This window comes from Octopus sinensis, linkage group LG6 (genome assembly GCF_006345805.1).
Source record: "Octopus sinensis linkage group LG6, ASM634580v1, whole genome shotgun sequence".
Taxonomy (NCBI): domain Eukaryota; kingdom Metazoa; phylum Mollusca; class Cephalopoda; order Octopoda; family Octopodidae; genus Octopus; species Octopus sinensis.
The window spans coordinates 105,954,114-106,194,113 of NC_043002.1; the positions used below are offsets into that span (position 1 = coordinate 105,954,114).

The window sequence follows — 240,000 nt, forward strand, 5'->3', positions numbered from 1 at the left end:
GTGTACATTCACAAATGAAATCAATGAAAGAGTAACCAATATATTTAGTGAACAACCTCTTTATTAGATTACGTTTACATGCATCCCGAAAGATCTCACACGAACGTAAACCTAACTCTCAAAAGAATTCCATGATAATATATATTCAACCATACATACATATATGTGTTCCTCTGTGTGTGTGTGCGTGTTTAATTTCTTATCTCTTGTTCCAGTCCTTTGACAGCAGTCATGCTCCGGCATCTCCTTCAAGAACTTTTAGCAGAACGAAACGACCTTAGTACCGACATTTAAGCCTGGTGCTTATTCTATCGGTGTCTTTGCCGAACCGCTAAGTCGTATATATGTATATATATGTATGTGTGTGTGTGTTTGTGTGTCTATGTTTGTCCCCCTAGCATTGCTTGACAACCGATGCTGGTATGTTTACGTCCCAGTCACTTAGCGGTTCGGCAAAAAGAGACCGATAGAATAAGTACTGGGCTTACAAAGAATAAGTCCCGGGGTCGATTTACTCGACTAAAGGCGGTGCTCCAGCATGGCCGCTGTCAAATGACTGAAACAAGTAAAAGAAAGAAAGAATATATATGATATATAATATATATATATATATATATATATGATATATAAAATATAAATATATATATATGATATATAAAATATAAATATATATATACGATATATATAATATATATATAGTACATATATATTGGAGGCGTAGGAGTGGAAAGTAGCTTACTTAAGAACCACATGGTTCCGGGTTCAGTCCCACTGCGTGGCACTTTGGACAAGTGTCTTCTACTATAGCCTAGGGCCGACCAAAGCCTTGTGTGTGGATTTGGTAGACGGAAACTGAAAGAAGCCCGTCGTACATATGTATATGTGTGCGTATATGTTTGTGTCTCTGTGTGCGCCCCCTCCCTCAAAAAAAATCGCTTGACAACCGATGCTGGTGTGTTTACGTCCCAGTAAACACACGGCAAAAGTGACCGACAGAATAAGTCCAAGGCTTACAAAGAATAAATCCTGGGGTCGATTTGCTCGACTAAAGGCGATACTCAAGCATGGCCACAGTCAAAAGACTGAAACAAGTGAAAGAGTAAAGAGTAATATAATATATATATAATACATATAATATATATAATATAATATATATGATATATATAATATATATAAATATATATATATTTATATAAATATAATATAATGTATATTATATATATAATATATATATATAATATATAATATATGATATACATATAATAATATATATATATATAATATATAATGTATATAATATCTGCAGCTCTTGGTGGTCCAAATCGGAGGTGCAATCTATGTGGATGTCTTTTCAGAACATTGGTTTAAAAAGTCACATCAGATGCCATAATGGTTCTAAGGTGTAGGTACAGGAGGTGGTCAAACTCTGCATGAGTAGATAACCACCATACACACATATATCTACACATACATATATATATACAACGAGCTTCTCTCAGTTTCCGTCTACCAAATCCACTCACAAGGCTTTGGTCGGCCCGAGTCTATAGTAGAAAACACATACCCAAGGTGCCACGCAGTGGGACTGAATCCGGAGCCATGTGGTTGTTTTCCCCCACTCCCCAATCACTTGACTACTGATGTTGATGTGTTTACGTCCACGTAACTTAGCGGTTCCACAAAATGGACCGCCAGAATAAGTACTACACTTACAAAGATTAAGTCCTGGGGTCAATTTGTTCGACTAAAAGCCGGTACGCCAGCATGACCGCAGTCGAATCCCTGAAACAAGTAAAATAGTTAAAGGATATAGATAATGAATATACATATATATATATCATGTATATATATATATATATATATGATATATAGATATATAATGTGTGCATATATATGTGTGTATACATATGTATATATAATGTATGTATATATAATGTATGTATATATATATGTGTGTGTCTGTGTGTGTGTGTCTGTGTGTATGCATAATAAACATGTTACATCCAATCATTCAAATTGAGTTTCGGTTAGTGCCATTTTCATCGGCTGCTTATATTTACGGACTTCGACTAAAAATAAGTCTAACTTTTTTTATGTAGCATAAGGCAACCATGATACCATCAACTTTTTCGTACTTCCAACACGAGTGGGTCTAATGAGCATTTTTGTATTTTACAACCACAAAATGAATAAAAGCAATATATTTATATATAGTATATTCAGTCTACGTTCTACAAGACTATGATTATACATATTGAGCATTGGTGTTTTACGCGAAAAATAAACCCACGTCTCTCCATACACACACACGTGTACGCGTGTTTAGACACCCACACAGACACACACACACATGTACGCATGTGCACACACACACACAACACACACATGTGCGCGTGTGCACACACCCACACACACACATATCTGTGTGTGTATATATATATGCATTATATATACATATATATATACACATGTACGTATATATACATATATATATATATATATATATATATTATATATATATATATATATATATATATATATATAATATGCATGTGTATACACACACGCAAACAAACATTTACAATACATATATAAAACATACATAACAGAATACTCCGTCTCTCACCCTACAGATGGCCTCAGGGAGTATTTTGGCAAGTTCGGAGAGATAAAAGAAGCAATGGTGATGAAGGACCCAGCTACGAAACGATCTCGGTAAGTTGATCTTCGCTCTGCTTTACTTTGTTCTATATTAGAAAAAATACTACCATATAAATCACTACCTACACTATTACCATTAAAGATACTACTACTACTACTACTACCGTCACCACTTCTGCTACCAAAACTAACACCACCACTTCTGTATAATTTATATCACCCACCGACTCCACTTAACTCCTACCACCACTCTATAGCTACCATCACTACAACCATAACTATTACCACTACATTTATTTCTAGTATCATCACCACATCTCTATGACAACTATCATTACCACCACCACTACTGCCACTACAAGAATACTACCAATTCACTCATCACTATTACCACCAATATAATATGTGGCTGCTCTCGGACTTTGCTTTTTATGGCATGTTGCTGTTGTTGTTTAGCTTCAATGCAGTCCTGATTGAATATACCTATGATCAAAGGTATTCCGACCGCTACCATCACTTTCGTATACGTGAACGTGCGTGTGTATCAGGGATATCACAGACTAATGTCTCCTTTTATTGTTGATAACGAAAGGATTTGATTTAAGGATACTTGGCTGCTATTTCTAAGTGGCCGAACGACCATGTAGAGGCATCCTCGTGGGTTGTTGTTTCGGATGTTCTAGTAACACAGACCAGCACCAGTTCAACAGTTCAGCCCCTAAACCAGTAAACATTTTGCAGAAAATCTCCAATCACCATGTCATATTTTTATGACAATCATGCAAGCTTTCATAACATCCTTACTACAAAATACTCCTCTAATTTAAATGAACATTCCCCCGCACCTGATCGTGCTTGTGTGTGTGTGTGTGTGTGTGTGTGGTGTGTAGGTGAGTTGTATATATGTATAATTACATAGACATATGTATGTTATATATACTGCATGTGCACAAGTGAAATGATGTCATTTACGTCCAAACCCATTACATTCAAGTATATGCACATATGTGTGTGAGAGCGCGCGTGCGCTTCACTTTGGAATATGTACATATATAAATACATTATTACCTAAACGTATATAGCAACACAGATATATACACACACACACACATGTATATACATATATATACACACACATATTCCCCTGCGCCTTGAGCACCGTGGAAGACAGACATACAACTGAGTGATAGTTATAGACATGCGAGGGCGTACGTACATACACACAATTTTACACACACACATACACACACACAGAACGATGAGGAAAAGACGATGAAAAATTGATGCTATACCATCACAGCAGCTTCACTGCTTCACTACACGTCTCTACCTATTTGTCTTTACATCTCTTTTTAGAGAGAGATCTCTTTCTCCATCGTTCAGTCTCTAGTTCTATCTATCAATTTATCGTCTTGTCTTTAATTGGCTGGCTTTCTCTTATATGTAGCACTCCCTTTATATTTCCTACTCAACATTCCCTAAAGAAACAAACACATTTGTCTAATTCGTAATATAAGTTTCTGAGATGCTCCATCAGGAGCGACATGAAGAGCCACGAACCAGCGAGGGAGCGTCTGAGCTGTTACTTGCACTGTTAGAAATAGCGGCCAGATTGCCTTCAAATTACACAGTCTACCATCTTAAAACACCAAAAAAAAAAAATGAAAGGAAACGTTACGTCATTAAATCACTGAAATACGGAAAAGATAGAACGAACACGGCTCGCTAAAAATACCACAGATTGTCATGCAAGAGACAAATTTTCAATTTTGTAAGCTCTTGATAGCTTACAATATATCGTTAGAGCTCTACGAAATGTACTCAAGCTACGGCCCAAACCTTAGAGCAATGCTACACCCGCACTACGAAAAATACCGTTTCACAAGAGCCAGAACATGCTTGCCTGCCCAAGACCAACAAGAGCTTTCTGCACCTGTCTATCAGTATTTGGGAAAAAATTCCAGAAACTGTGACAAGGATTATCTCAGTCGAAGAGATTAATACTTTTAAATATGGGGTGTATAAACACTTTTAGCCTCTCACTGTCAGAAATGAGTGAAATAATGACTGGCACGTTGGAAATCTATAACATACAAGGCTATTGTTCACAAGTGCTCGACATAAATCTGCCGTGAAATCCTAGATAGTCAGCTTCAGATATAATATTTGCAAGTATTGATTAATGAATACAAATACATTACTCTACATCTGTATCGAGCGTTAATATGTTTTGGCATGCTTGATATTATTTATCAAGCATAATAGGATGTAAATATTTGGGTATGTCTGCGTGTGTGTGTGTGTGTGTGTGATCATTAAATTCATAATTAATTAATTTAGTAATTAATTATGGTGTTAATGATGTTCTCTGGCTATCAGATGTGGTGTGTTTACATCCATAAATTGGCATTTCTTCCTGTATGTGAGCTTTTGAATGCGTGTGGACATATAAGTGAATGCACACAGATGTGCATGTATGTGTGCGTAGTTATGTACATGTATATACAAATATGTAACATTCATATAAAAGTTGTTATAACTGTTGTTGTTGGAGGGTAACGCATTGCATAATGTGTATTATATATACATATATATTCATATATATATATAACTTAGAATAACTTAGAAAGGTTTTTGGCCAGTATTGGCCCAGGCCATGTCTAACTTAATAGCACCACCTGGCTATGCATATATATATATATATATATATATATATATTATATATATATATATTTGTGCTTGTGAGGCATATGAACGTGTGTTCATGAGTGTGTGTGTATAGTAGTGGGTATCTGTAGTAAATACATGGGAGATAGATATTCAATTTCAAAGTTATTACTTGCGGCAAATATATTGAAAAAGATTTTATTGAATAAAATATATGCTCCTCTTTATCATTTAATAAAATACACACACACACACACACACACACACACAAGCACGCACAATTTATATATGCTCAGTTAAACATTTCCACTCAGTATTCAACTAACTCAAAGTGCCTGTCAGTATTTCCACGAAATTCAGATTCAATCAAAGTACCACAGCTCAGCTATTAAATGACTGGCGGCATCACGACGAAATTCAAACGTAACAGTTAATTAACTTTGATGCATATGCAAGAAGGCACGGACAAATATATATATATATATGTGTGTGTGTGTGTGGTGTGTGTGTGTGTGAGGCGCAATGGCCCAGTGGTTAGGGCAACGGACTCGCGGTTTCGATTCCCAGGCCGGGCGTTGTGAGTGTTTATTGAGCGAAAACACCTGAAGCTCCTCGAGGCTCCGGCAGGGGGTGGTGGCGATCCCTGCTGTACTCTTTCGCCACAACTTTCTCTCACTCTTTCTTCTGTTGGCCTGCTCGCTTAGCCCGCGGCTAAAACAAGCGCATTGTGACCAGCGACGTATAGCAACATCTGATAGCCTGGTCGGTCACGGTGATCACGGTGATATATATATATATACATACTGAAAGAGAGAGAGAGTTGAAGACACATTTGAGCATATGTGTATGCATGCGTATGTACGTATATAAATGTGTACGTATATATGCTTATATGTGTGAGTTTGTGCGTAAGAATGTGTGTGTGTGTGTATGTATATATATATATATATATATATATATATGCATAAAATGAAAATGTCTCTATGGTGTCGTGCATCCCACTGCAAACAATTTATAAGGTTTACAATTGATTAGTAATTAGGCAGGTAAGTTTTATTAGAGTGGGCCCTAAACTTCATAACATTCATATATTGTAAATAGGATTGTTTTTTTTTTTCTTCTTTTTTTCACCTTTATCGACACCTGCTGCGAACGATCACGCGTTTGAGAAGGTGCAACAGCCATACGCTGTTGAGACTCTCGCCTGATTCTTTCTTCTGACAAAATCTCAAAGAAAGAAATAAAGAGCTTTTTCATGGTTAGCGTTCCAACCCCGCCAAACATCCCAAATGCCACGAGTTTAAAATTTTATTTTACCTGCAATTGGTGATACTTCAGCGACCGACACAGTAGCCCACACCTTCTACCGTAGAATTTAAAATGTATGTGGGTATATCGGAATCACTAAATAGGAACATATAAGTCATCTACTTTGTTGCCTCATAGCAAATTTGGAAATTGCTAGACCTCGCTTTGAACTAGCAATATCTGAATATGTGCATACTGTGAGGAAGGCTATGATCCAGGACACTTGTAAAATAGTACACACAAGTAAGTAGACACTCATCAAAGAACACACAAAGATTCGGAGAGAATTACGTGTAGGTGTATAGAATACAGGTATGAAACTATATATTCTTTTTTCTTTTATTTGTTTGTCATTTGACTGCGGCCATGCTGGACCACCGCCTTTAGTTGAACAAATCGACCCCAGGACTTATTCTTTGTAAGCCTAGAACTTATTCTATCGGTCTCTTTAGTCGAACCGCTAAGTTACGGGGACGTATACACATCAAAATCGGTTGTCAAGTGATGGTGGGATACACAATACACAAACACATGCAAATATGCACAGATACACAAACACATGCAAATATATACACACACACACACACACATATGCATATATACGACGGGCTTCTTTCAGTTTCTGTCAACCAAATTCACTCACAAGGCTTTGGTTGGTCCGAGGCTATAGTAGAAGACACTTGCCCAAGGTGCCACGCAGTGGTGCTGAACCCAGAACCATTGTGGTTGGTAAGCAAACTACTTACCACACAGCCACTCCTGCGCCTATATACACATACATATATCTATATCTATCTATCTATCTATATATATATATTATATATATGTATATATATTATATAATCATAGAGGTGATTATGTGGATATGGTTTTAGGGGTAAACCAACGAACGCTTACATATATAACAATGGTTCTGTAGAGAGCGCAAACCCTTGTATTACTTCGTAGAGTATTTGGGTGATGGTTATTTATGGTATGGTTAGGAATTGCCTTTGAATGTTGTACAGTTAGTTAGTGGATTCAGTAGACCATGTGTGTGTGCACGCGCGTATATCTGTGTTTGTCCCGTGCCACCGCTTGGCGACTAGTGTTGACATGGTTACGTCCCCGTCACTTAGTGGTTTGGTAAAAGAGAACAGACAGAACAACAACCAGGCTTTAAAAAAAATAAGTACTGAGGTCGATTCATTCGACTAAAATTCTTCAAGGCAGTGCTCCAGCATGGCCGAGGTCTAATGACTGAAACAAGTAAATGATAAAAGATATATATATATATATATATATATATATATATACAGGGATTGGGCAAAATAATGGAAACACCTTAAAATTTCAAACAAGTTTATTTTAATATGGGGTAGGACCACCTTTGACAGTAATTACAGCTTGAATTCTATGAGATATGGACTCGTACAAAGCTTGAATTGTTTCCAAACAAACTTTTATCCATTCTTCAGCTAAACAGTCTCCAGTTCTTGTAATGATGATGGTGGAGGATATCGACTCCTTACTTATTTTTCTAAAATGCACCATAAAAATGTTCAATAATATTGAGATCTGGGGACTGTGGTGGCCCGATAAGATATTCAACTTCACTAGAATGTTCCTCGTACCATTCAGTAACAACTTTAGCAGTGTGAATTGGTGCATTATCATCCTGAAAGATTGCGTTTCCCTCTGGAAACAGTTCTGCAACCCTAGGATGAATTTGATCAGACAAAATGCTTAGTCTTGACTGTTAATTCTGCCGTGAATGGAAACCATTGGGCCGGCAGATTTCCAAGATATAGTCCCTAAGATCATCACAGATCCTCCTCCATGTTTAATAGTTGGAAAAAGTAGTCTGGGTCAGATGCTTCTTTTGGCTGTCTCCACACGTATACTCAGCTGGTGGTCGGAAATAAGGTAAAGGATGACTCGTCCGAGAAAATATCATTCTTCCACTGCTCTAAAGACCAATTCTGTAGGTTTTTACTCCACTCTAAATGCTTTGCAACGTTTGTTTTCGAAAGTAGTGGTTTTTCTGATTGCAGCCCTCTCGTGAAATCCGGCTTTATGCAGTTCCCAACGAACAGTTTTTATGGAAACTGGGTTCTCAGGGTGGTCATTAAGCTCTGCAGTAATTTTGGGAGCTGTACTTTTATGATCCTTTCTAACTATCGCGTAAGAGTCTGACAGTCCCTATCTGAAAGTTTTGGTTTTCTTCTGGAGTTTTGTTTCGACGAGGAGGTTTTTCCCTCTTTCTCAAAGGCTGTCATTACTTTCGAGACAGTACTTCTTGATACACAAAATATTTCAGCTGTTTTCGTTACGCTAGCGCCTGCCATACGAGCACCACAATTTGACCTCTTTGAAAGTCCGATAGACCTGTCATTTTAATAATTTTAAATTACCTTTTTCTGATGATATCTGAAAAGAAACAGCAATTTTAGCAAAACATATTAAGCAACACTAATAATAGATAAAAAAAGATAAAAATAAACAAACTTTTGACGGTTTTATAGATATTTCAAAATTATGATGTTATGATGCTAGGTGTTTCCATTATTTTGTCCCAACCCTGTATATGTATGTGTGTGTGTAAGTATGTATATGTGTGTGTGTGTATGTGTATTTATGTATTGTCTTTTTCAAACCAAAAATGTTTACATTAGTTACTCTGACGCTCGAGCTTCGTGTATAAACTTGTGGCAAATGTTATGCACGAAACTTGCGTAACAGAATAATTGCAGTGGTGTTTTCAGCTTCGAGAATTATATATATGGTTTTACAATATGTAAAGCATGTAAAACAGTGTATATATAATTTTTATTAGCTGAAAATACTACAGAAATTACTGAAGGGACTGGTGTTTCGAACCACTTAACAAAACTATATAAGTAGGAGAAAAGGAAATAGAAAAACATGTGATATTACTAGCCATTTTTGGTGTAAGAACATCGATAGAGAAAACGGCTTTCAATCTGGTAAGAAAATATTTTCTTCTTCGACTTAAGTACTGAAATATCTTCAGGACCAATTCGCTCAAAATAAGCTACTTTACGCTTTCAAACTCCAGCAACAAATCCATAAAATAATAAAACACCATGAAACAGTTAATAGTGCACAGAAATGTAGCTATCACTCTCCAAGTGTATTCTCACTCCATTGTAGAGTCTGCCTGAAAGAATCTGTTTTTGCAACTTCTTAAAACATTCTAATGAAAAATGGATACAAGACTTGTATCACACATATATAATTCTTGATAAATAATATAGCCAATTCTATTACGGGAAAACGTTTACATAAAAAAAATATCTATGTATACGCGATCAAATACATTTTGCAACTTTTGTACCATAGAAAAGCTATTCATCTGAAATAATTGTACCAAATTACTTAATTGCCTCACAAAATTAATTTCTTCAGACTCATACATGCAAAGGTACCTACAAACAAAATTAGAGGCATTTCGATGGGGATAAAATAGGATGTTAATATTATATCTGTGTAGACAAGTAATTATAGTGACTTCCATTTCTCTATAAACATATTGCAATTCGAAGTTTATGGATACAGTCCATACACAGAATATATGGCACTTATAACAATACTCGTGTGTGTGTGTGTATTCAACAGATATTAAATGATTTAATTAAATAGTTTAATTAATTACGATAAAATTAAGATGCATGTATACATATATTCAAATGTTCAAACCAACACACGCACAGAAACGAACGCGCGGACAGAATATCAACTCAAGCATAACAACTAATCGAACCTTTCATTTCAAGCATATCTACAGAAAGAATAATCGCCATTCTGATTTTCATAAACAACAAAGGTGGATCTACCTGAAGAAATATCATTTGGTGAAACTAGTGGTTAGTAGTAATGATATAAACTGAAGGAATCCCCAGCTAGTTATGTGTGTGTGTGTGACACACACACAAGCGGTTGTTTTATTGGTCGTTCGTTATTTGTTACCATTACAAATCGGAGAATCATCTCACCAGAAGTTAATTTTCATAAGTGAAGCCAATTTTGGTTCCCTAGAATAAATTACCATCATGTGATCTTTATGTGCAATTTAACTTCATTTTCTTTCTTTTCTTTTTCGTTTTTCGTTTGAACTACAAAGTCCTTCATGCTCGTACACAGGTATTTCGATTTATTTGAATCTCATCAGTTCCAGGCAATTCAGGATTTCCTACTTTTACCATATTTCTTCGCGAAAAGAGAGAGAGGGGGAAGGAAATATTTTAGCAAAGAGAAAGGTGGGAAAGATAAAGGCATTTCACTAAGAGGTTGTTCTGGTTTTTTTTTTCCTGTCATAGTTCGTTAATTGTGTAGAAGGAAAGCGAGAGATAGAAGTATATACAGTTATCCTCAAAGCTGGAGGCTTTTGAGTAATTATGAAAGTGTTTTGATCTTCAAAAGTAAAATAAAATTTTTTTATATATATGCATTTATGTTTATGTGTGAATTGTCGGTATGCTAATTAAAAATGTAATACCTGAGTGTGTATGAATGCATGTGTGTGTGTGCAGGTGTTGTTAGATATATATTTAAAAATACGTATATCTGTGATTTTACACACACACACACACACACACATACATACATATAGATTTTTATATATACATCAATCTGCATAAATTTATAATTATGATAACTCCACTGCCATGTATATATCTTAAATGGTTAGTGCTAATGATTTATAGGCACGAATATGTTTCAATTCACTATGTAAGGTCATTTATATATCCAAAATCATATATATATAAGCACACACACACACACACTTTAGGATGTACAATGACTTTGAATTGTGAGCTGAAACATCAGATTATAGTTTTGAAATTCGTTTTTACCAGTGACCTGTTCAGTAACAATGCTGTAAAGGTCTTGTACTTTGTGTCATTTTTTACGCAGTCATTAACCCTTTAAATTGTAAGAAGGTTGGTTTATATTTATGTATGTATGTATGTAGGTAGGTAGGTAGATAGGTAGGTAAGTAGGTAGGTAGGTAGGTAGGTAGGTAGGTAGGTAGGTAGGAAGGAAGGTAGGTAGGTAGGTCAAGGCACGATTAAGACCATTTGAAAGCCTAATCAAACCGCAACAATGGGACCCCGCACAATTTCTGGAAGGGGATCAAGAAGAAGGCAGTTTTTAGTATGATGGTTAGTCTTATATTTCTCATAGGTTGTTCACAATGTGAGATAGGTTGCGTGTGTGGACAATGACTACACTAAAGTGGCAGCATATGTGGACAATGGCTACGTTAAAGGTTGAATTTTCAAGTATTTTATTAACCTGCATTGTTGTATTTATAAATAGACATTCAATAGATACACGGAACAACGTTAATCGAACATAATAGTTAGTAATCTTCTGTATATAACACGCTGGGCAATATTATGAAAGTAGTACAAGGAATTTAACTCACTGTATATAATTGATGTTCGTTAATGGGCATCAAAAATTAAGGTGGATACACCTTTTATTGAGTCCGACATAAGTATGTTACATAAAGAAAGTGACAGGGGGAGAGAGAACAATTCACTGAGACAAGCGACATTAAGTCCTCTGGATGGTTAGTGGCTCTCTGGTTAGGTTGAATTTCAGTCTTTTTATGGCTGTGAACTATCCTTCTAGAATCTTCAACCAAACTAGCGCGAAACCTAACGTACTTCCTTTGAAGTTTGCCACCTCTTCAATAATAAATCAGCTACATTCTTTTAGGCGTTAATAGCTTCTTTGGTGATAGTTTTCCTGTTATGGGAGTACAGTAATCCCTCAACTATCGTGGGTGTAGCGTTCCATAATCCCCCGCGATAGCTGAAATTCCGCGAAGTAGAAACAGTACTGTACTGTATATTCTTTTTTTTATTATTTTTATAATTTGTTTGCATTTATTTTATCATAAATGCAAAACAACAACACGGAGGAATCGACGTAAGCTTGAATAATAAACCGCGATATGGCGGGGGATCACTGTATATTTAATTTGTGGTTCTAGCCTTGGAAAATCTGAGAGCTATAGTTTAAATCTCAGCGGTGGTCTCGCTACAGTAGTCACCTTACAAGACTTCCGAGATTAGTGTCCGAGAGAGTGAGGAAAGTCGTATCTTGGCCCAAAAGCTTGCAAGAGTGTGCTCCAATGACGTCATCTAAGGTGCCAGATAATAGTGTTAGACCAGGCAACTGATTATGTCTTTCATTCAGGTACGCCATGCCCTGAATTAAACATAGAACGCAAAAAGCAGGGACAAATATTACAAGGCATCCGGTTCTACTTTCTTACAGTTCAGCCAATCTATCGCTCTGAATTGATACTTTTCTTATCGACCCCGAAAGAATGAAAAGCAATTAAATATTTAGCTTCTTCCAGACTACTTATTTTTGAACCAGGCCCCACAACCGTTTTAAATATAAACTTGTTTATTACAACGCTAAGTAATCATTTTTCAACAGTTTTCAATTCATTTTTTGAAATAACTGTTGTAATTTATCAGTTGCATTGAATAAAATTCTTTAGTCGTACTCTCCTTCCCTTGATGACCTAAGCACGTGCTTATGTTATTTAATGGTTAATCAAGGTCTGATGTAACTATGTATGTATTTTCGAAACATCTGCATATACTCATGGATATATATACTGCTATTACAATTATTTACTTCTAATGTCTATCAGGTGTATATGTATGTGTCTAACATATGTGTATACATCACATACAGATAGACACTTACGTATACACACTCATATACATACATGTGTGTGTATGTATAAACTTCTTCGTGTATATGTGGGTGTTCGTAAATATTTTTATACGTAAACACACACACATATATACTTATATTTGAAACTTAGTGCATATAATATACTTATATTTGAAACTTAGCGCATACATATATGTATATTCACTCATCTATATGTACGAATTAATATACGTAGACCTTGTAGATAGCTCTTCTTTTCTTTCTCCGTTACTTCTATCTCTATGTATGTGTGTTTGCATGTATATATCTCTACATGTTTGTATACTTATATCTTTCCATCTAGCCGTACTATTTTAGCTTCTCTCATGCTTTGTACACTTTATGTGCGCGTGCGTGCGTGCGTGCGTGCGTGCGTGCGTGCGTGCGTGCGTGCGTGCGTGCGTGCGTGCATGCATTCGTGCGTGTGTGTGTGTACGCTTCCAAAGATATCCATTTCCAATCCTTTAAATCTAACCTGAAAGAATATCCCTCCCTCTCCTTATTCCCCCTCTATCTCTTCTTTCCTTCGCACTCGACCCAGATCTACTGACCTCAACTCTTTTCTATTCCACTCCCACCATTATACTTAACGTACTTTCCTCTCCACCACCCAGCCATTTTTCACCCCCACCAAATCCTCATTATTTACTATTTTGGTTTCTTTTAAATATCTAGCGCACCAAAAACAAAAACTTTACGTAAAGTGGAGCGGCCTGTGTGTATGTGTGTGTGTTCATATATATATATATATATATATATTATATATATATATATAATATATATATATATAGTGTGTGTGTGTGTGTGTGTGTGGTGTGTGTGTGTGTGTGTGTGTGAGACAATTATTTGGTAGCCATGATAAAACACCGAGGTGGAAATCCACGCCGCCATCTCTTCAGTTATCCGGTCATCTATCGCTCTGAATTGATACTTTTCTTATCGACCCCGAAAGAATGAAAAGCAATTAAATGTTTAGCTTCTTCCAGACTACTTATTTTTGAACCAGGTCCCACAACACCTCGGCATCCGAAACTCGGAGTTTTATCATGGCTACCGAATAATTGTCACATATCACATTTACAGATAAATTCCTCTATTTACAGAATATCGCGGTCTCTTTCATTCTTTTTTTGTCTTACTTTTTTATCAATATATATATATATATATATATATATATATATATCCTGTGATTGTAACTGTGTGTCTGTGTGTATACAAATGGTAATTAGACACATATGGACTGTATATTGTACAATTAAATTCGATGAAACGAGGTTTTTATTCACTGAAAATGCACAAGTGATTAAATTAGTCTATCTATTCGTATATCACACACGCACGCATACACACACACGCATACACACACACGCATACACACACACACACACATTCATTTCACACGCACACACAGGCACAAACAATATGAACCTTAAAATTACGATTAATACTAACCTCAAAGTGTTGCAGTGAATCTTAAAATACGGAAAATTCCCTTCATACATAAAACCAAATGATTGATTATTTTATGTAAACTACAGTTTGAATCAGTTACCAATTACCTTAAAAAATTTTCAGATAACTGGAGGTAGTCGATTCTATCAATCTCCTATGATGAAATATCAGTCAATAGTGTAGCGACTACATACAAACAATCTATTGGTATATAGTGGTTTAAAAGAATCTGTTAAATATCATAGAATTACATAAATGAGTAGGAAGGAGAGGAAGAGAAAAACTGTATGTTATAACCCTCTATGTTCGATAAACGTAAACTCGTCAATAGAACAATCATTTCACAATCTGATAAAATAGAACTTTCCTCTTTGATATAATGACAGGAAAATATACTTCTCTACATATATGAGCTTCCTATAAATATTGTAAAATTCATGAATTTTTTTAAAATGCAATGGAGAATATAAACAAGAAATCACAGTTAATATACAAGTCTACAGAAATTGGAGGAATCTGCTAGATATGTAGCCAGGTTTGATTGAAATGCTATTAATTATATAGGTATGACGGTATGACCACAAATCAATTTAAGAGCCGACTTGAACAGCATAGCTATAGATTCAGAGCAGTCCAAAGAAGACTAGGTTAAAAATATACATCATATCTATATTTTTGAAAAATAATAGCATTGTGATACTTATTAGGCTTCCAATTCGCATTCAGTCCAGTATCACATTTTCCATTGAAAATGCAGTGGATCAGTGTTAGGTCCGTTGGAACACGAAACTAACGACGCTATTTATTATTCACCAAGCTATAGAAAATAGACATACGTATATGCAAACCTACACACAAATATATACTAATTTACACAGACATACTTGCATTCATGCATGGAAGAATAGTTGCAAACCATTAAAGTAAATATAAATATACGCAAAGCATTGCAAAAGTTTAGCCAGTGGAATCTGTATTTACGTTTAGATATAAAACTGTTTACCACGCTGGATTTCAATCCTTTCGATCATGGCTGACATTGATAAAAAGAAACATTAATACTGATAACAACGCAAATAACAACAGGAAACACTGCTCTGCAATAAATATAGAGAGTATTCCTGTTGCTGTGTACATAAATTTGTTACAAACCATGCAATATTGCTGGGGCATCCCCATCAAAACTTATGCTAGTGCAAATATATGAGAACTGATATATCTGTTCCGGACAAATTAGGAATAATTATGCCGTCATAGGTTAGTTGCCTGGCAGATGTGTTCATTTCCTTAAAAACTACTGTGAAAAAGACATTTTCCGCACAACTGCTTCAAAATCTAAGCTTCTCTGCTCAGATTATAAATTGTGATTTTAATCAACATTTATTGGTGCACCAGGTAATGTTATTAATTATTGGAGTAGTTTTCTTGAAATGCTGGGATTTTCAAGCAAAAATGTAACCAGCCATACTTTACAAATACAATTTTTAATCAAAACAATAAAAATATGCAAGTTTTTTTTTTCCATGTTTTATGATCATTTTTGTTGTCCAAATAGCAGTGACGGAGCTTTGGTCCTTTTAAGAAAAAACAGCTCCTACTTTATACGAAGAATTCAAATAAGTAACAAAAAACACACACGTATATACAGTCATGTGCACGTTCACGCGCACGTGCACACAATCACTTACATACATATTGGGTCATCCCATAAATAATGCGGTTTTTTCAATTGCATGAACTAAAAGTCGGAGGGAGATGAAATAAACTACCTGCATCAATTTGCTATAAAAGCAGGTAGTAATTTTACCTTGTCCTTATTCTTAGTGCAAGATTTGAAGAGTGCAGTTCAATTTTTTCAATTACTTTTTCAAAACTATAATGGAAGTGACAAAGGAGTATATTCGGCATATTTTGCTTTATGAGTCCAATAAAGGCAACAACGCAACGGAAAGTGCGAGGAACATTAATGCATTATATTTGGGGATAGGACAATAAGCATAAGCCAGTGTCAACGGTGGTTCCAGAAATTTCTAGCCAGAAAGTATAGCCTAGAAGACGAGTCTCGTCCTGGAAGATCTGCTGAGCTCGATGAGGACGTACTGTAAACACTAATGGAACAAAATCCCATCGTAACTGTTGAGGAACTTACAGAGAAGCTTGGATTTGGTCGTTCAATCATTCATCGACACCTGCGTACCATCGGAAAAGTCGAAAAATTGGGTCAATGGGCTCCTCGCAAACTTTCTGGGTCTAATCGCGTGCAGAGAGTGAATGTGTGCTCTTCTTTGCTGTCACGTCTCACGAATGAACCGTTTTTGGATCGAGTAGTGACTTATAAACCCAAACCAAACGATAACAAAGCAGATCTACTGTGAACAGCCTGAGCGGCTTAAGTCAGCGCTAGAAGAAAAGCGACCATCTTTGGTTTCATGACGAAACGTGTTCTTCCATCAGGATAATGCTCAGCCACATACAGCGAGGTTGACATTCCAAAGGCTGGAGCAGTTTAAATGGGAAACGATGCCCCGCCCACCGTATTCGCTGGACATTGCCCCCCTCTGATTATCATTTATCCTATAGTTTTCAAAATCATTTGGACGGATAAAAATATGAATTCTGTAGACGAGGTCAGAACAGTACTGGAGGAGTATTTTTCGTCACGGACAAGTGAATTTTGGGAGAAGTACCTTGCAAGTCTATCAGAGAGATGTTAGAGCTTTGTAGAAAATGAAGGAGAGTATATTTTAGATTAAAACGGCACTTTGTTTATCTTAATTTTGAAAAATAAAAGTATAAAAAAACGCATTATTTATGAGATAATCCAACACACACACACACACACACACATACATACATACTCGAAGCGACAAGTCGCGTATTTGGCGTGGGAGACTATTCATCGAAAATACGATGATTACTATCTCCAACTTTGGAGCCACAACTCGCATCCTTGTTAAATAACTGGTTAATCTTCAGGTGAATTAACTGGGGGAGCCTTTTATTCCCGATCGTTGTGGTTTTCGACTGAAACTTGAATTTAGTATGCAGAGAGTTACTACAAACAACATGGCTGGACGCAACATCAACAATAACACAATCGTGGAATAGAACGAAAACAACAGCTCAACAGGTAAACAATTTCTTTCTAGCTGTAGTTATAGAAGAAACCGTAACTACAAAACTCATGTCTCTTGAAGTTACGAAAAAGCGAAACTAAACCCCACTATTGGCTATATGAAACGACTGAAATCATATTGGGACGATCTGCATCCAGAATGAAATCATTTTACTGCGAAGCAAACTACGCCAACAAGTAACATTTGTAGAACATAGAAAGAAGGTTAGTAACTGTAACTCTATTAAGAAATCGAAAATTAACCTTCTTCCCAACTCTATAAGCAAAAATGAAAACGTGGTTCCGCAGCTAGCGACATTCCAATAGATTCCATAGTGCCTGCCAGCAAAACTACATTACTGGTTCAAGTAACTGACCACTGTCCCCTGCTACGACTATGGTAAATCGCAGGCACAACCGCAACGATTACTGTAGTAGTAGTGGCAGTCAGAGTTGTATGCCAGTGAAATGTGCCCTTGCCGAAATTTTCTGAGAAAAAATAACTTTGGCTTTGAAGGACTCTCGAGAGAGAGTATTCTCTACCAAAGTAAAAAAAAACACCAGATACGGTATTAAAAGCTGTTAACGAAATTGGTGATGAGTATTTACAACAGTGTGATGAACCCACATACTGGCAAATTAACCCGTGTCTATATGCTCTAACTACTACTGTAAAACAGTACATGAATGATATTCAAAAGGTAAAAAAAAAATAACAAAGAAAGTACCATCATGGGTTTTGAAGACAGAGAAAAAGATAACTGGTTTACAGAAGACCATCAGTCATGCAGTCATGTAATGATGTTTTATTGCATGCAAACAAGCAAATCACTATACGTCCCACCAACAGAAAGTGAAAAAGGAGATAGAAATAATGTTTGGAGACAGAAAAAAAGAGGGCACTCACTTGCAAACTGATTACCCTCAAGCGGGATCTAAAAGCTGTCAGTGAAAAACTCCGACAGCAGAAGAGAATAACAGAGAAGAACAATAAGCAAAAAATTCAAAGGCATCAGTATACAGACACATGAGAGGAGGAGCAGTAAACATCACGGAAGCTCCTTCACGAGAAGACATAGACTTTAGCTTTTTTACTATGACAAAAGTCCGGATATTGATCAGACCACGTATACATGTGTGTGTGTGTGTGTGTGTGTGTGGTGTGTGTGTGTGTGTGTGTGTGTGTGTGTGTGTTTGTTGTATATACTGCTGCTGTTGCTTAGTCCAGGGTCGAGCCCGTTCATGAAAACCAGAAAACCTTTAATCAAATGAGTTCTAAACACAACAGCCTGTATTTGTTAAGACGGTGTATCTAGCGATCCATTATCCAATATGCCATTTTAAAGATTTTAGGGCGTAGTTTAATGGAGATTTGGCTGTTATTTCCAGATTATAGAACCGTAATTAACTCTCCTCTCGGCTCAGCAATTATATATTATGCTTTCTATAAATTAATTAATCATGTTAATTATTCATTCGCTATTGTTGTATTTCAACGTAATATATAAGAAGGAGGTCATTATAAAAATAGAGTAGCTTAGTGTGAGATTGAAGGTACGCGGGGATGATTCTTGCATAAAAACAAAATAGTAAAGTCGGTATTCACATATATAATATAGTAGAGCAAGAAATATTAATTATCATCATATCATTAATTATAGTTACTGATAAACAGGGCAAATATATAATCTTACTGAAAACTTTTGGTCAGGTAAGACAAGGTAGACAACTCTGGAATGTGAATTAATTTGAATTATAAGTAGTATGGAGGCATGCAATGGAGAGGCAAGAATGGTGTTCAGCAGAAACGGTGACAACTCCGAACGTGCTTCGATTATTATGAGTCTGCAAAATCAGAGATGATCTGATTTGAATAAATGCCGCGACAAGACCAAATGGATAGACAGTCTGTAGAGTACTGGTCGATAATCACTACTATTAAACCGATGGATAAACAATATCAGTTGAGGGTCGGGTAGTTATTACCACTAGGCCTGTGGCTATGTAGTATCTGTATAAAAGTCGGATACTTAATTAGACTGGTAAGGAGATAGTGTCAAACAAAACATGCTTTGTGACATTTAAAATTAAAATTATTGGGAAAAATCAACCAAGGATGTCATCTGCGTGCAAATATTAGAGTAAGAGTTGCGCTAACATTGTAGATGTTGGGAGAAAATAAATTCTAATTGATTAGAATACAACATTAGTGATGGAAGCGTTCATTATCTCAAATAACTTATGCTTGCAAAAAGAAATATATATATATATATATATAGATATAGATATATATATATATATATATATATATATATATATATATATGTAGGGGAGACAATCCAGAAATTTTAATCAATCGACAGTTAATTCAAGACAAGCAATTCAATCTGTCAACCTCAAACACATAACTTGATCTGCGGTACAATTAATCTTCTTACATGACTTTTCGAAGCTTACTTGATTGCTCTGCGACCAATATACCCAATACATTCAATAAGGGTTTCAATGCTGCATTTTATTCACGAAGGACCAGTGACAACGTATTTAATATGAACTAGTATAATAAAGGTTCCTGACTTAGTTATTGATGTGTGCTGTATCATTCGTGACCATTACTAATGATATAAAATTTTCCCCGTTCACCACCACACTCGCAAAAAGAAACAATCTTTCGATTAGTCATGTGTCATCATTATTTCTTAATTGAAACATCTATTAATTGTGACAAATATTATTACGCCTTGTGTGTGTGTGTGTATGTATGTGTATGTACGTGTATGTGTATGTACGTGTGTGTGTACACGGTAGCTAGATAGTTGATTGTGTATGTTATGTGTACGCATATATAGATTTTACAAGTATTCATACAAACATACAATACAAACACACACACACGCACACATACACTCACACGCACGCACACACACTCACACACACACACACACATACACACACACACACACATACACACATGTATGCATGTATGATATGTACCCGTTGGTTTTAATAAGCGAGAGAAAAAGTACTCAGTCCGATAGTAGAGTGCAACAGTTTATTTCGAGCGGTCCCGAGCAAAAGGCCACTTGATCGATAAACAACAATTGAAATATTTCACTGATTTATCAAACCAGAAAGCATGAAAGGTGAAGCAGTAATTGAACACAAAAAAGGGCGTAACTATCATAGGGCGGAGCTACCATAAGGGGATGTGATTATCCGTAAAGGGGCGTGATTTTTGTAGAGTGGGAGTGGCTATATGACAATGGATTTTGTCCGGTACTCTAACCATTCTACCTCATTCACTCTCTTCTAATTTCGCTACACGGACATATATTTGGGGTGGGTATAAATCGACATCAGTATTTGACTGGTTGTAATTATTGAAGTCAGTCTAATCCACTTACACCCTATGGTACTTAGTACCGAGGCTGATTTAATCCACTTTGTCTCATTCTTTAAGATGTGTGTTGCTTTGGTGTCATGGTAGATACCATGTGGCCGACATATGAAAAAGAATATACTTTTCTACTCTAGGCCCGAAATTTTGGGGAAAGGGGCCAGTCGATTAGATCGACCCAGTACGCAACTGGTACTTAATTTATCGACCTCAAGAGGACATATGAAAAAGAAAAGCCACTACACGGTCACCTGGCTTGTCAGAAACAGCAGTCAAATCTTCATCAAAATCACCCCTTTCTATTTTCAAGAGTCACCGTATATGTCGTTCAAGATAAATAGAATCTAAATATTAAAAAAAAAGTGGGGCGATGTTTCGCTCGACAAGCGAAACATCGCCAAAAGTGGTGTGGGTCAAGACCGGAACGTTTTTTATCATATGCTTGCTGGATTTCTGGCTGAGCACTCATCAATAACAGCAATAAAATAAATCAATAATGTTAATATTATCGGAAGTCTGATAGAAACACGCCCTACTTTGCATTTCATAATGACATGTTGATGCTCACATATTTAATATTAACACAAAATGACATCTCATCAACATGAAACGAACAAAACGTTACTATACTATCCTTCCCTCAATCTTTCTGTACCTGTTATATTTTTCTTTCCGCTCTTGATGTTATTATTATTATTAAGTCGGCGAGCTGGCAGAATCGAGCTGGCACGACGAGTAAAATGCTTAGCGGCATTTCGTCCGTCGCTACGTTCTGAGTTCAAATTCCGCCGAGATCGACCTTGTCTTTTATCCTTTCAGAGTCGATAAATTAAGTACCAGTGAAACACTGGAGTCGATGTAATCGATTAGTCCCTCCCCCACCCCCACAATTTCAGGCCTTGTGCATATTGCAGAAAGGATTATTATTTTTAAGGCAGCGAGTTGGCTCGCCGAACAAAATATTTATCGGCATTTTATCCGTCTTTACAATCTGAGTTCAAATTCCACCGAGGTCGACTTTGTCTTTCGTCCTTTCAGGGATTCCTTGTCAATTCCTTGCATTTTTTTTTAGATAGGATAGAATGAAGCACAGAAATGAGGTAAACCAAAGAACTGGTGAAGGACTCTTTTTTTAACTGGGGACCAGCTCTTTTTCATAAAGCGTTGATTTACCTCGTATCAAAGAAGTAGAGACTGTGTGAGCATGGGCTACAGTTGCGATGCCAATGCCATTACTACAGTCAAAAACACTTTTTACCCCTGCAGGAGTAATTACTGTAAGTATGGGGATCACTACATGACAGAGAGAGAGGAAGTGGGATGGACGTAGGGGGAGAGGGAAGGGAGAGAGAGAGAGAGAGCTTATTTCTAAATGCTCTGTAAACATACATGCACAATATACATACCTTTGCCGCTTGAAGTGGCAATTATTTTCGCGAAAAAAATTACTTTCATATATATATATATATATATATATATATTGTGGCTGCCTCTCGTTATCGAGTATGGCCATTGCACGAAGCTTAATCAATGTTGTTATCGTGCAATGCCTGTGCAAGAAGATTTTTTTTTAAGTGAGTAAAGGCTGTGCACTGAGTCAATCCCACTCACTAAGCAACAGCAGCCATAATCCGAAAAGAAGAACAAGTCAACATCATCGGTAAACACTGAGCCGCAGGTTTTATGTCGGAGTTATTCCAGTTACCTGAGTTACCTTCTCCTAGAAGGATGCCCTAACAAAGGCTAGGAGTCTTTCACTCCCAATGGTTTAACCGCGCGATCGGGTATTCAGTCCAATTATTTCTATGTCCCCGCGCATGATACAGCCTTAAGACATTTATTGGATGGCCGTTGACTCTCAAGAGTTCCTCCGCCTTTTGACGTGACGGGTTTTGTTTTTCATCCCGCAGGGTGTCCAATAAACACCCTCCTCACCAAGCAAGCTTGGTGGGGTTACCGGTTTAGTCGCCGACGACCCGACCATGCAACAGGTTGTACTGGGTTACATGTTACCAGTAGTACTCGAAAGTGACCTGATATATATATATATATATATATATATATATATATTATATATATATATATATATACATATACATATATATATACATACATATACATACATGCATACATATACATACATGCATACATATACATACATGCATACATATACATACATGCATACATATATACATATATATATACATATATATATACACATATACATATATACATATACATATATACATATACATATATACATATACATATATACATATATATACATATATATACATATATATATACATATATATATACATATATAAAGAGAGATGTACATACATATACATACATACATACACACACACACACATATATATATATACATGCATTTAGGCGAAAGCGTTGCTGTGTGGTAAGAAGTTTGCTTCCCAAACACATGGCTCTGGGTTCAGTTCCACTGCGTAGTACCTTAGGCGGGTGTCTTCTACTAGTGCGTCGAAGCAACAAAAGTTTTGTGAGCGGATTTGGTAGATGGAAACTGAAAGACGCCCGTCATGTATATATATATGTATATATATATATATATATAATATATATATATATATATATATACGTACCTGTATCTATGCGTGTCAGTCTCTATATGTTTATCCCCTGTAACCGCTTGACAACTGTTGTTGGTTTGTTTGCGCCCCGGTAACTTTGTGGTTCGGCATAAGTGACCGATAGAATAAGTACCAGTCATTAAAAAAAAGTACTGGCATCGATTCATTCGACTTAAAATTCTTCAAGGCGATGCCTCAGCATGGCTGCAGTCCAATAACTGAAGCAAGTAAAAGATAAAAGACACACACACAAATATATATATATACATATACATATACATACACCCACACACATTATGGTATTACATTGCGCATAGCTGTTTATATTAATATATATATATATATATATATTTAAATATTATTTTTTAGGGAATAAAAATTCAGGCAAAACAGAGGTTCAAATTATTCTCAATGAAGAAATATATTTTAATTTAGAGATAAGTAGGCCCCTACATCTCACCATATAAAAATAATTTTTATTTTTATTTTAAATACCTACTGTTTTATTATTTGGCAACACGTGTTTCATGAGGTACATCCTCGGGATCCTAAACCACCCCGTGTTTTCCTGGAACCCTACTTAAAATGTCACCCCAATCATCATGCCCTTATATCACTTTATCAACGTTCAATACAATAAACTATATTTTAATTTTTAAAGCCCTTAAGCAGTATGTTTAAATTAGTTTCGCTGGACCCTACAGTACGAGCCATAATTCAGATAAAAATTCAAATAAAAAGTTACAAAAATAAAAGTTACACAAATAAAGTAAGGAATAAAAAAGCTAAAAAAAAATATACGAAAATTTATAAAAACTATGTTAGTAATATATAGTGCTCCAAATAAAATTAAATTTACAAAAGCTGTTAGTAATATATAAAAAAATATTTTTAAAATGTGAATAAAAATAAAAGGAATGGCAAGAAAAAATATATACGAATAAAAATAAAAGGGATGGCAAGGAAAATATACACGAATAGAAATTCATAAACATGGAGGCAATGACGAAAGGATAATTTCGAATAAAAGCTATAGTTTCAATTGCGAACAGCAAAATTCCCAAGTAATATGAATGGTAACTTATAAAAATTTACAAGTAATACGAATTGTAACTTATAAAAATTTACAAAGTAAAATAAAATAAAATAAAAATAACTTGATGGTAACGTAAAGGAAATATACAATTCACCGAAGGCTCCTTTATCCTACAACGTCTTAATTATGGCTTGACATTGCAAAGTCCAGCGAAGAACTCACACCCTCTTTCCTGCTACTTTAAACTATTATTAATTAACATATTGTCTAAATAGTAAAACATGGTTCACGAAACTTCAAAAATAAAAATAAAAATTCTTTTTATATGGTGAGATGTAGGGGCCTACTATCTCTCTCTCTCTCTCTCTCTCTCTCTCTCTCTCTCTCTCTCTCTCTCCATACATATATATATATATATATTTATTACTTGAATGCTCGCGCCTTAAATTAAAGCAATAACTTGGTTTAAATAATGATTTCTAATTTGAATTTTCCCCCTATTTCCTTCTTCTCTCCAGAGGATTCGGTTTTGTTACCTTTCGTGATCCTGCAAGTGTAGAAAAAGTACTGGCAAACGGACCACACGACTTGGATTCCAAGACGGTAAATATACATTCTTATAATCTTTTTGACATACTTAGATATGTGTGCCTCTTGACGGTTTTGTATTTTCATGCATTTCTCTGTAGCAGAGGTAGAACTTCAAACTGCTAAAGGCGTATTGTAAATACGTATAGACCCTTTAAGGTCACATCTGGCAGAGAAAAATAATAAACCTTTAATTTTTACAACTTCACATATGATACTTAACCTTTGTTTGTACAGTGAGATTACAATTACTACTATTTGAGTTAGAGTTCTACGTATATTGTCATTATCCAGTAGGCTTTTAATATAGTGGTTAGTCGCTCACTGTACTTAGCAGTGATACTAATTATGATATTCAGAGCATACGCAGTGAAAATTAAGATAAACACCAGTATAAATATTTAGTTCCTATGTACGCAATGGTGAAACGTACGTAGGAACAAAATATTATACTGGTGTTTATCTTAATTTCTATGTTACTTATATTAATTGCTCTGCTTTTGCTTGAAAGACTTAACCTCTTTTCTCCATGTGGTTCGGCTGGAAATTACAATATAGGCGAGGTGTTTCCTTCCTAGTCTCTTATGCCGTAACATTAGCACATTCCGTGTCTTCGTGTAAGTGTGTGTGCGCGCCTGCGCATGTGTGTGTTTATGTAGATGCAGTACAGCCAAAAGGTTAGGAAGCTCGCTTCGTAATCACAAGATTTCGGCTTTAATACTTCTCTGTAGCATATTGATCTTGGGTCTTTTACTATAAGTTTCAGATCAACCAAAGCCTAGTAAATGAAACAGGGTATATGCAATATATGCAATCAATTTGGAAATCCGTTGAATACACTGTGACTCGTACTTTGAAGGGCCAGCCATGGGCACAGTGTGCCACGCTGGCTCCACCTCGTAGTTACGTTTATAGGACACGCGTCCAACCACTAACGCAGTAGTTCAATGTGCAAGAACTTTAGTTAATCGAAAAGAGTGAATATTACTTATTGAAATCAATAGAACTCTATTTATGTGTGTGTATATAAGTGCAAGCAAGATTTAGTCTTTTAGTTTTGCTTGCGATATTGAAGTCCTAGGTTCGATACCGCTACGTGACATCTTGTGTAAGTAGCTCTTATCATAGCCTCGTGAGTGAAACCAGGTGAACGGAAACTATGAGAAAGCCCGTTGGACAGTAGCTATTAGTAAAATTTCAACCTTATCACACATCTGACTCATCCTGGGAATTACGTTAAGAGTTCACGCGTACGTAATTCATCAAACAATTGGAACATTCGTCATCGAAATCAGTGAAGGAACTATTGACTATTTATAGAATATATTTTATATAAGTATATGAGCATGTATGTATATGCCTACAAAATACGTATGTGTGTGTGTTGACGTAGCATGGCCAAATAATTTAGAATTTTCCATTATAATCACTAAATCCTGGGTTCGAGCATTTTGAGTAAGGATCTTTTACCATCGCCTCGGTTGGACCCCACTTTCTGAGTTAAACTGGGTTAATAGAAATTGTATGGAAGTATGTCGGATGGACTGCTGTAATTTAAAGGACCAGTCTTATCACACTGTGTCACGCTATATCCACCTGACAATTACATCAGACACACGCATCTGTGGAATACTCACCCACTTACACGCTAATTCAGTGAACATTTAGTTCAATTGATCGAACATCCAGAATAACATCGTCGAAACCGTACGAGAATCTATTTAGATATGTGATTGTGCATGTGTGTGTATGTACACATACACATACGCATACACACACACACACACATGTATGTATGTATGTATGTATGTATGTATTATACATAGCGGTTCTGCAAAAGGGATGACTGAATACGCACCAGGCTTTAAAAATAAATACTGTCGAGTTGTTCGACTGAACTCTCCAAGACGATGCTCCAGCATGGCCGCAGTCCAATGACTGAAACACGAAAAAGATAAAGTTGTGGTGTGCGTGAGAGAGAGAGAGAGAGGGGGACAGCGAATTTGTCCCAACTCTCTGGGGCTAATTTTACCATTATCTTTGTGGGGGTGGATAAAAATGAAAACTCAAGGGATCTAGTGTAGTGGCTTGATGGAAATGGGAAAAGCATCGGAGCGATGCATTGCGGTATTTGTACCGACCATGTGTTCTGAGAACAACGTATGCAACGACACTGGCTCCAGCCACATTGGCATCTCCTTTCCCTTGGAATGATATCTATAGTGTGGAGAAGGGTGAGAAGGGTAACTTGCATGCATAGGCCACAGCTAATCTTCTAAAAGAAAAAAAGTTTGGTGGGCTGGTGCAAAAATATGGTCAATAGAAGCTTGTTATAATGCGTGTATAGATATGTACACATCCAATATTTATGCATAGACGCAGGCGTGATTGTGTGGTAAGAAGCTTGCTTCCCCAACCACATAGACCCGGATTCAGTCCTACTGCGTGGCACCTTGGGCAAGTGTCTTCTACTACAACCACGAGTCGACCAAAGCCTTGTGAGTAGATTTGGTAGACGGTCACTGAAAGAAACCCGTCGTTTATGTGTGTGTGTGTGAGAGAGAGAGAGTATTTGTCTTCCACCACCATCACCATCGCTTGACAGCGACGGTGTGTTTACGTTCCCATAACTTAACGGTTCGTTAAAAGAGACCGAAAGAATAAGTACTAGGCTTACAAAGAATAAGTCCTGGGGTCGATTTCTTTGACTAAAACACTTTAGAGCGATGCTCCAGCATGGCCATGGTCTGACTGAAACGAGTAAAAGAATAAAAGAATACAAGCGGTGACTCCAGGTCTTCAGCATCACTCGGACTCATTACAGTTTTCGTCACTCGGGCTCATCACAGATTTTGCATAAAACACATGCCTGCTCGAAGAATTCCACGTTTTTCCGCTTAGTTTCTAGCCCCAAATGGCTTTTTTTATATACCTAGCACACTATGTCTTTCTCTATTTCTAATTTAAGGGTAAAAATGAAACAACCCTACAAAACACAGCTGATCTTTGCACACACACGCACAGAATAACAGCAATCAAATAACGACAGCGGATTGCATAACTGACACCAGTGATCTGACTACTCTTGACAAGAGATGTCAGTTAGTCTTTTACACCTACCAGATTCGTTCGTATTAGCCCGGGTTGCTGGACAATTTATCGTTCCTTTAAGATTATTGTAGAACGGAAACTTTTCATAAATTGAAAGTTAAATCTTAATCTCTACAGAAATTTAATGTTTCAAGAAAACTTTGAATTTGAATTATTTTCAATTTTTACGATTATAGATAACAACTCGGGCTGTAACTTTTGAACCCGAGTCAGGCGCGTATGAACGATATCGAGAGAACACCTGCTATGAATGATATTTTTTTATACAGGCACCTCTAAGACGACCACCAGACGCTAAACGAAAATATATGAACTGCGACCAGGCTTTATAAAAGGAGCCCGAGTTATTAGTTGCAGATACATACTTGAAGTTACTGTTGGCAGAAATTAAATCTGTTTGCAAATACACGTTCACTTTACTAAATTTATACTCGGGCTAAGCCCGAACAGCCCGAGTTGCCACTGATATATATATGAGGGAGAGAGAGAGAGAGAGAGAGAGAGAGAGAGAGAGGAGGGGGAGAGAGAGGACTGTAGTGACTCAGAGGTTCTGTTTGAAGTGAAGCTATTTTGACTAATGACTACATAGTTTAACAAATAATTGAAATGCATGCTTCAAATTTTTATGTAAGGCCCCTAACTTCGGGGGAGGGAGCAAGTTGATTACATAAACTCCAGTGCTAAACTGGTACTTAATTTATCGACCTCGAAAGGATGAAAGACAAGGTCGACTGCGGCGGAATTTGTACTCAGAACGTAAGGACAGACGAAATTCCGCTAAGTGTTTTACCCGGCGTGCTAATGATTCTGGCAGCTCACTGCCTTACATAATTGAAACATTTCAGTCGTAATACAAAACAGAACGGTATGTACAGGATGGTGCAGAGACGACGGACGTTTTTGAAAAATTCACAAAATCATTCATTTTAGCTGTAAGCAAATTTTATTGACATCAATGTATTCGAATTGAATTAGCATTTGTCAAAATCAAGTGTAGAAAACAACATCCATCATGTGGTGTCCGTTTTTATTGATGCATTTCTGAAGGTGTTCTTGGAAGTTGGCCTCCACTCTCTCCAGCATTGCTCTGTCAATTTGGGCGACCTCCGTGCGAACCGCTTCCTTCAAATCATCCAATGTACAGGGCTTATACTCATATACACGTGTCTTGACGTTTCCCCACAAGAAATAATCACAAGTGGACAAATCAGGGGACCGAGAGGTCCAAGGAATATCAGCAAACCTGGAAATGAGGCGGTCACCGAAGAGAGGGTGAAGAACATCCATTGATGCTCTGACTGTGTGGGCCGTCGCCCCATCCTGCTGAAACCACACACGTCAAATAGGCATGTGTTGTCGTCGTAATTCAGGCACAAAGAAATTGTTTATCATCTTTATGTAACGCTCAGAGTTCACAGTAACAGCATTTCTATTACTGTCTCAAAAAAAAGTAAGGACCAATGATGGCAGCTTATCCAACAGCACACCAGACAGCCACTTTTGAGCTGTACAGTGGTCTTTCGTGCAGTTCTCTCGGATTTTCAAGAGCCCAATAACGACAGCAGTTCTATTGATTCACCATGCCATTGAGATGAAAATAAGATTCATCACTCATTAACAAAATTTGCTTCCATCTGACGTTCAAAGTTAAACCGCTGTACATAGTCCCATGGTTTCAACTGTTGCCCAACGACCAATTTGTACGAGTGGGAATGTAGGTTTTCAGGCAAAATATGCCTTGCCGATCGATTACCGATGCCAAGTTCAGTGGAATGCCTGCGAGCAGAGCGATTTGGATTCTGTATCAAAGCTTGTCTGACGCGTTCCACATTTTCCTTGGTCCGTACCGTTCGTGGCGCTCCTATTCATTAGTGTACCTCGTGTATGAAGTGCATTCACCAACGTAAGATTGTGTTACGGATGGGAACAGCTTAAGTTCAGTAAATGTTGAAGTGGCACCGAAACTCACGCTGAACTGCTGTGACAGGCTCGTTATTCTTCACGTAACTGTTGTAGGCAAACAGGCAATGCCCTATCGTCTACAGTGTCATGGCTTCACCTGAAAAGAAAAGTTCTAAGACACTACGGACCGAATGATACCTGGGGCTGAGTAATAACCATTTCAAAAATGTCCGTCCTCTCTGACCCACCCTGTACAATGAATAATCTTTACTTCTTTCATCACTCAACAGTACAATTTCTATATGTGCACACGCACACACACAATCGTTGTAAAGGTAGTTTAAGTTCGCTTCTCATTCGCAAGTTTTAAGGCTCGGTTTTATAACATAGCATCTGGAGTAGAGGATCTTTTTCGGTAACCTCAGGTCAATGCATGTGTGTAAAAACCCACTGGATGTATATTTTTCTATAGTTCAAATGTCCAGCCTTGTCTCTCCGATTTCATCGTACACGTATCTGTGATATATTCAGTCACTTACAGAGTGATTCAACGGGCATTAAGCCCGTTGAATCAGCCTGTGATTGAATTGATAGAACGACGGAAAACCCGTCGTCGAAAATTCTGAGCGAGATCCTTTTATTTATTTCAAAGTGATTGTTGAAGTAAGTACTTCATATTGTTGACGTTGATTTAGCAATCCTGTCTTATTGACATGTGAAATTTGAAGGATATTTGACGGTTAGTTCTGGAAAACTGGCTGTCAAGTTCAGGTTGCCCATAGAATTGGTTCTAACTTCTTCTTTAGTGGGCGGATTCGCGTCAATTTTAGAAATCTTTATTTTAGAAAATGAGACAAAATACTTTGGTTTTATTTACGTCCTGCGTTCAAATTATTCCAAGGTCTAACGTCGGTTTTCATTCATCCGAAGGTGTAGCTGGGTGTCGGTAAAATCGACTGTTCTTTCCATATAAAATATGTGGCTTTTATTCCTCTGAAGGAGCGTTGAGCGGGGCTGTGGATAAAATCGCTGTTCCTTCAATCTAAAATGTGTGACCTTGTGTGTCAGTAATAGTATTACTATCAGTGTCTCTTCCACAAACATTAGGATTCTGATTAATTTGTGCCTCATCCCAATTTACAATGTTGGTGAATCGACATCGGTTTATTTATAATAAATAATTTCTATACTGAAGTCTGAGCAGGGGAAACAGAGATAGGTAGATAATGTGTATGTGCGCTTCGCTGTACAAACGAGAAACACGTGGTAGAGTTTATATTTCCAAGGCGGTGATTCCACTCCGTAGCTTTTTAGTGTTTTCTCTGTCACACATATGTAGGTTTCAACTATTATTGGCCCAGGTCATAGAAAATAAAGTTATTGGTGACCGAAATGTATCCGGGTATAGGTGATTTGTCTCGCATTTCTCGAGGAAATCTGAGTAGCATTTAAATTATACGGCAACTTCTTGGGCTTCGTTCGAAACAATGTCGAATAAAGCAGAAGAACAATTGAGATAGAAACTAGTTGTGTCCCATTGTTATTATGTGATTATATATTTATATATGTATGTTTCATACGAATGAATATTTCACACCGACATAGGGATGGAATTAAAATATTTTCTCAGCAAAATTTATGTATATTTGTGCGCGCGGGTATATATATATATAACATGAACAGGTGTGTTGCTTGAAGTAATTACCTAGTCATGAAATTGCCTTAATATCCTAGTAACATATACATCAATATTAAACTACAAAAGAAATGTAGTTCACATTATAAACTTCCCTTGTATATAGCAATGAAATAAATAGATTCTCTAAATAATATATACGCGCAGGTAAATAGTTGTGTTTATTATCACGTTCAAGGTAATAAATACAAAGTAGAAGAGCACTTTGTTTTGTACCTTTGGGGAAGATTTTTTGTCTCAGTTTTCCGTTACATAAGAAGTTGCATATCCTGTCCATCGATAGTCTTCAGACAGGTTGAATTACCTGGACGATATACCTTTGTTTGGATATCATATTCCCTTATCTAAGACTTTTTCTTTTAATTCTATAATATCTTAACAAATTTATTTAATTTTTGGAGCTGCGTACGGTATTATTACAAAATTTTAGTGAAAGGAATTGGTTATTTGAAGCAAAGCTGTAAAAACCAAAACTTTTTCATAAAGCTAACTGAATATTTCCACCTATTATAAAATATACATAACGTATATGTTATCCTTGGAGAGAAAAAAAATGTTAGGAATCGAACCCTGAAAAGTTTGATGCGCACTGGATATAATAAGAACAAAGAAAATGAGATATAAGTTCGACTTCTTCCAAATGCAGATTATAATTTTTTCCCCATTTTTTAGTAAATTTGTTAGCATATGTGTATGCGTATATATTGGCATACATATTTGATATTTATGTATATATTTTTCGTTTCCATTCTACAGGTCGACCCTAAAGTAGCATTTCCTAGGAAAGCACAACCAAAGGTAAAGGATATTTATTTTTTTTTTGCTCTAAACTTTGATATGTTTTATATGTTCTGCTATTTTTCTCAAACCTACTTGTTGTTTTATAGTTTGAAACTCATTGCCAGCATTTTGTGAAATATATACATGCATATTTTTTTTAAATTCCATTATTATTTATGTAATGTGTCCTTGCATAGTCAAGGCCAGATAAAAAATAAAACAAAATATTATTTTAAATCTATAAAAATGTGCATATTATTATAAAACGAATAATTATTTATATATGCATACTTGCGTGTATATTCTGACATGAATACTTTATTGATGGTATAAAAAGAAAAGTATTTATTTATTTAATAAGTATTCTTCTGAGAATGGAAAATAAAAACATTGTACCAAAAACAAAAAGAACTGTGATGAGTAATGATATATTTTGTAAATGTTTTTACTAACACACACACAAATATACACACACTCTGAAAAAAAAGACAAAGCATGTCTTGTGGATATGTTGTCTATAGAAAAGTTATGACTTCAAAACTTACCTGGGATTAAACCTCATCTGGATATTGCTCTGACAGTGCTAAGCTAAAAACTACTTGGAATTCAAACAAATTTGGATATTTGTGTTGATAGGAGAAACGTGTATTCAAAACCTGCCTGGAATTCAAACAAATGCGGATATTGTGGTGGTGAATGCACATGTTACCAAGGACTTTAACCAGAAAGTTTTTCCACTTAACATGATTTCATAATGACAATATTTTGTCTGCGAGGAACATTTTATCTTTTGTTTATTCCTTCCCCTGCCAAATATAATTATTTGGAAATTTTTTAAAATTGACTTTTATAAAAATGAAAAAAATATAACACAATTCCAAAAAAAAAAGAAAAGAAAATTTGAAGTAAAAAGATAAAAAACAGTATAAAACAGAAAAAAAGTAAAACTGAATTGTGAAAGTTTTTGAAAAAAAAAACCATTTTATTTACAATTTATATGTTGAAATCGCGTACTGTCTCTGTTTACAAACCTACAATTTGACTCTCGGAGCTATAAACTGTGCACATAAACATATTAACAAAAATACTCTGTATTTAGTTCCGCCAGTATTTTGTCCCTTTTACCTTTCGTTCTGAAGCAGTGCGATTAAATAATTATCAAAGTTCTAGATCGATATAAATGACTGAAATCAATAAAAACTATACACATACACACACACAAACTCTCTCTCTCTGTTGCGACTCCGAGTTATGCATTTTAGACACAAAAACATCCATACAATATTGAAATAAAATGGAACAGCAAACTTTGGATCAATTTAATTTTTTCTCTCTCCCGGATATTTCTTTAACAAAACGATACAAAGAATAACAGCAACAACATCGGTGATGATGATTGTGCTGATAGAAAAAAAAAATCTAAGAAATATGACAAACCAATTTTAGCTTTTTTCTTTTTTTTTTTAACTATAACAAGAAATTCCAGCAAGAAGGATTCGTGTTTGTTTGTTTGTTTTTAATGTGTGTAAATCTGCAGAGTTCATTTCAAATCGTAATATTTGTGTCAAACAACGGATATTCACTATGAAAACCAAGGAAAAATCTACGAAAAGTTAAGCAAGAACAACAAAATATTTTCTTTGTGTATTTGTTTATTCATTTTTGCTAAGGAGAATAATAATGGAAATAAAAACCAATCAAATTAATTCTCGAAGATTAAAAAAGAAACTGCAAATGCTCAAAAGAAACAGGAAGCCAAAAGAATTTTGTAAAACTGGAAATATGACAGAATACATAGTGAAAAAAAAAATAACATCGAATGTTTCTGTTATTAAGTCATTTCTTTTACCTTGCCACAAGGGTGATGAACAGGGGGACACTGAAGAAATCAAATTTAAAAAAGAAAAAGATAATAACAATACTAATAATGAACACTGTCAAGCAGTGTTGGATGTAATACTTCACTAAATTTGAGTTGATTTGTGGTTTTAAAAAATTTCAGTTTTACTTAAGCCGATAAAATAAACTGATATAAGGGCCAATTCGATAACTACCTACCCGCATTATAATTACATCAACCCTGTTGATGTTGTTCTTTAAACTCAGATGTCCTGTCTCTTACTCAGAAATGGTGCATTTTTAAGACTACTGTATCTTTCCATTTTAAAGATGTGCGCGCGCGCGATATGGTGGATATTTGGCTACTATTGATAACAGGATGAATGATGCCACTTCCACACCGTATCCGTTCCCTCATCAATATGTATATCATTATATTAGACGGGTATTTTCATATACAGTAATGTGGTACAGCGGTGGGCGTAGTGTTGGTGGGTATATTGCTATATAGAAAGAGGTATGGTAGAGTAAATATGTTGCTGTGATAACTCTTGTCAATATCTGAGTTGCTACCTTCCATACCTTTGTATAAGTACCAGTTATATCCCGAGTTCGATTCAGTCGTCGATTTATCCCCAAAACTTTTTCCTCCCATGTATATTTCTTGCGTTGTTGTTGTTGTTAGGGCGGTTGTGGGGTAGTAGTTACAACCTTTGACCTTCTGAATAAATGTCGACGATCGACTTCGTATGACATCTTTGTTCTAGCCATGACCAGCCATTTTTTTCATCCAGTGTCCTTAAGACAGAAGGGTGTAATTGGAGGGAGAAGTACCTGCTATTTTTAGTAGGGAGAACGACTGAGTTGACATATTGTTATTGGTGTTTAGTTTCATATCAGCCTTGCCCCTCCCGACTTTTTAAGAATATTTAACACTATATTATCTTATACTTTTCCTGTTTTAAGACAACAGTATGTGATTTAGCTGCTATTTCTAACCGGTTGATTTATCACGTCGAGCAAACGAAGGAGCTCGATGTACCAGTAATCTACTGATAGTGAATCGATCAACTTATTCCTTTCTAACAAATTCTGTGGCTTTGTGCCAAAGCTAGAAATTATCGTTGTTGTTGCTATTATTCTGATGCCAGATGCGGAAGAATCCAGCTGAGAAGACAGGAAACTAGCGGGAGAGGAGAGAAGAGGGGTATAGACCAAGAATGTTGCTCTCTCGTACTCTGCCTATCTTTCTTTCTCTCTCTGCCCTTCTCTCCCTTTCCTTTCCCCCATTCCATGAATGAATCCTCTCCTCCCACTCTGTTACCCGTCACAACTAAGTCAAACTGCTACACTTAAGTAAACGCATACAAATGGACGAGTCTATTTGTTTTCTCTCTAATGGGTGAGTTTATTTACACAAAGGAATCGCTGAAAATCGGCTCTTTATGTCGCTGTCGTTATTTAACCCCAGCACAAGCACTGATTGAGCAGAACTGTGATCAGAGGCGTTCCAACCGTAACTATCCGTCTTTTCGTAGATCTATCTAACTAAACGTCCAACGTGCTTCTCTCATCTTTAAGATAGTAAGGATCGTGATTCGATAGAATATGCCTGCTATTTCTAGCAGGTTTCTTTGTTAACTCATTTGTATTTTGTGTTCCAGATGGTCTCGTTTATATGGGGATGGAGTTGATTGGCAGAATGGGTAGAAAATCGAGGAAATTAACTTGAAGCAGCAGTACTTAGTTACGTTTCTAAATGTTCTGAGTTTAAATCCTGACGGAATCAACTTTCAGTTTTTATCCTTCCGGGGTCACTAAAATAAGTAACCAACCAGTCAACGAAGGAGGCCTTTTTTTGCTCACCAATTGTGGGGAAATTCCTCGCCTACAGCTGACAAAATCTTCGAAAACAACAAAATCCCATATGAGAAACAATTGTCATAATCCTTCGGATCAAAACAGTAAAGTTAAATATATCGATGTGGATTCATAAAATTAAAATACTATTCTCTGTCCAGATGTGACCGCACTTGCAGTTCGCCTCTCTTGGAACACTACTGAAAAGGTTTCGCATCCCGGCGTTATGCGATCACTCGATATGCTAAAAACAGCACTGAATTTCTCATTCAAATCACATCCTACTGTTTTAAAAGAAGGAAAATGAGTTAGATTATTGGTGTTTACATAATTCCATATAAAGGTGGGGTGGACACATCTGGAGTACATTTAATCGTACATGGATCCTGCTGGATCAGAGGTGACCTAAGGATAAACAACAACAGAGTAAGACGTAGCTAAGTTTGGCTGAATTTATAATGCCCTATGAGAGCGACATCCTACTTTTGTCACTATAGCAATGCAAGTAACACGAACCAATGAGGGAGGCTCCCTAGCCCGTCACTATATCTACCAAAAATAGAAGTTAAATCTTCAAGTCTCACCGCTAGTGATTGGTTTACATGCAGCAGTCTTTAGGATTAGTGAGGTTATCGCTACAGTTGTTATTCATGCCTTTGCTTTATTCTATCCATTCAGAAAATTGTAGAAAATTGGACTTGGTTGTGAACTTTTATCCTTTATGTATTCCATTCACTGTACTGCAGCCATGCTGGAGCACCGCCTTCGAGATTTAGTCGAACAAATCGCTTCCAGTACTTATTCTCTCTTTTGCCGAACCGCTGTTACGGTAACGTAAACAAACCAACACCATGTGTCAAGTGGTAGTATGATATACACACACTCACACATATACACACACGATAGGCTTATTTCAGCTACTGTCAACCAAATCTTCTCACAAGGCTTTGGTCGTCTTCGGGATATAGAAGACACTTGCCCAAGATACCATGCAGTGGGACTGAACCCTAAACCACATGGTTCAGAAGCAAACTTCTTGCCACACCTGCGCCTTCACACTAACACGTGTGTGTGTGTTTTGAGATAATTCTGCATGTCAAGTAGTTGTGGTATTCATTCCGAGTTCAAACCCTGCTGAGGTCAACTTAAATTTCTTTTTTTAAGGGAGGGTCGATAAATAAGTATATTATTGATTCTATTCTCTATTCATTTTGTCCTCCCTCCTTTCTCTCCCCACCTCTCCGTAAGAAATAATCTGTATTCAGATCTGGAATGGAATAGACTCCACCAGATTTAAAATAAAGGATATACCGTCTATTATGGCGGCAGCCTTAAAGATTCGCCTGTCTGCACTGTAGATAGCAACTGTAACAAGCTGTATCCGTTGCCTGTCCAAAGTAGTCTTTCATCTTTAGTATTTCGTCTGTATAAGTTTTATAGTTTTTGCTAGTAAATATAACTATTGTAATTTGATGTTACTTAGCATTTCAGTCATGATCATCCATTTTTTTTCAAGCATAATGTGGGATTGTACAGTATGTAATTTTTCTTTTCTGGGTGGTAAGATGTAACATGAGGAACTCACGTAGGTTCTCACCACACACATATTCTTGGTGCGTTGACATCGTTTCATGTCAACAAAATCGGATTTTTGGTAGCCTAGCATACTTCACATTAGATATAATGGGTTCTTTGCACACAACAGTGCCGTTTCTTTCTATTGTTCGAATGCCAGTTCTATGGTTATTCTAGAAAGTTTCTTCGCTATCTGTGCGTGATGTGACTGTTTTAGAGATGTAGCTCCTATTGTATGTGTATGGTATTGTTGCAGATAACATAATGATGATGTTTGGTGCAGCTTGTAGGTGGTGTTGCGCTGACCCTAGTAAATTTTCAAAGCAAAACTTCGAGTGATCAAAATGCGAGACTTGGTGTCTGCTCCCAGTTTTGAAACGAAGTGATTTCACTCTATAACCTCTCTAATGTTCGGATAAGCATTATTCACATATAATCTGTTTCGTCTCAGTCTTTTGCCCTATAAAAACTTTTATTGGATGAAAAAGTGGGATCATGGAATCGGTTGGCACAGAGTGACAGCCCATTTTTGGCGAGACATACACCTGCGCGGCGTAGGGTGCGCAGGGGATTGTGAACAAGCTTTATCAGTCCATATATAAATGAAAGACGACTTAATGTAATGTTTCAAAGCAAGCGCCAAATTTTAACTTTTGCGTCGCTCCTTCAGACGTATCAACATCAATGTGATAGATTACAATCTGATAAAGAGAGTGCATGTGGTTTTAGGAGGTCTCTGGTGAGGGACCCGTCACCCGTGGCCAAGAAAAAGAAATTTTCAACGGTCAGATGTCGTCAAGACACTTCCTCTGGCAGGTCCAGATCACCACCAAAAGAACAGTGGGTTGATAAGAGTTATCACTGTGCAGCTCAAGTTAGCAGGTCCCATTCTCGGACATGCGTGCACGATGACATTATGTAGAAGTGGTGACATCAGTTTCGCAAGACCCAAGAGAACCATGTGATGGTATAACACCCAACATCATATGGCCTCTTAACTCTCTTGATTTGAATAATCTGGCCTGCTTCATCAATGGTGTCGCCAGCAGTTGACCGACCGGCAGCTCCACGGTGTCAAGGACTCGTGGGAGCTGCTGTTGTGAGCGTGATAGATAAACAAGTTGGGGAGTGGGGGCTATCTAATCCTAGCTTGCAGTCACTTTTGTGTCTACATTGGGGCTGAAGACGATTTTATAAAATGTTTCTTTGCTATATCTAGCCAATCGTGTTTGTCAGCAGGTGTTTTTTTTTTTTCTGTATGATGTCTTGCTTTGTTCAAAAATACCCAGTGTGTGTGCGTGGGGAAGGGGTGTCACCAATTAACAGTAAGGTAAATAAATGTGTGTAGTTTCTTTACATGAGTACATTCAAACTTCAGCCTTTCTGTTTATTATTCACAGACATTGGTCATTGACTCGAATAATTCTCGGTGAACAAATGCCTTGATAATCCCCTGCGACCATCTGGATGGGTACACCTCACATTTGATGCGTTTCTTAAGAAAATATTCCTGAAATTTTATTTGCAATGTTGCATAAACGTGGTTACATAAACAGTTTATCTTCAGACAAACTATCATTACATCTATACTCATCAATAATCCCTGGTGCTTATAAGTCAATGGTATCAAGTGGTTAGTCAGTTTGACTAGATTTAAAGTCCAAAATGGTTATGGGAGCTTCTACGTGATCACTTGACCAATTAGAAATGGCAACCACATCACACTGTATTCTCTCTCTCTCATAAATAGATAGGTAGATATGATTGGACAAAATAACGCTTCATGGAGGTTGCAACCATCTCACAATACAAAATGGTCACAACTGGAGCCCCCTTTTTTTATAGTTCTGCTAGGTTATTGCTGTTCTAGCGCTGAACAAAATAACTCAAAAACTAGTTTTTAAAATAAATTACCAGAGATGCCATATTTTGATCTAGAAAGCCACATTGCCAATTTTCATGTTTGTTTGTATATGAGAGAAAGAGTGAGAAAACGCGAGCTCACTCTCAGTTGAATTAATTGCGGTTTCTAGGCATTATCATTACAAGGAAGTAACCACTAATACATGCTAGAACAACTTATGAGTCAAGGTCGGAGAAAGTCTCTGAGCCGTCACCCAATCTGCTAGAAATCGTAGCAACTTAAATTTCATCTGAAACCACACCCTGTTTGAGTAGATACACTTTCCGTCACAATTAAACAATGCAGCAAGATATATGAAACATGATAGTCATGACGACTGAAAATGTTGTCTTTGATCAGGTTCTGCTCAATCGGGTTTGACCGGGAGCTAAAAATTAAAATCTTATGCATTAACATCATTACCACTATCATCATTGTCGTTATTTTGCTTTGTTTATTCGCTGCCTTGCATTAATTTGGATGGGCAACTTGATCCAAAGAAAGAGAGAAATCTGGTTTATTTAAAACGTAAATTTTGTCCTTTATCCCACTTTTGCGTTGTTGCGACTGAGGTGTTGCCCCTATCCTCGGATCACTCTGTCAGACATTGAAGACAATCACCTTCGTGTCTATGAAGTGACGCCTGTACTCGACTTAAGATAGCCCTTGCTTCACTATACCTCTCAGTAACTTGAAGTAGTGTTTAAATTATTGGTCGGAGGGATGCAAATTACCCTTGGACTTCATTGTTGTAGACCACAAAGCAATGCACTGGAGTCCCTACATACGCAATCTTAATTAACATTGGGCCTCCGAGTAACAGCCCAGTGTGCACATGTCTTAAGACGGCTCTGCCTTTGGCCGGTAGCTGGAAAGTCATTTCATCTCACTCCATATAACTTTAGAATGATTATTTATCACATTTTATCTCAGTAGTGGAGCAAAACTATATGAAGCTAAACTGGCTAATTTTACGAGTGGGGGGACAATCTGAAATGAAGTGACGGTAGCTTGATATGTGTAAAATTTAGATTTCGTGCAGAAATCGAGGACACATACAGCAAAAGATTCTATTCTATCTGATACTCTAGCGACTCTGCTTTAGTTATGACGTAATAATTGTTTCTAACAGACACAGAGCCAAAAATCGAGGGGTGGAGTAGTTGATACCACCAGTCTCAGCACATCACTGGTACTATATGTTAACGACTCTGAAAGGATGTAGAACAAAGTTGACCTCAGCGGGATTTGAACTCGAGATATAGCTCGATCAAATACCACACGACGGTGAAGAAAGAGTATCAGTAATAACCACGTTTGCTTACCAGATTTTCACTCACAGTTTCTGAAGATAAGAAACGAGTACCTCGGACTATCGATTTGTGGGGTTTTAGCTTCCTTAAGAAAACATGTATACAACTGCAATCTTGGTACCAAATTCTGTCTTTGCTCAACACAACGATGATGATGCAGATGGGTCGGTCGATCGATTCGTTACAAACCTATAACAAACGGCACTATTGTTTACAGAATAACCGAAAAAAGATAATCTCGTAAAAACCTTTTGAATGCGTGGTCGCAGTTAAATGCCCTAGCATGACTACGGTTAAGAGTCAAGGTCGTAGGTTCTATTATACTCTACATACGAGGAATATCACTTCTCATGACGTACGCCATAACCGTTTTATTAATACAAGGCGCCACTTTACAAGGGCCAAACCTATGAAAGCTAAAACAAACTGAATGGAAGTACCAACAATGTTAGATGCTTGTTCGAGTGCTTAATGAGGTCATCAAGTCAACCGAGGTATGGTATATCCGAAGTGCTATGTCTGAGGCTCAGACCCAGGCGCCCTACAGGCTTCATATATTAGCCGGATGATGATTGAACTAAAGATATAATAACAGTATCTGAGTGAATTTAGCTGCTACTTCTAGCAGGTCGAACGGCTATGTAATAGCCCGTTCCTTTGGGTCAGTGTTGTAGTCTATCGTGTGGTGGTATTAGGTGTAGTATAGAAGTTGAGGCATACTGCCATTCTGTTGGTAGCCAATACGCTCTTCTATAACTGAGGAACCAGGAAAGGGGTTAAAATTTGAATCAGCGACATTTGACTTTCAAACATTGATAGTATGTATATGGGATCGAGAGCATTGTTTTATCACAGTCACGTTACACTGAGCATGTACTTGTAAACCTCCACATTTCGATAACAAGAGCTCCTACAGACGTCATATCAGGCGCGCCTCGGCCACCTAAGTTCAAATCCTCCTTCTGTTAGTTGCTACTACTAAATCGATATCTTATCTCTCTCTCTCTCTCTCTCTCCCCCCCCCCACACCTGGCAGAATGCTTCACAGTATATGATGAGAACTTCAGAGTTCAGATCCTGTCTGGCTCTTTTTTTTTTTTTTTTATTCTACTCCCTTCATTAAAGTACCAGTCTAAAACTTATAATTGTACTTAGGTATACAAATAAACAAAATTAAAATCCGCAAGATGTGATTGGAATGAAATCTGGCTGTAATTTCAAGCATACTGAAAAACTCATAGACTCCGTATTAGTCGTACTTGATCTAGTTGATTAACCCTACATCAGCTCTGATCTAGTAGCCACATAACTAACAGCACCTCATCCAGGAATACCCTATCCATATTTCTCATACATAATGTAGGAATGCAGTCTAATCTTCCATTTTTAAAGCTATTTAAGAGAGATTTGACTGTTATTTCCAGCAGTTTTATCACTCACATTGGTTCAGTGCCAGTAATGCCAGTAGTAGCAGTAATGGTAGTGTTGAGTGTCAAGTTGATATTCAACATGTATATTTAATAAGTTCACCACCACCACCAGTTCAAGTCATAATGCAGGGCGTTGGAAGAGAAAATAAATCTATATACTCTACTATTGTCTGTTGCCGTTAGGTGGTGGAGTTGGTGGTGGTCGTCGTCGTGGGGATTAGTTAGGCAGACAACACATATACACACACGCCAATAAATTTCTACTCGTCTACCTGTATAAACTTACATACATAACGTGAATATTTTGATGTGTAAATAGATATTATATTTACGTGTACGTACATATATATGCAGTGAAAGAACCACTGTACTGTAATAAGTATAATTGTGTATTTATATATGTATGTATACATATACAAAACGAAGGTTCATTAACAAAAATAGCATATGCAAGCTAGCAGATTACACACACACACTAGTTATACCTGCTGTATGATTTAAAATGCTATGTCGGAGTATGCTATATTTGTGTGTGTATAGACTTTATATATACACACATGTTTATACTTGTGTGTGTGTATATATATATATATATATATATATATATATATATATATATATATATATATATATATATACTTTATTTAAAGCAGCAGAAAATCCAACAAAACCTGTTACTCTGAGTTTCACGTTCCCGTTCAGAGAGAGAGAGAGAGAAACTTTGTATATACACACGTTTATACTTGTGTGTGTCATTTGCGATAAATTGTGTCTAAAGGAGAAGCTATTCTGTCAATATTTTAAGGACTGTGTAAACTTTATTTAATCCATAGAGCTGACCAGGATCTGGTTAGGTTGCCAACTAACCACATTAAACTATCATAGAAACAACACCCTGAAAATAAATGTGTGTATGTATTGGTAGGGGTGCGCTGAGGCGAAGGGTCATTCTCTGTTGGTATGCTGAAATCATAGCTTTATTAAATGTACTTTTTCATACGCACATATCTGAGGCTTTCACAAATAGGTTACCTTTGTTTTACTATATCGTTCGCTTTGTATCAACATGGTTTCATGTCGTTGCTGGATATTAACAAGTAGTAGTAATATATGAATTTGCTACCTGATGGTGGTGGTTTTGTCCGCAGCTAAGTATGTTTACATCAGTACTAGTTGCTGCTTAGTCCCAGGTCAACCCGAATGAAGTAAAATACAATTGAAAGCATTCCAGCCATGACCATCCCGGCTTTTTTGCTAAGTACGGGGAACTGATATCTAATGTGGTCTTTTTGAAAGACAATAGGGTGTGATTTGAGAGAGATCGGGATTGCTATTTCTAGCAGGTCAATGTTCTTTCGTTAGCTTGCTAGTATTTATTTCATTGACCCCTGGCGTGATTTGCACTTGGAACGAAAAGGGAGGCAATTGAAACCAACCGCTATTTCGTCATCGCTCTATCATTTTTTTATTTCGATTCATCCTAATTATTCTCCACAGTAACTCAAGGTCACAGATTTTGGTATGGAGGAGCAATAATTTAGAATTTAGCCATGTCTAACTTACAGCAATAAGTTAGTGATCCTCTAGTATTTGGTTACTACATATTTTATCGGACTTAATACTTACCAGAGGGGGTAACCAGTCAAAAGCCAACTTTTAGTTCCCTTTCACATGTTAAGAATTTCGTTCTTTTTCTCAATTTGATCCCATTATGCAGTAAGTGTTTCCTGAGGACCATTACCTAGTAGGATTGAGCAAAATTCTATAGACAATGACTGAAGCAGCTCATCTTTACTCATGTAAATGAGTCCGTCAGGTTGTGTTTCCTATATCATAGCTTAACTTAATGATTTGATATGAATAAAATACACGCCGGACTGAATGTAAAACAAAATTGAAGTTGATACAATTGACTAAAGCCCTTGAAGGTGGTGCCCCATTTTGCTACAATTAAACTGAAGCCAGTGACCGCATGGGAACAGATATTCTTCATTGATTGCTAGCTTTATTCAAAATATGAACAGGCTTTTACAAAAGAAAAATAAATAAAAAAAACAACAACGCAGCACCAAAGGAACCTAGTGAAGCAAGCAAGCATGCTCACAGCATTACCACAGATGATGGTGAGGCTAAGGCACTGGAAAAGCCAAGCACCCTCACAGGCATCACCTGACACCTAGGTAAGGCAATCCGCCAACGATAAGAATTTCACCATTAGTTTTAGATTAGTTCTCGAGAGTTAATATTTACTTCCTTATTGATAACAATTTATCTCAAGTCCTACTTATTGGGTATAAGTATATATGTATATAAACTTATGTATATGTAGGAGCACGGGAGGCATGGCTGTATGGTTCTGAGTTCAATCCTACTGCATGGCAACTTGGACAAATGCCTTTTACAAGAGTATCAGGTTGAACAAATCTATTTATAGAATTTGGTTACCAGAAACTTTACAGAAGCCTCTCATGTGTACACATGTGTGCACACACGTGTACATGCACACATCGTATGCATCCTCTTAAATAAAAGAATGTTCAATTGCGTTACAAAATCTGATTTTATTTGAAGATCTTATGTTTCTGTTGGCTCTTGTTACCATTCGATGACATTTGAAACCAAATCTGCTAATACTGAAAATGACAATCTGGTACATGCACTGGATCGTTCATACACCTGACTTGATACCCACTGCAGCCCCTCTTTTTAAATCACTTTTTTTAATGCTAACTATTGAAAAACTAGTGTCCCGTTTATTTGGCTGGTTGTTTAGAGCAGAGATTGCCATTAAATTATATCCTACTGTCTTTAGTAAAAGAAGAGGAATATATTGACTAATGAATGATACCCTGAATAGACTTTTAGTAAAAGATGAAATGGTTAGTGAAGCATCTTTGATCATAAATCAGCTGGATCAAGACTGATGGACATCTAAACAACTGAATTTTAAATATACCAACAGACAAACCTGATAATGTATATTTAGAATTACTCAAATGTTATATATATATATATATATATATATATATATATATATATATATATATATATAGTATTTTAATCATTATAGTATCATTCTAAGTTCTTATTTTGTCAGTCAGCTTTGCATTTCATCCCTCTAGAATTCATAACATAAATACTAGCCAAGTACTGGAGTTAATTAAATTCACAACATTCTAACCACCTACCCTTACAAACTATATGGCCTTGAGCCAAAATTTTTTTTAAATTATCTATTGGACAATTGCATAACAGAACTAGTAGAGCATCAAATAATACATCTTTCTGCATTAAGTTCCTCTTGTTCTGAGCACAAATCCCAAAGATCAACTACATCTTCAAACTTCCATAATCAACTGAATAAAGTCCCAACCAAACACTAAGGTTGATCAAGACTAACATATCTTACAAATAGTGGTAGACTATAATTGTTAGAATACCAGAGAAAATAATTTGTTTGTTCTAGTCCTTTATTCATTGTGTCCAAATCCTGCTAAAATCAGCTTTGCCTTTCATCTCTCTGTGGTTGATAAAAGTGCTCTCCACAAAAAAAAATTATTGGCTTTATGTCAAAATTAAAGGCGTCATTATTATTATTATTATTCTACTGAGGTCAATTATGCCTTTCATCCTTTTGGGGTTGATAAAATAAGTACCAGTTGAACACTGGGATCGATATAATTGACTCATCACCTCCCAAAAGTTGCTGCTGTTGTGGAAAAATTTTAAACTATTATCATCATCATCGTTATTATTATTATTATTAAGGCAGCAAACTGACAGAATCATTAGCACGTTGGACAAGATGCTTAGTGACATTTCGCCCATTTTCACATTCTGAGTTCAAATTCTGCCAAGGTCAACTTTACTTTTCATCCTTTCAGTTTCAATAAAATAAGTGCCAGTGAAGCACTGGTATTAGTGTAATTGACTTATTCCCTCCTCCTCCAAAATTGCAGGTCTGGTGTCAAAATTTGAAATCATTATTATTAAAAACTATGGATTAGCTGATACATTAGCATCAGTCAATATTCCTTGTTGAATATATGTATGTATTCTAGTTCTTTTACAACGAGTTCAAATACTATTGAAGTTAGCTTTGCCTTTCATCCTTCTGGAGTAAATAACAAAGTACTGGGGTCATTTTAACTAACTGCTCTCTTCACAAATTTCTGGCCTTGTGCCTAGGTTAGAAACTATTATGCAGTAGTTCTATTTGATATTGCTATCACTGTACAGCTAAGCACAGCTCTCTGGGCCTTGGGCCGACTTGTGCAGTGTTTTGTTTATAGTTTTATATTTTTTATTGTATTGAAAGTCCTGCAAATAATGTCTTCAATGCCCAGTAGTGCTATTTTCTGTATGACACCCATATTCATAAGTCCTCTGATTTTGGTTATGCATTTGTATTTTAATCATTCTTAGGACTCATTGTTATGAAAGGATTGTTTCTATTTTCAGTCTGTAATGACATTCAAGTTATCATTATTTCCATATCTTAATGTTTGAATAATTTTCTATTTCTTAGAGAGATATGTTATCATGACAATTCTGGATTTTGCCTCCTTATAATGTTATAAATTTCTGACATACAACACTTGTGAAACAAGTTGTGGCAGTAGTGGTAGTAAGAAGAGCAAATAACCTTTGTAGAAATAATTGGTCAGAACTGTATATAATTATGTGAAGTCTTCATGTTGTATAATGCCAGAATCCATTTTCTTACATCACTCATACCACTACTCTACTGTTAACCTCTACTTAACATAACTATTCTCTCTTATATGTATGTATATATGTCCATGTGTATGTGGTGTGTATATAATTTCTCCATAAATACAACTAGCATACTTCAGATACACCCCAACTCCTGTTTATATCTGTTTATATGAAGCCATTCACGTGATATGTGGTGAACTCTGCCAAGGAGGAAAAATTGTCCATGTGTACATACATGCATATACAAGTAAGCATATACATGCACAGATGCTTTGCACGTGTGTAAAATCTCATGTTTATGTTCCATTATTATCTAGTTGTGTGTATTAATATAGTGTACATGCATTAAAAAACTGCTTCACATTGGAGACAGCCCTCCAGTTGGAACAAAAAAAGACATATCTCCTATTTTGACAGATAGCTGTGTCATGTGCACGTGTTCATCTATGTATGTTAGTGCTGGATGTGTAAAGTTCTTTAGCTGTATATATATATATATATATATATATATATATATATATTCTTTATAAATACTTAATTGAGAAAATGTAGGCACAATACGTAAGAGCACAGCTGTATGTATTTGTGCCTGTACTCTGTATATGTAAGTACTATATACACATGTCTCTGTACTGTGTGTGTGTCTGTGTGTGTTAATGACTAGTTATTCCACTACCAGTCAGTGATGCCAATGTTGTAAATCTCAGCCTGAGGTTCTTGAAAATGCTAGCCAAGGTCAGTCTCTATAAATAAACCACAAAACAACACATAGACCTCAACACATACACACAACCCCCAAAGTGACCAATTAGCTAGGAATTATGACACCATTTCACTGTCCTTTTTTTTCTTTTTTCAAGAGGAATTTGATTTTATAGCATATTTACTACATATTTGCATACAAGACTAAAAAAAACTATTTGCACACACACACACACAAACACAATGTACCTTCATTTCCTTTTTGCCCATATCAGAAAAAATAAGTCCAAAATGTGGAGGATCTCTCTCTCTCTCTCTCTCTCTCTCTCATTACCTTCCTACTATAGATAATGAACTAGTTCATTTTAGAGCAGATTGGTCCATCTAGAGCTGTCATTCTTAACAAGGTAGAAGGTATAAATTTCAGAATAACAGGGTGAAATTTGGGAATTCCATTTTGGAAAATGTTTTTAATTGAAAAATCGTTTGTTATTTACACTGGTTTTTGTTAGATTTATTTTCTTTAATGTTGACTTTAAGAATGTTAATGTTAAATTAATGTAAGATTAATGTAATAAATTGTGCTGTACACATGCTACTTTTTCTTATATGGGGGTGGGAAAATGAAGATGCTAAACTGATAAAATACAGAAAACGAGTAACACTGATTGAGAGCAATGTCTGAATAATGTGTATGTAATGGACTGATGTGTCTAGAACAATGTTTACATAGTTTATACAGTTGGTCTATCTAGGGCAATGGATATATTGGGGCTAGTCTCTTCTAGAGCAGTAGTTCTCAACCAGGGGCCATATAAGATTTTGGGGGACCCACACAATAAAATAGTAAATTGGAGAGTCACTATAGTATTTCCAAGACTCCTGAAGAATTTTCTTTAGATTTATGTATTGCAAGAAATAGCTAGGTTTCTTTCTCTAAGAATTTACATAGTTCAACCTTCACAAGGCAGTGTGTGAAAAGCAAAATAGGAATTATGAAAGAAGTTCCTATAAAACTAGTTTTTAAACATCAAATGGTTATGGCGGAGTCCATAAGTAAAAAAACTAGTTGAGAACCCAGTCTTATGCAATGCTTACACATTGGACTGGTCCATCTGTCCATAAATGTCTGTAAAATTCTAAGACTTTAAACTGAAAGTGAATTTACAACTATTCCTAACTGGTGAAGTAGATCATGCATGTGCTCTTTCACTGGAGGACATGTACTAATGGCTATATAGTTAAAGTGACAAATTCTTTTTTCTACACACACATCTCACACAACTCTGGTTCCTCTGCCCACAGACCCAACAATTATCACTACTTCCTCTACCAAGAAGAGAGGATCTTTCCATACTTATTTTTATTCTTGTAAAAATGGATTGGATACAACTTGAGACAGTATCCTATAGCCAGGTACCTCTTGGCACAGAACTAATTTGAAAAACAAGGATAGAAATCCTTGTTTTTCAAATTAGTTCTCTCTGTGCCATGAGGCACATAAGGCTGCAACATGATCTCTCCAATCAGCTCGGTTTTCTGCCAATGTTCTGGTCTCATTCCAACTCTTCCACCCTTCTCGTCTCCTTTCCTTGTCAATGGTCCTCCACCATGTGGTTTAAGGGTACCTCACTACTCTTTTCCTTTCGGACTTCCAATTTAATGCTACCATAAAATCCTTTTCTCACTCTCGTGTGAGGACATGTCCAATCCAGTTCCAGCTTCTGTGTCTTATTTCATCACTGATCCTGTTGATGCCCATTGTCATCTCAATTGTCATTTTGGACTCCTTACAGTCACCTGATTTCAAGTATTCTCCTTAAGTATGTGAATTGGAAGCTGTCCATTGTTTTTTCTTCCATTTTTGTCAATTTTCAGTTTTCACATTCATGGACTAATACTGATCAAACTGTGCTGAACAGTTATACTTTTGCTTCTCCACAACTCTATCAGATTGTAGAATGCTCTCCAGGCTTTGTTCTTTATACCCTCCATTCCCCCTTTATCTTTTTTTGACTATCAGCCCAAGGTAAGCAAATTCTTCATCTTCCACCTCATTATTTTTCAAGTAATAGTACCTTATTCCATATCAAACCATTGTCAGATGTTTTATTTTTTGGTAACATAAACAATGTTACTGCTGAATTAGCATCAAAGCAAAGATACAAACACATATTATCATCATCATTTAACGTTCACTTTCCATGCTGGCATGGGTTGGACGGTTTGACTGGGGACTGGTGAGCTAGATGGCTGCACCAGGCTCCAATCTGATCTGGCAGAGTTTCTACAGCTGGATGCTCTTCCTAATGCCAACCACTCCAAGTTTTATGTACCACCGGCACGAGGGCCAGTCAGGCAGTACTGGCAACAGCCACGCTCAAATGGTGTTTTTATGTGTCACCTGCACAGAAGCCAGTCCAGCGGTACTGCCAACGCCCTCACTCGTATGTTTTTCAAATACCACCGGCACAAGTACCAGTAAGATGACGCTGGTAACGATCACACTCGAATGATGCTTTTTATGTGCCACCGGCATGAAGGCCAGTCAGTGGCCATGGCAACGATCACACTCAGATAGTGCTCTTTGCGCTTCACTAGCACGGATGCCAGTCATGCGGTGCTGTCATCGAATTTGATTTTGATTTCACTTGTCTCAGCAGGTCTTCGCAAGCAGAGTTCAGTGTCCAATGAAAGAAAGGTATGCCTAAGTGGACTGGTTAAACCACTGGCATAGGCCACAGGCTATGGTCTCACTTGGCTTGCCAGGTTTTCTCAAGCACAGAATATTTCCAAAGGTCTCAATCACTAGTCATTGCCTCAGTGAGGCGTAATATTCGAAAGTCGTGCTTCACAACCTCATCCCAGGTCTTCCTGGGTCTACCACTTTTACAGTTTCCCTCAACTGCTAGGGTGTGACACTTTTTCACACAGCTATCCTCATCCATTTGCACCACTTGACCATACCAGTGCAGTCGTCTCTCTTGCACCCCACATATGATGCTTCTTAGGTCCAACTTCTCTCTCAAGGCACTTACTCTCTGTTGAGTATGCACACTGACATTACACATCCAGCGGAGCATATTGGCCATGTTCCTTGCAAGCTTACGCATGTCCTCAGCAGTCACAGCCCATGTTTTACTGCCATATAGCATGACTGTTCGTACACATGCATCATACAGTCTACCTTTTACTCTGAGCAAGTGGCCCTTTCAGGGAGCAGAGGTAGGAGCTCCCTGAACTTTGCCCAGGCTATTCTTATTCTAACAGCTACACTTTCAGAGCACCCACCCCCGCTACTGTCTTGGTCACCTAGGTAACGGAAGCTATCAACTACTTCTAGTTTTTCTCCCTGGAATGTGGCGGAAGTTGTTCTCTGCGCATTTTCAGTGTTTATTGCTCCTGAGCATCTGCCACATACAAAAACTATCTTCCTAGTTAGCCTTCCTTTGATATTGCTGCCCCTCTTATGTGTCCATAGCTTACACTGGGTAAATCTTATAGAGTTTCTACCTCTTACTGAGTTTCTACCTTCTTATAGAAAAAATTTCGTCTTTGTATCTGGTTTGCAAGATTCTTTATGTGAACTCATGTGTTGAAGCAAATTATGTGTCTTGGAGAGTCATAGTGTCTTAATGTCTTATTATCTAACACTCAACGGTTAGATTTCCACTCATTTCTTTAGTGAAGTGGAGCTGTCGGGTAGTTATTTATATATATCTTAATAATACTAAAACTCTAGATGTTTGTTTTCAAAATATCTCAGAAATAGTATATTTTATCTTAATCTGAATTGCATATATATTTTCATATTCTATGCAGTGCAGTATGAGATTTTGTGATATTTGGACCTCTATTTATTAATGAAGATGATTAAACACAATTTATATTTATTTCTTGATGAAAGAAATTATGGCTTCCATGACATCAACACACGTACAGAATACACACACATATAATGAATGTCATGGCATATGAATCAACACAAATGCACATACACTATCTGTGACATACACACACACACACACATAATCTTCATGCTCTCTCTCTCTATCTCTCTAAGAAAAAAAGTCAACTTTTTGATATACACAATATTTCAATCATTTAGAAATATTCTTAAGTGAATGTGATTTCAAAAATATGTTGTTTGTACTGTATATTTTAGCTTTCTTTAAACAGACAATATTTTAATGGGTTTTTTAATTATTTTCAAGTGAAAACCATATTTGTCATATTTAAAACACATTTTAAAGTGAAAATGACTTTAAAAATATAAATATTTCGTAAGAGACCCATTTGTAACCTCAATGTGAAATAAAATTTTCCATAGGTTTTCTCAAGTGCATTCAACATATCTCAGCTCCAAAGATTTGGCTGCTACTTTCAGCATGCCCTGCTACCCTGTAACAGCTATTTGCAATAAAGGACCAGAAATACCTGGTACATGGTAGCAGGGCATACAAGAAATAACAGCCAAATCTTTCCTTTTCTGAGGAAAGGAACCGTTATGCATGATTTTGATGTCACATTTGATGAAAGCATGCGAAATAACCTGGAAAGGAAGGGGGCACTCTGTTGCTGGGAAACTCAGACTTTACCTGTAACCCATTGGATCACCTGGAGTCTAGTATACATATAAAATGTATGAGTATTTATATTTGTGTGTATCTTGTATTTATGTGTCTTTGCACACACACACACACACACACACACGACAGGTTTCTGTAAAGTTTCTTTTAGTCAAATTTCACTCTCAAGGCACTGAACTTTAGGCTATAGTAGAAGGCACTTGAGCAAGGCATCACTCAGTGGGATTCAACTGGAAACCATGTGAAGTGAACTCCTTACCACACAGCCATCTTTGTGCAAGTTTTAACTCTGGAACAAGCACAAATTTTCAGAGCAGGAGAACGACACTAAGGGACAATGTAAGGTAAATTTGGCTATGATTTCAAGCAGGACAAGCAACCACATAGAGGTTCCTTGACTTATGTGTGTACCTATGTGTGTACTGCTCTAGAGGTGTAGGTAATATTTTGCCTAATATGTCTGCATTTCACTGTAGTGTAAACTCTACACATTGTTATGCTTAATTCCTGATGTGAGAATAATATTATGCGTATTAGTGTTATTTAACCTCACATCCTGCTCTGAAAAACCTGTCATCAAAGGAGTTCTGGCCTTGACCACTGTTTTTTTCTTTCTTTGTGTATGTGTTTAGTTTTTACTTTTGTCAGACAGTATTCTCATGAGTACATGATCTATTGCTTTTTTCAAGACTGTTCAGGCAACCGAGGTTATTATTTCTCGTTAGTCAAGCAACTTGTAGAGTTTTCTCACTAGCTTCTATTAGACAGCATCTTTGTAGCTTGTAAATACTTAATTCTAAGTTTTTCATAGAGAAAAGCAGTTGTCATCCCTGTATCCTTGTCTTTTTATTGAAAGGGTCCAGACCTGTGACAATACATACATTTGACCTTTCATTAAGAGGGCTAAACTTAGTGTTTGTACATGCATATTATCTCAGATGAGTGAAGAATATTGTAACTGTTGCATAGTTGCAGAGGCATAATCTGACTGAATAGTTAAGAAGTTCCCTTTGCAACCACAAGATCCCATATTTGACCCCCACTGTATGGTATCTTAGGTAAATGTTACTCACTTTAGCCTCAGGTTGACCCCCAGGAACTGTATAGAAGCCTGTTAGGTGAAGTGTACCTGTAATTCACACTGATTTTGCTTGAGAATTATGTTAACATTAAATGTGTTTGACAAATATTTGAGGAATGCCCAGCCATTCAGATTTAAATTCAGAAACAGGTAATTCAGTAGATCGAACAACTGAATTTTCATTGCCAAATGGTGGAGATGTACAACATAGTTCTTTAGCCCTTGTTCTACTCTAATCAAGCAAACTTATGTATGACCACTATGTTCCACTATCCCATTTTATAGTATATCTAGAGCTACAGGTTCTGAGCAATTAACATAAGTGGTTTTGTTATTTTTATTTTATTAAATATTAAGGTATGTATTGAAAGTGCTAAGGAAGGTAGTAGCTACCCTTCCTTTACACTACCTCGTTAACCTTTCCATTCCAGCTTACCCGCTTCTGTTGTTATCATTAACTCTGCTGACTAAATAATCTGAGTTAATCTTACATTAAGCTATTATCTCCATCTCTTCTGTATTACCACTACTATCACTACCAACACCACCTCCACCCAATGCTATTCCATTACAACCACTACTACCAACACCATCACGTCTACTACCACCTACACAAAGCTACATCCACCAATACCACCATCCCTACTACCACAATCCCCTCCCACTCCTGCAACTACCTAAATGTTAATCTCTCATAATCCAGTCCTTCTCACAGGACTGCAGGCAAGATAACTTTTGATAATCTGTTTTTAATGACTCTTAGAAAAAGTCTATGTATGTGTAGGTGTGTATGCATGTGTATTGTGTATGTGTGTGCACTGTCAGTACATGTGTGTGTGTATGTGTGTGTACATAAGTACAGGCATAACTGAGTGGTTAAAAAGTTTGCTCCACAATCATTAGGTCTCAAGTTTGACTGTAAGGCATCATGGGCAAATGTATTTTCTTTAAGTTCATGTCAACCCAAACCATATAAGGGAAACTGGGGAGATGGAAACTGTATGGGAGCCTGTTGGGTGGACAGACTGTACCTAGAATTCAAATAAACAACCTTGTTATGGTGTCACACTAATTCTGACTGAAAATTATGAAATACTCAGTGAAATACTCAGCCACTAACGTTATAACCGTGTACATAATTCATCTGAGGGAACATAGCTATGACAGTTTTATTTCCTTTCTTCCTCTACTCTTCTCTTCAACAAGGGAGCAAGAAGCAACATTTGTTATAATTTGACCCAAAGTGAGCCCTGGTCCAACCAACTTGACTGAAGACATTTTATCCATTACTATTCTATCTTTTGTTTATGCATAATATACATCAGATTCCTAAACATTTTTAATTTTTTAGATGACTGGTTTGAGAGTGTGTTGGCTGTTATGCTTTGCAAGTCAAATATCTCTTCTGCTCTTCTTGATTTCCAGTAATAGCAGCAATTCTAATGGCAGTGGCAATATTACAACACCATAGCTGTACAGTATATGAGAAATGATGGCATAGATATAAGGAGAGATTACTGTCTGAATGAAGCGAGAGTGGAGAAGAATTTGAACTTTAAGGTCACATAAGTTAAATGGAGTGATGGAGTGGGTGATGAGATATGAACAGGGCAGGGTGGTAACTGATGGAGAAAAAACAGTTGTAAAACTAAGGTCACCTTCCTTTACCAATAGGTTTATATGTTTCACAATGTGCATAAGGGGATGTAGAGGTATACTATGACTGCACATGGAACTTGGGTGTCCTAGTGGAGGTCACCTAGGGGAATAATGAAAGACTTAAGGTATTACAAGTATCTAAATTTGTAACAAATTGAGATCAATGCTCAGTATATGACTGGTATTTTAGTTTTATTAATGAAAGGCATATGTAACGTCAACAGGATTTGAACCTACATGAATAACTGAATAGCTCTTATAATCTTGTCTACTGCTCTATCAATTCTTCCTTAATAATAATATCAATGATAATAATAATAATAATGACAGCAATCATTTCTTATATTAGATGCAATAGGGGAGGAAACAGTTGATTGTATCTATTCATGAACTTGACCGGTAATAATTTTATTAATCCAAGGACAAAAGGTAAAGCTGATGTCAGCAGAACTTGAACTCAGAATGTAATGGATCATGACAAAATATTTAACTATACTGTACCAAATATGTCAATATATTTAACCACAAATGCCTAATAATTTCTTTTTTTTTTTGTTTGTTTGGCCACAAGGGCCAAAGACATTAGGGACAGTAAATATTATTAATTGTTTCAGATTTTAGACACAAGGTTAACAATTTTGAGGGAAGGGAATGAGTTAATACCATCAACCTTAGTTTACAACTAGTACTTTATTTTATTGACCCTGAAAGGATGAAAGCAAAGTTGACCTTGGTGTGATTTGAAATCAGACTGTAAAGAACAAGAAAAAAATAAGACCTGGCATTTTTCTAGTACTCTAACAAATCTGCCAGCTTGCCTAGGCATAAGGCCAGAAAATTTTAGGAGGAAGTTAAATTGACCTCGATACATAACTGATAGTTTATGTTGACCTCAGAATGATAAAAGACAAAATTGACTTTGGTAGAATTTGAACTCTGATGTAAAGAACTGGAACAAATGCAGCAAAGTATTTTACCCGATGCTCTAATGTTAACAATAGATATATATTAGAAGCAAATGTGTGTTTAAATTAATCACATACTGATGTTGCTATTTCTAACTGACCAACCTTATAGAAGCAACTTAATGGCTCACTTATGTTAGTTTTTTTGTTTTACATTATATGTATTATATATCATTTATTTATATTATAAATTGATCTTTTTAATATTGCCACAACACCATAAATTTAAGGAGTGGGATAGATATAGTTAAATTTTTCACCAGTAAATGACTGGTGTCAAACCATGAAATATCAAATTTGGACTATAAAAAACATGGTTAGATAAACCATCTTCATTTATTTTATTCTCAGTTCTTATTCTGATAATTCCCATAACTTATGGAACCTCTATGTGGTCAATCTGTCTGCTAGAAAAAGCTGCTACATTCCCTTCAAACCATACAGATTGTCTTATAGAAATACATATTGGATAATGTTGTCCAGGGCACATTGTTCTAGAATAGATGATAATCATAGCTGAAATAGCCCTTGAAGCTAAACACCAACAATTTCTCAATAACCCTCAAAATCCACCTCTAAAAAAATTTTAGAAGCCCCCAACCCCACAATATAAAGGGACATAACTTGCTAAACTTGCAAGTTTTCACAGATTTCATTTTTTATTCTCTCAAAACAGAGAAGAAATTTACTGATAGGAATTTTTCTTTAACAATTCAGAATAAAATTAAAGCAAAATAAACGAAATTTTCTTTTAGTTTAGTTTTGATTTTAAAATTACTTTTTGAAAAAATTTCCTAGAATTTAAGGGGTTTTTAATTTTAATTTTCCAAAGTGTCATTTCCTGCTGTCATTATGCAGAAAGAATACTGATTTTTAAAGCACAGGAAATTGCATAATAATAATAATATCACTTAATTTTTGTTCTTATTTTTATTCTGGGGCCTTTGAGAAAGATGTTATTGCACATGTCTTCTTTTGTATATTCTGAACATTGTTTTTTTTTTTTTTTTTTCATGAATGGCCTGGAGCAAAGCATGAACAGTGTAAATTTTTCCCTTCTCCACCTAGTCACTTATTCTTGATTCTTCCATGCTTTGGTGGTTGGAAATATTCTATATTGTCAGATTCCTTAATTATCTGACATCTCTGAGGTGGAATCCAGTAAAAGTTGACAGATCTTTTACATCCTACATATTAGAATATTTTCTCTAGAGCATCAGTGTCTCCAACCAATGAGAGAAGTAGCAGCCAAATCTCTTTCATCTCACACTGTTCCATCTTAAAAAAAAGGAAGCATAAATCTGAAATGAGAGACTGGATAGAATACTTTTTACCATGAGTCAACCCAGCTGACCTGTGACTAACTAACACTAAAACTGCAGACCTTGCAAGCAACTGTGCAGCACACCCCTTTCCACTCTCAAAAATCATTGAATAATGTTCTTACTTTACCCATTATCAGTGTGAGGTATACTTTATATATTGCACAACATGATAGAAATAGTAGCCAAACTGGTATCAAATTACTAGCTTCTTAACAAAGGAAGGCTATTTTGGATACACTGCTTGAAAATATAATAAAATGGTCACAGAAGGAATACTTTTACACATAAGTTTCTCAATGTAGGCTGCCCAAAGGGTAACTAAAATACAATTACAACTGTAACTATAAGATGGAATATATCATTTTTCTTACATTAGGGGTCCTCAGACTAAGCACACATTGCAATCCACCCCAATGAAATTTTTGCCTCTACCCCTTGAAAAGACAGTTTTTATATCCATGTGACAAGGCTATTTTCTCTCAATTCCACCTGGTCTACTTGTGTACAGCCACTTTAATGGCCTCTTTCTTAACAACTATCATTACCTCCACCATATCAACAGCGCTATCTCCAACACACCAACACTCTGCACTGCTACAGTGCAAAACCACTATCACAACTACCACTACCTCTCATGCACTATCAACATAGCCACTAACACCTCATCTCACAAGCACTGTCATCACCACAGGATGGTATGAAACCATTTTTATTCTATAATTCTCTAATCCTTTGTATAGGAGATGGTAGCAGTGTGGCTTACTGTTTTCGTAGGGGATTAAACAGGGATTAAGGTCAACTGAGGAGGATATTAGTGGTAACAGTAATGATAATATTGGTGATAGTGGTGACGACAATGCTAGCAGTAATGGTTGTGATGGTAGTAGTGACAACCATCATCACTACTACAGTGGTGATTAGTAATGGTAGTGATGAAGCTGAAGTAGATGGTAATGATGGCAGTAGCTATATATGGGAACTATCAGCTTGGACACATGAACACAAACATTTACTGTTATATATGCAAGTGCATTTTTAATGTACAAAAAAGAGCTAAGGGAAATAGCTCGAGTGAATTTGATCCAGATTTGCAGTAACATTACTGAATGACATGCATGGAATTTGGAAACTTCAATGTTTCAATCAAACTACAAAGAATTCAAAAGCAAAATTGGAAAAAAAAATTAGAAGTTATGGTTTTAATACATACATACATACAACAGACAGAGGTAGGGCTGTGTGGTTAAGAGTACAAAAATTTCTTCTTGATCATGCTTGTTAAATAAGATGGGACACTAAAAGTGTCTTCAAAAGCAACCAACTGATGAGAACCTTTGCTATGTCATTGCCTATGATCCAAGAACTGTCCCTTCAACAGTTTCCTTTTACCAAATTTGACAGACATATTAGACACATACTTAGGCTATCACTCACACCTAAGCTCATAGACTCTCTAGCCATGACTTTTTCTTATTTTCTGATATATCTTGGACCACATTTTGGAATGGTTGTGTGGTTAAGAAGTTTGTTTCATATTCATGTAGTTTCAGGTTTCAGTCCCACTAAGCAGCACTTGTGGAGAAGTGTTTTGCATAGCCTTGGCTCAAATAAAGCCTTGCAAGTGGATTTGGTAGATGAAAGCTCAAAATGCCCATCACATGTGTGTATATGAAAAAGTGGTTGTTATATATTAGCTACAAATAGTTGGGTCTCCCATATAAGGGAGTTGAAAAACTTAAGTTAACTGAAATTACTTAAAATCTTTCTTTAGGGACTGATTTAACTGAAGTTAGCTCCCCTACTTGTTCTTAAATTTTGAACACTCCTAGTTTTTGTTCAGTTGCATGGATGAGAATCTACTGTATGTGTTTTCTTTTTTTTTAGAAATAGAGATCTAAATATATATATCTGGATATGTTTATACAAGAAATTTTCAACACACACCCACACAAACATGTAGAACCTTACACACCAGCTTACAACAACAAACTTAGACATGCACACATATGTAATGTATACTTTCTGCAGTTATCTAGTTTGTCCCCCAACCACACACACACACATACTTTAGTTTACCAGTATTTCAAATGTGAAATTACCCCATCATAGTGGTTGTTAGCATGATTTGATTTACTGACCACACACTGACAATTTAAGACTATAAAGATACACAATAACTTAATTGCTAGATTAAGAAAGAAAATGAAAATTGCTCGGGCAAGGCAGGTCCTTGCCATGAACCTTTTTATAGAGACTTCAAGACATGTTGGGGTGAAGGGGGAAATTAGCGTCGGGGCCATAAAGGATGAAAACAGGTGATTTATATATATGTGTGCTGCCATGGCTGTTTGGTTAAGAAGTTCACTTCAGAACTATATGGTTTGGGAATTGAACCAACTGCATGGCACTCTTAGACAAGTGTCTTCCATTACATCCTTGAGTTGATCAATACCTTGTGAGTAAAATTTAGTAGATGAAAATTGTACTGAAGCCTGTTGTGTGTGAATGTATCTATTTGTAAATACATATGATGTGTGTGTTTGTATCCATGTTTACATTATCCCTTAAACTAGTAGTTCAACAACTAGAAATTAAAAATATAAGTGCCAGACATTAGAAAATAAGCAGAGGCCATTATGATTGGCTAAACCTTTGAAGGCAGTGCCCCAGCATGACTACAGTCCAATGATTGAAACCAGTAAAACAAAGAATCTATTAAATACAGGACACCTAATGATTGCACAAAAGTTTTGAAACAAGTAGGTCAGGTCCAAACAGTTTCTCCTCAGGAACATTAGGCCCTGACCTCTCAGTTTTAAAACTTTTGTACAATTGTCAGACACCCTCCATTCAAATATATTGAGCCCCTCCTTGTGTAAATGGTCTTTTAAATGCTTGCATTAAGGTTACCTCATGTATGTGTATATGTTTGAGTATATAATAAAACAACTAGGATAAAGAAAACTCCCAAGCCAAATACTGATTTCTGGGTATCGTTTTAAAAGAAAAATCTAGAAGATTGAAATGTTTCTAGCCATATACTTACTTTTATCATTGGATATTTAACTAAGAATACCTAGACAGTGACGTTCATGTGATACAAAAGTATGTCGCTTTCTGCCAGTTTACTCCCATTTTACTCTCACACATGCACTTCACTCTCTTCACACCCTTCCTCTTCCTTTCATTCTATTTCTCTCCACTCATTCTGTTTCTTTTTCATTCTTCTCTCTCTCCTCAGTCTTCTTTCTCTCTCTCTCCCCTCATTCTCCTCTCTATCTCCCCTCATTCTCCTCTCTCTCCCCATTCTTCTCTCTCTCTCTCTCCTCATTCTTTTCTCTCTCTCTCCTCATTCTTCTCTTTTCCTTCAGCTTTTATCCACTGCGCGTGTGTTTGTGTAGTAAATTCTTACATACAAACATACATAGATGTCATATTGTCTGTATGGGCATCTCATAAAATATGCATGCAAAGCTGTGTGATAACATCACCATAAACACAATATCAATATTATGTTATAAAATACACCCTCCAGAGATATCAGGAAAGTGTAATGAAATCTTGCAATATACTGATAACAATATGTTGATAACAAACCACCAAAGAAACGGGAGTTATCTGATGAAGCAGAATGGCTGTGTAGTTAGTCACTCCATAGCCACATGGTTCCAGGATCAATCCAACCACATGGCTCCTTGATCAAGTTTTTTTTTTATTATAATGGAATTTGGCTGAGAGAACTGCAGAAGCCGTGTGTGTGGTAGGGTACCAAAGTAATCTCACAGAAACAAACTTTGATAATTAAATTCAAAAAGACTCCAAATTTAAATTAAAAATGGGATTATTTTGTAGGTATGTAGATTCCAACAGTTTTTTAAAATACAGTAACACCAGCATAACCACTATCATAACGTTCACTCCATGTGGAGATGGAGAAGTGTATGTTACACACAGATTTCTGATAGAAGCCTAGATCCCTGTTCAATGAAAATATATATAGAGTATATTTATTTTCATGTCTCGATTTCCAAGTACCATTCTGTTAACACTATTTTTATCTATTGTATATTGTTCTGAAATTTGAATTCTCTCTTTTTCCTTGAGCCCTTTGTTAAACTCTTGCTCAAAGAAATATTTTCGTTATATCTTCAAAATATTTGTTATCACAGATGTATATATGTATGCGTACCTTTTGTGATGTATATTGGTGAAGAAAACTGAGATGAAAACAGTGCTTTTAAAATCAAGTCCTTGTTACATGTTCTGCATTAACTTACTGGTACTCCCTTGTTACTGACATCATCATATATGCAATGAACTTGTGATTAGCACCTTGGAAACCTACAACCAATGATGGTTTTATTCACAGTATGAATGATAAAAATAAATAATGCAGACCCATTTTGAAGTGGAGCCAGATGTACCAGATTTACTTTGTTCTTTATTCTTTACCCTTCATTAGAAAGTGTGTTTCATTGTTGAGGGGAGGGGGAATGTAAGGGAGTAGTCTGCCCCTGAGGATTTTTATTTATTTAGCTGTGCAAAGTATGAGTAATACACTCTGAAAAGCAATAACTACTGAACTGGATAATGTCATTTATGTTTAGCCCCAGGTTAACTCTGAATGGGCTGACCTATGATCAAAGTCATTCTGCCCAAGATCATTCGGTCTTACATCATCCAATGTGTCCCCTTCTAATGTGATGGATTGTGGTTTAAGGGGGATTTGGCTGTTATTTCTAACAAGTTGACCAATGCTGTCCAATGTTCATTGAGGAGTGTTTTAACTAATGAACTTGTCATCTCTGGTGTTACTGACTATACTCTTTAATTAACAATTCTTAAAAATTTGTTTTAACGTGTTTAATGAAGTCAGAATAAAAAGAGTTTAATTTGAAAATATTACATAAGAAATTTCTAATATTGTTTAGCTCAGCAAACATTGGAATACAACTGCAGACATGTTTTGGTCTTAGTAGATTTTATCTGTGAATCATGAACGTCACAGTACTTCCTGAAACAGTGATGGTTAAATCAGTTAGTAGACATATAATACTATACAGGAGTGAAAATGAACAATTTGAATATTTAAAAATGATAAATCATTGTTAATTGTTCTTTTTTAGCCCTAGGTTAGTCTTAATCCATCAAACCTATCATCAAAAGTATTCCAGCTGTGTGCATTTTATATTCTATTCAAACATAGTATACACTATACAATGTAACTTTTGATATTTATTTAACCCCCAGATTAATCCTAATCAAGCAGAGCAATGATCAAAAGCATTCTAAGTGTGGCCATTATATCTTGTGTTGTGGGAACTCAGGGTCACATTAGCCAATGTATTTTTTTTAATGTTTAATGTTGAAGGATGATCTGAGGGAGACTTGGATGTTATTTGTAACAGATTGAGACAATGTAAAGGTTTCCTTATTGCCAACATTGAACTAGATAATAACAAAGATGCCTTGAGCTTAATTGTCCCCAAGTTTTCTAAGTATAACACCTGCTGTTGCTGACATCTGGGACAATGTCTTCCGTCAAGTTTTGTTAAAGCAAAATTTTTTTACCATACTTCTGTCATTTCATCACTCCAAGACAACCTATTATCTCTAAAATATTGTGCTACCACTTTCTTCTTCATTCTCTTTTCTCCTTCACCTCCTCTATATCATGCAAGGATATGTGCAGCCCTGAAAATGGAAAAGTTCTCTGACCTTGCTTAATGCACCCACTTCAAACCTCTTGAGACAAAGAGAAATCTTCACTGATGAATGAAAGTGGTCTCCACATAAATCCAGCTTATGTAGTTGCCTGCCTACTTCACTCCTATAAACCCTACATTTAACAATACCTAATCCTTACATCTCATGTATGTACTCTCCTTGACTCCATCTTTACTAACAATCAGATTTATGATTACTATATTTCCTGTTTTCTTAGAGTAGTACAAAAACAAAAATTGTTTTTGTTTATGTAAAAAGCTCATTGAACTAATCTCAGTGTACAACTTCAGTCAACTGAAAATTTAGATACAGAAAAATGTAACCAACTACTTCTAGAAATTGTAATGATTGTGTCGTTCCTATAATCATAATTTGCTTGTTGATATTGTTACAGCATAAACACCAATTGTAACTTGCATCCTTACACTGTATCCTAACACACATCCTTACACTTTATCCTAATACGCATCCTTACACTGTATCCTCTCCCATATTTTTATATTGTATTAGACTTCACATCTTTACATTGTATCATGAGTGAGCGCTATCATAAATTTTATCTTAATACTGATATATCACCATGACTTAGCAAAACTTGTGTCTGCTATATGTTGTAATTAAGACCTGTTATAATTCTCTTGTTCATATTATGGCATTGTAAGACTAAATTTTTTTTTTTTTTTTCAGGTGAGTGGCACACTAAAAACAAATTGGATTTTAACACCTACAACAACAGTATGGTATTTCTCTCTCTCTCTTGCTAGTGACATTGCTGTTCCTCCTGCCTGTCTTGTGTATGTATTTCAAATCAAATTAATACTCACCCAACAGTAAAAGGATAGATACATTTACTTATTTGCGTATGAAAAACAGAGGGGGATAAGTTCATCATACAAGGTTAAACTTCTTTGAAGAAAGCAAGTACCTAATACACTTGTAGAGCAACAATTATGTATCCAAGGATTTCTACACAGGCTGAAATTAGTAGTCCCTGTGAGCTACTGAATTTCTCAATACCCATAATAAAATATACAAATGTACGTAGTTGGAGATGCCTGACTATATGTATTGAGTCCCTGCCTCCTGTTAAAATTTCTTGTGGATGTTTTATCTTAGAACATTTCCTTATATATTGGTTCATAAGCATCATAATCATTTAACATCTGTTTTCCTTGCTGGCATGGGTTGGATGCTTTGACAGGAGTTGGCCAACAGAAGAGCTGCCTGGGTTCCATGTCAGTTTTGGCACAGTTTCTACAGTTACATGCCTTTCCTAAAGTTAATCACTTTACATAGTGTATTGGGTGCTTTTACACAGCACCAGCACATGTGCTTTTACATGGCACTGGCTTAGGTGTTTTTTACATGGCACCAGCACCCATGAGCCCACAACCATGATGTTACTTAGCTTCACATGTCTTCTCAAGCACAGCAAACTGCCAGAATTCTCAGTCCCTTGTCATCCTCTCTGTGAGATCAAACATTTGAAGATCCTTTCTAAGCAATTTATCTCACATCTTCTTGGGTCTACCCCTTCCACATATTACCTCCACAATTAGAGATTGACACTTCTTGATGCAGCTGACCTCATCCAGAAATTTCTGGAGAAGTTGCTATAAGCTTGTTATCTATCCAAGAGATTTGTATCTTCACATTCAACAAACATGTTGGCCACGGATACATGAACCGCTAATGTTGGAGCATTACAGACTGTAAGAGTGGCAGTGAGGATGTGTTAATGTGGTAAAGCAGTGAGGATGAGCTGTTATTGTGGGCTGTCAGGAAATGTAATTGCTAAGCAGAGATGAGGATGTTTTTCATTATTTTTCTGTTGGATATGATTTAACTCCCTTCCCAGTATGCTTCACAGGCAAGAACTGTCTACAAATTCAATCCAGAAATACATGACACCTGCTACTTGCTAGGAATACAAACCAAATCTTCAAAAGTACATCGTTCCCTTTTAAATTAGGAAAGAAACAAAGGAGAACATTACCTGAGTAATGTTGAATAAAAGATGAGGCGGTTACAGTTGAAATAGCTTTTATGATATATAAGCTGATTCAAGGCTAACCTGAGGCCACACAGCAACAACTCTAAACACAGGCAAGACTCCTTACTTCTTTCTTCTATCTATGCTTTGACACAAAGCATACAGACTTATTTTTGCTGAGAGGGTAGTAACCTTTCTTCACCATATAATTGCTACTACTCTAGGCATCTTGGAATAGGACACAATTAATTGTCCATAAAGTTTGAATGGATTGGAAGAATATTACAGCTATTTATTCCTGCTGTCAGTTCATTCTCTTGTCAGCAGCCAATCTATTAGGACAGACACCAATAATGATGATGTCTTGATAGTAATATTAATGCCTTTATTATAATAATAATCCTTTCTACTAAAGGCACAAGGCCTGAAGTTTTGGGGGAAGGGAGTAGTTGATTACATCGACTCCAGAGTTTCATTGGTACTTATTTAATCAACTCTGAAAGTATGAACGGCAAAGTCGACCTCAGCGGAATTTGAACTTAGAATGTAAAGATGGACAAAATGCCACGGCAAAGTCGACCTCAGCGGAATTTGAACTTAGAATGTAAAGATGGACAAAATGCCACAAGGCATTTCATCTGGTGAGCTCACTGCCTTTAAAAAGTGTGTGTGTCTGAGATGCTTACAGCACCAAGGTTTCCTAAGCAGTCACCCATCTAAGAACTAACTAGACTCAACATTATAACTTCAGTGAATCAATGAGAACTGGTGCATTCAATGTGATATGGCCAAATTTGGATAAGTACCAAAGATTTGGGTAGAGGCAGGGCTGCAGTCAATTTAACCAATGCCAGTATGTGACCAATATTTATTTTATCACACACCACTCCCCCACTTTGGAAGGATGCATATCAAAAGTTGACTTGAGTTGGATTTGAACTCAGAATGTAAAAGACAATTTTTTTAAATGTCCATTGTTCTCCCATTTCTACTAATTGCTTCTAATAGGAGCACAAGGCCACAAATATGAGAATAGCATATAGCCAATTGAATCCAAGCCCCATTAGGCATATCTTTTACCATAGCTACACATTGACCAATCCCTTGAGTGGAATTTGATAGATAGAAACTGTGCAGAAGCCTGTCATATGTGTCTATCATTATAGGTTCACACAGATGCAAATTGCAATGAAGTGAAGAAAGTACTCAATATCATTAGGTAGAGTGGAATAACATACACATCTGTCTGTATGTGTGAATGTTTGCAACTTCTTTTCACATAGCATGATGGTAGTAAATGAGTGTCACTATCATACAAGGCCCTAGAAAGAGTCCTGAGCATTGTCTTCTCCTAAGTGATTAAAAAAAAAGTCTCCCAAAAGGATTATAGCTCAAAATAATAATTATTTTATAGTATAGCTGGTTAGGTTAGATTTAATGCAAGCAGCCATGGCTGTGTGGTTAAGAAACTAACTTTGAATCTACAGAGTTTTGAGTTCAATCCCACTGCAGTACACGTTTGGCCCATATCTCTGGGTTGACCAAAGCCTTATAAGTAAAAATTACATGGATAACAAATGTATGGAAACCTTTAACATTACCTTTCCTGTTTTGAGACCAGACTTGATCTACCACCTGGTTTAACACCACCACATGGCCCTTAGGAAACTTTAGCAGAGTCCACATTGTTACAAGTACTCAGACCTGGTGTGCAGTCTAAGAATCGTTTACTTTCATTCTCCTACCAGTCTCAGAGGTTTTGCAAAGGGTCATAGGCACTTCCCTACATCCCATATCTTAAGTCTGTTGTAAACATAAAGGCTCATTAGGCCAGAGCTGATCTCAGTTTCCAAATCAACAGAGTACAATAGTCTCACTTATAATGGGACACCAGTCAGCCATGAGATTAACACTCAGCTGAATAGACTGAAGTGTTTTGCTCAAGACCACAATATATTGCCCAGTCTTTATGATGAGTCAAACACCCTAACAACAAGAGGCCTTTCCTCTGAGTAAGCCACAGGTGAAAAACTGATCCTAAAGCAAAATCGACTTCAGTGAGAATCAAACAAAAATTTCTTATAATAGTGGGAGTAAGTAATGTTTGTGGAAAGGTGGGAATGGAACTCTGTTGGTTTTGATGATGTTCACTTCAGTCAAATGAACACTTCCCTTATTTAATTAGCATATAAGTGGTTGAGTATGCCACAGGCATGTGCATGTACACTTAATGTGGTCCTCAAGTGGGCTTTTGAAATATAAATATAATCCATTTTCCATACAGTTTCTATCAATACATTTTCAATCACAAGATTTGAATTAAGAGGTTGTGGTAAAATGTATTTGCACAAGATATTATTACAAGTCAAAGCCATCAGGAAGCGTTGATGCTAGGGCTAAACAGCGGTTATGTAATCCCCTACTGTCATGTTAAATTGACAGTATACCACCATTCTATAGCCCCACCACCGCACATGTCTCTATGAGATATTTAGAAATTTAATACCTCACTTTATGTTTGTAAGAAAGTGGATAATTGAATCAATACATATGTAGATTACTGGTATTTATATAAAACAAAGGAACTCAGTACATTCAATAAAATAGCAGCCAAGCCTTTTTTTAATCATAATGATCTGAGGGACATTTGGCTGCTGTTTCTTGCAGGTTGAACAGGTATGTAGAGACTGATAGTGTATGATAGCTAGTGTTGTTATTTAACCCTATATCAACTATGATGTAACAGGTCCATTCAAATCATGAACATTCCAATTTTCTTTTAGGTAATACTCTTGAGGATCTTGTCTTTTTTAAATAGTTGGGTGAGGTTTGAAAGAAATTTGACTGCTATTTTCAGCAGGTGCAAAGACTACATACAGAGGCTCCCTTGATAGCTGCTCCTATGTCTTATATGTTGAATTAGAAAGAAGGGTGTTGTAGGTGTAGTACTTTTTTTTTACTTAGCTGAAGATCAACTCTGAGTAGTGATTAGTTAGACTTCTAAACCCTGACCATCCGATCTGATTTGAAAATATACAACATTATCTCAGCTGTCTTTTTTTTTCTTCTTCAATTCACTAGTGTGTGAACCAAGATAGATTTAGTTGCTTTTTCTAGCTAGCTGATGCCCACACTGGCTCCTGTGTATGAGTGTGTAGTGTACACAGAATATATCTCTAGGGTATCATAGTAACCCTGTTTGGATGACCTTATTTCTGGACTGACCCAGATCATATGGCTGTTCACTAGTTGGTTGGTTGGTTAGCGAAGGGGAAGGGGCAGAGTGAAAGAGATAGAACAGTTGTGGAGAAATGGAAGTAAAGATAGTGCTTGTGTATATCTATGTGTGTGTGTGTGTGTGTGTGTGTGTATATACCTCATTATGTGTACTTCTTAATAGGTGTATGTGTGTTTAGGTGTGCTTCTTAATCAGGGTGTGTGTGTGTGCTTGTCTACATGCTGAGAAAAGGAAATGTGAAAAGAAAAGCTTACATTCCTTATTGCTTGACCTTTCACTGACCCAGCTGATGGGAAAGGGAGGGAGAGAAAGAGTGGTAGCAGGAGGAGGGAAAGACATTTTCAACTATTCTCTAAATGCACTTACTAACTGCCTTGGTGATGGTAGTGATGATGATCTTGTCCTGTTTACAAAGCAGTTTTACACACACACACACACATATATACCCCTTCTACTCATTAACACAGCTTCAAATATTTTGGCTGTTGGTTTGTGATGGCCTTACCCAGCTTTAATTCCACAGTAGAATACCTACCTATATATACTCAATGCTAATACACACACATATATATATCTCAAGGGTTGAACAGAAAGAACCCAAAGAGAAAAAGTCAGACGAAAACCGGATGTTTCCATCTCAAGCACAGATGTTGGATTTTTTTCCATGTCAAGCACAAATTTTTTTAATTAATTTTTTTTTAACTAAACACTTTGAAACTTCAGATACTGGTTGAATGTGTCATGTAGAACAGGATTTGGATCTTTTCGTTTTGAATAGCAGTTTTTAACATAATTTCTAGGTAACTAAAATATTTTAAACTTCGTATACTAGTAGAATGTGTTTATAAAACATCTTTTTCTCTTGGCTTTATTGAGAAAATTCTATAGTTTGTAACATATTTGGTCTTTAATTTCTTGCATTTCAGCAATTTCAACCATTGAGGTGAAAACATTCTGTGCCGTATGAATATGTCCTTCGTTTAAGAAACACATTGGGTTTACTTACATTTGTGAAGAAAAAAAGATAACCCCACCCCCTAAATCTAAAATAGATTGAAATGCAATAGATCGATACTAGGGTCATAATTATAGGTGTCATGAAATTGTCACCCATAATTATGACCCTAGAATCGATCTATTGCATTTCAATCTATTTTAGATTTAGGGGTGGGGGGAAGGGTATCTTTTTTTCTTCACAAATGTAAGTAAACCCAATGTGTTTCTTAAACGAGGGACATATTCATACGGCACAGAATGCTTTTTAACTCAATAGATGTTAGTGATTGGTTGAAATTGAAGAAATTAAAGACCAAATGTGTTACAAACTATAGGATTTTCTCAATAAAGCCAAGAGAAAAAGATGTTTTATAAACACATTCTACTAGTATACGAAGTTTAAAATATTTTAGTTAGCTAGAATTTCGAAAAGATCCCTTAAGGTTTTTGACAAAATTTTGTATTTTAGAAATTATTTCATGTTAAAGTTGTCATATTGATGGAACAGATCCCGAAAGTATATATCACACTCATGGGAGTGCATGGGACAAGGATTTATATATATATATATATATATATATATACACATACACACATATATATACACATATATACATACATGTAAATATATACGAGGGGCGTTCAATAAGTAATGCCCCTGACCCACTTCCCATAGCAGTAGAGCAACGAAACTTGGCACAGTTATTAGTCTTTTTCTACATAGAAACCACCCAGAGTTACGCATTTCTACCATCATTTGATGCAGCTCTGGAGACCGTTTTTGTAGAAGACTCCAGCTTGGTCCTCCAACCACGACGTGACGTCAGAAATCAAGGCCGCATTCTGTGCCGTATGAATATGTCCTTCGTTTAAGAAACACATTGGGTTTACTTACATTTGTGAAGAAAAAAAGATAACCCCACCCCCTAAATCTAAAATAGATTGAAATGCAATAGATCGATACTAGGGTCATAATTATAGGTGTCATGAAATTGTCACCCATAATTATGACCCTAGAATCGATCTATTGCATTTCAATCTATTTTAGATTTAGGCCGCATCATCTGGGAAACGCTTTCCTTTCAAAAACAACTTCATGGCTGGGAAGAGGTGAAAATCCGAGGGTGCAAGGTCAAGAGAGTAGGGGCATGGGGGAGGAGTTCATAGCCGCACACCTGTGCTTCTGATCTGGCGACCATCGAGTTGTGGAACGGAGCGTTGTCCTGCAGGAGGAGGATGCCTTTGCTGATCTTGCCCCGCCTCTTGATTTTGATAGCTTCTCTTAATTTCATCAAAAGTGAAGCATAATAGGCTCCTGTAATTGTGGTACCCTTTGCCAGGAAATCTGTCATCACTACTCCGTCCTGGTCCCAGAAGACTATGAGCATGACCTTGCTAGTGGAGGGCTGCACCCTTGCCTTCTTTGGAGGAGGTGAGTCACAGTGCTTCCACTGCACTGACTGGGCTTTTGTCTCTGGATCATAGTAATGGACCCAGGTTTCATCCTGTGTAATCAATCTTTTGAAAAATGTTGACTCATCTTGGCACATCTCCAAATTCATCCTCGAGCACTCGACGCATTCTTGCTTCCGGAAAGGTGTGAGCAACCTGGAAATCCATCTGGCAGACACCTTTTGCATATGCAAATGGTCATGAATGATTGGTTTCTACAGACCCGGTACTAATCTTGACCTCATGGGCTATTTGCTGAATAGTTATGCGTCGATCTTCCAAAATGGCAGCCTCAACTTGATGGACAGATGCCTCATCAATAGCAGTAGGGGGCGACCAGATCTGGGAGCTGTTTCCACAGAGTTCCGACCATGTTTGAATTCACAATGCCAGCGTTTTACAAGGTCATATGATGGGGCATTATCACCATAAGTTACTTTCATTTCATCAAAAGTCTCCCGTGGTGTGCGTCCTTTCAAATATAAAAAGCGGATCACTGCCCGACACTCAACAGGCTCCATTTCACACTTGACTCAGTTCAAACACCTGTAAATCAGAAACCACAATTAGTTCAGAGCTGTAATTTACCACTTAATCTATAGAGATATAGATAATTGCACATGCAAAATTTCAGCTAGATCAAACAACTGCAAGTGGGTCAGAGGCATTACTTATTGAACGCCCCTCGTATATACATATATACATGCAGATATATATTTATATACACACACACAGATATATATTTACACACACACACATCTCCAGTCACTATATGGATTTAAAATATTAATCCTATTAACCTGCTCAACACACACACACAATAGATAACCTGTATATGCAAACCCCGAATTTTTAATACTGCGTGTGTGTATATACTCTCCAAATTTCAATTGGACTTTGTGCAAATGGATGTAACACACACATATGCCTGTGGGGGTACTGTCTGTGTATGTTTAGTCTAGAGTCTGCTGTGGCATGGCTGTAAACTATAGTTTCAAATAGTTCTAGTACATGTTTACTGATGCAAATGAGCTTTCAACTTATACAACTACGCCTAATTCTCTCTCTCTCCCCCCCCCACACCTACCACTATTTACCTGGAGCTATTTGTGGGAGCTTCTATGTTTCAATCCACTTGCTAGAAACAGTAGTAAATAGCCCACACTCCACCATCTCTAAAGTAGGAACAACACATCAGATAATGTAGTTTGAGATAGATTGTCTGAATAAATGACAGATTTGTTAAGACTGGCCTTAGTCAATAACAGCCACTAAATAGTTTCTAAGACATGTACATTCATTGCAAAACACTCCAACACCACCAGACTAATACACTATACTCCAGGTATTCAATCTGTTATATGTAGCAACCAAAAATTCTTTTCAAACCATACTTTCCACAACCTTTCCACAAACATTACTATATTTATTTTAAAAAAAACAGCTAAATCCATTCCAATCTACTTGATATATATAATCCAAATATTTCAATCAATCGCTCTTATTGGAGTCATCTGCCTTGCTTGTTTTTTAGGTTTTAGACACACTTTGATGAAGTTTTTATTTACTAATTGCTTGAATAATCTCAGTTGATGGAAGTTTTTCAGTTGACAGTATTACATATGTATTATATAATTCTGACAATATTACATAATACAATTTCCATGTGGCTCTGAGTGAATATTTTTGGATCTAAAAAATAATCAACAGATTATATCATGCATGATATTGCCAGAACACAATTATTAAAAGGCAAAACTTACTATCTTTGGTGGACACGCAAGTAGTCAATTGGCACTTCCAGAATATATGCCCCATAGCCTCATACTGACTAATGCTTTGTAAGTGGATTTTAGTAAAATCACACACACACGAGGATAGGTACCTCAGACACTGATATTGCCATGTTTTTCTGTTTGAGGTCATCAGATATCATTACATGTTAATATAAATGCATGTGTGTGAGCAGTGTCAATGTCTGAGTTATCCTTATATCAATGTCTACTTTTGTTTCATACCTTACAAGTATGATGAAACAATATAAGACAAAATACTTGGGTAAATGTAAAACAACTGAAGGTAATGACCTCACATGGCTACAGTCCAATAACTTTGAACCAGCAAAAGCAGATGTAATTAAATAACCACAAGACATTTTGTCAGGTGCTCTAAGTCTACTCATTAACCAACCAACTTTAATAATAAAATAAATTGTTTTTAGCAAAAGTACAAAACCAGAAATTTAGGGAAAGTAATAATTGATTATAATGACATAATTTCTTAACTAATACTTTGAGATCCAGAAGAATAAAAGAAAAAGGTGACTTTAATAAAATTTGAACTCAGAACATAAAAAGCTCAAGCAAACACTACAAGACATTTTGTCAACATTCTAACTACAGATATAGCTACAAGGCCAGAAATTTTGAGGGAGGGAGCATTCAGTTAAAAATGACAACTTAATTGGTAATTATTGCACTGATCCCCATAGAGATAAAAGGCAAAGTTGTGACTGTCAGCTTAAGAAGCTGCTGTGTAATCATGTGATTCTGGTTCAATCCCCTTCCATAGCACTCTACTTTGCTGCCTCATCTTATTCCACAAGCACTATTTTGCTAATTTCTACACCTCTTCTCCCACGTCAATACCCCAATGATTGTTTTCTTTATCAAGTTTTTTTTATTTCTCCATCTCACTCAAATTCATTTTTTGTACTTGCCCTCTCTTCTGCTTCTGAACAAATGGAGCCCCTTCTGTCTTGCAGGGCACAAGGCAACTTCAGAGTGCTGGTGCCATGATAAAATATATCTAGTACACTTAGTAAACTGATTGGCAAATAAACAGAAACAGAATAGAATTGAGAGGGGATCCTAAGTCTCAGCTTGTCTTGTAGACATGACAGTCTCTTGAGAGCTAGTACCATCAAAAAAGCACTCAGTACACTAACTGATAATAGGAAAAGAATCCAGCAATAGAAAAACAAGACCCAGGAAAGCACTAACTTTGGAATTGCCTTGAAACATGATAACCTGTTCAACCCATGTCAGTAGTTATAAAATTGTAATGGGTAAGTGTGTGTGAGTCTTTTTGGTGATGCATACTGACAAGACACCAAAATAATCTGAACAATTCTTTGTAGAGTGAACAGGTGATTGATTTGTTGGGAACTTGTAACCAAGGACACTATTGTTCATCAATTGCAATATAATATGAGTACTCTCTACCCATCCCCATAGGAATTAAAATTACAATGAAAAAGGTTGTAAGAAAATACTGAGCATCAATTTGTCCATCTGATGAGCTACTGATTCTGCTTGCCACCTACCAGCCTAAATGACAATGTTGATGATGTTGCTAATATATTTCCTTAAAATAGAGAAATATTTTCCTTGTATAACTATAACTCTCCCCCACCATATGCATAGAGTTTGATGTAGGTGTGTGTGAGTGTAAGTTTCTCTTGTAAACTTGTGCAGCAATGAGAGGCAGGGGTGGTGGTGCTAAGGTACTCAATGCACACAGTGTATTCATCTATTCAAAGATGAGACTTTTACACACACACACACACACACACACACACACACACACACACAAATTGTTTGTTTGCCATTGTCTTTTGAATTGTAGTTTTTGTTATTTCTATTTATTGTTGTTGTCATTGTTTTATTGTTATTGTTATTATCATTATTGTTACAAGTGACATTTTAGTCTGTTAACAACCCAATTGTGTGAGGTTGTTTAGATTGAAAAGGTTATAGTGTCTGTCTCTGCTACACAAAGGGGAAATTACTATTTTGTTGACCTCTATAAGGAAACCCACCAATCACAGAGTGGAGATGTTGTACAGTTGAGGCCTAAGTGTGTAGTGGTTGGTGAGTATATATGCTATGTATAGTGGCTGGTGTTTGTATGCATATAGTGTGCAGTGGATAGTAAGTATATAGTATTGTGTGTGTATTGGGGTGTGTAGTTGTATACTGTTTAAGGGATAAGGACAGTTGCAATGAATGAGAAAGAGGAAACGAAGAAGAGAGTGAGTGAGCTGTGTCAGGTGTGTACAAATTACTAGTGTTTCAAAGTTAATTACCTGGAATCATATATCTGACCTGCCACTTGAGTTGAACTGTAACAATGACCCTTTCTTATCCTTTCTATAAAAACAAGATCATCATCATCATCACTATTTTATAATAGATTCATACATAGTAGTGATAATGATTGTTGTTGAGATTTAGCCTTGGGTCAGTCAATGAGAGCAGGCCTGTAATCAAAAGTGTTCCATGATATCTTCATCTTTAACCCTTTAGTATTCTAACCAGCCTTATCAGACCCAAATATTCTACCTGGTTTATGGTCAAACTAACCAGATTGGGCCTCTCACACCTATGCTACTATGTCATTCTAAAAGTAAACAATCATGTCATTGAAATTTTATAGCTGCATGATAATGCATGATTAATTTAAAACAGGTCAAATAAATAAGCGTTATATTTGGTTATCAGAATGCTAAAAGCTTAATACTTAAGGTACTTCCTTCAGTATTCAAATGTGATGTCACTGTGGAGCCCAAGGTCAACACTAATCATTTGAGCTATGATCAGAGGTATTCCAGCCATGACCACACAACGTGATATGTTTCAGGCAATATCTCAAGAGCTTATCAAACCATTCTACCCACACCAGCATGGAAAACAGATATTAAATAATGATGACAATTTGTATATCAGAAATGTGTGTGTGTGTAAATCTGGAACCATGTGGTAGAGAAGTGAATTTCTTAACCATTTTATATGCCTACATATGAATGAGGACACACACTAAAGTGAACACATATTCTTACAACCCGATACTGAATGGACCAATCGAGTAATGACTATGCATTCAGGCAACCTACAAGAAACAGCAGCCATATCTTCCATATCATGCTACCACATATATAAAGAAGCATTTATTGGACAGTGTAGTCTATGATATACAAAAAGATGGGATAACAACTGGAATACTATGCATATTTTTTTAAACAAAAGTCAGCTGGCTCAGTGCTAATCTGGGACTAAACAATATTACATATTGAATTTTGTTAACATGTACAAACAAGATAACCATATAAAATATACATGGACCATTATAGTCATTTTTACTTTATTTTATGATAATAATTCTATAAAATATGAAAGTCTTTCATCAGTCACTTAAAACCTGGTCACTGATACTCTCTTCCACTCACGCAGCAACGCATGTCCAGCCCTGTTAAGAGTACCCCTGATGCATCAGGCAATATGAGAAGACCTGTTGAGTCAAGTAAAACCAATATCATAACTCTGGCCAGCCGATCGTGGCTGATGCCAGTGACCCCTGATTCGCTCGTGCCAGTGACATGTAAAAAGCACCATCTGAACATGATCGATGTCAGGCTCGCTTGACTGTCTCCCGTGCCAGTGGCACATAAAAAGCACCCACTACACTCTCGGTGTGGTTGGCATTAGGAAGGGCATCCAGCTGTAGAAATATGGCCAGATCAAATTGGAGCCTGGTGCAGCTGCTGGCTCTCCAGACCTCAGTCAAACCATCCAGCTCATGCCAGGATGGAAAACGGACATTAAATGATGATGGAAAGAATGGAAGGTAAAGTTGCTGTTAATTGGATTTGATCTCACACTGTAAAGAGCCAGAGTAAATACTGTAAAGGATATTTTGTCTGACTTTCTAATGATTCTGCCAATCCCTTCATATATAAGTAATATTAATGGATTGAGAAAATACTTTCAGTATAGGAAAAATTCTGAGCGTTTAAAATCTAAAAGCAAGAGAGAACTGGGCAAGCGAGTGGCAGTCAATCTTTATAATGGAAACACAGTTCTCTCAGTTTCACTGTTTTGTTTAGTTAGTTTTTAAATAGCTGATACTATCTGGTTGTCATAACACCTGGCAAAAATGTTGCTGTTTTTTGGTGACAGGACAGCATTTTAACTTAGAATATACAGGGCTGGAATAGATACTCTGTCTGACAATCCCAGTAATTTACTGCTCAGGAGTGGTACTTGTTTTATCAACTCCCAAAAGATGGAAAGCAAAGTTGATCTTTGCAGGACTTGACCTCGGAGCACAGAGTATACATAACAGCATTTCACAACCTTATCACACTTGGGGCAATATTTCAAATTCATTTTATGTTTCAAGGAACTCTTACATAAAAATTATTATATATTGGTGTAAATATTCTTCTGTCAAAGTTAAATTTCATGATTGATTGAACAAATCATAAAACTGGCTTTGAATGGTTTGACAGTGATAATTCTATCAAACATCACAAAGAACATCTTTCTTAGATGTTCTTTCTGATGTTTGATGTCTGAACCAAGATCTTGTTTTGAGCTAATTCCTCCACAATTACCGATTAAAAGGTTATTTTTCAGCTGTTGTCCCCTTAATACTAACAGATGCTTGCACTTTGAATATAACATCATCATCATCATCATCGTTTAGCGTCCGTTTTCCATGCTAGCATGGGTTGGACGGTTCTACTGGGGTCTGTGAAGCCAGAAGGCTTCATCAGGCCCAGTCAAATCTGGCAGTGTTTCTACGGCTGGATGCCCTTCCTAAACTATATAAAATTAAACACAAAAATGACTTTAAAATATATTTACATATAACTATCACTATTTCTCCCAGAAGCTCTTGTGACTGTTGATAAAGCCCAACGGTTCTGGGGAAATCTTAGTTGGAAACACTGATAGAGAAGGGTGCAACTATTTATTAACTGTTCATTTGTGCAGATCGTGAAATCTAGATATTTCTTATTTATCCAACTTGATGTAGCATCAAGTGAAATCTGATAATCATCATTGTGAACTGAGATGAGGTTTTAAAACTTCATCTAAACATGTTAGGTGTTATATGAATGTTAACTTTAAAGCTATTAATTTTCATTAGTGTGTTTCTACACCATCTACATAGTGCTAGCCAGAATATATTTGTATTCACATATATATATATTTAAAAATTTTTCTTCATTCTTTGACTATTGAGGAATTTTTATGAAAAAAAAAATATAAATATCTATATATATATATATATATATATATATATATATATATAAAATACACACTTGTGCATATGTGCTTGTAAATTTGCTTGTGTGTACACACATACACACACATTTACAAACAAGTATGTATGTGTGTGTATATATATATATATACAAAATACACACACATATGCATGAATATGTGTGTGTATGGCTTTTTAATCTACTTGAAATCAAGACAACTTCTTTAGTGCTGGTGTCATGAAATATGTAACCAGTAAACTCTGTAAAGTGGTGAGTGGAAGGAAGGACAGCCAACTGTGGAAATCATGCCAAATGAAAATGGATGAAATGGTATGCTCTCTTGCCCGAACCTAGGAGGGCACAAACCTCAAGCAAGAACTCACTCAAACTGATAACCTGTCCAACTCATGCCACCACAGAAAATGAAACTAAAAATGATCACACACACACACACACACATAAAAGCAAGGTTGCATGTTTAGTTAAGTTTCATTCACAACCATGCAGTTCCAGTTTCAAACCAATTGCATAGCATCTGGAAAGCTTCTACCTCAAGTTGTCCAATACCTTGAGTAGAAGTTTTCGTTATCAGAACTGTACCAAAGTGTGTGTGTGTGTGTGTGTGTGTGTGTGTGTGTGTGTGTGTGTATGTCAGTGTTTTATATTGTTTACAAAATGTTTTTTATGTTCTATAACTTAGTGGTTCAAATAGGTGCTAATAAAATAAGCATCAGGCTGAAATAAATACCAGTTAATACAATCAACTAAATCTTTTAAAAGCAATGTCTCAAAACAGCTGCAGAGCAGTCTGACACCAGTAAAAGAATACAGGTATATATTTACTACTGTCACATAACCACCATCACTTTTTTATCATTCATATATATATTTATATAGATAAAAATGGTAAACCGTCGTGGACTCTTATACCCACTAAAGACACGGTTTCGACAAAGAAATATGTAGGCCTTACTGAGGGTAATTTCAAGGCCAGGTTCAATAATCACACCTTGAGCTTTAGGCACTGGGATAAAAGGAAAACGACCAAATTATCCAGTCATATATGGTCATTAAAAGATAAAGGTGTCAGTTACAACATCCATTGGAAGATTTTAGCCAAGTGTAAGCCCTACACCAATGGCAGTGGAAAGTGCGGTCTATGTGATATGGAAAGATGGCTCATCTGGAAAAGAGGCTTAGACCCTGCTACATGTCTGAATTCAAGGACTGAACTTTTCGGATCATGCCCACATATGGCCAAATATTTGTTACGTTTTTGGTGCCCCCCCCCCAAGACTACAGACAGAACTTGCTTTCTATATTGTGTCCACGCACAAGCTTTTTATCTCTTTATACCTTTTACTTATATTTCTTACATATTTATAGAGATTTTGGTTTATAGGTTTATTGCTTATATATTTTTTACACATAATTTTTTCTGTATTCTACCTTCCACCCTGCATTTTTCCCTGTGCGTATACAGACATGTATATGGATTCTTTTGTGCGCACATGTGAATGTGTGCGGGTATGTGTGTATATTGATGTGTGTGAGTGTGAGTACATGCATATATAGATGTATTTTACTCAGTGTTTTTACACATTTTCCTGTATTTTTGCCCTTAGCCCTGTTTTTTCTTGTGTTAGACGTATGTTTAATCCTTTTTGTGCGTGTATGTGTGTGTGTGTGTGTGTGTGTGCATAAGGGTATGTGCATATATAGACGTAGTTTACTCTTTGTGTACTCCCTTATGCCTTTTTTCTGTATTGTTACCCATAACCGTTTTTTTTTGTGCTTGTGCGTATGTAGACGTGTGTATGAACCTTTATGGTGCGCGCGCGTGTGGGGGTTCTATATGCATATACATTTGGCGAAGGATTGGAGTGAGGGTGGATAAATGTATAGCTTTAGGCGCACACACGTGGGTGTGCGGGCGCACATGTGTAGGCATGAACTTACTTTACTCCATTACTTAGCGGTCATTCGAATAGCTCTTTTGTCTTAATAACGGTCAATCACAGTAATTTCCCTTTGTATAACAGTCATTTTTGATAGCATTTTTCCAATGGCCGAATAACTGAAGAGATGGGGGCGTGGATTTCCACCTCAGCATCCGAAACTCGGAGTTTTATCATGGCTACCGACTATATATATATATTACATTTACATGTATATATATATAATTTCTATTCCAAACTAATTTAAGTCAGTTTTTCACACTTAATAACCCAAACATGTTCTATCAATTTCTCTGGTCTCCTAACACCTTACTTGTCTTTACAAGTACATACCTCACTCCTTTATAATACTCCCTTCATCACCACTAATTACTGCATCATATTCAACATCATTGCCAATACTACCATAACCACTTTCAGTATCACATTCAGCATCATCATCATTTTCATCTTTGAAATGATCATCACTATCATCTCCTCCACCACAACCATCCTTTAGATCATCACCATCATAAGCCTTTTCTTCATCTTGATGATCTCTCACAGTTTCAGAGTGCTTTACTGTAAAAGTAAGGCTGAGAAAAAATACAAAAAAAAAATCTGTACAGAGACCCAATGAAACAATTTTACAGAAGCTATGTATCATTCTCAACACATTTCTTAGATTTGGCTGAAGTAAAGAATTATTTATATAGCATCTCTATAGATGCTATATATGTAATTCTTAGGAAGAAAATGAGGAATATCTCAACATTCAGGTGTGTAAACAAATATGGACATGATCAAAGTGAAGATTTGTAAAATATGCTCACTCACATACACATTCATGTGTGTGAGAAATACATATATAATAATCATCATCACTTTAAACACCAACTTTTCCATGCTCACTTTGGTCAAATAGGATTTGCTGAGGCAGATTTTCTACTGCCAGATGCATTTCTAGTTGCCAACCCTCTTCCCCATGCCCAAACATGTTTTCGCAGAAATTGAAAATGAATGACTGCTTGTATGATGGTAACACTCATTAACTATCATTTGATGTCAAGATAAGGACATGTGCACGCGCACCACACACTCTCACACACAATGGGCTTCTTTCAGTATCTGTCATCCAAATCCACTCACAAGGCCTGCCCAAGGTACCATGCAATACCTTCATGCACAAACCATGTGACTGGCAGGCAAGGTTCTTAACCACACAGCTGCACCTGACTATACACATATATAGATATGCACAGTATCCTGAGATCAGTTTTCACCACTTTTAATCATCTTACTAAATTTTTCTCTCCTGTAAGTTCCTTCCATTTAAGTATAACCTGGTACTTGTTTCCCAAAATGTTTTCTTCTATAGATTTCATGCTTATGTACCAGTAGTCTTTGCAGACTAAAATCCGATTTGTCTTGTATCCAGTTTTTCTTTCAGCCATACTTGCAGGCTAACATTACACAGGTCATGTTCATTTTACTCCTTTCCAGCCTCCAGATTTATCTGGCTTTGCTCATGGGTATCATGCAATTTACTCTTTGCTCAAAGTTAGAACTTGTTTGTTACGAACAGTCAACAGCACCCTGTCCTTCTCCACAGTAAATAGGTCATCTAGGTAACAAAAACTTTCAACTGTTTTTATGGAACCTTCCAATCATTTGCCAATTTATTTCACTACCACTCTCGTGCTAAACTACTTTTGTGTTCTTACCACTTCTTATTCTTTCCATGTCTGCCTCTAATTCAGTTACAATGCTTGTACAGCGAAGGTTTGCACTGGGTACACAACATAGAATTTCTGTCCTTTTTCTGCATATCAAGCACAACCATTTCCCTGATGGTAATAGAGTCCTGTCTTCTTTTTAGCTGGCTAAAACTTATTTTTGTTAGATTTACTTCAAGAATTTATGATTCTAGGCTTTGTTTCTGCATTTCAAATTTTTTTCTAAATTTCTGGTAAATCAAGTGATGAGAACTAGGTCAATAGCATTCAGGAGTTTGTATGTACAACCAGCCTTAAACTTCTATTAAGGCTGAGAGAACCACAACAAACTGTTAAAAGAAAATTTAGTTTAAGGAAGTAAGAGAATCTCAAAGACACCCTGCAACTACCATTAAGGTGTGAAATATTTGTTTAACCATTAAATAAGTCTCTTTTATATGGCAATGCTCCAACATGATGTTCGCCATGCTTAAAAAAGAGTAATTAATGAACACCAAGCTTTAGTTTTTCAGTCTTTTGTTATCTTTTTTATATATTCTATCAAAGTCAAGTCCATGCAGCAAGCAATACCACCTTAACAGTTGCCTATTCTGTATTTTTAGTTGTCTTCCTGCATATCTAGTCATTTTGCTGGGTTTGCAGAGTATTCCTAGTTGATCGATTAATGAATTGATCGAGGCAGCTCTACTTTGGGTGTAGCATTTTGGTTATTCCTGTTATGTTAGAAATATACTTAAATATTTTATCAAAAATTCTTGGTCAACTTTAGGCCTGTTTAATAAACTTCACAGGTGAAAGTGGTACAATTCTCTGTGTATCTAGGCCCTCAATTCTTGATGGAGTCATATGGTACTGTCATGACAAATGGCATGTCTGGGAACATATTGAGAACTACCAGAGATCATCTTTTACCAGGTCTGAATATAGCTGAATTTTTTTCCAGTAAGAGATAGAGGAATGATACTTTATCAATCTGAAAAGCAAAGTAGACTCACAGTGCAGAGAGTCAAAACATATAATGCTAGGCAATGTATATACTGTTTTAAAGACTTGGCCAATTCACCACCTTAATTGTACAATTACAGAACTTAAAATATTGAATTGTTGCCACCCTGATACAAGAGTTTAAGAAAGCAAGTGTTGAGATATGACTGATACTCCCAATCCTCTTATGTTTTTCTGCCTCCTATGCCAAAGTTTGTAACAGGAATTTTCAAAAGATAAGAGACATAATGGTCTGAATTGTTTTAAGTAGCTGTGTAGCTTGTAGCCATGATTACCATCATCTATACAACTGCACTGCAGATATTAAGGGATAATTATGATGATGATACTAGTAACAAAGGTCTGTGTGTGTGTGTACATATGCACATCTGTGTTTGTTGAGGCCCAGAGTATCTGAGGTGTGTACATCTGCTTGGAAAAATGATTCCTGGAACGATGATGATGATGTGAATTCAGTACATTCTTGAAGTTATATACACACATACTAACTCACACCACACGCAAAACACTCTCTAAAAATGTTTTGGTTGTTTCTGATTTCATAAATATCATCCTTTTACTTTGTAGGTGAGTGTATGTGTCTCGTTTATGTGTATACATGAAATATCAGTATATGTATAGTATTTGGAAATGTGTGTATCTTTATATATGTGAGATACACATACATACGAGTGTCTGTGTTGCAGGTGTGTGTATTTATGTGTATTTACTTCTGTTTATACTAGGAAAATCAGAAGGCTTCTACACATATGTCTGCCTGTGTGTATATACCAGGCTGCTTTGTTATGCATGCACAGGCCAACTACATGCATACTCACATACATTCACACACTCTCTCATTCACTCACTTACTCACACATACACACCTACACACAAGAGTCTGTGTGCAAATATGCGTATACAAATTATAATGTATGTGTGCGTACATTCAGGTGAGCCTCTGTTTGTATTTGCTCCAATGTGTTGTGTTCCCCACCCCAAATCAACAGCTCACCAATTCCTTATATGGCAATATGACAGATCTGAATAGATTTCCGACATGTTAGGTTGTCTGGAACACACTTTGGCATCCATCATTGCTCTGTTGATGTTGTATATACATTAAGATATATATATATACACCAATATGTGAGTATCTCATATTTTACATGAGATGGGTGTATAGTTGGTAAAATCTATACTACAATAAGCATCCGTTTTTGGTATGTAGTATAAATGTGTGTGTGTGTGTAGAAATTTCCTCTGAATTTTTGTGATGTGGAATTATTACTTTACACTAATATATTCAGGTTAATGTCAACTTGATTCTTATAATCACAGTGTTTTGGCCACTGCATTCTCTGGCCTTGTTTAGATGCCACCCATATTCAGTAATATTCTTGGAATTTGAAACTAAACTTTTATTTAGCTCACTGGAGAAGATTGTTCTCATTCTGTTGTCCATACCAGGGGTATTGTCTAATGCACTTGTGTGGCAGCTAGTTCATTATTCTTGAACCAGGGTGTATGTAAATTGACTGACCAAAGGATCAAACTCACACCTACTAGCTAACATAAACCAATAAAAGTTTTTAACTGTAGTATAGTGATTAGACAAGAGTTCCATCCCTGGATTGTTTACACTATATATACTCTGACTGAAGCCTACATTGCCACTTCAGTAGTTATCTTGCTTGTAATGTACTGAGAATATTTACCATAGGTGCAGATAGTCATAACTCTCTGGGGACCCACATAGCTGTATTCTCTGGTGGAGTCTTGGTTCTGCCATGCTGATGTATGGTTGATTAGCATGAGAGTTGATCTTTAAAAAGGGGACACAAAAGGTGATAGTATTTGATGTGTCATAAATAGATATACAGATAAACATTACCAACATATGATTTACCGTTGTGTATTTATAAAATATGTGAGTTTATGTGTCTACATATGTATGCATATTTGTACATGCACGTGATTGTAAGTATATAAATGTTTGTGTGTCATTCCTTGGGCAAGTGTCTTCTTGAGCTCATACCAACACTGTTTGAGCAAAATTAGTGATGCTTGTATATGTCTCCTGTAGACAATACATAATATAGTGCAGCAGTTTTGTTGGTTTCAATATTTGAAGACCAAAAAACGAAACCTCCTTACTTGAAAAATGAATAAGAGTTGGCAACTGGAACAATATCTGTAAAGTACTTCCACACAAGATATTATAACTGAATTCAGGAAAAGCACATAAAAAGAATGTTGAATGCATGGATGGGTGTATGTATGGATTCATGGCTAGATGTGTGTGTCTATATGTATGAATGTATATTTTTCTGTGATTGTGTGTGTATGCATGAGTGCATATATATGTGTATATATATATATATATATATATATATATATATATACATACATATTTAAGTGAATGGATGTGTGTATGTAGTATGTACATGTAACATGTATATGTAGTATGTTCTCACACACACACACAACACACACACATAAATATGTGTATGTATGTATGTGTGTGTATATATATTGTTGCATTTAGGAATGGTCACCCCGCCAGTTCAGCCAACAAAAACACACGCACCACACACCTGGTGCTACCCCACCTCAGTGCTACTTATCCCTCACATCAATCTCAATCCCACCTCGGCCAGAGTTCCCCCGCCATACCCCCACGACCGCACCAGCAGTCCCCCGCCTTCCTCCCTCCCACCTGTGTGTCTCTCCCCACCAACGGTCAGCCATTTTGCACCTTGCACCTCTACTGCATATCTCCACATGCACACGCGCACATCTCCATGCATGTCCACGCCTAGCCGGTGTGTGTGTCTGTGTGTGTGTGGGTGGGGGGGGGGCAAGCCTGCAACACTTGCACCTCCTGCCCATACATGTTCGTGCAATTTGTCTTTTGTTTCTTTCTTGCTTTTGTTTCATTATTATGGTTTAATATCCACTTTCCATGCCGGCATGGGTTGGGCAGCTTGACTGAGAACTGGTAAACTGGGAGGCTGCACTAGGCTCCAGCCTGATTGGGTAAGGTTTCTACAGCTGGATGCCCTTCCTAACGACAACCACTCCAAGAGTGTAGTGGGTGCTTTCTACCAACCACTGGCATGGGTGCCAGTCAAGTGGCTCTGGCATTGGCCACACTCAAATGGTACTTTTTATGTGCCACCAGCATGAGTGCCATTTAGATGGTACTGGCATCAGCCATGCCCATATGTATATGCGTGTAACATCTATGTGTATATATATATATATACATACATAAATAGATACACACACACATATATATAATATATATATATATATATATATATATCAAAAGGCTGTTATACTATTCCATATATACAAAAACAGCCATACCAACAATCCAACATACCTCCATCATCAGCTGCCTCATATATACATATTTATGTATATTTAAATATGTGCATACATGTGTATGTACATATGTATGCCTATACGTGTTATGTGCAAGAATATGTATATACATGTGTATGCAAACATAATGGGCACACATACACACACATATATATATATATATATATATATAGTGGTTAGGTTGAAAAGTTCCTAATTTTAAGTGTACTACAAAAGGCCTGGTTAGAAGCCCAACCCTCATTTCTTTTACAGAGTGCAGAAAAACTGAAGGACTGCTGCACTAAGTGTGTGAATCTGAAAGGAGAGAGAATATGTTAAATAAGAAAGGAGAATATGTTACGTGATACACACAGACCTGTGTGTATTACGTAAGGCTAGAGATTGGAACAATGATTTCCCTTTACAAATACTGATCAGTCACAGACAGTGTCGTTAGCCAGCTGGAGATGTCTTCCAGGGGCTATAAACAACAGTAGCATTGTCCCATATGGGTCAGCCACATTTAGGTGGCAAATATACTTCACAATGTCATGCTGCTACTGTTTACATCTTACTCAGAAATTTATTATTGATATATATATATATATATATATATATATATATATATATATATATATATATATATATAATAAATTTCTGAGTAAGATGTAAACAGTAGCAGCATGACATTGTGAAGTATATTTGCCACCTAAATGTGGCTGACCCATATGGACAATGCTACTGTTGTTTATAGCCCCTGGAAGACATCTCCTCCAGCTGGCTAACGACACATATATATATTATATATATATATATAATATATATATATATATATAATAATTTCTGAGTAAGATGTAAACAGTAGCAGCATGACATTGTGAAGTATATTTGCCACCTAAATGTGGCTGACCCATATGGACAATGCTACTGTTGTTTATAGCCCCTGGAAGACATCTCCTCCAGCTGGCTAACGACACATATATATATATATATATATATATATATATATATATGTATGCATGTATATATACATATGTTGGTGTGTTTGTGTTACATATATCATCATTATTTAATGTTTTCCAAGCTGGCATGAGTGGGACAGCTTGACAGGAGCTGGTAAGGCTAGGGTCTGCACCAGGTGCCATTGTCTATTCTGGCATGGTTTCTGAGTGGATGTCCTTAACAGCTACCGTTATTATTACAGAGTGTACTGGGTGCTTATTACGTGGCATCAGCACCAGTATTATATATATAATACACACACACACAGAGGCATACATATTATGTAATAGGTATAAATGTATGTTTGTGCATATGTAATATGAATGTACATACACAAATAGTTTACACCTGTCCCAGTCTTTCAATCCTCTAATCTGGGTAATACTTTATATGAACTGTGTATTCCTATGCACACATACATAGAAGCACACACTTCAAAAAGAGACGTGCATACATTGACACATCACATGTAGAAATACACTCACATACACAAACACAGGTACATACACACAAACACAAATACACTCACACAAACAGACACATGCATACATAAGTATGAACGTGTGTGTGTGTGTGTGTCTTTATATGTATCTACTGATGTTTATTTTTCTAATGGTAACTGTGTTGTTGCTGCTACCAACACCACCGACTTCATCTCTTCACATGCCACCCTGTTGTTTTTGTTGTTGCTACTGCTATCCTACCCCATCCTACACTGCACTGCTGCCACCCTGTTCCTTTGACTTCACTTATTCTATATATCCCATCCACTGTTCTCTTAACAAGCTATTGATTGGGTTTCTCTGTAATAGAGGGCAGAAGTGGGGTGGAGGAGAGATAGTACTGTAACTCAGGGTGGAGAAAAGAGTGAGAGACAGTGAGAGTGTGTATATGTGTGTGAAGCTCTGAGTGTAAGAGATCGTGTGTAGAGTATAAGACTGAAATATGGAAGGGATTCTGTATGTAACTCAGGGTAGATGGATGTGTATGTTGGGGAGGTTAGTGTGAGCATGTGTGTGTCTGTGTAGCTCCAAGTTCACACATAGAGAAAATGAAGTATGTTGCAGGAGAGGCTGTGTACAGTATGGGTTCTGTGTATGTGTAAAGCACGAGATGTTATATGAGTGTGTGTAGTCATGAGAAGCAGTGTGTGTGTGTGCAGTATGGGTGGAAAATATGGTTTTCTTCACTTTAAAAATTATGTAATATAGTGGAGAGAGACAGAGAGAATGTATATGTACATATGTCACTAACCCATGCGCCAGTATGGAAGGCAGACGTTAATGATTATATATATATATATATATATATATATATATATATATATATATATATATATATTTATTTATTTATTTATTTATTTATATATATGTGTGTGTATAATGTAGTATATATGTGTTGTGAACAAGAGGTTAGAATGTATGTATAGCACAATTGGGAAAGTGTGGATGAGTATACATATATGGATGCATGCATCTGTGACACTGAGTGTATGTGTGTATATGTGACGAGTGTGTGTGTGTTAACTAACACAGCACAATTGTGTACAGTACTCCATACAAGGTTAGTTAGTGCAGCATCATATATTCCAGTGCAACAGACCTGCATTGGTTAGAAGTAGAGACAATAATATTGGGGAGTGGGTGCAGAGGTTGTCTCTATCCCCATCTTACCTGCAAACCCCCTCCCACTGTCTACACCTACCTTCTATCCCACTCTATTTCCTCCCTATCTTCTCTCAACTGATCACTCAAACACACACACAACCACCACCACCCACATGTCACTACTCTTATTCTCTCTAACCTCTGTACTTCCCCCTCTATTCACATCCAACTCCATCCCACCACAGCACCATCTCTATTAATATTCCCCACCATCCACCTGTACATAACAAACTGTTCGTTAGGTAAGACTGAAATCAATAACAGTGAAACTTGTGTTCTTGATGTGGGTTCCTCTCTGCTAGCATGGGGTTGGAGGAGAGGATGATGGTAGATGATGTTGGTTATGATAATGGTGGTGGTAATGATGATGGTAATGATCATAGTGATATTCATGGTAATCATGCTTATCATCACTATCATCATTGTAGTCATCTTCACCATAACTATCATCATAATCAATCATCTCCATTAATACCTCCACCACCACCATCAACACAACTATTGCCAACTTCGACACCACTTTCATTAGCACCATCATCAGTTTTACTACTAAAAGATAAAACTCTCCAGAGGAGGGCTAGGAAAAAAGCGAAAACATTTTTTGCAAAGAATGCGGTAAAAACTAATACAAATTCTAAAGACCCAGTGTTCAGCAACACTGGTAGTGTTAATAATTAATTCTGAGGTCAACAACACTACATAATATATACATACATTGAGGATATATATATATATATATATATATATATATATATATTATAAGTGTGAGTTTCCTATCTCAACCACGTAGTTTCAGGTTCAATCTCATTGTACAGTACTTGAACAAGTGTCTTCTACCATATTTTTAGGTTGACCAGAGGCTGTGTCCTTGCATAGCCATAGTCAAGTCACTAAAACCTGCAAAATACACACACACGTACACATATAATGGTTATATATGTTTGTGTGGGAGTGCACATACACAAATGTATGTACATATTTACACTGACATAATCTGTACATATGCACAAAAGTATGTATGCATGCCATCATACACATGTACACCTCCACATACAGAATAGTACAAGTATGTTGTGTACAGTTTAGCAATACAAATATTGAACAGATGTTAGTACTACACTGTTGCATCCCCAGCTGCACACACATGCATGCAAACATAGCAAACACAAAGGCCAATGGCAACATCTTTAAATAACAGAAATAGCAGCTAACTCTCCCTCAACAACAAAAAAATAAATTGTTTATATAATGTCTGAAAAAAGTGTGGTCATGGTTGGATTGCATTTGATAGTTCTGCTGGAACAAAGTTCACCTAGGGCCAAACAAGTACAACAAGCATGTAAGATTATGCTATTTAGTATTGTATTGTTGCATCACCTGTTTGTAATCACTTGATCAGCAAGAGATAGCAACAAAATTGCTGACATCATTCTCTGATGCCTTAGAAAAGGAAGAGCACATTATCTTATGTGCCACTGGCACATAAAACACACCCAGCACGTTCTGTAAAGTGGTTTGCATTAGGAAGGACATCCAGCCATAGAAACCATGCCAAAACAGACAATTGTAGTCCGGACAGCTCTCTGGCTTGCCAGCTCCTGTCAAATGTTCAACCCTTGCCAGCATAGAAAATAGACTTTAAACAATGTTGATGATGTGCATGCTGAAAAAAAAAAAATGTGATGGCCATGGTTGAAATGTCTTTGAGCATAGATATGCTCAATTAGTACACAACTTGGGCTAAATAACAACACAGACCTTTAATACTATATGTATATAGTACTATGCAGTACAACCATCACAGTACATATACACACAGACAATACTATGGATGCATAGTATTGTACTGTACTATCACCATCAGCTGATTCTCTCTTTCTCTGATACACATATTGTTATGGTTATTTGAGACAAATGAAGGAGCCTACAGAGTTATTCAATCTGCTGAAAATAGCAGTCAAATATTTCAAGTCACATATTTCTTAAGGAAAGATTCTTGGATAATGTGATCCTAAGCTCTCTGCACACAGGAAAAAGATAGGAGGGTTACCGCTATAATGTCTTTGGTCTGCATGATTAAAATTACCCAGGCACTAAACAATGACTACTCTAGGTATTTAATGCGAGCTCCACATAGGCACTTCTGATTAATTCTTCCTCTTCTTTCCATACGATGTTACGCTCCCAATGCCAGGTCCTAAAACAGCTTTCTCCTGTCTATTGTTACTGGAACATCTCCCTCCCAGTCCATGTTTTTCATCAATCTTCGCAGTCTTCAAACTTTGATAGCCATAGCCACAACACCTAATTCATATATTTATTATATTGCAGTAAATGAACAACTGTGTTGTTGGATACAGGTTTTCAATGAATCATTAGTTCACTGCATTGGATAATGGCAAGAGTGTTCAAGAGAGTACCTGTACCTTAGTCTAGAACAACCATAGCAAGAGACTTCATTTCATAGAACACCAGTTTTGCATTATCCTTCAAGAATAAACATAGGCAAAAATTACTTATCACACACATACATACACAAAAGTTTTCCATGCAGTTTTTGCCTACCAATTTCTCCCAGAAGGCATTGGTCATCCAAGGGCTATACAGTAGAAGTCATTTGCCTAAGAAGCCATCGTGCTGTGGTACCTTACACACACAGTTCTCAGCTTCCATTTACTGAATTCCCCTTACAAGATGTTTGTAAATCCTAATCTATAGAAGAAGCCACTTGTCCAAACTTCCAAGATATTGCACAATGGGATCAATGGGATTGAACCTGAAATATGACAAACTGTAAAGCAAACTACTTAACTGCTCAGCTATGTTGGCATCTAGGCAAACTATTTCATAAAAAACAAAAAAAATGTTTACTTGGTGCAAGATATCTGTGCATGTGTTATGAATTTAGTTTTGACTGTAGTTTTAATTTTGAGCACTGTTTATTAGTAAATATTCTAACCTTACAATCCCTTTCAAATAACTCCAAAATTCACACACACAGAAATAGATATGTAAGAGATAGACAAGGGATAATGTATTATTCAGGATTGAGTATGAGCATATGTACATTATACCCAGGTGTGTCTGTGTAGATGCTTCGTGTGTACCTGTTTGTATGTGTACCCAACAACATCCTTTTTCAATAAACAAATACCCTACTACTCTGTTAAGTCTGCCTTTCCTTCCCTTCCCACACCACTCCACTCTAATAAATTTATTGTTCCAGCGCTTCCTGTAACCATAAGGTTTCTTTTGCTTTCCTATCCTATGCCTCTCTGCTATTTTGTTTTCCTGCTGTTCTTGTTCAGTAGACTGCCCCATCACTTCTACCTGAGTGAACGTATCTCTGATGTTGTATATAGGTTAATGGGATTTGATATATGTTACTGTCAGGTGATGTAGTGTTTTGTTGCTTGTCTGTTTGTCCTTGGTCAGCCAAAATTCCAGCCATGTGTGTTTATTTAGATATAGTATACCTAGGGGTATGTAATATGAAGAAGGCTGCCCCTTTTGGCTTGTAGTGCACTATGATTATGGCTTAAAAATTTTTTTTGCTGTTTAGCTCTAGGTCAATCATGATACAGTGGGTTTATGACCAAATTGTTTTTCCAGCCGAGACCATCTCTTCATTTATTTAGATAGTGAATCTTGGATCACCTTATACAATGTTTTCTTTTATAGTGTGGGTTAAGGGAGATTCAGCTGTTATTTTTAGCATGTCAAGCAACCATGTACAACTTCCCTCAGACATTTAGTTTTGAATCTTAATGGTAACTCACATTTTTATTGCTGTTGAGACTGGCATGACCATCACATGTATCAATGCCTTATATATTATGGGGACTCCTCAGCTTTATTCAGCATTTAATACTCTTAAGAGAGCCTGGCAAATCAAGCCATGGTGGCATCTTAATATTCCTTCGAAATTATTTCAATGATATTCCTGTTTGATGTTATCTCCCTTATTCTCTCTCCATTGTGTATCTTTAAACCAATGATTGACTTCTACATGGATGAAACAGCAGCAAAATCACTTTCAAATAATGTGTTTTAAGTATGGAAAAGGCACATTAGATGGTCATAGCTGGAATGCATTTGAGCATAAAGTTTGCTGAATCTAGCTAAATAGTAACAATAAAAGATACATTGAACCATATAGTCCTTGAAACATTATGACTAAACAACGAGATGGTCATAGCAAGGACTTTGATAATAAGGCTCCTTAATGAGAGCTGGGATTATACAACAGCATGTGTTTCTGAATCATTGAGATATCATGTTCCACTCTTTCTACATTAGGTTGGAACATAATATAATTTCTCTATACAATAGGGAAGTTAGAATTTAGTGATCATTCAGTTGATTGCATCTATGTGGGTAGTGTGTGTATACATACATGTATTTAACTTCTATATAGATGTTATTTTCATGCCAATTACAAAATTCATAACAATTTTTGGAAAAATTAACTATAAAAATGTTACAAACTTTCAAAGGACATTAAAAAAAAATTCAACCACAAATGGCTACTCCCTTTGTTTCTACCATGAGTATTTCAGTTAAGCTACCTACTTATTGGATTATAATGGAAGTGGCTTAGTATTCCACATGTATATCCATTATGGAATCCACAGTAGAATCAGCAAGGCTGACTATCTGAATTACACATGCAGTCCATTTATCAGGTTTCCAAAAAGTTTCCACCTCACTTTTATGCAGTTTTGGTCAATCCATGGTATGTTAGAAGTTACATGTGCATGAAGTCACATGGGGAACTCAAGGACTTCTTTAAAATACTTGATTATGCCACAATAGACAATCATTGTTTCAATATCTACTTTTTTTTAATGCTTGCATGAGCCCCACAGAAATTATGATCTTGAATAGAGAAGGGCTCTCTCTGATAAGTTTAAACCCCACAAGACATATTCATGAATCTGTCTCCATGATTGCACCAGGAGTTAAAGAGCAAAACGAAAGAAGGATGAATAAATTATATAAACACAGCATACACACTCATAGACACTGATATGTTGAGGGTGTTTACCCCTTAGATAATATTTCTTTAAAATTTAGATTTACTTATCTGTAATTGTAAACGTTACTTTTAACTACCATTGCCATAATGACTACCATCAGCCCACTCAATAACAACATAAACACCTACTTATTACTCTAACCTTGTAATCACCCACACCTGCTATTTCTCTCTCTTATTTCCTGTTTCTTCAGACACACACACACACACACATTTACCTGTCCTGTCAGCTACGACACCATGACCAGTGTCAATGTCCTAAGCAGTTCAGCTATTCTGTTATTGACAATCAGTTACCATCACCATCATCACTATTAACACAGTCAACGCAAATAGATCATCCATAACTACCATCTTGATCCACTCCTCACTATTACAACTACCAGTAGTGGTTAGAATACTACTACTAGACACAAGGACAGCATCCCTACGTGGTCGTTTGACTTGCTATATATAGCAGCCATATCTGCAGCAAATCACTCTTTATACTTTTAAACAAGGATATATTGAACAATGCATTCCTTAGTATATAAAAAGAATGTGATTTAAAAAAAATTTTAATGGTTTCAGTCGTGGAACTGCGGTCATGTTAGAGCACCGCTATTCTGAGATTTCTTTGACCATATATTTGTTCATTCAAGGTTGACTTAGGGCATGCCAACGAAGTAATCTTGTTAGTAATAGCAAGTACGACTATCTCAAAGTGCACCGAACTCTTTCATGAAAAGAGTACATGGCATAATGTAGAGTGAATGAAAAAGGATGGATGGTCATAACTAGAATGCCTTTGACCATAGGCTTACTTGTTCAGGATTAACTTGCAGTTAAATATTCACAGCAATTACAATTACTACCATAAACAAGCACTACTATTTTGTTCGTACGTATTACTACGACTACTACCACTATCATCACAACAACCAGAACTTGAAAACAAAAATATTTTCAAGGAGTGTTAATGGGGCTGTTTTCTAATCTCCCTAACCGACATGCTGACCACTGGTCGTCTCTTCTCCACCCCTAATACACCCCAGCCACTATTCATCTCTGCTACCGCCAAGACTGACCCCACCCCAGCCCAAAGCTATTCTAACCACATCTATTCTACAAAAACAATTTATTCATCTTTCACCCCTCACTACAATACCATTCAGTCCAGTTTTTGACCAATAGAATTAAAGGTCCAGTTGGCTGATTAGGAATAATCTTACTTATATTTTTAGGTGTGGCCCCTTCCCTTTCCCCCATATATCACATGGTACAATCCCGTAGCCTTTTCATTCCGTCCAAATACTTCTACCTAGTTGCTTTATCCATCCAACTATTTTGTTCTTTTTTTTCCTCTTTTTCTCTCCATATATTTTGTAGAAAACGCGAAGATTTATATACATATATTTTTTAAGTTGAAACTAAAATATCGAGAACTGAGAAGGCTTTCAAACATTCTGATATTATCGACAATTCGGTATCCTGTGATAAAAAAAAGTCAGGTTGATGGAAACTATTAATAAGGAACCAAACCACCACACGAGTGCTGAAGCTACTTCTAGTGGAACCCAGACTTTCCCACAAGGTGTGGGCCACCCGGCTTTACCAACACTCAGACATAACACTCAAGAAGTAACAAGGGATAGAATGCCAGATTCTTTCCCATTCAGAGTCCGAGATGAGAAGAATAATTCGCAACCAATTGTTGTTGTTACACAGGTACAATCCCAGTTACCATTAAATACCATGCTAGGGTATCATGAACCAAGGCCAAGTGGTTACACGTCTAACGTAATGCTACCTCCTCCGCCACCTCCACTTCCATCACAGTCACCCCAAACAACAACGACTCCATCAGCAAGTGCTGTTCCTCTTCCACTTCCCGTTAGCATGGATAGCAACGTTTTACCCATGAGAACTGACCCTACGAGACGAGTTAACTTCCATCAGAACCCTCTGTTCGTAACTCCTAATTGCGAAACTACATATGGAGCCATCCCAGCACCAGTTTCACTCTACCCTCGGTTACCAATCTCGGACGATAACGCAGGGATGACTTTCGGATTTCCCCGACCCGTTCAGATGATGCAACCGCCTCCTCTGATGTTGGGCAACGACTATGCTCTCCCAAGCCCTCTCATCGACAATAAGCCCTATCTCGTTCCTACTCCGATGCCGGAACTACCCCACCAACTCCACCCTACTGCTAGTGGCGGCGCTATTCTATCCAGTCCTATACTGAGCTTACCCTCTAACCCCTCCTCTATTGCCACATCTCCATTACATCAACATGCTGTAAGTTGAAAGTTTACCTGTCTTTCTAACAGATTATATTAATATTTGCTACTCATAATTTTTTTTAAAAATTTTTCTTTTCTTCATAACCCTTTTGCATGGGTTGATCCCGTTGTATCCAGCTTCTTATTAATTAACCCACTTCTTGTTGATTTTATTTTAAGACTGAATGAATAATGAGGCCAATGCTAAATCTCAAATTTGGCATATGTCTGTATGTATGAAGCGTATGTGTTCGTCTCTATTTCGTTTGGAAAATTTTACCAGCATTTCTGTCGACCAGTTTTTTTTTCAACTATTTTTATTGTTCACGGCAAATCAACGCCAGACTTTCTTACACACACACACACACACTATATATATATATATATATATAATATATATATATATATATATATATATAATGTACTTGCGTTCGTTCTTGAAGTGTATTTAATTCAAACAGCCATGTGTGACAACATATATGCAATATATTTATACTCCACTGACAAAAAATCGGGAAGCATGAAACAATAGAAGCAAGGAGAATCTCGGTTTAAACAAATATATCACATGTAATATTATCTTACACTCTCGCTTACAAACTTGTACATACATACACAAACACATAATATATAACGTGCACTCACACATGTGTATTCACATGGAATATATATGCCGTGTGTTTACTCGTGCGGATAATGTTATCAATACCCTCTAGTTAAGTCGTCAATTACAATTTTCCACTAATTAATAGTTTTTACCTCATTGATTATCACAACCTTACCATATATGGCAGTACTATTAATTGCACCACCACCACTACTACTACTCCAACCACCATACATATCTGATTATATACACCAAGCTTCCCTCTCCAACAACAATCTATGGCTTATTTAAATTCTTTCTTCTCAGATCTAGTTCCAGTGTGTTTTATAGTTTTTAATCAATAAACAAATTTGGCATATTATTTTTATTGCTGTTATCATTGAAATCATTATTATTGATGTTAGAAATCATTATTATGGTAATTATTATTGTCATTATTATCATTACTATTAATAGTAGTAGTATATTGATCATCAGCTGTTATACCCAGTGGAACAAAAATCAGATTAAAAAGAAATGCACACTTTAATGTGTGTTATTGATTTCTAAGTTAGATATAAGGCTGTAGATTTTAGGGAAAGGTAACAGTCACTTATATAATAGTAAACTATTAGGTACATGACTTGTACATTTTTACTTCTCTCAAATGGCATTTTTTTTTTTTTTACAAAACTGTGCCTCTCACCACCTGATTTTACTTCTCTATAAACTTTATAAAATACGTATTTTCCAGTGAAATTTCTTTGCAATACATTTTAGATAATGTAGATAACAATTATATGAAGGAAAAAAAATTGAAAACTTTTTTTAAATATCCCCACTCCGACTTTCCATCCTTCGTTAAATGCATATTTCTTATTGATTTTTCCGAGATACGTTTTTGGGGGTGTAGATTATGATTATCCTGGTACTACTAGCGCAAGCTAGTCGTAAGTAGTCGATCCTACAACGACTTGCTCGTATGTTTGTATTTCAAGGCTGAATACATATCAAAGAAAATGAAATAATATTTTTTGAGCAAAGTAAATAATTTTTTAACCTAAGTAAATAAATTATTTTTAAAATTTGGGTGGGGGACATGGAATTTCGAATAGTTTCATCCCCAACTACCCGGAAAGGAAGAAACATTCATTGCTTGTGCTGTAACTTGAATCACTCACCACCTTTTTGTTTTTGCTCAGAGAAATTCACTGAAATAAATTTTTGTGCAATGCTAAACAATTTCATTATTCAATACATATTACATAATTATGCTGGCAAAGTTTTCCGTAAAAAATACAGTGATTGAAGCCGGGAGGAATTATCCGAAGCGCCTCCAAAACAGAAACTTTATTTTTCGAACTTCGTCAAGGATGTACCTATATCTTTTTTTAAAAAATAACATGCATTTTACAGAAAGATGAGGAAATAGACCAACAGTGGATAGGCTTCAGTAATTATACCCTTCTCAAAATTACTAATACCCGACGCCACGGCTTCACGAAGGAATAATGTCGCCATTGAAGCTTAGACCTTCATCTCCAAATTTAAAGCGCAAGGCAGTATTAGGAAGATTCTTTTTAATCTCAACTGAAGTGTTACTGTCTGAAGAAACCGAAGAGACGGCACCAGTATCAATCAATTGTTAGAATTATTAAGTAATTATGAAAACAAAATAACGGAAGCGGTTCATATAAGCTGAACTCCTCAGTTTTTTCCTCGTGCACCAAAAAGCAGACGACACATTTGCAGTAACAAAGAATACAACAAATACTTGTGTTTAATGTCTCAGCTAATCTTACTTATCAGTTAATTGCTAGAATTATTAAGTAACTAGCAGTATAGCCCAGCATTGCTCGGGCTTGTTTTCTTTTCGACCCTTTAGAATTGGAATTTTTGAAAAGTAAAAATTTTGTATTTATGTAGCTTGTTATTCTCTTTTCTGGTTGAAATACACCGAAAAATGGCGAAACAGCAGTCAAAAAATCGTAAAAAAATAGGGATTTTCATAGAAAAAAAAGCACCTTTTTGTTGTAAATAATTTTTGGTGTTAACATGGTCCGATTTGAATACTGTCTATTTATCCCTATCCGTTTATTCATATCTATCTATATCTCTATATCTGAAGCAGGGTAAAATTTGAAAAATTTAAAATTTGGGAGAAGGGGATGTTGAGGTGGGGGATTTTAAATTTGGAAAAGGTGTTTTTTAAAAAAATTCCGAAAAATTCCACCGGGCGGGGGTGGATTTTAAAAAGTGATTTTTTTTTTTGCATATTCGTAATCTCCAACATCTAAAACGTAGAAATCATAAAAAAATTCTTTAAAAAAAAAAAAAAATATGCATTTTTCAAGGAGAGGTGCGATTCTGCATTAGTCCCCAAAGTAGTCCTACATATCACCAAAAAAGACTGAATGGTGCCGGCTGTAATGCCTTTGATTATAAATCTGCGAATCTGTGCCGTCATGGGCGCCCCAGAACGAAATGTCACTGTGTGTGTGTGTGTGTGTATAAAACATTTTATCGAATTCGAGAAAAAAATGTCACAAGAATATTTCAATAACTGGCTTAATGTTTTTTGGATGGAATTTTGGAAGAGCTGTTACCACAGAGGATGGGAGCAAAATGTAAAAATAAATTTTTTTCAGAATCGTAATTACCGCTATAAAAAATGGCGTGGGGAAGAGAAATCACTCAATTCCTTGGCTCCGTTTGCATTCTCATTTAAAGATATTGAATAAAATGGTAGTTATTTTAATATATATATTGTTGTAAAGTTTTCAGTTAAGTGATGTAATATTATTCAATTAAATAATATTACATTTCTTTATTTGTAGTAATTAAATGAAACAAGATAACGAAAACTGTGACCGTTTTCCATTCACTATTTTATTATTTATTCATGGTACGTCTCCTGTTAAAGAGCCATGACCTATTTATTATATCGATCATGTTTGGTAGCCTTCAACTAACAAACACTATCTCCTTCGAGACCCTGAGGCGCAAGTTGACCAAAATTGAGAGTATGATAGAAGAAGGCTTGCTCTTCCTCTCGCAGAAGAAAAAATTCAAATCGGACCATGTTAACACCAAAAATTTTCTATGAAAATCCCTATTTTTTACGATTTTTTGACTGCTGTTTCGCCATTTTTCGGTGTATTTCAACCAGAAAAGAGAATAACAAGCTACATGATGCAAAATTTTTACTTTTCAAAAATTCCAATTCTAAAGGGTTCGAAACAAACCCGAGCAACGCCGGGCGATACTGCTCGTTATTAAGTAATTATGAAGAAAATAACAGAAACGGTTCATAGAAGCTGAGCCCCTCAGTTTTTCTTCGAGCCCCAAGAAGCAGACGACACGTTTGCAGTGACAAAGAATACAATAAATACTTGTGTTTAATGTCTCAGATAATCTTACTTTTGAACAGAATATGCACATTCTCCAATTATTAAGAAATAATTAATTAAGAAACAAAAATTTCCATCGACTAACCTTATTTAAATTAATCTTCCTTGCTTTTAGTTTAGATTCAATCGATCCATTACTAACCTCAGCGAAGCTCGGATTAGGCACTGCACCCCACACACCTCATGGGAAATCTTTTACATTTAAAAAATTCTTTTTATTTATTATCACTGATATTATTTTTTATAGTATTCCTGTTTCAGATAACGGAAATTACAATCGATTCTGAAAGCAAATTCTCTTTCAAAATTTCAATTTTTTTTTTCTATTTACCCCCTTCCTTCCTCCTTTACTCCTGTAACTTTTTCATTTCCTATGAGGTATGAGGCATCTTCATCCAAAACACAGACCATGGCTTCTTAATTTTATTTATTTATTGTTTTCGATCTCAGAAGTATGAAAGTTTAAGTGGACATCGGCGACACGAAGATTCATGCATTACAACTAAATACTACATGAAATTTTGTCCCTTCTCTTATCATTCATAATTTCATCAAATTGGTACGATTATATCCCCCAATACGTTTCTATCAGCCTCTTAAACATGATCGATATAATAAATAAGTCATGGCTTTTTAACAGGAGACGTACCATGAATAAATAATAAAATAGTGGATGGAAACGGTCACAGTTTTCGTTATCTTGTTTCATTTAATTACTACAAATAAAGAAATGTAATATTATTTAATTGGATAATATTACATCACTTAACTGAAAATTTTACAACAATATATATTAAAATAACTACCATTTTATTCAATATCTTTAAATGAGAATGCAAACGGAGCCAAGGAATTGAGTGATTTCTCTTCCCCACGCCATTTTTTATTTTTACATTTTGCTCCCATCCTCTTCCAAAATTCCATCCAAAACACTTAAAGCCAGTTATTGAAATATTCTTGTGACATTTTTTTTCTCGAATTCGATAAAATGTTTTATACACACACACACAGTGACATTTCGTCCTGGGGCGCCCATGACGGCACAGACTCGCAGATTTATAATCAAAGGCATTACAGCCGGCACCATTCAGTCTTTTTTGGTGATATGTAGGACTAATTTGGGGACTAATACAGAATCGCACCTCTCCTTAAAAAATGCATATTTTTTTTTTTAAAGAAATTTTTTATGATTTCTATGTTTTAGATGTTGGAGATTACGAATATGCAAAAAAAAAATCACTTTTTGAAATCCGCCCCCGCCCGATTTAAGATTTTGGACTTTTTCGAAACTTTTTAAAAAAAACACCTTTTCCAAATTTAAAATCCCCCACCTCAACATCCCCTTCTCCCAAATTTTAAATTTTTCAAATTTCACCTTGCTTCAGATACAGTGATATATATATTTATATATAAAAGTCAAGTTGTGTGTCTGTCTCCTACGATTTAGATTCCTAACTACTCCCACATTTTGCGGTGCAGTTTAACCAAAACCGGGTATCTTATAGTCGTGATTCATATCGAGCCCTTCTGGGTATTAGCGTGAGTCTACGATTTAAAAAAAATTTACCATCATTTTTTCCATTTTAATGCATTTTTTCGCTATTATATAAGGGAAGTAACTCTCTAAAAATGTCTACGATGAGTCAACGATTTAAAAAAAATTTACCATAATTTTTTTCCCATTTTTAATGCATTTTTGCTATTATTTGGCTATAACTCTCTAAAAATGCTTATATAGTTATTTCCCTTACAAACCCGAGCAACGCCGGGCGATACTGCTAGTATATATATATATAATAATATATATGAATAAACGGATAGGGATAAATATACAAATAAATAAATGGCTGATAAAGTTCAAAATGTAAAATTGGGGGAGTGGGTTGATATTTACTAAACTTTACGTAGGAATCGGAAAAATTTGTTTCCAAAAATGCATTTTTCAAGAAGTGCAATTCTGCATTAGCTCCTACATTGTCCAGACAAATGTAAAGAATGTGGACCGCCCCCTCCCTTTTTTTTTTTTTTTTTACAGAATCCCCCATTTTCGAATACGGAGATTCTGATTCTGCAAAAAAAAAACAAAAAAAACGGCATTTTAAAATTTTGATACCCCTACCCCAATTCTTCAATTTTCACTCTTTTTAAATTTAAATTTTACAAAATTTTTTTTTTTTTTCAGAAAAAAATTTGCTGAAAAAAGTGAAAATTGGGGGAGGGGGAGTTTAAATTTTTAAATGACGATTTTTTTTTGCAGAATCCGAATCTCTGTACTAGAAAATGGTGGATTCTGTAAAAAAAAAAAAGCAAAACGTCTGCCCATGGTCCAATCAGTTAAACTTTTACTTAAAAAACCCTAATAGCGTGATTTGGTTGTTATTTCTAAAAGGTTGTTGAATTTCGATCATCAAACTTTCTGAATGACACGCCAGAGAAAAAAAGGTAGGTCTGTCTGCTCCATCAAAGCTAACCTGGAAGAACATAATTTACAATAAACACGGTTCTTGAACATGGCCTTGGCGGTGATGACGAAAGTAAACAAAAGAATTTATATAAAATAATAAAAAAAAAAAAAAAGCTACTAAGGTGATAATGTCAAATTTCCTACAGATAATTAAACTTTTACTTGTGCCAACTTGTTGACGATGGCCATGCTGTGACATTGCCAATGGGAAGAAACATGTAATTGATAAATTCGGAAGTTTTTTTAGTAATTTTTTGCGTACCAACCACATGGTTCCGAGTTCAGTCCCACTGCGTGGCACCTTGGGCAAGTGTCTTCTACTATAGCCTCAGGCCGACCAAAGCCTTGTGAGTGGATTTGGTTGACGGAAACTGAAAAGAAGCCCGTCGTATATATGTATATATATATATGCGTGTGTGTGTCTGTGTTTGTCCCCCTAGCATTGCTTGACAACCGATGCTGGTGTGTTTACGTCGCCACCTAGCGGTTCGGCAAAAAAGACCGATAGAATAAGTACTGGGCTTACAAAAAATAAGTCCCGGGGTCGATTTGATCGACTAAAGGCGGTGCTCCAACATTGCCGCAGTCAAATGACTGAAACAAGTAAAAGAGTAAAAGAGAGAGTAAAAGAGTATACATTTTTTAACAAATTTATATTCTGGTGAGGTCGCCTTTGCTTTTCATTCCCTCGGGGTCAATAAAATAAGTACCAGATGAACACTGGAGTCGATCTAATCGACTTACCCACTGTTCCGAAATTGCTGGCCTTGTGTCAAAATCTAAAATCAATATTAATCAATAACCCCCCCCCCATATGTATGTTTGGTTTATCATTCTTTACTGCCTTAATACCGGGTATCTTTCAGTTTCGCATCTTGTCAACGTCAGTTTGCGCGAAACATTTTTACACAAAGGACGTCGGTTTATTTGGCGGGCGAAAAAAATGTAATGTCTTACTTCATTAAATGGTTTTAACAAAATATATTAAGACCAACGTTGTTTAGTGATTCATCTGCATTGCTTTTCTATTACACTGACATTCTGCAGTGCTTCAAGCACACTACATCACTAAAGTGCGTGTATATGTGTGTTTGTTATATTAAGTATATAAAAGTCAAGTTGTGTGTCTGTCTTCTACGATTTAGATTCCTAACTACTCCCACATTTTGCGGTGCAGTTTAACCAAAACCGGGTATCTTATAGTCGTGATTCATATCGAGCCCTTCTGTTTTAATGCATTTTTTCGCTATTATATAAGGGAAGTAACTCTCTGAAAATGTCTACGATGAGTCAACGATTTAAAAAAAAATTTACCATAATTTTTTTTCCATTTTTAATGCATTTTTTTGCTACTTTTTGGCTATAACTCTCTAAAAATGCTTATATAGTTATTTCCCTTACAAACCCGAGCAACGCCGGGCGATACTGTTAGTTAAGTATATAAAACTGTGTGTGACTTTGTTACAAACAAGGGCAGCATCAACGTTCCAAAGTGGAATAAAAAAGATTTATTGAGGAAGAGGAATAATTTAATGGCCTGGATAGAATCCTTCATCAGAAGGAAGGGAGTGATGGTGCCTAATGGCTGGCTTTCTACTTGTTTCCACTAACTACTCACAGACTATCGCTAGTTCCCTCGTAAAAAATAATAGCCCATGAGAAGAAAGAAAGAAAAAAATTAATATGTTGCCAAGTTAAATACTTTTAACTTGCATATTTGTGTGAATTCGTGTAGATATTTGTAAATGTGTTTTCGTATTTGTATAATTGTATGCGTCTAAATGTGTTTTTGTACGTTTGCTGGTATTTATTTCTATGATCTTGCTCACGTATTTATGTCTTTATATTTGTACATTTGTACAAATATTTGTACATTTGTACAAATATTTGTACATTATTTTCTAATTATTATCGATTTAATCTCATTAATTACTAAATAATAAAACCCAACTTAGTTTAGGTGACAGTTATATAACCTCTCAGGTTAATTATTCCTTAATCTGTTTATACTGATAAACCTAACCAGATTATTAATGCAGTACACTTAAACACGATATCTATACATGTTTGTGTTCATATCAGTAATTTACACCTATAGGAGTTTAACATGTGATTTACTTATTTACATGGATAATTACATCCGTTTGTATTTACATTGGTTATTGGGAATGTTGGCAATCTTTCGTCTCTAGTAGACCTTTCCGTCGATTTCCGAAAAAAAATTTTTTTTTACATATGGGCTTGCGGGAACTTTTGAAGTAATGAGAGCGAAAGAGACTAAGAGAAAGCGATTGTATGACGAGGGAAGTTCTTTTGAAGTTACCGTGCATGGGAGCATTGATGTACATGTGTGTGTGTTTGATGGGGTGTGGGAGACAGACAGTATGTTGTGTAATCGACGGAAAGGTCTACTAGAGACGAAAGATCGCCGGAATGTTTGTATTTACATTGTTAATTTACACGTTTACAATGCGTTTAGGTTCATTTACACCTTCATGTGTTTACATCTACGAGTGCTTGTGTTCTCTTTGTTATGTATTTTGTGTATACCTCGGTCGCCATTTTCATGTCTTCTTATTTTACTTTATAACGTAGCAATCTGTTTATCTTTGCTTATTCACTATATATATTTCATTTTTGTAGGCCAGTAGTTTATTTTAAAAGTACTAATATTAAGTGATAGGAGAAAAACCCAAACTAGACTCAGGTACGCTCCATCAATTTATGTCTCTCCATGTGACTGGAAAGGTTTGGATCAAACCGTAATTGTCGTAGAAAACATTTGCTCAATGAGCTGTAGAGTGGGATTGAACTCAAGACCTTTCAAGAGGATGTTGAAGCAATCTTCTTAACCACTTTACCATATCTTGTACTTTTATGTGCCCATGCCAGGGCACTGCTATGAAGCGTTTAATTACACAAATAGACCCATGTACTTGAAAATTAAGCGTGATACTTAACGGTGTCTTTTGTTGGACTGCTAAGTTAAGGGGACGTAACTCAGACAATCCAACACTGCCCAGTTACAATTGGGGACAAACACATACACACATTGCGGGTTTCCACATAGTCTCTGTCTACCAAACTCACTCACAAGTCCTTGGCTGTCAAGAAGACACTTCCCTAAGGTGCTGCACAGTGGGGACCCGAAACCACTTGATTGCAAAGTGAGCCTTTTAACCACACAGCAATGTTTGCACATATAAGGCTCATAGCAGACACGTCAAGCCAAGTGAAACATAGAAGGCACCCGTGCTGGTGACCCATAAGAGGCACCCACTACAGTTTTGCAGTGGTTGGCATTAGGGAGAGCATCCAGCTGTAGAAATCCCAAATCAGCCTGGAGCCTGGTACAGTTATCTGGTTTACCAGTTCCAGTCAAACTGTCTAATCCATGCCAGCATGGAAAACAGATGTTAAATGACAATGATGGTATATGGATATCCTACCTATCACTCACTCAGCACAAACTTTGTACATTTGATAATACCACCAGCACTAGAATGTTTGACTGGCTGAAAGCTAAATAGTTCTCTATTCAGTATCTGTATTTTTTCATTTTTTTTTTTAAGAATTACTTCTCTTGATAGATCGCTTGCACTGTGGCTTGTGGAATACACATCTAAATCATAAGTTTATGTTGTAGGTATTTAGTCTTGCCATACCAATGCATCCCATAGTTAAGTCGTAGTACTCTTACTACAGAATGAACCAAAGAACAGCTTGAGTAGTTTCACTTGGTCGTTCATTATCAGCTCATACATCAGTTTTTGTTTGTTCTCCAGAGAAACAGACTGAGAGAGTGAGGAGCTTACAACTGCTCATGAAAAATGCTTATTTATGAGTAACAAGTATATCCGTAAATAGTTGTAAGCTGCTCTCTCATAATTATGATTGATTTGCCGGTAATGATTTGTGAAACTTGTCAAGTTATTCTTCATTTAATTCTGCCAAGAGAAACATGCCATTTACTAACAGCAAGGCTAAGTCTATGTTAAAGATAAGTAAACAGATCTCTGATTTATTCCATGTGCACTGTCTCAGTATAAATAATAAGGATTAATGACAAGGGTATCCGACTGTAAAACAATGCCTCAATGGTATCTCCAATCCATGCAAGTATGGAAAAACAGATTTAGAACCAAATGTGTGCGTGACAAATGTACATTTTATTTATTACATATATATAAAAGCAATGAAAGGAATAATGATAGTGGTATCACATTTATTAATCAGTTAATTATTTTAATAACCAGTGGGATTACTATAGCAATCAACATGTTGGAGCTTATACAAAAAATATGCAAGTCTATGCAATACTAAAAGAAAATCCCACCAGTAATCTTATCAAAATTGTTAAAATATTACCATGCTTTTTACTATACACACACACACACACACACACACACAAATGCATTTTATAATAATGTTTGTCTTCTTTTTTCAGATGGTGACCCGTACAAAGAAAATATTTGTTGGTGGATTATCAGCATCTACTACTGTTGATGATGTCAGAAATTACTTTAACCAATATGGCAAGGTAAGCCGATTTTCTTGTAAGTCTTGAAGAAGTCTGTGTGGTGGGATTGTGATGTAGTTGCTTACAAGTGTATTATTACTACTACTACTACTAACTTCTACATACCTTACTGATTTTATTGCCTCTTACATTTACTAACGTGAGCCAATGTGAAGCCCTTACATAGTCGATCAATTTGCTAGAAATAGCAACTATATCTTATCATACCCTGCTGGGCTGAATACAGAAAAGACACATTAGACAGTGTTGTGGCTTGAATACCTTCTTTGATCAATATGTCTGCTTAATCAGAGCTGGCTCCAGGCTAAACCACTATAACTAACCATGCAAATATATTTGATATACACACAAGTATATTTACTATCACTGCCATTGCAGCTCACCTCTACACCAACTAGTAACACTACTGCTACTGTCATCACCACCACCACCACCACCTATCACTGCTGTTATGATTAACATCTGCTAGTAGTAGTAGTAGGAGTGGTAGTGAATCTAGTTAAAGTTGATAGTGAATATGTTGGTATTGTTTAGCCTTAGGTCAGACTTCAATGAGCAGACCTATCTTTAATCAAAAATATTTCAGCAGAGACCTTCCTTTTTGTTTTTGAGGCAATAAACCTTGTTATACAATATGCTTTCACCTTTGTAAGAATAGGGCCCACACAAGATGAGGGACAGCCAGTACATTGGTTAGAGGTCTGTGAATATGACAAAAAAAAAAAAAAACCCTCCATAAAAATTAGAATAAACCATGCTCCCCAGTTTAAAAAATAGTCTTGTTTCACTTTGCAAAAGTTTTCTTTAAGGCCCTGTGTAAGATAATAGTGTGTAATTTGAGATTTAGTTGCTACTTCTTGCAAGTCAATTAACTCTATTGAGTAGATTCTGCCAACCGTTGTGTCATGGATTTTTTAGGTCACCGTCAATTTTAATGTCCATTTTCCTTTGCTGGCATGGGTCAGACTAAATTTGTTTAGGTAGAGTTTAGATGCCCTTCCTGTCACCACCCCTCACCTAATGCCAAACAAAGTAATATTTCCCCATGGCTAGACATGTTTTTCAGAGCATTAGGCCTCATACAGGCAAAGAGGCTGATGCCATTGGCATGTGAAAAACTCCTTTCAAGTGTTGGGCCTTACAGAGGTAATGACCAAGACCTTTGGCATTATGCCATGCTTGAGAAGACCTATCAAGCCAAGTAAAATCTCAGTTGTGACAGATACCAGTGTCACGCAAATGGCACGTAAAAGCTCCCATTATACTTTCAGAATGGTTGGTCTTAGGAAGGGCATCCAGCCATCGAAACAATGCCAAATCAGATTGGAGTCTGGTGAAGCCTTCCAGCTTGCCAACCCTGGTCAAAATGTCCAACCCATGCCAGCATGTTTGACAGACGCTAAATGATGATGATGATGATGACTGGGAACAAATGACATCATGTATCATGGTGACACTCGTTTAAAACACTCATGATTTCAAGACATGAGGAAACATGCATATACACACACACATGCATACATACAGCATTTTTTACCTATACCCTATGAGCAAAATTTGGCAAGCAGAAACTGCAGAAGTCCTGTCATGTGTGCATGTATGTGTATTTGTTTAATGGTTTCCTGTTGACTTTTTTTTTTTATGCTAGCATAATTTAGATAGGCGCAGGAGTGGCTGTGTGGTAAGTAGCTTGCTTACCAACCACATGGTTCCGGGTTCAGTCCCATTGCGTGGTACCTAGGGCAAGTGTCTTTTACTACAGCCTCAGGCCGACCAAAGCCCTGTGAGTGGATTTGGTAGACGGAAACTGAAAGAAGCCCGCCGTATTTATGTATATATGCGTATGTGTTTGTCCCCCCCAACATCGCTTGACAACCGATGCTGGTGTGTTTACGTCCCCGTAACTTAGTGATTCGGCAAAAGAGACCGATAGAATAAGTACTAGGCTTACAAAGAATAAGTCCTGGGGGTCGATTTCCTTGACTAAAGGCGGTGCTCCAGCATGGCCGCAGTCAAATGACTGAAATAAGTAAAAGAGTAAAGAGATACACTTTAACTTTTTTTGTGAACCATATTTTCCTTGAAATACACCTTTGTTTCAGTGGATTTCAGAAATAATGAAGAATATAGTGAAATGACTCTGTCATTATTAACAAATGTTCAGAACATAAATTAACATGAAATTTTAATAGAAAACTTTAATTTATATTACTTAAAAATCAGGAAGTTTGTACCAGAGAACCAGAGTTAATTTTGGAGAGATTAGTATCAAAAGGGTTAAGTCAGAATTTTAAGGATGGATGCAATTTTCACATACACGTGTATATATATATATATATATAGGCGCAGGAGTGTCTGTGTGGTAAGTAGCTTGCTAACCAACCACATGGTTCCGGGTTCAGTCCCACTGCGTGGCATCTTGGGCAAGTGTCTTCTGCTATAGCCCCGGGACGACCAATGCCTTGTGAGTGAATTTGATAGACGGAAACTGAAAGAAGCCTGTCGTATATATATATATATATATATATATATATATATATGTATGTGTGTGTCTGTGTTTGTCCCCCTAGCATTGCTTGACAACTGATGCTGGTGTGTTTACGTCCCCGTCACTTAGCGGTTCGGCAAAAGAGACCGATAGAATAAGTACTGGGCTTACAAAGAATAAGTCCTGGGGTCGATTTGCCCGACTAAAGGCGGTGCTCCAGCATGGCCGCAGTCAAATGACTGAAACAAGTAAGAGTATATATATATATATCAACATCATCATCATTTAACGTCCGTTTTCCATGCTGGTATGGGTTGGGCGGTTTGACTGAGGTCTGGAGAGCCAGTGGCTGCCCCAGGCTCCAATCTAATCTGGCAATGTTTCTACAGCTGGATGCCCTTCCTAACACAAATCACTCTGAGAGTGTAGTGGGTGCTTTTTGCATGCCACCAGCACAGGAGCCAGTCAGGCGGGCCTGGCATCGATCACATTCAGATAGTGCTTTTTACGTTCCACTGGCACAGGGAGCCAGTCACGGGTTACTGTTATCGGCCACGTTCAGATGATGCATTTTACGTGTCACTGTAACCGGAGCCAGTCAGGGGGCACTGGCCACAGCTACGATTTTGTATGTGTATATATATACCCACACACATGTATGGGCAAGCTTTTATCAACACCACCTTCATATGTTTTCTTGTATTGGCTTGGGTTGGAAACATCTACTTTTCTTTTTAAGGCTTACCATATGTCCAGACATGCCCACATTAGCATACATACCTGTTTACTACCTACACACACACTCTTTCTCTCTTTCTTCTTTAACTCCTCTCTCTTTATATCCTCTCTTTCTCTTTATTATCCTCTCTTTCTCTATCCTCTCTCACTCTCTCCTCTCTCACTCTCTCTCTCTCTCTCTCACATGCATGCACATGGAATTTAATAGCACCCAGAAATGTGAAGAACTTTCCCTACATGTCTGATTGCCTTACACCAAAGAAAACACGTGCAGTGTTGTCTATTCTGCAGATATGTGTACACAATTACATGTGGAGCTCTGGTGAACGAACTCATTTGCCGACACAGCAGTTGAACAGTGACCTAGTTTCTCAAAGATGCATGTAAAAGATGCAATGACCTAGTTTTGCCCACATATATGAACACATGCACACACTAGACGTGTAATGCATATAGTTGTTAAATGTATAAACAACATAAGCACATACATATGAGCCAACTAGTGATTCTTCTATGTAGTTGTTCAATTTACTAGAAATAGCAGCCAGATTCCTGCAAAATGTATCTTACTGTTTAAAAGAGGAATGAAATAAAATAAATTAGGACACATTTGATCATATATTAGCTTAATAAGATCTGACTTTGGGCTAAACAGAAACAGACAATATAATCTAACATGGTTTAGAGCAATTTTTTTCTCTGTTTAGTTGTAGTTTCTGTGTGTGTAGTCAAACATGATCACAGTTGTTGATGCTATTACAAGTGCATGCATGCATACACATACATGTTTCTATAGCAACACAATAACCTAGTTTCCTGCATGTGGCATATATCGACAACTACATATGCATGTGGCATAGGCATTGACCAAATTTATAGTACCCATTCACACATAAACACATACATGCAAGTAGATGCACTTTGGGACTTGATTTATAGATATACATTAGGGATTGTGTGTATGCAATCAGACATGCACACAGTTAACTGAAGGAGGGGAAGCTCTGTGATTGTCCACTTACTAAGAAATATCAGTTACATCTCAATTACAAAACCTACCAGTGGACATCAGCTAATAGTATCCATGCTATGGAACAAAACCACATGGTCCTAAAGTAAACTTTACAGCCATGAATGTGTGTGTATTAGGTGCAGGCGTGGCTGTGTGGCAAGAAGCTTACTTCCCAATCACATGATTCTGGGTTCGATCCCACTGTATACCAACTTGGCTGTCTTCTACTATAGTCCCAGACTATATTAGAGCCTCAGGGGAAAAGATAACAAAGGACCAGGACAATTGCTAATTTGCTGTGTTTTAGAAGACCCATCCAGATAATATTGAGGCCATGAAGACATCCTTTATGTCCATGCCTCCCATCATCCCACTTTTCCAATCCATAATCACCGCCCTGTATTCCTCTTCCTTCTCTGATACTCCCTCACAGACCTACTTCACACATGTTCCTGTCAAATCTCTTCCCCACAATATATCTTCCTAATAGCCCCTACCTCTACCCAGTCACTATATTTTCCCTTCCATCTCCTATTCTCCTTTGGTGATCTCATAAGCTAACCGACCATTTCCAATCTCTTGTCCACTTCACTATATACACCTCACTGTTGCTTGGGTGTTCACCCTGTCACATCTTCACCATCTTATCTCTCACTTCACTTTCTCTCTCTCCAGCTGATGTAATCCTGTTTCTTCTGTACTGCAGGACACATTTTTGTTCCGCTATACTACCCTCCCCCACTCAGTTGAGAGGTCTTGTCTTGCAAATTACTTGGTGACAACCTCACCAGTTCTGGTGCCACATAAAAAGCACCCAGTACACTTCATAAAAGGGTTGACATTAGGAAGGGCATCCAGCTGCCAAATAGCCTGTAGAACTTGGCACAGTCTTCCGATTTGCCAGCCCCTTTCAAATTTTCCAACGCTTACCAGCATGCAAAATAGATGGTAAATAATGAGGATATATACTGCTATGTATGTACTATGCAATATCAAGCATTGTACAACACTCTCTTTTTGTACATAAAAATTTTGTAATATATTTTATCTTTTTTAAGTTTTAAGTATAATGCTACCCACAATTTTAGTTGCTCAAGTTTTGTATTAAATTTCTTGCACTAGTAAAACATACTATATACATCTCAACACAAACATATAAATACATGCACACATACACACACACATGTAGTGCATGTTTTTATATGTATTGCCTGTAAACAATCTCATGTGATTGTATTTCTAAAATTCATCTGTGCATGATAGATTTTCATTGTTTAAAGTGATGTCTCAGATTACTTGTGTGTGTGTGTGTGTATACATATATATATATATATATATATATATATATATAGTTGGAGTGTCTGGTTCTATCTCTCATCTGATGATGCTAGGTGTGTGTGGTGTCTATATATATATATATATATATATATATATATATAGTTGGAGTGTCTGGTTCTATCTATCATCTGATGATGCTAGGTGTGTGTGGCGTCTATATATACATATATATATATATATATATACTTTCAGTCAAATATATTTCTGCACTGATGGTTAACTTCATGGTTGAATGGCTGAGAAATGTTCCACTTCACATTCTTAGTGGATTGGGGAAGAAAACATCAAAATAAGAAACATGTCACTCGCTGTAACTTGTTTTTGTATAAAACTGCAAATTTATGCCATAAATGTATCTTGGAAGGGAAAATAGTGCCAAGATTTTAAGGTTGTTTATAGATCCCACTCAGTTCTTAATGGCAGTTCAGTCATTGGTTAGTATCTGTCTGTCTGTCTGCTGAGAAAAACACTTAACTCTTTTGTTATCATATTTCTGTTGAAATACACTACCCTTCTTTCAATTAATTTTGTACATAATGAAGAATTTAGTAAAATAATTCATTATTAAGCCGGTATGAATTAACATGAAATTTTGAAAGGGTTTAATTTAGATCACTTTAAAATAAGAAGTTTGTGCCCAGCACAAGGGGGCCATCTCAGGTGAGTCAGTAACAAATGGGTTAAGAGAGAGAGAGAGAGATATGTCTAAAACTGCCACCTATGAAACTGGAGCCATGTAACAAAATAAATGCATCTATACAATACCAAACCATGAGCCAATGGTTGACCTACAAGAAACAGCAGTTAAAGTTTCAAATGACATAACACCCTACAGCTTGGATGGTTTGACATCTGCTTGATCAGAGTTGAATAGGGGCTATACTACTGCTACTATCTAAAATAATCATTATTTCATAATATCAAATGAGATGTCTATGATGGTTTTTATTTTTATCATCACTCCACCTTTTTTTCCCACCATTATCTACAAGGAATTATATAATCTAAAGTCTTTCTTCACTCCTTTTTCTATTTCGCTAAGATAGTAGTTTGTAATTTGAGAAAGATTTCGGAGTTATTTCTAGCTGTCTGAATGACAGCATAGAGGCTTCTTTCTTTAGATTGTGTGGGACTATCTTCAGGAACTAGTAAAGGAGTCTAGAAGGTTAATAAGGCTGAGGTATATATAATATAATATAATATATATAGATAGATAGATACACATACACACTCACATATATACATATACACACACACTCACACATAGATATATAAACACACACACACACACACACACATATATATATAAACTCATAAAACAGGGAACTAGCAGTGAATTTATTTACTGAAGAAGAAACTGAACCAATAAGGAAGTCAGGGAGAAAATAGTAAAAAGAGGAAAGACACTCCCCTAACACATACTCAATAAAATACACACAATTGTTCTTTGTTAAGAATGTCTGACCCCTAAGGGACCAGCCACTCTCCCATCTATCTACCCCCTTACAAAACTACTGTTGTACTCAGCAGTAGTCTCCTTCCTTCTCCTGCTGCTGTGGTCTCTGTATATCTGTTCAGTGTTTGTTTGTAAAGACAATAGGCCAGGCAAGAAGACATGAATGAATATTGGAAGAAGAGTGCAAGGAGCTGAGGGAATAAAAGAATAGGTTAAAAAGAAGATTGGTATGAAAGAATCCCTACAAAAAAAAAAAAAAGGAAAAGAGTGGCAGGAGTTGTGGTGGGAGAGACAGTTATATTACACTTAAATCTCCTGTCTCTTCTTCCTTCCCTAGCTTCAGGGCTAGATGTGTGTGTGTATTTGTTTTATGTCAGTGGGAGGTTTCTGTATGTGTCAAATGTACACACCTGTCTTGTGTATACTTGGTGGATGTGTATATATATATATATATATATATATATACACACACAAATATATACATGCAAACACACAGGCATATATGTGTGTATATCCATGTTTGAGGTTTGTGTGTAACAGGGTTTGTCAGCCTGTATGTGTGTAGTGAGGATATATCTGGTTTCTGTTACTCTGTGTGTGTGTGTGTATTATTGGTTTCCTGTAGACTACATCAGTCTTAATTGTTCTAGAAAGTCCTGTGGCTTGTTTAACAATCCTTCCTGCCTCCACCACTTCTTACTCATTTTCTGCCTTCCTGTCTGCTTCTTCCTTTACCTCTTCTCTTTCTTCCTTCCACAGTTCACCCCACCCCTCTCTCTCTCTTTCTTCCCCACCTCACTCCCACACTAACAGCATCACTTCTTATCCTCATATTCTCTTCACCTTTTCTCTGCCTCACCCACTCCACTTTCTCTTTTATTCTCCCTCTTCCTTACCTCTGCAGTGTGCTCTATGGTTCCCATTATAATAATGGCGCATGCAGTGGATATCTAGTTCATTACTGTTGCCTGGCCTTCTTCTCTCCTCTTTATTGACCAGAAAGGGCGGGTAGTGTCCCTTCACCTCTTAGCTCTACAGTGGACAAGGCTGGAAGGACTAACCCCAGCGTAGGCATAGGCATGGTTGCGTGGTTAAGAATCTCGCTTTGCTACCTCATGCTTTGGGGTTCAGCTCCACTGCAAGGCACTTTGAACAAGAATCTTTTTTAGCTCTGACCAATCAATGCCTTGAAAGTGAATTTTGTAGATGAAAACTGCATACAAGCACATTGTGTGCATGTGTGCCTTTGTGCACAAGTCCCCACTCCACCAACTGACAACCAGCGTTGATTTATTTCCCTATAACTTATAGAATAATTATGTGGCTTGCATTGGGGTCTATTTATCTAACTTATAACAAGGCAGCACCTCAGCATTGTCGCAGTCCAGTAACAGAAGTAAGTAAAAGATAAAATATAAAATTAAAACTAGTGTTTTGAACATAACTTCCAAAAGTTGTGATATAAAATTTGAAAGGAAAATTTCAAGTTAAATAAGTTTGTCCTGATCAAGCCAACTTATGCTCAAAAGATGTTCCAGCAATAACCATCTTTTTTTTTTTTTTTTACATCTGAGACTGCATTTGCATTATTCAATATGTCCTGTTTTAAGACAGAATGTGATGGCTATTTAGGGACTATGGAGAGTCTCATTCATTGGCTATGTTAACAGAAGTGGTCTCCTGTAGATTAGCATTGAAAGGTTAGACTTCAGTGTAAAAACTTGACTAATTAACTTTCACCATTTGGTCCCTACCAGTGGCAAGGCTGTCAGCCTTACTAATGTTCATTAAAAAAATTCTAAAGCATCTGCATGGAATAAAAAGTTTATTTCAGCCAGTTTATTCTTTCACCTTTATACAACCCACAATCATGCATTCTCTTTGCCTTATGTTCAACATGTCATCTGATCTTTATCATCATATTAAATACCATTTCCCTATCTATTCCTCTCAGGTTGAAGATGCTATGCTTATGTTTGATAAAACTACAAACAGACATCGAGGTATGTAGGACTTCTTGCATTTTCATTTTAGATTTCTTTCTTGTTTGTTTGTTTGCTTCTATTTTTGTGTGTCAAAACCTTATATTTTCTTAAAAAGATAAAAAATATTTGTTGTGTTGTCGTGAATGTTCAAAAAGAATCTATTTAATATGACCGTTGGTAGTAAGAGCTCAAGGATTTTTAAGAATTTGATTAGAGCGTTTGCAATGAGCGGCTGTATTAATCTATGACAGCTGGCGATTTTGTAGTATGGAATGTAAACGTCATACTTTTGGTAATAAGAAATGATAGGTAACAGTTGCATATGAACATACCAAGTGAGAGTTATCAACACTGGGTCTGTCTCATTACTGAAGACCAGGTGTTTGGATTTTTTATGCCCTGTTCTTCCTAGGGTACCACCAATATACTAAGTTTGCCTTTGAGAGCATTTAGATCTTTTCATAGGAAAATAAGTTAATTTCCATCAAATATGAAGCACTGCTATAGATAGATTATCTTAAATGACAGACATTTTGCAATGCTTCCACTGACATCACTCTCATAAACTGAAGTCAGTTCTGCCACTCTCACTAGTTGTGTAGTTACTTTCTTTGTATTGTTGTCAGCTGGGTTAAAAAATCTTTAATTACATTAACCCATTAGCATTCACATTATTCTGTCAAATGTAATACTTATTTATTTACATTGTTTTGAATTAACCATGCATTAACTCATAGCTTCTAAATTTCAATGATGGTATTGTTTATTTTTGGAATGACATTTTTGAGTTGGTATAAGAAGCCAGATCTGACTGGCTTGAGCATAAAACATATAGAATATTTGGGTCGGGTTTAGCTTGTTTAAATGCTAGAGGATTAATCACAGATGATTTACCTGAGAGAACAATTTTCTCATCCGTTTATCACTAGAAAAACCATAATCAAGTACTCGTTACTCATATGGGAGAGCATGAGTCACAGGAGAAGAGAGTTTGAAAGGGAGTTAAAAAATTAATTTTGTTGCTTTTGTAAGATAATCTATGTCAAGAATAATAATGGTTTCAAATTTTGGCCCAAGGCCAGCAATTTGAAGGTAAGGGATTAATCAATACCATTGACCCTTAGTATTTTATTTTATCAACCTTGAAGAGGTGAAGGGTAAATCTGACTTCAGTGTAATTTGAACCAAGAAGTGTCAAGAACTAGAAGCAACACTACAAAATATTTTTAACATATTTTTCTGACTTTCTAACAAATCTGCCAGCTCGCTACTTCAACCACCCTCGTAGTTAATAATAATAACTGATACATACACAAGGCCTCACTGATGGGGTCTGGTTGTCAACTATATTAATCTCTGTATTTGATTCTATTTATCAGCTTTGGGAGAATTTTTTGATATTTTAAAGTATTTTTGCATCATTTGTTCAGAGGGGGAAAGGCAGACCCTATGGCTCTTTTTAGGGTCCCTGACACTGGTTGTAGGAAAGGAGTAAGTTGTTTTCACATCAGAGACCAATCCTAAATCATTGCAATGAAGTGGACATTGTTAGAAGTACCCAGGATCCAGGTGATCTTGTTAAACCAGGCATCAGAGTAAATCTACCACCCAGAACCAGAACTTCTTTCAACAGGCTTTCACAGTTTCCATTTAACAAATTTCACTTACAAAATTTTGGTTAAGCTGTGATGTGAGACACTCAAGGTGCAACATGCTGAGGATTGAACCCAAAATTATGTAGTTATGAAGCATGTTTTTTTACTCACACTACTACACCCGTCCACCACTTAGTAAAACCAAGTGGAATTTGAATTCTGAACATATAGACATAACTAAACACAAAGTATTTAAAAGAATTACTCTTTAAAATGAAAAAGGTACTTGAAATAATGTCATAATTTAGGGCCATAATGTGCCTTAATAAGACATGACTCTTGTAGATGAATGCCTCTAATCAAGGTTTATTGTCTGTAATAGTGCTGCCAACTTGGAGTAGTACTCTACTAGTGATTTCTAACAAGAGCACACAAGAAACAGCAAAGTTTGGTGGGATGTACATTAGATTTAATTGTCCCAAATACTTCAGTGATATTCTATTTCATCAATCCCTGAAGGATGAAAGACAGTCCACCTCAGCAGGATTTGAACTAAGAATGTAAAGGAATATAAATACTAACTAAACATTTCTTCCAATTTTACCTGATATATATATATATATAGGCGCAAGAGTGGCTGTGTGGTAAGTAGCTTGTTTACCAACCACATGGTTCCGGGTTCAGTCCCACTGCGTGGCACCTTGGGCAAGTGTCTTCTACTATAGCCTCGGGCCGACCAAAGCCTTGTGAGTGGATTTGGTAGACGGAAACTGAAAGAAGCCCGTCGTATATATGTATATATATATATGCGTTTGTGTGTCTGTGTTTGCCCCCCCCCCCAGCATTGCTTGACAACCGATGCTGGTGTGTTTATGTCCCCGTTACTTAGCGGTTCGGCAAAAGAGACCGATAGAATAAGTACTGGGCTTACAAAAGAATAAGTCCCGGGGTCGAGTTGCTCAATTAAAGGCGGTGCTCCAGCATGGCCGCAGTCAAATGACTGAAACAAGTAAAAGAGTATATACACACACACACACACACACAGTGTTATAATGAGGATTAACAAGAAATACTATTGGAAGCTTTATTTGCTATTCTTTGCATATCATGTGACCATATAGCTGTTCTCTCATTGGTTTGATCACCCCTCTCCTTTTGTCCTAAATGGAAGATGGTCGAGTCTTATTTTTTTCTAACTGTGCTTTATGAATTTATTAAAACATTGCATGGTTTGTCTATCTGTGTGTGTGTGCGTGTGTCTTTGTGTTTGGATTAGCCAGGTGTGTCTGGTAATGTCTGTATTCTATGTTAACTGCAGATAAATGAGCAATGGCTCCAGCTGACGTCAGTACAATGTATCAGTTGTTATTTAATCCCAGGTCAAATTTGACCCAGCAGATGTTTGATGAAGGGTGTCCCAGATGTGACCATCCTGCCTGTTTAAAATACAGTGCACTCATCATTGAATTATCTGGAACACACATGTAGCCTTCCCTTTCTAAAATGATAGGGTGAGATTTAGAGTGAGATCTGGCTGTTATATTTAGCTGGCTTTGGGCACCTTGTGGTCATGGACAGAGTGTATGTCATTAACGCCAATACCCTAAGCCAAATGTATACACATTTTCACACATAATTTATGTATATATTTGCAACTATTTTACTATTGCGTGTGTACATGCTTGCATTTTGTCTGTTCATGTTCTCCAATTATAAGGTGTGTATTGCAGGAGTGAAGAATGGGTTCTCTGCCACTAGCTATATATGTGTAGCAGGGGTATAGGATGGGTTCCCTGCTTCTTGCCATATGAAAGCTAGTGTTTCAACAAAAGCGGTGTTTAAAGCATATCTGGCTGCAACACATGCATCATCGTCATTATTTTCACTACTGCCATGGTAACCCCACAACGCTCTTCCTTTACCCTTGGCCTGTGTGTGTAACAGTGGTAATTACCACTACTCATGGCTGACCAATCTCCTACTGCAACCAGTTCAACTGCCACCTCTTGGGACAACAAACCTTCACACTATTGGGTTACTACAACATATTACCACTAAACTACTACCACTACTCCTACCATCACCATTACAACTACTATAACAATTACAATTATAACCATGAACAATACTACTACTGTTACAGCACAGCCACCACCATCTTCACACGACTCCCAACATAAATTATGATCCAATGGTTTAATTCTATGTGCCTATAATATTCTTACAGGCTCATAAAAAAGACAGGATGCTCACAAATGGGTTGCCTTTGATCATCAGTCAGTTCAAAGATGTGTGTGTGTGTGTGGTGTTTATGTCTCCTTGACAATGCATGGTTATTGTAAATGAATGTTATTCGTTCTCATTATCCATGTCTAGCCATGGAGAAATATCACCTTTCTTGGAAACAGCTAAGGGTTGGTGACAGAGAGGGCATCCAGCTGAAGAAAATCTGCCTCAATAAATTCCATCTGATACATGCAAGTATGAAAAAAGTGGGTGTTAAAATGATAAGTTTAGTTATATAAATATACCAGAAAATATATATATATTCACTAGAACATTTGTACAAGGTCAGACCTACGACCAAAAATATTCCACCCATGACCTTTTCTTTCTTTTTTTTTTTTTTTTGATACAACTTGGGTCTATGTTATTTATGTGTCTCATTTTCTAAGATTGTAGAGTAAGATTTCAAGAAGATTATGACAACTGCTTCGAGGGGAAATCAAAGGAAATCGAATGACTGTTTGGAGGCTCCCTTGATACCCTGAGTTAATGTAGTAAACATTAGAGATGTGGTGGGGAGGGGTGCATTGAATGGATGGTGATGATGATAGTGGTTTATTGATGGTAGTGAGATATTGTGGTGGTAGTGACTTATAGTTTTATGATAGTGATGATGGTGCTTAGATAGTGCAGTAACATTGTGATGATGATAATGGTGGTGGAATATTGTGGTGATGATGATGATGATGAGGATGGTGGTAGTGATGATGATGATGGTAACAATTTCCTAATATCACTGTAGCTGAATCAATAAGGTATCCAATCAGACTTCCTTGTAGACAGGAAGAAGCTGGTTCAAGTTCACCTCACAGTAGGGGTTTCTTTTCAATGAGTTAGCAGAAAGTATGGAAGATGGGGTGAACAGGAGGTGCTTGTGCATGTGGTTTAGTGTAAGGGTTGGGTTTTGGCTGACATCATTATAGTCTCTCCTCACAAACATGTTTGTCTCTACTCTCCTCCCATCCCTAACTATCTGGATACATACACATGCGTGTGTTTATGCAGACATGATTAGTCAATAACATACATTACATCAATATGTGCAAGCGTATTTTTGCAGACATACATTAATGCAGGTCTTTCTGTCTTCAAATTTACTTTCCATTCACACATACACACACTTACTCACTATTACCTGTTCTATATAGATGGAGAAAATTAATTTGAAGAGAAAGTCTCATTTTGTGCTTTAATTTAATATTCAAGTGACACATCACATTAACACAATTTCAATGATTTTCCTTTTACATATAAATATATGTTTTTCAAGTATGTCTTATGAACAAATATGCATGCACATCTATCTATTGATATATTATAATAATAATAATAATAATAATAATAATAATGTGACAACAAAAGAATGAGACCTTGATATTAGGTAAATAGAGGATATTTATATATATGTAGAGCTTAAGACAATCAGTAAGTTGTCATAATAGTACTGAGTTTCAAATGCCGGAGCTAAAGAGCTACGATGCATTCTCATCGGCTATTAATGGCATTAGATGCATATATGTTTGTATGTTTATGGACATGTACATATACATGTTTGTGTGAGTGTGTACGTTATGAACACAGAAGGTGTTGTGAGAATATGGTTGTGTGTATTTTTTATCTTTTATATTTTTCCTACCTATTAGAGTAACTTCCCTTTTATAGCGTCTATTGCCATTAATAGCCAATGAGAAGGCATCGTAGCTCTTAGCTCCAGCATTTGAAATGCTGAGTACTGTTATGACAACTTACTGATTGTCCTAAACTATACATATATACATATACACAACATTCGAGCGCGGTCGAGTGCAGGTTGCACGTAAAAAACACCTTTTGAGCGTGGTCGTTGCCAGAACAGCCTGACTGGCCCTTGTGCCGGTGGCACGTAAAAGCACCCACTACACTCTCAGAGTGGTTGGCATTAGGAATGGCATCCAGCTGTAGAAATTTTGCCAGATCAGATTGAGCTTTTAGTCTGCCTTTTCTTTTTTCTTTATTCTCCCACTGAGTCTTTTTCTCTCTCCCTTGTCAATTTTCTTTATTACCCTCTAACTCCCCTCCACCATTCAGCTGGACCACACACACACACACACACACACACATATACAAATAGACTCTTTCTTATTCTGTTTACATTAGTAGACCTTCAAAGATAGACAACTGGCACACCATCAGTTACTACAATAAGGGTTCTAGTTGATCCAATCAATGAAACAGCCTGCTTGTTGTGAAATTACCATGCAAGTGGCTGAGCACTCCACAGGCATGCATACCCTTAATGTAGTTTTTGGAAGTTTCAGCTTGACACAAAGTGACAAGGCTGACCCTTTGAAATACTGGTACGACTTGCTTTTGCCAGCTTAGTAGACTGGAGTGATGTAAAACAAAATGTCTTGCTCAATACTACCAGGTATTGAACTCATGGCCTTATCGTCAACTGAATACCCAGAACCGGAAAAGGACAAAAATATCCCCCACTTTTATCTGTATTGCTTTAAAATTTTTGGATGATTAATTTTTAATTGTGGATGCAAATAAAAACTATTCAAACATATACTTCTACTAAATGATAACATGCACAAGTTTATTCTTTGTAATTTTCCTTAATGCATACATTGTAGTACAAGGAATTTTGAGGAAAGTGGTGAGACTTGTTTAGAAAGAACGAATTCAGTATATTTGGCAATAATTTACATGATGAACCTACAAAACTAAAGGAAAATGCTAAAAACAGGGTTTATGAATTTTTTACCATAAAATCTATGTTGATTTTTGTCAAGTTCACAGAAATAGATTACTTAAGCCAAAATATAATTAAGGCCTGCAACACCTGCTACAAAACTAATAATAATGATAATAAAATAAATATAAAGCTACAGAATTCCAAGTGTGGTGGGAATCAGCAATGAATAAAGTTTACTTTGCATCAGTTGGTGATATAAAATATGCACAATTTCACGATTATTTATGACTTTTACTGAAACCATCTCTTTTCAGTGTGCTTTTTTTCTTTTACCTCTTATGGTGTATGTGTGTGTATATATTGTATGCATGTATGTGACATAAATTAATGTTTAGTGAGACGTATCTTTAGTTTTAAATGAAACCTGTCTACTTTGATGGAAGATATCACTTTGTATGGAGCAGTAAATTCTAAAATGTATTAAAAATTAATATTTACTAAGTATTATGAAGCAAACACTTGAGGTTTATAAGGTATTGGTTTTTGGGTTCTATTGACTTTTCGTAGTTTTAATTTCTTTTCTGTTATTCAGTCTCATTATTGGAAATATCACTGCTGAGAACTCTTTTGTTTCATGATTTCAACAACATTTTTACATTTTTTTGAATTTATTTGCTACATTACTGAATAACTTTGAATTTTTATTTGACTTTTTTGAAGTTAGGAGTAATATATTAAATGGAATTCCTACATGCCATATATAGCCTCATCAAATTACACCAATCAACCAGCATTTTTATAGATATCATCCCTCTCACATGACTATTAAAAAGTCTGTTCTTAGTCTCAAGCAATTTATATGAATTTATGTGGTGAGACTTGTTTAGAAAGAACGAATTCAGTATATTTGGCAATAATTTACATGATGTTAATATATGGAAGTCTGCTTAATACTTTTTGTAATAAAAGCTTTTGAAATTATTGGTATATTACAAAATGGTAACATTCTATATTTCCAATAATGAAACACAAAAAGAAAGAAAGTTTAGGACTGCAGAAATTCAGTAGCTTTAATGAAAGTATACTATGTTAACAGACTTAAAGCTTTATTGTAATGAAAGTAATGTGTATGCAATAATAATACACTTTGATCTTTTGACAAAAGGCCAAGATGTGATGTGTGTTTGTATACAATGATAAAAATATTAGTGCTGTTTCATTATGATCATCATCAACAGCCATCTTCCATACTGGAACATGCACTAAAGGAAAATAAGGTAATGTGGATTTAATCACATGCCCTGGGTGCACCTGCACACAATAGTTGAGGTGCTGTTTAGCCCTTGGTTAGCTCTAGTTAAGTGACCTGTGGTGTGACTTAACCATCCTGCAGTTTCCTATCCTGTGTGTCATTCTTTTATTTATGATTTGAGTGAGATTTAATTGCTGTTGTAGATCACATAACTGCATAGAAGCTAACTTTATTGGTTGGTTGCAGTTTAGGTAGTAGTGCTGTTAATATACCTGATAATTGGTAGTGGTAAGTTGGGATACAACTGGGATTGGGGCAGTAGTGGTGGTAGGAACTGTGGTAGTACAGGTGGCTGTCGTGTAGTGTAGCTGGAAATAATGCTTGTATGTGTTGTAGTATAACAGTAAGAGCAAAATAAATTGGGAGAAATGAGTTGCTTGACAAAAAGTGGTGGTGGTGGTGGAGATGGACCCAGGGACAGGGAGAAGGCAGAACAATGATTCCAGCCCACTGAACACACACACACATATCCATGACTTCCATCATCATCACCACCTTTAGTATTGTGGGCAGCAGCACTATTGCCACCATTACTTCCAGCACCAGCATTATCCACACCACACCATCACCAGCCACCCCCCCCCGGCTTCATCAACATTACCACCACCACCACTGCTACAAACAGCACCATCATCATGACTGTCATCACTACTACTACTACCACCACCATCACCACCACCATCTTTCCCATCATCCAAGGAAGGATTTGTGTATGGTTGGTAGGCAGGAACTAATGGCAATGAAGATCAAGGAGATTGCTGCCTTTTCCCAGCACATTCCACTCCTGTTAATGTCTTATCTTCTCATATTGAGATTGATTATGGTGGTGATCATGATTGTGGAAAGGATGGTAGCGAGGGTGATGTGGTGATGGTGGCAATAGTAATAGAGATGAATGTGATAATGAGTTAACCTAGTTTTGCCTTCTTTTCCGCCATCTTTCCCAATTTTGTTATCCCTTACAAGAACTAATATTAAACTACCTTCAAGCAGCAAGTTTGTCAGAGCAAAATTGCTACAGCACCAGACATGATGCCTGAGGCCAATGAATTATCTCTCCCTCCACCTCCTGTATGTGTGCTTGTGCATTTGTGTATCTTTCTTTTTCCCCTTCAACCAATCTCTCTCTCTACCCCCTTTTTCTTACTCTCTCTCCCCACCATCTACTTATTGTTCCCATGGCCTTGTGGTTAAGAGGTTTGCTATCCAACCATACGGTTTCGGATTCAGTCCCACTGCATAGCATTTGGGTCAAGTATTCTCTATTATAGCCCCCAGTCAAACAAGGCCTTGCAAGTGGATTTGGTGGGCAAAACTTGAAAGAAGTGTGTGTGTGTTTGTCTTTGTCTTAAAACTACATGATAATTGTAAAGAGCGTTACTTCAGTGTTATTTGTTTCCGACCTTTCATGAAAATATGTCTGTCCATGACGAAATATTACCTTGCTTGAAAACAGATAAAGGTTAGCAACAGGAAGTACATCCAGCTGTAGAAAATGCACTCCAGTGAATTCTGTCTGACCCTTGTAAGCATGGAAAAGAGAATATTAAAATGGAGTACTTATACTAGGTGGATAAGGGGATCAGTTCAATAATTTGCCCATAACATCTTTGACCCAATAAGAATTAACTTTATAGCAAGTCAAGACAAAACACCCTGACTACCTTTTTATCACTTCCTGACCGAAACTTCGAAGTTACTGTCAACAACATTCTTGTTTAAGAAGGTGGCACATGACCTGCTATGCTTGAGGAGACCTATTGAGTCAAGTACATCAACATCAAAATAAATATCAAATGGAAATTGTAGTTGTGATACCCGTGCCGGTGGCACGTAGAAACGCACCACCCGAACGTGGCCGTTGCCAGCGCCGCCATGACTGGCTTCTGTGCCAGTGGCATGTAAAAAGCACCTACTACACTTGCGGAGTGGTTGGCGTTAGAAAGGGCATCCAGCTGTAGAAACACTGCCAGATCAGACTAGAGCCTTGTGCAGCCTCCTGGCTTCCCAGAACCCGGTCGAAGCGTCCAATCCGCGTTGGCATGGAAAATGGATGTTAAACGATGATGATGATGATGTCTGTATTTAAAGATTAAAACCGTGCAATAGAATAACTAAGTTTCACCTTTACTCTACCATCTCTAGAAAAAACAAAAAAATTTACTTCACATCTATGCTTCCATGTTCAATCCCAGCGCATGGCAGTTTGTGCAAATGGAAGCCTGTTGGGTGGCCTACACCTGTTTTTGGTTGATCAACTCAATCCATGATTTGGTTCTTGGATAACTTCAGCAGAGTTCACTTTTGTTGTATGTATCAAGGTCAGCTTGTTGTGATGGTAATTTGCATCCCTGCTGCCAGTCTCAAATGCCCTATGGCATGTTTACTGCCCTTGTCATATGACAAAGCCATAATATATATAAGCAGATGTATGCATACACATATGCATGTGTACATGTGCTTTTGTGTGTCTGTGAGTGTGTATAATAGTGTTTTTATCTGTGTACTTGTATGCAAATATTTCTGCATCACACAAGATGCCTAAAGGCATTGTATAATCTTTCTCTTTCCCTCCCTCTATATTCATACTCCTTCTCTTTATTTACTCCCTCTCTACTTTTCTCTCTTTCCCCACCCCACTTTCTTTATCTTCTTCCCCTTACAACAAGTTCTAGTATTTTCCAGTTTAATTTTTTTTATATGTCTTTTTGAAATTCTGAAAAAATATACATGTTCTTAAAATATAGAAGTTACAAATATACATCTTTAAAGATATTTTGTCAGTTGGTGTGTGTGTGTGTGTATGTGTGTGCACGCAGACACACACGGGAGTTTGGCTCTTTATATCTTTAAATACAGTAACTGGCTGAATGAGAAGAGTATTGATTGAAATGCCATGTGGTATTTAGTTATGTTTCTGTACGTCCTCAATTCATATCCCATCAAGGCTGACTTTTCATATTTAATCTTTCCAAGGATTATATACCATTCAAGTGTAGGATTTGATAAGATTGACCATCACCCTCCCTTAAAAATACATGGCTTTATGCCAAAGCTAAAAATAATCCTTATCAAAATCATTATCATTATAACAGAAATCATTATTGCAATGGCAATAGACTGGCAAAATTGGTAGAGCACCCCAAAAATGCTTTGTGGTATTTGCTTCATCACTTTACTTTCTGGATTCAATTCTCAAGTTCAACATTGTTTTCATCCCTCTTGGGTCAATAAAACAAAGTACCAGGTTAATACTGAGGTCAATGTAATCAACTAACAGCCCCTTCTACTGAAAATTGCTGGCTTTTATACCCTAAATTAGAAACAATCATTACTGCATAGGGTTTCTGGATCTTTGCAGTGTGATTTCAAATCACACCAAGGTCAACTTTGTCTTTCATTCATCTAGAGTCAATATGATAAAGTAGCAGTGAAGTACTAAAGTCCATCAAATAGACTGACTCTTCTTATATTGACAGGATCACTAGAGCATCAGCTAGAGGTGATTAGTTTCATACCACAGTATCTGAGTTCAAATTACATTGCAGTCAATTTGCTGTTTCATCCATCAAGGTTTAATGAAACGAAGTACCTGTTAATTATTTGTTTAAATGCTTTCTGAAAAAACCAAAAACTTTATGACCATGTTAGAAATTATTAATGCATAAAATTCAATAACTGAAACTGTTGAATATATTCTGCTTAAAGCTATGCGTGTTCAAATCCCAGCAGACCCTATCATTTCATATGGATGCCCTCTTTCACTTTTATAACAAATCCACTTCTACAATAACTTAACCCATTCTCTCTTCTTTTGGCTTATTTTTGTTGCTAATGTTTTTGTTGTTGTAGTTTTAAGCTATTTTTTGTATTTGGTTTTTATTTTTGATTTGTCATTTTAATTCATTTGTGTTTTTTTATACTTTCTCAAACCGGAAAGATAAACTTGGAAAAAAATAATCATCCTGTATATATTATTTTACATATAGATTGTATAAATAGATTATATCATATTGTGTGTTATATACACATGTTTTACATATATAATGTAGCATACAGTATGATGACTATATATTATGTAATATATATATAGTATGTATATATATATATATTATATATCATCATATAATGTATGTGTATGTTTTATATGTACATATATTATACAATGCTATATATCATACATATGTATATATTGTGTGTGTATATTTATATATGTGTGTGTGTGTATATGTGTGTGTGTGTAAATATAGAATCTCTGATTTTAATTTTTTGAAATTTCTTTTGCTGTTTGATATTTGCTTTTTATTTTATATTGTAATATATCTATACCATTATATATACATAACCTTTTTATTCCATATTCATATCTATATCTATTAAGGAGTGTATATAGTATTTAGATGTTAGAAATCAACAAAGGAAAGATAAGAAATACAAACAAATTGAATTGATTAATCATAAACTGGTGAGTGCATAAAATAAGACACTGTTTACTAGTACTACTACTGTTATTATTATTATTATTATTACCTGTACTAGTAGTAGTTGTAGCACTAGTGATAATTGTACTAGCTTAATATTTGAATGTTCTTAATAAACTAGTTCAAGACTCTTATCGCGGCTTTATGTATTATCCTAGTTTGTGACAGTTTTGTACTATAGTTGTTTTGGATGTCTGAAAGAGATTTACCTGCTAATTATAGTAGAACAAGCAGTCCAGTCACAAGGTCCTTCAAGGGCTTCTTTTGAGTACTTTCTTTAAAGCGTTGTGGGTTTTCTAGTTACACTTGTTTCTATTGGAAACACTGCTGGTCAGAGATTTCATGGTATCAAGCAGATGAGCTATAATATATTAGACATTTTAGTTACTAGTTATATTATACTCACATATTATACTCCATTATGTGATAGTAAACTACACTACTAACCTTAGTACTGAGCAGAAAGTTCCACAACTTTTGCATAAGAGTAGTTACCAAAATCCAGATGTGGGAATTCGAACCAATGACTGTGTGACTATGTGGCCATCTATACAGAATGAATCGTCTGGTAATTTATGCTGTAGGAAAAATATCTCATTCTCCATTGAGAATTAGCTACTCTTGGTATAGGCAGAAGCAAAGTTGTGTGATTAAGCAGTTTGCTATTCAGCTAAGTCGTTTCAGGTTCAATCTCACCATGCAACACCTTGTTCAAATGTCTCCTTCCAACCAAGTTTTATGAGTGAAATTTGGTGTACCAAAACCATGTAGAAAGTGCTGAAGGGACCATTTTCACTGGATACTGAGTTTAGCACCACTACCTGGTCCATGGGTGTCTACTCTCTTGTAAACATTGTGGCCAGGTGTCTGACATGAGAGTAACCTCTTGCCACAAGTCTAGAAAACTCAGAAGTGGGGTCAAAGACACATTTTCTTGTAATATAAAAAGAAATAAATGTCTAGATCTGTTTCTTACTCATTGGTCCCCTTTTCCCATAGATTCTGCCAGACACCTAGTTTCATGGAAACAGGTTTTGAGAGGTTTTGTACATAAAAAAATAGGAGTGGCACCAATCTTGCACTTACTCATTGCTGATTCTGAGAGAGGGAGGAAATTGGGCCCTGTATTTCACAGGTACTTTATCAGTCCCTGAAAGATGTAAGTCAAAGTTGACATATGTATGGTTTTAACCCAGAGCATAGAGTACCAGCACAAAAGCTACGAAGCATTTTCTTCGATGCTCTAATGACTCTGTCAAGCTTAAAATTGCAATGCCATCCTCATTGACTCTTGTTCAGCTTCACCATTGTCAAACTGTTTATCTCTTCTAATAAAATGTAATCAATCAGTGAGACAAGAAGCACTTGACACTCCATTAACCCTTTAGCATTCAGATTACTCTGTCCAATGTAATGCTTATTTGCATTGTTTCGAATCACCCATGCATTGTTTCATAACTTTTAGATTTCAATGCTATGATTATTTATTTTTAGAACGACTTTATAGGGTAGGTGTGAGAGGCTGTATATGGCCAGTCATAAAATCGGCTGAATATTTGGGCTGGATATGACTGGTTTAAATGTTAATGGGTTAGAGCATGTAAGTACATAACTGGACCTTGTCATAAGAGGCTTGAGATTACAACTTGGGCTGAGCTTATTGAGCTTCTTAAATAGAATTGCAGTAATTGCCTGATTGTTATCACTTGAAAACAACAGGTGTATTTTGTGTTCCTAGCTTGAATGAATGGCCTTGAAGAAACAAAGGATGTATTGTTATGTAACTCAAGCTTGGAAACAAGGGACATACTGTTGTAAGACTGTAGCTTGGAAATGAAATGCATTGTTGCAACATAGCTTTGAATGGGCTTCAATTCATATATTTTTCTTACTAATGCAGTATTTCAATGCACCCATTGACACCATTGCACTTCTAAAGACCATTTTATGTGGTATAAGGTCAAAATCCATGGCACTTCTATATGCTTCAAATATAAGAATATATGATAAATGCAGTTGTGTTATGTGAATGTGAGACTGGACATGTGCAAAACAAGATTAACTGTATTTGAAGTAAGATGCTTTTGCAGAATGTTTGGCATAACATGGAAGGATTACCAAACCAATAAGTTAGAATTCAAGACTCAATAAGACAACAAATACAGTGGGCTGACCGTGTCAGTAAAGTGACTGGGTTACATACAAATACAACCATGATCACTTCTTTGGAAGGCAAAAGCAGGTAACCAAAGAGAGGCTGGCTGAATAATGACATAGATCGGCATGAAAATATCTGCATGTATAAAGTCCAAGACAGACGTGGAAAACAAAAAGAAAGAATCCAGGTACCTCAGTGGCAGAAGTACTATGATGTCACCTGCATAAGTATGGAACAAGGGGCGGGGATGGCTAAGTGCATAGGGTATTGGACTATTTTCATAATGAAGTCATGTATTCAAATTTGCATTTCTGACAGAGCAATGTATTTGACATTTCCTTGCTCTGCTTAACATTCAGCAACAAGAAATGCCAATTTAGTTTAGGAAAGTGACATTATCTGCAGAGATCAAACATCTTAGCCAGGTGTATATTTATATCTCATCTGCTTCACATCATGAAATTATTCGCAGGGGTCTTTAACTTGCTGGAACTTAGAGGGGACCTTCATTTCTTCATTTATTGCTCCCTTCTGAAAGTCAATCATTGCCTATTAGCTAATAATACTATGAAATTCAGAGCAAAGCTGGCCTTCTTATACATATACACATGCAGACAAACAGGTAGCTAATTTTAGTGATAGATCATTAGGTAAATAGAACAGCAGTTAGATATAAATAGATGCTGACAGGCTATTAGATAGACAAGCTGATATATATATATATATATATACACACATTAATAAATAGGGAATAATGATAAAAATGATAATGATAACTATTGATCTTAGAAATTGCGAGTTCCGAAATATTGACCTCTCCAAGGACATTTCTTTTCAGATAAAACCCCTTCCAAGCTGTCTGGGAGCTGAAAGGGTCACTTGACCATTATATGTGACCAGAGTCTATTTCTACTGCTACTACTACTACTACTACTACTGCTGCCAAACTACTGTTACTATTTGGCAATACATTCGCCAAATTTCCTCCTCCTCTCCGTAATTCTCTCTATCACCCCATGACCACCACACTTTGGTAACAGTATCTCAGAGTAAACCCAAGATGCAGAGGTCCAGGTATGAACACACAGACACATACACACACTCACACATCTGTACACGGGCATGTTTATATATATATATATATATATATATATATATATATATATATAAAAACACAGACTTGTACATATACAAATCTTTCTATAACCCTACAAAAACACACTTAGGTTGCTAACTCAATCCTCTATGAGTGTATATATGTATATATATATATACATTATGTATGTATGTGTGTGTATGTGAGCCTGTGTATATACATGTATATGTATATATCTATATGTAATACACATCGACTGTAAATATATATATATACATATATACTTCGCATATATGCATAAGTGTATATACACATATATGTATATATTCTTAGTTCCTAGTTGAACTGACCTTCTAGTGGCAGTTTCTGTCTGATTGGCTGGTCCTCCCTGTCAAATTAGCAGTAGTAGTAGTTGTAGTTGTTGTAAGCTCTTTCTCTTTCTCTCAGATATCTAGATAGATAGAGAAATAGATAGACATATAGTGTTAAAGTAGTAATCAGTTAGCCTTAAAAAATTTTGAAGCTTCTGCTATAAAACAACCCCCATGCCCAAATCTCTCATACATATATATATATATATGTATATATATATATATATATATATATATATATATATAAATATATAATTCTAATATATACAATATATATATGTATATATAATATATATATATTTATTTATACATGTATGTGTCTGTATAAATATGTATCTATATATGTATGCATAATATATATTTGTGTGTGAATACATGTATGCATATAATATATATGTATATATGTATGCATATATAATTGCATGCTTTATTTTCTCTTTCATTTATCTATCCATCTTTCTATCTATTCCCTTCTCTTTCAAGCTACTAACATAAACCCAGTTTATAACTGCTTACAAATGTACTCTGAGCTTATGTTTACTAATATTACTGAAAATAGTTTGGTTTGTTTGAAGTAGTCATTGCTAGTGACAATAACGATGATTATGATATATTGTTGATGTTCATTGTTTTTGTTGTTGTTTTGAGTTGCTGAATTTTTCAATTGTTTTTTTAAAATTTTATTTTAAACTCTTCCTATTACATAAGAACAGTGATTGCATTAAACAAATTATATATACATTACTCAATCTGTGTGTGTAAGCCTTGTGCCTGGCTGGTGTGGAGGTATGACAATGTTATGTAAAGGCACTCATTGAAGCAGAAATACATGTTCACAGAACAAAAATGCCTTATTTTAATTGCTTGTTAATTCAGCAGATTGACTGCTGATTCCTTGAGAGTTATCTTCCCTTCTCTTGCTGGTTGCAAATGCTGCTCAATATTGGTTTGCCTTCATAAGTAGCAAAGATTAGTTTTTTTATGAGTCAAAAATTTATCCTGTATGGTATTTAGTATACTTTTCTTCATCTTCGTTGTCCAAACACATGCCACTGGCTGCTCTGAGTTATATGAACTGGACACTCATGTCCAACCCATGCTAGCATGGGACATGGACGTTAAATGATGTGTTTATTAACTTACTTGAAAATAGGTGAGTTTGTGTGAGAGGATGGGAATCAAGCCACAGAAAATTTGGTTCAATGAATATCAATTGACCTATACTAGCATAGAACTAAAGTGGACATTAAAATGAGGTTAATCTAGTTCTGTTGATTGTAGTTGATACATCTTGGAAATATGTAGAATGCATATATGCGTACAGACATGTTGGGGCAAGCGAAATCGAAATCGAATTGAACCAGCCAGGATCCCTGGTCTGGTGGTACGTAAAAAGCACTATCCGACTCGTGGCCGTGGCACGTAAAATACTCCAATGCGACCGTACGACAGGCACCCTTGCCAACCCCCTTTGCTTGTGAAGACATGTTGGGGCAAGCGAAATCGAAATCGAATTGAACCAGCCAGGATCCCTGGTCTGGTGGTACGTAAAAAGCACTATCCGACTCGTGGCCGATGCCAGCACCGCCTCGACTGGCTTCCGTGCCGGTGGCACATAAAATACACCAATCTGACCGTGGCCGTTGCCAGCCCCGCCTGGCACCTGTGCAGGTGGCACGTAAAAAGCACCCACTACACTCACGGAGTGGTTGGCGTTAGGAAGGGCATCCAGCTGTAGAAACATTGCCAAATTAGACTGGAGCCTGGTGCAGCCTTCTGGCTTCCCAGAACCCCGGTCGAACCGTCCAACCCATGCTAGCATGGAGAACGGACGTTAAACGACGATGATGATGATGATGATGTTTATTAAGTTTGAAATAAGCAAGGCCTGCATATTTTCTCAAACATTACTTTCTTCAATTGACCAGGTACATAATATAGAACAATTGACGTGAAAGAAACCCATACTCACTCAAAAGCTCAGTGAATGTAATATAATGGTCATTTCTTAAATTACTAATGTCTACAATTCACCAGAAGTCTGAATAATACTATGATTTTGGATATGTAAGCCTTATTGTCTTAGGAATTAGCATGCGCGTGCACGCACACACATTTATATGTGTTTAATTAGTGTGTCAAATATTTGATATATAAACTCTGTGTTAATGATTTATCAACGTTTGCAGGACTAAGGCATAAACTCATGTCATGGACCCTCTTTACACAACATAAGTGTCACTACCTGAGTGGACAACTGATCATAGAAACAACTGTTGCAAACCTTACTAAAGCAACTTGCAACTGTGTTGAACCAGCTTAGGTCAAAAGCATTTTGTGTTGGGGTGGTGGTGGTCAGCTGTGCAGAACAGACTTATTATTTAACCCCAGAGGAACCATGATTTAGCAGATCAATGAACAAATATACTGATATTTAGTTCTAGATGAGCCAGATTTGGCAGATCTGTGGTCAAATGTGTTGTTGTTTAACTCTAGAAGAGCCGTGATTTATTGAGCAGATCAGTGATCAAAAGTGCTATTTAGCCCCAGGCATAATCAAATTGAGCAGATCTGTGATGGAAGACTTTCAATCTGATAACCTAGTTGGTAAAACAACTTCATGAGTTTGCCTGACTGGTTAGATAAATCTAGTTTGACTATTCCCCATTTCACTCCCCATGTGGTCAGTGATAAGGGATATATACTGATCTTAATTGCTCTAACACAAACAACAATGTAAATATGGAAAACTTTAGTAAAAGGATAGATTAAAAGCACCTGTGCTTGTGCCATATAAAAAGCACTTGTGCCGGTGCGGCCTAAAAAACACCCAGTGCACTGTAAAGTGGTTGGTGTCAGGAAGGGCATCCAAGTGAAGAAACCATTCCAAAACATAATTGGAATCTGGTCCAACCCCTCCAGCTTGGCAGCTCTTGTCAAATCGTCCAACCCATGCCAGCATGGAAAAAGGACGTTAAATGATGATAATAATGTTGATATGATAGATTATTAATACACTGGCCAAATACTTGGTTTCTATATTTTTCCATGCCACTCTTAAGTTAAGCTTATATGGTTATACGATTATTTAATAAAATAGGTTTTTTTTTCTTTTTGGAAAAGAAGACATTCAAAATGAGAGGTATGAGCAGTTTCTGTGTTGAATATTGCATATGTAGTATATTTGTATCTAGACATCTATGTACACACACATGTATATGGGGTTATGTGCATGTGTGCAGTTGAGAATGTGTCTGCATATGTAACAGCAGCATTTGTTCATTGCTATGTTGTTGTTGTTTAGCCTCAGTTTTAACCCTTATCTTATTCACCTAATATCAAAGATATTCCATCCATGACCATCCAATTTTTTTCTTTGTCTCTCAAAGTGTGTAATCCATGTAATAGTGTAGAGGTGTGTATAGTTGTGTTGTGATTTGTTGGCTGTGGTGATGATGATGACAATCTGGTTGGATTGTAGTTATGAAACCAGTATTAATGCAACTTCAGTGGAGCTGGGGCTTCAGTTGTAGTTGTAGTTACTGTGGTAGTAAATGGGGTAGTTGCAGCAGCAGTGGTGGTAATGGTAGAGAAGTATTGATGTAGTGGTAATGATTGTGCTGTAGCAGTGTGGAGGGGAAGAGGTGCTCTGGTACTAGTAGCCCAAGGTGTAGGATTATTTTTATGATATTAATTATACAACAATATATGTGGTATGATTATTATTAGTATCAGTGGTAGTAGTAATCATAGTAATCTTGGGATTAGGGATAACCGATAGTAGTAGTAGTAATAATAGTAGTAATAGCCTTATTAAATATTTAAGGATTAACTGTTATCTTCTTATATGTACACTGGTTTTTTTTTTTTACCTCTGTAAATTTTAAATTATTGGTTTTATTCACCACCACCACTGCTGCTTATAATAATAATAATAATAATAATAATAATCCCATCATTTTAGTACTGAAAGCTTAACTGGCTGCTTTTGACTAAATTTTTTACCTAGGTTTTAGGTTCATATCTTGCTAGGTTTGACTTTGTTTTTACTCCCCTCAAGGGTCTACAAAACTAACACCAGTCATTTTCTATGATTTATTCTAACAAATGCAATCTCGTGCCCTATCTTCCTCTAATTAAAACAAGCAATAGCATTATACCACAGAGATCATTGTATTGGTGGCGGTGGTTGTCTACATACCTGATTATCACGGGTGAAATTACAGATTAGAGTGATATTCTCTCCCACCTTCCCGCTACCTCTGGTATTTCTACTTCTAATCATCTTATCTTAAAATGAGGCTAGTGGAGGAGGGAAATGAGGAGGAAAGTAGATTGATGTAGTGGTTTAACCTTGACACATATTTCTGTGTGCAAGCATCGCTCTTATAGTTTCAGGTTCAGTCCCACCGTATGGCACTTTGGCCAAGTATATCTCTGGATATACTGTCAGTGTGTACAGTAGGCAGAAACAGAAATAAACCCCTATAGTATGTGTGCATGTTAATGTTGAGTTATAATAAAAACAGTTTAACAAGTTTTGTAGAGCACATATACTTTTACCAGAAAAGTATATGTGCCATCTAACTTTTTACTAAGTGGAAACTGTGTAGAAACCTGTTTGTGTGTGTGTGTTTAGAAACATTTTATTCAAACAGAAATATTAGTGTCTAACTCAGCCATCTTACCATACATCAATTTCAACATTACACTTTCGACCATAAATAGACACTCTCCTCAGCTGTAGCTTTGTTGAGCTAAAGGGGATCTGAGTCTTGTGAACTGCGTAGAGACTTCACTTTTGTTGGTGCAAGGATAAAAGCATTCGGTGGACTCGTTATGTGGTTTGAATCAGGAAAGACATCCGACTGTTGAAATCATCTGAAGCAGACAGTAGAGCATGGTGCACTACTCTGATCCATCAGTTCTTGCCAAACTGTCCAGCCCACGTCCACATACAAGAAGGATGTTAAAAAGAGGATGATGACAGGATTTTACATGAGCAATAAAATAGATACAAGTTAAATATTATCTAGTCTTGATATACTTCTCTAAAATTCTTGAATGTGATTTCCCAGTTTGGGCACCATCCAGTGAATGAAACTGCTAAAAGATGTGCAATGAATTGGTAGAATCAATGGCCAAAACACAATCCCTTTATAATCTGGGTTCAAATTCTGCAAGTGTTTTAATTTTCTCTTTCACATTGGTTTAGCTGCCAAATCTCCCTCATATCCTTCCCCTCTAGTTTTAAATAAGGAAGTTGCATGGTTGATAATATAGTCCTGAATAGCTCTAAGATGGGATGGTCATGGCTGAAATGATTTTGGTCATCATAGGTCTGCTCATTCGATACTGACCTGAGGCTAAACAGCAGCGTGTGTGTGTGTGTGTGTGTGTATACAGTTGTCCATATTTCCAAATGAAGCTACACTTAACATCCTCTTATCATTTATTATAGAACCTACTCCTAATTAGAACATTGTTTAATTGCTTTTCATTGTTTACTCTTTTAACACTGTTTACTGTTAATATTATGTTATTTGAGTTGTGTATGTATTTAAGTATTGAGTAGAGGTTGGTAGGGGGTTTAATTGTTTAATTATTATGTTGTTATAATTTAATACATTTTTCTTTTCTTTTTCTTTCCTCTCTTTCTTCTCTCTTCTCCTCCCTCTCTTTCTCTGTATCCAGGTTTTGGGTTTGTAACCTTCGAAAGTGAAGATGTTGTAGATAAGGTGTGTGAAATACACTTTCACGAAATAAATAAAAAAATGGTAAGTAACAGCCTTGTTGATATTATTATTGTTGAAATCAATGTATGTACCCTTGTCTTTGCCTTAAGTGATAGTTAGAGATGGGCATCGAAAAAGCAGTGTTTCCAGCCTCCTGGTTATGGGGAAATATTACTTTACGTGGAAACAGGTGGGAGCCGGCAACAAGGAAGGCTAGTGACCATAGAAAATTTACCTCAATGATTCAATCTGGAAAAGTGGACATTAAGATAAGCAGGATGATCAATATACATGTATATTTGGAGGAATGATTACAAATTGGTTGCGATGACTAAGAAAAATCCAGGACTGTAAGAAATGGGTGACTTGGAGTAGAGTAGAGATGTAAAACCATTGACTTCTATGTTAGAAGAAAGTCATCTAGGGTATTTATTAATTTAGATTTTTACAGAACTTATAAATTATCCTCACCATTGTTTAATATTTATCTTTCATGCTGGCATGAGCTGGCAAGCTGGAGAGTTACACCAGACCCTACTTTGGCATGATTTCTAATGCCAACCACTTTACAGGGTGTACTGGCTGCTTTTTATGTGGCACCAAGGTGTGATTAGTATTTGAGGAGAAAGGTAAGTTATAGTATTATTTCTGAAGAAAACCATTGAGATTTCTCCAAGTTATAGTGTTTAAATTCTGAATGCAGGTGATATTTAAAATGTCATATTTACTGACAGAAATAAATTAAAATATTGTTAACTATACAATATGAAAAATATTAATCTCAAGATAATTAATAAACTGGTATGATACCTTAATTTGCTGGAAATAATTTGAAATCCGATATAATTAGAGATTATAATGGAAGTTCATGGTACTGTGATCTAATCCATAAGAATACATGTCAGAGGATACATAATTAATTATAAAGGAGGAGAAAAATTTTAAATTGACTTTTATGCTTTAATAGTTATGGCAAATCCAATTTAAATATTCTGTTTCATGTTCAAACTGGTTGGATCCAGCTTCTCACACCTACCCTTCAAATGTCATTCTAAAAAACAAATTACACCATCATATCTTGAAGCTACAAGATAATGCATGATTAAATCAAAACAACGTGAATAAAAAAGTATTACATTTGACAGAATAGTCTGAATGCTGAAGGGCTAAAAATGATATATTGTGTATTTCTGTGTGAAAACACGAGGGTCCCAGTTTCTCTGTAACATGACTAGTAATTTGCTGTCTGGAAAGAGTCATTCTCTTTTTGTGCTTTATAATTAAACACACTCACCGGTAAAATTTCCTCTTATTTCTTTTATTTCCTAAAATTTTCGTTGCATCTTGCAACATTTTCAATAGTTTTCAACAGTCAAAACTATTGAAAAGGTTGCAAGACGCAATGAAAATTTTAGAAAAATAAAAAAGAAATAAGTGGAAATTTTACCGGTGTGTGTGTGTGTGTTAAATTACAAGGCACCAAAAGTGACTGACTCTCCCCAGACACAACAGAATATGCTTCAACACACAAACTCACATAAAGAATCTTGCAAACCAAATCCAAAAACGAAATAAGACTAGTAATGTTTCCTTCAAATTTGACTGGTTAGAGCCTTCAACTTAAACAAATGTACAGCTGAATGGTTCACAGCAGACGTAGCATTCAATCCAACACTTGATGTCAGAACTTTCTTCTCTCTTTTTTAAACACACACACACACACGTTTGCATTTACTATTCACTCACTAATGAATGAATGCACTCACTCAGAGTTAAATTGGGTGTATGAAACAATTTAATGGATTTACTATCACACATATTACATATATTTTCCATCTTCTTTATTGTCCTTTATAGACATTCATAATGAAAATGTTTAGAATATATGAGGTGGTATCCAAAAGTAACTGGAAGCAATTTTCTGTGGAACAAAGCCTGTTGCAGTTCAGGCTTCTGCTGCTAGAAGTCACTTGATGTAACCCTCAGGCATCAGCCTGCCAACCAGCAGCAGCGAGTGTTCTTCCATGTGGTGCATCTTTGTTTTGTAGTGCTTCTTACCTGTTCATCAATTTTTGCAGTAGCTGAAACAAAGGAACAGTGTGCTTCTATGAAATTTTATTTTCTGCTGGAGAAAGTAGTGGCCAAAACAGTTGCAATGTTTCAAACAGCTTACAAGGGCACAGCCATGACCAAAATACAAGTTTGTGAATGGTTTATGTGCTTGTTGCTTGAAGACCCTCCTTGTTCAGGGCAACTGTCAACCTCCTGAACAAATGAAAACATCACAAAAATTCATTCTTGGAGGATCATTTCTGAACAATTGATGAACTTGACCAATGTATCCTGCCAATGAATTTTGAGCAAGGAATTGCAGCAAAATTTGTGCCTTGCTTACTCACAGACGATCAAAAGCAGTCCTGACTGAATGTATGTCATAAACTGTAAGAACAGTTGACCTTCCAGGTCAGTGGAAGCATTCAATGTCACCATGCCCCAAAAATGTGTATCAAGTGAAGTCCAATGTCAAGATGATGCTGATTTGTTGCATCAATGCGAAAGGAATTGTCCACACTGAATTTGCTCCTCCTGGTCAAACTGCCAACCAGACATTTTTCTTGGCGGTCTTGAAGTGTTTGTGAGACGTGGTGAGATGAAAACGTCCCAACCTGCGACAAATTGAAGAGTGGTAGTTTCATCACAACAATGCACCTCCATGCACACCTTGAGTGTGAGAAAGTTTTTGCCAAAAATGGCATAACCTACACTTACCCATCTTCCCTATTCCCTCTGACTTTTTTTCTGTTCCCCCAAATGGATGAAAAAAATCCTTAAAGGAAAACGTTTTGCAGATGTGGAAGAGGTGAAGAAAAAAACAGATGCATTAAAAAACTTCACTGACAAGAATTCCAGGACTGCTTCGAACATTGGAAAATACACCTGGGCCAATGCATTGCTTCAAATGGAGAATATTTTGAAGGTGATAAAAGTGTAAACATGTAAAACTACAGGAATAAAATAATATTGCAAAATTCTGATTTCTTTTGGGTCCCCCTCATATTTCCTTAAAATCTAAACATTTTACAGCATAATTATCACCAAAACCTTTTCATTAGATTCATGGTCATGCTGCTTGTGATGCAGTGTATTTTACATTTCTTTTATGAATTTAGTGATGACAAAGTTGTTTTGTTTTCTTCTTTTAATGAATTAATAAATTTGTTTTCTTGACTCCATGTCATTACACATTTTCTGTCTCTGTGTCTTTGTGCTGCACCTCTAGGTCGAATGTAAGAAAGCTCAACCGAAAGAAGTGATGTTACCAACCACATTGGCAGCAAGAGGGCGAGGGCTGACACGGGGAGCCTATGGTAAGTGAAGCCAAATTCCTAAATGTGTCTGTCAGGGCATAGAGGGGATCCAGTTTGGTAAAATATAATAGAGGTATCTCATTAGTTTGTTTTAGCTGTCATAGGCCAGCTGGAGCACTGCCTTTACAGGAATGTAAAAAAGAAAACTAGTCCTGAGTTTATATGAGATGTATTTTCTTTGTTAATTTATAATTAAGATCTTAATTGAATTAAGACCTCATTAGTTATGAAGGCAATTCCACAAAAATAATGGATAATGTATATGTTCTGGACAAAAATATTTAGAAAAGAAAAATAAATGCTCTCTTGTAGCCAGACAATTGTACAAAAATTCACACAACCATAGACATATACCACCATCTGCATTACCCCCTCCCCTCACACGCACACACACATATCACACACACAAAACATCATCATAGTCATCACATACACACACCACCACAACAAACAAGGAGGCCTCTACATGGTCACTCAACTTCATAGAAATAGCAGCTAAACTACACCTTACTGCCTTAAAAAGGGATACTTTTTGATAATTGTGTGCTTTAGCCTCAAGTTGATATGTAGGCAAAAATGGGATGGAAACAGGTGGAATACATTTCATCATAGACCTGCTTTGTTAGTATTGTCCTGGGGTTAAAGAACAATACATGCTCACATCACCACACAGTTACACACATACACACTCACAGCTGTTAACATAGAAATAAATACCCACACCACCATCACCATATCAAATCACACTAGTTGTCCTAAATCAAATATACCTTGAATGCAGTCCTGTTGCTACTGGCAACTCCCCCTCTCCCCCACTTCAGTGCTGCGTCTCTGCAGTCAGTTCACTCTGCACTGCTGCAATATTGTATAGTAGTGATTTCATTAGACTACTAGTGTTGACATAATGATGATAGTGATAATTATAACAATAATTTTTTGTCATAGAATTTTGGGGGAAGAGAATGGCAGTCGACTGGTACTTTATTTAATTGGCCCACAAATGCATGACAGGTAGAGTTGACATTGATGGAATTGGGATTTGAACTCAAAACAGAAGAGTCATAACTAACTGCCCCAAATCTCATGTCTAATAATTCTCTTTGTTCACCAATCTTGTATATTAATAACAATAAGAAGAATGAGTTCGTAAATAAATATAAGACCAGAATATTTTTCAGTAAGCCCTAGTATTTGACTGGTACATCATCATCATCATTTAACCTCCATCTTCCATGCTGACATGGGTTGGATGGTTTGACAGGAGCCAGCCAGGTAGAAGACTACACCTGGCTGCTGTGTCTGTTTTGGCATGGTTTTTATGGGTGGATGCCATTCCTAACACCAACTACCCCATAGAGTGGACCGAGTGCTTTTTACGTGGCACCAGCACAAGTGAGATCAGTTTTGGCATGGTTTTTACAGCTGGATGCTCTTTCAAATGCCAACTACTTCACAGTGTGGACTGGATGCTTTTTACATGGCACCAACACATGCTTCATTAAGCCTTGAAAGATAAGGTTAACCTAAGTATTTGTGGCTGGAGAGACAGTTACACATTTTGACTCAAAGGTGTAGATAATTCTATTAATCTCCGTACATGACTGCTACTTTTTTTATACACCTCAGGAGGGAGATTGATGAGAATTGACTATTGTTAAGAAGTTACCTCCACAACTTCATGGGTACTGCTTCAAACCTTCTGTGTAGTACCTCAGGCAAGTGTCCTTGCCCATAATTTTGGGTTGGCCAAACCATTGTGGAATTTGTGAGGGAACTTGTTGGAGATTCCATTTCCGATCTTGCTGGATTCAATTCCTTAGTTACCACTAACGACAGGATTTCAATTTAGAATTCAATAGGCTGGAATATAATGCTGCCAAATATCCTTGCAATGTTCTGTCAGTTCCACTAATTCACCATCCTGGACAAGTACTTCATTTATCAGCCCTAAAAGAATGAAAGATCATGATGACGTCTGCAGGATTTGAACTCAGGGCATACTGAACATAGCAAAATCCTGCAAGGCATTTTGTCCACTACCCTGACAATTTTACTGATAATAATTGTAAACATATTAAGACAGCAAGCTGGCAGAAATGTTAGCACACCAAGCGAAATGCTTAACAGTATTTCGTCTCTTTACGTTCTGAGTTCAAATTCCATAGAGGTTGACGTTGCCTTTCATCCTTTCGGGGTCGATTAAATAAGTACCAGTTGCGTACTGGTAATCAACTGGCTCCCTCCCCCAAAATTTTGGGCCTTGTGCCTAGAGTAGAAAAGAATAATTATAAACATATTATCTAACATAGGCACAAAGCCAGATATTTGTTGGGAGAGGTGAGTGGGTGAAATCAACTTCAGTGGTTGACATTTATTTTATTGGCATCGGAAAGAAATGAAAAGTAAAGTTGACTTCAGTGGGGTTTGAACTTAGAATGTGAATACCTTTTACTGAATACTACAGGGTATTATGTCAGTAATGAGCCTACCAACAATAATAGGAACAGTTTCTGATTTAGATACAAGGCTAGCAATTTTTGAGGGGAAGGGGTAAGGTTAGTACTTTATTTCATTGACCCCTAACCACCACCACTGCCATCAGAGGGATGAAGGGCAAATCTGAGTTGAGCGTGATTTGAATCAGAACATTAAGAGCTGGAAGAAATATTGCAATGAATTTTTTCTGGTGCTCAGACATTTTTGCCAGCTCACTGCCTTAATAACAACAATAATAATGATAACGTTCTACCAGCCTCTCTCTCCACCCTCGGTTCTGATTCCCCTCTCATCCCAGCACATCTGTATGTAACCCTTTCCCTCTAGATCTGCTGCAAAACATGTGCTTCTGTCTTGCATAGTATATGCAGTGCTGTTGATGTTGTGAATCTTTGCTATGTTTGTTTTTTGTTTTCTTTTCTTTTTACCTTTTTTGTATTTCTTCTGTCTTTCTTACCTTCTCCTTTTCTCCTCTCCACTCCACATTGCCGAGACACTTCAGTTGGCCCCCATCTAACAACATTTAGTCTAGCAGCTGTAATTTTAGTGGTGATTGCAGCATCACTGAAGCTGGTGGTAATGGTAGTGCTGCCGCTGATGATAGTGCTGTCGGTGGTAGTAATAGTGACCATCGTAATAATTATAATGTTAGCAATACTATCAGTAACAGTTTTATTTGTGTTGCTTGTTGGTGATTTATAATCCACCCCATGGTACTTATTTCAGCTAGGTGGCTTTAGCTAGAGAAACTTCAGTGTCTTGGCCATGGACATAACACAATGCTTTTTATATGATGTAAATTACTAACTGCTTCATTCCTGTAAAGTGATGAGATGCTCTTGCCTGAAGCCCCTTTGGTTTTATCATAGCTCTTTTGGATCCTGGCTAACCCAAGGCTAAACAAAACCATAGGTAAAATACTGAAACCAGACCAAAATTTAAGCTTATAGTTTGTTCCCTTTCTGCTTCCTCCTCATCAGTAGGTTATGAGTTACAAATGTCTACAAGGATCTCAACTGTGAGGCTTGATAGATCTCAGCCAGTGATCTCTTTACATACAAAAATATTCATTGCCCAACCCCTGTCAGCATTATGAAAAAGGTTCTACATGGGCAATTGATACACTGAAAATAAATCATATCACACTTTGCCATCTTAAGAAAAAAGTCTCAGTGTTTGATCTGAGCCAAGAGACATTTATGTCCTGAAGAAATGCCAGAAGGCCGAAACACCTTTCATTGTAAGTCTACTGGATTTGTAGATAAACAACAGAAGGGCCATTATGGCGGCTTGGACATACTAGAAATTGCCTCCCGGTCTCCCTCAAATAACACACTACAATCATAGAAATATTGTCTGAAAAGGACAAGATAGCCATGGCTAGAAAGCTGTTGATCATAGTCTGCTAGATGAAGACCAACCTAGGGCTAAATAACAACAGAACATAACACTTCAACTTTCCTTTACTGTTTAAACATCTGCTTTATCTACCAGTTGCACAGGTTCAAAACGCACCACATTATTGATGTGGAATCTTGTCCTAAATCCTGTGCTGTCACATCTGTTTCCATCTACTCTTTCCACATCTCTCCTATTCTTCTTCCACTCTAGGTATTCCCCACTACCAACACACAACAATCTTTTTCTCAGCATTTAAGCATTTGTTGTCTTTTCACATCACATGTCTACACCACTCTTATCACATCTATTACTTCTCATACATCAACCTGATACCTTTTAATGCCCAACTGTATTTTTACATCACTTTTGTTTTTGTATTTAGTTGGGTTCAAATTCTATCAATTGTCCTTTCATCCTTTTGGGATCAATGAAATAAATATCAGTTAGGTTGTGGGGTCAACAAGTAAGTGATGCAATCACAGCACATTGTGATGGTCCATTTCTTGTCTTGAAAATCATTTTGGTTATGAGTTGGCTAAATTGTTAAAACATCAGACAACATACTTTGGGTTATTTCTTCTGGCTTTTTACATTCTAAGTTCAAATCCTGTCATGGGTAATCTTGTCTTATATCCTTCTTAGGATCAATAAAATGAAATACCTATTAAGTATCTAGGTTGATACAATCACATATTTCTTCTCAAAATTTTTGACCTCTTGCCTAAGTAGTCATTATTTATAAACAAAATCATTAACCCTTTCGTTACTGTATTTATTTTGAGATGCTCTGTGTTTCTTTCAATTATTTTAAATATAACAAAGAATTTAGTAAAATAACTTAGTTATCATTCAGCTAATGTTAGGAACGTAAATTGCGACTAAGGCTTGGTGGAATATTTTAATTCAAAACTTATGAAAACAAGACATTTGTACTACAGAGCCAGAGCCGGTTTTGGCCGGGTTGGTAACGAAAGGGTTAACAGAAATATTACCAGCAGATAGAATTATCAGCACATTGGAGAAATTGTTTAGGGGAGTTTTTTCTGGCTTTTTATATTCAAACAACACCAAAGTCAACTTTACTATTTCTCCTTCCCGGGTCAACAAAATAAAGTATGTCAAGTATTAGGGTCAATGTAATCAACTATGCAACATATCTGGCAAGGAGAATGCAAGTCAAACACTGCAGTTTATATGATTTCCTCCTCACTAATTTCTGGCCTTTGTCTTGTGCCTTGTCTTGTAAAAATAAATTATTCATGTCATTATTATTATTAGAAGTAGTTATAATAATCCACCAATTCATTTACTCCACTCACTATTTCTCTAAGAGTCATAGGGGTAGAGTCCTCAGGTACCTCCTCCCTAGGGTCCTATCAGATGCAACCAACTGAGACTAAGGATATTGTCAAGCCCTCAGCTGAAGAGCATTGTAGCTTCCGTTCTGAACATGAATACTGTCTTTCATAAAATTACTACTGTATCTCCTCCACACTCTGATAATCATGATGTGGAAACAACTCCCTTCTGTTTTCCTTAAGTGCATTCATACAATTTAATTCAGTTCTTGTTTAACTGCTGGTTCAGTAGCTAACTCTATGCATCAAAAGCCTTCATTCCATATCTTTATATAGCTAGGGCTCTCTCTCTATCCGCTCAGTCGAAGTTGACTCTCGGTCACTCGTTGGATCAGTGTCCTCCAGTCAGTTCTATCCTGGGCCGCTTCCTTCAGATTGGCCACGTTCATTCCAGTATCACTCCTGATGGTGTCAAGCCAGCAGGTTCTTAGTCGGCCTCTTCCTCTCTTGCCACTGACCATTCCGAGCATGATAGGGCTACCTTATGTAATATCTATTTCGTTGCTTGGCTATTCTAGCTACTATTTCTAGCATGTCAACTATCTGGAGTACAACATTGTTTTGCCATTGTTGTTTAGCCCCAGGTCACTCCTGATCCAGCAAACCCTATGATTATCAAAAAGATTCCATTCATGACATCCTTTTTGAATACAAGATTACTTTATGTATCCTCCCCACTTTTTAAACAGGTGGTGCTTTAATATGTCCTCACCTGAAATCATTTTATGATGAAAAAAAAAAAAGCAGGGCTGAAGGTGGATTTGGTTGTTATCTCTAGTGAATCAAATGACCACATAGTAGTTTTTCATTGGCTCAATCATCAGAATCTTTTGTTAGGGGTGATAGGAATTACTAGGATATTATAGCTTTACTTTTATGGTGCCAACATATGGTGTTTGAAATTTTTTCTTTGATAAATATTTCAAGATTGCTAGAATAGGTCTGACATCTCTTCAGATTTAGAACTTTGCATAGATTGGGGGAAATATTAACAGTTGGCTGCTTCTCTGTTTTTCTTTTATTTGAAAAAGAAGAAAAACAACAACGCAATTATACTAATATGCGCACACGCATGCAGACACATATACACATACACACATACAGCATTCTGCATTAATACATAAAGATCCCCTCAAGCATTAAATCATAGATGGATATAGATGCTTTCATGCACACCCACACACACACACACACACACACACACACACATACATGCTTGTGTGTCCACAGGGTGAAACTGGAATACATAAAGATACAAATATGCATAATGAAAGCCAAACTAACACAAATAAATGTGAATCCTATATAGATACATAAATAAACATGACACTATTTTCTAGGAATTATTGTATTTGTTATTGTTTTTAGTAGTTGTAGTAGTAGCTTTTGCTGTTTTATACCTTTTGTGATATATTCCCTCATCATGACACATGTTCCATGCTGCCTCATTGTAGAGATCTTGTGTATTGCTGGTGTGTGTATATAGATCTGTGCGTTTGGCTATAAGTATGGGTATGTGTGTATGCACATTTTATATATATATATATATATATATATATATATATATATATATATATATATATATGTATATATATATAATAGAAATATTAAAATTACTAAGTCTCTCTAAAAGAGAACAACGGCAGCGTTCCCGGAAAATATTAGTATGGCGATAACTAATATATATATATATATATATATATATATATACATGCACACACACTCAGACACTGTTTGCTCGTGTATAATTCACACTATTTCATAATTGATCTAAAATTAAAAAAAAAACATGGGCTTACTTGAATATGAAGGGGGACATTTTTGTTTCAAGATTTAACCCTGAAGTAGGGGTGTGACTTATGCATGAGTAAATATGGTATTTGTCTATGTATAATATGCTCATACACACTTTCGAATGTATGTCATAATATACATTACACATTTGCATGTGCGAGTGAATAAGGTTGTGTGTGTGCGTCTTACCTGGATCTGATGCCATTCCTTAAAGTTTAAAGCAATGATATCGTGGATGAGTTATGATGATAGCTATTGTAAAACCTTTGTATACCGTTATATACACTGAGGTTGTGTTAGTCACTGTATTTTGGATGGTATCACAAAATACAATAAACGTGGATATAAAGGTATACCCGTGTTTTATATAGCTATCAACACACTCACATTTTTTTATGGAAAAATGTATTTACTATATATATATATGCATGTGTATGTTTGGATATTTTGGGGATTGTGTAGCTATGCATATGCATGTATAAGTATTGTATTTGTGTGTGTATGTATATATGTCCTGCTGCTGCTGCCACTGGCTGACTAAAAACGACCAACCACCTTCTCTTTTTCTACTCCTGCTGTAGTGACAACAGATGGTGACGTTGTGTGGGATGTCCCAAGTGACCTAATCATGCCTGAATTCTGTAAGTTTACTGCACCGTTATCCTCCTCCTACTATTCCTCCTCATCCTCTCCTCCTACTACTCCTACTCCATCAAATCACAGCCATCGTTTAATTTGTATTCAGTGTTAGAGATTATTATTATTACTTTTACTACTACTACTACTACTATTACCAGAGAATTTATATTTTACTTTTGACACTTTTAAAACTATTATGCCTATATTTCTTTCAAATTTTTCTTTCTACTCATCTAAATGTTTCTAAGAATATATATATATCTTCATATTACACAGATTACATTTACATAGTTACAAATGTTCCTTTCTCAGTCAATTGACCTCACTAGCCTTTTTCTGGACTGTACAGCTTCATAGATTGAAAAGAAATGATATGCAACCTGTAATTGCTATTGTTGCATTTTCAAATATTTTATGTGATCACTGAAGTCAGCTGTTATATTAAAAAAAATGTTTTAAGAATTCCCTGAACAGAATTTGGGTATGTGCCTGCTGATTGACATTAGTTTACTTTTGTTTTAGCATAGGAGTTGGGGAGTAAATAATTTGGAATTTCTCTATGACAGGGATTGCAGAATTTTGACCCATTCCTAAATCTTAATGTTATCTAATATTTTGTAACATCTTATTGAAAATATTTATGTAAATTCGTTGTGGAACTTTTGACTAGAAATTTTACATTTTGGCCAGCACTTTGAAAATGAATATCTTAAGATTCTTTAGTTTGATATTTTGATGGTTAAAGAAGGAACAAAGCCATTAAATACAATATATATTAATTGGTGTACACAGCATTTATGAGTTCAAGAGGGAAGATATATTATTTAGTGCCAAGTTAGCTTCAGATCACCTTCAAACTGAGATCTATAATCAAAGATGTAATCACTGAAAAATGCAGTCCTTGCAAGTATACAAAATGACACGGTGTGGCCTTCTTTTTAAGGTGGTAGTGTGATTTGGCTGTTGTTTATAGCATGTATAGTGACTATGTCTAGGCCCTGTCATTGACTTGCTCTGAACTACATGTCCTCAATACAGTTTATAACTTCTATGAATTTCAATCTTAAGGTATCAACAAAGATCTGCTAGAAACAAGCTATTCTGTCTGAAATAATATTGTCTGGAGAAAGAAAGGACACAGTGGATAATGTAGTCCTCTGCTTAATAGAGAAATGACAGAATAGCCAGTGCTGGAATGTCCTCATCAAGTCTCCTCAAAAAATACAATACACGGTTTTTCAGCAATCAGCTTCATTGACAAAAGTACAAACAGTTAAATCTCTTTATTTTAAACTGAAAGAAATATCAGTTCCATATGTTGAAAGAATCAATCTGCTAGAAATGGAGGCCAAATCCACCTGAAATCGCAAAAGGTGAGACACATTGACAATAGAAAGACATTTTTGATATGTGGTTCTGGATTGCAGCCTGACCGAAGAAAGATAGGATGATCATAATGTCTTTAATTATCGGCTGCTCTTGATCAGTGCTGACAGCAAACTTAATTGAATTTGTTTTTCTTCGTTCAACAGCAGCCTTTTATAAAAATGCGATGTTTCAACGGAGTTACCTCCCCCGAGGAAAGTGATCTCCCTTGTCTGCAAAATTCACAAAAAGAAAATTATTTTCTATGATGTGCATTGTGACTTCTCGTACTTGTGTCACACTTTGAGTTTTTACCCTTCTTAGGAAATAAACACCAATCAAACTTTTAGGATTTTGAAACACGCTGCTCAAATCATACGCGGCCTGCTAGAAATAAAAGCAAAATTATAATTCATTTTAAACATACTATGACTGAATAACAGACTAGATAAGATCAACTGGAATGGATCATAACTGCTGTGTTAGCGCTCATCTGGAATTAAACATCAGTCAATGCTGTCACTGCACTGTTATTGTTCACACAACAGTTGAATATACTGAAATTAGAAACTACTGAATCCTCTGATTTAATTCAATATCTCTTCCCACCATACACATTGCTCTTCACATGAGTACGTCTAACTCAAAACCCCTTGCTTAAACACCACCATCTGAACTTTGTCTTTACTTTCATTTTGTTGTAAGTGTTTTGACCATACACTCAAGACCTCCTACTCCTTAACATATGATTGTCCTGCAGGTTTTCAGAATTGTTTGAGTAACAGCACCTTTACAAATTAAACACATCTGAACTTACCTTTAAAATTTTTTTTGTAGTTATAAACAAAACGGGGAGCAGAGGAATTCCGAATATTATGAGTTAGGTTGCCTTGACCCACAGACCCATTCAACTGGAGCTAATTCCAGTATGGATGGTGTCTAAACTACTGAGAGTACAAAACTCCCTTCTGAATGAAATCCTGTTCATTGCTAAGTTAAACTACCAAGTGCAGTTAATACATTTTTTCAGCTGGGAGAATGAAGCAATCAGAGTGCCTTGCTCAGGGTAAAAAAATTGAGAAAAATCTAACAATTGTGAGCCCAATAAATAGTTAAACCATTTGGTCACTTGCTTATGCACACAAACACACATACAATTACAAAGTATACATAGAATATGAAATGTGTGCTTATATAAAATGTTTGTGTGGTATATGTATATATATATATACCACATTTATGTATGTGTATGTAGCCAAGAGAAAATTTTCCAGTGGATAAGTATATTTCTATTCTATTACACATTAGGAGAATTACCAACATCCATTTTTGTTCTATACTAGCTTGGGTTGGGCAGACAGTGTATCTTCATTATCTCAACAGTAAAATTGACCACAGCAATTACTTCTTTTCTTGCTCAAAGCCAACATGGACTTTTGCCATTCAGCATATACTGAACACGGTTGAAAAAAGAAAAATAAATAAATTATTATGCTATTATTAGTACTGAATAACAATGATAATAGTCATTCTCATTGATTTTGACGTATGAGTGCTTGAAGAAAAGGACTAAGGGGAAAAAGAAAAAAGATGAAAAAAAAAGGGAGCTCCATCTGTTTATGATGAATATGTGAATGTAATTTGAGTACAGGAATAGATGTTGCTATCAAATCACCATGGGACCAATGAGGATTTTGATTTTGCTTCAGATTGGACAAATATATCTGTTGATTGCAGCATATAATGCTTTTATTGTTTCCTTTCTTCAACTCAAATTGTTTAGATGTATCGTGGCACATTTTACGCCACTCAGCTTAATCTAGGCAATAGCTTTTCCAAGATGTTACATTCAGTTGTAGGGATTTTAAAGATAGTTTCAACAACCTTAAACCTAAGAAGGGGTCTTCTTTTACTGTGGAATCCCTCTACTTGTTGGGTCACAATTTTCAGAATGCAATCATCTTGCATTCAGGTATGTCCTGCCCATCTGCACTAAATTCTCAACAGCATGCTTTCAATACAGGAGATGTATGTCACATTTTTCTAAAATTTTGACTGCTGCTGATATTCTGCAGACGGCGCATGTAAGAAGTTTCAAGTTACTTTATATGTCTGTAGTTGGGAGTCCATACAAAAGTGTGTTCAAAATACAAGATTTGTATTCACTTATTTTAGTTTCCAAAACTGACTCTGTTTTGATCCCGCAAATGATGGGAAAGCTTTCCAAAAGCACTTGTGTAGCCTTAGATATTCTAACATTGTGCAGGTGGCACATAAAATAAGCACTATTTGGGCGTGGCCATTGCCAGTACCACCAAACTGGCCCTCGTGCCGGTAGCACATAAAAGCACCCACTACACTCTCGGAGTGGTTGGCGTTAGGAAGGGCATCCAGCTGTAGAAACTCTGCCAGATCAGATTGGAGTCTGGTTCGCCAGACCTTAGTCAAATCGTCCAACCCATGCTAACATGCAAAGCGGATGTTAAATGATGATGATGATGATTGCATCATCATGATTACTCTTAAATTTTACTGTATTTCCAAGGTATTTAAATCATCTGAGCCAGTTGAGTGGCATATTGTCATTCATCACGTTTGTATCTTGAGAGTATGCTCTGTTTCCAGCTTTGGTTGGAATAAAACTTCAGTTTTCTAAAAGCCCAAACCTGTTGACTATTTCCTGAATTCTTTCCAATGTATGAGAAATCAAAGTGCAATTATCAGTGAACAGAAACGCCTACAGAATCTCTTCCCTGGTCTTTTTCTTTGACCTGAATCTTTGCCTGTTTAAATTTAGTAGACTTCTGTCTGTGTGAGACTGAAATTGTATACAATCATGGTGCAGCAGTAGTAGTAATAATAATAGTAATAACAATAAAACTCATTTACTCAAGAAGACCTGTACCCTGCAGCAGAAGTGAGGAGGACGTTACCACTGGTGAAGACAATTACCTGCAAGAATTTTGTGTCAGTGCCACATAAAAAACACTCATGCCGGTGCCATATAAAAGTGCACGTGCAGTGCCATGTAAAAGCACTCAGCAGCCTCTGTAAAGTAGTTGGTGTTAGGAAAGGCATCCGGCCTTAGAAACCATGTCAAATCAGACTAGGACCTTGTGGAGCTTGCCAAACCTGATCAAACCATCCAACCTATTCCAGCATGGACAATGGACTTTAAATGACCATAATGATAATGATGATTACTATAGAACTACCAAAGTGTCTTGTGAGTAAAAGATAGAAAAGTTTTACAAATAGACAAAATATGAACAAGACTAAACGCTATCTTCAAAGGAAGACCCCCAAATACAAAACAGACTGAAAAGATAACTGTGTGAAGGAAAAAGAAAAAAAAAAAGAAATTCTGAGTAACTAAAACATGAGCAAAAATAGGCCTACAAAATGCCATGCTAAAGTGATGGTTCCTATATGTTAACCAATGCTGCAGAAAAAATGAATTAAATAGAAATAGGAAAATTGTAACATTGGCTGAGGAGCTTCTATAGCTGGGAGTTGTGACTGCAGCACAGAACCAAAAATTTCACACCCGGGGCAACCAAAATTATATAATGAAGCAGAATATATTAAATAACTGAAGATTATGTGGAGGTTGACTTAGCCAAGAAAGAATAATCTACAGCATGTCAGAGTTGTGGCTTAGACGAGTTACACCAGCATTATGAAATACAAAAAGAAAAAAGATTATATAGGTATTTACCAGAAAAGATCTCTGAGAATGACAAAGTAGTCATATTTTGAACTATACCAATACACACACATGGAATTATTACTCTCAGGGATTGCAAGATAAAGTTATACTTCCCAATCAAGATAGTTGTCCCAACCTATGATTATCTATCAAAGAAATGGAGAAAATTTCCAGACATAAAAATCTGGAAATAGTTTTTTTTAAAAACTGACTAAAAACAAATGCTTTTTTATATTAAGTACCTTGGGGATGGTTAACAAAGGCACAACCAAAATCACAGGTTTTACAAACATGCACAATATAGAAAAGGTAGCACTACACATTACACAAAAGAAAGTATGACAAAACACTGCATATACTCTAGGGTCAGTGATCTGCATGCATTAGTGCTTGTAAACGCCATAAATATAAGGTTAATGATAATGTCTCCAAGTGCAGTCTTCTTGCGCCTACAGAGTATCCCAAAAGGCATGATAGAGTAGCACAATATATTCACTGGGTAATTTGCAAAAACCTGGACCTACCCCATAATAAAAACTGGTGGAACACAAACCACCTCCAGTGCTTGAAAATGATCACATCTCACTCCTCTGGAACTTCACCATTCAAACTGACAGAAAGATAGATGCAAATAGGCCAGGCATTTTATTGAAAGACTTCAGATAAAAATCATGCCTCCTCATTGATATGACTGTCCCAATCGATATAAACGTATCTGTCAAGACCTACCAAAAGCTGAGCAAATATAAAGATCTTGAAATAGAAATCAGCAAAATGTGGAACCTCAAGACTAAAACAGCCCTGGGAATGATAGCAAAAGGGGCTGATTGCTACCTATCTCAGATACCAGGAAACCCCAAAATAGCAGAAATTCCAAAAGATAGTGCTCATGGGAACTGCCCATTTCTCTCTCTGACACCCAGTGTCTGTAGGGGATGACCAAGACTCCTGACGATTTGCTGTGCTTGGAAAGACACATCAAGCTAAGCAAAAGCTAGGTGGTCCTTGCATACAGGCTTGTCCCCTGCAACCCTTTCCAGCTGAGCATTCCTAATGTTGTGGATGCATAGGTGCTGGTGTCACATAAGAGCACACGTGCCAGTGCTGTGTAAGAAACACCCATTACACTCTGTAAAGTGGTTGGCATTAGGAAGGGCAGACAGCTGTAGAAACCATGCCAGTAAGGACGTGAAGCCTGAGCAGCTCTTCAGCTGGTCAGCTCCTGTCAAACAGTCCAACTCATGCCAGCATAGAAAACAGATGGAGGGGCAATCATTAGTGAACTTGGTCACCTTACATACAACTGTTTGACATAATCCACAAGCCAGCCTTGCTCAGACACTGCATGAATGCATGCAGTACAATTTCAATGTTCTGCAAACATCTTGGAAAAGTTGACCAAAAATATCTTTTAGTATAATGTCTTATTTCCGTCTCTGAACACGTCTGCTGCTTTTAATATTAATAGTTCTCTTGAAAAAAATTGAACAAATATTTTCTTTGTAATTACCTTTTTCCTAAGTTATCTCCCTTATATATATCTACAAAGTCGTCTCCCTTACAATACATTCATTCATAACATATAAAATTAGTTTCTTCGTACTGCCATTGTTCGGCTTTTTAAAGAAACTAGCAGTATCGCCCGGCGTTGCTCGGGTTTGTTTCGACCCTTTAGAATTCGAATTTTTGAAAAGTAAAAATTTTGCATTATGTAGCTTGTTATTCTCTTTAAGTGAGCATTTTTCTGGTTGAAATACACCGAAAAATGGCGGCACAGCAGTCAAAAAATCGTAAAAAAATAGGGATTTTCATAGAAAAAAAGCACCTTATTGATGTAAATAATTTTTGGTGTTAACATGGTCCGATTTGAATTTTTTCTTCTACGGAAGGAAGAGCAAGCCTTTTTCTATCATACTCTCAATTTTGGTCAACTTGTGCCTCAGGGTCTCGAAGGAGATAGTGTTAGTTGAAGGCTACCAAACCTGCCATACACAGACAACTTCAGCTTTATATAGAGAGAGATATGTTGTGTGTCTGTGTGTTTGACGTTCGTTGACGAAAAGTCGCAAGACGTTAAACCGTAATCTTTTGGGTGTATGTTTTTAACAGAAAATACATAAATCCTGTTTCGTGGTATTTGACCTGGTTCATTACATTACGTGTTCAAATCCCACTGAAGTCAACTTTTTGTTGTCATCTCTGTAATGTGAATAACTAGTGCCAGTCAAACACTCGGCTCAATTTAATCGACTAAATGCCCATATATTAGACAGTATTTATTATTATTATTATTATCATCATTATTATTATTAAGATGGTGAGCGGACAGTATCGTTAGCATGCTGGACGAAATGCTTAGCAGTATTTTGCACGTCGCTACGTTCTGAGTTCAAATCCCGTCTAGATTGACTTAGCCTTTCATCCTTTTGGGGGTCAATAAATTACATACCAGTTGAGTACTGGGGGTCAATGTATTCGACTATACTGCTCCCCTAAATTTCAGACTTTGTGCCTGTAGTAGAAAGAATTATTATTATTATTATTATTAGTAGTAGTAGTAGTAGTAGTAGTAGGGGATTGGCAAAATTGTTAGAACATCAATGTGCTTTACATTTTATGTTCTGGGTCTTTATGCATTGAGTTGAAATCCAAACATCGTCATCTGTGTCCCTTCATCCACCTGAGGTTTATAACATTAAAATACTGCTACATATTGCCATTTCTGTGTGTAACAATATTGTTATCCATCTATACTGAATTCTAGTGAATAATAAATAGATTTATTAATCCAATTTACATTGAAAATTTTTTTTATCGATTACTATAAGTAAAGATTACAAAAAAAAATTCTTTTTTCAGGAATTGTATAAAAAAATCGGATTAAGCCCTTTGGCAGCTTTGCTGGTTCGGGCAAGTTGGTAAGAGATCAAAAGATAAAAAATAAATAGCACCATCCGTTTGTGGCCGTTTGCCAGCTCTGTCTGGCCCCGTGTCGGTGGCACGTAAAAGCACCATCCGTTCGTGTCCGTTGCCAGCATCGCCTGGCCCCGTGCCAGTGACACGTAAAAAGCACCCACTACACTCACGGAGTGATTGGCATTAGGAAGGGCATCCAGCCGTACAAACACTGCCAGATCTGACTGGGCCTGATGAAGCCTTCCAGCTTCACAGACCCCAGTTGAACCGTCCAACCCATGCTAGCATGGAAAGCGGACACTAAATGATGATGATGATGATGATGATCAGTAATTATAAAAAAAAAATCGTTTGCGTGCAAAGAAGGTGGTCAAAAACGGATATTAAAAGCAAATCTCTTTAAATCAGGAAATATAAAATATTACAAATGTTATAAATACTGTAGTTTATAAATGGGTTTGGTTCCAAGAATCAAATCTCAGTTACCATTCTTCCCTAAATGTTAGAAATTCCCATCATTACCATTATTATAATCACAAGTGAGGTGGCCGCACATCAGCCAAAATGCTAGCTGGTACTTTTATCATTTTCTGCCAAGGTTGACTTTGCCATTCATCCTTTCTGGGATTGATAAAATAAATACTAGTCAAGTGCTGGGGGCAATGCATTCAACTACCCACTTCCCTAAAATTTGATACCATTATTATAATTATGGATGTATTTGTTTCTTTGCAGGTTTTTTCCCAACTGGATTCCCCAGCTACGCATATGGTCGCGGCTTCCCAGCGATAACCCCAGCTGGGTATTACTATCCAGGTATGGAGCAATTACAATTAGCCTGTTGGTATCCAGAGGCACCACTAGGATTTTAAAATATTTAACTCATAGAAAAATAATTACACACACACACACACATGCACACACATGTATATCTATACATAGACACACATATGTGTATATACATGCATTATGTGTGTGTCTATATATGTTCGTGTGTGTGCGTAAAGAATAAGAATAATTAACAAAGAACCAAAAAAACATTTAAAAAAGTGTGCATGTGTGTGTCTATATATATGTGTATGTGTGTGTGTGTGTATATATATATATATATATATATATATATACACACACACATACACAGTCATATACACACGCACACACAGAAAAAATAGGAAAAGTTTTAAAAACATTGTGTTTGCATGTGAATGTTTGTGTGTTTTTTGAGGGAGTGTTGTTTGTATGTTGCCGCAGTGAGATCAGGCTGGTGTCTTTCTTTCCGTATATACGTGCATGCATACATAACCACAATCCATAAACACACACACACACACGTATATGTTGTGTGTGTATGTATATATATATATATATATATATATAAACACATAACATATCCAAATAAGTATGCATTTTTGTATGCATATGAATATATATATACACACACACACACACATACATGATTGCTCACTTAAGTTTCATGTTTAATGTCAATGTCCAGTGTCTGAAATGACAATCTAAAGTGGTCTCACACAGATAAAAGACCCCCTCCCCCACCGATAAACTGGTCTGTCGTGAGATACCTGTTACCTTGCAATTTGCTTTTGCTTCAACAAAGTCTTTTGGTCCCCACCACTTTTTTTTTTTTTTCACCCTTTTTAAATGGCAAGAAGCAAATGATAGACACTTTGCTGTAATAAATTATGACAATGTGGCTTTTATCCAGTTCAATTTCATCATCTCAGTCATATCTGGTTGTAAATATAAAATGGACATTGGTGATTTTTATCTTTTTTTTTTTTTTTAATTTTTTTTTTTTCAATATATACATATATCATACTTTTGGCATTAAATCATTCCTGATTGGAAATTGGGCAAATTATGCAAGAGCATTTATATATATAATACACACACACACACACACACACATTCAAATGTGTATGTATACACACACCCAGTTACACATGTACATGCACACATTTGTTTAGGTGGGAAGTTGTCTGTTAACTCATTACAATGTTGTTTGTTACATTATAAATATTTTATACCTTTTTTTTAAAACTTCCTTTCACTCATACTGTCAAATAGTAGTGTGTGTGTGTGTGGGTCTTCACACATGCACGAACACACATGAACACACAATACCCCACCTCCCTCTTTTCCAATTTGATTTTACTCTCTGAATGACTGCATGAATGTAATCAGTTATATTCTGGTGTCTCTCTCTCTAGCCACAGTCCATTGACAGAAGCCAATGAAAGCTTCTATATTTGTGAACAGGCACACTTTGATTGTTAAGAAGATGAGAACCTTGAGGTCCTGGGCTTGATCTCTCTCCTCGGCATTTTGTGAAATGGAGTTTTTGCATTGTCTCAGACTGATCTGTATTTTGTGAGGGAAATTAGGGAGAGAGAAACCATATCAAAAGTAGAAAAAAATTGTAATTCAAAGGTTTAACCTTGCCACAAACTGTATTATGCTGTTACTGCTCAAGGCTTACATTAAGGGTGCACATGTCTCTGAAGTACTCAGCCTCTTGAATTTATGAGTCACTGAAGAGGATATTCAGTGCAATTGGAAGATACATTGTTGAAATCAATGCAGTGTGCATGCTGATTTGCATTATATATAAAACCAAAGCTATCATAGAAAACTGTATATTACCAAATCAAAACAAATTTAAATTGTGTAACTTTCTCTGAAAGCACTATTACATCTACAACCACCATTTCCACCTATCATTAAGTAAAATGTGACCACATCTTCAACATGTAATATGTGTATATAGGAGGCAGACTTTTCCTTTGCTGAGTTTAACATCAACACCCAGCAGTTGGGTCTCTTTAAAAGAGTGTAAGATACTGGAAGCAATCACATGAGGTTTCTTGTATGAGAACATTTAAGATATTCCTCCCATTCTCTCATCAGTCTTTGAGGTCCTGTGTAATGGTCACTGGTGCTCCCCTTCATTCTGACTAAGCTAGTGAAAGAACTAAAGTGCACATATATACATGCAGGTGTGTGTGTGCGTATATATATATTAATGTATATAATATGTATACATACACACACACATGATATTGACCAGATTCAAATACGCCTTCATTTATTCATTTTTTGAAAAACAGAAACCTCACTCTAGCATTACTGGGTTTTTTCACAAGACATTCATTCAAGATGCCTTGTGCAAAACAATGTGATTTTTTATGGAGTTAAAGTTTATTCAGCTTTCAACAGATCTATGTACATATCTCTGTATGTATGTGCGTGTGTGTGATACCGTGGTGAGCTTCCAAAATTTTAACCAGTTTGCTGAGCTCTAATTTTCTTAACTGTGAGTTCTGTCTGAAAAAAATTATGGATTTCACATTAAAATAATGCTGCAGTAAAATATATCTTTATTAATAAAATATTGGAATTGTGTAAAATTATGGCTTGAAGGAAGCTAGGGACATTGTTCTATGTCAATCAATCAAAATATGAGGTGTTTGATAAATTTATTTGTCATTAGGATTGTAGAATGTCATGCTTTATTGCTTTGGGCCTTCATCTGATTGGGAAGAGTTTTCAAATGAAGTTAGGAGATGCAATTTGTTGCAAGATGATGAGATGCCAATAAAGGAGAAGCGTGACTAAAACTACTGGAAAAATGTAGATAGACTCTCCCTTTATAGAAACACAAAAACACATAGTTACGGTAATAGGGGCTAAAGTATTGTGTAATGGTAAAAAGGACAATACTTAAAATAACCCGATGTGGTTATATTTTTGATGACAAGTTTTATGGGAAGTGACAGTTTAAGGACTGGAGCAAAGTGATACAAACTGGGAAGACGGGCCCATAACAATGCAAATACACAATTCCTCTGATCTACAGTGCCTCTGCTGGTCAGAGTTGACCATTTGTCTGCAAATGTACTTGCACTCCTGAACAAGAATATCTGAGGAAGACTAGCAGTTGACCATGCATGGGTCTCTCTTCTCTAAGGCATCAATAATATTGCAGCCATTACTGTCAGAACACAGAGATATACTGTAAGATATTTTGTCCAACCCCCTAACAGATTTGCTAATCTGCTTGAGACATTTATTCTGACTCTGTGTACTCGGAGTTCAAATCCTGCCATGTTTAACATTCACACCTTTTTTTTTTTTTACAATCACCATAGCAAATATATATTACCAGTCTTTTAAACTTAATATGAAAATAGAAATTTTTATGACAGCAAATGCAAGGTTTAATTTTTATTCAAGACATTAAAGAACCAACTGCATCACTTTCTTGTTATAATGATCCTTATAGCTTTTTCATCTCAGTCTCTCTTCAACAACCAGCTATGAACCAATTTGTGCAAAACTGGTATGAACCAGGTCCATCTCACTACACGTTGAATACACATTCACACATACATTGCTGTGCTGCAATGGTAATACCCCACTACTATATTAAATCTATAGGGCAAGTGAGGTACATCATATTAATCAAAAAATAATTTCTAAATTAACACATGGAAGGAGAATCACTGCATATATTCAAACCTAAGACTATTCACTGAGAAATACTCCAAAATTTACACATACGGGGAAGAACAACAAAGCAAATAACACCTACTCGCATATGAAATTACTTGGCAGAAGTGTGCCTCCACATATTGCCATGCTCTTGCAATTCGACCCAAAATCCTCATCTCTGCAATGAAAGGAAATAATCAATTCAGACATTAAACCTTTCTTTTCAATTTCTTTTCTTTTTTTTTTCCATTTTTCATGGCTCCTCATTTTCTCTTTGATTCCCAAACCAAATTCCTTTCTACAAACACAAGTTAGCTTTTTTTTTTTTTAAAATTGTTATATACACATGCATTCACATGTGTGGGTATATGTATCTGTGTGTGTGTGAGTGTGTGTATTTGTGTGTATGTGTGTGTGCATGTGTGTTTATGTATGTATTGTGTAATGAATCTGTAAGATCTACAGATATAAAATGAAAAAGTTAGTGACAAAGAGTCAGGCAGGAATCAAACCCATGTCTCTTTGGGCAACATGTTCATGTGTTTTGTTTGTTTTTGTTTGTGTTATATAAATGTTATTTTACTCATCATATATTTGAACCCTGGCTACCTTCCCTCCCACTGTGGCCAACAACCATTTCAGATTCCTTTAATAATAATAATAAATATCAGCATTACATATTTCATTTTGAAAGTATTATCCTCAGTCCAAGGAGGATCATAGATGGGTGAAGTTGGTAGAACACTAGACACAATGCCTTGAAGTATTTTCATACTGAGTTCAAATCCCACTGAGATTAACTTAGTCTTTCATCCTTCAGGGGTTGGTAAAATAAAGTACCAGTTATGTAATGAGACTGATATAATTGTTTGTTCTTTCTTCCATTATTTCTGGCCTTGTGCCAATGTTGGAACTTATTGTTGTTACATATTATTGTTTGGCCCAGGTCAGCCCTGATTGAACAGACCTATGTTCAAAGACATCTTGGCCATGACCCCCCCCCCCATCCAAAATTACATTATCCAACTTGTCCTACCTTGATGATGATAGGCTGGGATTTGAAGTAGATTTGGCTACTATTTCTGACACATTGAAAGGCCATGTAGAGGCCTGTTGTAGCAGAACTGATAGAACACCAGACAGAATCTAGTGTGATATTTGGTGAGATCCTTTTATGTTTCTGGTGCCACCAAGGTCAACTTTGCACTTCTTGAGTTTTTTGATAAAGTTAGCACTAGTGATGGATTGGGGAACATAGAATCAACAGTATTTATCTAACAAACTCCACCAGTTTGTGTCTGTATTAGGAATCATTATTATTATGGAAATTTTCCTGAAATTGACAAATATTTTTGAAGCGAAATCTCACTGGTTGACTTCAAATGAGCGCCAGACATTTCTTGAATATAATCCACACCCATTGCCCTTGCCAAGAACCACCACTATTATCATCATCATTTTTATTATTATCGAATGGTAGAATTAGTAGAGTGCTTACAGATTTGTGATCTTGTGCCAAAAATAAGCATTATCATCATTTAGATGGCAGTAGATTGCCAGGTCAAAATAAAAAAAAAATATTTAAAAAAACTTGTATTTTGTTACATAAATTCATGTTCTGAGTTCAAAACTTGGCACAGTGTAACATTACAGTTCATCCTTTTGAGGGTTGCTAAAAGAACATATGTCATGTAATGGGTTTGTTTATTTCATTATACTTTTTCTCAAATATATGGCCATGGCCTTGTGCAAAATTTAGTTATTTATGAGATGGTAACACTCTCTGACTAAGGTACAGTATAAGGAATTCGTGAAAAGAGAAAAAAAACTGTTTAAAAATATCATACAAGTAACACAATATGGGAGGTAGTTTCAGCAGAAAGATTTTTGTTTTTTGTCTGATAGCCCTTACAAATAGCTGTTAGTGTTGGGGATTTGGCAAAGCTGGGCGAGATTATTGTAGTTAATGGAGTTGATAATGAGCCAAGCTGTATCACTTCATTAAATAGCTAGTTGAAGAAATAGTGAGATGAGGTCCTGACAAAGGATTGAGATGTGATGATTTGCCATGTTGCAGACCTATCCTACCTACACTGATGTAGATAGATAATAAAAAGGGGAATGATGATCATTATTGCTATGATTTGTATATTTATTCATATATAACTCATATGTTAACAGATTTGACTAAACACTTTGTATTAAAGGAAAGTCAGTACATAGACTCAAGAGATATTATTTCATGGCCTGAAATTAGGGGTCCACATTATATATCAGTGTGTATTTTATACAAATGCAGTGTGTTTGTTAAGAATTCATATCCTTCTGAGGTCAGCTTTGCCTTTCATCCTTCTTTGATTATGTGAATTAGCCGTAAAGCTCTGTCATTTGCAGAGTCTTATTGTGACCTAGGGAAACATTGTCCTGTCTGGCAGACAAATAACATGAAACCTGTTAATTTCTATCCGTTATATTAGGGCTTGCGCAATCAGGGGTCAGTTTGCTATTATCATTTCTTCTGCAACTCTTTTTACCTTTTCCGTTTACCTTCTGTAGGCATTGGCTTCTCTTTAATTTGTAGCTTCCTGCCCATTGTTCATCATGCACCCTAAACTTCTGACCCTCTCACATCACTTCTAAAACTTTTCTCTCACACTCCTTTATTATACATTAAATTTGAAGTCTTTCCTCATTTACTTACCCTCAACAACAACAACAACAATGCTTTCACTCTCTTCCTCATTTTCTGATGAAAGGAAATGATGCGAAGCATTGGATTCTTCACTTCTTATGTCCTTTGAGCTTATTGGACTCTTTTGTTGTCCCTGTGTTACCATCATAGGCCATCACCAGTTTACTTGCACTCCAGGTTATACCCTATTTTGTCACATTTCATTAATCGATTATTTCAGTAGCTCCGAGTGTGTGTCTGTGTGTACACGTGCTGACGTCTTTTAAAATCTATCACAGCAAGGAAGTTCTTTTATGACTATATTCTTCAGACTACCTAAGTGTTTCAATTAATTTTCAATATAAGAATGACTTTGGAGGAGTTTAGTGGAATATCTATTATTTACTGTTGAGGATTATAATAAATAGTTAATTGTGCAGTCAGATACTGACTAGATGTATAGACACTATAGTAAGTTGTACACAAAATAGTTAAATATTGGCCACATATGTAGATACAATAGTAGTATAAAATACATTTTATTGTTGACTATATTATATAAAGATACAATTGTAATCTGTCGTACATATAAACACAGGCTCGCAAAAAATAGTCGAGCCCACATATGTAGACATAATAGTGACAAATACTAGTCACAGTTGTAGTAGTAACAATTCATTCTAATATTGATCACCATGTACATAGGTGTAATAGTTGCATAGACTGACTCTCTGGTAATGAAGCTTATCTATAAGTACTTTCTTCCATTGGTAATATCATCTTTTGTTAAAGCAGACCCTGTCAAAGGTCCCAGGATTTCACTGCTTTCAACTATGTTTACTTATATAAACCTATACATCATTGCTATATCATGGTATTAGCATTAAACTTCCACACCATTCAGCCTTCATTTCCCCTTATCCATTCTTTTTACATCTCATTAGCAGCATACTCCCTCTTACATCGACTAAAAACAAACGAAATTTGATGATTCAATTGTGATCTTTCATACTTACACAAATGCACATACATACATACATACATATATGCATATATATTTGTGTCTCAAGACAAAGTTGGCAGGGTATTTTAATCATTGAGCATATTAACCACATCATATCAAGATATTTTGATTAACTCATCAGTAATAACGACCTGATGTGGTGTTTAAAGCTCAGTTGATACAAGAAAAAGTTCATTTTTATCATCATCATAATTTCATTATTAGGATTTGTTTCGTTATCACCAAGGGTTGTAGAGTGTCACACTTGACTTACCAGGCAAAAAGCTAAACAGTACTGAGCTTTCTGTCTGTTTGTCCTTGAATTCAAAACCTTCTAGGTTTGACTTAATCTTTGATAATGTTAATAAAACAAAACCACTCATGTGAAGGAATTACTTTAATTATGTTTATGCAATTCCTTGCATATTTGTGATGTCTCTTGTAGATATGTAAAAAAACAAATTGTCATTGCCACCATCTCTACTTTTGAACACTAGACTACAAGTAGAGGCACAGGCATGGTTTTGTGATCAAAGTAGTTTGCCTTGCAACCACATGGTTCTGGAATCAATCTAACTGCACAGTACCTTGGACAACCATCTTCATATTGACCAATTATGAGTAGAATTTAGTTGACAGGAACTGCTTCAAGGCCTGTCATATAGTAATGTGTAGAGATAGACAAATGGTTGTATGCATATATTTTTTGCCAACAAAGATGGCAACATTCACAAGAAAAAAACTAAAACCCAATACTTTTTGAACAGTGTCCCCAGTGATATTTGTTCTGCAGCAAGTTGTTCAGTACTACTTGCCGTCATATTATACAGTGAACCTGTGATTGCCCCATTGGACACCTGTAACCAATGGCACTATTGTTCACAAATTGTGATATATTTATTAAAATAAGTAGTTAGTTTCATTCTTTTTGATTCTGGTGAGCTGTATCATTTTAAAGTTTCAGTACCAGTTATACGGTGTGGGATCAAAACAATCACCTGTATCTTCCCTGCATCCTTTTTTATTTATTTTATTTTATTTTATTGAACAACTTTGTACATCAGAAAGGAACCATCATTGATATAAAACATTTTAAAAGATTTCTAAGTTGAAATCTCACTAGGATCAATTTTGGTTTTCAGCCATCCAAAGCTGATATAAAAACTAGACCCCCACTTCATATATAATGGAGCAGACAGTATATATATATTCAGTTGTCTCCACTCCTCCCCTAACAAATTTATGACCTTGTGTGAGTGTGGAAACCTATCATCACCATCTTTATGCTTGAGCAGAAGACATGACAATGATGGTAACCAATGAAATACTTAATAGTGATGGTAACCTCCCAAGTTATTGGTCAAGCCATGTTTTGTTTGTTACAAACAATATCATTCATATTTCAATCACAGTCATCTTTCATTTTTATTACCGACAGATTTTTATTCTAAGTTTTCTAACTTCAGCATGTAACCCACATTTTAGAAATGGTTGTGAGGAGCTAATAGTTGTTGATGCTTAGCCCCAGGTCATCCCAGATAAAACAGACCTACAATCAAAGATCATGCCCATCCTGTTTCTTATACATCCAAGACTATAATGTTTAATATAACTTTTCTGTATTTAGGACAGTGGGTGTTTGACTTAGGAGGGTTATTTCCTGCTATTTCTGGCAGGGTGAGTGACTTTAGAAACTCCTTCAGCATCACACTTTTTTTCTGTTTTGTTGTCATTATTATTGTTATTGATGGAAATTGTCTGCAACATCGAAGTTGAGTAACTTTGTTAAGTTCTTTATTTATTGCAGATGTACTTATTGTAAATAGAAAGGGACTAGATTAGAGCATTGTGCAGGGTGGAAATGAGGTCCCTTATTTCAACATGGTTCAAATCGTATGAGGATAGATTTTAGTTTTATACCCTCAGAGGAGCAAGAAGTAGAAATGAAATGGCTAAATGGATGCAGTAGTGGATTGCTTACAGTTTGAGGGTTCAAATCTTTTGATGTAGAGTACTTTTTTTTGACAGTTTACTCAATGTTATTCCATTTTAGGGAGCATTCACTTTGTGATTGATCTGAGGGGGAAGTGAAACAAGGAATGTTGTGGGTGGTAGAACAGGTCTCTCAGCCACATAGAGAGGCTCCAACCCTCACTAGTCTCTGGTATTGTTTTCAGAGAAGCACTGAACTGAAACATGTGACCTCTGTGATGGAGTGGGTCTCAGAGAAGGAATGATGTTCTTACCCCTCCCCCCCACCGTCAAACATCATTTATTTTACATCTGTGGCAATTCAAGAATCCTTTTCTTGCAACATTAAAGATATTCTGAATTGTTTTGAGGATTTATTTTACCAAAATCCAAAATAATATCTAAAATATAACGAAAACTGTTGTGAAAAAAAAAAACAAAAAAAAAAAAACCCCCAGTTTTTTTCCCAAGCCCCTGATAAAACTACTGTTGCTGTGGGAGGTGAAGAGTTGAAGGTGAACCTGTTTTAAAGATAGTATTTAGCTGATAGTTTATTTGCTATGCTTTTTTTATTGACCAATGACTACTACTGTTATTACTACAAATACCATCGCAACTACACCACAAGTAGCAACTCTACTAAAAGTACCAATTATCATTGCCACTGTTTGTTTTTTTAATAATTTTGCTTTGCTATCTGACCAACAAAGTGTGTGTGCTATCAGTATTATGTGTGTGTGTGTGAATGTGCAGATTATATGGATATATAAAATGTATATGTATGAATATGTACTGACATTCACACACAGACCAATATGCACAACTTCCTCACGACTGAATTTCATTTATATATCAGAATCTGAACCCCTAAATAACAAACTCTGTGTGTATGTGTGTGCATGTAAAATGTTTAAATATTACAGCTTGTAAATGGAAGAGTAAGGTAGTACTCAATATATGCTGTGGGTGTATTCAAATATTTAAGATGGTTGATTGAATTTCACACTCTGCAATTTTTGAGATGAAATAGTCAGCAATCTCAGTATATAATGAGTGTGCATATATGAATGTGTCTGCGTGTTGTATATAGCCTTGTGTGTTGTATATAATTTCCAATCAAAAATTTACGATTTTGTTTCCTTTAATTATATGAAATTTTTGAAAACTAACAAATGAAACTTAGATAAAACAAAATAATAAAAGACGCAGGTTGCATTAACATAAAGATGCCACATATTCATGGCAGATCAGTAAAAAAAAATGTTAACAAACTGAAGAGAATTTAAATACAAGACATTTTGAAATAAAAATAAAAGTAATTTTATCATGACAGTATTCCTGCCATTCCTGCTTCCATTGCTTCTAGAAGGCACTGGGTGATTGAATCCATTTGTTGTTGGCGGAAACAGACTTCACAATATTTAGTCTTATCTCTTTGCTTTCTGTTTATGAACCAACCCATAGGGGTTGATTTTGCCTTTTGGGGCTGATAAAATAAGTACCACTCAAGGAACCATGTCAACTACTCCTAGCCTCAATTTTTATGGCTTTCTGCTGATGTTAAGGCTTTAAAAAAATATATATAAATGGTTGGGGCTGGGGATTGTGTATAGCAGAAGTAATTGAGCATTGAACAAAAGTTCCTGCAGCGTATGGATGTCCCTTTATGTTATGAGTTCAAATCTCAATGATTAATACATTATTTTTCTTGTTTTCCACTTGTGCAAAGTTTTTGGTTTTGAGTATGTTGTTGTTGTTATTGAGGCAGTAAACTGGCAGAATTGTTACTGCACCAGACAAAATGCTTAGTAGCATTTTTCTCAGCTTCACATTCTGAGTTCAAATTCCACTGAGGTTGATTTTGCTTTTCATCCTCTCGGGGCTGGTAGAATATATACCAATTGAGCACTGGAATCAATGTAATCACCTTACCCCCTCCCATCAAATTGTTGGCCTTGTGCTACAATATGAAGCCATTATTATTATTATTATTATTATTATTATTATTATTATTATTAAGATGGCAGTGGCTTGGCAGAACTATTGGAGCATCGAATAAAATGCTTTGCAGTATTTGTTTCTGTTCTTTAGTTTGTGTTCAAATCCTATCAAGAACAACTTTGCCCCTCAACTTTTTGGGATCAATAAAATAAATTACCATTCAGGCACATGGATTGATGATATCAACTAACGCCCGCCCCTCAACATTGCTCAGTTTGTACCTAAATAATAAGCCATTATTATCATTATTATTATTATTATTATTATTATTGTGGTTGCCAAGCTAAAATGTATTCATTCATTGCGTCACACTTCATAGAGTTAAAAAAACCTGCCACTAGATTATTGGTCACATATTGGGGCTAGTCATTTCATTCTATTATATATACATACATATATATATATATGTATATATATATATCCTCTTTACAGACCACTGCTATCAGATGATAGCTGTTTGTCTGCTGTACAATGGTTCACAACTAAACCTCTGTATTATCAAAATCCATCAGAAGTTGCTATATCTCTCTTTCCTTCAGCAGGACTCTTAATTCTACTCTCTTTGCAAAATAACCCATTACTGACTTCTGTGTTCTCAATTCATATTCTGCCAGGAATTAAATCCAATAATCTCTTCTAAGATCCAGTTTGCTTATCGTCCTCCTCAGAATCAACTTCACTTATCGCTTGTGGGAATCAACTTGGTTCTCTTCAAGAGGACAACTTTAGCTGGCAATTCTTCATGGGAACAGCTTGAGATGTTCTTTCTGGGGTCAAATCTTCTTTCTATATTTACTAAGAGCATTTCAACTAATCTCTCTGCATAAACTGAAATGCATGTTAACCTTCTGCTCCTTCATAAATTGACCATATTTAAAATCATCATCATCACTGGTGAACTGAAAAAACCATTAGCGTAGATGATTGTTTTGTGGTATTTCCCCCAACTTAGTTCTGAGTTCAAGTCCCGCAGAGGTCGGCTTTGTTTTTCATCCTTTTGTGATGGATAACATAAAGAACTAGACAAGTACTAGAATCAATGTAATCGACTTGCCCCTCCCCTCAAAATGTTAGCCTCATGCCAAAATTAGAAACATTGTTGTTGTTATTATTGTTATTGATAATGGCTGTTTGTGTTAGAATGTGTGGAGTATTGGATCAAAATGCTTTGCAGCATTTTTATCCACCTCTACATAACATTCTCTGATACCTTCCCAACGCATTCTCTTTTGGGATCAATACAATAAAGACCAGTCAAGTACTGGAGTTGATATCAGCTGGCTGTGCCTCTCTTCCTTAAATTTATGGTATTGTGTATACAGGAGGCATTGGATGGCGGCAGTACATATACTAAAATTAAAACTGGTAAAAGCACGAGAGAGCATTTTGTTAAATCTGCTTTTAAGTTTAGATTCTGCCATGGTTGGTTTAGCATTTTTTGTCTTTCTGTCATTGATGAAATATAACCGGTCGTCTATCGGGATCAATCATATGAAAAGCCAGTACCTCTGTCCTCCAAAATGAATAGCCTTGTTTCAATGTTAGAAATCATTCTATTATATAGTCGTGCTAAACCATTTTCAAAGATGTGTCTCTGTGTACATTTCAAACAGCTGGTTTGTTGGGTTTATTAAGTAATTTCTTACATGTCATTCAGCTGTTATAATGTATATATGTATTTATATAACTGTATGTACAATACATATTTATACATTTCAGTTTAAACATTGATATAGGGCTCAAAAAGGGAAGATAAAGCAACTAATATGATGCAGGCACAGTTGTGTGGTTAAGAAGTTTGCTTCCCAACCAAACGGTTTGGGGTTCAGTCTCACTGCTCAACACCTTGAACAAATGTTTTTCAATTATAGTTCCAAGTTGACCAAGTCCTTGGGAGCATATTTGGAAACAGCTCATCATGTGTGTGTGTGGGGTGGATGTGTCTGTATTTACTCTCTACCAAAGTCCCAAAATACAAGTGGTGTTTGTCATCACATCTCTTGTCAGCAAATCATTTGCTTACTGCACACTGTTGATGATGTGTAAAATGAGAAATCCCTCAACTCGAAAAATATACATGGGTTAGTTACAGGAAGGGCTATAGTCCAATGCCTCAGCAGCTTGTCTTTTTGTTTTTGTGCCCATACAATTTATATACACTGCATATATTCACTTTGATGATTCCCAGCTCAATAAAAATGTGTTTATGTTGTTTTTCTGTCCTATATTCAATGAATTGTGATTCATGTGTAACAATGTGTGTGTGCATGCACATAAACTGGACAGCATCTGCATGGTTTTTGCGTACCATGTAGTTAGATCAGACCCAGAAACATGTGGCTGCTGATGCACACAAACACACACACGAGATGTATTTTATCTGTGGATTTGTATTTTCCAACCACTGTCAGTAACTCTGTAAACTCTCTTGGGCACTTTCCATTTCTCTTCTGACCAAATCATGTGGAAAAAAAGGATTTGTATGTATGCATGTGTATGTATGTATATGTGTGCATGTAAATATGAGAGGCAGTTGATTTTTGCCTGTTCAGTATTTCTTCCAGTGTCAATAAGCACCAGTGATATATTGGCTGGAGTTTATTCAATCGACAATAGGCTGTGCTTTTACAAAACCTTGGCCCTTAGACTAAACAAAAGTAAATCTATGTTTATGCATATTAATGCACACACACATACACACTCTCACATGCCTGCATTTCTATATTTGTGTTTGTGTGTCTGTATATATATGTGTGTGTGTGTGTATGTATAAATGTATATATGTAAGCAATATGTAATGAGCAATAATTAGCAATATTTTGTTAACTTGTGATTTTAACTTAATCTATATTTAATTATCTTTTGTTTTACATATTTCATTTTTCTTTATTTTATGTTTGCTTGTTTATCTTATTTCCTTGGCTGCCTTATATATTTTGTATTATCTGGGCTTAGAATGAACTCCACAACTTCATACTTACACTTGCCTGCATTCCAAACAGATATGATCATTATTGTTATTATTATTATTAGTAGTAGTAGTAGTATAATAGTAGTACCAGTCAATTCAACCTACTGTATCCCCTGTCATCTCAAAATTGTTGGCCTTGTGCCTAAATTAGGTTTATATCATCATCATCATCATTACACAAGGCTGAGGGAAAACAGAATGTTACTGTATCAGACAAAATACCCAGCAGTATTTGGGTGGGGGTGTTTACTAAACCTAAAGCCTGCTGAGGGGGTCAGTTTTGCCTCTCATCCTTTTCTGAGCTCCATAAAATAAAGAACAAACTTGAGTACTAGGGTTGATATAATCTCTTGATATTTCAAGTCTGGAGCCTCTCAATCAGCTCTGTTGGTAGAGAAAAAAACTCTTGAAGTTGTGGTTTCAAGTTCAACATTAAATGGGGGGAGGGTGATTTTTGTTGGTTTTTTTTCTGTTTGATATGTATGTTTTGCTCTCATGGGCAATATCTTTGTTGATCCACCAGATAAAAATGCTTTATGATATGTCTTTACATCTTTCAACATTCTGAGTTCAAGTCCCAATAATGTTGACTTTGCCTTTCTTCCTAGGTGGACGGTTATTAAAATCTCCACCAGTCATATACTGGTGCTGATATAATCAACTGAAACCCCACCCGTACAAAGGAAAATTTTGTGCCTATGTAAGAAATTATCATCATCATCATTAGATCATAATGGAGGATGTTGATACAAGTTAATATCTCAGTAACCGATGTCCTTGGTTTCAATCTTCAGTTGGAGTCAGTTCACAACCACTCCTAATGCTTCTTGTAAAGGCTTGAATACTACAACATCTCATCTTGTTTTTATAATCATTCAGTGTGTGTGTGTGTTGTGTTTCAGATGATAAGTGTTGCTCTTAGTTACTCTAAGAAGTAAATCTAACCAGTAAAGGCCACAAATTTTGATGTTCAAATCCTGCCAGGGCCAACTTTGCCCTTTGTTCCTTTGGGAGTCAATAAAAGAAGTACCAGTAATACTCTGAGGAGTATTGATTCAATAAACTATTACTTGACGGTTTTCCATAGAAAGTACAGCAACCCTAGATTGTTAGTAAAGTTACATGTGCTGCAGTTACTTTGTTTTATTAATCAACTTGCATCTGCTGGTGTTAGTAACTATCGTCATCATCATTATTATTATTGAGACCAGTGGATTGTCAGAATTGTTCATTTTAGGAAAAGTGTACCTCATGGTATTTCTTCAACTTCTTTACATTCTGAGCCCAGTCTGGCAAAATTTCAGACTTTTTGCTTATGTTATAAACAGTTGTCATAGTAGCAGCCATAGTAGTATAATGTGGCAAATTAGCAGAACATAGAATACTTTGAGTATTTGCTGTGGCTCTCTGCACTATGGGTTCAAATCTCACTATGATCAGATCGATAATAATGTATTAATGGAAAACTGGTGCTCTCTTTCTCCCCCCCTTTCTCTCTCTCTCTCCTCTCTCTCTCTCTCCTCTCTCTCTCTCTCTCTCTCTCTTAAGGACACAGAACTGGCTGTGTCTTAGCTGAGAGTGGCACCACTCATAATTTCTTGTTTAGGCACCAAATGCCTGCCTTTTTCAAATTAAGTCTTTGATTAGGATTGGTAGAAGTATTTGTTGCCAATAGACCAAGCAACAAGCTTTAGACATTGTTGGCAGAATCATTAGGACATTGGACAAATGCCTTGCAGTAGTGAATTGGGGTCCATTATGTTTTGAGTTCAAAACCCACAGACTTTGCTTTTCCTCGTTTTGAGGATCAATACCAGGTGGATCTTTGGGTTGATAAAATAGACTAACCCCACCTCCCACACACACACATTTGTGGCCTTGTGCCTCTGTATGAAATTATTATTACTACTACAACTGTGTTGTGTGGTGGCAGAAACAGGAATATAAGACTAAGTGACTTTTTGTATTTGGTTCCGTCCTGCTAAATTGTAAGCTTAAATCTCGTCAGTGCTGATGTGTACCAGTCACATCTTTGGGTTCAATTATATTGGCTATGTATTTCATTAACTTGTGGCATTGTGTGAAAAAAAAATATCATTGCTATCATTATTAAGTTGGCTGGAAAAATTGTTAGAACATGAGGTCCCGTGTCTTGTGGTTCTGTTTTTTTAGTAGAGTGGTGGATAAATTGCCTTGCAATTTTTATCATACTTCTTTAACATTCTGAGTTCAAATCCTACCAACATCATTTTCTACCTTCATTTATCTGTGGTCATTAATAAGTATAAGCCAAATACTAGGCTTGCTATAATCAATTGCCCTCCACCCCACAGATTTCTGTCCTTTTGCTTGTTAGAAATTGTTATTTGCTATGGAGTAAAAATAGGGGTCAGGCATCCTTGTTAGATGCTTTGCTGTATCTTGCCCAAGGGTCGTCAATGAATCTAACTTTGAATTCTACTTTGGTTCATTTTGTCATTAGATATGCAAGACACTTGATACACATGCATTTATACATACCTGCATTTATGTATATAGAAGTGAATATATTGGAGGGTCTGCCAAGTCCCTTTAGCCCAGATCAATGAAGATAGACACCACACACATACAAATGTAAAAAAGAAAAAAAGGACAAATTGGCACTCTGTCGGTTACAGTGACATGGGTTTTGGTTGATCCAGTCAGTGGAACATCCTGCTTGTGAAATTAATGTGCAAGTGGCTGAGTACTCCACAGACACGCACTCTCAGTGTAGTTCTCAGGAAGATTCAGTGTGACAAAGAGTGTGACAAGGTTGACTCTTTGAATTACAGGTACCACTCATTTTTGCCAGCTGAGTGAAATGGAGCAAAGGGAAATAAAGTGTCTTACTCAAGAACGCAATGCACCAGCAGGATTCAAACTCACGTTACGACCATAGGCCAAATCCTGTAACCACAAAGCCTTCTGCTCTCATTACAGATGTATGCATTTACTCATTCACAACAACAATCAACATAGTTAAGTCTTCATTATTTTCTCAGAGCTAAGGTGGCGAGCTGGCAGAAACGTTAGCACACCAGGCGAAATGCTTAGCAGTATTTCGTCTGCTGTTACGTTCTGAGTTCAAATTCTGCTGAGGTCGACTTTGCCTTTCATCCTTTCGGGGTCGATTAAATAAGTACCAGTTATGCACTGGGGTCGATATAATCGACTTAATCCATGTGTCTGTCTTTGTTTAGCCCCTTGTGGGTAGTAAAGAAATAGGTATTTTACCCGTCTTTACGTTCTAAGTTCAAATTCCGCCAAGGTCGACTTTGCCTTTCATCCTTTTGGGGTTGATAAATTAAGTACCAGTTGCATACCGGGGTCGATCTAATCGACTGGCCTGCCCCTGCCCCCAATATTTCAGGCCTTGTGCCTAGTGTAGAAAAGATTATTTTCTCACATCTATGTTTTTCTGGTCATATACAAATTGTCAAGAGCCATTGTGGACTTTGACACATGTATCCAGTGAAAATGACCAACACATTTGTATGGGAAGAGGGATGTGGATATCTTGTCCTAACTTTTAGAATGTCTTCTAAAGTCAGCTTCTGTAATTAGCAGTTATGTAGACCCCCCCCCCTTTTTTTTTCTTTTTTTTTCTTTACTGGGATTAAGGTTTTGAAATGGAAATAATGGAAACCAATAATGAAGGTGTTGTTTATTTAAAACCCTTTAGGCAACCATATCCACTAATGCAGTTGAATAAAATTATCCATAAAGCTTGGTTACACACCACAACCTGCTGTAAGGACACTGAATAAGCCTGTAAAAATGGTGGTGTTTGGGGCAAGTCAGCATGGTCATGGCTGAAGTATCTTCTTTGATTGGTCCATTCACTCAGGGCCAATCTGTGGCTAAATAACAACAGTTGAAACTGTATGGTTTTATTGTTTTACTCCAATACAAAATGGGGAAATTGAAAGGGGAAAATAACCTTACTGGGTTTACATTATTGATTGGGTTCATATCTCACAGTAGCCAAATTTACATTCCAGTTAGGAAGAGGTGTGGGTTGTTTTTGTCAGCATTGTGCTCCAATTTATTTTTATTTATTATTATTATTGTTATTATTGAAACCAAACAAAATCACACATCATCATCATTTTTATCATCATCATCATTTGATTACTGGATTCAGGTTTTCTTTGCCAGAAAGACACCAGTGTATGCAGGTATGTTTGTGTGTGTGTGATATGATATAGTGACCTTAATTCATGGTTGGGCATATGTGATGATGAGAAGCTGGACAACTGAGGTGCAATCAACAACCCAAATATACTTTAAAAACAAAGAGGGCCTAGTTTTCATTTGAATTAATGTCAAAACTGTTTGCATTAAACGGCACACAAGCTGAGGATCATAGGTTCAGGGTACATGTTGAGTGAATGTGACTGGATTCAGCAAAGTCACTAACAGAACTATGCAGGTCACATGGATGATAAACATTGAAAGAGACTGGTGGGAAGATGAGTGTTAGCTGTTAGTGTAATATATCAATGGGAAGAGATACATTGAAGACAGACTGGCACCAGTTTATTGGATCTCAAATGCTAATATTGGAAGGAAATCTTGTAGTATAGAAATTTTAGAATAGACTTGGTGTGTGTGTATGGTTAAGACATTTTCTTCACAATCACATAGTTTTTAGGTTTGTTCCCTTTTGAGGGATGAATCTTCAATTCTACTCAAGCCTTGTGAGTGAAATTAAATTGATGGAAACTGTACAAAAGCCCAATTGATGGATTGTATATCTGTTTGTGGTTGATAGATTCAGTCCACACTTCCAGATTAACACCATCTTGTCTTTAACTGTATTTAGGAAAGCCTGCTCTGTTGTATCCATCTTAAGGAATTAGACTTAATGTCTCCAAGTTAAACACCACCACCAATACACTCATTAGGTGTATTTAGCAGAGTTTAATGTGTTGCAGGAATTCAGACCTAGTCTGAGAATACTAAGAGCTTCCCTTTTCTCATCAGTCTCAGAGATCCTACAGGAACGCCATATGTGCTGCAATCCTCTTTCTGACTATGTAAAAATTTTTGGATAAAATATATAAATTAATGTTGCATTGCACAGTTATTTGGTATCTCAGATCTGTACAACCAACCCACACTCCTTTGGATGAGATTTTCAATGGGTATTGAACAAATGATGATGATGATGATAGTTCCTTGTTAATTTTCATAAGAATGGTGATATATTTATCTGTGCTGTATTGAAAATTTCTTGAGCTCAAAGCCTTAATTTGTAAGCATGTGGGCAGAGCTAAGGATGATGAAGGAATTAATAATAATAATAATAATAATAATAATAATAATAATTTTTCCATAAAAGCATAGAGCCTCAGGATTAACATGATGGGGTTCAACTGTCTTCTACATGCCCTTATAAGTAGCAATACTTATAGACTAACCAAATGTAGCAGATTGAGGGAATAGTTGGTGTGTCAGACAAAATAGCTTTTGGTATATTCTTGGAGCTCTTTGTTTCTGGGTTCAAATCCCATCAAAGTTGACTTTGCCTTTCACCCTCTCAGGGTCAATAAAACAAGTTACATTCAAGCACTGGCTTTAGTCTAATAAGCTTTCCTTTATATCTGAGCCTAATGAGACAAAGTTAATGTCCAACTGCATTATAACTTCTACACTTACTAGAAGGTTGTGGAAGTTGTCAGTTCAAACCCAGCATGCAGAATCTGGATGATGGTGTTAATAAGGTGAAGTACCAGTATTAATTTTACTGTAAACAATTAAACTACATTATTACATCCACAAACACAACAGTTCAAACTAAAATCTAGCAATAGACACACAGCTTTTGAGATAGGTGCTTTATTATTATTATTATTATTATTATTATTATTATTATTATTATTTATTTTAAATTTTATTTATTTTAATATTTTTTATTTAATTTATTTTTATTTCTCTTTTTTTTTTTGGTCTGTTTAATTTCAATTTTTTTTTTCAGATTTTCAATTCATAAGTTGAGGACATTTGGTTGACTCTGATAACTTTTAAAGAAAAATATACACGCACTCATACAAATATATATATATATATACACACACAATGTGTGTGTGTGTATGTATGTGTGTGTATATTTATAGAAGAATCTATGTATATACACTTACATGTACATAGAAATGTACATATTTCAATATGAGTATATACATACATACAAACACACACACATACATATACACAAATGCACTCACACACACATACAAACACACAATATTTGGTGGACTTCCCAAAATGTGAAGATGTTGAATGCAGGATTAAATACTTTACAATTATTGTTATTATTATTATTATGATTATGATTATTATTATTATTATTATTATTATACCATTTCTTTACATTAACTACATCCATATATTATATGTACATATATATGATATATGTATGTTCGTATATGTGTGTTTGTATATAAACATATCCATGCATATACATGCATATATATATATATATATATATATATATGCTGTTTCTATGACGATCATTTTAAATCACATTTAAAATTAAAATAAAACATTTTAACTGAAAAATTGAAACATGAGAATTGCCATTCTAATTTTTCCAATCAACCCTCCTCCCTTTCACACCACAACACCACTGTTCACCCGCACCTGAACCAACATTATTTAATTGCTGTTTTTATTATTATTATTATTATTATTATATCTTCATCCCGCCTTTTTAATTAATCTTCCCCCACCCCCACTTCCACTCAAATGTATAAAGAAAAAAAAAAGGTGAGAATAAAGTAATAAACCAAAGAAAACCAATTCATGGTGGGGTGTGAAGGGGCTGCAGATTTATAGAACAAAATTATCCACATATTTAAATGACAAAAAATATTTTAAAAAATTGTATTGAAAAAAACTTAAAAATGATAAATAATTAAAACAAAATATTTGGACAATTTTCTTTTAATTTTGATTTATTATTGCTTATATATATATATATATACATATATATATATATATCAATATATCATGATGTTCATATTATTATACAATATATATTTAGATATATATATATATATACCATATATATCTATCATGATATATATATATATATATATATCATGATATATATATATACACATATATATACCATATATATCTATCATGTTATATATATATATATAATATACACACGTGACTTTAAAAATTTTTATAACAAAAATTTTTTTCTGTTGTTGTTTTTTTGTTGTTTTTTCTTGTGTATGAGTGTGTATGCATGCAATATGTGTCTGCATGTGTGCGTGCATATGTGTGAAGCATGTGTGCGGTTTTAAAAATTATATAAATAAAAATAATTAAACCAAACAATGACGCAATCTTTTTTCAAAAGAAAGAAAAAAAAAAGACAAAAACATTTTTCCTTTTTTTTTTTTGGGTATTTAAAAATAAATGTGAAGAAAAGGAACAATAAACTGGACCCCTTCATTAAATGAAGGGTATACAGAGCCAAATTAATTGTTTCTCAATCCCTGCCCCACCAAAAAAAAAAATAATAATTACTCCCACAAAATCTTGTTATTTTTTTTTTATACGCCCCCCCCACATCCACACAACCACATTATTCTAAATGGTTGAAGTTAAGTGTTATATAATGTTTGACTGTAAGTGTGTGTATAAATTTGATCTTTTTTTGCTAAAACACGGTGCCAACAATATCGGTAAAGCAATATGACTTTGATTTTTAAAATTTTAAAATAATTAAAAGATAAAAACACAAAAACACTATGTATATGTGTGTGTATGTGTGTGTGCGTGCGCGTATGTGTGTGTGTGTGTATACACACACATGTACATATATATATATATCTAAAGTAAATCTATCACAAGTATGTATATGTGTACATGTATATATGTACATAAGTTTGTGTTTGCATATACATATATAATTTATCACATGTGGATGTGTGGATGTGTGCATATATAACATCAAGTGTGAATAAGTGTTTACATATTCATATATAGTTTATAATTATGTGTGGCATATTAAAATTATACATGTGCATACTTACACATGCATGCTTATATATATATATATATATATATATATATATATATACATACTTCAGTGTACAACGTGGGTAGAATACCCAAAACATGTAAACATTATTTATCAGTTTGAAGGTGACAGTTCATGGCACCAATACTCCAGTTTCACATTTGTGTATCTTTGTTGTACATAAGTGAGGAACTCAGGTGGCAATGGAATGGTTTATCAGCTGTGACTTCACATTATATATATATATAATATATATATATATATTTCATACAAGCATTCAAGCATGATATATACATACATTAATTCATATTGAAGTTTTAACATCTTACACAGTTTAAATATACATACTCATGTTAGCAAAATGTATGTATGTGTATACACACTGAAGTATGCATATTTATCTGCTTGTGTGTGTGTGTGAGTATATGCACATATTTTACATGGGTCTTTTACACTCAGTTATACATTGTTTACTATATAATTGTGTGTAATGTTTTCTCTCCAAGTGAGCCTTAATTGTTATACTATATAATAATCATTTGGTAAGATACTCTAATAAAAAAAAATAACCTACACATGCTCACATACAGATATAAGCATACACACACTTTTACATGCTGTCATACACATTCACATATACACTATTACACACATTCACTCATACCACTACCACCTCCTCTTCACTCTCATAAAAACTGATTATACTCCTCTGGATACAAGTAGCATCACTAGGCAACAAAGTGACATCATATTAGTACATACTCATATACACACACACACACACACACACACACACACACACACACACACACACACTCATTATATTTGAATTTATGAACAGGAGAAAACGCAGTCAATGCTTATGGTAGTTTATGCATTTATTTGAAGCTCAGATTTCTCTCAGCTTTGAAAATATATCTGCTCTCTCTCTTTCTCTCTCACACACACACACACACACACACACTAATATTTTCAGTCAGCCAAAATCAAACTGGCTGAAATTACAAGTTTGAACAAACACTACCATTTGTATCTTCAGTCAGTTATTTTGTACTGTACTTTCAGTATTGAATACTTTTTCTCTTGCTCATTATTATTATTAGCATACATATGTGTGTGTGTGTGTGTGTGTATTCTTACATATATGCAACCATATTTGTCCATATAAGTGCAAAATAAAAAAAAAAGCAAAACAAGTTGACAAAAAAAAATGTCCATATTTGGAGAGGACTTGTCTGGTGTCACTTCCTGTTGTCCAGCCCGATACCTGTGTGGAGATTTGTCAGTGTGAGTGGGATGAAGCAGTGTGTTGTCACTTCCATCAGATTGCCTCAAATTTGGTGATAGATCTGTTTTTTTTTGTTGTTGTTTTTTTTCCTGCAATTTACAATGTTTTTTTGTTCCATTCTCTCTCTATCCCCTCTCTTTTGTCCCTCTCTCTCTGTCTCTATCCCCCTCTCTATCTCTCAATTGGCCTTGTGATGAACTGAACTTTAAAAAATATAAATGAAATATTAAAAAAAATTCTAAAAAGTGGAAAAAAATATGAAAAAAATTGAAAAAATATATAAATTCTTTTATTGGAATAAAGATTTCAAGTATTGGAAAAAAATATATTGAAGACTTGGGTGTTTATTTTTTTTCATTTTTAAAAAAAGAATTTATCTCTGTGTGTATGTGAGTGTGAGAGAACACATCAATCACTGCCTGTTTGCTTTCTGCCATTGGTTTTTGTCAGTTTTGTTTAGATAATATTCACCAGAGTCCTTGCTTTCAGAATTGTTTCTTTCGTCAACAGTATCAACCCTCTCAGTAGCTCTTCTGTTCCACTTGTTATCCCCCTTTTAGTTTTAAATTTCAGTTTGTTTAGATGTTTACAAAATTATTAAAACATAATTTTTACTGGGTACAGTTTTATCATTTGGAGTGGAGGCAAAGTTACAGGCCACTGTTAAGTACTACAGCTATGCAGTCAACTGGTAAAATAATCAAATAAGACATTGGATAGCAAACATTTTTCAGTATTTATATCTTTGTCACATTATATATGATCATTATCATCAGGTGTAGTATTCCAGGATAGGTACTGGATTTGAACTTTTTTCCTTGCACTATCAAGTTGACCTATGAGCTTTGGTAACTTTCTTGACCTGTGCTGTATACTTTTCATAGAATATTGGAAGTAAATTCTCATTGCCTTTCCTACAACTGTTTTTATTATTATTTTTTTTTTATACAAGATGGCCATCTTGTTAACTGTAGCCAGTTTTGAAAGGCACAGAAGGAGAATCGATACTAGTATTTGACTGTTGTCTTATTATCCCCTGTAAAGATGAAAAGCTAAGTTGATCTCAGCAAAATTTGAATAACATTGGCATAACTACTAAACAGACACTTTTTGAACTCAGAACACAATCACAAATATTGTGCTACTCTACCAAATCTTGTCTTTGACTTGCTAGTGTCATAACATTATTTGTAGCTTTACATAAGAGATGCTATGCCATCAACTCCAGTCAGCTGAGCTGCATGATAAATACCTCTGTTTTTTAAGTAAGACTCTCTTCTCATTACTTGACCCTTAACAACAGCAGTCTCCATTCGATACATCTCACTTGAATAAAAATTAAAACATTGAACTTATGTGATGGCATAAGACATACAGACATATTAGATACACCATAATTTCAGTATCAATATTCAAGAAAAAATAGTTTTTCATGCATTAAAATTAACGGGTGACCCAATTTCTTATAGAGGTTTTGGGGTAATTTTTTTTTCTTTCTTTTTTGTTTTGAAAAAAGTTTTATAAGCCATCAAATACATTGTGGGTATGTATATATATTAACACAATAAAAATGGTAATTAAAATATTTCAACAAAACTGTAGGAGGAAATGCATTAATTTACAGATCTAATGTTTTCACAATTTTTTCCCCAATGTTTCAGTGGGAGATAACCCCGCAACTTCACACACAAACTCAGTTTTCTTCTCTCTCTCTCTCTCTCTCTCTCTCTCTCTCTCTCTCTCTCTCTCTCTTCTCTCTCTCTCTCTCTCTCTCTCTCTCTCTCTACTCTCTCTCTCTCTCTCTCTCTCCTCTCTCTCTCTCTCTCTCTCTCTCTCGGATTGTAAAGAGTGTCAAATTAGATGCCTAGCAATATTTAAGTCATATCCTTTGACTTCCTGGTTGCAACTTGTTAAGATGAACTTCATACCTTTGTTTGAGTGGCTAAAATAAGTACCAGTAATATGCTGGTTGAGTTAACTGAAACTACAGCTCACCCTTCTAAATGTGTATCATTGCAGTAAAGTTAAAAATCATTCTCATTATGGGACGGCAAACTAAAAGCTAATCAGCATTTCATCTGGCTTTTTGCATACTGAGTTCAAATCCTGCTGAGATCTACTTTGGCCTTCATCCTTTTGGGGTCTATGAAGTAAAAGTACCAGTCAAGTACTACTGGTCAATGTAATTAACTTGCTCTCTTCCCCTAAACTTGATGGCTTTGTGCTAAAAAATTTGAAATTATTATTTTCAAAGCGTAGGGGTTTTCAGAATTGGTAGGGTGGTAAACAGAATACCTTGTGGTCTTTAGTTTTTGTTCTGTTTGTTATTCAGAGTTCAAATCCTATCAACATCACTTTTACCTTTTAGTCTTCATGGGTTAATGAAAATAAGTACCAGTTAATTACAGCCAAGTGTGAGCAGCTCTCTCATGTGTGACCATGAGCCTCTGTTAGAAGTCAGTTGACAGAACCTGTAGTGGTTTGTCATGGTTAGTTTCATTCCTCTCTTTTTTGAGAGCAAATAGTTGTTCAAATGGGCTTCTATTTGTGACCCTGCAGACAATGTTAGGAATAGTTATTCAGTCAAGTGTGGAGATCAATGATATAATAATCTATCTTTCCCTCCTGTCAAGTCCTTGTACCTAATCTAGAAGGTATTATTTATTATATGAAGATAAAGCTGATTTTGAGTTAATTAAATCCAGTGAAGGTCAATGTTACTCTTCATTGTAGGGAAAATATTATCAGTAAAAGTCAAATACAGAAATTCATCTTCTGACATTTCTGATGCAAACTCACCTGAAATCACCTGGTTTTGTGATATAAAAGGGTTTTTTTTAAGCGTCCACCTTAAATTTTTGGTAGAAATTTTAGTTATGTTCCAAACAACAGATTACTCATAAACAATTATTTTGCTAATTTCTTCCAAATTCTTGATTGCTTTCAAAATTAATTGAAACACAAGTGTATTTTCTAAGAAATGCAATCACAAAATTTTTATTCTCTTTTGTCTCCATATTTCTGTTTAAAAACACTGCCCTTGTTTCAATTAATTTTGAAGATAACGAAGAATTTAGTTAAGTAACTTTGTTATTAAGCTGATGCTCAGAATATAAATGAATATGACATTTTGTTTTGAAGTTTTTAGATCACCTCAGAAAAAGGAAATTTTTACCATAGAAGCAAAAGAAAGTCTTAGGCAGATTAATATCAAACAAGCTAATGAACACCTAACACCCAAATCTGAGGCCTTTTGCCTGTGTTAGAAAAAGTTGAGATTTGAAGAACCATAAGACTTACACAAAATGCCTTGGGGTATTTAGCTACAACTTTTTATGTTCTAAATTCAAATCCTGCTTAGGTTGGTTTCACTTTTCACCCTTCCCCCTGGATCAATAAAATAAGAACCAGTTTTGACTTAGATATAATTTACTGTTTCTCTTCCCCAAAAGCTTTGAGGCCTTCTACTTTAGTTAGAAATCATTATTCTTATTAGTTATTATAGAGAATAATAAATGTTTCACATTTAAATTATTAAATTACAGTTTATTTATATTTTTAAACTTTTTGCCTCTAATAATAATTCATATTGCTTTCATAATTTTTCAATTGCAAGAATTTAAAATTCCGAGTACATTTTGGTTAATTTTCAAGATATATGTGTGAAGAATGAAATTAATTTAATGATTAAGAAAAGAAATTATCAAAATGGAATTTTAACCCCATTTTCTACAAATGTTTGAACTGGCTTTGCATGTAACATTATTATTATTATATTTATTATTATATTTTTCTTGTTACATTCTGCACCCACCTGCCTATTTTCTTCCTTGCTTGGTTCTAGTCAAACTGTCTGTTAGTATTTACTGTAGTTGCAATTATTGTTGTTGTAGTATTTGATAGTAGATTAGATTTTTCTTTTTGTTTTTTTTTCTTTTGCTTTTACATATGTGCTTTGTTGTTGTATTTTTTCCTTCTGGGATTTTTTAAATAATTTTTTTAATTTTGACTTTATTTCTATTTTTGAAACATTTTGACTTCCATGAGGCATCTGTTATTATTATTTATCATCATTATTATTATTATTATTATTATTATTATTATTATTGTTCAGATGTATATTTGAAAGACAGGCATGTCTGTTTCACACTTATTGTAGGATGCATTTTAAATTTAATTTGTTCTTTCCTAAATATTGTTTTTACTACATTTCTGAGTATATATGTGTGTATATGTTGTGTGTGTGTGTATATATATATATATATATATATATATATATATATGTATATATATATGAATATGTTTATTTGTCAAGTATGCATGTGTGTACAAATATTGGTGTCCCCATATGACCATGATTGAATAGCTGAAACCACTTAGATGGTGTATATTTGTATAAGTGCATATATTGTGTGTGTGTGTGTTTATTCATGTATACATATGTCCATGTCATCATTTTACATAAGCTTTTTTTCCATCCCTGTAGAAGTCAACATGATTTGCACACTTAAACAGAGAAAAACTAGCTAACTTTTAGTTTCATATGCCTTGGTGTAGAGGTTGAGCTATGCAAAGACAACTACAAAATACCCCCACCATCAATTGTTTTTCTTAATTACTCCCTTCCAAAACCTGCAGCCACTGATGTGATTGATGCTCATTGTCTCACACATACATTTCCTATTGCTATGCAATTTATGACTGAAGGTCCATCGCAACACCACCCACTTAATAGTTTTTACTGGGTATATTTTGTCATGCCACCCGCATGAGAAGTTGTGCCATTCGAAGAGAAGAGAGTCCACTCACTCCTATATCAGTTTTTGTTTAACCCTTTTGTATTTAAACAGACCACATCAGGCACAAATAGTCTTCTATTTGTGTAATGTTCAGACTGGTCAGATTCAGCCTCTCATATCTGCTTTACAATGCCATTCTAAAAAATACAGGAGTGGCTGTGTGGTAAGAAGCTTGCTTACCAACCACAAGGTTCTGAGTTCAGTCCCACTGCCTTGCACCTTGGGAAAGTATCTTCTACTATAGCCTTGGGCCAAAGCCTTGTGAGGGGATTTGGTGGGCGGAAACTGCAAGAAGCCCATCATGTATATATGTATGTATATATTTGTGTGTCTGTGTTTGTCACACCCCCCCACCATCACTTGACAACTGATGTCGGTGTGTTTAAGTCTCCATAACTTAGCAGTTCGGCAAAAAGTGACCAATAGAATAAGTACTAGGCTTACAAAGAATAAGATCTGGGGTCGATTTGTTCAACTAAGGGCAGTGCTCCAACATGGCCACAGTCAAATGACTGAAACAAGTAAAAGAAAAAAATAAAAGAACTCAGAGCATTGAAAACAGTGTTTCTGAATGGTGGTGATGTGATGCAGTGTAGATTATGTTGTTGGGAGCTAGGCAGGGATTTATAAAAGTATTCTGATGGTTGTACTTTAAGGTTGTCTACATGATCTGATATGGTTAGGTATTAAGACTGCAGCAAGGAAGAGGCTTGCAAAAGTATCTTGAGTGGCTGTTTCCATAGTAGAATGTAGAAATGTATAGTAAGAAGCTCTCAAATTAGTAAGGAGTCTGTCACATCCAATGCTGGTTACAAGTTATCCAATCCTGAAATGCTGTTGTCTTTAAATACTGCACATATTTATAAAAGATAAAGCAAGGAAAAGATACGAAAGTAGTTGGGGATAGAGAAGAGATAGATAGCATAATAATCTTGTGAGATTTGGGGTGAGAGGTCAGATGTGTGCATGTTGATTTCATACAGTCCAAGTATATGTGTATCTCATGTATACCTAGCCATTTCTGGCATCCTACAAGTTTATGTACCTTGATTCTTATGAATCTTTATAACAAAATTACATCTCTGTATATGTATACCTGTGTGTGTATATATATATATATATATATATATATATATATGTATATAAGTGCGTATAGATATATAAAATATGTATGTGTGCTTATATTCAAATATAAGTGCATGTATAAACCAGCAAAAGATCGCAACTGATCATAAAAGCAGCAAATAAATAGAGGAGGGTTTTGGTTGTCTGCTTATGTAGTTGAACAATGATGATGATGATGACATGTATGTATATACATTTATAAGTACGTGTGTGTGTATGTATATGCCTTTATATGTGCATTATATATATATATATGTACGTATATATATATATATCCCATAGAGGGTTGCATTTACAACCCCTATCTCAATTTGTATATATATATATATATATATACGTATATATAATATACATGTACTATTTATGTGCATTTCAGTTAAATTTCTTTTCCATATCCCTCTCCTTTCTGCTCCAAATATTTTTGTTTTGTATTTTCTGTGTTACTCCACACACAGATCTTCCATTTACACACCATTATAGTTTAGGCACTTAGAAATTTTTTTGCTTTTTTTGTTGTTTTTTTTTCCCCGTTTTGTGTGTATGTATATGTGTATTTGTGTCTGCCCACTTCTCTTTCTGTCTCTGTGTGTGTTTGTATAGAATCTTACATTCTGCTGTGAAATATCTAATTTTGAATTTAAGAGATGCCATAACTTAATATTTTCTAACCATGAACCCCTATTCATTGATTGTCTCAAATATATATATATATATATCAGATGTTTAAAATTGGTTTTTCCATTTAGATTCCAATTATGGTCCCTGTTATTTTTATTGTCATTGCTTTCAATAAATTCATTGGTTATAAAGTCAATGAAAGAGCTTGTGATACTCGACTTGCTAGAAATAGCTGTCATAGAAAAAATATCAACATGTTATATAATGTTGTATAATGCATTCCTTGATATACAAAAAGGCAGTGAGGGTGGGGAACAGAGTGGTTGTAGTTTATGTGTGTTTTATCAAAGATCTGCCTGATGAAAGTTGACTTGTGGCCTCAAAACTACTAAACAGACACTTTTTGTGTTGTGACCCCCTTCGGTCAGGAATGACCATGAGATTGCACCTAGAAAGTTACCCTCCGAGGCACAAGTCAGGGCAAGGTTGTTTATGGAAGACCAGCAGTCGCCCATGCATACCAACCTCCCCTCTCCACACCACCGATGTTATCCAAGGGAGAGGTAAAGGCCAATACAGCATGGCACCAGTGACGTTGCAGCTCATTTATTAATGTGCAAGTGGCTGAGCATTTCGCAGACATGTGCACCCTTAACATAGTTCTTGGGGAGATTCAGTGTGACAAGGCTGGCCCTTTGAAATATAGGTACAACAGAAACAGGAAGAAAGAGTAAGAGAAAGTTGTGGTGAAAGAGTACAGCAGGGTTCACCCCCCCCCCCCCCCTGCCGGAGCCTCGTGGAGCTTTAGGTGTTTTTGCTCAATAAACACTCACAATGCCCGGTCTGGGAATCGAAACCATGACCCTACAACTGCGAATCCGCTGCCCTAACCACTGGGCCATTACGCCACTGCTGACACTATTTACCACTGAAACTCACATTAGTAAAATATTCCTGTTGTGTTTTTAATCCTTTGATGGTACACTAACTTGTAATGTACCAGTTCGGTTCCGATGTTGATTGGGGTTTCTCAAAGCAAAGACAACATCTGCTGACTTAACTAATTTCCATGGTGGTTCTTCCGTATTAAAGTATAGATGAGACTAAAAGGCCAGGAACTGCAGCGTTCTTGTGAGGAGTGGTGGTCCCCAGATGTTATTAGCTTTGGAAGACATAATAGGTGGAGAAGTGCCACACACTTCCTATAAATAACAGAATACGTAATCTGTAGATCATCTTGCCAAAATTTTCCTTCTGCGTTATAATTGTTACACGTATTTTATGTTGTCATTGCTAGCTACATGTATGAACTGTGGGTATTTTTTCCATTTAGATACAGACCACCTATGATCTCTATATACTGATCAATCATTTTTGATTGATCATTATACCTTTGATCAGTAAATTTTTCTTTGTTCAAGAATGAGAACACTTGGCTAGTTTCCTAATTTTCTACTGCTGAATATTTGCTTTATCTTTCTAGTTATTAGTAATGTAAGTGTATTAGTTGTTCTTCACAGCAGAAATAGTGTGTATATTGATGTATATATACATGGTGCCTGGTGCAGCCTTCTGGGTTGCCAGTCCTCAGTCAAACCATCCATCCCCATGCCAGCATGGAAAGCAGACGTTAAACCATGATGATGATGTGTGCATGTTTATATACGTGTCCTTGTTTGTAGAAACGGGTAGAGAAAAACAAGTGTTCTGTTGAGTGACAATGATACGTTGGAGACATGAGTTTGGAAGAGAAGTTGATATACTGGGTAGAGGACTGATGCTTCATCTGAGGGAGAGAATATCATTTCTTGAACTGATCATATAGAAATGTGTGCGTGTTTGTGTGTGTCTATGTAGGTTTCTGTACATATATGTGCATGCACAACTATAGAGATGTGTGTGTATATGTACACAGTACCTTACAACCAGTGACATAATCTGGTGTTTATGTCATTGAAATTATCCTCTTGGGACCCTTTTGTATATACTGTGTACCATTTATTCCACAAAAATCTGTTGTTCAACAGTTAGCACCTGACACTGAAGCCATTTGTCTCTCTCTCATGCACACACATGAACACTTGTGTTCATATACACACACACACACACACTCTTACCAGATTCACTGAAATATCACACATATTAATCAAATGTAACATACACAGAAAAATATATATTGATACATGCAAACATAGATCTATGCTTATATATACATTGGCAATTCATGAAAACACTGCTCCGTCATGGCCTAGCCATGGTAGCTCCAATGAACTAAAGCACACATATACACATGCAGGCCTACATATACTTACCTAAATATACAGATGCACACACACACACATACACTTGCATCAACCAGTGCTCTCTATGAAAATTAAAACTTGTTGAATATACAAAACAATATTTCCTGACAAATGATTATTTTGCAAAAACACATCTGATTTGTTGAAAAAAAAAATGATGTTAATGGTAATAATTAATGATCATGATAATTTTAAAGAAAACAACAATAACACTGATGATGATGATAATAATATTGATATTAATAATAATAATAATAATGATAATAATCTACAATCATATATATAACGAAAGCCTGATTCCTTTATTTAATGGTATCATTTTGTCGTACTTGCTGTATTGGCAGGTTTCTCTAGTTTCGGCTATCTGCCAACCCCTACCCCAACACCGAGCGAGCGGCTACCCCATGCTTCCCCTGCATTCTACGCTGCTACAGAGATCTTCGGTGCAGCACCAGCCAGTCATGTGGCCGGTCATGTGACCTCTGCCATTCAAAGAACTGAGCCATCTCAACTGTCGATTAATAGTTCACCTTTACCCCGGGATTTCACTCATCGCACCACAGGTATAATATCGATTTAGATTTTATCACTAAATATCCCACCCCCACCCCGCCCCTTCCCCCCACCAAAATGTCTGCTTCTTTTTCACATTCTTTCGTTTTAATTCTCCATACCCCATTCATTCATTCATTCATGCCATCCTTTTTTTATTTCATTATTTTTATTATTTTGGCCAAATTAACCCTCTTCAGGGTTTTGTTTTTTCTTAACATTAATTCCATCCTCTTCATCATCCACCATTTCTCATTTCCCCTTCCCTGCCTTATTTTTAGTTCTGTCTCATTTTCTGTATAGTAGGATAGTCTTTGGTACTTCATAATATATATAAATGCATATATATAATTGTGGGTGTCTGTGTGTGTCTGTATGTATGTGCATATATATATATATATATATATATATATATATACATACACACAAGCATGGAAAAACAGACATTAAACAAATGAATGTTTATATACACACATTCACACACACATACGGATGTATGTACATATATACATGCATATGTGTATATATTAATGTACTCTGATGTATTAAGTACTCATTCTTTATTATACAGCTTACAAACAGACATGCACATGGATGTACATTTATACATTTGCATTCACACACATTTTTGTCATGTGCTAGGCAAAGTGGATGAAATGTCCAAAAATTTGCAACCAACCTTATGCTCAAATGTATCAAATTTTCTTTCAGTCCGCTGATGACTGTTGTTATGCATGAAACCTTCAACTAATGTTATGTTGTCCTCTTTACCATATATGTAACAAATATAATTACACTCTACACAGGTCTAGTACAATCTGTGTCAAACACTTATTTTGAACCACAAAATAAATGATGTAATGTATGTGTGTGTATATAGTGGGTGACATTTTACTCATGCATATTTAGTTTCTATTTTTGTTTTTCAAGTTTTTATTATTTATATTTACTGATATCTGTTTTTATCTTATTTTTCTTTTGCATAAGATTTAGAGATTTGATGCATGCACCCTTTCCCAGAAAATGAAAAGAATAATAGAGATAATTCCTAAAATAGTTGCTTATGTGTTGAGGTTACCAAATTTTGGTTTCCTGCTGAACAAATTCTAGAGAGTATTTATGACCACCATTAAACACCTTATCTCGAGTACTGCACTGCCAAACAAAGCAATTTTAGTGAATAAATCAGGAAATTTTCCCCTACTTATTTTAAGATCAAAAATAATTAAGGACCAATGAATTGCCTACACTTCTGAAGGCACAAGCAAATCCAACAACCCCAGCCAGTGGAAAAAGGAATATATATACATAATTAGCTTCCACTGCTTCTATCTCCTCTGTTGGCTGTTATGCCAGTTTGTGAAATATGTAGAGATGCTGTAAAACCACATGCTTCTCAACTGTTGTACAATTTAAATAATTTTCATCGCCTGTTTAGTATTTTAATTTACTTTAAAATAAAGCAAAACTCTGTTGTGTCTGGGGAGAGTCATTTTCTTTTTGTGCCTTATAATGTAACACAATAGTCAAGACTATTGAAAAGGTTGCAAGACGCAACGAAAATTTTAGGAAAATAAAAATAAGAAATGAGTGGAAATTTTACCGGTGAGTGTGTTACATTATAAGGCACAAAAAGAAAATGACTCTCTCCAGACACAACAAAATATGTTTCAACACACGAACTCATATAAAGAATCTTTCAAACCAAATCCAAAAACAAAATATAAAACAAAACTGCCATCTGCTAATGACCTTTTCTCCGGTTTAAATTATGGCAGCTTGTTTAAAGCCTGTTCTTTGCTATGGGTTGAGTTATCTCAATTATATTTAGTTGCTAACCACTTAAATAGATTGACTTAAAAATCAGTTTAGTTCTTAAGTCTATATAGTTAAACATTATAATTTTGTGTATTGGTGATAAAATATTAACATGTAAAAATTTTCTTTTAAATTGTCCAGAAAAATAAAACCAAGTATTAGATTTGTAATGATGATGAGGATAATAATAATAATAATAATAATTTGCATGCTTCTTTGTGTTTTATAAAGTTTGTATGCACACTCTTTTGTGTGTTTTAGCAATCTGGTATCTGGCCATACTTGGTGCTTTGCTATTTTATTAGATTTATCATTTAATTAACCCTTAATTGGGCCATAATATGTGTATAAAGCAATTTGTGAATTTGAAATAATTAGGCAAAGAATAATTAGCTTCTTGTCTCTGGTTCTGTATTTAAAATCTTTATAAAATTATACTTTCATCATTTTAATAATAATAATAATAATAATAATTATTATTATTATTAGGGTGAGTTGTTAACAGATATTATTGTTAGTGAACTGACAGTCTTTAGAGTGCCAGACAAATGTTTTGTGGCATTTGTCCTAGCTCTTTACATTCTGATTTCAAAGTTTGCCAAGGTCAACTTTGCTTTCATCCTTATTGGATTGATAAAATAAAGTACCGCCAGGAATTGGAGTCAATGTCATCAACTAACTCTTCCACTCAAAATTGCCAACCTTGTGTCTAAATAAGACTGCAGTGGCTTAATTTATCTCTCACTCCTTCCATGTAGGTTTTTCTCCAACTCAGTATAACCATAGTTACGTAGTAAAAACTTGGTTTACTGTTCTGAGTCCATATTTCTTACAAACTAAACCACTGATGTGTTTATTTCTCTTTATTTTATATGGTAATTTGTAAATGAAAAATCTTGAAGGCTATAGATTTCTGATGAACCAACCACTGGTTCATTGTATTTCTAATGGGAAGAGTCAGTAACTTGATACAGAACAAATATATCAAGGGACTTTGTAAAGCATTACTTTCTTTTTCTTGTATTACTGACATTTTTTCCTTCCACTGATACTTAACTGTGAAAATATATAAACATCCATACATATATATATATATATATATATATATATATATATATATATACACGTGCACACACACATATTCATTCATTCATTTGTTTGTTTTTATGTCTGATTTTCCCATGCTAGCATTGTTCGGACAAGTATATCTCATCGAAACATTGTTTTACTGCTAGATACCTTTCATCTTACCTGCATTTCAAAGAGGGGATCTCTTATTCCATGCATGTTCAAATGTGAAGAGCCAGTTGGCAGATCTTTTTTTCATATCTGAAGCATGTAAGATATAAGTGTATGCGTGCATGCATGCACGCACACACACACACACACACAATGTGTGTGTGTGTATAATCACACATACTCAAGAATCTCCATACAGTTTCTGTCTACTAAATTCACTTAACTCTGCATGTATATGTGTGTGTGTGTGCAAACACACACACATATGACAGATTTCCACACAGTTTCTTGGCTTTGTCAATCCTGAGGTTTGTTGTAATTAACTTAGTTAAGGTTCACACAGCAGGACTGAACCCAACAAATTTCTTAATCAAGCAGCCATACTTATGCCTGTGATGAAATTAGGAAATGAACCATTAAAATGAATAACTTTTCCATTAAGGATATGTTATAAAATTCTGATAGATTTTGTTTTTAAATAGGAACACTTTTAAAATTTAGCTTTACACCATGGAAGTAGGGGCTGCCTCAGACAGATCCCTATCCACAAGGTTAATTTTTGGGTTTGGTTTTGCTTTTTTTTTTTGTTCTTTCATTCTTTTCTCTTCTTTATTCGTTTGATTGATTGATTGATTGATTGTTACACAAGATTGAGATGCTGCCACATCATCTCTAACCTTTTCCTATCCTCCCACACATGTTACTTCCTCACAACTAATATTACAAAAACCTCACTAAATCTATCGAATTTTTTTTTTTTTTTACGATAGTAGTTTTCTGTATCACTGACATTTGAAAGCATTACACACACACACGACCATATAATATATATATATATATATATACATACACACATATACATACAAATATATATATATATATTTATATATATATATATATTTATATATATATATATATATTATATATATATATATATATATATATATATATATACACATATATATATTAAAAGTACTCAATACATAATAGAAAAATAATGTCTGTTTGAAGCTGATGGTTCACTCCATTGCTACTCTGAGTTTCCCTTTTTATGTGAGTGTTCAGGGGACAAAAGATGAACTCATCACTTCTAAGAAGAGATGTATTCATTGCTTTGTTGTCTCAACAACAACAATAATAATAATAATAATAATAATAATGGTGATGGTAAGAAAAAGAAACCAAGAAATTCCTAGTAGCTATGGAAACAACTTTCTTCAAATAGATATGTGTAAACTTGCTGAAATTTTTTTTTTTAATTTTTAGTTTTATTTTAATTATATTTTTTGCATTTGACTATTTTTGCTGTTCTTGTTGCTACTATTGATATTGTTGCTATTGCTGTTGTTGTTGTTGTTGTTGTTCTATTACTACATATTTTCTGTTCTGCAAAGCCAATTCATTAACTCTGTAAAATTAACAATTCCAAAATAATTGGAATATTTAAAAAAAAAAGAGGAAAAACTGTCTCACATATATAATGGAGTTAAACTTAAAATCTGATAAAAAAAATTATTTGATGGAAACAAGAAAATGTTGCAACAAAATCTGTTTTTAAAGAAAAAATGTTTAAATTTGGTTTGTTTCTAATAACAATAATTTTCCCCATGAAATTTTTTTTTACCTTTTTGCTAAAGACCTTGTGTGTTGATGGTAGTTGTTTGTCCCCAAGCTCAAAATGATCAAAAATAATTTTGCAAGAGGTTATTTTCCTTTTTAGTGGTATCAACATTATCTAATGTATCCTTCCATTTTTTTTAAGTAGTTGGGTTTGATTTAAGAGAGATTTAGCTGCTATTTGTAACATAGTGAGAGACTGTTTGTGTGCAAGTGAAATTATAGAAAATTGTGTTTGTTGATGTTTGTGTTCATGTGTGTAGTTATACAGATGGGTGTGTGTTGAGTAGTAATGTCAGTATGTGTGTGTGTCTAGTTAAAACAGATGTGTATCTTGTGCTGCATATATATGTGTGAATGTATGCATTGATCTACGTGTGCTTGCACCTATATAGATGCTTGTTTACCTCTGTATGTCTTGTATTTTTGGTATATATGGAGAGAGTGAGATAGAGTGGGTAGGTTGTCTATAAATATATTTAAAGGCACTGTCTCTAGTTGATAATGATTTGTTTTATGTATATCTTTGTTCTAAGGCCTATTCATATTAATATTTATAGTTAGCAATTAGAAGAGGAGTATAGTTGATTAGATTAACCCTAATATTTCACTGGTACTTATTTTATTGACTCCAAAAGAAGGAAAGGTAAATAGATGTAAGTAAATACTGCAAGGCATTCAAAGAAATTTCTTACTTTGGCATCTAAAATAACAGGTGGCAAAAGTTATGAAGTTATGAACTGAATTATCAAGACACCATCTACGAAACCTTCCCCACCAATATATCACTGATACTTGCTTTATTGATCAACTGAGAGTAATCAAAATTAATGTCAATCAAAAATGAGTTGAATACAGAATGTTGAAGCAATTGAAATACTATACAATTTATCTGGTCAATGTTGTACTCTTTGTTTAGAGATAACAGGTGAGTAGCAAAATCTTTTAGGGGTTAGATTGATTTACACACACATACACACTAGCCCAAAGACAAAATTTACCCATAAATTTCAATATTTTACTATAGATTTCAATATTTCTGTGGCACTAAAGTAAATGAGAAATGTCATTGTTATAGATGATATAACCAGAAGATTGAGGGTCTTCTTTGCAGCTAGATAAACAAGGGGGTATTGTTGTAGATGACATTGTCATGATATTTGGGGTCTGTTAAAGGATAACTTAGCCGAAAATCTGGAGTGTGTTCCTCACAGCTAGAGGAAGGACATGTAAAGAAGTAGAAGACCAAGAAACAGGAATGGTTGTCATTCATAGCAGGAGCAATGCAGACATGTAGAAACATTACGCAGAAGGTCTGGGTTCTGCTCTTCACAGTTAAAGAGTACAGGACATGTAGATAACATAACTGGTAGATCAAGGAAAGGCCACTGCCCTTCACAGCTAAGAGAATGAAGGCATGTAGTTCTACTCACAAATTCAGCAGCACACACTTGTACATTTGAACACCAACCTATTGCAACAGGAGGACCCCCCTTTTCTAAGAGAAAGGAGACCCTAATAAAGTTCCAGATGAACCAGTGAAGGAGTCTCTATGCAGTTGTTACTTTTGTGTAGCCTGAAATTAACTATAATCAAGCAGACCTATGATCAACAGCATTCCAGCTGTGACTATCTTGTTTGGTATGGAGAATCCAGAATTATATCATCTGTACTTATTTTTTAAGATGGCAGTGTGTAATGTAAGAAATGTGGTTGCTATTTCTAACAGATCAAGCAAACATAGAGAAGCTTCCTTGTTGGTTTGTCTATAGATGATAGCCAAAGCTGCTAGAAATAATCAAATTCTACCCTTCTGTCTCAAAAAGAAAAGAAGGGTATATTGAATAATGCAGTCATAGATATTAGTGTTTTATAAAAAAAAATGACAAGATGATCAAGACTGGAATGCCAAGACTGCTCTATCATGGCTGACCTGGGGCTAAACAACAACCTACATGATAAAAATGAAACCTAATAAAATAATTGCTGCTGTTAGTTCCACTTCTGTCTTGTTCCATTCTTATGGCACCTATCAAAAGCCAAGTGGGATGGACCATTGAACAGCTTCCTCTTTGTTTTATAGTATTTAGTTAGATGAAGAACAGCAGTACTTCTGATGTACCTAAGGGAGTCTGAGACAACCAGGAGGAGGTTATTCTCATATAGGTAACCTGATCCGAATGCATGTAACAGAGTAGGCCCTGCTAAAGGCACCCATGTTCCAGGTGATTCTAAAGGGAGCAACAGACATAAGTCAACCACTAAAGACATGTACAGTTGCTGCAGAAGGCTTTTATACGCTTCCAGACACCAAAATTAACTAACAAGTCCTTGGTTGACCAATGCTATAGAAGACACCTGTTCAAATTCTGCAGTCATGCCTGCACTTTTATAGTCCTTCAAGAATCATGGAATTGAGGTGGGATGTTTTTGTCAGACATTAATGTTTTAGATCTAGATGTGTGTGTGTATTGTGTACTTTTTATTTGTTGATAGGTTCAGCAAATTAAAGCACTCAATGTATTTATGGGTTATATAATTTAGTATATTCTGAAGTAAAGAAAATAGGCAACATCTTCTCAGCTTCAGTTGAGGCCAAAAGTATAAGATTTGCAAGCTACATGATAACATCAATAATGCCACTGGCACGGAAAAGCACTCAGTACTCATTGTGAAGAAGTTGACATAAGGAAGAGCATCCAGCCATTGAAAACTTGCCAAAGCAGATTCAGGAGCACAATGCGGTCCTTGGGTCCATTGAATCCTTGTCAAACTGTCCAACCCACACCAGTATGGAACACAGATGCTAGATGCTGATGATGATGATGATATGTATAGGTATGATGATACAGACAGGAAAATAGAACTCAAAATATGAGTATATATATATATTAGGCGTAAGAAATTTTTATATTCAATGTTGCAATGCATGAAACTCTTGTCCTTTGTAACTATTAGAAATCAAATAGAATATATAAACTAGCGCTCCACCGGCTCCAATGACAAGGGTTTCAGTTGATCTGATCAACAGAACAGCCTGCTTGTAAAATTAACATGCAAGTGGCTGAGTACTCCACAGACATGCATACTCTTCACGTAGTTTTCAAGGAGATTCAGAATGTGACAAGGCTAGCCCTTTGAAATATGGGTAACGATCATGGCATCTGATGTAGCTTTTTAAAAGTTTTGAAAAGGCACACACATAGATTGCATATCCATTTTGGACCACCAAGGGCTGCAGTTCTGATCTTTGTGGATCTTATAATGTCTTTTGAGGACTCTGTTAGATTTGCAGACCTTATGGCATACATTGCATTGAAAGGTGTACACAGACATATAGGCAGAATAGTTGGAAGTTATATGCACATATATATCCATATATAATATATTCACACAATTATTGCATTAGACTTGGTAGAGAAGAAATTCTTTCAAGAAATGTGCATACACATGGGGCAAGTAATTAGCTTTTGATTAATTTGAAAAAATTAAATGAGAGATGAATATTCTCCTGGATAGGCTGGTTGTGTAAGCTAGGTAACTTTCCCCTCAATACTTAAAACTAAATATTCTGTCCAAAATTTCAGGAATAAAACGGGAAAAGAAACTGGGTTTTAACTAATGAACAGTGAAAATTAGTTAAACTAACAAAAACAATTTATGGTACCTAATTTAGGAAGATGTAATGAACTCAGTTGCATGGTCACTCTGCAAATGACATGCATGTGGTCCCAGTCTAGTTAGCTTCTTGAATGCAGACTCTCTCAGCAGTCTGGTTAGGCCTCTACGGACCTTAAGCCATTGCCCATTTCTCCCTATTATAACTTAGTCTTCAAAAAAATTATATTTCCTGTGACATTTCCATTAATTGGAAACCACTCTACAAGTGCCAGTCTGAGTGTTTATGTGATTAGATTACCAAAGATCTTGGCTCCAATCCACAGTTGAGGTTTTGTTGTGTATTAGGTTATAAGTACACTTAGATATGTTTGTGGAGACAATGAAGCAACTTAATCACTGCTGTTCTCAGCAGGACACATTGAATAATGCAGTCTGGCAGGGTATACATTGTCTAAATAAAAGACAAAATAGTCATGAATGGAATGCCTTTGATCACAGTTTACTTAATCAGCCCTTACTTGGGGGCTAAACAATAACAATGTGTGTTTAGCTTGCCGTCATAAGGAAGAAATACTTGGTCCCGGAATAATTGGGATAGCTATGTGTAATAGACTGAAGACTTATATAGAGCAATAATCATCTTGTGCCCTCTATAACATGGGAATAGGGCTAAGCTTTGACTAATATGAAACTCCCTCTCCTTGAAACCTGTTCAGAGTTGAAAATCCAAGAAATTGCTGGTAGTTTGAAAATAGAGTAAAATAAACAAAAACTAATTTCTATTGAGTGGGAGTCATTCATGGAACAATGGCTGGATTGATTGCTTGAACATTTCACCTCAGTCACCAAGGACATGACCAACTGACCAACCAGTAGACTCATCAAGTACCAAACATTTTTACTCAGGCACCAGTTCTTCAAGTAACACAGCAGCTACATGCAATTCTGGGACACACCTGTCGGCATTGTCAGTTAGGACACATGAAATAAGTAACCACAAAAGACCAAAGGTAAGCAAGTAGCGGTCCATCTGCACCCAGTACAGTTGTTCATAGTTTCCTACAGGAGGGTCAAACTTTCTCCAGCAATGCACGCATTAAAGTTGCATGGTAATGATAGTGTTGTTTTATACTCAGAACATTAAATTTTTACATTGCATTAATGAGTATAGACTTAAAGGTCATTCCCTAAAATTCTGGTACAACTGTTTTATCCTTTAAACATGTTCAAGTCTCATTAATTTATCAGCAATCTAAGTTAACATTCCTTAAACAAGACACACCACTCTGCTAACTTGTGTAATAATGTTTGCTGTGTTTGTCTTTATGGACACAAGGAAGTCTCTGGAAGGAAAGTTACTTGTTATTGCCAGGAATGTGGTACAAATAAATCCAAAGACCAAATCAGATTTCTTTTTACACAAAATGATTTTTTTACTACTTTACCTAACAACATCAGAAGGCAGAGTATAAAGGCTGTAGAAAGATAAAGTTTTGAATTGACAAGTCAACAAGAGGCCTCTATCTAGTCTGCTACTTAATCTGCTAGAAAAAGCAGCCAACTCTTCCCCAAATAATGCTAAATAAAAAAAAGAATGAAAGGATACAATGGACAACATAGTCCCTGACATACAAGGTGGAATGCATTTGAATATAGTTTTGCTAAGCAATAACTTCTATATCCCGCTAGATCCTGTTTTGATTTATCCTTCCTGTTTTCTTTCTTACTCTGCTAATTATGTGCTGTAGCCCACAAGGAACACCCCAGGGGTTTTGTTTTCACCTCAGACAGTACAGCTGTGATAATGCTGCACCTTTGAATTACACACACAATCCATGCAACAGACTTCTGCCCAGCTTAATTCCCAATTTCATTCTAAATGCCTGAGACAACATAAGGATTTAGTCAATATATAATATGTGTGTGTATATATATATATATATATATATATATATGTGTGTGGTGTGTGTGTGTTATAATCTAGAACAAACAATAAGTTGGCATTATAGTACTTGGAGCTATTAATGGCAATAGATGCTATGAGAATGCATCATAGCTCTTAGCTCCAGCATTCGAAACTCTGAGTACTATAATGACAACTTACTGTTTGTTCTAAATTATACATATATAAATAATCCTCTATTATCTAATATCAAGGTCTCATTCTTTTGTTGTCACTTTTTATTATTGTCATATATATATAATGTGTACCATGCATTGAAACCAGACCTAGTTGCAAAGTATACATTCTCCTCATTCAGCCATGCTGAATCCACATAGAAAAACAACAAAACACAAAAGGAAGAAAGGCCATACATTTATATCAATATGCTGAGGATCCATAGGAAATAATTTAAAGTATAGAAATTGACTGTATATTTCTATATTTTACACTGTTTTCTTTGATTCTTCAGCATTTTGTGTTCAGATCCCACTAGGGCCCAGATTCATGTCATCAGACTGATAAAAGAAAGCATATCTATGCTTGTTTATCATTGACTGATTTATCACTGATCCAAAATAACACAGTATACTGGATGTGTTATGCTTATTATGAATTGATCTGTATAACCCGGGTCAGTGGACAGCCCTAGATTCTGCTTCAATCACCACAGCACACCCAAGCAACCATTAACAATGCTTGGGACAACTTGATGTCGCGACAAAACCTATTTCCCCTATATGTTCTACTATTCTTTTTTTTTTTTATAGAACTGAACCCCTATGATAATCAAGGATAGGTGTACCTGTCATAAAGTTAAGTCAACTGAGTTGACTGCACCTTAACAACTGTCTGGCCTAGCAACACAGTCATGTACAATTTTCACTATCATTATGAAAGAGGTGAAGCTGCATAATGACTGTATGAATGGTGGGAAAATTATCGTGCAGTTTTCACTTAGATTCAAAGTTCAAATCCTACCAAGTTTGACAGTCAACACTCATCCTTCTTGGATCACTAAGTACCAGTCATGTAATGAGGTTAACTTCATTAAGGATACCCTGTGAAGAAAGAGTCTTCAGTTTTTGTTAGAAACTATTATGATATTTGAAAGTGCAGTGGATTAATTAAATCATTAGGACATTATGTAAAATGCCTTGTGGTGTTTTTTATGGCTCTCTACATTCTGAGTTCAAATCTTGCCAAAGTCAACTTTGCTTTTCATTCCTCTAGAACTGATTAAATAATGTACCAGTCAAGTACTGGGGCCAGTTTAATCAATTAATTCCTCATCAAAATTGCTGGTTTTGTACCTAAATTAGAAACGGTTATTTGACAGGATGACAGATGAACAGAATTGTTAGAACATCAAACAAAATTCCTTGTAGGATTTCTTCCAGCACCTGATGATCTGAATTCAAGTCTCAGCAAGATCTAATTTGCCTTTCACCCCACCCCACCCCTGGTTGATTAACTGCCAGTCAAGTATTAAGGGTCAATTTTATCAACTCTATTACCTAAATTTCAGGGCTGCATGCAAGGAAACAGTTGAGCGAAGCATCTGAGAAAATCCCTTGGTGTATTTAGTTAGGTCCCTTTACATTCTGTGTTCAAATCTTGCCACGGTCAACTTTGATCTTTTGTCTTTCATGTCTCAGTGAAATATGAACCAATATTCTGCTTTTCTAATGTTTATCTCACTTCTGTCAATGAGAGCTCACTCATTTCATTAATGTGGTGGCACTGTGTTGCATCACACATTAGAGACTCACCATTTGATGGAGATTTGGGTAGCATTACCATAGAGAAAATAAGAACCGACACCAACATTTATTAAAGATAAAAAAGTTAGTCTATCCCGAGTGTTGAGGCCCTTTAGGCCAAAACTCATCTCAGTTGCTGAGGTTTTTAACTGATAAAGCCTTTTAGTGCTTTCTCTGAATCTCCCAATCTTATTGAAAACTAGAGATTTTGAGCAAATGCAGTTAATCCTGAAAATATAACTATTGCATGAATTTGGATTGAAACCTCTCATGGCGCTTGCCAACAAAATTCCTACATCTCCATTTCAAGGTGTTATAAGACACATCAATTTAGTGTTATTGAACCTTATAGCAATAGTTGTGTTACCCTCATAAATCCATCAGTATACAAAGGATCCTACATTTATGTTATATCAGTAAATTTTCTTTTTGTTGTTTTGTTAACCCTTGCCGTTCAATGCAGTATCAAGTGTGATAACTCCACTCCTGCTGAGAATCAATAAGTGACACTGAAATACTACTCATTCTCTTTCACAAATTAAATAATTAATAAATAGTCCTTTCTACTCTAGGCACAATGCCTGAAATTTGGAGAGAAGGGGCTAGCTGATTACATCAATCTCAGCACTCACCTGGTACTCATTTTATCAACTGTGAAAGGATGAAAGGCAAAGGTGACCTCAACAGAATTTGAACTTAGAACATAAAGACAGACAAAATGTTTAGCAGCATTTTGTCTAGCGTGATGAGGACTCTGCCCATTTGCTGCCTCAATTCATTAATAAATAATATCGCTAAATTCTAACTCACTGCTTACAGTGTTAACAACTATTTTATTCTTGAAAATCAATAGGAGACAAAAATTTGGAGACATTCAGAAAAACATTATATAATTGGTGAAAACAGTAAGTTCTTTCTAAAATGAGGTTAGTCTCTGTTTCTTGCACAGAAAAGTGCTTGTGGATCTTTGTGTTGAGGACTTTAAGGGTTAAGCACCTGAAAGTATAAGTTTCCTTTCTGAATAGGACACAAGTGTGTTGCAGGTTTATCTCCCAACTGCTGCTTTTGGTACTCATTTACAGCTGAGTGGATTTGGGCAACAATGAAGGGCCTTGATCAAGGACACTTTGCACAGCACAGTCTTGGAATGAAACCCATAACTTTACAGTTCTGAGCCCAACACCCTAACCACTAAATTACTTATCTTCGTTTGACTGTTGCTTTACTTAATGACTGTGGTATGATGAAAGACAGTTGAACTCAAAATCTAAGAGTCAGAACAATTACTACAAGGCATTTATCTACTACTCAATCCTAGTAGTCAACTGCTGCTGAAATATGAACCAAGATAGGTGCAGGAGTGGCTGTATGGTAAGTAGCTTGCTTACTAACCACGTGGTTCTGGGTTCAGTCCCACTTGGGCAAGTGGCTTCTAATATAGCCTTGGGCCAACCAAAGCCTTGTGAGGTGATTTGATAGAAGGCAACTGAAAGAAGCCCATCGTGTGTGTGTTTGTCCCCCACCATCACTTGACAACTGATGTTTGTGTCTTTATGTCTCCGTAACTTAGCAGGTTGGCAAAAGTGACTGATAGAATAAGTACTAGGCTTACAAAGAATAAGTCCTGGGGTCAGTTTGCTTGACTAAAGATGGTGCTCCAGCATGGCCACAGTCAAATGACTGAAGCAAATAAAGAAATATGTTGTGTGTATTGATTAAATAAAACTCGTCCCGTTCACTAATTGCTTGGTGTCTTTACTCTGAAGTTGGAAACTACTACCAAATTGATTGATATCCCAAAACTAAGTTCCTACTATGAAGTACCTTTAATCTTTTTGTTACCATATTTCTCTTAAAATTCATCACCTTCATTTCAATTAATTTTGAAAATGATGAAGAATTTAGTAAATAACTTTATCATTAAGCTGGTTTGAGCAATGAGCTGACAGAATTACCATTGGAGAACATGTATTGTGATATTTGTTCTGGTTCTTTACATCCTAAGCTCAAACCTCACTGAGTACAACTTTGCCTTTCATCCTTTCAAGGTCAATAACAAAGTACCGTTCAAGTCCAGAGGTCAATAGCATCACCTACTTCCCATCTCCCCCAAATCGCTGGATTTATGCTCAAATCTTAAACCATTATTAAGCTACTTCAAGCATTAACAAGAGATTTCAGTGGAGTTTCATCAAAATAGAAAATTTGTATGAGAGAACAAGGGATGGCCTCAGATGAGTTGGTGTTAAAAGGTGCCTCTGTAATAGCAGCTGTATTCAACTCACAGTCTACATATATACGCATATATATACGTATATATTATATAATGAACTTATTGTATACAGCACACTACAATGTGCTGAAATAGCAGCTGTATTCAACTCACATTCTACAGTCTTAAAACAAAAAGGATGCATGCATTATCCAATGTAGAGATGGTCATGTTTGAAAGTACCTTTTATCACAGAGCTGATATAAAGTTAAACAGCAACATTTATCTGGTTATGTCAACCAATACATCACAGTTATATCTAGTTATGTGTGTGTAAAACTTTTGATTGCAACTTGTGGTTGGAGTAGAATATGAAAAACCCCTATGAAAACCTATGTATGTGTTTCAATGAAGAGGGTTCTGAAGAGATTAACACTTGCGTTACACATGCAGCGGGTTCTAAGGACTTACTTAACCTACAAGATAAAACAGTTACATTTCATTAATTATAAATTATTCTTTAAAAAAGACATCTGAGGAAGTTTTATATACTAGTCGCTTACATTGGACAATATAAGTCCTGATACATATTTATATTTTTTCCAACATAAAATTTCTGTGCATTTTCCTTCTTTTTATATTTTTTACTACAATTCATCATGTGGGACTTTTCCTCAAACCTCTTCACAATATATATATAAAGCCATCACTAACAAGAGACTACAACTCAATAACATGCACCAAGCTTTGGCTAATTACTTGAAGTGCCAATGTAGTCACAAGCAGACATAAACATCTTTCCACCCCTGCCACCCTTAACCTAATGCATCATCAAGGATGCAACAGCTTGAGAGAGGAAGAGAGTAGCGCCACCACTAGGCTGGTATTCATTTTCAAGTTGGGCAACTGGAGAGATGTGAAATGGAATGCCTTGCTGAATGACACAATACACCAGCCTGACCAGAATTCAGATCCTTAGCCCTGGGATCAGTGAGTCAGCCACTTGGCCACCATCCAGAGGCATCTTTATCCTTTGCTGTTTACTTGTTTTAGTCATTAGACTGCAGCCATGCTGGAGCAATGCCTTGAAAAATCTTTAGTCGAATAAATCACCCTCGGTACTTTTTTCTTTTAAGCTTGGTAATTATTCTATCAATCTCTTTTGCCAAACTGCTAAGTTACAGGGATGTAAACACAACAACACCAGTTGTCAAACAGTGGTAGGGGACAAACACAGACAAGAGACACACACATTGTAGTGTGCTGTATACAATAAGTCCATTATATAATATATGCGCATATCTATGTATGTGTATATATGATGGGCTTCTTTCAGTTGCTGTCTACCAAATCCACTCAGAAAGCTTTGGTCAACCCAAGGTTATAGTAGAAGACACTTGCCCAAGCTGCCATACGGTGGGACTGAACCTGGAGCCATTTAGTTGAGAAGTAAGCTTCTTACCACTCAGCCACATTCGCACCTATATGTATGTGTGTGTGTGTGTATATATATATATATATATATAGTCATCATCATCGTTTAACGTCCACTTTCCATGCTAGCATGGGTTGGATGGTTTCACTGAGGACTGTCGAACCAGATGGTTGCACCAGGCTCCAATCTGATCTGGCAGGGTTTCTACAGCTGGATGCCCTTCCTAATGCAAACCATTCCGAGAGTGTAGTGAGTGTCTTTATGTGCCACCAGCACGAGGCCTGGGTACTGGCAACAGCCACACTCAAATGGTGTTTTTTACATGCCACCTGCACAGGAGCCAGTCCGGTATTATATATATATATGTGTATTGTATATATGCATATTGTATTGAATATATATATATACAACAAAAAATAACCATCTCATATCACCCCACATAACATGAGTAGCTCACCAGATCCCTTGTGAGAGTTCCAAATGCATAACTTCACTGAAGAGCTCTCCTGGTTAAGGCATGTAAAAAGAAGGACTGGGTCTCATAAGTCTCTCCTTTCTCTTTGAAGCTGGAAAATATTTTAGCTTCCATTTGCTTCTTGAAACAATAGAGTACTGCTGTCACATATGGTATGATAGCTTTACTGTACATGCTTGAACATTTTAGACTGAATCCAGAGAAAACCCACTCAACTGACTGACCTGAATTCACTCACAAAAACACTCCCATTTCTGACCCACAGTTGTGCTGTGTCTCCTCTCTATACCTTTTCTTTTCCTACTACAGTGAGCTCTGCTTTTTTTTAACTAGTTAGTCATGTGCTACTTCAGTTCTCAACTCTCTCCCCAGCTCTACACTCAACACTACACCCAATCCATTCTTCTCTTCAGAACTTTGGCATTCTGTTGTTCCCTACTTGCACATCTTTCCTACAGTCAATAACTTGCAACAGTTTAAGTACAACATTAGTTAGCAACATCGATCTTATCTATCTTGAAGAGCCAGTAGAAGCCCTGGGCACAGCCTCAAACTAATGTGAGAAGGAAGAAAACTCAGTGAATCCCCTTATAATGGCACAGAACCTTTCCACTTTGTTCTCACTTTAGCTACTGTGCATTTGGAACACTTGTCTTCATTACCAATTCCATAAATGTAATTAACAGAATCTGTCAACTACTTCAAGAAAACCTTCTAAGCATTTGAAAGAATATATTTGGTGCTCTTACTGCTTACCGTTCTTGTGCCTTTGTTCCATATGACATCTTTCTTCTCTGTTAGTCTGCATGATCCCCTGCATTTTTTTTCTTGTGCAACCATAGTTCCTACCTATTACTTTTCTGCATTTTTAGCATCGGATTCTACATCTGTCCTTTATAGAAGTAGAGTTTTCTTTCCTGGTTATTAAAACTCTTCTTTTTGATTTACTTTGATGTTTCTCTATTCTAGACTTTGGCTTCTATACAGTTCTATATTTAAGAGATGAGGAATTATGTACATTATTTACATTGGGAAGATTCCCTTTTCCCAATACTTGTATATAATTATGTACATTATTTACATTTGATGGATATTTGTCCTCATCTTGTTTGTTGTTAACACAGCGTTTTGGCTGATATACCCTCCAGCCTTCATCAGGTGTCTTGGGGAAATTTCGAACCTGGGTTCTCATTCCTAGGGTTTTTCATTTCTTTCTTTCGATGTTGTCATTATTATCATTCCCACAGGCATATAGCATAGTGGTTAAGAGCGTGGGCTACTAACCCCAAGATTGCAAGTTCGATTCCAGGCAGTGACCTGAATAATAATAATAACATTGAAAAATACCAGCTTCATTCCTCTCTAGTCTTCTCATATCGTCTACATTCAGAGTGCACATCTCCTACCATGTAACATTGCAGTTCATATATATCCATTATATAATCTTCCTTTCACTTGGAGAGTGGGACCTTTGGTTGCCAGAAAACTTGACCAAGATGAACATCTTAACCACACAGCCAAGACTGCCTTCAGTTGATATATAAACACAGTAAAAGCCACTAATTCTGATCACTTTAGGACAGGACATTTTAGATAACAATAATCATGTGGTAACATTAAACAAAAGAAATATGAATATGCTTAGTGTTTGAGACTCATGAATTTTGATAACATTAATCTTGATTATAATAATATGCAGCCTCCACTAAAGTACACATACACACCATTTTTTGTCTTTACAAAGGTGGCGTAGATTAGATGAGATTTCTTGATACCAAACCATTTTGTCTTGCAGTTAAGGTACTTTAGCCTATGCTTATTTGCACATTGAACTGCCAAATTGTGAGAGAGACCATCTTTATGCATGTGAAGATCTGTAGCAAAAAAATACATATATGTATACATACAAGGTGTCCCAGAAGCCACTGATGGCTTTCAATTTCTAATAACTTCCTTAACTTTACAAATAAATGCATGAAAATTTGATACAATATAAAGGACATAATGGAAATTAATATGCACAAGTCAAATTTTGCAACACCAATACATCACATGAAAAACGACCACTTAAATGGTAGCCATTTTCGTCTTTGCATGCCCGTGCTCTTTCTATAACTTACACCATTACATTCTCAAGAGTTTCAGACCCCACTTCTCTGATTTCTCTATTGATGTTCTCCTTCAGTTGCACCAGGGTCTCCGGTTTGTTGACATAAACCCACACTTTCAGGTATCCCCACAAGAACAAATCCGGGCTAGTCAAATCTGGGAAACATGAAGGCCATTCAAAGTAGACCTCACACCTGTTTCCAGCAAGATGGGCAACTGCTCATACTGCAAGAGAAACAATGCAGTTGCTACAGCAGAGCTTTGGAGAGAGAATAATCTCCCGCTACGGCAATGTCAGCTGGCCTTCACGTTCACCAGACCTGACTAACCCGGATTTTTTTTTTTTTTGTGGGGATATCTGAAAGAGAGTGTTTACGTCAACAAACCAGAGGCCTGGGTGCAACTGAAGGAGAACATCAATAGAAAAATCAGAGAAGTGGGGTCTGAAACTCTTTAGGGTGTTATGGTACAAGTTTTGTGAAGAGTACAGGTGTGCGAAGCTGAAAATAGCTGCCATTAAGCGATGTCATTTTTTTAATATGTGATGTAGTGGTGTTGCAAAGTTTGAATTGTGCATATTCATTTCCATTATGTCCTTTATATTGCATCAAAATTTCATGCATTTATTTGTAAAGTTGAGGAAGTTATAAAAAATTGAAACCCATCAGTGATTTTTGAGACATCATGTGTGTGTGTGTATATAGATATGCAACAGGCTTCTGTACAGTTTCTGCATTCAGAAAGCACTGGGCATTCTGATCTGTAGTAGAAGACACTTTTTTATATATAGGTAAAAGTGTAGGCATGGCTTTGTGGGTTGTGTGGTTAGGAAATTTTCTTTCCAACTATGTTTTGGACTCAGTCCCTCTGCAAGTATCTTCTATAGTTCTGGGTTGACCAAAATCGTGAGAAATGATTTGGTTGACAGAAGCAGAAAGAAGCCACTCATATGTATATATGTGTATGTTTGTACAAGTGAGTTGATATTTCCCTTTTGTCTTCACACGAGTACCCTCTTTGTAAACAGTGGTTTGCTGTCATTTGCTTGTAGTCCACTGTGACAGCATATCTGGGCTTTTTGATATGTTGTGCAATTTCTGTAAATGAAAGACTTAATCATACAGCATAATTTCTTTGCAGTTCTCCATGTAACCATGTCTGTGTTGTTTGATTGACCGGGAGAGTATTATCTTGCTAAGAAAAAAGTTTGGATTGGTGCCAGGAAGGGTATGCAGGCATAAAAACACTACCCCAACATACTCTTGTAGTAATTCATGCAAGCATGAAAAAGTAGACATTAAAACGATTATGATATCATGAACATAATTCAATGTACATGTTCAATGCTGGCATGGATTAGACTACATTACACACAAGCACACACACTTATATATGCTTCAGTTATATATATTGGCATTATACATTTTTCTGATAATCAGGAGTTTGTCTGACAACATAATGAACATCATGTGTTATAACAACCGATTGACACAAAACTTTAAGAAATACTTGCATAATTATTCACCTTATATTTTATTAATTTGGCTGCAGTCATTCATTGAACTACATTCAGTGTTTCTTGGATATTTTTTTTCTTTGGGAAATCATATGCCTGTTACTTAAACTCATTGACCTTTATTGGCCAAGAGGGTTCATTACTGATTCCGATAAGTCACTTTTTGATGTAAAGGGATACAATTCAATGCACTGTTTTATACATGAAAGTTCACATACCCACGCCTTTGTGGATACATATTTATAGGTACATGAATACTTTGGGATTTTCATACAATCTCCATTTCCTAAATTCTATTCAGATATTGATGCTGAAAAATGTTTGGTTAAACAGCAACCCCGAGCAGGAGCAATAGGCATCATGGATTTGTGTGTGTATATATGTGTTTATGTATGGTCACATATGCATTTTCATCTATATGTTGTTTGTGAATATGTAGTACATGTCAGCATACATACAAACACATGCATAGTTTTTATGTATATTATACATACAATCATATATATATATATATACATACATACACAATTATATATTTACATATACACATTTGCATATATATACACACAGGCACATATATATACATATATATATATATACACACATACATTCATATATATATACACACATACATTCATATATATATATATATTATATATATATATATATATACTCTTTTACTTGTTTCAGTCATTTGACTGTGGCCATGCTGGAGCACCACCTTTAGTCGAGCAAATCGACCCCAGGGCTTATTCTTTGTAAGCCTAGTACTTAGTCTATCGGTCTCTTCTGCTGAGCTGCTAAGTTATGGGAACATAAACACACCAGCATCAGTTGTGAAGCGACGTTCCAAGGACAAGCATGCACACACACATACATATACACACACACATTTATATATCATCATCATCGTTTAACATCCGCTTTCCATGGTGGCATGGGTTGCACGATTTGACTGAGGAACCAGATGGCTGCACCAGGCTCCAATCTGATTTGGCAGAATTTCTACAGCTGGATGCCCTTCCTAACGCCAACCACTCCAAGAGTGTAGTGGGTGCTTTTACCTGCTACTGGCACAAGGGCCAGTCAGGCAGTACTGGCAATGGCCATGGTCAAATGGTGCTTTTTACATGCTGCCTGCACAGGAGCCAGTCCAGCAGCTCTGGCAATGACATCGCTCGAATGATTTTTCTCGTGCCGCCGGCACAAGTGCCCGTAAGGCAACACTGGTAACGATCACGCTCAAATGGTGCTTTTTATGTGCCACTGGCATGGAAGCCAGTCAGCTCTTCTGGCCCATGATCACGCTTGGATGGTGCTCTTAGCGCTCCACTAGCATGGATGCCAGTCATCGAATTTGATTTCGATTTCACTTGCCTCAACAGATCTTCGCAAGCAGAGTTTAGTGTCCAATGAAGGAAAGGTATGCATAAGTAAGCTGCTTACACCCCTGGCATAGGACACGGGTTATACTCTCACTTGGCTTGCCAGGTCTTCTCAAGCACAGAATATTTCCAAAGGTCTCGATCACTAGTCATTGCCTCAGTGAGGCCTAATGTTCAAAGGTTGTGCTTCACCACCTCATCCCAGGTCTTCCTGGGTCTACCTCTTCCACAGGTCCCCTCAACTGCTAGGGTGTAGCACTTTTACACATAGCTATCCTCATCCATTCTCACCACATGACCATACCAGCAATATATATATATATCATCATCATCATCATCATCATCATCATTTAGCGTCCGTTTTCCATGCTAGCATGGGTTGGACGGTTCAACTGGGGTCTGGGGAGCCCGAAGGCTGCACCAGGCCAGTCAGATCTGGCAGTGTTTCTACAGCTGGATGCCCTTCCTAACGCCAACCACTCCGAGAGTGTAGTGGGTGATTTTATGTGCCACCGACACAGGTGCCAGACGAGGCTGGCGAACGGCCACGCTCGGATGGTGTTTTTATGTGCCACCGACACAGGTGCCAGACGAGGCTGGCAGACGGCCACGCTCGGATGGTGTTTTTATGTGCCACCGACACAGGTGCCAGATGAGGCTGGCGGACGGCCACGATCGGATGGTGTTTGTTACGTCCCCAAAGCACGGAGGCCAGTCTATGCGGTACTGGCTACGGCCACGTTCGGATGATTTTCTTGTGTGCCACCGGCACTGGTACCACAAAGATACAAATTCCATTGATGTTCATCTATTTTGATATATATATATATATATATACATACATTTATATATACACACACATATATATATACTCTTTTACTTGTTTCAGTACAATCTCACACACACACACACATATATATATATATATATACGACAGACTTCTTTCAGTTTCCGTCTACCAAATCCACACACAAGGCTTTGGTTGACCCGAGGCTATAGTAGAAGACGCTTGTCTAAGGTGCCATGCAGTGGGACTGAACTCATAACCATGTGGTTGGGAAGCAAGCTTCTTGCCACACAAACACACCTGTCCCTGTATATATATATATATATATATATATATATATATATATACACATATATATATATCAACTTTTACACCACTGCAGATAGAAAAACAGACGTACTGATGATTGATTACATCAATATAATAGAAGACGAAATAATAAGGGCTATAGATGAGTTGAATCTTAACTCAGCTACTAGCCCTGATGGATTTCCACCAATCCTAAAATCATGTCAGCAAGTCCTATCAAGACCACTGCAGTCTCTCTTCGTTGCAGATGGTAAACTTCCGAGCAAGTTGAAGGAAGGAAAAAATATGCCCCATCCATAAAGGAAGTAGCAGATGTCAAAAACTACAGACCTATCTCTGAGCTCACACGTCAGCAAAGTCATGGAATGAATAGTCAGAAGACAACTAATCACTTTCCTTGATGGTTTCCAAGAAGATGCAGCCTCCTGCACCAAATGTCAAGTTCTAAAAAGAATTGATGTAAAAATTATGTAGCAACACCAAATAGCAGTGCCCCAACATGGCCACAGCTTGTGAGCTCAAACTAGTTCTATTCAATTCATATATATATATATATATATATATATGCATACATTTGATTATATATGTGTATATATATATATATATATATATATACAAATATATATATATGCATACATTTGATTATTCATATGTATATGCATACATTTGATTATATATGCATATATATATATATATACACATACATACATACAGTAATCCCATGCCATATCGCGGTTCACCCATTGTGGTTTATTATTGAAGCTTCTGTCGATTCCTCTGTGGTGTTGTGTTGCATTTATAATAAAATAAATATATACAAATTATAAAAATAATATACAGTACAGTATTGCTTCTTCTTGGTGGATCTTCACCTATTGCAGGAGGTTTTGGAACACAACACCCGCGATAGTCAAGGGATTACTGGATGTGTGTAATATACACATATATATATATGTATATATACACACACACATACATACATATACACACATACATACACAGATATATAAATTTTAAATAATTTTATCAACCACACCGAGGCACATAATTCCAAACCAGTCTCCCTGGTGTGTAACATATACAGACGGTGACAACCTGCCACATCTTACTGAGGGACCAGCAGCATTTCTATCAACCCGTCCATCTCTTGATGTCTTATAATTTGCGGTTTAACACTTGTTCCATTCATTGCCATGAAAAATGGAAAACTCAGATATTAGTGGTTTGACTGGATTTGATTGAAGACCCAAATCTGAAGTTTTCAGTGAGGCCCCAATGGATTAAAACTGGACATTTATTACCTTTATTCAATGATATGTTTGTTACTAATCAAATCTCTATTTACATTTTATACCATGATATTTTCATCCATACCATGTTTCAATCAGTTTGATCTGTGGTTGTGATCAGTTATCATATTCTAGGATATCAACATTTTATACTTCAGCATTCTTTTTCACTCATGGTGTTTTGCAATATATAAAAAAAATAATATATCATTTCAATCAAACAGAAGCTAATTTCACGTAGTGGTTTCTTCTCCACATTATTCAATAGCATCCTATCCAGTGTTTTAGATATTTGCATGACCTAGAGCTTCTTGTGTAAAATTTATATCAATTTTACTAAAATAGGTAAAGACAACGAAATGATACTGGACTTTGAAATATCATCAGTCTTGTAAGTTACTCATTGATAACACAATGCCTTATTGTACCTGCTTTAAGTCTTTTGACACCAAACCGGCCTGAGACTGCCACTTGTTTTAATGCTGCAAACTTTAAAGTGTTCCAGATTAAAACTTAGCATTAAATTTAAGATTAATTTATGTTCCAAACAGCAGCTTAATAATGGGAAAGTTATCTTATTAGATTCTTCATTATTTTCAAAACTGATTGATAGAAAGACAGGGTATTTCAACAGAAATATGGTAATTAAAAGGTTTAATATTTTATTTCTAATCAAAGTTTCAACTCCTCGTGCCTCTACCCAATAGTGGTCCAATGTGGGCTCACAACAGATTAAGAACTCCTTTTCTATATGTACTTAGTAGCAAACTAGATTTGAACCAGGAACCTTTATTTCTAAATCATATTTATAATAAGCTGATATTTTAGTAGACTAATTAAACTCATCTTGTGAGAGGTGATTTTTTTTTCTCAATTTTTACTTAGATTTTGTGTTTCAATGAGTCTCATTTTAGGTTTTTGTCAGATATCGTATTCCTGGATATGTACATAGAATTCTGGATTGGATTTCAAACTAGGAACATTTCTTTCTAATCTAAGTCAGTTAATATTCTTATTCCCTAGGCCACTGGCATGTTTTCTTACTATATTACCTTTCTAAAGCTGTGAATTGGTATGGTTGTTAGGGAATCGTCATACTTTGCAGTATTTGTGCCAACTCTCTATGCTGGAATCCTACTGAATCAACTTCACCTTTCATTTTTCTGGGGTTGATATAATCAATGAACTCCACCCACCAAAACAACATTACCTCTTCATCGCAAACCTTAAAAAATGTGACATCACTGGTCATCTGTCTTGTTCTAATGGTGTTTTTTTTTTTTCTTCTCTCTTTCTGCAGTGTTAAACAGCTTTGCCCCTCCGGCAAGTTTTCCATCTGCCACCTCCCCAGCTAATGGACGTGCATTTCCAGCAGCCAACAGTCCCGGCCCTATCGAACTTTACAATTCCGGCCAAGAGAGTCTCGGCTATGTCCAAGCCACAAGCCCACAACCCTCAGGCTTTGGACCGAGCATAACAGCAAATAGAGTGAGTTAGCTGTCCTGTCTAATTTTTCTGTTTTCTGTATCTTTGTAGTCATGTATATGTAAGTACCAATTCTTAGACACTCACCTGCATGCTAGTTTAGTTGTATACCATCATTATCATCATCATTTTAGTGTCTACTTTGCCCTGTTTGCATAGGTCAGATTAGAGTATGTTGGAGCAGAACTTTTTATGGCCAGATGCCCTTCCTGTTGCCAATCCCCACCTGCTTTATCCCAGTCTATCAAACAACAAACAGCCAAAACATGCTTAAGTGGACAACTGAAAGCAAATGACATTAAAATGTATGGTTAAGACACTCACTTTCCAACCACATGGCTTCAGGTTCAGTCCTAACATGCAGCACCTTAGGCAAGTGCATTATACTACAGCCCTGGACCGACCAAAGCCTTGTGAGTGAATATGTAGAAACCCCTCATATGTATATGTATGTGTGTGAGCTTGTGTTATGTTTGTCAACTCCACCACTTCTTGACAACCAGTGTTGGTTTGTTTACATCCCTACAGCTTGTGGTTCAGCAAAAGAGACTAATAGAATGAGTACCAAACTTGGAAAATATGTTCTAGGTGCAATTTGATCTGCTAAACCTTTCAAGTCAGTGCCCCAGCATGGCTGCAGTCCAATCACTGAAACAAAAGATAACTCGTCAAGACATGTCAAGAAGCTCAGGCATGCTTTTGTTGTGGACTGCAGCATCTACCACTGCTATTCTTATTATTAGAACCACTTTGCTGTGTGTTCAAATATAAAACTGTAGACCTGCATGCATGTAGCTACATATATATATGTAGAGAATAACCACTTACAAATTCAGTTATGTGTATGTGTGTGTGTATGTGTGTGTGTGTGTGGTGTGTGTGTGTGTGTATAAATACAAGATTACCACATAAAATAAATTGCTCAATATCAATATATATATAAAGCTTATGATAAACAAATTTACAAATTAAAATGTTTTCTCTGCTCCAATCAAGGGTCCACTGATCACAGCAAGTTACCACAATGGATACCACTGATTCCCTCTAATGGCCAGCTTTTGAAAAGTAACAGACACAGTCTGAAGGTAAATGCTTTCTTTTACACCATTTGCATTCAAAAAATTTTTTATTGTTGTATTTGTGAGGTGATATATGAAAGATTAAGCATTTGTTGGCTTGTCTTATATATTGAATCATCCCATAAATAATGTGGTTTTTTTCAATTGCATGAACTGAAAGTTGGAAGGGAGCAGGATAAACTACCTGCATCAACTTGCTAGAAAAGCAGGTAGTAATTTTACCTTGTACTTATTCTTAGTGAAATTTTTGAAGAGCGCAGTTCGATTTTAAGTTATTTTTTCGAAGCTATAATGGAAGTGACAAAGGAGCATATCTGGCATATTTTGTTTTATGAGTTCAATAAATGCAACAACACAATGGAAAATGTGAGGAATATTAATGCAGTATATGGGGATCAGACGGTAAGCATAAGCTAGTGTCAACAGTTGTTGCAGAAATTCCAAGCAGTAAACTACAGTCTAGAAGATGAGCCTTGTCCTGGAAGATCTGTAGAGCTTGACGTGAACATACTGCAAATCCCGGTGGAACAAAATCCCATCATAACTGTTGAGGAACTAGCAGAGAGGCTTGAATTTGGTCATTCAACCATTCATCGACACCTACGTTCCATCGGAAAAGTCAGCAATTTGGGTCAATGGATTCCTCACAAATTTTCTGAGTCTAATCACATGCAGAGAGTGAATGTGTGCTCTTCTTTGCTGTCATGTCTCATAAAACCATTTTTGAACCGTATAGTGACTGGTGATGAAAAATGGGTTCTTTATAAAAATGTCAAGTGCCAAAGACAGTAGGTAGGGAAAGAAGAAACAGCGGCACCCCAGGCTAAAGAAAGTATTCACCAACATAAGGTGTTGTTATCTGTTTGGTGGGATATGGAAAGGTTTAGTCCACTTCAAACTTTTAAACCCAAACTAAATGATAACAAAGGAGATCTACTGTGAGCAGCTTGGATGGCTTAAGTCAGCGCTAGAAGGAAAACGACCATTTTTGGTTTCAAGACAAAAGGTATTCTTCCATCAGGATAATGTTCAGCCACATATAGTAAGGTTGACATTCCAAAGGCTGGAGCAGTTTGAATGGGAAACAATGCCCCATCTGATTATCATTTATTCTGCAGTTTTCAAAATCATTTGGATGGAAAATCATGAATTCTGTAGATGAGATCAGAACAGTACTTGAGGAGTATTTTTCATCATGGACAAGTGAATTCTGGAAGAATGGCCTTGCAAGTCTACCAGATAGATGGAAGAGCATTGTAGAAAATGAAGGAGAGTATATTTTAGATTAAAAAAGAACTTATCTTAATTTTGAAAAAGTAAGTATAAAAAACTGCATTATTTATGGGATGACCCAATAATGATACATAAATAAATGCTGTATCTAACGGACATCTCAACAACACTCTTGATGTATCTTGTACAATACTAAAAGTGGTTTGTATATCCTCTGTTTAGAAAACAAATTGTCATATTTGATATAACATGTATTCATATGTACGCACACAGGAACACTTAGACACACACACACACACACTATATATATATATATATATATATATACATGTACGTATTACCTTGTATATATACACTTTTACATATATACCATATATATATATATCAGATGTTGTTTCACATCACTGGTCACAATGCACTTTGCATTGTGTTAGCTTTTGAATAATGCCACCCACTGGCATCATTGCCCCCTGATCAGAGGGCTATTCCATCCCAGGGTCACCCATTTACAGCTGAGTGGACTGGAGCAATGTGAAATGAAATGTTTTGCACAAGGGCACAACACACCACCCAGTCTGGGGATTTAAACTTATGACCTAGTGATCATGTGTGCAACACCCTAACCACTGGGCCATGTGTTTAGCCCTATCTAAATGTGATTGATGCCGACGGCACATAAAAAGCACCATTGAGACATGGCCGATGCCAAGCCCTCCTGACTGGCTCCTGTGCTGGTGGCACATAAAAAGCACCCACTACACTCTTGGAATGGTTGTCATTAGTAAAGGCATCCAGCTGTAGAAACATTGCCAGATCAGATTGGAGGTTGGTGCAGGCATCTGGTTCGCCAGACCTCAGTAAAACTGTCCAACTCATGTCACCATGGAAAACGGACGTTAAACGATGATGATGATGATGAATATGATGATGTGCGTGTGTGTATGGTACCTCAGCATAGTTGCAATCCAGTTACTGGAATCGTTGAGAGAATGGAGGTGTTTATGTTTGAATGCATGTCTATAATCCTGGACTGAATTGATGTATATATTCTTTATTGTTTTTTTGTTTTTTCTCTTCTATTTACAGGCTGGCTTCAATATTTCTCTGGTCAAGACCTCCACAACCAAATGGTCATAACTTCAAGGTCACCCATGATGGCTTTGAAGGCCAAAGCAAAACAAAAAGCAAAAAGAAAGAAAAAAACGAAAAAAAAAACAAAGAAATAAGAAGCATTGTTGGAGGGGGGAGTGTGTGTCATTTTGTGCTCTCCTTCCCCCACCACATACACCTCTACACTATCTATTACTCTAATAATAATAATAATAATATTAATAATAATAATAATAATAATAATAATAATCATGGTGAACTAAAATCCGTCATTCTATATATGGTCGTTATGGTGGAGCTCTTGGTGATGAGTATACCATTTATGAACAGTTTGTTTCGTCACGTGTATAATAACTAATAATAATAATAATAATAATAATTATAATAATAATAATAATAATCAGCTTTTAATTTGGGGAACAGCAAAAAAATATGAAAACCACTACAAATTAACTAATTACTAATTGTGGCCAGTTATGTGTGTACATGTGCATACACACACATATACATATATAAACAGAATATATATATATATATGACAATGATGATGATATATATATATGATAATGATGATATATATATATTCTGTATTATCAGAGCATGTGTGAGGAAAGTAATAATGCTCACCCCTCACACATGTACTCATGCACATGCATCTCTTACACATGCACACATATATGTATACATATACACACGTTATATTCTTTTTTTTCTCACATTTTCACAATTTTCTGAAACTTACTGAGGATAAAATAATTTATTTCATATAAACACCTCTCTCTTTCTCTCTCTACGACATTGTCATCACCAACCATAAGAAACATCATTATCGTTATCATCATCATCAATAATGCCACTGGCAAACACTGCATCTAAGTAACCCTAACTACTGACCATCATCATCGAAAACTTACCTTGCAATCTGTAACCACCACTATAACTACTACAGTCCCTGTATTCACTGGTAGCTTCTACCTGTGTTTAAATATATTGTTACTATCTCATACCATTGGCAACCATATCCTCCACTGCCACCACTACCACTGCTCTCATCTTACTACAATCCACTAACACTACTACCACTACCTATACCACTAACACTTCTGCCACCTTCACAGTTACAAGAACATCAGCTTATACTGAACCTACAATAAATGGCAAAGAATAATAATAATAATAATAATAATGATAATAGTAAATGGCATTTTTCACAAGAGCATGGCCAGAAATTTGGGCATGGGAACAGTCAATTAAACCAAACCCACCAATCAAAACAGTTCATCTATTTAGTTAATCCCCTGAATTTTATTTTGGTTTTTTTTTAAATTTGTATTAATCTTATTTATTAATTTTTTATGGTATTATATTTTTTCTTCCCTTTTTGAAACATCGTTATTCTTTTATTGCCCATGGAAAATAAGAGGAGCTTTCATTACTTATGAAAACTGATGAGAGCTTTCATTGCCAATGAATGGTGAAGGGAACATTGCCTATAAAAATGAAGGGTGCTTTAATTACCCATATACAATGATGGAAACTTTCATTGTCCATGAAAATTGGTGTGATCTTTCATGAAAAAATGACAGGAGCATTCATGAGCTCTCTAAAAGGAAATAGATGTATTTTCATTTGTTTTTTTTTTCTCTTGTTTATATATTTTTCTTTTTCATCATCCATGAAAGATGATGACAACTTTCATTGCTTTATTTGATCATATCTTTTTTTTATTTTATTTTTTTTGTTCGAATTTTTCTTTGTTACCTGTGAAATAAGAGGTGATGCTCCTATCAGCTGCGAAGTTGAGGCATAACACTTATCCCCCATGAAACAGGGGGTGGGAGACTTTTATTACTTATGTAACTGGAGGAAGAGCTCTAATCACCTGTAAAATAAGAGGGGTACATTTTATCAGTTGTGTAATTGGAGAGGAAGGTTTCATCACCTGTCAAGAAGTGAGGGCCTCAGGTGTGACTCCCAAAATAATTTACTTGTTCAACCACTTCACTAGTTTTTACACATTCAAAAAAAAAGTCCAGGTGTCTCCCATATTCTTTACACCCATTGTACTCATGAAACTACATCTTCTGTCAGTCGACTGGCTTTTATGCAAAAATGCACATCATATCCTTTGTTTTATATTTTTTGATAGTTTCGTCTTGAGATGGTGAATCAGCAGAGTTAGTAGAGCATCAAATATAATGCCTTGTGACATTTATTTTGGCTCTGCAGACTTAGAGTTCAATTCCCACTGAGGTTAACTTTGTCTTTCATCCGTTTGGGATTGATAAAGTACCAGTCATGTGCTGGTATCAGTTCTTCGGCGAGCTGGCAGAAACGTTAGCATGCCGGGTGAAATGCGTAGCCGTATTTCGTCTCCCGTTACGTTCTGAGTTCAAATTTCGCTGAGGCTGACTTTGCCTTTCATCCTTTCGGGGTCGATAAATTAAGTACCAGTTACGCACTGGGGTCGATGTAATTGACTTAATCCGTTTGTTTGTCCCCTCTGTGTTTAGGCCCCTTGTGGGTAGTAAAGAAATAGTTATCAGTTCTTCTTCGTCTTCTTCTCTGTCTTTCTCTCTGGACTGTAGTTGTGACTCGAAGGTCCAGCCATGTCACATTTTGTTACACTGATTCAGCCAGAGAATTACATTAACAGTACTCATATCTCAATAATACTCAGCCACCCACATGTTGGAATTTCACTTGGTTAAACACCAAAATGCTCATCACCACAACTGACAGAGAATCCACCAGAGTTTGATCATGTATTTTCTGATCATATGTGAGTGTGTGTGTGTATGTGACTGTATTTATACATGTATGTCTATATGTGTGTGTGTATGTATATAGGTGTGTGTATGTGTGTGTGTGTGTATACATATGCACAATGAAATGCCCTTAATGAGATGCCACAAAGATATAAAAATATCTTTGTGACTGCAACAATCTACCCAGATATGTGTATGTGTGGGGGGTGGTTGTGAAGGTATTGGGGTTGTTTTTATTTTCTTTTTAATTCTTTTATTTTAAACATAAAAAAAAAGTCTCTTCTTTTGTTTGCATGTATATATATGCATGTATGTATTTATAGGTATGTGTGCATACACACACACACATATCCATGTGCATGTATCTGTCTACTCTAAGATGGTTCTTGAGAGAATTATTCTATCACACGCAAATTAAGTGTTTATGTATATATGTATATATATATATATATATATATATATATATATATATATACATACACACACAAACACACACAAACACTACCTTCTACTCTTTTGTGTGTTGAAACAAAATAAACACATTTAAATTTGCTTCTGCATACTCGTACATGTATGAGTTTTCCAAAATCTTCTTATTGATAAGATAACTTTTACGACTCAATGGATTAACAGGCAACTTTGTTTCATTTTTAAATGACAATTTTTTGCAAATTTTCCACAGCCAAGCAACTTCTCTTGTACCTACTCTTTACAGTCAATATTCTGTGTCTGAACAATTGGTAACCTAGCAATTGTTGTTGCTTATATATTGATCTAGCTACTTTTGTTGCTTCTTTGTTGCCATAACAATCTCTGCTGTACATACTCTGCACAGTCAATTTAACATGACTTAGCATTTATTATTGATCTAGCGAGATCAGTTGCTTCTGAATTGACTTAGTAGGTTTTGATACCCCCAGGTGGATGTAGAAACTTCTGTTGTTCCTATTCTTTACAGTCAAACTTAATGTGACTCAAAAACTCTTGGTCTAGCAACTTCAGCTGTTTCTATTCTGTAGCAGTGTATGCTCCCATGTTGATCTAGCAACTTTTGTTGCTTCTACTTTAACCTGGCAACTTGTGCTGCTGCTTCTACAATTTCTGATGCCTTCTACCTCTCACCACTCACACACCTTGTCTTTAGAAAGCAACTCATGGTTCCTTCTCTGTTTCTGTTTTTGGTTTAGCTAAGCAACTTCTGTCTTATCTTTATTGTTCTAAAGCAACTTGTATTTCAAAAATGATTTTCACTTTACCTTTTCCAAAGCAACTTCTATTTCCCTAAGGCCACTGTTATTTCCTAAAGCAAGTCTTATCTTCCTCCTCCTCCAGCATCCTCCCTCTCTTTCCCACTTCTCTCTCTTTCTCTCCACATTCTCTTCTTTCCCACAATTCTATTTTCACTGAAATAAATTCCAGTGAAATTTATTTTGTCCCTTTATATATATATATATATATATATATATATATATATATACATATATATATATGTATTATTGTTTTGTTTATTGCCTTCTTCATCCAGCACCACCACCACTATCACCATTATCATCATCACCACCATCATCATCATGTTGTTGTTGTTGATGAAATAAAAACTCAGTGATCTCTTAATTATCCAAATTTTTGCTTTATTTCATATTTTTGTTAATTTTTTTTTTTTTGGTTTTTGCATTTTATTTATTCATTGTTCATTTTTGTTTTTTGTGCTGCATGTTTTAAATTTTAATTTACCCCCTTCAACCACCACCACCTCCACCACCACCATTGGTTGGTCTGCTACAAAAAGCAACCAAACCTTCTTCAAATCATACTCATACCATTTAAAAGAGTAACACACACTGGATAATGTTATCTAATTGTACATTATTATGCCTGAGGAAAAAGTAGGGATGGTCAAGGGGATGCCTTCAATTAAATGCCTACTGGATTAGAATTTACCTGAGGCTAAGCAACAACTACTACTACTACAATCACGCTGAGAATAAGGAGTTTCTAAGTGGTTGCCAAACTAGAAGTAGCAGCTAATTCTCCCTCAAATCACTCCCAATCATCTTAAAAAGAAAAAGATGCATATAATAATATAATCTTACAAAGCTTGTAAAAAAAAAGATGAGATGGTCATGGTTGGTGTGTCTATGATCTACTCAGAGTTGACTCAGGGTTAAACAACAACTGCTACTTACATAAACACCACCACCACAATTACATCCAACATCATCACCACACTACCACTACATCCTCCCATACCCACTCACCCCTGCACTACCATCTCACCAATAAACTCCCTACTTAGGCTTCTCTCACCCCTAGTTAAGTCAAACCCACTAGTTCTCGGCTAATCTGAGCAATGGACCAAATGTATTGCACTTCTGAAGCGTACCACTTTACATCATGAGATTAATTCTAGATGAAGTCAACTTTTATTTTTACCCTTCCAGGATTTGGGTACCAAAATTCTAATTTAGGTTGCTTTCTGGAATTTATGTTAGCTCTTTGTATTTTGTGTTCAAATCCTGTTGGGGCCTACATGAGTTGTAGATTTAATCTATCTCCTGATTCTCCTAATATAAAAGCCATCACCCAGTACTTGAGTAGCAGACCCCTCTGCATAATAAGTATTTGAGGTAGGTCTCAGGTTTAAGGATAACTTCTTCCTTCTCTCCCTAGCACCAGTCTCAGAGATAGCTTTGAAAACATCATGAGCACTGTCCTTCAGCATGACTATGAGGATGTATGTGTGTGTGTGTGTGTGTAAGCATGTTGAATAAATAAAATGGATTGTATAATTAAAGTGGAGATGGTCACATTATCTCACTGCAATGCATATTATCACATATGGCAATACAGAGTAATGGACATGGTTTGCTTTACTCATTAGGAATGGTAAAATGCAAAATGATGTTTATCTATGGAGGCTTTTGGACACTACATCTGATTGGTATTATATTGTTTGAGAGATAAGAAAATGACATGCAATCCAGCTTGAATGTAATGGTATGGAGTGCTACTGGGCTGTAGAAATGCCCAGATAACCTCCATACCCTACGGGGTGACCGAATTTATTTTATAAATAGAAAATGGAGTGTCAGTACCCATCATACCTATGGTTGTTATAGTCTTTCTTTCCTAGACCAGTAGATTGATGGATTGTTGCTCAACCTCAGCATCTGTTACCCAATGCTTGCAGGAACAAAGATGGGCAAGGGTGATAACCAGGATGTACGATTCAAATATAGTTCATGTTTAAGTGTGGACACACATCTATGTGTGATCACCACCAAAGATGCTCATAATCCTGGTGATGGTGTCAAACCAAGGTAGTGGTGTTATGTTGACCTTACCTTCCTTATAATTCTGTTTTCATTATTGCTTTTACTCTCTTGCACTCCACTACTGTTCTGCCTTTGTTCCCCCCTTTTAGAGGTAATTTCTTAAGTTCAACTGTTCACAGCACACTCACAATTATAGGTACATGTAGTTATATGCATCGATACTCCTACACACACACACATATACCCAGTTTACTCTGTAAAGTGGTTGGTGTTAGGATCACATCCAGTCATTGAAACCAAATGAAACTTATGAGCAACATGCTTAGAAAAGCTGCAACAATCTGTCCAGCTTATGCCAGCATGGAAAGCAGATGTAAAATAAGGATAATATATATATATATTTTTTTTTTCTAAATGATTAATACAGAAGACAAAGTGTACTGGAAGCATTATTTAGGACAAGATTCATTTTGGCTTCCTTCTACACTGCTCTCTAGTGGGTGGGGAACGATGTAAAGGAATTGAAATACAACTTATATATATATATAAATAATGTTGATACATACTCCCACATACATACTTAGATACATACACACATATATATACATACACACTCATTTGTGTAGTAAAATGGATGGTGGGTTGTGGCTGGAGGTTTATGATGAGAAGTGGAGAGTTGTAGTGCAGTGTCAGGGTTCAAATCAAACACACAACTTCACACTCACCACACTTCATCCCAGACCACAGTGTCACAGTGATAGTAGCTCCCTGTCAAACCACTCCTTTTCAGCATCACCTCAGTCATAGCTCCCACCATATTGCCTTCAACACTGCAACTACAAACCACCACCACCACATATTGCCAGTATTAATACTAGAATCACTCTATCCAATGACACCTCATTGACTGCTATCATCCTGGGATTCACTGCAAATAGGAAAAAGATGTGATGGCCATTGCTGGAATTCCTTTGATTATAGGTTTGTTCAATAAGGACTGATATGGGCGAAACAACAACAACAACAAATACTACCATTACAGCTTCTACTAACACCACCACTAAAACTACTACCCATCCCCTTCCTCTTCATCTTCACCCTCTTCCAATTATTCAAATGTCGTGCGTCATCTGAGGGTTTATATAGATATATATATTTATTAAAAACTAAAACAGGCAAGGAAAAGTGTGTGTTGTTTGAGTGTGAGTGCATCACTGATGTAGGGTCATGCCCATAGCCAAATGAGAACTATCAGATCATTGTTGTGGTTCAGTACTAGAGTTTGGAAGAGGGAACTCTGAAAGTGAACATGTTCATTAGTCTTATGATATAGTCTCATTCACAATCAACACGTTCACCACTCTTTATGTCATCTGGTTATTAGTTAACATGTTCACATAAGCTGCAGTCTGAATTCTTTTCCACTAGCCTTATAATACCATCTGGTTCATAGTTGATGTGTTCACATAACTGCAGCTTCATGCAGAGATAACACGTTCACTGATCTTGTGTTATAACCGCATTCATTTAACATGCTTACATAAGCTGCAGCTAGCTGTATAGTAAAATGTTTATGAGCCTTATGGTGCAATCTGATGCACAGATCACATTTTGTACACTGCAGTGAGATGCATATTCAACATGTTTACCCGTCCTGTGCTTCAGTCTAAATGCATCTCCATTGATTCTAAGCTGTGGTTTAGTAAAAAGTTAAGACATTCAGATGTTGTTTACTGCAGTCTAGTGCACAATGGATTTGTTATTCAGTTCTATGTTGCACATTGAACATGTTTGCAAGTTATATGCTGCAGTTTAGTCTGGTGCACAGGGAATATGATGAGACTTTTAACACTGGACTCCAAATAATGCATTTCAGAGCTGTTATGGTGCTTAGACTGTATTTGGTACAACTATCAAATAGATGATTTACCTAACAGCTATGTTAACATTACTACAATACTACAATAACTTTTAATATAATGTGCACTGCACTTGTTTCAAAAATACAATCAATATATACATATTTCACTATGAATACATATGGCTCTTATTCATAGTTAATATTTGTAAAGGTGTCATGTTGCAGACTGCTGCACATTTCAGCATTCACAACTGAAGTCTTAAGAACAACCAATAAGCTACCTGTTGCATTAGTGGTTTACACAGTTAACACCTGCTAAATGTGTCGGTGACAGTCACGTGTGTATCTAGGTCTATAATCATAATTTAGGTGCACAAGTGTTGCAGTGAAGCCATCATTAGGTGCCATGATACAGCAAACCTATGATCAAAAGCATTCCAATCATGACCCTTCCTTCTTATTTTAGACAAACTTCATGTAGGGCCACATTATCTAGTATCTCCTCCTATGCTGTTTTTCCTCAGATCATCCCTGTTCTATCAGACCTGTAGTTGAAGGCATTCCATCCAAGACCATCTCACCATATTTTCAGATAAAGTGCATCTTGGATTGTATTATTCTTTGTTATTTTTTTTTAACCCTTTCAGTGCCACTTCCCTTAAACAAACCTCTGAGTTTATGATAACAAAAGCCAGTTTAAAGTGTTCTTATTGTTAGTGGTTAGGGTGTTACACTCATGATTGCAAGATTGTGGTTTCAGTTCCTGAACTGGGCAGTGCATTACATTTTTGGGTTGAAACATTTCATTTCATGTTGTTCAAGTCCACTCAGATGTCATTTAGCAACACTGTGGTGAACTGATGTCCTTGTTCAAGGCAAATATTGTAATCTCAGTCACTTACATCCCATGGAAACTGAGTTACTGGCCATAGGAACCCTAGTGGTTGATGATGTTGATGATGATGATGATGATGATATATCACTTTGGGACATAAATGGGGTGATGGGGGTCATCTAGGTGTGTAGCATCTCCCTGAGACAGAAGCAGAATTGAGGAGCATGTGTCTGGGACAGATGTAAGACATCACTCTGAAGCAGGAGTGGCTGGTGATGAAATGGTGTGTGAGGTTGAAATTTCACTGCAGAGTAAGAAGGGTTGTTAGAATCAATAGTTGGATGAGGAAGGAAGCTGCTAGAATATATAACAAGATGGTTGTGATGGTGGTGGAGGAGGAGGAAGAGGACCATAAGTAGTAAGGAGGTTCAATGATTATTGTTTAAACAACATATGAAGTTACTGCAGAGAGTATAACTTCAGTGCAGACACTCAGTACAAGGACAGACAGCTTACATACCAGATGGGAGGTACCCACCCCAATTATTTTAGTATAGGCTGAAGTACATTATCTCACTGTAATGTATATTATCACATATGGCAATACAGAGTAATGGACATGGTTTGCTTTACTCATTAGGAATGGTAAAATGCAAAATGATGTTTATCTATGGAGGCTTTTGGACACTACATCTGATTGGTATTATATTGTTTGAGAGATAAGAAAATGACATGCAATCCAGCTTGAATGTAATGGTATGGAGTGCTACTGGGCTGCAGAAATGCCTAGATAACCTCCATACCCTACGGGGTGACCAAAGGTCATGATGTTTGAAGGGAGCACAGAATCTTCCATCTTTCAAGAGAAGGGTCATATTGGCTGACTGCTAACCCTAAAAATATAGAGTTCAAATCCCCGTCATGTGCTGACTGCCCAAAGTATAAGCCGAGTGACCATAATAGACACAGGTTCAAATTAATTATTGGTTAGAATAGGAGATTAACTGCCCCTAGGGATATTGGGTCAGGTTAAAAGTTATGATTGTCACTCTCAGCTGCTTTAAGAGCAATATATATCATCCTCATCAACATCACTATTTCTATAATAATTAATTGTCACCAAACCAAACAGCATTTTTTTTTTTTGCTCAATATCTTAGAAACTGCAGTTATATAACCCTCAAACTGAATTCAGTCATTGAAATAAGAGATAGTTTTAATATTGTAATTCTTAAGATGTGCCTAAAAGTACAGGGTCACAACTGGAAAGCCAATGATCAGTTGAGTGCTTGGTCATGGTTGATTTAGGGCTCAACAACAATAACAACTGCCAATTCCAATAGAACCAACTGTTAAAGTTAGCAAATTTCCATTTTTGTCTTTTTTCTCCATTTTTAATGATTTTTAAATATAAATAAGGACATTACCAATTGCAGTGATTTTAGTGTAAATGTGTATGCATACACAAAACACACAGAGCCACGCACACACACACACACATGTAAACATTGTGCAATCCCTGAACGTCCATGAAAGCAAGGGTCATTTGTATTAGTAGGAATCAATTCAGTGACATCAGAGACAAACAAGATGTTGGATATGTTTTGTTTGGTGGATGAAGTATTCTGTTGTCTGGGTGTATAATAAGAAAGTTATACGATACATTCCATTTAGCATTTTAGATCACGTATTTACACACACACACACACACACATATATATATATATATATATATAGATTGCATAATCACCAGAATTTCAAGTGTACTACTGCTGCAGGTTGGAAATTTGATAAAGTGTGGATTGAGTTTGTATGTGTATCTTCTCTTATAGATTTCACTTGATCAAACTTTTATGAATGAAGCTTAAAAGTAGAATACACACACATGTACACATACACACACACGAGGCTGGGTGAGTGGCAGAATTGGGTGAGTGTTGAACAAAATACCTTGTGATATTTGGCATGGCATTTCTTTGCCTTCTGAATTTAAAATTCTACTCCTGCTAACTTTGGCATTCATTCTTAAAAAGGTTAATGAAATAATTAAACAAGAGGTGATACAATTAATTAAGTCTACAAATGTAGACCCCATTGTATGGCTGTGGTCCAATGACTGAAACTAGTTATAGAATATATATATTCTTTGACACTCACCCACACACACACACACACATATATACACCCATACACACATTTATGCATGAATGGTGGAACTGGTAGCATGTTGGACAAAATACTTTGTAAGTATTTGGTGTTATTCTATGTTCAAATCCCGTCCAGGTGGACTTTGCCTTCCATTATTTCAAGATCAATAAGATTAGTAGCAGTGAAGCAGACTGATGTAAGATTTAACCCTTAAAAAAGGTGTCTCTGCTTTGCTAGTTTAATGATTGATGCCAGTACAATATCAGGTGTGTGTGTCTATATATAGGTAACTGTATGATTATAGCCATACCATAATTCCATGCAGTCATCAAAATGGATAAAAAAATACAATTGGTGGATGTGAGGTAGAAATAGAAAAGATGACTAGGCAGCTAGTCATGTGATATGTTTTTGTCATGTGATATAATGATGTCAGTGAAGGTGTGTGGCATAGTGGTTAGGGTATTCAGCTCACAGTCATAAGGTCATGAGTTTGATTTTCGGAGGCGTATTGTGTTCTTGAGCAAGATGCTTTATTTCACGTTGCTCCAGTCCACTCAGCTGGCAAAATGTGTGTACCTGTATTCCAAAGGGCCAGCCTTGTCACACTCTGTATCACGTTGAATCTCTCTCTCGCTCTCTGAGAACTATGCTAAGGGTACACATGTCTGTGGAGTGCTCAGCCACTTGCATGTTTATTTCACAAGCAGGCTGTTCTGTTGACCAGATCATCTAGAACCCCCTCATTGTTGTAACCAATGGAGGACCAATTTTCTTTTTATGTGATGTAGTGATTTGTCCATTTCTCAGTAGGTTCTATTTTCGTTCATTAGTATATATGTGTATATATATGATTATATATATATTGTGTTTGTCATGAGGAGCTCTCAGCTCAAGTCTTATGTTTAAGATAGTTGTTTGAGAGTACAGTGTATAATAATTCTTTTCTAAACAGAGACTGTATTTCTGAAAGGTGCTGCTACACACGCACACAAATATATATATATATATATATATAACGGATAGTTAGAGAACGATATAAATACAAAAACGTACACTTGGTTGTGTATCATGTATGATAACACTTAGACTGTTGTGTATATAGGCACACACTCACACACACACACACACACATATATGTTTAATCTTAATTATCATGTCATACCCTCCGAGGGTCACTGCAGCAGGTTATGTACAATCCAATGCTGAGCTATGCCAACTAATGTAGGGACCTATATTATCCATCGTAAATGGGGGCGCCAGTGAGAAACCTGGAAAACTCTTTGTCAGGAACATGTCCAAAACATAACAGTATTAATTTGTCCTCCTCTTCTTTCATCTCGCTCCCTCTCCCCTCATTCCCTGCATCTCTTGCCAACTGACGCAGCTCTTTACCACAACTTCACATCTCTCTTCCCTTGTCTTCTATCCATGTTTTATTCATTGACACCATCATTAGGGTTTCATTCAATTGGGGTGAGGTGAATTACGTGTGTTACCAGGGAATATGTTTCATATGTGGGCCAAGATATTTACCTCATTGATAGCCAACTTCACTTTGCTGTCAATTGGTGCCACAAGGTCGTCTGTAGCTCATTATTGTAGAATGAGATAGCATTATAAGGTTGTTGAGGGCTTCAGTACATTACATTTTTAGATTCTGGCCATAGCAGATGCTGCAAGAAACAATAAGGTCCCTATGGTCAATTCTGTCTCCACCACACCATAGGGCAGATTTGAACTAAAGGAAAAAAAATCTTAAACTGAGTTCTGATGTTTCAGGTTAAACATTAAGCAGATTAATATCCAGAAGGACACGAAAAATCTATAGGAACTGCACTGCCTTTTCAAATGACTAATACACACACACACACACACACGTGCTGTTCTCTTTCTTGCATACCTTACTACTGTAGAATACACACACTCCTCCCTCTTAAGCACACACACATACATACACTCACACATTCATAGCCCAACACACATAAGCCTATATCAATCCATAAAACTGGTGAGAAGTATAGAAGCTATGAACATTGGCAAGCTGAGTCTTAGGTCATAGCTTCATCTCCCAGATGTATAAAATTTACTTTAAATCACTAATGTTTTTTTATGATAGACATAAACACCGCACATGTTTATCTCCTTCTTTGCAGTCTAAAGCAAGGCTTAGACACTATGTAAAAGATCAATGATTATCTGTTAGGACACCTGAGTGAGGGTGGGAGATGGGAAAGCTTGTGTGTCAGGAAGAGAGAGATATGTGAGGAAGGAAGAGACAGGTGCAAGTGTGTGAGGTAAGATTGCAGGAGGGAGACAGCAATAACATCATTATAAACATTGTGTTCTAAGGACTAATGTGAAGAGGTTGCAAGGATGAGTGTAAAAGGATCAGAACAAATATGTAACTGGCATTTTAATGCAGTGAACCTATAGCTCTTGTTAGAGAGATCTAGAGGTGACTCAATCCAGCCTCAATAATATTTGGACTAAGAACAGTGAAATATCAAAGCAAGACATCAATACACATTTAGTCTTACCTTGCTGGAGTTTTGTGATGGTGCATCTTGTCGGTTAACTTGATTGTATTAATTTCTGGTGCTTCAAAAGGCATCACCTTGTTACAATAAGGATAAAAAGTTGTTTTTGTTTTATTTTGAGCTCCACCAGGTTCGATTTGAATTTGGCTAGTAAGTTGGTATTCAACATCGAATTTTATATATATATGTGTGTGTACAACAGATTTCACTATCAGCTGTATCAACTGCATCAGTTGATGATGATGAGGATGATATTAATCCCAAATAATTATGACACTCATTACAAAGTGTAAAAGTGGGGATTATAAGAATCCATATTGTTTTCCTGCTATCTTCATAAGGATTAATAATGATGTTGTAATGGTATCGTTATTAGCATAATTGTAAGGGGATGAGCTGGCAGAATTGTTACTATGCCAGAGGAAATGATGCTTAGCAGCATTTCTGCCAACTTTTATGTTCTGAGTTCAGATCCTTTTCATCCTTTGGAGAGGAAGGGTGTCGATAAAATAAGTACTGGTTGAGCACTGGGGTTGATGTGATTGACTACACAAATCCTCAAATTTGTTGGTCTGGTACCACAATAAGAAAGGATTATCATTATATTTCAGATAGAAATAATGCAATTTGCTGGGAACAAAAGTAAAATCACACCAGTAATTATTGGAGAACTTAGTAATATCATAATAAAAGCATGAACAAAAAGATATTGTGACTTATACCATAACAAACACTTTTAGACAAAAACCTTCCTCTATTTCCTACAAAAACAAAAGCAGTAGACACTGCAAAAGTTGTGAATCAGATTTTCACTACTGCAATAACTTTATATAGCATATATTCTATACCAGATCATTTATGCAATAACACATTGTACGCAACATATTAAATGTGCAAGTATAAAACAATATTGTACACACCTGAGGATGACACATGTAACTGGGGATAGAGTTACAAATTTACATGAACACTTGAAAAAACACAATAATAACGATAATGACAATAATTGATGATGATGATGATGATGATGATGATGGTGATGATGATAGCAATAATAATAATAATAATTTATGATAATTTATGATAATGATAATCTAAATTAAACATTGAATCTCCCAAAGACTGTTTTTGTTTCATGGGCATACAGAACTAATGATAAATCTTGGTGAAAGAAAACAAATATTACAATCATGATAATAATAATAATAATAATAACAACAAAACAAATTATACTAAAAATAAAGAAAAAACAATAATATTAATAATAAAGTTCACCAAAAATAATACTTTTAATAAACCTTTCCATTTCATTATTGGGTAGGAAGGGGTATCAATATTTAGATAAGCCTTTCTTATATTTTGTAAATCTTGTTTCATTTTTGTGTGTATATATGGAAGTGTGTGTGTGTTTGTGTCTGTGCGTGCATCACTTTTAATTTTTAAGCTTGTTATTTTTGTTTATTTTTTCCTGTACGACTCTCTAAGGATACAATGTGACAAAAAAAGTAAATAAATAAAAAGAATGACAACAATATTAATAATAATGATAATGATAATAATAATATTGAAAATGATAATGATTCAATGTGGGAAGGCTTGTTGGAATAGCTATCGAAAAAATGCAAAAAAAAAAACCCAGAAAAAACAAAAATCAACCAATATGATATGAATTTTTTTCAAAAAAAGCCATAGATATATTCATTTGAATTTCTTCCTAATTTATGCAATGTTCTGACAGCAATTTTGTGCCTAAAATTTATTAAGTTGCATTATCGAAGAAAGGAAATTTATTTAAAAAAAAAATCATGATGATGATAATAATAATAATTATTATAATCATTATTTCTAAAAACAACAGTTATATATATATATATATATTATATATATATATGTGTGTGTGTGGTATGTGTATATATAATATATACATATATATGTGTATATATATATATTATATATATATATATATATATATATATATAAATATATATATATATATAGATATATATATAAATAATATGAATATTCATGAATAATGAACAAGCAAACCAACAAAAATAAATAATTGAAAAAAACATAACAAAAATAAAAGCATTAAAAATATTTAATTAAAAGTTTAAAAAAATTACATATATATATAAAATATATTACAAAAAAATGAAAAAACATTTTTAAAAAACTCATCAAAATGAAATATGAAAAGAAATGAAATTTTAATTTATCAACGGAAAATCTATTGCATTGTATATAGTTTTTCGTTTTGAAAGTATTTTAATTTTTCACGTTTTCCCACGTTTTCCTGTGAATTATGATTTTCGAATATCTGTGCCAAGTAATTTTTTGAAATGACAAAAACATTTTTGAAATTAATTCAAAATTCTCTCTGTTAAATATGATATTCTCAAAAAGTTGTTTCTGGCTGTGGGTGGGTGATAAATTTATATGAATATCATTGTGTATGTATTTGCATACATACATGTCAATATATGTATGTATGTATATATGCATGTGTGTATGTGTATATACATGTATATATATATATATATATATATATATATATATACACACACACACACATATGTATATGTATATATATATATATAATGTATAATTATTCACATAAATATATACACATATATTATGTGTGTATATACGAGTTTAAAATAATTACACATGCAAATATGTTAAAAAAACAATCATATATATATATATGTGTGTGTGTGTGTGTGTGTATACATATATATATATACGAATGCATGTGCTTATGTGTGTGTGTATGTGTATATATATAAATTATATACACATAATTCAGTTAAAAATGATCACACACAAATACGTACATGCATACATACATACATATATATACATATATATATGGAAAAAAAGAAATAATCAAACACATATGTATATATAATGAATTGAAAAATAATCAATATACATATACACACATATATTCATATGTGTGTATATACACACATATATATGTGTATGTATATATATTGCATATAAAAATGAGTTTAAAAATAATATATATACAGTTTTTTTTATAAATATATATACTTTGCTGTTTTGAAAAAAATAATAATAATAATAAAATGATATCCTTCAAAATGTGTTTGTGGTAACATTAAGAACCACATTTGGATTATGTGTTGACGAACTTCTCAGCAAAAAGTTGTTGTTGTTTTTGTTGTTGTTGTTGGTTGAAATATTTAAATTTTTAATTAAATATTTTTTCTTGTTTTTTTAAATGTTTTTTTTTTGACTAAAAAAAAAAGAAACAGAAGAAAAAGAATTAAAGACAAAACACCCCAAACATTTGTGTCGATGGCATTGAAAATGTAAATTGATGTCTTGTCTTAAATTTTTAATAAATACTTTGAAAATGTTTAAAAGCAGAAATGGATACAACACACATGTACACGCACACAAACACACACACACACACACACAAAATTTCTCTGATATATAAATATAGACTTGTGTATGCTACCACAGCCAGTACCACCAAAACTATTTCAGGACAACAAGAACAAGAACAACAACCTTATCCACCAGACACCCACACAAAATTCTGTACAGTCATTTTCCTTCCTCCAACAATCCCTATAATTCCAAGTCTATTTTGACAACAACACCAACAAAGACAACAGACAAAAGAAAAGTTGGTTCCCCAGCCCCACAAAACAACACCCTATGAAATACATAGCAAAACAAATAATTGTTGTTCCAATAATCTTTACATTCACTCACCCATCCATACACCTGCCTCTTCCCCCCTAATTTAATCCTACAATAATCACCAAACTTTAAATCAACAACAATTGACAACAAAAAGATAAAACCAAAATCTCTGATCTTTTATGAAAAAAAACAAAACAAGATTTTTTTTGATCCACAGGAAATATATATATATATATATATGTATATATATATATATACATACACACAAACGAATTGTTAATATAATCTTAATTTTTTTTAACCCCCTTTCCTTATTATTATTATTATTTCTATTTTTATTTTTACATTTATTACTGAAATCCTGTTTCTTGTCACCCCTTGGTAAAATCCCTTATTATTATTATTATTATTATTATTATATTATTATTATTATTATTACTATTATTATCATTATTATTATTATTTCAATTTTAATTGTTTTCTAATCTTGAAAAGTAAAAAATATTAATATTTTAGAAGTGTGTTTTCTTTGTTAGTTCAACTTCTCCACCACACAACTGCCCTTTCCTCCACCTGCCCCACCGTGTCATTTGTGTGATTGTTATCATTGTTCAAACTCTGTGGCCCCACTGCCCATTATTATTTACTTCCACTTTTTACAGTTTCCATGATAACTAAACACTGAGAATTATACCAGAAAGGATTAGGAGATGAAAAAAAAAGATGCTTTAACTAACGAGGTTCAAATGTTTCTTTGTATATTAAATACCAGTAATATGCCAGGGTTCAATGAAATGAAACTTCATCCCTAAGTCGTTTTCAGTAATTCACTTTGTGGTTAATAAATTCTCATTATTTCATAAATATTTTGATGCGAAAAGACTGTGTTTACAGCCTTTTCATTTTGCCCTTTTTTGAACCCCTATACAGTCTAAAATATGGATCTATAGGGCTCCATCTATATTGATAGAATTACACTTCCAGACTGACCTTTTTGAGATCGGTGAAGGTGTTTAATGTTTGCTGAAAATGGAGGGTTGGAGAGAAAAAAAAAAGACATAGGCAGGAATGAGTTTCAGTGAGCAGCATTTGTTGAAGGAGGAAGGATTGGTTGAAAAAATAAGTATGTTTAGTCTCATATCTGGGAGATGAGGAATGGGTCTGTGAGAGAGGTTATAGAGCCAAGCGGTATACAATCAGTACGTTTAAAAAAACAGACTGTTGCAGTTATGACACTTAACAATATTTGCACCCATGTTTCACCAGCAAGCTTTGTAGACTCTTTCATTTGAACCTGTGACCTGAACAGTTGTCATTCACTGTTGTTAGACCTCATTTATAACCAAGGGAAACCCTGGCTAGATTTTAACACATTCCTCTTTATGTGTCCCCAGCAAATATGTAATTTTGTTTCAATATTAGAAATGATTATTATTGAAGCACAGACGTGGCTGTGTGGTTAAGAAGTTTTGTTTTTCAACCATGTGGTTTTGGGGTGTGATCATAGTGTGTGACACTTTGAGCAAGTGTCTTCTACTGTAGCCTCAGACTAACTATTGCCTTTTGAATGGAGTTTGGTGCATAGGAGCTGTATGAACACCCATTATTGATATATATATATATATATATATATCATGTATGTATGTATGTAGTGTGTGTGTATGTGTGCAAGTATGCATGTGCGTGTTTGTATCACATGTCGGCATTGACATCCCCTTGCCATTCACATTGTGTATGTCCCCCATAGATATATTTTGGTGGCTGCTGGGCATACAGAGATGTGAAATATAGTACTTTATTTGAAAAAAAGACATCTAAGGACTGGCATCAGGACCAGTATCTGAGAGAATTCTGCCTCAAGTAGTTTCATTTAATTTTTGTCAGCCTGGAAGAAGCAGATGTTAAAATGGTGATTATTATGAGGAAAGCAGATTGGCAAACTTGATAGAATGCCTGACAAAATGGTAGAATACCTTTGAGTATATCTCTTTATGCTTTCATTTTAAATCTCACCAAAACCAACTTCACTTTCGTCCTTCTGGCCCAAAAAGAAATAAACTTTGTAGCAGTGAAGTAGTGAGATTAATTTAATCAACCAGACTCCTTCCCCAAAATGTTTGAGCATTTTAGAAACTGCTTGAAATGTAACAAAATGGCAGAATTCTTAATACGTTGGACAAAATGGTTTGTGGTGTTTCATTCTTCTACATTCTGAGTTCAAATCCCACTGAGTTCAGCTCTACTTCTTGTCCTTTTGAAGTCAATAAAATAAAATACTAGTGAAGTACTAAAGTGAATGTAATCAAGAAAACCCCTCCCCTTAAAATTGCTGGCTTTGTACCTAAGTCAGAGAGTCAAGCAAAATGCTTTGCAGTTTTTGTTCCAGCTCTTTACATTCAGAGTTCAATTCCAAATTTATTCAAATGTCCTCTTAACTTCCTTGAAATTTCAGGCCCTTGTTTCTATATTAGAAGTTATTATTATTATTATTATTATTATTATTATTATTATCTTTTAAATTATCTTGCAGTATTGTGTACCTTTATGTTCTGAGTTCAAATGTCATGAAGATTTACTTTGCTTTTTATCCTTCCACAGTTGATAAAACAGGGTTTTAAGTAGTAGGGTTGATTTGTTTGTCCCAACCCCACCCAAATGATGGGCCCTGGGCCTCTGTTAGAAACAGTTATTACTTTTGTGAGAGTGGTAAATGGCAGAATTAGTAAAAGAGAAAAAATGCCTACTAGTATTTATTTTATTTAACATTCTGAGTTCAAATTCCACACAGATGAAATTTACTTTTATCCATGTGGGTATGATAAAATAAGGACCAACCAAGCACCTGTCAGTTAATGGCCTTGTGCCATTTAGGAAAGATACAGTGTTGTTTAGTTATGTATTATGAGTTCAATCCTGAAGTGGTTGTCTTTGCTTCATCATTTTAGGAGTCAACAGAATATGTACAAAGTAGGTACTGGATTGACTGAATAAATCATATCCTCTCTTAAAATGTGTGGCCTTATGCCAATGCTATAATATGGATAGTATGGTAGTAGAAAAAAAAATATGTTGCCATGTTACTTTAAATTCTGAGTTCAAATCACATTGAGATTAATTTTGTCTTTCATCCACCCAAGGACAATAAAGCACATACCAGTCATGTTGTAGGGTTCATTCAACCAACTTATAATTCACCACTACACTTCATATTCTTGTGCCAAACAAGTTGTGTAGCTTTTGAGAAATATATTTGGACGGAGGGAGCGATGTGTGCTGGAGATGCAGGATAAAAAGGTAAAGGGTTCTTATTGTGACCTAGGCACTGTTTTGTTTCTTAGGGC

At 35.8% G+C, this 240,000-nt stretch overlaps 1 protein-coding gene and 1 long non-coding RNA gene across 2 annotated transcripts; both read left to right on the forward strand.

Moving 5' to 3' along the window:
* The first annotated feature begins 2,626 nt into the window (after positions 1-2,626).
* On the forward strand, positions 2,627-219,722 carry LOC115212906 (RNA-binding protein Musashi homolog 2). The gene is made up of 13 exons (XM_029781723.2): positions 2,627-2,715; positions 25,508-25,592; positions 33,043-33,084; positions 107,391-107,483; positions 116,470-116,518; positions 138,174-138,256; positions 141,495-141,582; positions 149,213-149,272; positions 157,996-158,076; positions 190,920-191,138; positions 215,945-216,132; positions 217,126-217,214; positions 219,528-219,722. The coding sequence occupies exons 1-12, from the start codon at positions 2,681-2,683 to the stop codon at positions 217,165-217,167; spliced, it is 1,065 nt and encodes a 354-aa protein (XP_029637583.1). The 5' UTR covers positions 2,627-2,680; the 3' UTR covers positions 217,168-217,214; positions 219,528-219,722.
* On the forward strand, positions 169,449-174,466 carry LOC118764012. Its single transcript, XR_004999789.1, has 2 exons — positions 169,449-169,683; positions 173,590-174,466. It is a non-coding gene; the product is annotated as an uncharacterized LOC118764012 (long non-coding RNA).
* Positions 219,723-240,000: the final 20,278 nt, after the last annotated feature.

What these genes read in the sequence shown, in the direction of transcription:
- LOC115212906 (XM_029781723.2), top strand. Translation starts at nt 2,681, where the DNA reads ATGGTGATGAAGGACCCAGCTACGAAACGATCTCG. An exon ending in AACTACAAACAGACATCGAG is followed by an intron (nt 116,519 to 138,173) that starts GTATGTAGGACT and finishes CTCTGTATCCAG; the next exon opens with GTTTTGGGTTTGTAACCTTC. An exon ending in AGCTGGGTATTACTATCCAG is followed by an intron (nt 158,077 to 190,919) that starts GTATGGAGCAAT and finishes CTGTATTGGCAG; the next exon opens with GTTTCTCTAGTTTCGGCTAT.